This window comes from Sinohyriopsis cumingii, chromosome 10, assembly GCF_028554795.1.
Source record: "Sinohyriopsis cumingii isolate HCF-2022 chromosome 10, ASM2855479v2, whole genome shotgun sequence".
Taxonomy (NCBI): Eukaryota; Metazoa; Mollusca; class Bivalvia; order Unionida; family Unionidae; genus Sinohyriopsis; species Sinohyriopsis cumingii.
In genome coordinates, this window is record NC_142970.1 from 62,179,116 (window position 1) to 62,457,709 (window position 278,594).

Below are 278,594 nucleotides of genomic sequence, written 5' to 3' on the forward strand. Positions count from 1 at the left end.
CACATTCAATGGCAGAAATATAAACACATTTCCATTTGTCAACACGCTTCTCCCTCGCTTCTTCAATCCCATGTATTTCATGTGGAATTGTCACATATAAATCCAGTCCATAATCACGAAATTTCGTAGAATCGAAAACAATACCAAAATATATTCATTCCAGATCAAATGGAAAAGTTTTTGCAATGTGAATTCATTCACAATATGACTCCAAAATTTAATTTTAATTAGACATGCCATTTTCTTTCGAAAGTTATGTCGAGCGCGCTACTAAGTTCAAATTTATCTCGGCGGAGTTATGTGCGCAGTGATAATGTTGTTGTGCAATGATGAATATGCGCTTGTGTTTGGAATGCGGCATACACTCAGTTAATGTTTTCGTGTAGTGTATTTTGTTAATATAATTAATCATTAGGTAGAATTAATAAAATAATATATAAAAAAATGTTTACTGCATTTGTATGGGAATAAATGACCTCGTTTTGTTGGATGGATATACTGCACTCCCAATGTCGTGCAGTATTCTTATTCGAAAAACTTGTTCATATTATTCCATACAAATGCATTAACCTATAAATATTGCATCACTTAGTTGAGATTGTCAGCAAGCTATACGTTTATTTTAATTTGATTCAAACTTGAAACAGTGGTTGATATTAACGAGTTGATTTGATAAGCTTGTCAATGAGCGAGAAAGCTGCTTGCAAATTAGGTTAAGATCAAATATATATATATATATATATATATATATATATATATATATATATATATATATATATATATATATATATATATATATATATATATATATACTTGCTTTAAGTTGCATGCATGAAAGGATTCTACATGGTCGTTTTTTTATAATCCTGTGAGATTAATATGGTGGGACAAAGATGCATGCACGAATGTGGTTATTATAACAATGGCTTCACAAAGTAGTTCTGATTAAAGAATTTAATGCGTAATTGACGGAGAGACTACTCGTTAGATATGAAGCCTGAAAATCACCAAGTCGCTGTCAGATTCAGAAATTATCTATTTCTATTAACAAGCAACGTATTTCTCTGCACCTTTGAATGTATCATCATTCTGCACATGCAAGGTATTACCCAGTTATAATATAAATCAAAGCGGTATTACCTTTATACTTCAAGAAGCTAGACGATTCCGTCAGGTTAATCTACATACGTAAATTCGATTTACAATTGTTACAGATGTTCTCACTGTATTCGATCGTTCGGCCAGTGTACAATCAAAGTAGAAATGCAAAACATACTATATTCACCCATGAAGATTGAAATTATTACAATTAAGAAAGAGTATCGGCCATCAGTATCAGTACGATATTGAATGCCAAAATGCAATAAATCAGACAGACTTTTGCTTAAGTCATTTTGATCAGCAACACCAACATTAAATTCACACCGTCAGTACGAAACCTATGTGTTACTCTCGAGAGTACACTCATATTGCACGAACATGTCATGAAAATAAGCAAGGCTGCATATCTTGAGCTGAGACGCGTCAGCTCCATTCACACATATATTTCAGTTGATGCCACTAAAACACTTGTGTGTACATTATTGTTTTAAAGACTGGACTATTGCAACTCAATTATGTCTGTTGCGTCTCAATATCTACTCCAGAAACTTCAACAAGTTCAAAACACAGCTTCTCTGATAATTCTTAGAGTACCACGATCAGAACACACCTCCCCTGCTCTGTACCCTACACGTGCTATCCATTCGATCAAGAATCAGACACAAAATTTGTTATTTGTGCGTCATTTCACTGACGAACTCCAGTCCAACATACCTACCCGACTTCACCCATGTGTATACACGGGCAAGATACTTAGGCTCTTCGTCTGACAATCGTATACTCATTACTAACACTATGGAAACAAAGTCATATGGACAAGGTTCTTTTGCATATCAGGGCTGCGCAATGTAGAACGAATTTCCCACTGAACTTGGACAGAAAGACACAGTGATCTCATTCAAGAGTGCTCTTAAAACTCATGTATTTCGACTGCAAGGACCAACTTAAAGACCTAATAATGTTTCCTACCTTGAATAATTTCAACATGGCTTATGTTTGATAATTTCATGCCATTTGTTGCTTGTAATCGTATCATAATATATCTTTTTATGTTTTAGGTGTTGTCTAATATTGTACAGCGGTTAGAGCATCTAAAGATTATGCGCTATACAAAGTACTCATTATTATTATTATTATAATTATTATTATTATATCAGACAAAATAAAAATGTAACAATAACGTCTATGGCTGTAGAACTAAAATGGTGAACGTACACTAATTGACAGATCCAAAAGACCAGTGTCTAAATTAGAGAAGCCAAGTGCCTTAATTCTACAGGAGAATGAGTATTAATAAGGGTAGAATACCCGTGCATACTGTGCTTTTTGTGTCTCTCGCCGCAAGCGATCTACGTGGAGATACATGTTATTTCAGTCGTTTAACCAGAAAAATAAGTATCCACCCATGATAATGTTGTACGCCTGTACGACAAAAATGATCAAATCGTTCTAAGTCGAAACAAATTTATTTTTTGCCTTATTATGTGGCATCCTTGATCGAGATTTACGCATACTAATGAAGTGGTCTGATTAACTGAACTTGATACGATTTTATTGAATTTCATTTGTATCCGCTTTTGATTAAATTATGTATATTTACGTAAATTAGTAAGATTGTAAACTGGCACAATCTTGACCAAGTTAAATGGATACTGATTAGACGAACTTCCATCTGAATGGTTGATTTTACAAACGCTTGAGTGTTTTGTTTCTTGAAATGTTTTATTAAACTTAGAAACGCGATTTTTACTGTCAGTGTATTTAAAATTTTGAATTATAAGCAAGATGTGCATCTAGCATTGAAATACAATGCAAAAGTAAACATTTCTTAATTCATATAATTGTAAACAACTGGTCCTTATTTAACATAATTTGCTTATGCACCTTAAAGGAAGCAGAGATTGTCACCCATTATATTGACTGATGTGAATCACATGGTTGTGTCAAAGATGAAAATTTGCCTAACAAAAAACATATGCAAACCCAAATTCGAAACAAGATAATAAAATATATTTTTAAGTTTAATAGAACTACGTTTAACATACTTTCATGCATATGCCTATACTAATGTTATACACATTACGGATTAAAATAAATACAATATCAAATGTTTCACTTGATTCATGGGCATTCAATATAAATACAACAAGTACACTCGAAGATGAGCAAAGTTGCATTAAGCTTGAACGAATGAAATATTGCAATTCTGTTACACTGTAATACAGGTTTGTTGCATGTGGACGATGAGATATATGAACAACCTGTCACGCTGAGTGGATCATATTTTCCTTACATTACTAATGGCATGTGCTTGAAAGTATATGGGACTTTTCTATTGCTGATTTAGCTTCACTTAGAATATCGTTAGTGCAAATCTTCTATGTAAGATTCCAAGTTTGATTGCACAGAATTATATCAATATGTTTACATATTTACCATGTTTGAAAATATTAAAATATTTATTTGCATGTATGTGTGACGAATGCTTGTCTGACGCTTCAAGTGCTGCAATATTAGAACGCCTAATATATTTTTCGTCTAAATGATCACACAAGAACCGACCATTATCTTATCCTATTTTATATAAATACATGGCGTTATACAATTTTTTTCTTCTAAATGTATATAATTCTATTTTTAACTTATAGTAAGTAAATCAAATTTGGCAAATTGATTTCATTCTGAACTCTTCATAATGTTTAATCAAAAGGGTACAAATATAGCATGCTCTTTGAAGAAAAAAGAAACAAAACAAATATTTAATTATTATTTCAGTCAGTGCCAGAGCATATGAGACCATACATTAGAATTCACTCTTTAAAGTTAACTTTTAAAGACATAGGATGACATCGATAAAAAAAGAAATTATTAGGTATACCTTTATCCTTAGACAGAAATGTCTATCTGAGTATAATAAATTAACTAGAAAATCAACATTATATAACTTTTGTAGATAGTCTACGTAGTTTTTTTCATCATTGCAACGTAATATATTTACATACATTGGTCAAGCTCTACGTTAGGTACGCCAAACGAAAAACAATAGGTCCACCTGGTAATCTTGCTTCACTATTGGTAAGCGTTAATGACAGGTTATTCTTCAAGTTCAGTGGCCCGACCACGAAATTAATATTGCTCAATTAAAAAAGAGAAGGAAAAGCAAAATGAATGAAAATAGTAACATAATATGAAGTCTTTTATTTAGAATAGATACTGTCATTCAAGGACTACAATTGACATAATATCTGCCATATCACATTTGTCCAGCGATAGCCATGTTATCAGTTTCGTCCTTAGACAAATGAAGTATGTCTTTCATTTAGAATTGACATGATGATTCAACGGCTTCAGTTGATATAATTATTGTACTGTAGTATTATTCAACGAAGATTGTTGTACTAAATTCTTCATTAGATGCACGTTTCCGGATATTTCTTGTCCAAGAGGTCACCTGCATTTACCTCTACATCCGCACACAGCCGACCGTCAGTAATTTTCACTTTATCGATCTTCACACAGGCTTGGACTGGTACGAGCAGCGTTTGAATTGTTTCGCAGTCGCTCCATGGCCTTACTGCAAATAAACACAAAACAGTGCAAACAGGAATCGTTGTGCGTAATTTCATTTTCGGATGAATTGGTAATTGAGAAACGCAAACACGATTAGTCTACTGGATTAATGTGGTCCCTGCTTTTTTGGATTATATGTATCTACATTCCAATCTTGCTTTTGAACTGAGACAGGAACATGAATATCTCTAATGAGTATCTCAGTCTGAGTGGTACAGAAGTGCTTGGGGTATTCCACATTTTTGCCATGCATGAGATCTTTTTAATCTTCATGTTAATAAGTGAACCGTATTACCCATCATCATAATAGATTAGTTATTTCTATCATTTAAACACTATCATATAAAACATTGGAAATTCGGGAATCAATGTCATTCTGGCATATTTTTTACAAACTCAGATATGTCTTTTTTAGCCCTGTAAATTTAAATGATCCCGCCTATACACCTATCTGCGTCTCTATCCTGACCTTGACTTCGAAAACCTGTCAGATTTCCAATTTATATTAAAAAGATATGACATTTGATGCCATTTACTAGCTGGAGCGTAGCGCGCACATTATAAATGCTAGATTTATCGGAGTCAATTATGTACAAACATAAAATATTTCCCGTTCGGATATCATGCCTGAAAACTTCAATTTAATTTCAGTTTGTGCAAGTCAGTCTTTTAAACCACCTTTGTTCACAGAATAGAAAGCGACATATGTGCATAGAATGTCTTCCCTGGCAGTGGACACTAGCAGGGTACACATCTCAGCATTAGGTCAGCGTTCAAGAGGTAGTGACGAATCAAGTATGCGTGTCTGATATTCGATCGACAAATGCGATGTAATCCCTCCAATTTGTTCAAATTATCTTAAATTTGTTTGTGGAGATTTGATTTAATATATGTTAGTAAATACAAGGAACATGCTCATTTGTGCAATTGAAGTCGAACCTTGAATTCGGAAACCGGTGACTGCATGGGAGTGTTGGATGCTTTACGTACCCTTTCATTATATTTTTTGAAAATGTCTTGCAACTAATCGGTAGTCATGGTTCGATCTTAAAAATGACCTGCCGATCATCTCATATTATGTGTCTGCCATGCTTCGTATGAAATCAATATATGTTTGTCGTTTGTGTTTAATGTATCAAATATAGGGGAAAACAAATTTGTTTAAGGACAAAATTAAGGACCAAAAAATGTGCCATTGGTACGATATAATAAGAACACCGTCAAGATAAAGTTTTGTGTTGTCATGACTACGACGTTATAGGCATAAATGTATAAAGACGGTTTCATTTCGAAACTTTCAACCCGTACGTTTCTCCAGATTTATACAGTTTGCAGGTGTACATCTGTAGTCGACATTCCACAGTATGCATACGTTTTGACCAATAGCAGATCAAAGCGTCGTCAACATACAACGAACAGTCTATTGTTGGATAATTTAGAAACATGTGCAGCTGACTAGTAGTTAGAAGATGCCACAAAGACGCATCCAGTTTAGCGCTTACTTGAAACACTGATATTAGTTCATATTGTTTTATCAAGAAAATGAAAATAACGCAATTTCTGTCTACTATCATAAACATGGATCATGCTGTCAATTAATAATGCACTATTGTAATTGATATTAACTGACTTAGTGACCTAAGCGTTAGAGCGCCCTCCTCTGACGCGGGAGGTCGCGGATTCGAACTCTGAGCGAGTCATACCTAAGAATTATAAAAATGTTAATAACAGCTGCCTTCCTTAGCGAACAACATTAGGAGGGTGGTCTAGTGTCAGTAAACATGACCTGGTTTGATATGATGATATCTGTAGCGGCATGATGCCCCAGTGCTAGAATCATTATAAACTGCAAGTCAATAGATGGTAATGATATGATTCAGTTAATTATGACTGGGAATAACGATTTTAGAAAATATTGTGTTGATAGTAATACGCCAAGTTTTTCTTTAGTCCAATGATCAAGACAATGACTGTGCTGTACAAGTCCCCTGCTTGCATTGCACACATTATGATGTTTTCATGGTTTTTGCCACCAAATTGGCTTCTATGATAATAAGTCTGTGACATGTCCACCATGAATTTTCCAAAATGCCTCCAAAGAGTTCGTGAATCCAAATTTTTTAACAGGATGGTTATGTTATAGTTAAGTATAAGGCTTCTTCTAATTCTCATTATATTACAGAATGGTAAATTCAAGGCTTGTTTAATTATGGAGAATCAAATATTTTTCTGCTTGCTCTTATATGCATTACTAATTTGGGAAAAATTAAAGCATTGTATGCGTCCGTTTTCACGATCTTTCTTTTATTTACAATAAAACACAAATCAAAACGACAACGCAGACGGATTGGTTATACGTTTAAATCAATGGTTGCCCACGGCTGTTGGTAATGGATATTAGTACAACTGTCATTATTTTGATGTCGCATAACTTTAAACATGATGCCGTTTGTGTGTTTCCAACAAAATCATCATTATATCCATCTACGTAAGTTTACTCACATCTGTAATTGAAATGTCTGATTCGTTGCTAATGAAAGATATATAAATAGCTTAAACACGTCGCGAAATGGAAAACCATAAACTGGACCAATGTGTAGATCATTTGCGTTTCCAAACAAAATTTTCGCATTTGCTTAACGGTTGGATACAACTTCGTATTTGTATTGGTATGTTAGCAAATAAATTCCGTTCCATCTTCCCAGGTTTTGAATCTAAATTGGTATTGGTATATGGTAGCTCTTAATACATTACACATACACCTTTCTGCCTGCTGAGAAAAATCACAGAACATCACACCCTAAAAATTGTAATTTTGGATGGAATACACATCCACACGTTGGTTTTTTATATTTTCACCAGGGTCTTACAAACAAATATCATTTCAAATTCCTCAAGAAGAATCATCACCTATTATTTTAAATTGAATATTTTCTTACCATGAATAATGCTGCTGAACAGATATAATCCAAGATATGTACCTTGAACATCGAACCTATCAGACCTTGGGTCATAGGTCGCCGTGATGCAAACTGCAGAGTGAAAAATACGAAAATAATTTTAACTTAGTATGAGACAGATGTATGACAATATTTCGATCGTATAATCGGCGCCATATTTGTGAGAATTTATGGATGAAACACGCGTTATGGAAGGATCACACATATAGAATTCGAATCCGAATCTTGATGTGTTACCCTATCCATTTAGCAAATATTTTCACACAGCAAACCTTATGCGATCATTATTATTATCTAATATATCGCTATACATAACTAAACTGAAACGCTTCACCAAACGTGCTCATGCGAAACGTCAATTCTCGCAAATCCTATGTTTGATTATGCCTGACGTAACACAAAGTTAAATGTTGTAGTGACACATGTCATGTGGTTTACAAGACAAAACAAATTCAGGAGATTAGCCTCAAAAATAATTGTGATGTCATGGCAAAACCTATGTAATGATATAGTATGAGAGGTATTCAAACATCAGATCTCGGTAAACATATGTTTACTTTGTCTTTGTCAGTAAATGTAATGAATTGTTAGACAGGGGACATTATTCTAATAAATGTATATTATTATCATTTTATTGCGATATCGATTGTCCGGAACATTAGGAAATATAAGGAGTCGGTATGTCCGGATCTGTACGAGAAGTGATGATGTCAATGAGAGAAAATCCAGCAATCAAAATCGAATACTAGAGATACTGATCATTTTGTTATATACCTACCATATTCCAGATAAATGAAAAAATCACATTACACAGCGGATAATCAAAATAAATTATTTATCTTTCAATCACTTTAATACGAATTTCATCTCAATGCATAAACCTTTCAGTTTAAATGTATGACATGCGCCTTTATATTGACTGAATGAATAAAATACCTGAAACAATAATCTCACATGTTCATTACAGTCACAATCAATTACATATTTTTTTTATTTTAGGTGCAGTAGTCCCATAAGTACACGTGCATTTATTGTGTAGTTGTAAAGGTTCGTATCATGAAAGATTTCAATAGCTGAATGACCACAATGTACATCTCTAAGTCATGTCAGATTGAGGTTTAACTTTTTTGGGCGGACTTTTCTGAGAGGGTTCGATTTGGAATGGGAAGAGTTATCTTGCATAATTGTGAGATATTAGTGTTCACCTTGAAGATAACATTTGTACAAATTATCATTCATCTTTTTGGTTGAAATTTATAACCAGATTAAATAATTCTCATGGAGATTCATATTTTCTGGATGGTGGCAATGGAAAAAATGTACGCTGTAATAGTGCAGTTTTTGGTCGTCATGACAAACAAATTGTTATCAACGAAACGTTCTACTGTTAGGTCTCTGCCTTTCACAAATACTGCCTTTGGTTTTCGAACACTATGATCATTTATAGCTACTGACGTCACTTTTTACGTCAATATCTCCCAAATGCAATTGCAAGTGTATTAAGTTCTAAACTATAATTTCACTTTCTTTCTAACTTCCCACATGTGTACATTTTAACCAGTTTCACAACAGCTGCACAATACGTTCGGTTGTTTCGCAGTATTTTTTCTATTTGTCATATTATCAACATTATGGGAACTTTCTTCGTTTGATTCATCAGGCAATGTAGGATCTTGTTTAATTTTAGAGTAGGGTCTGCAGCGGCATTGTCAAGAACGTCATCCAGAATTCATGGTAAATAAGTATACTTATCTATGACTTCATTGCTGAACAAACCAGCAATGAATATAATTTAAAACTTTTCCATTCTAAAGGAAATCCACCGATGTAAGTAATCATGAACTTGTGTATATTTGCTCTACCCTACAGCACTGTCTTGACACGCAATTCAAGACTGTGATCTTGTTCCAGACGAACAATTAAGCTTTAGTAATACTTGAATCATAAGGGATACATCATTTTTTTGTCGTGTCACCAGACATGCTTTTAATATACCTCATACTGGACATATAACTCAGAGATTCTTAAAAAACGACACTACAAGAGTTTGGTAGCTGGTGTTTGTAGAATTACCTCACAAAGGACGCTTCGTTTGAACATCAGGCAGTGTACGATCTTGTTTAATTTTAGAGCGGGTTCTGCATCTAGATTTTCAAGAAAATCACCCACAATTAATGGTAATCACGTGTATTTATATATGACTTCACGGCTGAACAAACCGTCAATACATATAATGTTTGGCGCATATTTGCACTACTCTACAGTACTCCTCTTTACACGCAATTCAGGATTTGGATATTGTTCCAGACGAACTATTACGCTTTAGTAACACTTCCAACATAAAGAATGTTTTTGTTGATTTGCTACCAAACATGCTTATAATATACCTTATACTTGACATATAACTCAGGGATTCTTAAATAATTTGCAAAATTGTTTTTGTCTTTGTAGCAAGTATCTGATAAAAACTTTTACATTGGATTGCTCTAAGAACGTTTTAGTGATAAACCACTACTGGGCACCTTGGACGTATTTCGTCGGAATGTTGTTTAGGAAATTAATCAATTTCTGTTCACACCATACATTTAAGAAACAATGAAGCGAACCTAAGCGCTGTCTTCAAATACACGTTATTGATCGAAACTTTGTCTACCAGCTGAATATTGAATGAGATTGGAGAGTAATTAATACTCAGTCATTCGTAATCCGTTGTAAATTCGAATTGTTTCAAGGTAAATGAATAAAACATTACGAAATGAATTACCGACAGATGTCAATGCACGCTATTTACTCGATAAAAACAAGTAGGATGAAGGGACAATAACAACATAAACATTCACCTGAAAAGGATAAAAACACTTAAACAGCTATGTGAAAAAGTTATTATACTTACAATGGTTTTGGCAGAATAAGCAAGAGGAGTTCGTGCACTTTAACGGCGGTATTCCTTTCTTCTCGAGATAGGCATTCTCTACTGTTCCAATATTACGAAACTTATTTCGGAATAGTCCGGTTAACATTGCGTTTATGCCATCGTTCGGAGTGTGATCGTGATCTTTGTTAAATGAAAAAGTATGCAAGCATTATCAGTGAAAAGTTTGAAAACATATCCAGTTAATATTATTCATTGTTACATTTAATAATATAACAAGGAGATTTGTATTATCTTAAACTTTTACTTCACGGTATATACAGAAATAATCATCCGAATGTTCAGATTGTCTTATTGCCTTCTAGATATGCAGGTTAATCGGTTATACGTCAGAGTAAAACTCTTTCGAGAGGATTAAATCCCACATGCATATGGAGATATGAAATACTTATGTCAGTGATCACTGCTTACTTAAATATAAACAAAACTACGTTCCTAAGGTAAACAAATGGCACATATATGTATACTACCATTCGTACGCCCAAGATCCTTGGACATGACGTGTCGAATTATCGAGGTTCCCTGCACGCTGACCAGGCCTATGGCGACAACAAGAGCAATTAAACTCTTCATCTTAATCACCTGTATAAATAGAATTAGTGGTATTGAAGGCAATTTGCATATAAGTATTTTGAATCATTTGAACAGAATCACTTAAGGCCATATTTTCCCTCAGATATCGTTAAACATCCTCTTCCCGGAGAGACATCAAATTGTTTTAAATCTAAATAAGTTACGCGTCTAATATAATCCTGCTTTAAATGTTCATACAACAGTTTCTTATGAACGAATCGGCAATTAAATTGTGCAAAACGTTTTCATACATCTGACATTGTACAGTTACTAGAAAGCTCACTTAATGGATAAACAATTAACACATTTTGAAACCATTCACACAATAAAGGTTCATTAAGTTTAGTGGTTACATTTTTCAGCGATTGAGACGGAATAGCGTTAACATCTGACGATAGAAAAAATGACAAACCAGGCATACGACAATTCTCTGATCACTATTTATGAAAACGAACTCATGAGAAATCTTCATAATCATTTGCGTAAATATCTAACCCACGAACTCCTGCATCCGAGGCGTACGCTCTAACCACTAGGCCACTGGAACAGGGCCTGTTCATTTTAGTGATAAATGATTACCAGTGTATGCAAAATATACTTCAAAACAAACACTCACAAAATGTATGATGTTCTCGATAGAAAGAAATCTTCCGTATTTGTTATATCTAAATATTTCGACAAAACGTCGACAACTTATTCCAGTAAGTATAAACTTCTAACAAGTAACGTCAAATGCATTATATCTTACTCCAGCAAAAAACAAATTATTTCATTGCATCCAATAATCAAATTAAGACAACGATGGAAAAGAAGAACGACTGATCCTGGCTGACTTCTCTTTATTTAAGGAGCACGATATAAATTAAGGTAAATTTCCCGCAATAGAAACTGTGTCTGTAATAAAACAGCTACATGACTACAACATATATCCTATGAATGTAATTCTTTTTTATCGTCCAATATACGGTAGGAGTCCTTTGCCGCAATGTTATATGACGAACAATGACGATATAGAACATATGTCCAATAATGTTGAAAACATATGACATAAAGTTATAAACGGCCGTGTATTTTTGTCGGCAGAGACTATATTTTATAAACTGGCCATCATGCCAATTACCACTAAGAAAACTGTTTCTCAAAACCTTGCATATCTTTGTGAGATATAAGGAACCAAATCCGAATAGATTTGTCCTCTGCTAGTACAATTTCCTTTTCAAATCTAACAAAGCGGTTTGTGATTTGCTTTACAAATCTCTGATTATTATTACCAATGTGGCACAACTTCAAATTCGGACATCTCAGACGAAAATTGAAACGAATACACCTATACGAGATTCTGACCATCAGCTTAAGAAGCAGTAGTATAATAAATCACTCAAAAGTACCTCAAGCGTTATTCCTTTATGCGTGCAGCTAACACGTTATAAGTCAAACTTGAACCGGCTTAAGAATGAACACTCGTGCTTTGGAATGTTTACGAATCAACGCTTCTTTGTGTGTATTAGATGCAATGGAGTGGGTGCCAAAATATTCGAAGACAACGCAAACAAGCTGTAAGAATAATAACAGGTATGACATGTTCGAGATCAAAGAATATTACTTTGATTCCTGGTATATTATTAGCATCATTTAAAACAAAGGTTCATTTTCAAACATCAGATTTTCATGCCGATGGTTACCACACATTGTTGTTGAAAATTTAGACCGCTAATAAAATACGGTCTGTCATAGAATTGTCCATCTCACATGTTGTATGCATGTGCAATACATCGAACCGAGAAAACAACTACTGTGATAGATGTGAAGACACTTCAGTAAAAGAATGAAGCAGTAGACACGTGTAGCTGAACATAGAATGTTGGTCATATATGATTATATCGATTTGTATTTTGACACATATGCATATCTACTTACATATGCATATCTATACAAATGGATTCATGTAACTTATATGACTATTAAGCATGTTTCATATTGCATGCTTAACCTTTGTCTTTATTTGTACGTTGTAAAGAGAAAGTCTATATTCGATAAACACACAACATTGGAACTATTCTGAACACTTTCAGTGCATTTGCGGTTAGCGTTACATGGTACATCAGGACCTAGTGAAGGTTTAGGATATACATAACAATGATGTGTCCCTTGAATCTTCAATTCGTAACTTAGAGAAACAAATTCATTTCACTCTTACTGAAAATTATTGGTTTCAATTCTTCTGGATACATAATTTAAGACCTAGAGACATATCAATATATATATATATATATATATATATATATATATATATATATATATATATATATATATATATATATATATATATATATATATATATATATATATATATATATATATATTAAAGTAATAAATTTTGAAATGTGGGATGAAACATTTGCCAAGCTGCCTTATCATAATATTTCATTATCGTATTTCTTACAAAAGTATATATGCTGTAGACTAAACATGGATGATGATTTAATATTGCAACGAGTTGAATAATATTCAGCTTTTACGAATTGTACCAACAAAATATGGATATTATTTAACAAGTGTCATGAATGTAACCTTCAATAATATGCCATATCGAGATTCTGTTTACCTCGTAGTTTGCTTTTTTTATTACAGAAACACGCTTAGGGTGAAACAATAAGAAATTTCATTGGTTTTGACTCAGACTATACATATCTGATTCGTTGTGAGTAAATTAATTAATTAACTAAATTAATAACCTGCAGTTATATGGCAAGTTAAAAGAACATTTTGAACAGAAATTTCCATCGGAAATTCGGTTTGATATTGTATATTGTGACTCGGGCTACTTTCGACTAGCCGAATTCGAAGAGAATGTTTACAAACTTTCTACCCAAAATGTGTCAGAATCACTATTAATCGTTACACTTGTTAGAAATGTATGCGACATGATAATTACTGAATGCAGATGTTCCAGTTTTTGGCAACGTATTTGCGACCAGATATGTATAGTATTTGGTTTGGAAAAATAGTGGTCGGACTTTTATCACCTAAATATTAGCCCATTGTTACTATTTAGCCCATTGTAATGATGTGGTGAGAGACATTTCTTTTACATGGGAAACAGACTGATGTGAACATATGCTTGTATGAATGGATTTGAGTTTATTAACTCCTTTAAGCTGACATTTAAACAAAGGTTGTCGTAAGTGGATTGCATGATACGGGTTTCCTCTCCCACTCTATCCAATGACAAATACCCCATATTGTGTATGTAATAAACCTTTGTGAGGTACATTGGCCATGTTCCGGCAAACGTAAACTTTATTCCAATCCCCTTTTGAAAATCGATGCGAACACCTGCCACGAAAATGTTGATTGTGTTAGTAAAGGAAACATCAACATAATGCTGGGTAGAGACGATTCACTCGAACGCGGTCGGTCAGGACATTGAATACTGTGCGAGAACTGTATTGCCTTTTTGGACGAATAAGAGTCACATAGTGTGATAAGCTAACATGTTGTCATGCACAAATATTGCACTACACACAATATATGTAAATTGTACAGACTATGTGACAAAGTATACTAATGAAATAGTGTAGATGCAATAAATCGCGAAGAGGTAGAACACATATTGTCTGTGTTCTAAATGGCCACTGTTTATATGCAATGTATTTTTAATTTCATACAAAAAGACCTCTGGCATGACTCCATAAGGACTTCGCAAATCTATATTCTGCCAAGGGTATTTCCATATAAAGATAATGTTAAATCATCGTACTAATGTATTTAAACATACTGATGTAAAAATTAATTGTACAAGCCACGAATACTTTGTACAAGCCACGAACAATGTGCTCCTCTTGTAATAACTGTGTAAGTACATCACGGGGCAGATTAAAACGATTTGATTCAATACGTAATTCTCGCCTCGCGTGTAACAATCTGCTTTTCACACTTGTTAAAAGTACTGTATATGCACGTGTTCCTTCACTTCACCTGCTTCCTACTATCCATGTTCTTGAATGCATTTGCTTTTATAATACAATCTTGCAAATCATCATATTGCAACACTAACTTGATTAGCATTTAACAAAGGAATTCGCTGGTGGCTTGTCGCCAAAGTATTTTGGCAATTATGCCTTTAAAACGTGTTATAAAGATGTTTGACATAAATGTACTCCTTATGCACGGATGTTGTTTTTGCTTGTAGGTAGGGATGGGAACAATTTTAACATGACGACTTGGACAAGCTAATAACACAGCTATACGAATGAAACACCTAACGGTGATTAACAAATAACTATGACAAGAATAGTACAACACATTTTCACTTAATTGTGCAGAAGTTCGCTAACAGGAATTCGTCTTGGATAATTAGTTCTGGTGTATTATAAATGTATCGATATACAGGTAGAATACCTTCCTTAACCTCTTAGCACTGTTCGTCCCTACCGTACGAAACATTGTATATACTGATTTCTCGTCTATCTAGCCAAAACATGGAGAACACGTTTGCACGTTTCTTTAGATTTTCTAATCGCATTTAGAATAGTATAGATACATTTTTCAATAATATCGCTAGATACCCTAGCTTCTTCCGCGACTTGACAGGAAAAAAGTAATTGTTAATAAAAAGTTAATATTTAATGTGATAAAATGTTGCAAATAAAAAATCCTTTTTGTTTGTATACCTTTCAACACCTTATAAAAACATATCAACATTTTTTAGATTGATTAAATTTATAAAAACTGAAATTGCACTTTTCGGAGGTTGACAAAAATTTTACAGGTACTATATTTGCTTAAAGAGATGCAAATTATATAAATTTATAATTTTAAATAAATAGGTGAGAAAACAAAGTAAAATTGTGTATTGTCATACATTATTATATGCTATTTTTTCCCCCGTTAACTTTACATTGTCAGAATCGTTCAATATTACCTGATACTGAACTCGCGCGACAATACACATATAGCATTCACGTGCATAAAGGAACTACTTTATATTGTAAACAAACAATGGACGCAAACGCCAGCACTTTTGATTTGTACACAAATCATATACACTCGCGTAAGAGGCTCTTTACGTTGTGGTTATTTAAACTTGTTTCTGAATGAACTAAAACAGATGTTTCGTGGACTGCCACATACCAGCTGCTTTGGCACATTCAGCGTTAATACAATGTAACGGATTTAAGCTAGCTACATTATATAACAGACGCAAGATAATGTCCTTACAAATAACATACAAGTGACAAGTCATATGCTCTCTTCTTTAATTGGTGATACGAATGGCAAAATAAAATATACTTAAAGTTTTACATCCTGAATTGCCTTAAAATGTATTTTCTTAATTTTGCAAATCCGAATTACATTAGCCATGTCATAGATTTTCAATCTGGATTACTCACTTCGAAATTGTGCTGTAATTTCGATGATAAGTGCAATTTCATCCTCCATACTGCACTCAAAATGAAATAGCATTAAATTCCATAGCGTCTTTTTGATAATTGCAATTGAAAGACATTCATATTTTTCCACATCGTGATTTCAAACATTCAATGACAGAAACAGAAACACATTTGCAGATGTCAACACGCTTCTCCCTAGCTTATTAAATCTCATGTATTTCATATGGAATCGTCACATACAAATCGAGTCAATAATCACGAACTTTCATAGAATCGAGGAAAATACCAAGATCTATTCATTCCAAATGAAATGGAAAAGTTGTTGCAATGCACATTCATTCACAATATGACTCCAAATTTCAATTTTAACTAGACACGCCATTTTCTTTCGAAAGTTATGTCGAGCGCGCGACTAAGTTCAAATTTATCTGGGCGGAGTTATGTTTGCAGTAATAATGTTGATTTGTGTAATGATGAATATGCGCTTGTGTATATAGTTTGGAATGCGGCATACATCCATTTACTTTGTTTCTTGTAGTGTGTTGTGTTTATATAATTAAACCTTAGGTAGAATTTTAAAAATGAGCATATAATAAAAAGGTTACTCTATTTGTATGGGAAAATATGAACTCGTTTTGTCGTAAGGATATAATGCACGCTGAAGGTCGTGCATAATTACATCCCAAAACTCTTTTTTTTCCCCATACAAATGCAGTAACCTATAAATATTGATAACATTTGTGAAGAAAAGAATCACGATCTGAAAGCAAACCGTATCTCATTGTTGCAGATCCTCGTCGCATCTGAAATGTTTAAATTAAAATTTAAGAAAATACTAGTATTGAAAGACATGATAGAGTGCAAATATGGAATATAATATGAAGGTAATATTACAAAAACGTCAGGAGTCGAGTGAGATTTCAAAATACATAGTTAAAGTGTGTTCACTTACCTGAGAATACAAAGGCTGCTCTAACGATAATGGTTTATGCTCAACTACCAAATATGTTGAACACGAAAAGTGTTTTTTATAGTTCAATCCCTATCGTTTTTCAAATAGATGCTTATTCATACCATTTACCTAAACCTTGCGATTATTCCATTTTTCTTTGTTAGTGTAGTCAATGTCTTTTTAGGTTCCAGCTGAAAATACCATTATGTTAGATATGAAATGAAGTGCGCTAACATTTCTCCATTATCAATATCTAGTATTAAGTCTTTAAGTGCAATTTAGTTTATAGTGTTGACACGTGTTTCAAACGCTGTTGTTGCTTTTAATAATGTGTTTGTTTATCGTTAAATACAATTTGTACCGGTATAAATTATTACATAATTTGACCTAATATGGATTATATTGTTTTCAATCTAAATTGACTGTAAATCCCCATTTGCATTCTCAACCTCCTAAACGAAAGCCTGTTAAGCAGCATTTGTTTACTATTGTCTGGTATTTTAATATCCTTTATAATTATTTCAATATCAATCAGGATTCTTATCAAACATTCTAGTTCAATATACTGAATATAAGATGTGAACTCTTCAGTTCCCTCAACTATATAAAGCATAGCCAAAGTTTTATGCCAACAATATTAATCGATTAGTTGTATCAAGCGTTCATTCCAAAATGTGACGTAATTTGATCTTTAATATATATGTTGTTAGAAACGTATTTTTTAAGTATTGAAATGTTTATTATGACACTACATAGGTCAAACGTTACCTCTTGTTAGAATCATATATCTACAATTGTGCTGACGTTCCGGGAAACGCTCTAGTTACATAACAACCAATTTTTACTTAAGCTTATTTCACAATTATCATACAGGTACCATTGGGTCGTGTCAAGCCATATAATACTTTAAATATATGTGGTATCATTGTCCGATTTCATGAATATTAAGGAGTTTTATGACTCAACGTTAGAAGGTAAATGTTTCGATATGTTTTTGTGCGGATGCTTTGTTTCTTTTTCGGGCTTGGTTTTCTTTAAATATCTTTATGAAATGTTACTTTTTGTTCTAATTTCGTTTACATTTTCACCCATCAAAAGTAGATCGTCATGTATCCAATACTAGCTTCAGCCTGAGAAACATTGCAAGATTATCATGACAGAGATAACAATATTCATTGGTGATAGTTTATTGGTATCCATTTATGCGACAATGAAAAAACTTATGTTGTTCCTTTTCAGCTGATGCATGCGTCGCTTTGTAATCACAACATCAAAAGCTGCAGAAACAATTAAACAAGAAGAAAGATAATTGTTATTGTATTAAAACATTAGAAGCAGACATTAAAGTTGGTACGAACAGGATGAAAGATAGGCTATTGCCTGTGCAAAAAGTCCTTTGTAATTAAAGCGGACGAATAACTCCAAGAAGGCAAAGATAAGTCAGTGAACTTACAATAGCCCATTTCATGCAGACTTCGGTGAACTTCGTAATTTGCTCGGAATTTTGATCACGTGGCGGGTGGTCAGATGACTGTAATAGGCACTCATAGGTGGTGGGCAAAATATGGCGGACGCTTCAGCATCAGCATCAACTTCTATAACTACTACAACATCGTTTATCGAGTTGAAAAATGCAAATTCAACAGCGATGCTGCCGCAGATATTGAAGAAATTTAATATTGGAACCATCCTATCTTATTTTCTGGAAACCAGGGCGGATTTCAAACTCATACGAGATAGTAACTTTGAGCTGTTTACATCTGGACATGTACATGTAAGTAAGGAAACGGTGTGGAAGTAAACAAATGCAATCCTGACAGGCAAAGATCAAGTTGTTCAAACTATTTCTGTGCATCCGAAACGTCACTATAATAAAATGCGTTTCATATGAGTTTATCAGATTTATGTTTGAAAGTCTGTGGATAATTTACATATAAATTTCAATCATTTAAATAATTTTATTTCTGAAATATTTCTAAACAACAATGGACGCCATATTGTTATGTACATATGCCCACCAGCGTTTGATTGGCTGGATTATAAAGTAACTCGGGAGGTTATTCGGATAATTACGGAGCAACTCGGTTAAATTCGGCATGAAATGGGCTATGGCTGTCAGAATAAAAATGGAATTGCTTGCTTGTCCGTTTTATTAGGAATTGTAAACTTTGTACACACAATATCAAGTTTAATAAGAAGAAGCACAAACAACTGTAAAGTGAATCATGTTGTACTAGTAAACATACTAGTAACAATGCTACATGGCTAATTCCCAACATATGTATTAACAATACCCTTTTTCCCACCACTGATTTTGTGATCTGTAAAACCTGATGTAGTAGATATAATACATAGCTCTCCACTAAACCCATATGGTAAAAATAGCCTATTTTGACGCACTGATTTGGTTTCTTCAAATTCTGATGCAGTAACAATACTACATAGCTTTCCACCAAAACCACGTAGTAACAATACCCTATATATAGGCACTGACTTTGTGATCCCCAAAGCCTGATCTAGTAATAATACTACATAGCTCTCCACCAAACCCATCTAATAACATCACCCTATTCCATGTGACATTGTAAAGCCGAGTTTGTGATCTCCAAAATCTGATGTAGTAACAACACTACGTTTTCAGTCGCCAAATTTGTGTAGCAACATTACTTTATTTATAGGTGTCAGTGTAAAACGGATTGTCTTTATCTCCAAAACTTGATGCAGCCACAATACTAAATTGTTCATGTAGTTGTATTACCCTATTTCCATTGAACAGTATAACACTAACTTATGTTATTTGAGAAATCTTGTGTAGTAAGAATATTATATCGTTTATTCCAAAGAAAACGTAGCAACACTACCCTATGCCCATGGTAACAGTGTAACATTCATGTGGTTGTTTAAAATATCTGATGTAAGAGTACTAGAGCAATGCCTCACACTGACTCCAGACAATAGAAAGAAATTGTGTGTTGTTGTTCCTATAGGACTTGAACATTTTGTTTAATATTACATGTAAATGAATTTAATATACTTATATTACTTTCCTGATTATCAACTGTAATACCTTCCCAAGTGGAGACTGTCCATTGTAGTAATAATATAATCCATCATATGCCTCTGTGCAGACAATGAAAAGAATTTAAAGTGGTGCACAAGGCTGTGCTGAGTGATTGATGCCGATTTGCAATCCCAAGGGGGAAATTTCTATCCCAGATCCAAGCACAATGATTGTTTATTTTCTGAAGCATTTTACTGAAAATGGGAGTCAATATCGAAAGGTCATACTGTTAATATTGCAGCAACTTGAATGTTGCAAAAGAGCCATTAAAAAGTTCGTTACGTAATAATAGAGCTTTAAATGTTATATTTACACTGAAACATTCAGTGTAAAGTTTCAGTGATGCTCCTTTTAGCTTTCAAAAAACACAAACACAGTAGTTGAAATGTGTTATATAATGTCAATACACAGTGTTTGAATTGTGTACGACATAGCAATGATATACATATGAAGAGGTCACCAAAACAAGTCCACTTTTATTGATAAGATTAATCAAGATGGACAAAAATAATGACATAGTTCTCACTCAACTTTGAGGTACAATTGATTTACCCTTCAGGAAAGATACAATAAGAATATAAACTGTATAAACAAAACAACAATTACAACAGCAGCTTTTTCAACTTAAAATCGACTATAAAAACTGTTCATTTTGCTAGATCGATCAGCTTGAAACGTGTTTGTGGAACACAACTTAAACCATTGTATGATTAGTATAGTTTACATATATTGCAATTAATACTTGTTTTGATTACTGGAATAATATGTTCAGGTCTTTGATGCAAATCAAGACATATTTTATATTTTGCGTGCTCCCAGTAAATGTGTATATGAATGTGATAATATCACTATATTGCCAAACATATCAAATGCCTAATTAAATTTATGGTGAATCATGAATACATTTACATATCATTTATATCATTGAATATGTGCTTGTACCAAGAGGTGCTAATGTTAAATGAGTCTAGTTATAGATTTTATTTTGAAATAATATCTGGATACAAAGAAAGATGTGATCCCTACATCAACTTTGTCATCCTGAAGAGCATGATAAGATTTCTTTTCATGGTCAATGCACAGATTGCTGCTTAACAAGTGTGTCACTTTAAACTGATTTATGAACATTGTTCTGGATAATAAGGGCTGTTCCATTAAAACATATATGGGACCCACGGAAGGCACTTATAAAATAAGGCACTCACCCATAGATGCAATTAAGAATTTTCTTTTCATTTAATATGAAATTGTTAACATCAAAGTACCCTGGCATATATTTCTTTAATAATTTGCCTTCCCTGGGTACCATGTATGTTTAAATGGAACAGCCCTAATGGTTATAACAGCACCATCATATCTTTGTAACGAAGAAAACAATAACAAGTGTGCAAATACTGTCCTCACAAACTAATACAAAATACTTCATATAGAGATTATGTCATAATTTTCATATATTAGCATTAAAGATTGAAAACGTTTCTGAATGTTGCTCAAAACAGTGATGTCTCTAAAGAACCAAACCAGTCTCAAAATGAAAACAACTTACACAGATCGTACATAAATTTACTTTTATTATAAGATTAATATAAAGATTGCAGTTTTGTGCCACAGTGCCAAGATTGTTCTCTTCTTTTAAACAACTTCTTATTTTAGTTTCCAGTCTATTCTTGGTAATACTTTTCATTGAAATTATATCTTCGGTTACATGTACAATCACTTTACACACTGTATAAGCTGTATATATTATATGTTTGTCTCTTCTATCAAACTTCATTGACATTTTGCTGTTGTTGTGTGTCAGTTTCTCTTTTTGCACTTTTGTTATTGGTTCTGTACAAAATATAAAAGTGCTTTCGTCTGAAAATATGCCCAGATAAAACGTTTTGTGGTTGTATTCGACAAGAGCTAACTCTTGGTATGTGCCTTTTCATCGTTTTCCTTCCGCAATCAAAGGTAGAAAAAAATTAATTTGTTACAACTAATCTGAAACCAAATGCATAAAATATGTGATGATAAAAATATTAAGGATATAATCTTGAGAAACATGCACTTTAAAGCATATGTTTAATTTTCTGTCATAAATGTACTAAAGACAAAAGGCTCATAGACCCGCTACATGAATGAGGAAACCTCTGTAAAGTTTATATCAGCATAAAGTAATATATCATAGGGCTAAATGTGACACATTTTGGATTTGCATTGAATTGTACAATGGAATTTAATGTAGTTAGAATCATGCTGAATAACCACTAACATTTATTTGCATAAATATAAGATTAATAATACGTGTACATTTGGAATCAAGCTAACAAAGTTGACGCTGACAGTGATCCTTCATACAAGAGTAAGGATTTTCATAATGATTTATCCGATATATATATTCAAGTAGTGTCCTGCATACAACGAATTGAGAAATTTAACTGATCAGTAAGACATATGGATAGTATGATGGCATATCAGTAACTATCACGCAGAAACACACCATGAAAAAAGACAGAGTGATACAGTATTCTATTTTTTTTATAATAACTTCACATATTTTGCATCTTCAAGTGTTCATCATTTTTGTTTTAAATTTACCTTTCTGATATGAACTTTATTGTTACCTTGAAGGTCCTGAAATGAAGTAACTTTTATGTAGCTACTTCGGTGTGGTGCATTACGGAACATTGCATGATGTTTTTCATGGTTACTGTTCAACGCATCTTAGGTTAGCAGAAAGGCACTCTTCGGTAGGGCTGCTGCATCATTAGTGTATTATGGTTTTGCTTAAGGTTTATTTCATCTCCTTAATTTCCTTTACATTTGTTATAAATTATTATGAAGTTAAGATAACTCATTCTCAAGATTGTCTTTTGATCCTGGAGACAAAGTGATACATTTTACAGCGATACCTAGTTCAGGGAAAAAGATTTGTACATACTATTCTGAAGCTAAAGAAACAAGATGTAACTTTACAAAAGATCTAGATAACTGAACATGCATATTGTTCCAAGGGCATCAATATACGTACTGGAACGTTTCAGAAACAATATTAAGACATCCAGTAAAAATTTGTGGAATTGACTAGATTGGTTATAAGACTATAACAGTGTAGCACTAACACTGGGGTGGACACAGTCTTTTAAAAGTCCATATGTATGTATTTCAAAAGTGAAAATGGCTTTATACCCATGCTAAGATTCACGAAGAACACACTGGCAGATAATTCAATTGAAATTGATTAACATCCGCCTGAGATGCGGGAGGTCGCGGGTTCGAACCCCGGCCGAGTCATACCACAGACGTATAAAAGTGATGCTAACAGCTGCCTCGCTTGGCATTCAGCATTAAGAGTTTAGCATTAGGATTGGTCAGCCTGGTGTCAGGATAATGTGACCGGGTGGGACATCATGCTGCATGACTGCAGCATGATGCCCCAGTGCTAGACATCGCTATAAACTGCCACACTGCAGATATTGTAGCGATAACAATGAACAATTGTTACGGCTACGTTAAAATTCCAAATCACACACACACACACACACACACACACACACACACACACATTACCATGCAAGTTGATTCCATTTTCTTTTGTTTCTGATTTTTTGTTTCATCTCCATCTCTCATTCCATTGTCCTTAGTATGATGTTTGCTAACAAAAAGAAAGATAAAATTGTAATGAAATATGATTTTAATCGACCAATCCAAAATGAATTTTCAGCATTAGCAAAAATAAAATCAATCGTGTGACTTTCAAATACATTTGAGTGACTTATACATTTTATTGAACACATGGTAGATATATTGAAGTTTGCTACAAACTGTATGTTTTATTTGTTTTAATCTTGACGATGTTGAAAAAGTCTTATGGAACTTGTATCAGATCTTCATTTGTCTCCAAGTTTATATATAATGCGTTTTAATAGTACATTAGCACAATACTGGTTATATGTTGTCGATTAAATATAAAGCGTTACAACAATATATGTATCCATGTGGTACCATTTCTCACACGTCTTGCCTGAAACTTTATAAGTCAGTGGTTTTATAGGCCACACTTTTACATTCTGGATTTGTACTGAAAAATCAAAATAAAGTCTGATTTTGCCCTTTTTCTATAAGGTCAAATGTTTTTTTAATAAATTTTCTTAGGTTGTACATCCTCGTAAAGTTCTTTCTTTTGATTCATACTATGAAACAGTTATCACAAAGAGTGGAAGTTGACAAATTCAATAAAAAATATGATTCACTGTCAGTGAAATCTCGCAGGGTATGCACTGTAGTCAAGGTTCATCATTCATGGGATAAGCATAAAATCATTCCACTCAATAGCTCTTGTCATTGCAATTTGTTCTATATGAGGGATGCTGCTCTCTAATGATGTGTTTAATGTTTAGAGACTTGATGTTGCGTTTCAGTGGGAGTGTTCCACTGGTCAACCAACCCAGTTTAAAATGGTTCTGTTAGAGTTGGGTTTCAATGTACAGTATTTTGAAGATTTAAGAAGGACTGTAATATCTGCTGCAACAATAGAGGCTTTATCTAGTAAATTGCTTGAGATGCTGTGATTGACGGATATTGTATATGCTTACCTTTACGAAAGACTCTCCTTTCTGAATTCTTCTAAAGACATCTCTCCAGAAGCCAAATTTAGCAGGAAATTAATTTTATCCATGAATTTGCATACTGTGTCAACTCTTGATCTGTTTTCTGTCCATTGATGTTTTTGTCATAAGCAACAAAGACAATTCTATGGATTCTCAGGTTCTCCCAGAACATGAAACCAGGTAGAGGTATACCTAATAGCTGTTCTTCACCGCATCCCTCTAACATTTCAGATTATGAGACACTTTAAATGATGCAACTTTTTGAATGGCTAATGAACGGTAGTGACCATTTTCTCTGTTTCCCTTTTCAGTCCTTTTTGCATGTTCATAATATATGAGTTTTAAAAAAATGAACTTGCCTTAAAGTAAGCGGAAAGTAAAATTTTTGTACTGCGTGCTTACATTTTTAGTGAAACAATAATTAGCTTCATTCCATATTTTCATTCCATCTGTTTACAGTTATGATATCGTTCTCTTGGTCTGAGCAAAACTGAAGTACCATCTGCTCGTATAATGATTGCAAGAGTAAGCCCTATTCCACCACGCAGATAATGTTTTTTATATATTTTGTTTTTATGTGTCAAAACACATTGTAAGATATTTGCATGTGCAGTCAACATCGAGTCAAATTACATAACTTCCTGAAAGTCAGACAAGGGGATAATTAAGCTGTATGCATATAGCATACACCAAAATTAACTTTTTAACATTGAAAACAAAATAATATGTTGCAATGATGGCAATTTAATCCAAATTGTTTGCTTTGGACTTTAAATTTGCATGAAGTTTGCTACCAAATTAGTTAAAAAAAGTTCCCCTAAAGTGAAACTCACTGAATGTGATATAAATTTGAAGATAACATATGAGGATCAATCAGTTTGCACATTTGTGCAATCCCCCTCCCAATTATATCACCAATCTTGAGCAAACAAATAAAACAGAATCTGTATTGTTTTTAACATTTAGCAAGAAATACACTTGAAATTGGTAATATAATTTGAGACAACAATATATATCTGCAAATATCTGTACTTAATTTTGACTTAGAAAATCATGTTCATGTCGGGTCACTTTTTTAAACTGGTGAGGAATTTACGTCCGCTAGGGTCAGTCACATTGGTTAGTGCACGAGGATATACAAGTTAGCAGCACACCAACTTTAATGTAGTAATTTTTTACAACATTTGAATGTAATTTACTAGATAGAATTAGTATTGTTATTCCCATAAAATTATACTTTCATGTGGACTGACAAAACTACAAGTTCTTTGGTAAGTTACAGCTAATGTTATTTGTTTCAGTCTTAATACACCGTACTCACTGTTTTCCTTGTGAAGGTGGAAACGTCTACTCTCCATGATTCTGCAATGATCTTTGGTGGTTTGTCGTGCATTGACCTTTTTTCTTTTCTAACAGTCGATGGTAGAAAGCCACTATCTCTTGAAAATGTATCTTTCTCGACTTTTTATGACTGTCATTGCGACTATGCTACATATAAGCACTGTTCCTCTGACAATCCCTCATTAACATTCATTATGACATGCACATAACCCTTGTCTTTTCTATATTCAGTTTTGCCTTCCTTGATTTCCCCCTAATACTTGTACCTTTACAGCTCCAGGTTCAACTAGTTTGTGAATACTGCACACTGGGTCTACTAATCCAAAGAGAGTTGTAAAATGGTAAAAAGAACCCTGAAAAGAATCAGATATTGCTGATACATGCTCCTGATTTATGGGCCTCACACGTAGATTTTCTAGTTTCTCAATCAAATTGTCGATGTGCACTTTGAGATGTGATCCTGAAAAAGGTATATTATTGCATTAACATGTATTCATGATCATCATTTAATCTTCGTGAAGCGAATTTAAGTGCATACCATTGTTATTAATTATTCTATAAGACCAAACGATTTATGATTTTACCTGCTAGTACGACTAATTGAATTATCTATACAGTCTTGAAAATTCATTATCTTGGAAATATACTTTTATTACATTTATGACCTATTTTCCATCGAGATGTCTCATTTTGTGCAATGTTTTATGTCCGATCTTTTGTGTTTTCTTTAACTACACTTCATTGCTTTATATTTGTACGAAATTGATAAAGTTATTGGAGCTTACTAGGCTGCCACAACGTTAGGTATTTGTTATATTCATAACTAATAAGTGAGTCTTTATCACTGTCCTATCTAGATTTGTGTTGTCATGACTTTCTTATCTCTAGACCTGAACCTCAGCTTCACCATCAGTCAAATGTATACACAGTCAAAGCATTCTGCTCTTTACCAGCTACAGACTCTTTCATGTATTCAGTTTCTTTGTCTGGTGTTTTACATTCTCCTAATTTATTTATGTCACTATCAACATTTGCCTCTTCAAATCCAAGCCATTGCAAACATTGTCCTTAATCATATGTATTGCACAATAAAGGCACTTTTCTCTCTGGGACAAAAGTCATTCAGGTTAAATCAAAGAATAACACCATCTTTACGTACAAACTATATATGAAATATGTTACTTTCTGAGTATAGTAAGTGGGATTATAAGAAAGTGTTTGAAACATGGGTTTCTGCAAAGCAGATGGAAAACGTATTTGTGACATTTCTAACACTAATTCACCAGGTTTTCCAGGAATTTACTTGAAAACAATTTCTGCCAGTTATGTGCCTTTTGTATTCTTCCTACCAGATTCCAATGTTTATAGCTTATATTGTGGAGGTTCTTTTTGATTAACTTAATTCTCCCCAAATGCTTCCAATATGAAAACATATGTTGTCGAAGTATTTAACATTACATGTCCAATGAATAGCTTACAAAAGATTAAACTTATGAAGACCGGACATGCAATGTGTATCTTTCATAATGACCAAATGGAACATATCTTTCAACTCTTATTACCCAGCCTAATGCTGTTATTGACTTTTAGACTAAAAGTATGATTTGGGTTCATCTTGTGGTACTAGTCTCAAAACCCCAAATTCATACATAAAATGCCTTGAAAGAACATTTACTGCTATCTATAAGGTCATTCTTAAGCTTCAGCACAATCTGTAGCTCAGGGAAAGCCAATACATTTTAAATACATTAACTGATATAGCTAATCACATTTACTGTATAAATTTATTTTGAAAATGAAAAATAAATACGACTTGTAAAATCTAATATAAAATATTCATCCATCTTTAAAAGAAAGTAATTTATCATTAACCAGTTTGATGTCAATTTTGTTTATGGAAATTACATTATATAAAATTAAAAAAGTCAACTCAAAATATAACTATCAAATTAAAAGAAAATAGAAAATCAATTCTGTCAAATATCATGACATTGATAACATACCTTTGCATGTTGTCTGACTGCTGCTGCTGCTTCAGATATGTGAAGTATCTTCTTTTTTGTCATCAAAACATCTTTCGAAACAAAAAGATTGTCTTTTATCCCCCACTTATCTTTCTGTGCCATTTGGCTCTGCTGTGTTACTTTACTAAGGATGGAGTTTCAGAAATAACCAGGCGAAATGATATCATTATGCCTTTTATGAGAAACCCAATTCTTGGACTGGGGGACATGAAGGCTATCATATTTCAGATTATCAGTGTCAGTTTGTTGGAATCCAATTGATTATCATTGCTACAAAGAGAAACCTGTTAATGTGTGATTCTGCTGTGGATCACCTTTAGATATATGTGGCTTATTTGATAGGGAATCAGACTCGTAATCCTAACATTCAAGCTTTGACAGGCTGGCTCAAGCCAGCATTGGGCTAACTGCTTTGGCGTGTCCTTGGGAATAGTATTTCGTCATAATGGTTCTGACAAAACCAACAAAAGCAAAACACAAATAGCATCTAGTAAAAGCGACCAACAATATCATAGCTAACGAAGCAGACTCTAAGAACAATTACTTACAATAGCATTTAAAACAAAATTAACTTCTGGGTTTTTCTCAACTCATTATAGTGCCTACCTTGATATCACAAAAAAGTCATTTCATGCCATACCCTGTCTTATCACTGTGAACACTATTTCATTGTCAAGATAACCTGTATATGAATTTGTTTTCTACTTCATAAATCTTAGACACAATTGCAACTAGAGACTACTTTCCGAAAAGATTTGCAATGGTAGTTATATTGGCTATTATCTGGCTCTTGTAAAGTTACAAATGGTTAAATATTTTGAGACCGCTCCGGTGGAATAGTGTTTAGAGCGTCTGCCTCAGATGCCGAGTCATACCAAAACATTACAAAAATGGTAATAACAGCTGGTTCGCGTTTCGCTCAGCATTAAAATGTTAGTGATAGGACTGGTCGGCCTGGTGTCAGAAAATTGTGACTGGGTGAGACATCATGGTTCATATCTGCGGCATGATGACCCATTGCTAGAAATCACTATAAACTGCCACACTGCAGACATCGTAGTGATATGACTGAACAATTGTTAAGGGTACGTTAAAAATCCAAATCACACACACACACATTCATTGTTTTATTAATTTGTCTCACCAGCATAGGTTGTCAGCTGAGTGATATACCATACCTTTGTAAGCAATAAACTGTACAGAAAACGGACCATCTTCATTCTACATTCAGATTGATGTTCTTTTCAAAAGGAGATGGTTAACATTATAGGTAGCAAGGTTCAAACACTGCTAGCTTTCTTTCTTTTTTACTTGAGTGCATTTACTATGCATCAGGTTCCAATCTGTTATTTATTGTACACTTTTATGCAGGTGTAGGGGAGTTATGCACATGAAATTGTTGATTATGTTTAGATCTTTATTGTCATCTTCTCTAAACAAAGGCTGACTCTGAAATACAAGCTCTGATACTTTGAAGACCATGCAACAAAGGCAGGTGCTCTGATAGCTAACATAGATTGGTGTATTATTGGACAACCAGGACCAGCAAATCTGTTTAGTAACACAGATAAGAGATAATTGTGGTTGATACTTGTCCTAACAGCTGAGATAATTTTCAGCCTAACACCCGTGAGTCAAGGACATCTTCATTAACTAATTGCCATGGGTCAGTGTTAAACAGAGTCAGAACCAGATTACTTCAATTGTTTTCAAGCAAGTAAATCAGGCATAACCACTTACATACTGAAGCATGTCTAGTCTAATATGGTTATCACACCAAAATGAATTTTAAGCCAAAAACATTCAGCCCTCACGAGTTTTGTGTACCCAATCCTCTCTCTCTCTCTCTCTCTCTCTCTCTCTCTCTCTCTCCCGTTGATATATACCCAGTTCATAAAATAATTGTATTACTCAAAGCTATGATGCTATAGCTAATAATTTTCAAACTGACATTTTCTGCATCAGTGTGCTTCCAGCAAACATGCTTGCAGACATAACTACATCTTACTACAATAAAAGATTATGTATAGTAACAACATAGTTATTTTGATGGCTTCTCTATCCAAATGTAAAAATTATATGAAAATATAAACAAAGAAGGTCAGTCTCATGATAGTTTATAACTATGTTTAAAAATTGTTTTTTCTGATGCATATAAAGGTGTGAACCAAAATCTAATCTCAACTTCCTCTAATCTCTCCATCTTTAACCTAAATAAAATTCAGTTCAAAATGTTTTCGATGTTGTGATGGCTATTTTATGTCATATTTATTAGTACTGTATTGATTACCTGGAATGACTGCTAATCATTCAGATATTATTGCTAACCATTTACAAAACAACCTTACTTCATAACACTAAGCATATTTAGCTAGCTGTACAACATTTACATACAACGTCTCACTCACAGTCTGGATTTCTTCAAAAGCAAGCATTAAACATGAACTAAAGCAATCTAACTAACATATCTGCCATGGGTACAGCGAAATGCTATACATGTTCCATTGTCTACTATTCTTAGGTATGATACAGAGTAATATTAATACTATCTTTGCTCATACTGTATGCAGTAGTATGTAGTAACATGATATCTTAAATAATTTTAAAACTAGACATGCTCAAGTTTTATAACTTTGCAGTGATTCTCAAAATCGCGGTGTCATTGTTACTGATTATTGCATGCAATGGTGGATAATATGGCAAACTAATTGAAGGTATTATGCACGCCTGAAGTTCATTCAAACACAAGAGGAAACTAAATTTGTGTCAACAGGAGTAACACATAAGTTTCACTTGATTTTAGTAATTGATTATGCTGTTATTCTCACCATTTCACAGTCTGTAAATGTTTTGTAGATTGCAGTTAACCATTTAATGTTTTTTGATGAATTATAAGCAACCATTTAAGGAATTTATTGCAATGTGACTGTTACTCTTAGTGCAACGTGACTCGCTCTTTACTGCACACCGCTCTGATGGCATAGTGGTAAGAGCATTCCGCCTTGGATGCGATAGGTCGTGGGTTCAATCCCTAGCCGAGTCATACCAAAAGCTTAAGAAAATGGTTCTAACTGCTGCCTCACTTGGCTCTCAGCATTAAGAGGTTAGTGTTATGACTGGTCGGACTGGTGTCAGGATAATGTGACTGGATGGGACATCATGCTACATGTCTGCGGCATGATGCCCCAGTGCTTGACATCACTATAAACTGCCACACTACAGTCATCATAGCGGTATGACTGGAAAATTGTTAAAGCTACATTAAAAATCCAAAACACACACACACACACACTTTAGTGCAATGTAGCTTTCTCTCTTTACTGCAATGTGACTGTCACTCTTTCCTGCAGTTTGACTATCACTTATTAATAAGTGTGACTGTCACTTCTGGTGCAATGTGACTGTCACTTTTTACTGCAGTGTGACTCACTCTTGGTGCAGTTTGACTGTCACTCTTTACTGCAATGTGACTGTCACATTTGGTACAATGTAACTGTCACTCCTTGCTGTAATGTGACTGTCACTCTTTACTGCAGTGTGAATGTCAGTCTTTAATGCAATGTGACTGTCACTCTTGGTGAAATGTGAGTGTCACTCTTTACTGCAATGTAGCTCACTCTTGGTGCAATGTGACTGTCACTCTTTACTGCAATGTGAAAGTCACTCTTGGTGCAATGAGACTGTTTCTTTTGGTAGATAAACATACCCGGTCATAAATTTACTTAAAGTAGCTATCATTTATTTATGAAAATTACAGATTTCGTAGTATGTATGATCTGTGTAGCATTCTTTATGTTGAATATAAACAAAAAGTAAACCTAAAACAAGTGGCACTATTACATTCACATCTCCATATCTTCTAAGGAAGACCATCTTTATTATTCTTTAAATAGATATGTATATATGTATGTTAATATAGAAATCATTGTGTCCATTAAGCCATTATTAGTCCTAAGTTCAACAAACTGAGACTGCAGTTCAGCCAAAACTTGATCAAATATAACCATTGTGTACATTTTTCCAAGGAGAATCAATCTGGTTTGTATTTGAAACTTTCTCAAGTTTTAAACTTCCTTGCAGGTTTTATCAGGAATATATTGAGTATGTGTGTACAATGAGGAATCACTAACAAAGATAACATCCATATGTTTGCATTAAGTAATTTCTTGCATGTTTGTTTCAGCCATGTATAAATATTTGGGTAGTATGAGTACGTTTTTGTGATACTGTATGTGAAGTTCTATGTGACCCACTGTGATGCGTGACAATTAAATTATTAAGAACACAAAGGTGAAATTTAAAAGAATAACACTTTAATACAAATTAAGCGATATTAATTTCTCAACCAATCTTCTTCCTCTCGACCATGTAACAACCTATTTCATCACGTGATTATAGTGTGAGATGGCTTTCCCGTATACTTTGTTTCTACTCATCTGTGTTACTCCGTCAATTCCTTTCCTCCTTCTGATGTTTTCCGTACTCCGATTCTTCCTATCCTCTTCCCCTTTTGTCTCCTTTTCTCCTCCTCCTTCTCTCTCTCTCTCTTTCTCCAGCAACTAGGCTTGTTCTCGGCCTACTGCCTTGTTCTATCTTGTCTCTCTGAGACTCGGGACTTGACTACTCGGTAGTTCTGTCCCCAGAAGCTTCCTTTATGAAGCTTTCTGTCCTTGAATGTACCAAGGTTTTTCCTGCCAAATCACGAGTGGCTCCCGGAGTTATTGCTACAACTTGTCAGCACGATGCTTCACAATGACTAATTCGTTCCCAGCCCAAATGACTGTTAAATTCTGGTTCGAATTGATGGCCCAACCCTTTCTCAGTTCTGATAGGATATCAATTCTACCACAGTCGGTCCACTTAACAGACAAGCCTCACGCCATCTGTCAAAGCGGGGAGATTTACAACTGCATCGAGGGTCCTTTGTTCAAAGCTTTCAACGTCTACATGTGAGTTTTAACATCTAACGGAGCGGGTCTTGTACAAACACGAATCGCCACAACAGTGCAGGGTCGACATACTCATTGCGCTAACCCATTCCTTTGTTCCTGACTTACGTAATCGCGGGCAGGCAAACGTGCCACTGTATTAGATTTGATTCAGTCTTTTTTTAATTCAATGTAGTCAACCAAATCTGGGACCATTCCTATATCCTTACACAATAACTGAGTTTAAGTTTCAAAACAGTGATATTCTTTTATTCAGGAAGGAGAAAACGTTTCCGTTAAAATCTACTGAAATGAAATGTTTAAGTTTAGTGGATTGGGCTAGCTCTATATTAAACTCAAGTTGCTCCCAAGCAGCTATGTGATAATTGGGTTATCTTTACATTCCTGCAGCTACTACCCTCTTCCCTGTATTGTTTAGTTCTATCCATGTACATTGAAGGTCAGAAATATCCAAGTCACACTGTATAACAGTCTTAATGGTTTTTTTAAAATTCTTGTATGACATCTAAGTGTAACCTTTGCTTCCTGTATTTCATCATTTGGAATACTATGCTAAAGCCACATCTCACCAAACTCACTACATTAGGCAAGAAAAAAAAGATATGTGTTTCTGGTAGGCTGACCATCTCTGTTTTTTGTTGCTGACCCATATCACTGTTTCCCCCATGGAGTAATTTCTTTTAATATCCCAAATTTGATTTGTGCATCTAACTGAGCAAAGTATTTGAAGTGCTTAGTAGATTATATATGCTAGTCATTTCAATATATATAAATATATAAAAACAAAAACAGTGCAATATTAAATATTGGGGGGGGGGGGCCTCAGGCATTTACCAGTATCAATTTTCTTGTGCTTTTTATGGCACTTTAAACACATTGTTGGCTATATCATGCTAACCCAGGGTAGCATAGGCCGGTATCCAACCTGCAAATCTTGGATTATAGTCCTACACTCTGCAACTAAGCTCTCTCTCTGTATAAAATCAATGTCACATCATATAAGGTGTACATTAAAGTACATAATATTACAATAAGTTCAACATGTTTGCGAATTGGGCTTCGGTTATATCCATGTCAACAAAAGTATGATCCTAATAAAAATACATAAATATGACAACAAAAAGAAACATTACTGGTAAAGAATGACCTATGTTAAGAATAAGTTTATGTGCATCAGATCAAATAACCAAATAAATAGGAGGTAACATTTGGCATTACAATGTACTGATCACATGATATAATTTTAAATTATATCAAATAATCAATATAAAAAATAATAACAGGATTGTAAATATTGTCATAAGATAGGGATCCGAATGCATGTTGTATCCAAGCTAAAATCTTGCAATACGAAATTTAAAAAATGTTGTATGCATCAGTAAAAGTTGATCAGCACATATGTGATACAACCTTATGCCACAATCTCTAACACAACCATTTGGGAAAACACCACTGCCATAAAAGAAAGGGTCATTTTTAGATTATTCCCCAAACATAGGCATCAGTTGTTCAGGGAACCATCTGACTGACTGCCTCATAATTCATTGTAAGCAGGTTACTTTACAGGGAATATATTGGTCAACACTACTATATAGCATTATATTCTAAGCCCAATACAGAACTTTATATTGGCTATTGTACAGAGAGAAAAAGAAAGAGGGAGAAAAATATGTCAGTCTCTTACGGAAAGAGAGTGCAAAACAAATAATAGAGTGAGAGTGACAAAAAGAACATATATTTATTGTAAGCATTTTCTACATGTACACATATTTAGCATACAAACATATATCAAGACAAACACTTAGACGTTATACACACATATACATATATGCCCATGAACATATGCATGTTATCACTAGATTCAGCATTTGCTTATTATTACAAGCTTTATAAACTTGACAATATTTGCATCATGTTACTATTTTAAATAAGTATTTCTCTTAATATCAATATTTTTTGAGACAAAGAGCACTTTAACAATTTACTGCATTATTGCCTTTGAAATTACTCTACTTTACTGATGTGATATACAAATGCTACACATGTTTCTTTTCCTTTCAACAAAAGCATTAGGGGCCCCGAGTGGCCGAGTGGTTATATGAGAAAGCTTGCAAGTAGCTTCTCGTGAGTAGGTGGTTCTTTCTGGGCTTTTTCCGGGTTGATCCTCCGCCATTAATACTGGCCGCCATGTAAAACCTATCATGTGCTGAAAAATGGCGTTAAACCCTACAACAACAACAAAAGAATTAAATAAACAAGCCTTACCGACAACTGTAAAAGTAAATATTTAACTTCTCTGAATGTATGGTCATAATTAAGGTTGACCATATCATCTAATTATATAGAGAATGTAATACATGTACCTACATACCTAAATTAAGATGTATTCCAATCTAAATGATATTCTTCACAATACCTTATTGTACTTCCAGCTATATTTTATATAAACACACATTTAATTTTGCTCTCACTATTTAGAAAATTGACAATATTAGTAGATAACATATAGAGTTGACTTAAGGGGCTTCTTAAAGTCATCCAGGGTCAGAGTGGTGTCATCTGCATACTGTGAAACTATATACTCTTTGTTTATAAGTGAATACCTGTGATTCTGAGCTGAAATATCTAAAACTATCTTGTTGCCATTTACATATGCTTTTACTCTGTGTATGGAAAGCTGAAAGTTATTGTTCAATAAAAAAAAGTATTCCCCTTGAATTGGATGCAAAGAAATTGAAGATACATTCATAACCCCAACATGACCTAATATGTCTCACATTGTTTTATCATAAACAAATCTTGCAATAGATATCGTAAGTATTTCATTCTTTTTCAGGCTTTTAAAACATCCCTTTTTTCGACTGGGTCCCACAAACCAATGGAGGCAATTCTCAATAACTCACCCATTGTCCCTATCTTAAAATTAACGAATTTTGACATTGCTGAGTACTTTATTTCTGTATTGGCAGAGACATTCTTCTCCAAAACTGCAATAGCGAACATTTGATTTGCTATTCTTTGGTTACATAAAAAACAAAGTTTCATACTATCAATAAGATACTGAGAAAAGAGGAAAGAGAAGAAGTAAACAAAGTGACAGGTGATATCTAAAACACAAATTGTCCATGTGACCTTAAATGTTGCAGAAATGTTTTTAAAATGATAACACCAATGCCCATAAATTCAATAAGAGTAGTGTTGTGACTTGTTTGTCACTTATTTTGTAACTTTGCGTTTTATAATTTCTTTTCATCTAAAACATCTACAGCAATCCAAATGATGCAGCCTGTGTAGTCTGCTTCATTGCTGTTAATTTGGTATTAGTTAAAAATCTTTTGCTTTTGGCTTACCAATGGATATCTTTCACCAACCCCCAATTCCACCCTCAAGGTATTAAAGATGCAGTGGACATGGCAAATTTGTTAACTTAAGGCTATGGTGTGACTTTAAAAAAAATCTTATTGTCTAATAATTAAAGATATGGATATAATTGTTAATTAGTTCTTTTAGATTTGTATTATTCTTGACATAGATGTGAGGCATGTACACATATAATCACTGCACAGTAAGTATCCAATGAAACACCAATAGTCAGCTAGGAAGCAGAGCTAGTCAGTTATAGCAGTAGACATGTTGGTTTAAGGCAAGTAGAATATCTCATAAAATGCATGCATGACAAATATTTTGACTTGCTATTAAGTAGGCAAATTTTCAGAAGTATTACCCAGGGAAATGGCTGGTGATTGCACCGTGAGCATCACGTGCTCTCAAAAATGGCCGCCATTCAGACATGAAAAATGCATGTACAAATTTGGGGATGGGTTGTAACAACGTTTTATTCTGTGAATTTCCATTGACTTATTAGGCCAAGTGAGTGATATTCTTTTTTTTTTCTCTTTATTATGCCTATCCAAAATTATGGACCTCTTTGACTAAACTCATGTTTTGTTTATTGTTTAAAAAAAGTATTTGGCACGTGTATGCAACACTAAATTTGATCATAAAAACTGTCCCTTGCACCATAAGACCAGTTTTCATACTACATGATCAGCATCAAAGAAGTGGATGTTAGGTGCTCTCCAGCCTGACAGTAAGCCTTTAGATGATTTGTAGAAACAAATGCAGACTGGTTTTCTAACTATGCTTGTAAGTACAAAAGCTAGAACTCCAGTTATACTAAATAATGATTGCTAAAATTAGGTAATTTGCTGACATCCTTTACAGTTGCGCATGGTTAACAATAGGTATGTTCCGTGTCAAGATAGAAAGAAAGGTAAATGTGTGAGTGTGTGTGATTTGGATTTTTAACGTAGCTTTTAAAAAAAATCAGTAATATCCCTATGATGTCTTTAGCGTGGCAGTTAATAGTGATGTATATCACTGGGGCATCATACAGTAGACATGAAGCATGATGTCCCACCCAGTCAGATTATCCGGACACTAGACCAACCAGTCCTAACACTAACCTGTTAATGCTGAGTGCCTAGCGATGCAGCTGTCAGTACCATGTTTATAAGTGTTTGATATGACTTGGCCAGGGTTCAAACCTGCGACCTTCCTCATTCGAGGTAGAAGCTAGAGAAAACTAGCATTTAAATAGGCAAAAAGGCTATTATACAAACAATTTAATTAAGTTAAATATCAAACACAAGACAAATATTGTAGGAAAGGAACACTTCCTTATATTAAACTTTATACATTTATATCATACTAATTTATAAATTTTACTTTCATACTTGGTCAGATTGAACTATGCTGTTAGATTTTACTTGGGAATGTGGTCTTTTAGTTTTGAAAGGTTTTCTCTCATCTAGAATCTGAGTTTTATTTTATTATTCATTTTCCCATTATTCTTCCATTACAAAAATGACAGTTTCCAAAGATTGATGTTTTCCTTTTACCATGAAGTCATATGTTGCCTTCATTACATCTTCCATGTGCCTTTTTTATTTTGATTGTATCTTTCAGGAATTTCTATGTCCTTATATCCGTATATCAGTATGCCCATTCCAAACCCACTTTAGTGTGATGGCAAAAAATTGTTCTACTAAGAATGATTAAAATTATAAACATTTTAAATTTTCCAAAACGCGGACGTGATGGAAAATATGCTAATCAGAATAGTTTCTGGTGTAATTTTACTAGCCACTTTGGATGGCTTTCCAGAGACAAGATGATTTTTCTAATGCAATTTTTTGCTTGAAGGTGGTCTTATCTCCTCTCAGCCAGCAGATCCTGAGATGGCTTTTCCAGGGAGATATACTATGTTGTTTTTGTTGTCATCGGTAATAATTTATTTTTTTAGGCAAGGTAAAGAAAATCTTGGCTAAGTTTCATTTGTTCTTATTTCGCCCTGTGTTTAAGAATTAGTTGTAATTAGTGCTTTATTTTCTTGGTTATTTACTGCTAATTCTCCCCTGTGTTATTTCGCATGAATCCCTCGTATATGTCCTAATGTTAGTCCCTTCTGTGTTTATCATTCCTCATTAGGTTGTGTGTTTATGTGGGCACACTTATCAGTCTTGTTTGGTAATATGATCTCGGCTTCACCGCCTGCTGTATTCCATCTGTCATCAGCTGGCGGGATTTCGGCCCACTTTCTCCAGCACATTTTTTTAGAGGCACTTTGTGTCTGAAATTATTTTCTAATGATCTGTTTTAAAACATACAGTTACAACACAACACATACAAACAGCATCACACCGGAATTGAATGACTATGGCAAGTCACTTCAAAGTAATAATGATAACAAAATGGGTATGGAAGTGGAAACTTTCACCCTGGACTTTTGCAAAGGAAAAAGGAGGAGTATGATGGTAAGTTTCATACATCTAAGGTTCAAGGCAAGAAAACACTCATAAGCACTAGTGTTTACAAGTATTGACCTGATAATAGAAACTGACATAAGTAACGGGTGGGAACGGAGTACATATCAGAACCATCATGCAGGGACAACTCGAAAAATATGACAAAACGAAACAAAGAACAACCTGACGTGGAAACAAAAATTCACACATGAAATCCAAAACTGGGCGAACGGGGGATACATAAATCACAAACCATGACCTTAAGGACAAATAAACAATATTATTAGATAACATACAGAGTTGACATAAGGGACTTTTAAAAGTTATCCATAATGAGAGTGGTGTCATCTGCTTACTGTGAAACTATATAATCTTAGTTTATAAGTGTATATCTGTGATTCTTAGCTGAAATATCTATAACCATGTTGTTGCCATTTACGTCTGCTTTTACTCTGTGTATGGAAGACTGAAAGATATTGTTCAGTACAAAAAGAAATATTCCCCTTGAATTGGATGCAAAGGAATTGAAAATATATTCATAACTCCAACATGATCTAATATGTCTCCCATTGTTTTATTATAAGCAAATCTTGCAAAAGATATATTAAGTGTTGCGTTTCAGGTTTTTAAAACATTCCTTTTTTTGACTGGGTTCCACAAACCAATGGAGGCAATTCTCAATAACTCATCCAATGCCCCATCTTAAAATTAACGATATTTGACATTGCTGAGTACTTTATTTTTGTATTTGCAGAGGCATTCGTCTCCCAAACTGCAATAGTGAACATTTTATTTGTTATTCTTTGGTTACATATAAAACAAAGTTTCATACTGTCAATAAGATACTGAGGAAAGAGGAAAGAGAAGAAGTAAACAAAGCGACAGGTGATATGTAAAACACAAATCGTCCATGTTGTTAAGAGAGCTATCTTAAATGTTGCAGAAATGTTTTTAAAATGGTAAAACCAATGCCCAGTAATTCAATAAGAGTATTGTTGTGACTTGTTTGTCACGCAAAATTAAATTTTCTTATTATAATTTCTTTTTATCTAAAATACCTACAGCAATCCAAAGTATGCAGCCTGTGTAGTCTGCTTCATTGTTGTTCATTTGGTATTAGTGAAAAATCGTTTGTTTTTGGGTTACCAATGGATACCCTTCACCAACGCCCAGTTCCACTCTCAAGGTATTAAAGGCTATGGTGTGACTTTCTTAGATAGTATTGTTTGATAATTAGTGATATGGATATATTCGTTCATTAGCTCTTTTATATTTGTTTTATTCTTGACATTGGTGTGAGACATGTACACCTCATATAATCCCAGCACAGTAAGTAGCCAATGAAATACCAATAGTCAGCTAGGAAGCAGAGATAGCCGGTTATATCAGTAGACATGTTGGTTCAAGGCAAATAGAATATCTCAAAAACTGCATGGTTGAGAAATATTTTGATTTGTATCTTGCTATGAAGTAGGCAATGTTTTTCAGAATTATTAACGAGGGAAAGGGCTCGTGATTGCACTGTGAGCATCACATGCTCTCACAAGTGACAGGCCTTCGAACATGAAACATGCATGTAAACATTTGTTGATGGGGTGCAACAACCTTTTATTCTGTGAATTTCCATTGATTTATCAGGCCAATTGAGTGATATTCTTATGTTTTGCTTTATCATGCCTATTCAAAATTATGGAAATTATTGACCTGACTCAAGTAATTTTTATTGTTTTTTTTTTTTTTTTTTTAAATGGCAGATGTATGCAACATTAAATTTGATCATAAAACTGTCCCTTGCACCCTAAGACCAGTTTTTGTAATGTATGACCCGCAGTGGATTTTAGGTGCTCTCAAGCCTGGCAGTAATCCTTTAGATGATTTGTAGAAACAAAAGCAGACCGGTTTCCTAACTTTCCTTGTAAGTACACAAGCTAGATCTCCAGCTATGCTAAATAATGATTGCTAAATAAAAGGTAATTTGGGGACATCCTTTACAATTTTGCATGGTTAACAATACTTATCTTCCTTGTCAGGATAGAAAGAAGGCCAAATGTGTGAGTGTGTTTGAATTCGATTTTTAACATAGCTTTAAAACATTTTAGTAATATCGCTATGATGTATACAGTGTGGCAGTGATGTATTTCACTGGGGCATCATACACCAGACAATTGAAGCATGATGTTCCACCCAGTCAGATTATCCGGACACTAGACCAACCAGTCCTAACACTAACATCTTAATGCTGAGGGGCTAGTGAAGCAGCTGTTAGTACCATTGTTAGAAGTGTTTGGTATGTCTCGGCCATGATTCAAACCCGTGACCTCCCTCATTCGAGGCAGATGTTCTAACCACTAGCATTTAAAGGCATACAACCTAAGATTTTGACTTTTTCTGTTCTTGCAAATGAATGATATTATGAAAAGTATAGTACAAATAATGAGGAATTACACGTCATTCCGCTTCATAAAGTGCACAACTGTCAGTTTAATCAATGAAAATGTAATGATTTTCTAGTCACGTATTATAGGGATTGCTAATTAATTATGCAGAAACGGAATTTACCGATATTACCAGATCTCGCAAGTGTCACGTGACGCGTGTCAAGCAATATGGAAGTCGAGGTATACATGTTTTTCTTTTGATGTAATTATTGCTTTATTCTTCATATTTCTTCGTATTATATGTATTGATTATAGATTTCTCATTGTATATAATAAATTACAAGAAGTAGGCAAAAAAGGCAATATGATGGAGTATCATGACAATAAGGGGTTCCTTTAAGGGGCAATTCTTAAAATTCCCATTCCGCATTACTTGTCGTGTTTGTGAGATTATGTGTTACGTTGCAAGATAAACTAAATAAAAAATATGATAATTTGTATCATTGCAGTCAGAACCGCTATTAAAAGATCTCGCTAAAGTCGCCTCTTTGGCTCAGAATGAATTTGATTATCTTGTAAATTTGCATCACCACCTCAGGCTCACGTATCCGATACTCGATGTGATTTGCGTATGTTTTTATGCTTCAGTAATAGCAATAATAATAATAATAATAATAATAGTGTTGTGGGCAAGCTCCATTCTAAATAAATATCCATTCCATGGCTTTGTCAGTTAGAAACATGTGGTTCATTGTTATGTAATAGAAGTATTAGCTTCGACAAAAGTGCAATTAAAAATAAAAATATTAGCTTCGACAAGAGTGCGGTTAAAAATAAATATAATAACCTATCCCCCCATATTACATATGAAAAACTTGTAATTTTTCTGCCTTTTATCACATATGATTTAATTATAGGTTTCTGATAACACTGAGTGAATCAGTATCTCAGACATCATCACTTCATAACAGTACTGACAGCCCAGACCAACATCAAGTAAGAGATGTTTGAAGAAGAGGTATTAGAGGAAGGTAGTCTAGAAGGGGTACAGGAAGTGAGTTTAGTAGAAGAGGTACAGGAAGAGAGTCAAGTAGAAGAAGTACAGAAAGGAGTCAAGTAGGGGTAGCAGAAGAGTTACAAGGCAAAGGAGAGGAAGAGGAAATCAAGGACCATCAATTAGCAGGACAAAAGTGGCTACTACAGCTGAAGCCAGGGATCATCTGTTGAAGGTAAACATGTTTTTGTTACCCATTACAGTTAGCTTTTGTATTAAGACTTGTAAATTTATGATTTTTTTGTGGGTCATTTTTTTAAATTGTTGAATTCATTTCTTGTAAGAACACAGCCAAAATGACAAAGGAAGGAAAAGATAACATTTAGGCTCGAATATGCCAAAAACACCCCAATATAGTCTTTGAAGTGATAAATGGCTCATCAATGGAGCAACAATGATACATCCAAGACTAAGAGGTGAATCACCAGGTTGGTGCATACGTGGTAACTGCTGTGAAATGCCAACTGATGATGAAAAGCAGTGCTGCAAACAAATAATGCCAAACTGCTATTCAAGGCTTCCTGTAAGTAGTTTTTTGGCAAATTGTCATTGTAGTTCTACTTTCCATAAGTCTCGTGACTGTAATCTGATTTGATTGCCCATCCAGAGTTAATATTTTTGTTATTTATAATTTACTATTAGTGAATTAAGCAGCTGATTGAAACACTTGTTTATCATTATATGTTTGCTTCATTACATAACAGAAAAATCATTATTTTCCCACAGAACATTTAATGCTTTTATTTTTTGGAATATTTTATACTGACAATTTTTTATAATTTCTGCAGGAATTCGACCTGGTTCTTTTAGACGATGTCGTGCTCCTTGTTGCACAGAAGTATAGGCAATTTCGTTCTGGCAGCAGAAGAAGATAACGATTACAACTGGGGGTAAAAGGCATGCTGCGTATAGGCAGTTTATTTTATGGACTTATGGATACCTTGGTGCTGGCAACAGACATGTCATTCCAAGCTGCTGTGTATGGCGTATAAGGGATAAATACCCAGATTGTTTTGGCCAGTACTGTGGCTTTACTCAAGGAAGACTTGGATGATCTTTCCAGTGATATGATGTGTGAATAATAGAATCTAAATTGGGGTTTGCACAAAGACAAGAAAATCCCAATCAAAGATTGGGATTTCATTGTCTTGGTACAAACACTGACTTAGATTATTTTTCTCGCCCAATTTTTCCAATTTAAAGAACCCTGCAAGTTTGTAATACATGTATAGTTAGCAGATTCAACACATATTAGGCAAGTACTATTATTGCCTCTCACTTTATAAAATAACAATAATTACCTAAATATAATATAGCTTTATATGCTGCTCTTAGAAAAAGGAAATAAAGAAAAGAGTTATAACTGTTACATGTTGGAAGTACTGCACAATAAGCATTGGGAACAATGTGCTATTGTGTATAAATACAGCACATTGATACAAATATATGAATGAGGGCAATTGGGTGACCTGTCAACACTAATTACTCAAGTTCATGCATTAGAAAATAGAAAAATAAAAACATTTGATATTATTGCTGTATTAGGTCTCACTAGATAGTTTCGTATTTTGACACCTTCCTAATTTTTAAGGTAGAAGGCTTGAACCTAATCATCACATGCATATCATTTATAAATTCACACAGAAGCTAAATCTGTAAACAGGTTGAGATTTACTTTCAGTTAGGCTTGAAAATGGGTTGGCTTGTTCTTGACTGCCTGTCACAGTTAGACGAGCATTGGAGATAAAATGCGTAACTTGGGCTGCAAATGAGCAGCTGATTTGGCGTACGTATTTACATGTGTCTGCTACAGAGGTAAATATCTAAAAATCTAGATGGCTGAGGGGTGATAAAAAGTATGCTAATTTGTTATAGTACTATTGAACTTGATTCATGCATAAAGCCTCATACTGATTCTTTAGCTGCCTTGTCACAGGAAAAATTCAAAATAGGGGTTGGTGGCAGTATTGGTTCAGTATAAAAGCCACCAGTTGCAATAGGAATTAACCTGATTGCCTCAGTCAAAATCTCACATGTATGCTTTCTACAAAAATCATTAGTTTGTTTTTATTTGTATCTTCAGTGTAACATTATTCTCATTTTTCTGCAATATGTCCTTGTCGGATGAAAATTCACCAGATAAACTGTCCAGTGAGACCTTATGACATTTAATTGAAGGATGTCCTTTAAAAGTAATAAGTAATTAATTAATAGCTTATATACTCCTAACTTTTAACTTTCATCAATTTGGAAAACATTCTATGGTATGCAGCAGCATGATACCGTGCAGTACAATGCTTGGTGCACAGTTCTAAATAGGTATGTAATGACTTCGAGGAGATTTTGAATTGATGACTTACTTAGAAATTTATATTTTCTGTCCTGGAAAAGTGGCAAGTATAGCTATTACTAATGTAGTGGTATGCTACATAGAAATCTTGTGAAATAGCGAGTGCACAAGTTTTCATTTGCAATCTCAGATGGGGCAGATACAGATGTTTGAAAAGTTTTGAAAGAAACAAAAACAAGTTTGGCATAATACATTTCTGGTTGTTGCTGGCTTTGCAGTAGTACTTGAGAGAATTTGGTTTGTTTTAACCAGTGATGTGTATTGCCTGTGGGTCTGCAGTTCTGCCAAATAGATCAACCTCTTGTATGTGTATCTGTCTCAAAATATTTCGTATGGTGTGTTAACAAAGTTGGAGAAACTAAGTTGATTTATGAGCAAAGTTCTTGGAGTATGTATGTATGTATATATATGTATATATATATTAATATATATATATATATATATATATATATATATATATATATATATATATATACACACTCCATCTGGCAAAGCGGAAGACAACAAGAGATTTTCTTTTTAAAAGTAGACAGCCAGGCTGAGATAAGAAAAGCAACATTAGCAAAACTCCTAGATTTCTTGGTCACATGGGTGCGAAATTCTATTATTAGGCATATATCTTAATTTGTACTTGAATACTTGTCCTTAAATATATTAGATATTTAGTACCTGATTTTAGATACTAATTTCTTGGTAGGATTCTCTTTCTTAGGAACTCGTGATTTTATTTTAAGTTGTATAAAGCATTTCTTTTGTATTATGCAATTTTTATTTTGCATCAACAAGTTTTGTTAACTTTTTATTAGCTACCTATCTACCAAAGAATGATTATATGTATGGCTCTGTTTTAAAAGCAATGTGAGGAGACCATTTACTGGCATTATACAGAAAATTTATTTAAAAACTAGGAAGAATTAAAGTTGACTAGCGTTGTCTTGGGATGTAAAAGATGTAAGGCACAACAGTAGAGGGTGAACATGATTGTATTCTTGCATATACACATCAAGTCAAATGATAAATAATGCATATTCATGCTGAGTTGAGAAAGAAAAACTTATTGTAGTGTTTCATGAATGCAGATCGGTTTGTAAATATCAACAGAACTACAAACACTATGATACTATTCTATCAAGCATAATACTGCTCGTTAACTATGGCAGTTCAATACAAACAAAATGGCTCTGGAAACTTCCAATAAATTTTTAAGACTAAAATACTAGTTCATCAAAAGCGACCTTGAATGCTATATCACATATATGCATCAAATGTCATCTGATTACAACTAAAACAAACATACTTGACACCAATTAAAGCATCAAATTTTCATTTCTTTCAAATGTGTTCATTCACCACAGAAATAATAATACCATTTATATGAAAACACTAATGAATGTATACAACTTCATACGCTGTAAAACTAACTGTTATATATTTTGAAATTTACTAAACTTATATAATTACAAATGTGCATGTACAGACATAACTTTAATTCAAGAGTATAGTCAGGTATCAAGAACTGATACATATCATCTAAGAAAACTCTTTCTCTCTCCACATTATAACTATTCCTACTGTATTATATAATTCTCAGAAGTTTGTTTCAAATTTATAGCTGGACTTATCTGCTGAAGTCACTGTCATTGCATCCAGAAGTGACTTGTCCATCAATCTCCATCTTGCCATTAATGGAGAGTTATTTTACACAGTTTATGCATTGTTCCAGAAAAGTCATAAAACTGACTTTTATATGAGAAACTAGTCTACCATTACTATAACAGATTGATTACAGACATCCCAGTCCAAAATACTAGCCATTACATTGATGTTTTATTATCCTGTGTTGGTTTATAATGACTGTCAGAATAAAAAAGGAATTGCTTGCTTGTCCTTTTTAAAGGAATTTTAAACCCTGTACACACAATATCAAGTTTAATAAGAAGAAGCACAAGAAGTTGTAAAGTTAATCATGTTGTACAAGTAAATGTACTAGTAGCAATACTACATGGTTAATTCCCAAAGATATGCATCGACAATACCCTATTTCCCACCACTGATTTTGTGATCTCTAAAACCTGATGTAGCAACAATACTACATAGCTCTCCCCCAAACCCATGTAGTAACAATACCCTATTTCTAGGCATTGATTTGTTTTCTTCAAAATCTGATGTAGTAACAATACTACATAGCCTTCCCCCAAACCCATGTAGTAACAATACCCTATTTCTAGGCATTGATTTGTTTTCTTCAAATTCTGATGTAGTGACAATACTACATGGCTCTCCACCAAACCCATGTAGTAACAATACCCTATTTCTAGGGCACTGGTTTTGTGATCTCCAAAGCCTGATGTAGTAACAATACTACATAGCTCTCCACCATACCCATGTAGTAACAATACCCTATTTCTAGGCACTGATTTTGTGATCTCCAAAGCCTGATGTAGGAACAATACTACATAGCTCTCCACCATACCCATGTAGTAACAATACCCTATTTCTAGTGCACTGGTTTTGCAATTTCCAAACCTGATGTAGTAACAATACTACATAGCCTTCCACCAAACCCATGTAGTAACAATACCCTATTTCTAGGGCACTGGCTTTGTGATTTCCAAGCCTGATGCAGTAACAATACTACACAGCCATCCACCAAACCCATGTAGTAATATTACCCTATTTCTAGGCACTGATTTTGTGATCTCTAAAACCTGACGTAGCGACAATACAAGATAGCTCTCCACCAGACCCATGTAGTAACATTACCCTATTTCTAGGCACTGATTTGTTTTCTTCAAAATCTGATGTAGTAACAATACTACATAGCCTTCCACCAAACCCATGTAGTAACAATACCCTATTTCTAGGGCACTGGTTTTGTGATTTCCAAGCCTGATGTAGTAACAATACTACATAGCCTTCCCCCAAACCCATGTAGTAACAGTACCCTATTTCTAGGCACTGATTTTGTGATCCCAAAGCCTGATGTAGTAACAATACTACATAGCTCTCCACCAAGCCCATTTAGTAATATTACCCTATTTACATGTGACATTGTAAAGCAGAGTCTGTGATCTCCAAAATATGATGTAGCAATATGCTACATTGTCAATCACCAAATTTGTGTAGTAAGATTACTTTATTCTAGGTCACATTGTAAAATTGATTGTCTTTATTTCCAAAACTTGATGTAGAGATAATACTACATTGTTCATTTAGTTGTATTACCCTATTTCCATTTAACAGTGTAACAGTAACTTATTTGATTTGCAAAACCTGGTGTAGTAAAAATACTACATCGTTAATTCCAAAGCACAAATAGCAACATTACCTTATTTGCATTGTAACAGTATACCATTCATTTGGTTGTTTAAAATATCTGATGTAAGATTACTAGATCTATGCCTCACACTGCCTCCAGAATATAAAAAAATTATGTGTTGTTATTCCTATATGACTTGAACTTTGTGTTTAATATTAGTTGTAAATGCTTATTATATTATTATATTACTCTACTGATTATCAAATGTACTACCCTCCCAAGTGGAGACTGCCCATGGTAGTAATAATAGAATCCATCATATGCCTATGTGTAAATTATGAAAATTCCATCATTGGCTCAGAATTTAAAGTGGTACACAAGGTTGTTCTCAGTGTTTGATGCAGATCTGTAATCCCAAGGGGAAAATTTCTATCCCAGATCAAAGCACTACGATTATTATTTTCTGACACATTTTAATAAAAATGGGAGTCCGTGTCAAAAAGGCATACTGTTAATATTGCAGCAACTTTGAAACTTTCATTACCTAATGATAGAGCTTAAAAAGTTAGATTTACACTGAACTATTCAGTGGAAACTTTCAGTGATGTTCCTTTTAGCTTTCAAAGAACACAAACACAGTAGTTAAATGATACACATATGAAGAGGTCACAAAAATAAGTCCACTTTTATTGATAAGATTAATCAAGATGGACAAAAATAATGACATAGTTCTCATTCAACTTTGAGATACAATTGATTTACCCTTCAGAAAAGATACAGTAAGAATGTATATTTTATAAACAAAACAACAATTACAACAGCAGCTTTTTCAGCTTAAAATGCTTGTTTTGACTACTGGGAAAATATGTTCAGGTGATGATGCAAATGAAGACATATTTGATATTTTGTGTGCTCCCAGTAAATGTTGTTGTTGTTGTTGTTGTTGTTGTAGGGTTTAACACCATTTTTCAGCACACGATAGGCTATACATGGCGGCCAGTATTAATGATGGAGGAAGAACCCTGGAAATCCCCGGAAAGAACCACCGACCCTCGAGAAGCTACTGGCAAGCTTTCTCACATACCCACATTGGCCGCCCAGTAAATGTGTATATGAATGTGATAATATCACTATATTGCCAAACATACCATATGCCTAATTAAATTTAAGGTGATTCCTGAATACATTTACATATCATTTGATATTTGCTTATACCAAGAAGTGCTAATGTTAAATGTGACTAGTTATAGATTTTATTTTGAAATAATATCTGGATACAAAGAAAGATGTCACCCCTACATCAAGTTTGTCATCCTGAAGATCATGCTAAGCCTTCTTTCCATGATCAATGCATAGATAGATATCTGACAAGTGTGTCACTTTAAACTGAATAATGAACATTTGTTCCAGATAATAAGGGCTGTTCCATTAAAACATATGTGGGACAAAGGGAAGGCACTTTTAAAGTGGGGTACTCACCCATAGAGGCTATTTAGAAATTTCTTATAATTTTAATATGAACTCGTTGAAATCAAAGTACCATGGCATATATTTTTTAAAAACTGCGTTCCCTGGGTTCCATGTATGTTTAAATGGAACAGCCCTAATGGTTATAATAGCGCAATCATATCCTTGTAAAGAGGCAACCAGTAACAAGTGTGCATATACTGTCTTCACAAAATAGTACAAAATACTTCCTATAGAGATTGTCATAAGTTTAATATTTTAGCATTAAAGATTGAAAAAGTTTGTAAGTTTTGCTCAAAACAGTGATGTCTTGAAAGAATCAAATCGGTCTCAAAAGGAAAATAAATCACACAGATCGTACAGCAATTTACTTTTGTCATATGATTAATATCAATTTTGCAGTTTTGTGCCACAGTGACAAGATTGTTAGACTTATTTTAAATAATTTTTTATTCTAGTTTCCAGCCACTTCTTGTTAATATTTTTCATTGAAATTATATCTTTGGTGACATGTCCAAACAATTTACATGCTAGATAAGCTGTATATATAATATGTTTGCCTTTTTTATCTAGCTTCATTGACATTTTGCTGTATGCCAATTTCTCTTTTTGTACTTTTGCTATTGGTTCTTTACAAAATATAAAGTGTTTTCATCTGAAAAAATGGCCAGATACAAAAATTTGTGGGTGTATTCAACAAGAGCTAACTCTTGGTCTCTGCTTTCTGATCCTCCTTCTTCCTGCAATCAAAGATAGAAATAAATTATTTGTTACTTCTAATCTAAAAACCAACTGCATAAAATCTGTGAAGATGAAATAATTAAGGATATAATCTTGAGAAACATACACTTTAAAGCATATAAATGTTGAATTTTCGGTCACAAATGTCCTAAAGACAGAAGGCTCATAGACCCACTACATGAATGAGTAAACCTCTGTAAACTTTACATCGGCATAAAGAAACATATCATGGGGATAAATGTAAGGCCTTACTGATTTGTATTGAATTGTACAATGGAATTTAATAAAGTTAGTCAGAATCATGCCGAAAAATCACTAACATTTATTTGCAAAATTATGAGCAAAATAATGTGTGCATTTGGAATTAAGCTAACAAAGTACACCGCTCCCTCAATAACTCATGCCCTAATAACTTGCAAACCCGCATATTATTAATTCCAATTAATTAATTCGTAACACGTGATAGGTTGTTGAAACCAGTTGGAATGATCTTTCATATGTTGGACATTTTGAAAATAAATGTTATTTAAACAGAATAACAAACAACTTCATTAAAAAAAGCACGTTATTAAAAATTAATATCGACATGATTGTAAAATGAGGAGCTGGTCAATAAACAGCACAGTTCCATAACACTGCTACACCCCCCTCCCCAGTTTTCTTGATATCATATGGATTTTTTTTCTCAATTTTTAGAGTTCCCTTGGTAACTCACATCCTGCTTAAAGTGTGGTCTATGTTTGTGGACCTGGTTATGACGTATTTTTATAATCATTTATCCAATATATATAAAATTATGTCTTTTGTATTCTTCCTACCAGTGTCCAGTATTCATAGCATATATTGAAGAGGTTCTTGTTTACTTAATTCTCCACAGATGTTTCAAATATGAATAAATATATGGTCGAAGTATTTAACATTACCGGACTTGCAACTGTGTATCTTTCATAATGACCAAATGGAGAATATCTTCCAACTTTTATTACCCAGCCTAATGATGTTATTGTCTTTTAGACTAAAGGTCTGTTTGGGTTATTATTGTGGTACTAGTCACAATACATCAAATTCGTATATAAAATACCTTGAAAGAATATTTACTGATATCTATAAGGCCTTTCTTAAGCTTAAACTCAATCTGCAACTCAGTTAAAGCCAAAACATTTTACATACATAACTGATATAGCTAATCACATCTACTGCATAAATTGAAAACAAAAAGTATGACTTGTTAAATCTCATATAAAATATTCATCCATCTTTAAAAGAAAGTAATTTACTAGTTTAGAATTAACCAGTTTGATGTCATTTTCTTTATGGAAATTACATTATATAAGATAAAAAAAGCCAACTGAAAATATAACTATCAAATTAAAAGAAAATATTAAATCAATTGTCAAATATCATGACATTGAAAACATACCTTTGCATGTTGTCTGACTGCTGTTGCATATATTGGAAGTATCTTCTTTTCTGTCATCAATACAGCTTTCAAAACAAAAATGTTGTCTTTTATCCCCCACTTGTCTTTCTGTGCCATTTGGCTCTGCTGTTTATTGGTGTGATCCCTCTCAGACTTGTATCAAAGAAGGGCCCCCTTATGTCACTTCACTAAGGATGGAGTTTCAGAAATGACCAGGCAAAATGATATCAGTTTGCCTTTTATGAGAAACCCAATTACTGGACTGGAGGACATGAAGGCTATCATATTTCAGATTATCAATGTCAGTTTTTTGGAATCCAATTGACTGTAATTGCTACAAAGAGAAACCTGTTGATATGTGATTCTGCAGCTGTTCCCCTGTAGCTGTGCAGGGTCACCTGAATGGGGAGTTTTCAGAATTAGATTTTGAAAATAAAAACATTTTAGCACAATTAAGCAAAAACAATTGGGGAAGACAGATTATATATATATATATATATATATATATATATATATATATATATATATATATATATATATATATATATATATAGATGTTCAGGACATTATAACTTCATTGTATTTTGTACTTTCCACATTTTGTAACACTTTGTACTTGAACATGCTGTCTTACAACAATTCCAAGTACAAGAATTTCACATATTCTATATCATTATTGGCTATATATGTATTTATGTAAATGTGTTGTAACTGTGCATGGGAAAGACTATATGTATGTATGTATGTATGTATGTATGTATGTATGTATGTATGTGTGTGTATGTGTGTGTGTATGTATGGATGGATGGATAGATGAATGGAAGAATAAATGGATGGATGGATGTATGTATTTGTGTATGTATGGATGGATGGATGGACGAATGGATGTATATATGTATGTATTTGTGTGTGTATGTATGTGTGTGTGTGTGTTTGTGTGTAATTTCACCTAGTAAAACAACCTGTGATGGCTCATTTCATAGGGAATCAGACTCATAATCCTAGCATTCAAGCTTTGACAGTCTGCTGAAGCCAGCATTGGGCTAACCGCTTTAGTGTGTCCTGGGAAAGGTATTTGGTTATAATGGTGCTGACAAAACCAACAAAAGCAAAATACAAAAAATCCGGCTCTGTCGGTCAACAATATAATAACTAATGAAGCAGACTCCAAGAACAAATACTTACATTAACAAGGAAAACAAAATTAACCTCTGGGTTTTTATCAACTCATTATAGTACCTGCCTTGATATATGAAATCAAGTTATTGTATGCCATGCCCTGTCTTATCACTGTGAACATCATTTCATTGTCAAGATAACTTGTATATGAATTTTTCTGCTTCATAATTCTTGTTCCCAATTGCATTTAGAGATTACTTTTCTAAACGATTTGCAATGGTAGTTATATTGATTATTCTCTGGCTCATGTAAAGTTACAAATGGTTACATTGTTCAAAACCGCTCTCATGGCCTAGTGGTTAGAGCATATGCCTTGGATGCGGGAGGTCATGGGTTCAATCCCCGGCCAAGTCATGCCAAAGACTTACAAAATTGGTACCAATAGGTGCTTCTCATGGCACTCAGCATTAAGAGGCTAGTGTTAGGACTGGTTCACCTGGTGTCAGGATAACGTGACTGGGTGGAACATCATGCTACATGTCTGCGTCATGGTGCTGCAGTGCTAGACATCACTATAAACTGCCACACTGCAGACATCATACATCATAGCGATATGACTGAAAGATTGTTAAAGCTACATTAAAAATTCAAATCACACACACACATAATTTGTCACACCAGCATAAGTTGTCAGCTGAGTGATATACCATACCTTATCTTCATTCTATATTCAGAGTGATGCTCTTTTCAAATGGAGAGGGTTAACATTAGAGGCAGAATGGTTCAAGCACTGACTCTGTTCAACATTGACCCATGGGAATTAGTTAATGAAGATATCCTTGACAAACAGGGTGTTAGGCTGAAAATTATTTCAGCTGTTAGTACAAGTATCAACCACAGTTATCTCTAATCTGTGTTACTAAATATATTTGCTGGTCCTGATTGTCCAATGATACATCAATCTCTGTTAATTATCAGCACATCAGTGCTTGTAGTTCCCAGTCAGCCTTTGTTTAGAGAAGATGACAATAAAGATCTAAACATAATCAACAATTTCATGTGCATGACTCCCCTACACCTGTATAAAAGTGTACAATAAATAACAGATTGGAACTTGCTGTTTAGTAAAGGCATTCAAGTAAAGCTATCAGAACCATATTGAATTATTTTCAAGCAAGTATGTCAGGCATAACCACTTACATACAGAACCATGTCTAGTCTAATACGATTGTCATACCAAAATGAATTTTAAGCCAAAAAACGCTCAGCCCTCACAAGTTTTGTGTACCCATTCCTCTCTCTCTCTCTCACTGGTTTATGCTCCAGTATAAACAAAATAAGCCTTGTACTCAAATTTATAATGCTGTAGCTATTATTTTTTCAAACTGGATGACATTTTCTGCATCAGTGTGCTTCTAGCAAACACGCTTGCAGACAACAATATCTTGCTACAATAAATGATTATGTATAGTAACAATATAGTAATTTTGATTGGTTCAGTTTATTTAATGCAATTACATGTAGCAAACAGTATCTTTTCCTCTAAACAGTGCTGATGTCATAAACTATCCTAACAAATAGGTTTAAGATTGTGTCTTGTCAGTTTTGCAAACAAATCATAGATCACTTCTCTATCCGAATGTAAAAATTATATGAAAATAAATCCAAGAAGATCAGTCTCATGATAGCTTATAACCATGTTTTAAAAGAGTGTTTTTTTCTGATGCATTTAAAGGTTTGAACTGAAATCTAATCTCAATTTCCTCTAATCTCTCTATCTTGAACCCAAATAACATTCAATTCTAAATGTTTTGGGTTTTGTGATGGCTATTTTATGTCATATGTATTAGTACTGTATTGATTACCTGGAATGACTGTTGATCATTCAGATATTTTTGCTAATCATATAAAAAATTGGTAACAGTGAGTTACCCATCAACCTTACTTCATAACACTAAGCATATTTAGCTAGCTGTACAAATTGTACATACAGATTGAAAATTTGCATAAAATGTCTCACTCACAGTCTGGATTTCTTCAAAAGCCTGTGATGAAATGAAGCAGTCTAATTAATATATCTGCCATGGATAAAGCCAAATGCATTACATGTCCCATTGTCTGCTATTCTTAGATATAATACAGATTAATATTAATACTATCTTTGCTCATACTGTATGCAGTGGTGACATTATATATTATGGTTTGTGTGTCTACTAGTCATTTTAAAACTAGACAGGCGCAAGTTTTAAAACTTTGCAGTGATTCTGAAAATCACGGTATCATTGTTACTTATTATTGCATGCAATGGTGGATAAAACAGCGAACTAATTCTTAGGTATGATACAGAGTAATATTAATAATATTAATAATATATTTGCTCATACTGTATGCAGTAGTATGTAGTAATATGATATCTTAAGGTTTGCGTGTCTACTAGTCATTTTAAAACTAGACATGCACAAGTGTTATAACTTTGCAGTGATTCTGAAAATCATAGTATCATTGTTACTGATTATTGAATGCAATGGTGGATAAAACGGAAAACTAATTAAAGGTATTATACATGCCTGAACTTCATGCAAACACAAGAGTATATTACATTTGTGTCAGCAGGAGTAACATATATGTTTCACTTGATTTTAGAAATTGAATTTTCTGTAATTCTCACCATTTTACAGTCTGTACATGTTTTGTAGATTGCAATTAACCATTTATTATTTTCTAATGAATTATGGACTTCCACTTACGTAATTTACTGCAAGATGACTGTTACTCTTAGTACAGTGTGACTCACTCTTTACTGCACACTGCTCCGATGGCCTAGTGGTAAGATCATTCGTCTTGGATGCGGGAGGTCATGGGTTAAATCCCCAGCCAAGTCAAACCAAAGACTTACAAAAATGGTTCTAACAGCTGCCTCACTTGGCTCTCAGCATTAAGAGGTTAGTGATAGGACTAGTTGGCCTGGTGTCAGGATAATGTGACATGATGCCCCAGTGCTAGACATCACTATAAACTGCTACACTACAGACATCGTAGCGGCATGACTGGAAAATTGTTAAAGCTACATTAAAAATCCAAATGACACACACACACACTTTAGTGCAATGTGACTTTCACTCTTTACTCCAATGTGACTGTCACTCTTTACTTCAAGGAGACTTGCTCTTTACTACAGTTAGACCATCACTTTTTAATAAGTGTGACTGTCACTTCTGGTGCAATGTGACTGTCACTTTTTACTGCAGTGTGACCCACTCTTGGTGCAGTGTGACTGTCACTCTTTACAGCAATGTGACATACACCCTTGGGGCAATGTAACTGTCACTCCCAAGCTGTAATGTGACTGTCACTCTTTACTGTAGTGTGACTGTCAATCTTTACTGCAATGTGACTGTCACTTTTGGTGAAATGTGTCACTCTTTACTGCAGTGTGACTGTCACTCTTGGTGAAATGTGTCACTCTTTATTGCAGTATGACTGTCACTTTTGGTGAAATGTGTCACTCTTTACTGCAGTGTGACTGTCACTCTTGGTGAAATGTGAGTGACACTCTTTACTGTAGTGTGACTGTCAATCTTTACTGCAATGTGACTGTCATTCTTGTTGAAATGTGACTGTCACTCTTTACTGCAATGTGACTGTCACTCTTGGTGCAATGAGACTGTCTCTTTTTGGCAGATACACATACCTGGTCATACATTTACTTAAAATAGCTACCATTTACTTATGAAAATTACAGAATTCATAGAATGAATGCTCTGTGTTGCATTATTTAAGGTCAATAAAAACAAAAACAAAAACTGAAACAAGAATATCAGTGGCACTATTACATTCATATCTACTAAGGAATACCATCTTTATTATGCTTTAACTAGATCTGTATATATGTATGTTAACACAAAAATCATTGTGTGCATTAAGTCATTATTAGCCCTAGGTTCAACAAAATGATTACAGTTCAGCCAAAACTTGATAAAATATAACCATTGTGTACATTTTTCCAAGGAGAATCAATCTGGTTTGTATCTGAAACTTTCTCAAGTTTTAAACTTCCTTGCAGGTTTTATCAGGAATATATTGAGTATGTGTGTACAATGAGGAATCACTAACAAAGATAACACCCATATGTATACATTAAGTAATTTCTTGCATGTTTGTTTCAGCCATGTATACATATTTGGATAGTTTGAGTACCTTTTGTGATACTGTATTAGATTTAATTCAGTCTTCTTTGAATTAAATGTAGCCAACCAAATTTGGGACCAATCCTATATCCTTACACATTAACTAAGTTTAAGTTTCAAAACAGTGATTTCTTTTATTTAGGAAGGAGAGACTTTTTCAGTTAAAATCTACTGAAATGAAATGATTAAGTTTAGTGGATCGGGCTATCTCTATACTAAATTCAAGTTCCTCCCAAGCGGCTATGTTATAATTAGGTGATCATCATATTCATGCAGCTCCTACCTTCTTCCCTGTATTATTTAGTTCTAACCATGTACATTCAAGGTCAGAAATGTCCAAGTCACACTTTAGAACAGTCTGAATGTTGTTTTTTTTAATGCTTGCATCACACTCAAGTGTAACATTTCCTTCCTGTATTTCATCATTTAGAATAATATGCTTAAGCCACATCACAGCAAAAATCACTACATTAGGCAAGAAAAAGTAAATATGTGTGTTTCTGGCTGGCTGACAATTTCTGTTTTTTGTTGCTGACCCCTATCACTTCTTCCTCCTGGAGTATTTTTTTAAAATCCCAAATATATATATATATATATATATATATATATATATATATATATATATATATATATATATATATATATATATATATATATATATATATATATATATATATATATATATATATATATACTATTATTTAAGGTGGGTCGTGGGCAGTTTTGTCGTCCTCAGACGGTTTCGTGGGCAGATAAAAGTTCGTGGGCAGATTTCCATCTGCCCACGAAGCACGTCGTCCTTTTCTGCACTCTTGCCACAAATATCAATAAAATAAATGCATATTTATGCTGCTGAATGTTAAATATTCGATAAATATTCATCTGCAAAATAAATAATTGCCTTTTTACCTATTTATTTCCATTTTTTCATTAATGAATTGAATTGAATAGCACAACTTGAGTTACCTCCCATTATGTACTAGTATATATTGCACCTTAAAAATAGATTGACCCGGAAGTAGTATGTTTCAAATTTACTGCCCATGATGACAGGGGGTCGTTACAAAGAAAATCAAGGGATGGGGTTCTAACCTGTAACAATATAATATGTTAATAGTGTTACAGGTTAGAACCCAAATCTGTTGATTTTCTTTGTAACGAGCCACTATGCCCGTGATTATTATTGTGAGAGATCAAAACTGCCCGGGAACCAGGATGTGGAGTGAATAATCTGCCAATGTCGCCAACAAGCACCATACATATATACTATTTATTTTGATCTCTAAGAAGTTTTCAATAATGCTAATTAGTAACATTATAATGAGTGAGCTGTTATATGTCTTTCGAAATACCTCTATTCACTATTGCTTGTCTTGAGCCCAAACTAAGAGGATTGTGGCTGTCATTAGAAATACAAGTGATACCATTTATTTAAATCCAGGCTTAGTAAGTTCATAACTTCACTTAAGTTCATATTATATGCTGCTGCATTTTCTTCTCTCAGTCTACCATTAACAACGACAACAAAAGAAAAATGGTGTTTACTCAGAATTTGTTCCTATATTTATCAAAACATTTGTTTTGGAACAGATATTTTGTTGGAAAAGCTGAAAGAATAAAATTGGGGGAAAATCATGATGGTATAATAATACAATTGTTTACTTATAATAAAAGAATACTGGATTTAGTGTACAACATCCTTGCAATAATTAAATGGCATTGTGAATATGCAGAACCCCAATTCTTTAATGTACATGTACTGTTTAAGGTACAAAACTGTTTTGCATACTTCATAACTTATTTCTCTAATAGTACAAATAATAGGAGACAGAAGACATTTAGAAAGAATTAATTTGTCAAAATAAGTTAAATATCAAGATTAGTTTAATGGACGTTTGAAAATTTACTATTAAAGTAAAATTGCCTATTTTTGAGAGAAACATCCTAATAGTAATACACGTAATTTTATTTAAATTAGCAGTAATGTAGAGGATGCTGATTTATTTATGAAATATACCATAAACGTGTGTTTCATGTTCATTACTCCAAAGTAAAATACCCAAGAACCACCTCAGAAAATCAGTAATGACATATTCACGTAAAACACAAAACACAATTCTAAAAAGGTGATGGAGATGCAGTTATCAGCTGTGAGTCACATAGCTAACACATGTTGAGTAGCAGACTGGATGATTGGTATGGAACGAATTGTATTTGCCTTGTCAGAATAGTTGGTAAAGATTTTAAGAGGACTTCCTGGTTGGAAAAAAGTGAATTGGAGAAATGTATTATTTTTTTCATCGTATGTGTCCTTGTTTCACTTCATTAATAATAATGATATGACTTTTGACAAATCTTTTTGTCCGAGTGACTCAATGCTGATAAGTGTAAAAAAATGTCGAGGCTGCGACAGATGTGTCCTCTGTAGAAATGGGTGTTTATTAAACTAGGTCAAAATTAGGTAGTGTAAAAATAGGAAGTGGAACAATACACAATATGGAAAACGCTCGCTGTGGAAGACATTGGGCGGACATACAGACACATCAAGATGTATTTAATAAGATTCATACACATATTATATACTGTTGTATAGCTCTCCTTGTATGCTTCAGATTTATACTATAAACATTGAAGTGTGTGATACCGAGACAAACGGCAATGGAAGATGCACGTATCAAGGTTATGAAGATTGTTAAATTCACAAGCGATACAGAGTCAAATATACCAAAACTTTCATATTGCATTTTCTTACATTTCTACTATCACAGATCGATTTAGACTGATGCGAAACCTATCAATTTATATCAAATTTGTCAAAATCGGGGTTTATTTACTATTGTTATGAGTTATTCACCTGTATGGAAAACGATCGTATAGGAAGACATTAGGCGAAATGACAGACAAAGGAAGATATACTTAATAAGATACATACACATACTATTTACAGTTGTACGGCTTTAATTATATGCTTTAGATATATAGCAATAGCATCGAAATATGTAGTACGATCGCAAAACGGCAATGGTAGATTCACGTAGCAAGGATATGCAGATCGGTGAAGTCGCACCCGATATTCAGTAAAAAGAACAAAACCTTCTATTTTGCATTTTCACACATGTCTATTGGCACAGATCGATTTAGTATGATTAGAAACATATCAATTAAAATCAAATTTGTCATCTGATATCAAATGTGTCAAAACCGTTGTTTTTGCGATTGTTATGACTTATTCGCCCATATGAAAAACTTTCGTATAGGTCGGATCTAGGCGCACGGACAGACAAATAAAGACGTGCTTATTAAGATATATACACACATTTTATAATATTGTATAGTTTTAATTCTATACTTCAGATCTCTAATATTAGCATCGAAGTATGTGCTACAATCACAAAACGGGAAGGGTGTATTAAAGTAGCAAGCATATGAAGATCGGTAAAGTCGCACCCGATATTCCGTAAAAAGTGGAACTTTTTTATTTTGTATTTTCACACACGTCTATTGGCACAAATCGATTTAGGCAGATGAGAACCTATATATTAATATGAAATTTGTCAAAAGCTGTGTTTGTTTACTATTGGTATAAATTATTCACCTATATGGAAACCGTTCGGATAGGAAGGCATCGGGTGCACAAACAGACATATGAAACCGTACTTAATAAGATACATACACATATTATTTAATGTTGTACATCTTAAATTATATGCTTCAAATCTATAGTATTAGCATCCAAGTATGTGCTACTATCGCAAAACGGGAAGGGTAGATGCACATATCAAGGATATGAAGATCGGTAAAGTCGCAAGCAATAATGAGTCATAAATACCAACTTTTTTATTATTAATTTTCTCGACTTTTTTTGGCACAGATCGATTTAAACTGATGAGGAACCTATACATTGATATTATATATGTCGAAATATATGGTTGTTTAAGATTGGTACAACTAATTTACCTATATGGAAAATCTTTGTGTTGGAAGGTATTTGGCGCACGGAAAGACAAATGAAGACGTACTTAATAATATATGTAAACATGTTATATGCTGTTGTTTAGCTTTAATTTTATGCTTGAAATCAGTAGTATTAGCATCGAAGTATGTTGTAACCCCCCTCCCCTTAGTACGCTACTGCAAGCAGACTTTGTTAAATGCTAAGAGACACTAATTGCTCGAAAATTATAATTTAAAAATATTTATGTATTTATGGACTCGTATATTATAACCTTATAATGCGCCTTCATTTTCCATCAGGTAGGTCTCCAGGTCGAGTTGTCATGAAAAACAGGAACCAGTATCGTACATTCTTTACTAAGCGACTTCTCCGATGGTGCAATGTGTCTATAGAGCGTCCGCCTCGGATGCGAGGGGTCGCGTATTCAAACCCCGGCCGAATCATACTAAAGACATAAAAATGGTACTAGCAGCTGCCTCTTTTGGTGCCGATCATTAAGAGGTTAGTGTTCGGATTAGTCGGCCTGGTGTCAGGATAGTGTGACTGGGTGGGACAAGTTTGTCTTATGTCCGCTAAAATGCAAAAGCCTACTGAACCAAGTCGAACAGGTTACGTATTATACAACTTATTTTCGAGGTTTCAGCGCCCCCCCCCCCTAAATGCGTACATATATTATCAGTATACCTCCATGCTCAAGCCTATGCATTTGGGTTACCCCCACCCCCACCCCTCTATGCGTACATACTAAATGGACGGCCCCTAACCATTCATGAGATGGTATTGATTCAAATTTACGAGTGCGATTGTGATGTACGCATTTCCCTACACAAACACGGGATGGTATTATTCAACCGTACATGTCCACAAAACTATATATATTTATAGATATATGTATACAACCATGGTACATCAATTAGGTATCTAATTACATAATGACAGTGTAGTGGTTAGCAAATTTGAGAAATATACTTTTTTATTCAGACACCATGCCAAAAGGAAAGAACTAACTTACAGTTTACGCTGAACTAAATTAAATTTACTATTTTTGTTTCCAGCATGGTCGGAATATGTTTACATGTTTCATATTAGGAAACAATTTGCATTATGGCTAAGTATATCTAAGAAGGAAATAAGATGTTCTTACAAACTCTTATTTTGTTGGTGTATTGGTTACCTCTCAACATATGAACCATTCTTTGCCATCTCACGATTATAATCCGTATGTACTTAAGCGTTGTCTCATTTGTAGTGTTAATTTTTAAATGTATACTTTGCTTGTAAAATGATCCCACTTTATATAAATGTACAAACACCGCAATCGTGATGTGCTTACAGGAATACATTCTTCTGAGTTCTACTGAAGTCAGTTATTCAGTATAATTTGTAAAACGATATGGACTGATTGATAAAAGTGACTGTTTTCTTTACTTTGGTTTGTCGCAATATTTTTCTAACAAAGTACTATCATACACTGGTCACACATGACGCCCCAAAGAAGCAGTTGTAGTTAATTCTTTTTTACCTGTAGTAATGGGATTTTTACAATATATGGCTGTGGCAGATGTACGTCGATTATCAGACAATGGTCGGCTTTTGCACTATTCGCTTATTTCCCTACTTCGAGTGCGGACTGATTGACCGTTAAGCAAAATCTCAATTAATCTCTGCGATTTATGTGCAACGTACGATATTGTCCCCAGTGTTTATTTAATTCCATCATCGTTTAACAAAACTTCTTTTCTTATCCTCTCTAAATCAACTTTTGTTGACCAAAGACAATACATTTTATAAGCAAGGCAGAACGCAAAATCACATTACCCATCCACGAGTACAATGAAAATATGTAAACAAAAATAGTTAATAAAATTCCAAGGTATGTATAATATTGTAATATATTTTGGAGTATGCGCATTTGTTTACCGCTCTCCATTTTAAGGATTCCTTATATACTTGCTTGAATATGGGAAGTCGGTGCTGGGATTATAGTCTTTAGACCAAAATAATTAGCCAATTACTAGGGGCAAACGTTACGGAGTGAAGTGTAAGTGAGTTTCAAGATGACATGGTTTACTTTTGGTGAATTCAGGTAAGAGCCGCATGAGTATCCCTGTCACTCAGTAGTCCCTATTCAAATCTAATTGCGTGAATTGATCGTGTGACTCCAGGTGCAGTATTTATGACTGGAGATTGGTAAATTATACAATGGAATCAACAGAAAAGGACTGTTCCGCCGTCGGCGGGCGCCATTTATTGTTGCTGTGGTGGTAAATATGTTACAAAGTTACAGGCGAAATGAAGCTAAAAATCATGATTTAAAAGGCCTAAGGTGGCGTAGTAAAAACGGTTCCCTGTATTAGGTTGTTGAGTTGTATAGTTTCACGGCGTGAAATACTGGCGGTAAGTTACGGAAAGTTAACGAAGAGAAGCTTTGCAGTTGTGACATTGACATACAATTGGGAAGTTGGGATTTGTGGTCATGTATTAATTAGAGTAACATTACTGATAGATTGGACGCGTTGGACTTTCCAGTTTGCAGAAGTAGTTGTACAGGATTCCTTTGAATCGGGGAAACCTATGACTCGTAGCGGGATTCGCGCAAGGGCTTGACATCGCTCGGTCAAGAAACCCATTTGGTTGATACAATATTTCTTGCGTGAGCATAATGCAAATGTGTATATTGGCTTGCACTGTTTGCAGCTATGATGTACGATGTTAAGATCTCAGGCGGTCAGGATATTCTTTAACAACGGTATCTTTTATCCTAACACGTCTTTCAATACGGTACCATTTACCCCTTGCAATAAAGTATATCAGTTGGAGGTTGAGGATGAACTAATCGATATTGAATTTCTCTAAGTACTGTTTGGTCAATGTTCGGATCTCATTATCTTGTTATTGCAAAAAATATATATTGGTTATAATCAATTACACCTTTAGTTTTATGATTATTTAGACATTCTATATAAATCCAGCATGGTATCAGTTAATATTTCGACGATATTGTTATATGTGACCAGTACATTTGAACATGTATGATTATAAACAGTAAAATTAGGCATTTAAACTGTAGGAAAAAAAATTCTACTGAAAAATGTTTCATCAGCATAAAAATCTAAGGCTTGTCAAATCCGAGACTAGCAATATTTTATAGTACCTATATTTGCTCTTTTCAGGCCAAGTTCTCACGTAATGGCTTGTTTTAGTAAATTGCTTGTTTTTGTGTGGGTTTTTTTTTGGTGCTCCCACACAAAATGCGCATGCGCGGAATTTATTTTCCGTTGCCATGACGTATAAAAGTTACCGGCCATGCACCAACATTTTTCTTTATACATCAGATTTGCATAACATGATTAAAAGTAGTTATACTTGAACAAAAAGAACCAAAAAAAAACCTATAAAGTGTACAGAAAAAATAATTTAATTTCTCGAAATAAAAGTATACATCACTGTTACTTAGATACGATTTTCCACCTATAGAGGACGCCAGCAGGAAATGACGTACATTTATCCCCACAAGACGAAGTACTGGGGGGGGGGGGCCGGCACCAGACAGACCCCCCACCCCACTTTTCCAAAAAATTATAGTGTTTTATGTGTATTTATCCCCCCCCCCCATGTGTTGTATGTTTTATATTATGCAAAAGAATTTAGGTCAAAAAAATTTAATTCTCCTTTTTAACGGGGTATTTCTTTTAAAACCTAGTTTTATCTATAGGGTTGTTTTTCCGAATAGGTTTCCATCTTTCCATCACCTGACTTGAAATCCCTTCCCTATACTCTTGGTTGACCTTGGCTAGAGGTCGCCTATATCCCGTGTGTGCTATATATATATATGCTATAGTTTGTGTATGCTATATTTTGCTTCCATGTTGGGATAGCCTTTATTTTTTCCCAAATCTCCCCAGTAATCTTAGGACCTTATAATCGGATCAAGAAAAGGTTTATTTTTATTTATTTAATATATTTTTGAATTTTGGCTAAGTAACGGTGTATTATAATTTAATTAAGAAAAAAAAAACTTAATGTGTTCTGTGTGCAAATATATTGTGTCATTATTCACATATTGGATTTGTAAATTGAAATCCGCTGTACTCGAGTTGGAGTCCATACACTTTTTTATTTGCTTGTATTTCTCCCACCTAGAGTTAGGCCGTCTCAAATTATTTATTGGATTTCTGCCAAAATCTCTAAAAATGGTTGTTCTTCCCACACACACACACACACACACACACATACACACACACAGTGGGGATTTACCGTGCAGTGCGAGAGCTGCACATTTTGAGCAAATAGAATTAGAAGAGAGACTTATTAGATCCTTTGTTTTCGTGTATGTATGTAAAGTTTCCTATATGAGGTGTTTTTCCCGACTCTTTCATAGCCCCATGACGTCATTATCTCGTTCTTTTCCCATATAGTTTCTCTGTCCCGATAATTAGGATTTGTGATAGTTTACGTAATATAATTAAAGTCTATTTAATTATTTAATTTTAATTGTAATGGATAATAAAAAGAAACTGAAGCTGTTTAGGAAAATTTATAAGAATCTAAAAGGGTGGCGGCTACAGCAGATTCCAATCCGGGGTGGGGGTATGAGGGCAAGGGTTCACTTTGTGATGGTCCCCTTTAAGGGGAGATTATCCATTGCCCCATCTCCCTCCCCTTCTTTTCACCCTTTGCAGCCCCGTCCCTCCCATTCACAAATCTTCCTAGAAGTTCTTTTTTCTAATTAATTTGAAAGGATTACAAAAAAATTTGCCTATTCATTTTTTTTTATGTTTATGACTTGGTCACACGCCATCATGGTTTTAGTTATGTTATCTGTTATTTTTCCTATTAAAGTTTTGTTAAAGTTGCCGTCTTGATATAAAACTTGGTTTCTTCTGTATTTTTATTTCTTGGATATCTCCATAATTAATTGTATCCTGTCTTGTTTCCTAAACTCGCACTGTGCCATCGCATGATATTTTGTGAAGTTCGCACATTTGCACATGAGATAATTTACATGTATGCATATGTCGTGTAGATATTTGAATATCAAGCTTTGTATTTTTGGAGAGCCGATGTTGGTCCAGTACCTCTAAGGTCTGTCCCAATTAACCGAGATATTTCCTCCTCTACTTTATTTTTAATTTTAGAGGTTAAATTTTCCCTTATCCAATTATATGTTTCCTTAGTTTCAATTCCCCAAAGTTCCTCATTTTCCCTATATTTACATAAAAGTTCCTTTATACTTCTAAAGGTCCTTGTTGTTTCTAGTCTTTTTACCAGTTTATTATTTTTGTAGATGTCACTTATGTTTTTCATGCTAAAACCAAACCAGTAAATGTATAAAGCTTCCTAAGGGGTTTTGGGTTGGATATTTACTTCTTTTACATTATAAATTAAATACTAGAGAGGAGGCCTAACTCGAATCGGGAGAAACACAAATAAATAAAGAAAGAAAGTGCGGACCCTGACTCGAATACAGCCTACCTCATTTTGAAAATAGACTTTAATGTGAGAAACACCACACCATAGTCAATCACATAAAACAAAAGGTTTTATTTTAATTTCAAATGGTAGTATACCGTTCATCTCGCCGGAATTCTAAATTGCAAATTAATTCAAAAGCAACTAAATTTATACCAGGACAAACAAATAAATTTGAAAAGTCCATAGAAAAATATATATTAAGACAACAGAGACAAATTTGACATAGTATTGCTGTCCCTACACACAGACTATATAGCATACACACACCATAGCATTGATACACATAGCATACACGGAACATAGAAAATTCTTGACAAAGATCACTAAAAATCAAGGATATGAAATCTGAAAATGGGAATAAGACCCATGTTTCAGACTACTACCCTTTAGAAAACACTAGGACTAATTATAAACTAAAAGTTTGATCAAAATTCCTTTTTTAAACTTTAAACAAGCACACACATCTTGGGGTATACAAGAGTACATGAAAACACTTTATTTTTTATGTGGTGGGGGTCATCTGTCTGGTGCCCCCCCCCCCCCCATGATACTTTCGTAACTCATACCTGCGAAAGATTATCATTTGCACTCACATTGTATGTTCTTTAAAATAATGATTTTTTTTTTTATTTGCGAGATATCGTCGTATAGTTAACCTGGATACAATATAATCTTGGTCCGTTTGCACCTTGAAACTTATCATGCGTGAATGGCAGGCGCCTTCAAGCAATCTGGTGATATTTTCGTCTCTTTTGCGATATTTTTTTTATCTGACATTAGCGATACACACACAGTAAGGATGCATACGCATGCCGGCATCCGCTACATTTACGGAGTTCGTTGATATATTTTGTTCTGTAAATTTCGCATGATGAAAAAAGAAGGAATACATTATAACAATGCAAGGTTAGTTTCTTTTATTTTATTTTCAATCAAGTGTTTGTTTATTGTACCGTGCCGGGGCGGGGTGGGATGGGGGGGGGGGGCACAAATTCAACACAAAATTAGTTCCTTTATTATCTGCATGGAATAATGGAGCAAATATGATTGACGATATTGACTGGTAATAACAAGCTTTCAATTTACGCGCGCACACACGAAGACAACTTGAAAAATAGAAACAAACAATAAAATTAACTGGTAACTTCGCACTTGCTCAAGGCTTTGTAGTTACAATGGGGGGGGGTCTGTGCTATTATCTGGTTAGGCATGACTATTTCGCAGAAATACAAACAAATCTTTTGAGATGAGCATAAAATACAATTATTTCTTTTCCTCCATACATTTACGATGCTCTCAAAGGACCCACATATTTAGGTAAAAGTATGACCGTTACCAGGCGTTACCGAGTTGAAAATATGCCGAGTAAACTTACGAATTACGCCACGTACAATGTATAAACAACACTTGGCAACTTTTAATGATAAAAGATGGTGTTTTTATTTATTTACTTATTTATTTAGTTATCAGAACTCTTTCAGAATAACAATGTAACTGCCGATTATACAGCTCGCCTCTAAGAAGATTTTCGTAGTTTCCAACTGCCATGCATAAAATAAGTTTATGCCAAAGTGATCGTGACCTACAAAATGTTGGCCATTGTCACAGGGCATAAAATTCATAAAACAATAAAGAACATTCCTTTTTGTTCTACCAAAGCAGTGGAACCATAATGAGTTGATAAAACACAAGGATATTTGTTGTTATTTTGCAAACCATTGCTAATAAAATCAGCTTCAGAAACTATTATTATTGTCCGCCCTAGAGGAAAGATTTTACAAGGTGGAAATCACTGACTGTCAGTATCCCTGGAATGACAACCAGTATGACAACTATAACTAGTTTGTGCATCAGTAAATAATCTTGAGTAGCCACTGCACCTGAAATGCGTGCAGTCCATTCATCGAATACCTCCTATTCATTCATTGTATAATACACATTTTACTTACTAAGAATACCCTATCACAGTATAAATGTTTAGTCATAAATCGGGAAAGTTTACAACTGTATATGCATATTTATTTCTATTTTAACCGTACTGTCATAAAGGTACTTCTGTGGAGGCTAGTGTGTATATGTCATGATGAAAGCTTATGTCATTAATAGTTTTCTTTCTTTGCTCTTTACAAAAAATCAAAATAATAAGACTTTCGTTATCTTTTGTCAGATTTCATATTTTCTTGAGAATTTTTTTAAAAATGTATCTGGAAAGTAAACATAAAAAATACGATAATTTAAAAAATGAAATTTGGGTCTCCATCTAAAGAATTTATATATTCTTAGTTACTACTCAGTAATTTTTAATTATTCATAAATGATTGTAAGATAAATTAGTTTTACAGTGTAAAAGTGCGAGTTTGCTCCATTTACAGAAGGGTTTACTTGCTATTCTCTTTGTATAATTCTCCCAGCTTTAAACTACAGATACAGAACATTACATAAGACAGCGAATTTCAGTCTTAACCTAAAGCTCGAGGCTGGAGAAGAGGTCACTAAATTACCGTTTCCATAGTTACACACTGGTCAGATAGAGCAGTCTCCCGCAGGTATCATTCCCTATAGATGAATTAGAGGCCAAGTAAACTGCCTTCATTTCATGAGCTATACTAGTGTAGTATAGATGAAATAAGTTTTAAATTGCAAAAGTTGTCTCTTTTGTAACCAAAGTGCAAATCAATAAAGAAATATAATGACATGTAAAATTACATGAACAGCAATGAAGGATCTTTTCACGAGAGTCGCAAAAGATTGAAACTATTTAACGAATTTCATAAATTTCATTTTAAATAAACTTAAATGTAAGATTATGTTATGTGTATCACATGACAGAAATGATATTCAATAAAAAGCATAAAAATAGGTTACATAATTGACTTTAAATTGCATTCGTCATTACACCTTCAATTCATATGTCGTCATGCCGGCATTTGCTGAGTTACTGGGTGTTATTAAACGTATCATATAGTTACGTATGATACTGGAAAATATCATATGGGTATATTAATCTTAAGAGGAGCAACATTGGCTCAGTGGTTAGCGTCTCAGACCTGCGACCGAAAGGATGCAGGTTCAACCCCTGCCATCGGATCAAATCCTCGACCTTATTGGAAAATAATGAGATAACAAGTACATTCTACAAAGACATGGAACCTATTACCTCCACTGAAACGTACGAAATGATCATCTAAATTTGCAACAAGTGATCAGGAGAAGTGCGACCTGTTGAACTCGGAAGTTTGATATGTTACACGTTTAAAAAATTATGATAAACAGTTACCGCATTTTGAAGTTAGAAATGAAACTTTTATTTCTGCCATCATTATATATAAACAAGAAATTATAGATGTAGTAACTAGTCTTGACCTAAACAAAACCGCTGGAACCAATCCAATAAGTAATAAACTTGTACAAGTATAGTTGAAGAAATGTATCTTCCATTGCAAATACATTTAAATAAATCACTCCCAGCCAGCGTGTTCCTAACACAGTGCAAGCTAGCGTATGACATACCGATGTATAAGAAAGGAGATAAAACACTACCGTCTAAATGCAGACTAATTGTTGACTTCAGCTAAATTATATACACTATTCATAAGTCCAACCTTAGAATATACTTCTGGAGTCTGGGATAATTGTTCTATTGAAGATTCGGAAAGATCAGAATAAAGGGGGGAAAATCAGATGGAAGATGCACGGATCGTTCCAGATCTATACCCATTAATTCTTCTAGATAGTCTCTTTATGCGGAAACTGCTTGGTTTGCACAACGAAGGAAAAGGAAGAGATTATTCATTATGTATTCGATTATAAATACTCAAGTACCTAACTATTTAAACGAACTTCTTCCACAAAGGAGATATGAGGCATCTAATTATCGTCTACGTTACTCTCAAAGTATCACACCAATCTCAACCAAACTTTATATTTTCACACGACCTTTTACCATATACGATTCGTCTTTAGAACTCTCTGCCTGATGATATCCGAAATCCTCCAAATCTTTCTATTTTTAAGAAACGTTTCTCTAATTTAACTAACGGGTCATCACACAAGCAGAAAGACATCTTATTGTAGGTGAGTAGTCACGTCACTTTTCAATGATAAATCTAGACTTAACCAAGAAGTGTATTGAAAGGTAGACCGAAAGAGCTGGGATCTTTGGCATTAGGTAAGGGGCAATAGACAAAGCGTTCAACTTCTTCATTATCATAAGCACATGCACACGTGAAAGAGTTAACTAAATTCACCATGTAAAGGTCGGATTTCAGGAGACTACCTGCTTGTGTAAGTTTAGTATGTAGGATATTAAGGTGACATTTGTCAGTAGCGTAATTTTAGCGTGATGACCCGTTAGTTGAATTAGAAAAACGTTTCTTAAAAACAGAAAGATTTGGAGGATGAGAAACCTATAAACTAATATCAAATGTGTTAACATCGGTGGTTCTTTACAATTGGCATGACTTATTTGGTTATATACAAACCATCAAAAAACGGCAAGGGTAGAAGCGGGTAGCAAAGATATGAAGATCGGTAAGTCGCAAGCAATACCGAGACAAAAAAGGCAACTTTCAAGGTAGCATTTTCACACATTTATATTGACACGGGTCGTTTTAGACTAATGAGAAACCAATGACTGGATATCAAATAGGTCCAAATCTTTGTAGCTTTTTTTACGATTAACATGACATATTTAGCCTTATAGAAAACGATCATGTTGCAAGGATATAGGCGCACGGACAGAGAAATGAAGATGTACTTAATAAGATACATACACATAATTTTTACTGTTTTATTGCTTAAGTATATGCTTCATATCACTAGTATCAGCATCGAGGTATGTGATACCATCGCAAAACAGCAATACTAGAGGCACGTAACAAGGATATGAAGATTGGTAATGGTAAAGTCGCAAAGGATACTGGGTAAAATATATAAACTTTTCTAGGTTGCATTTTCACACATTTCTGTAGGCATAGATCAATTTAGACTGATGAGAAACCTACCAAATAATACCAGATTTGTCAAAATCTGTGTGTGCTTACGATTGGTATGACTTATTCGACTCTAAGATAAACGTTCGTGTTGTAAAGATCTAGGAGCACTAACATTCAAATGATTATCATCGAATTATATGGTACCATCTCAAAGCGGCAAGGGTAGAGGCACGTAGGTAGAATATAGAATATGATGATCCGTTGATGATCCGTAATATCGCAAGCGACACCAAGTAAAAAATATCAACTTTTTTACTTGCATTTTCACACATTTATATATTTCACAGATCAATTTAGACTGATGAGAAACCTATCAATTGATATCAAATTCGTCTAAATCGCGTTTTTAAAAAATTACTAATGTTATAACTTATTTGCCTATATGGAAAACGCTCATTGAGGAAGACATTGAGCGGACATACAGACACACAAAGATGTACTTTATAAGATGCATACACATATTATATATTGTTGTATAGCTTTCCTTATATGTTTGAGATCTATAATATTAAAATTGAAATATGTGGTACCGTGGCAAACTGCAATGGTAGAGGCACGTATAAGTCGCAACCGATATCGAGTCAAAAATACAAACTATTTTATTTTCATTTTCACACATTTCTGTTGGCACATATCGATTTAGACTGACGAGAAACCTAACAATTGATATCAAATTTTGCTAAATCGGTGTTTATTACTATTGTAATGACTTATTCACCTGTTTGTTAAACGATCGTATAGAAGACATTAGGAGAAAAGACAGACAAATGAAGACGTACTTAATAAGATACACACACATATTATTTACTGTTGTACAGCTTTAATTATATTCTTCAAATTTGTAGTATTAGGATCGAAATATGTGGTACAATCGCAAAACGGCAATGGTAGTTTCACGTACCAAGGATATGAAGATCGGTAATGTCGCACCCGATATTCAGTAAAAAGAACAATCTTTTTTATTTTGCATTTTCACACATGTCTATTGGCAGAGATCGACTTAGAATCATGAGAAACGTATCAATTGATATCAAACTTGTCAACATCGTTGGTTGTTTGCGATTGGTATGACTTATTCGCCTATATGGAAAATATTCGGTTAGGAAGGCACTAAACGCAAGGACGTACAAATGAAGACGTACTTCATAAGACGCATACACATTATTTACCGTTGAACAGCTTTTATTATATGTGTCAGGTTTATAGAATTAGCATCGAAAAAATGTGATACGATCGCAAAACGGGAATGGCAGATGGACGTAGCAAGGATACGATGATCGGTAACGTTGCAAGCGATACTGAGTGAAAAATACCAACTTTTCTATTTTGCATTTTCACCCATTTATATTGGCACAGATCTATTTAGACTGATAAAAATTTATCAACTGATATCAAACGTGTCAAAATCGTTCTTTGCGATTGGTATGACTTATTCGCCCATATGGAAAACTTTCGTATAGGTCAGATGTAGGCACACGGAAAGACAGATAAAGACGTGCTTAATAAGATACATACACATATTTTATAATTATGTACAGCTTTAATTCTATGCTTCAGATCTATAGTATTAGCATGGACGTATGTGCTACCATCGCAGAACGGGAACGGTATATGAACGTAGCAAGGATATGAAGATCAGTAAAGTCGAACCCAATATTCAGTAAAAAGTACACTTTTTTGTATTCTGCATGTTCACACATGTCTGTTGGCACAGATCGAGTTAGACAGATGAGAAACCTATATATTAATATGAAATTTGTCAAAATCGGTGTTTATTTACTATTGGTATGACTTATTCGTGTATATCGAAACCGTTCGTAGAGGAAGGCATTGGGCGCACGAACATACATTATGAAGACGTACTTAATAAGAAGATACATAAACATATTATTTACTGTTGTACAGCTTTAATTATATGCTTCAAATCTATAGTATTAGCATCCAAGTAGATGCTACCATCCCTAAACGGGAAGGATGGAAGCATCAAGGATACGAAGATCGGTAAAGTCGCAAGCGACAATGAGTCGCAAATAGCAACTTTTTTATTATTCATTTTCACACATTTTTTTTAATTATTTTTTTTTTTTTTTTTTTTTTTTTGCACAGATCGATTTAAACTGATGAGAAACCTATAAATTGATATCATATATGTCGAAATCGGTGGTTGTTTACGATTGGTACAACTTATTTACCTATATGGAACATGTTCGTGTAGGAAGGCATTTTGGCGCACGGAAAGACAAATGAAGACGTATTTAATAAGATATATAAACATGTTATGCTGTTGTTTAGTTTTAATTTTATGCTTCAAATCAGTAGTCAGCATCGAAGTATGTTGTAAACTCCCCCTCCCCTTAGTATGCAACTGCAAGCACACTTTGTCAAATGCTAAAAGGCACTAACTTTCTTGAAAATTATAATAATCAAAAAAAATTCCGGATTCGTATATTATAACGTTATAATGCGCTTTCATTTTCCGTCAGGTGGGTCTCCAGGTCGAGTTGTTATGAACAACAGGAAACAGTATCGTACATTCTTTGCTAAGCGATCGCTCAGGTGGTGCAGTGTCTGTACAGAGCGTCCGCCTTGGATGCGAGAGGTCGCGGATTCAAACCCCTGCCGAATCACACTAAAGACATAAAAATGGTACTAGCAGCTGCCTCTTTTGGCGCCCATCATTAAGATATTGGTGTGAGGATAATGTGACTGGGTGGGACAAAATGCTGTATGTTTGTGGCATGATGCCACATTGCTAGACATCATTATAAACTGTCACAATGAAGACATGGTAGCGATATGATTGCATTTTTTTTAAAGCTACGTTAAAAATTACACACACACACACACACACACACACACACACTTTGCTTAGTTATTTGCTATTTGAAGAGATGGAATATTGTTCATATTTCAACCGCTTTTTATTAATGATCATCGATGTGACCAACATATACGATAATAATACTCCCGATGATGATGATGATGGTTGTTGTTCTGATTTCTGTATTACTACTGCTCCATGGGTATATTATATATCGAACTTGAAAACAGAAGCACTACCAGCAATAAAGCAGCTTTGAAAACAAATCGCACTTAATCGATATCAATATATATTGACATCAAAATGAACGTCAAATGCTCTGTGCAACTGTATCGAAATGAACTATTACATGCTGGGGTTTTTTTTCTTTTTTTTTTGGGACAGTTTTAGACCGAAAAAAGTAGTACTTCAAGGCTCTGTCTATGGTATAAATATGTTCATGTACACTTTTCCATTGTAACTTTAAGTGTATAGACTGCAAATACGATGAAGCACAAATCGAGGACGTCGAGTGTTAGCATTGGAACAATGTTACTACTTCGGTCGAGAAGGATAACGACCTATATATGTATTCCTGCCCACTACCATGTAGGATGTATCAAACTGTATATTACTCAAGCGCTCTTTGTCGAGCGTGCTGGTGTGTGTGTACAAAAACAAATGGAATATAATAACTTTAACTGAAATATATACAATTAAATTCTATATAAAAGTGATGCGGCACCTGGGAGTAAAGCAAAAATGGAAGAAACAAATTTCCGGATCGCTACTATCAACAGCAATGGGATAGACAAAGCGAAAGCAGACAAAGTAGCCAAAGAAACAAACTTTGGTGTAATAATGATACAAGAAACACACTATAGAATTAAGCCAGAGTTCGAAATTTTAGTAGAAGACAAACTTAACGCAATAAAGATATGCAACAATTTTGCAAATAATGATATTAGAGTTGGTTGCAACAATAATATTTTTAAAAAGCTGGGAAAGGTTTGAGGAGGGGGGAATTTTTTAAGGGACGGTTGCTACGTGTTAAAATGTTTAATTGGCATATTATAAATGTGTACATGCCAGCTAATAGAAATAAGAAACTAATTTTAAAGAAAACTTATACACCTACCTACAACAATATTCGATGGAAAATCTAATCATAGGGGGAGATTTCAACTGGGTAACTATAAATTAAACCAGTCTAGCAGGATTGATAAATTTTACGGAAATTTTTATGATCCATTAATATATATTAATACTGCAATAACCAACCAAAAGCTATCAGACCATTTCATGCTTACTATTGACCTAAAAATGAAAAAAATAGAAAAATGTGGGTCAGGACTATGGAAACTAAATAATAAGATTTTAAATGACAAAGAATATGTCGAAATAATAATTAAAAAAAGAAATTTAAACCGTCAAAAATGAAGAAAATATTAATATAATAATTGATTGGGATGTTTTAAAAAACAAAATAAAAGGTATAAATATTCAGTACTCAAATAGAGGGCGGAAAAACCCCAGAAAAAAAAGACAAACACGAACTCAAATTAGAACTAAGCAAAACAACAAACGACGATGGAGAAAGAAAAAAAAAAACGATTGACAGACAAAATTAAAATCGTTGAAGAAGACGAAAATCAGGGGAGAATAATAAGGGCGGGAAAATTTACAGAGATCTACAACGAGGCAAAAAACGTATATAAGCGAGAAGAATTTAGAAAAGGGGGTGATACAATTTTAAACAATATCAAAATAAACAATGTAACCCATACTGTAAAAGAAGATATCCTAAATAATATTTCCAAATATTATAAAGAACTATACACCACACACCACACAGAACATATACTTCAGCACAATCGACAGCTACTTAAAAAATGTCGACTGTGAGATGACATCAGCAGTACATAGAGACCAATGTGATGATGTCATCTCAGATGAAGAAATCACAAAAAGTATATCAACACTCACAAAAGTCACCAGGGAAAGATGGACTCATCGTGGAATTCTACCAAAAGTTCCACGGTGAACTGACGCCGATCTTAAACGCTTTGTATAATAATATAGTTTTAAGTAAAAATAAAATGACTAAATCTATGAGGGAGGGAGTTATCACAATTATATACAAAGGGAAAGGGAATAGAGACGAGATTAAAAACTGGAGGCCTATATCACTTTTAAACACGGACTATAAGATTTTAAGTAGGATTTTAACAAATACAGTAAAGGGTAGGATAAACAAGATAATTAATGTAAATCAAACTTGTGGGGGAGGGATATACAAAACAATATTTTAAACATTAAAACTATAATTAACTACATAAATGAAACTGGTATGATGAGTGCTATGGTACTCTTCGACCAGGAGAAAGCTTTCGACTGATTTGAACAAAACTGTATAAAGAATGTTTTTAAAAAATTTGGTTTCGGACCCAATTTCCAAAATGGACCAAAATCCTACACACTGGGATAATTAAACGGGAAATGCACGAAAGAATTTGAAATACAACGATCAGTGATACAAGGATGTCCACTATCAATGCTAGAATACGTAATGGCAATATAAATCCTACGTCACACGATAAGAAACAACCCAGATGTGCAAGCAGGGGCGTATTAACCATTAAGCAGACTAAGCACGTGCATAGGACACCAGGGCCAAAGGGGGCACCACAAAGTTGAGAAAAGGGTGAAAAGAAAGAAAGAAAAAAGAATGAAGATTTGTAAAAAAAACTGATACAACTAGTGCAAATTGATCATGATGTTCTGTTTCTTGATCATGGTACACCCTAGGGTTATCTTCTCAGGTGTACGTGGAAAAGAGGGGCGCGCCAAGATTTGTCAGTGCTTAGGGCACCAGTGAGCCTTAATCCGCCCCTGATTATACAAGGCATACAAATACCAAACCTAAAAAAGAATTAAAAAATGCTCTAACATGCATATGATTGCAACATCTTTATAAGAGAGGGGAAATGCTATAAGCGTCGGGTTCCAAAATAAACCACAACAAGCACGAAATCTTAAAAATAGTTAACTGGAGGGGCAACCACCCTGGATTATCGCCCCCCCCCCCCACACACACACTTACTGAGAGACACTGTAAAGGCTCTAGGGGTTTACTTTGGCAATAAAAAAAAGAAGCTGTAGAAAATTATGAACATATTATCAATAAAATAAGAGAAAATGTGAAAATCTGGCCATGGCGCCATTACCTATCATGGAGCGGGCCCAAGTGGCCAAGACTTATTTATACTCAAATATTAACTACATAATTAAATCCATAGATATGGATAATACAATTTTAAACAAAACAGACAACGAAATAATAGATTATATATGGAATCATAAAATGCATCATGTAAAAAAAGAGACATTATATAGGGCCAAAAGTAGAGGGGGCTTGGGGTTGCCGAGTCCTCTACTACTATAATTAACTAACATAATCAATAGATTAAAAAAAAAATGCACTCAGACCCGGCTACAGCGTGAGAAGCACCGTACATCTACTGGTTCGGCTTCACCTTGAGAAACCGACCAGAGATATACAAAAATAACAAATTAATATAAAAAAATCGAAGTGCCACGCAAACATATGAGAACTAATTTTAAAATATAGAGACAAAACAGATTTATGCAAAATTTAATAAGTAAAAGTCACGCTTGGATTAGGGAGGAGGTAACCAAAAATATAAAATGTAGAGTAGAGCAGGACAACTGAGGGGGTAAATTGGACAAAAAATTGGAAAAATTGGGGAAAATAAGATCTGTCAAAACACAAAGTATAATTTTTAAATACCTGCACAACACCTGGCTAACAGGCGAAGAAACAATCAAACATCGTATGCTGAGGATAATGCCGAAATGCCCTTTATGTAAAACAGCGAACTTCACCAAACTACATACGATTGTCCAATGTGATAAATCTAAACATAATAGGATAAAGTTAATAATGAAAATTTGCAAAAAATATAAGTATAACAAAAATAACATTTTATTCATAGATTTAGACTACGAAAACAAAATCGTTCTAAAATGTATAGACTATATAGTAACTACGATGATATCCTGTGGACAGGTGATAAAGATTTTTAAATAAGATACGTGGTAAAAATAAGAATATTAACCACAACAAGAACTCAGTACGTCTTACGACGAATAGATACTTACCGTCAGGTTGATATAACGCAATTGATGTTGGAATTGGGGGAGAGAGGGGGAGGGAGGAATAGGTATTACAGACCGAAGGGTCGCGTAGCGCAATTGCGAGCTGATGCCATACCCATACCCCCTCCTCGCACCCCACAACAGCCATATTTCAAAGAAAATTTCAAATTCTATTTCAAATATTTCAAAGAAACCCATATAACTTTTTTTTTTAAAAGAGAAAAGGGAAGAAAGGAAGAAAGAAAAAAATAAAAGAATTTTGTAATTTAATTTTTTTTCTTCTTTCTCTGAAAGAAAATTCTAAAGACATATATAGGAAGGGATACAGGGAAAATATAAGGGGGAAGTAAATGGCGATGACATCATGGGGCTAAGTCACAGGGCTCAGTGAAGTGCATAGGCCCATCATGAGTCTTTGAAAACACCCAATGTAGAACATAAACAGACAAAATAAAGACACAAATACATACTGTATAACACTTAGTTTAAAACCCTACTAACTTCTCCCGCACTGCATGGTTGACCACTATAGAATAATGTGGTCTCATAAATACGTTTGGATCTTTCAATAAAGCATAATCAGATAAACTAAATAAAGGAGGCCTAACGCGACCCAGGAAAAACACATAGAGAATAAAGAAGCGTGAACCTTGGATCGAGCGTAACCTACCTATCAACATCTTTAAAGACTATTATGAGGAACGACACATATTATCACTCGAATAATAAAATAGGAAATTATTTTTTTTAAACAAAGTCTAAATAGTACACCATTCCATCGTCAAAATTAGAAAACCATAAAACAAATTAAAAGATACAATATAACATCATAAAGGAAGAAATACAACTGGGAAAGATATTTGATCTATACTTGCTGTCTCAAACATAAAGAAAATATAGCATACACACAATATAACACCATTACATATAGCAAACACTGAGACCTAGGCGACATATAGCAAAGGTTACAAAACATTTCAAGGGAATGAACTTCGAGCAAGGTGAGGGAAACCAGACTCGGACGAACAACCCTTTAGATAACACTATGGAAACATAAATACCCCATCAAAAATTCTAAAAACTAAATTTTTTATATAAAATTTTGTTTTAATAAAACGTAGAACACATCTGAGGGGGAAATACACAAATATAAAATACTTTTTATTTTTTTGGGGAAATGGGGGCATCTGTCCGTTGCCCCCCCCCCCCACTCCCAAAAAAGTGTGTGTGTGTGTGTGTGTGTGTGTGTGTGTGTGTTATTATACCCATTACATTACTTGCAAAATATATATGGTGCTGACATTTTCGGCAAGAGGGAGACCTACCGATATTCTGCATATAATTATTTTAATGTTTTTCAGAGCGAGAGTATTGGGGCCTGATCTGTTCAATATATTTCTCAACTGATACAGCAGGTATAATCAGAGGCGTAGCGGGGGGGGGGGGGGGGGGGGGAAGGGGAGTACATATGTCCCCGGGCGCCAAGGTACAGGGGCGCCAAAATGAGGCTTACAACGTTACATTATAATAAGTAAACAAGGGTAATATTCAAAAATGTGATTAAACGGGGAGGGGGCTGGGGCGCCAATTTTATAGTTCGTCCCCGGGCGCAAAATATCATAGCTACGCCTCTGGGTATAATAGAGACCCCCCCCCCCCCCGAGTTTGCCACAGAACGCTCGTGTAATATACGGTTTAATACAAAATACATGATTGTGGGCAGGAATATACAAAATTTGGTCGATATACATGATCGTTGGTATCTATTCAAACGAGGGCCATGAAATACATTAGCAAATTCCTACAGTATTTTAAGGCAGGCGATTACGAATTATTTAAACCACGTTTTTCATCTGTCACAGATTTTATAATCATTTTGAAGTGGCTGCTTTATCTCGAGGAAAACGAGCGGTAAGTGTTATACAAAACAAAATCTTAATAGCAATTTGATCACTTTCGCGTCATTTGACAGTAAGAATAGTAATAAATAGAGGATAATTTCTTTTCCTACGTTAGGCCTAATACCTGGTATGTTTTTTAGTGTGGTACACACACAAAAAACAACCCCAAAACAACACTAACAACATTTTAAAAAACCCACAAAAACGAGTGCCGTGCCGAATCCACGGGCTAAAATGCTTTATTATCATTTTTTTTATTTATAGCATCAATCACAAATTGAAATATATACAGTATTAGCGTTGGAAAAGAAAGTTTTCTTTTTGTTATATTTTTTTTTCTCACCCTAGCGAAACACTTTCTGCAAATGACCTTAATAAAGAAAAATAATAAATTAACCTAAACCACTTTGAATGTCGACCGTATCTTTTATTTACACGGCATCATGCGCGGAAGAAAATACCAACTGAACCGGGATTTCAGACAGCAGATGAATTGAAGTTGATTCATTGAACATCATTAGCAATTGTACAATCAAACAGATGCAACAATGAAAAGTGGAACTATGAAAAATCGAGAATGTTAGATTTGCGAAGGATTTATTCCGAATCATTGTCTGCTAATAGAGAATTCATGTCAGTTGCTGTGTCGGCGATGCCCACACAGCGCGCCGTCCAAATGTGAAGTTGCGTTTTGCTGACAGACATAACACTGTGCCATAATTTATCTGATGGCATGTAAAGAAGCTGCTTAAATTATAGTATTTAAAAGTTTCTTCATTTTGTAAGAGCTCAAGAAATTAATTCTGGTTTGAAAGACAAGATGACGGTAAAACTCAGAAGACGTAGCTGTACAGTACCGTTGGTGTTGGAGACGTCATAATAAAGGTAACTGCGTTAACTTCGCTTTTTGTTTGGTAATTTGTTGGATATTATCTTTTGCTGATCTTCTTTGAGCTTGGAGTAAATTTTACATTCTGAACATTTTTATTTGCACTTATCTGCTTAATATGTATTGCTGGGATATCATATAGAATATGAAGTCAGTATAATGGTACTATATTACATATTTGAATGATAAAAGACTGGTAAATGATATAATGATAAACTACAAAATAAATAATTTGCCCAATATCCCAAATATGTTAATTAAAACAAACATTGAATGTAAATTCAGATATAATGAGCAGTTGTAAGAAGTAAGAAATAACATTTTATCCATTGAACCTGTTATGTGTTATCATCATCAGTTTTAAAATAAACACATGGAGACAAGTTTGCTTAAATTCTAAAATTAACACACACACACACACACACACACACACACACACACATATGGTATTTTAATCTAATACAGAAATGGTGACATTGATATATGCAGACCAATAGTTTTTTTCTTCTACAGATATAAATTAAAAAGCCTAATTCTGAGAGTTTCTACAACATTCATGATGGGAAAGGGCCACTAATTAAGAGCTGACATATGTGGAAGAAAAATACCATCCATGTTGAAAAGGGCTAGAGGTAATGTGAGAAAACATAATTTATCAATCTTATTTAACATTATTGTTGATATTTTATCTCAACTGGTCAAAAGGCTAAGTGGGTTTATGTAATGGTCCAGAGTGTGTTATTTATTTCACATCCCCTTCTGTCTTTCAACAGTAAGAAATTAGCTACTTTGGAGTCCATAGTTCTGATCAATTTGTTTATATAAAACTTGGTTTTGGGCTTAAATCAACATCTTGGATAAATCTAATAATGAGCAAAATCCAAGTATATACATGTGATCATGTATAAGATTAGTTGAGTTTTTTAACCAGCCTAAAAGCCATACTTCCACAATATAGGCTAAAATCATTAAGTTGTCCTTGAAGTTTGATGAGTGTTAACCATTAATAATAATAAGGTGATCTTTCATCTGAGTATGTTACCACTGCATGCAATATTTATACATGTAGTGCAGTTTTTACTAAACGTAGAATACATGCTTATATAAATGAGATCTAGATTGAAGAAGTGAAGATGCATACAAATACATGAGGTTATAACCACTACTGCTGATTCAAGTTTGATCATGCTTGGCCATTGGGCTTATAGAGTCAAGTTTCACAATGATGCTTATTATGAGTGTGATAAAGGTATGGTAGTGAAGTGACCTTGCATCTGATTGGCAGAGTTTCTTATGATTTGCACAACAGTGTTTATGATCCAATTTAGATCTGACTTGTTTAATTATTTGCTTGTATGTCTGAGGCTATAAGCAAAATCTATGCATATAATGTGGTGGTTCTACATCTCACTAGCCATTCTTGCTACTGCTCTTAAAACTATTTCTCATTAATTTCATCAGACTTGGTGAATAGATTTATCTCATCAAGATATAGCAAAAGAGCAATTTTGTAAAAAAAATATTCATTCATATTAAACTCAAATTCTGCATCTGATTGGTTGACCTTGCAAATACTATAAGGGCTCTATTTCTGACAAAAAGATTATTTTGATCTAATGTAGCAGAAATGCTTATATGATCAAAACATTGAACATATTTGATGACAAATAAGAAATAGTTTTTCATGCAAATTTGATAAACATTGATAAATCGGTTCATATCATTAAAAGCTTGGAAGAGTTTGATTACATGTGAGACCATCACATATTAATCATTCTTTATTTAGAGAATTATTTTTGTCAGGATTTAGTAAAATATGTAAAATCAATATGGACTGGTTTTGTTATGTACAGCAACACTAGTTGTTTACTGAGTACTGAGGGAATTGGAGTAAGGCAAGGGTACATTGCAGTAGGTAACCTGGTTGACTTGATAACAGGATTTTAACACAAACATTTTTATCAGGAGTCTAGCATACTAACCATTGATTCACTGCAGATCCTGCCCCCATTAGTTACCTTTTAATACATAAAGCATTTGGGTTTTTTATGTCACAAATCCCATAGGGATTAAAATTAACATCATAGGTCTCACTGGATAGTTTCGTATTTTGACATCCCTCTAATTTTTAAGGTAGAAGGCATGAACCTAATTATCACAAGCCTAGCATTTGTAAATTTACACATAAGCTAAATCTATAATGTGGTTCAGATTTACTTTGAGTTAGGCATGGAAATAGGTTGGCTTGTTGGTGACTGCCTGTCACAGTTAGATGAGCATTGGAGATCATATGCGTAACTTAGTCTGCAAATGAGCTGCCGACTTTTATTTGTGTCTGCTACAGAGGTAAATATAATAAAATCTTGATGGTAGAGGGGTGATGAAAAGTATGCTAATTTGTTATAGTACTAGTGAACTTTATTCATGCATAAGGCACATACTGATTCTTTTAGTTGCCTTGTCACAGAAAAATATTGAAAATAGCTATTTCTAGTAAAAAATGAATGTAAAATGTACCTGCATCCTTTGACCCTACCAGAACCAAACTAAAAGCTCAAATTTGTGCAGCTGCTTTTGCTCATCACAAACATAATTGGGAGTATAACTGCTAACCCTACCCTCTAGCACACATTTCATTCATTCATTGGATTAAAGTCACGTGCACCTTTCGGTATGTGCGACTGTTTAGTTTGTACACGTTTGTGTACTTTTTGAATTTAGCGATTAACTTATACAATGCCCCCAAGCAAGCAAGCCGAAGCCCAGGTGCCCCAAAAGGTCCCGCCCAGGCTCTCATCGCTGCAACCTTCTCCATCGTTGTACTCCGTTGGTGGTCTGTTTCTGCATCCTGCATCTCCTTCCTCTCTCATTTCAGGCAGTAACCGAAGCACACCAGCAGCAGTATTATGAAATTTTCGTTGCAATCAATGCCCAGTTCCCTATATTTATTGGGCTATTCCTGTACTATCTTGCCAAACATGTGATTGTCACATACGCTTCAGATATTCCTGAGTTGTGAATTTTCCTATCTTTTGTAAGGTCTATTAAATTTTGTGTACTTTGCGTACTTGAATTTTCCGAAAATTTTTTCACATCTAGTAGGCTTTTAGTAGCCCTTTATTTTGTTTTGGAGATCTCAGTTTGGTTAAGTATTTCGTACGTGTGGCTTTAAACCAATCAGTGTGTTTCAGGGCCAGTAAGTTGTTGGTCAAAAGAGGGCTTTCGTGGGTCAGAATGAAAGCCCTATGTGGTAAAATTTGTTTGTAAAAAAGAAAAAAAAAAAGAAAAGAAAAGAAAAAAAAGGTGGGTAGGGAGTGTGTATGCTATATTTGTGTGATGGCTATAGACATTTTTGTTCGTTTTTCTGCTTTTCCCACATATCCCGACAACACACATTCACGCTCACTTTCTCATTCACACTTATAAGTAGATGTGGGGGGGGGGGTGGCCTTATTTCTTTTGTTTGATTTCGGGAAGGCAATTCTTTTCATACTGGGGGGTGGGGGTGGTTTGATTATTTGAGGCATACTCTTTTCATTGTTTCTGCCTTCATTCCCCAAGGTCTGCAAGTGTCCTGTTCTTTCTTCTTTTACTGCCTTAGGACGTTTAACTTCATCCTGTGCCTTTTCCTGCTCTTTATTTCAGCTCTTTCTGCCTTATCCCGTGTCCGTTTCTATTTTGGTCTTCTCGTCCTTTTGATACTGCCATGTTCGCCGTGAGATGTTTTCTTCGAGGGAGGTGGTTTGATTGCCTTTGTTTCCCTTCGCTTTGACCACTTGGCTATTTACCTGTTATTTTTGTTTAGCTTAGCTATTTGTGATTTATTTTAATGTATATTTTTTTTTTTTTTTTTTTTTTTTATTTTTTTTTATTTTTTTTGATCCTACGGGACCTAGCATGCCGTTATAATTCCGAAACAGTGATTTTGTAATATTTTGTCCTTATCTGGTTTTTATTGTTCGGGTTATGATCGGCTGTGCCAGCCTGTGAACCCACGATACCGAGCCGGCCGTCACAATTCCCAAACAGTGATTTGTAATATTTTGACTGGTCTTTGATTTACTTTTTAATATTTTTTTTTTTGTTTTTTGTTTTTTTTTTTTTTTTTCCTTTTTTTTCTTTTTTTTTTTTTTTTTTTTTTTGAACCTACGGGGCCTAGCATGCCATTATAATTCCAAAACAGTGATTTTGTAATATTCGTCCTTATCTGGTTTTTATTGTTCGGGTTATGAGCGGCGGTGTCAGTCTGTGAACCCACTAGCCCGAGCCGGCCGTCACAATTCCCAAACAGTGATTTGTAATATTTTGATTGGTTTTTTTCTTTTTTGGTTCGATCTTTTAGGTTTATTGGTTTTAATTTCTTTACATGGTCTCTCTTTATACCCAACCCTTCATTCGGTTTAGATTTGTCCCCTTTTGCCTATTTTGTTAATGAATGTCATGATGTTATTATAGGTCATTCCTATGTTATTGTTTTTTGCCACAAGTAACTCCGGGTATGTCCACCGTTCTCCTATTTGTTCCTGTTGAGATTTTAGTTCGGCCCTTTCCTGGTTGTATTTGGGGCATATATTTATTAAGTGTGCGATTGTTTCTGGAGTTGGGCAGTAGGGGCAGTTTTCGGTTGGTCCCCTTTTTATGTGTTTCCCTGCGCATCCTGCCAATAGTGTTTTACCTGTTCTTATTCTATTTATTATTGTTATATCGTATGGATTTTTGAAGGTCGGACTTTCGACTTTTCTACTTACTTTTTTCATCATCGTGTGTATTAGACTGTTTGCATCCGATTTTTCCCATAGCTCTTGCCACATGTCATTGATCTTGTCCCATGTTATTGATTTCAGTGACGCTGTATGCTATATTTTGGGCTTTTGGTTCGTTTGTGGCGTTTTTTGCTTCTGCATCTGCTTTGTCATTGCCTGGGATTATGGATGTGAGAGGGTATCCATACGAATTCAACGTGTTTGTTGTTTTTTTCAATCTCTTTAAGTAGCGATCTTGCATGATTAATCATATTAGGTCTGCTCTTGGATTGGTCTGTTGCTAACGATTGTAGTACACTGTAAGAGTCGCTTAGAATGACTGCCTTAGTTGTGGGGTATGTTTTGACGTATGTTAATGCCATTAGTATTGCCATGAATTCTACCGTGTATATAGCGCATTGGTCTGGGAGTCTTTTTCCAACGGCGACATCTAATTTTGGGATCACTATCCCTGCTGCAGTTTTATTTGGATTTTTGGTTTTTGATCCATCTGCGAAGATTTGCGTGTATGTCTCGTATTTGTTGTCAATGTACGTTAGTATTGATGCTCTTAGTCCTATCGGGTCATTTTGTTTTTGTCCTAGTTTACGTAAGCTAAGATCTATTTGTGGTGTGGGACAGGTCCACGGGGGGTCTGGGTAGTACCTTATTTTTTCTGGGTTGATATTTGCGATTTGAAATTTCCTTTTTAATTCTATAATTATTTTCCCACTAGGTATTTTTTTATTTTTTCCTTTTGTATCGAATGGTTTGTCGCATGCTAAGAGGGCTTGTAGCGTGAGGTGGTTGGGTTGGTGTATTGATATTCGAGTCGAGTATCGCAGCATCAATTCCTTCCGCCTTAGGTCTAGCGGGGGTTCTCCTACTATTATTAAGATATCTTGTGTGGGGGTACCATTTAGGACGCCGGTGCATACCCTTAGCGCTTTGGACTGTGTCTAGTTTCTTTAGTAACGTGGCGTTCGCCGCTCCATATACCTGGCAACCGTAGTCCAATTTTGCTCTTATAAGTGCTCTATATAGGGTAACGAGTGTTTTTTTGATCAACCCCCCAATTCACCCCTCTGAGGTTTCTGTGGAGGTTGATGTCTCGTTTGCACTTCGTTACGAGTTCTTGGATATGAGCTGCCCACGTGAGTTCGTGGTCGAATACCATACCTAGGAGTGTCGCTTGTTTTTCGAATTTGATGGGTACCCCCTTTAGGGTTAAGTTTGGAGTGGGTGGGGGGTGGCCACCTCCCGGATTGAAAACTATGCCTACTGTTTTTAGAGGTGACAATTTAAATCCCCATTTATCTGTCCAATTTCCTATATCGTTTAGTCCTTTTTGTAAGTGCTTGGTCGTTTCTCTGCTGGCTGGGTTGCCAGTTTTCCATACGGCGCTGTCATCGGCGAATTGGGATAAGTCAAGGTGGTTGGGTTTTACCGCTGTTTCCAGGTCGTTTATCATTATATTAAATAAAGTTGGGCTGATTACGCTTCATTGTGGCGTGCCATTTTCCAGTTTGTATCGTTCGGAGTAGTCTTGTCCTAGTCTGACTTGTATCTTTCTATCGGTTAGGAAGTTAGCAATAAATTTGTATATATTGCCAGTTATTCCGTATGGTTTAAGTTTACTTATCAGTCCCTTAGTCCACATTAGATCATATGCTTTTTCCATGTCTAAGAAGATGGCTGTAACATATCTGGATTTTTAAAATTTTTCTCTAGATGCTAATTTGACAGCGGTTTCTAGTCTCATGAGTTGGTCTATTGTGCTTCGGTAGTTGCGAAACCCGCTCTGTGTATTAGCTAGTAGTCCTTTGCTTTCTAAATGGTATTTCAGCCTGTTGTTTACCATAGTTTCCATTATTTTACATATATTGTCTGTTAGTGATATGGGCCTGTATGATTTTATATCGCTTGAGGGTTTTCCAGGCTTAAGAATCGGGACCACTACTGCCTTTTTCCATCTTATAGGTATGGTACCGGTTTCCCATATTTTATTAATGAGGTTAAGTGCAATTGTGACAAGTTTTTTGGGTAGGTTCTTGTACATTTCATACCCCAAAGTATCCTCCCCGGGGGATGTGGTCTTTTTGCCGGCGAGGGCCTTTCTCCATTCGGCTTCTGTAAACGGAAGGTTTAGTGGGCCGTCATTATTTCCTGCTTCCTTTATGTTGTCAGAGTTGCTTTCCTCAAATTGCCTTTTATGATTTTTAAACTTATCCTCTAAGTTGGTATTGCTACACATGTTGGCGAAATAGTTTGCGAATAATTCTGCCTTATGTTTGTTGTTTTGTCCAGGTATGTTGGGGGTTATTGATTTAGTTTTGCCTCTCATTTTTTTAATTCTTTACCACACCTCCTTCGATTTTGTGTTAATATCTAGTTTTGAGCAGAATTCTCTCCATGAGTTTTGTTTAGCTATCATAATAGTTTGTTTGGCAGTTTTTTCCTTTTCCTTGTAGTAGTTAAAGTCCCTATTATTTTTAGTTCTTTTGAATTTGTTTAGAGCTCTTTTTTTCTCTTTAATTGCTATTTTACATTCATTATTCCACCAGGGCACCGTGGGTTTGGGTGCTACTCCTTTAGTTTTAGGAATTGTTTCTTGGGCCATTGTGTTAATGGTTTCTATTAATTTGTCATTAAAGGTGTCAATGTCCCGGTGATATATGGTTTCTGGGTCGATTGAGTCACCTATCTGTTTGAACCTAATCCAGTTGGCCTGTTCGTATTTCCATCTTGGTGTGAAGGACGCTTTATTTTGAGGTATTCTAATTTGTATTTCTATATTTATAAGGTAATGGTCACTTCCCATAGGGTCGCTTTCATCAACTTGCCAATCAGAAATGCCTGTTAATCTTGGTGTGCATAGAGATAGGTCTATTGCTGATGTGTGGCCTGTTCTGTCATCTATCCGGGTGTGCATTCCGTTGTTTAGAAAAACTAAGTTGCATTTTTGTGCCCATTTTTCTACAATTTTTCCTTTAATGTCCGTCTTTTGACTCCCCCATAGTTCATTGTGCGCATTGAAGTCCCCGCATATTACCACCCATTCTCCACAGTCTTTAATCATTTTGATTGTTTCGTCTGCACTTAAATTGCGCTGCTCATTTGTTTCATAGAGGTTAACGATTAGTACCTGCTTAGTTTGAGCGGTTATTTTGACTATCTGTATTTCGAAGTCATTGGGCGGTCTACTATCTGTTAATTTATGCATTTCTGATGTAATTCCATCTCTAACAAAGGTTGCTAACCCCCCTCCTCTTGCTGTGGGGGATCGATGCTTTAGGTATTTGGTGTTGTAGCCTATGATGTTTGGGATACGTGAGGTATAATTTAGGTGGGTTTCCTGTATGCATATAACATCTGGTTTTCTTTCCTGTTCAAGTATTTTGTTATTTAGTTGGTCAGCGTGGGCCCTAAGGCCGCGTGCATTCCATTGCCATATTTTGATTTCTGCTCTGGAATCCATCTCTAGTGCAAAAAAGTCTTAATAGTTTGTTTAATTTACTGTTGTTTTCGTTTTATGCGTGTTTCCTACCAGTGAGGGTGCTACCTATTTATTTTGTTTTTGGTATCCTGATTTTTGTTTTGGCCTGCTTATAGTTTACCCCATGGGAGATCATATATTCGACTATTAGGGCTTCTCTAAGAGCCCTGGTGCATTCTGCGTGGTTTGGTTTGTGGTTATCACTACAGTTAGCGCAGTGCTGATTGGTGGCGCTACATGTTTTCCGGTCTGGGTGGTGAAGACCACATTGATTGCACCGGAATAGGTTTCCGCAACTCTTAGAGTAATGCCCCCAATTTTTGCAGTTGCCACAGAACCGTGGTTTGTTTTTGAAAGCAAAAATTTTTTTAGCCTTGAGTTTTTCAGCTATTTTGATAGTTTCTGGGGTGGCGCCCTTAAAAAAGAGTACCACTGCAGTGCTATCCTTTCCCCTTCTTGTTTTTAGGCGGATTGCTTTCTCTACTTCCTGTCCTTTACTCCTTATGTAGTCTACTATTTCATTGGTTTTATTTTGAGTTGATACGTATATGACTCCTTTGTTGTGTGTTTTTGGGGGGTTTGGGTCTATGTGTTGTTTTGTTCTGTTGTGTCTAGTGACCTGAACATTTATTTGGTCTATTCTTTCAATTTCCATATATTTGGCAATCTGTTGTTCAGTGGTGCATTTGATTATCAGCAAGTCGTCTCTAGTGCTTTTAAGCGTGAATTCTCCTTGGTGATGTTTGTTCAGTTGCCATGCTATGGTTTTAAAGGCTAACTTCGTTATTTTGGAATTTACTCCCTTGACGAAGAGAGTCAGTTCAGCGGGGTGTTTCTTGTTTTGGATATTTTGCAGACTGGTCTTTTTTCCCCTGGTGTTTGTCTCTTTAGCTGACTTTGTTTCGTTGTCCATAACCGGCTTGCTGGGTCTTGTATTCTGACAGTTAGTGTGTTCCTTATTCTTTCTAACTGGTATTTGGGATTTGGTTTTCCTATTATTCTTACCTTTTGTTGAGTCGTGTGTGACTGCTTTATTTGTGGTAGGGTGAGGGCGTTCTGTTTCATCTAGTAGGTTCTCAGTTTGAGTCCCCTGGCTGCTAGTGTTTTTAACCAGCGTGGTCTGGGTTGTTTTTGTGCTTGTTGAGTATTGTTCCTCAGTTTGGGTACTCATGTCGGATGTAGTTTTGCGGTTACTCGGTAGATTGTCCACATTCTCGTTTACGCTTGGTGACAGGTAGAGTCTACTCATCGAGTCAGTTGGGGTCGAGTTGAAAATTGGCGTTAAGAACTGTATCTGTCGTTTTTCTCTTAGGGGGGATGAGACTGCTTCGGAGTAAGTTTGCCTTAGTTTATCTGCCTTTAGGTTGACCAGGCAGCTGAGATAACTATTTGATGATGTGACATTAATTTTGTTGTTATCCATCTTGAGTTTCTTTATTTGATGTAAGGTATATATGACGGGATATTTCTTTAGTTTTAATCCTGGGTTTGTTTTGATTTCTTGCAATTTATTTGAGTTTAATTCTAGCTTAAAGCTATCTGTCTTAACTATACTTTATTCTACTTAGTACTATGAAAAAGCAACAGCTGTAAGGGGGTATGCAAATAGCTTTTATTCTGATTTGTGTAATTAATTATTATATTACTATTATCCAATTTAAACTTATTGAAAATTATTTTCTAGCCAAATGGTCAAAGTAAAAGGTTTTACTTACCCCGATCCAATTTTCTTTTTAAGATCTTTAGAGTTTTTAAATACAGCCTTCTAATTATACAAGTTTCATTACATTGGTCGATAATTAGTCACATGTGATGACACTTGTAACTAATCAAACCACAGCAACTGAGAGCAGACTAAGCACTGATATTTATATGGTACAGTGGCAATATACAGTCTGTCTGCCGCAACACATGAAACAAACTGGACAAATCTGAAAGCCTTGAATTTGACTTTATTTATCTGTATGGTAGAACAGAACCTGAGTTGAAAAGCTTTTAAAGAAAGACCTTGATATCAAACCTAATAATAACTGCAGGAGTTATATTATGGATAATTAACCATTCTCTCAGTTTCAAACTGGGCATTCCATCCCATGGGGTTCTAAATGTAAACCAAGTGTAACTGATATCCTAATGAACTGTAAAGACCATAGCAGCACAACAGCAGGGGACCAGGTATGTCCAGATCCAGAAATCACAGACCAGTTTCAAACTGATGATGAACCACATAAAAATTACACATCTGCTAGAACTTATGTTATGAAGATAACTTAAATTGCATTATTATTAATCCTCCTCCTCACATTCATCATAATTGAGATGCATCATATATGTTTTATTGTAAAATAGTTTATGCAACATAATTCAGTGAAGACCTTTGCTGCCAATTTACCAGTGAACCATTTGTTTCAATGAACATATTTTATGTTGTAACAAGGAGCATCATTTAAACATTATGATACACTTATCATACCTGTATATGAAATCTTAATACTAACACTTATACTTGCAATACTGCTACTAATAAAAACACCTGCATTGATAATTTGATTATGTTCAATTGGACTTGTATCTAAATGATCACCAGCTGTATGAAAAGACATATTTTAATATATAGATATTGGATGAAATACTAGTTACCACAATTGAATAGTCATATGATAAATGATATATTATTTTAAACAATTTATATTTGCAGTGAAACATACTTTTACATTATTTTCACTTAAATTTCATTTATAGAGCAGTATACTCTGCATTCATTAAATTACTGAAATGGTTATAATACAACAACAAATACTGCAACTTCCAGAATCACAAAAATCAAAAGATATAAACAAAAACTTCCCTACATGTATCAACAGTTGTCACTTAATAGACAGAACTCTGAAGATTTAGAATAGGATGTTAACAAATTAGGTATTCAAGTTAAAAAGAAAAAAATACCAAGTAAGCTTACTACCAAAAAATCAAACAATAACAGTGAATTTTAGTACATTCCCAGGAAACAGAATATATGATTTTTCTTAACTTGATCTGATACATCTTAAATCTATAGAAAATGATTCATATTGTATGACTAAAATATTATGTAAACAAAAATTCCATCACTTTTTTCAGATGCAACATGCATACCCCAACCCATCCTTCTTGATCATAAAGTATACCAGCATTCCACTATAAGATGGGGAGCTGTAGTGGCTCAGTGGTTAGCTTTCTGGACCTGTGAAATAAGGTAGGTTCAAATTCTACCATCAGACCAACCTGGGTTAGCTACCATGGTGTGTCCTTGGGCAAGGCACTATACTTAAAGTGCCTTGGCACTAAATAACTTACTTGTGTTGGTTTACCATAAAAGGCCAAACCAAACACAAAAAAACAACAACTTTAAAATATGAGTTTTGTCAATACTAAGTAATTGAAAATCATACTGAAGAAATGTTTTTGTTAATACAGATTAATGGATCTAAAAAATCTCTTTCTTCTGCAGGAGTTTAAAATGTTAAATTAAAAAGGTCATGGTACACATTGCTTTGTTCGTACACATCAGGCTCCGTAACCCATATCCAACTAAAAATTTTAGTAGAGTCTGAATAAAACATATTTTAATCTGGATGATAATATTCTTTCTCCATTCATATATTACACCACCAAGATTGATCCAAATAAGATTACATTTTACTATAACACTGAGGATGAGTATGCCTCTTAACAACTTACAAATGTGGAGAGAATGGAGTTAAACTGAACTTTGATTTCTTTTCAACCATAGCACAAGATGATCATTTATTATGAAAAAACCTGAATAAAGTTGGAGTTCATGACCATGACAGTCTTGATACAATATAAATTCAATATATTATTGTTGTCTTGAGGTATAGTTCTGTATATTACAATCTCACACAAGATCAGGGTATATTTTAGTACTATACAGTTAATTCGGGATTGTATTAATACCTATTCTGGTGAATGAACATTAAATAAGATTTACTATTTTGGAACCAGTTGCAATAAAGTTTATTAAACAAGAGAAAATATGACTTTACTATAATATCTAAAATGTAAAATCTGCAAACAGAATACTTGCTTGACTTTACACTTCAACTATATCATAATATTTATTTGAAATGAATTTATACAAATGGCATTAAATTGGGTTTCAGGCTGGTAATGACAATGGTAGTAGTGAATAGGGACGGTCTAGGGACTAGGGAACTTCCATGTTAAAAAGGGTATATCCACTCTGGGGACTATGTAATTTAACATGGGAGAAAAAAAAAAAATATCCATTCTAGGGACAAGGGGAATTTAACATGGGAGAAAGAAAAAAAACTATTCACTCTAGGGACAAGGGAAATTGAACATGGGGAATAAATCGTGGGACTGTCTTGGGACTAGGGGAAATGGAACAGGGTCGGGACCCTATTTTAATAAGGTCCCGACCTGATGGGTCTATGAAAATGGAACAGGCGAAAATTGAAACAGGGAGGGGTCTCTATTTTTTTATTATTTTTTTAAACAAAAAAATAAAAAAAGGGGTAGGCAATTGAAAGTCAAGATCTTTTCGAGAGATAGGAATGGCCCTGAAAAGGGCCTTTGGTTTTATGTTAATATACCCTTAACATAAAGGGCATCTGTGACATCTTCTTCTTGACCTTAGGCTGTGCCTGACTGCAGGACCATAGATTAAGACTCTTTTGAGGCATCCTTGATGCTCCACATAAGATTCTTCGCATCCACAGGCTGGTGTCTGTCCTGTGGATAACTGTCCAGTTGGATCGGACATACATTGATATGTCCGTCCGGAACATCATCGAAGACACAAGCGTTGAAGATTGTACATCGGTCCACATGTTGGGGTGCTGAGTAACAGGTGAAGAAATGCAGTGAACTGTACTTATTTATAGGGGGAGGAAGGATTGAAACGGATTGAGTTTGTTGACCAATCCAAACACGCGTTACAAAATTCAGTCAGCCCACGTCCAATCCGAAGAGAGCAGTCTGTGACGTCACATAGTCTATATAGATTCGCTAGCGCCTGTGCGTAGTCAATCTAAGCGACAGTTTTTCAACATGACGGAAACTCAGAAAACGATTAGTTTGGGTGCACTGATGGTGGAGACTACCCAAGGGAACCCAGACTTACTTTCAGAAGAGGTGAATTGGGATTTTGTGGATTTTTTTACCTTGCAAGAATTTGTTCCTGAACCTTCGTCACCTTCTCCTTCATTACCGCACATGGAAAATTTTAGACAGAGACAGAAAGAAGAATTGGAGAAATTTATACAACAGCAAAAGGAAGCGGAACAAGCTTTTCTCCTACAGCAACAGCAGCAAGAAGAAGAGGTAAGAAAAAAACAAGAAGAAGAAGACGCAGCAGCAAAGAAACAAGGGTGTCAAAATCAAACGGTCACGGTACTGTTAGACATTTTAGTTAAGAAGTCTGAAACAGATGTATCAGACTTCTTTATTACGGCCGAAGAGAATACGACCTTCCCAAGCTAAACACTCCAACCCTGTGACTACGCCTACTGCACCATCCTTAGTGATTTCAACGAAATCATCATCAACAGTACGCAGTCCAGAAGTAGGCCTTGGCCATGGCAAAGGCTTAAGACAGTTAAAGTTGATTGTTTAAACTCACCCCTTACACCAAAAAAGGCCCTTTTCAGGGCCATCCACGTCTCTCGAAAAGAGATAGGCTTTCAATTGCCAATAACTAAAAAAAAACATTTTACCCAATAGTACCTGTCTGTGTATGAGTGTGCGTGAGTGTAGGTTCTTATTTTAAAATCAAAACCCAAAGACACTTACCTTTTATAATTAATTTATTCTTTTATAAATATTTACAATTCACAATTCACAACAGAGCACTTTAAAAAATTCATAGACTTATTCTGTCTCATTGTTCACTCTCTGTTTTTTTAATTTCTTCACCGTCATAGTCTTTTCCTCCTCTTCCTCCTCACTTTCTTCCCTTCTTTTCTTCTCCTGTTTCTTTTTCTTCACCTGTCTGTTTTCTTCCTCTTCCTCTTCCTCTGAAGAATCCCTCTCTTCTTCTGACTCCTCTTGTTTCTTTTTTGGGCAGTCTGATGACCAATGTCCTTTTTCTTGACAATAATAACAGGTATCTTGACTTTTGTCTCTTCTAACCCCTTTTTTTTCTTTTTTGACGGTCTGGACACTCTGAAGACCAATGCCCTTTCTTCTGACAGATATAGCAAGTATCTTGACTTTTATCTTGAAAGGAAGGAGAGTAGTCCCTCGGCTGGTCTGAAGAGAATTTTCTAATGACCCCTCGCAAAGCTCTGATGAAACGTTCAATCTTGGTAGTCTCTTCCATTGTTGTGCTCAGTTTGAGAGTGAAATGAATAGTGAAAGGACAAGACACATACCCTTTATATACGCTGGTCTGCTATGACTATAAATTAATCCATGGTGTTTAAACTTTAGTCATTTGACTTTTTGCTATCGAGATGAAATGATCCAATTCATTTGAGAAGAAAGAAGAAGAAAGTAAGAGGCAGAAACGTGATCTATCGCCTCGTACTAGGGCTGAAGTCTTGGCACAAATTCATGCCAGTGATTTTGAAGAGGACATGAGTGAACCAGAATCCAAACCCTCTAAACAAAGTTTACCACCCTTAGTCAACCCTGAAAAGTACTATGACATTCGAGAGACGGAAAAGCGTCCCTCTAGAAAATTTAGAACTACGGCTTACAAATACACAGTGAAGTTTAAAGATTTCAAGTCTGAAGTACTGTTAGAGAAAGCAAAAGGGTTCATCACCGACATGTGGGATTCTTTGCTCACCACACTCAAGCGACAATGTCAACCCAAAGAAGATGATCGCTTGAGACTTTCCATACAACATGACGGCTTGAAATCCCCTGTTTGGATCGAGTTTAGCAGCCCTGCAGAATTGACCACTTCTAAAGTCATGGACAAGATTCAACACGTGCAACAATCTAATGACCAGTTTGACATCACCGATGGAAAAGCCACACTGGACATGACCCACGTCTCTCCTCCTCAAGGGACCGGACAATGCAGAAAGACCTTATTGGTCAACAACCTTCGCATTACCAAAACAAGTCTTGTCCAAATTAACAATTTTCAAGACCACATGTGTTTAGCCCGAGCCATCGTGGTGGGATGAACCTATGCCGACAAGAACGACACGGTAGAATGGAAAAGAGCCTGGGAGAACATTCGAAAATCGAACCGAGCCAAACAACGAAATGAAGCAGAACTTCTGTTACAACAAGCATGCCTGTCCAAAGACACATCCTGTGGCATTCCTGAGATGCAAAAATTGCAAGATGCCCTAGCTCCACGATACACCTTGAAAGTGCACCCTCAAGAAGTGCGCGGGTCTCTGTTGTTTCGAGGGAAAGACTTTAAGGATGGAAAATACATTCACCTCTATCATCACGATGACCATTTCGATACCATTACCACTATCACTGGATTCCTGGGATACAAATATTACTGTGAGAAATGTGACTTATGATGGTTATAATAATCGAGAGCAACACAAACATTGTGGATCGAAATGCTCAGGATGTTTGGCCTCTCAACCCTGTCTGAGCGAAGGGCAAGAACCAGTGCATTGTCCTGCTTGTCTGCGCACGTTTGTCAGCCCTGCCTGTTACCAACAACATCTGAAGATGCAAGGTTCACAGAAGAAATGTGCTTGTCAACTCCTGAGATTGTGCCCAATGTGTGGACAAGGTCTATGTATCAACAGTACCAAGGCACACGTATGTTCAGGAAAGAAAAAATGTCACATGTGTCACTGCATTGTGGACTTGGAACACCAATGCTACATACAAAAATACCAATCCCAACCAGAGAAAGAGGATGGTCACAAGAAGAAGAAAGGCAATTTCATCTTTTTCGATTTCGAATGCATGCAAGAGATCAGTATTCACATTCCTAATTTCTGCGTGGCTCATCGAGCGTGCGAGAAGTGATTCAAGAACCTATCTTGAGTTATTGCCCTCACTGCAGTAAGATTCCTGGAGGGCGTGAAAAAATCTTTCAAGGACCGAACACACTAGCCGATTTCACACAATGGGTCTTAGACCCCATCGACAAGACGTGGAGCCAAGAGGACATCGAACATTATTATGGAGATTGTCATTGTCATGCCACGGTGATGGCTCACAATTTCTCCGGATATGATGGACAGTTTCTTTTGAGATGTTATACGGAACGTGGCATCGAGCATCCTAAAATCACTTTGAACGGAGCCAAAATCATTTTCTTGCAAGTGGGACAAGTGCAGTTTAAAGATTCGATGAGCTACTTAGCCATGCCTTTGAGTCGAATGCCTAAAATGTTTGGAATGACAGAAATGGCTAAAGGATACTTTCCACACTTTTTCAATACAGAAGCCAATCAACACGCCGTTCTACCCCATTTGCCTCAGGCTCACTATTACGACCCTGACAACATGCGTACCGAACGAGAAACTTTCTACGCTTGGTACCAGGCTCACGCCTCCGACCCTTTCGACTTTCAGGAAGAAATGCTAAAGTATCGTCGTTCCGACATGGACATTTTACGGCGATGCTGTGGAAAATTTCGAGAACTGTTCATGGAACATGGAGGGGTTGATCATTTAAAAGAGGCTTGCACCATTGCCAAAGCGTGTTCCTTAGTCTACCGACAACGATTCATGCTTGAAAACACTGTGGCTGTCATCAGTCCTCAAACGACCAACTATGTCAAACGTCAATACTCGGTCAAAGCCCCATGCTGGTTGCATTACTTGTGCGACAAGGAAGACAAATGGATTCAGCATGCCCGCAACGGACAGGGCGAAAGATCATCGGAATGCATTCGGTCAATGGCTGGGACTTAGAAAACCCCAAGATCATGTACGAGTTTAACGGTTGCTTATTTCACGGATGTCCCGTCTGTTACCCTGACCGCGGCACTAAAAATCAGTTCTTACAACGAACCATGGAAGACTTGTACCAGGCCATTTGTCAGCCACGCCTAAAGTTAGAACAGGAAGGATACCAAGTGGTGGAAATGTGGGAACACAAATACAATCACCGTTTGAACACCGATCCCGAGTTTAAACGCCTCATGGAAAGTTACCAGTTCATGGACCCCCTGAACCCAAGTAATAGTTTGTACGGAGGAAGGACCAATGCCACCTGTTTGCTGTACCAAGCTGACGAAGAGAAAGGAGAAGAAATCATATACTTGGACGTGTGTTCACTGTATCCCTACGTGTGCAAATATTGTTGCTTTCCTGCAGGGCACCCACAATTGTTCACCGAACACATCGACCTAAAAAACATTCGACAATACGAAGGCTTGATCAAGTGCAAAGTTTTGCCTCCCACGAACCTATACCATCCCATCTTACCTCGCCATTGCCAAGGCAAACTTATGTTTCCTTTGTGCCGTACTTGTGCTGAAACGTGCAACCAAGATCAACCTTGTCATCACACCCAGGAAGAACGGGCCTTGACGGGGACATGGGTCAGCGTAGAATTGTTCAAAGCTCTGAACATGGGATACCAACTGTTAGAAGTGTACGAAATTTGCCACTTTCCCAAGACACAATAATTCCACAAGGGTGACCCCACGCAGAAAGGCATTTTCGCAGACTACGTGGATGCCTTTTTGAAACTGAGCAAGAAGCCAGTGGCTATCTGTCCTGGTGTCACACTCCCGAAGACCAAAAGACATTCAGAGAGAAATTCTGGGCACAAGAAGGCATTACTTCAGATCACATTGAGAAAAACGAAGGCAGGTGATCGTTTGCCAAAGTGATGTTAAATTGCTTGTGGGGTAAAATGGCACAATGACCGTGTTTACCCAAGACGGAGTATTTCACCGAACCTTCCCGCTACTTTCAGATGATTCACGACAAAGCCAAATTCATGAAACACGTGGACGTCGTTCGTGAGGATTTGATCTTGGTGAATTACGAAGAAGATCTGAACTTTGTAGAAGATGACCCCTTTGGAAATGTCATCATTGCAGCTTACATGACAGCTCATGCTCGCTTAAAATTGTACGAAGCTTTAGAACTGTTAGGGGAACGTGTCTTGTACTTTGACATGGACAGTTGCATTTATATCGATCACCCGAGTCAACAGCACCCTGACATCGAAGGAGACCGTTTAGGAGCCTGGACAGACAAGCACCCCGATGACAAGATTCTAAGTTTCGTTAGTGGTGGTCCCAAAAATTACGGCTACGAATACTGGGCCAAACAAGGAGAAGTGCACACGAAGTGTAAAGTGAAAGGACTTACTCTGAATTATCGTACCAGTCGAGTGGTCAACTTTGGCATATTGAAAGAAGCCTTGCAGTCTAGAGATAGTGACCACCTATCAACCCAACAAGATTGTACGTTTACCCACACACCACATCGTCAGTCGACCCTTGGAAAAAGTCTATCAAATCGTGTAGCAGAAGCGAGTGCGGCTTCCCACCCACTTTACTTTGCCGTATGGACATGTCGGTATAAAACATTGGTTGTAAGAGGATAGCCACCCACCAGAAGGATGACTTCGCCGCAGCAAGAATCGAGTGAGAAATCCAGTGAGAACTCCAAGTTCAAACCCTACCATTTTCCAGTCTTCTTACCTGACTATTGTGATTGTGCCCGTCGATTGGACATGTTTCAAAAATGGCCTACGGATAGGGAAGGATTACCTTCTTCGTATGTTTTAGCTAGAACAGGATTTGTCTACTTCGGACCCGAGTCAGGATTGGGATACGAAGTACAGTGTTTCGCTTGCGGACTTAAGTTACGAATGGATCTATGTATCTACAAAGATTCAGCTATTCTGGAACATACTCGATGGTCTCCGCACTGCCCTTACCTTTCAATGGCCTTTCCACCCATTAAACTACGGTACAATTATGATGGTACCTTAGAGACGGTACCTTCCAAAACTAGACGTAAACACATTGCATCCTATTTCATTGTTGTTTCTTTTCCACATAATAGCTTATTTTTTATAAAATGTTAAACTTTACTAATCTTTTTTCAAGATCACTTTAGTTTGCAAAAATACATCTTGTCATTTATTGGCATTCTACATTGAATTTTGTAAACTAGCTATAAACCTGACCTAATTACTCAACTTAACTGCTGACAGAAACAGTCTACAGTAAATGTATTTCATTTCTGTAGCTCGATGGATAAACATTACATCTTTTAAAGCTGTGCACAGAATAGGCCGACATATCACGAGTCAGGAAAACATGGGGGTGGTATCCCCTGTGTCCAAAATTAATATCATTTTGAATAGAATATTCTAGTGACAATTGCCTCTTTTCAAATGGTAAGCATTGCTTTTTTTTATTTTCATCAATCTGTCAAATTCGGTATGCATTTTGCTTTAATATTTGAGATGGAAACCTTAGGTGCATAGAAATGTCAGACAGCATTGTACATCATGGATGGTGTCCAACATACTTTTATGATCATAAAACAAAATCCCATTTTTTAGTTATGGCCACTGATTTAAAAAATATTCACCCAAGCTAAATATAATAATAATAATAATGAGGACTTTGTATAGCGCCTAATCTTTAGAAGCTCTAAGCGCTTTGCAACATTAGACAACATAAAAACATACACAATGATATGATTACAAAAACAAACACCATGAAATTAGAAAACATAAAAAACATGCTGAGAATATTTAAGGTAGTTAACATTATTAAGTCATTAAGTTTGTTTTTGTAGTCAAAATAAGTAGTTTTGAGAGCACTCTTGAATGGGATCACTGCGTCTTTGTGACTAAGTTCAGTGGGCAATTCATTCCATGTTGCTGGGCCCTGGTATGCAAAAGAATGCTGTCCATGTGACTTTGTTTTCATAGTGAGAATAATGAGTATATGATTGTCGGAAGAGGAGTGTAAGTATCTTGCTTGTGTGTACACATAGGTGAGGTCGGATAGGTATGTTGGACTAGAGTCTGTCAGTGAAATGTAGCACAGAGAACTAATGTTGTGTTTGATTCTGGATCGAATGGATAGCCAGTGTTGGGTACAGAGCAGCGGGGAGGTGTGCTCTGATTGTGGTACTCTAAGTATGATCCAAGCAGCTATGTTTTGAACTTTTTGAAGTCTCTGCAGTAGATATTAAGATGAACCAGACAGAACTGAGTTACCATAGTCCAGTCTTGAAAGCAGTAATGAACACACAAGTGTTTTAGTGGCATCAACTGAAAGATATCTGAGAATGGAGCTGATGCGTCTCAGCTCAAGATACGCAGCCTTGCATATGTTCATGACATGTTGGTGCAATGTGAGAGTACTGTCCAGAGTAACACCTAGGTTTTGTACTGATTGTGTGAATTTAATGTTGGTGTTGCTGATATTTATTGTGTGAGGTAAAGGATGTGAATGAGAAAGTCTTTGATAAGTAAGTATGGCTTGATTTAAATTGTGTTTTTCATGTGACTTGCCAGAGATTTTTAAATGAATTGATAAAGTAACTTGAGACACATTTCAAAGTACATGTTTTAAAAATATTCCATTGATTATTGCTGGCATTTAGAAAAATGCAATGCATCCTTTGTTGTGAAACTTATTTTAAAACATTGTATTACTCATGCAGAAGCCTGCTTGAAAACTAATGGCAAAGCAAAGGCAAATGGAATGGAAGAGACCATATCAGAGACCCTCAAATATGCACCCAACCAACGCAGAATGATAAAAAACAAGGTAATCCAAATGACTCTTATTTCATCAATTTTGGATTCAGTTTCGTCTTTTAAAGCATAGTATTTGCAAAGCGGATGCATTTCTAAACTGATAACAAAATCAGCTTATCTTATTGCCCAGGACTATCAGAGCTAGAGTCCAGCTAACTACAATATGCATATATCTTGTCTGATCGGACAAGTGCCTCCATTTGGAATTTTTATTCATATGAAATATTTGGATGAAATAAATTCATCTTTGTGCAAATTGATTGCACCATCCACTTGCCAGAAATGACAAGTAAGTGCAAAGTTATCTTGTATCATGGCTTAACGATAGTAAGGGAAGCACAAGTGCAGTGAAGAAAATTTCATACATTTTTATAATGCTGATTAACATGACTTCTGCATATGTAACTAGTGCTGAGATGATATGACTTTATTTAAGCATTACAATTTTGTTTTAATTTGCAGGTGCCTGAGCAGAAGAAGTAATAGATAAACTTTACAGTGGAGTTGGAGACTGATTCTGATTCATAATCTTAATTAAATCTAGAAAATAAACATTAAAGTCATATTAAAATATCTGTTGTATTGTTTCCTTCTTTCATTTTTCTCTTAAAAACAAATGTCTGAACCTTTAGTCTGTAAATTCAGTGGATTCCTTATCAGCCCATCTACTTTTACTTTACACCATGCTACTTTAAAAAAAAAATGAATTATCCCCATTGGGGTAGGTCCCCCCAACCCCCCACCCTACTTTGTCAACTTACCTGCCACATTTAAATCTAATGGAAGGCCCTGCTGTAAAGCCTGTTAGTAAAACTACCCAACAAGAGGATTTCATACATTTGCAACTCCTAGATGGATGGTAATGTTTTCATTTTTGTAATGTAGATTTGGACATTCTTGCCACCAGTATGGAATATGTGTTTCAGAAACACAAGCAGCTTTCATCAGATTTGCATATAGGTTTTATATGTTGTGAGTATGTTGAAGGAAGTTTTTTTAAATAACATCATATGAGATGATGCCAGTGGAAATGGCAGAAAAGTGTCTGTATTGTTCACCAACTACACCTTGTTCTTACAAAATGTGGCTGTTACACATTCCCATGATGATGTCACTGACAGCCATCAGTGAGGAATGCCCCAACAAGCATAATACAAATTGCTTCCATTGTAATTGTTACAATTCCATTCTGACCACTCCGGTGTCCTAGTGGTTAGAGCGTCCGCCTCAGAAGCGGGAGGTCATGGGTTCAAACCCCAGCCAAGTCATACCAAAGACTTACAAAAATGGTATTAACAGCTACCTCGCTAGACGCTCAGCATTAAGAGGTTAGTGTTAGGACTGATCGGCCTGGTGTCAGGATAATGTGACTGGGTGCAACATCATACTACATGTTTGCAGCATGATGCCCCAGTGCTATACATCACTATAAACTGCCACACTGCAGACATCGTAGCAATATGACTGAAAAATTATTCAAGCTACGTTAAAAATCCAATCACACACACACAATTCCATTCTACGATCCAGAACCAACACTAATTCCGTACTACAGTTCTTGCATTTCAATCCAATTTTGCTTTTGAAATGTAGTGCCACTCAATTCATAATGAACCCATTCATTTCAAACACTCGCAAATACTTATTATTCCTGTCTACAACTGAAAAATATCTATATAAAAAAACGTGTAACTGTGTTTTATGCAAGGGCATGGAGATGCACAAAAACTTGCACCTGAAGCTTGAATAAAACCCCGACTGTGGATAAGACTTTACCCATCGATTACCCCAGCTTGGGGATAAATTCCGACCGTGGCGATTTATTATATATCCTATGACTGCTCCAGCTTGAGGGCAAAATCCAAGCACATCCCTAAAAAGATAACAAGTATAGCGGCTCTTTACCTTCTGTAAATGCCACTTGAGCTTCCTGATGCTGTTGTATCTGCCATTTGACAGAATCATGAATGTGGATATATTTCTTAATTGCCTCTAGTTGTTGAGCTAGTTTAGCTGTATGAAATTCCTTTGTGCAGACTCACTCATTATTAATATTACAACAGTGATTTAATTACACATCACCTGTCAGCACACCGATGATAAGTCAGTTATTTTATAACACACCAACAAGCTTGCCCCTTGCACCCCCCCCACCTTTTTTTTTTATTTGGGCACCTGTGGACATGAATCTGCAAGGCTCAAATTGTCATTTTTAATATAAGATCTCAACATTTTTAAGGCCTTAATTTTAAAGACATCCTTAAAACCCCCAAAAGGTTATTAACTGGATCACCAGCCTTCGTTTAGAGTAACAGCAAGTATATATATATATATTTAGGTCTAAGGAAACACAATAAAAATGTTTGATTTAACAATGACATATTTGCCTCAGGTCTGTGATCCTGAAGTGAATATTAACTGTCCATTTATTTTCTTGGCTTTTCTTTACTAGGAAATTGATTATAGAGATTTCTGCAATGGTGAAGGCAATGTAAAAATTGGTTACTATAACATACTTTTTACGCCATGTTTGAAAAAATAAATCCAATGGAAAGGTTATAGTCTGAAAATCTTCATTAAATTAAGTTAATATAGGGGAAAAAACTTTAAGAGTTCATAAATATTTTTCAGTGCTGAATAAAGATATAACATAACACTTTCTGCTGTGATTTTAATAGTTTCTGAGAGCATGAAAAATTTCTAGAACTATAATGTATAAATGTTTTCAAAAGATTATATTAATATGAGGGAAAAATCTGTTATGAAATAAACTGACAAGATCTTGTATGAATTCATGTTATCTTTAAATATGATATTTGTGTGAAAATATCTGGAAGAAAAAACAAGATGGTGCCACTCACACATACAATGTGGTTGCCACAGTAGCCATATTAAGAAACTTTTTATCGCTACTTCTGAATGGATAATTGTGTCAGCGTGTCAACATGTGTACAAAATACTTATGTTGATGTCTAGCAGGTCCTGAATGAGAATTATGGTGCTGTACAGACATCCTATAAGGCCACCAATGTGGCCATCCTGAAAATCTTGGTATAACTACTTCTCCTGAATGAATCGTCATATCAGTGAAAGACTTCTTATGTCTAGTTGGACGTAAATGAAAATAGTACCAATCTAACCTCCAATATGGCTGTTTGAATGGGCATCTGGAAAACCCCTTCCTTGCTACTTCTCCTAGATGGCTGGTCATTTTGACATTGTGCTTTCACTAGATGACCTATTTGATGTCTGGTTGGCCGTAAATGGAACTATGCATATGGTTTTGATGTCTAGTTGGTCCTAAATGTGGTTTTTGCTGCTCATAAACTTCTAATGGTATTATAGTTGGTTCCTTAATGAAACTGCTGTACAAAATTAAAAGGCCTTCTCACTTTCTGTCAAGTTGGATACAATTATCTTTACCAGCTAGGATTTCTTGATCCTCTTTTTTATACATCAACCCTTCGCATATGTAGTTAGCTAAAACAGTATTTTGAACAATTAATTGCCCTCATGCAAATACAATCCCAATTGCATGCTTTTACCAGTGTGAGAGCTCCTTATATAAGTAGCTAAGTATTCAGTAACTGAATTTCCACATCCACATGCATCAACTCAGAATTAAAAGTTGCAAAACATATACAAATTTGAAAATCTTGAGACATGTGTCACTTTGCATGGTGGGTGTTATGATTTAAATGCAACAAGGAAATTGAATTAGGGTTAATTTCTTTAAGCTGTATTCAATCATGGGGCCCTGGATTATAGAATGGTCTAGGCATACACATCACTAATCAACTCTCTCTAGTCCAACCAATGTGTGTATATGAGAAAGCTTGCCAGTAGCGTTATGTGTGTTGATTTCTTCCAATAAATATGTTGGCTGCCATGTAAAGTCTATGATGTCCTGAAAAATGGTGTTAAGCTCCATACAAGCAAGCTAAACAATCAATGATATAATGGAACAGTAGACACCATTTTAGCTAAATATGCCAAGAATTGATTTAGAGACTTGGTTAGTGATGATGACTTAAAATTGGCAAGGGATTAAAAAGATAAAAGAAATGACCTTTCATGGCACTGTAATATAACAAATGAGAAAAAACAAAAGTTTATTGCATTTGAACCTTTTGTTTTTTCACAGTTTCAATTTAAGTCATAAGGCCCCTTATTTTGCCTTACCAAACATATAGCAAGTTATTACCTCAAGCCCTAGCACTAATAATGCCTCACAAGTAAGCAGTCTTTTATGAAGTCTCAGGTCTGAGTATATGTCTAGCAATACTTATGTCCAGTTTGTTTATAAAATTCTTTCTCACATGGTACAGTTTTCAGAGAGACACGATAAATTCAACAAGTGTGGTAATGAAGGGACAGGCATTCTTTATTTATGCACACATCCCAAAGGGACATTGCTATGTTTGAATCAACACTGAACTGAAGAATGGAGCATCAGCTGCATCAATTAAAATATTGTGGCCCACACAAAATACTGCAAGGACTATAATCAATTTATGAGTGCAATGGGCATGAATTACTGTAGCAGACTGGAGGAAGTAATCCGAATTTATTAATATCTTGAAGCTAAATATAGTAAAGTTTTCATCTATAATCTGTGGAATCATTTTTGCACACAGTTTGCAGGATTTGTCTTTGGGTCATCGTTTTTCTTTTTCTTCATCTTTCTAGCTTATGGTATCTTGATAAGTCTTATGGTGCCGTGCAACTGCACTTGATGATTACCACAGCCAGTGACATTGTATCAAATCTTCTGGGATCAGATGATTCAATGCAAATTCCACATAACCTATCACCATCCTCATGTTTGCCATCTGACTTACTAAGTTATTTTGCCTAAATAATAATAAAAACAATCTGGTCTGATGTATTGATAGCGTTCTGAATGACCATAATATATTCTCTGTATCTATCCTAGAAAATCCTGAGTGGATTGCTGTTTGGTTTTAATAAACCAAAGTAATCCAATGAAAGGCATTTTACAGACACAAGTGTCTGTTTCCTGTATGCAGTGATTAAATGATAGTATTATGTCTTTATTTTTTTAAAACTGATGATACATATGATCACCTTCAATGTGCAATATTAGTTATGTTAATTAACGAGTGGGCAATATTTGAATTTCAAAGATAAAAGTGTATGCCATGATCACTTTAGTAGGATGATTTGTCAAGTGAGGTTATCTTTTCTGTTTGAATAAATATTGTTAACTAAACTATTTTCGCAAGTTATGACATAAGAATGATTCAAAGAAAGAAAATTCATTAAATTGAACATATAAAATGTAATACTGCAACAGAGTCTAGATGAACTATTTCTTCAGAGACACAATCCAGACTCTGTGGCAGCAAAATTATCAAATAGGACACAACTAAGAGACAATCACATTTTCAGTCACAATGGTTTGACAATTATCAATGGCTTGAATTCATTGACTGTGAAGGCAAAGTGATTTGCAGTTACTGCAAAAAAAGTTCCCAAACTGTCACAGATTTTAAATTCTACCAGTGGACTTGTAAGTGTAACTGACAAATTCAGGATTTAATCAAGCAAGTCTCATGATAGTATTATACCTAATAAAGCAAAATGTAGCACAGTATATTCATGACACTTAGGCCAGCATGTACAAAATATTCCTCAAGTTACAGTTGCTAGCACTCCACTAAGAAATGTCATTTTATAATAAATAAAAATGTAATGGAAAAAAAAATCGATAAAGTGATTGCACTCTTTAACATAGCCTACTACCTAACTCAATAATGAAAATGATTTGGTTCACTATATCTTTGTGTTTTATGGAATAAATGCATACATCTGATTGAATTTTAGGCAAGAGACTGAACTTTTGGGTTAAGTTAAAATGTATGTGGAACAAATGCATTTTCTAAAACTACTTGTATCAGTGTGCATTGTGACTTTTCTTTAAGATAACTCTAAATGGTACTGGGTATATATCATTTTCTTCAACTGCACACTGTTGTCTTCCATTTGATTTGATGACTTACAGCTATACTGTCTACACAGTAGGCCTCAACGTCAGGAAAAATTCTGTATACTTCAGTTACAGCTGAAATAAGTTTTGCATTAGTACCTGAATCAGACAAAAAAGGTTGTGTTCTGGTGTGTGAATAGAAATGGCTAAAAGTAATATAGACAAAAGCCATTAGAGTACACAAGTTACATATGAAAACCACCAATTCACTTGCATGTGTGGCATACAAGTTCAAAGATTTGCTTCATGTTTATTTCTGTACACACATTGTTCAACTCATAAGATATTTTAAGAGCTATTTCTCTATTGTATGCATAATTCATTTACAAATGTGATTAGTGGGCCACACCGAAGGCCATACTATTAGTTCACTTGGCAATATGGTAACGTCAGCTGAAAAGCATAATCATCCATTAAAAGAGCATTATGATATGAACATTAGGTATTTAGGACATATAGATTTTTCTTTTCCAAATGGAGTCCAAGTAATTATTGCCCAATCCAGGTATAATTTTGTACACAAGTAAAGAACAAAATAAGATAAATCTTCATTTATTTGCAATTGACAATACACTTCTTAATGAATATACACTTTTGCATTTATTTTGTATCACTTGAATAAACAATATTTCTTTCAGTTCATTTTAAACTTTTATTTTATATCACTTGAGTAAACAATATCTCTTTCGTTTCATTTAACACTTAGAAACAGGTTCTTCCAGTTACAATAATCAACTCTGGAAACAATAAACAAACTGGAACTTTTGACCTAATTATATTACATTTACTAGGGTTAAAACAATAAATTCCTTAACATAATAAATTAACAGTTCCAGTTAATCAAACACAAAATCACCTTTTATACAGGGTGTGAACTGTTAATATTTACAGGATAAAGCTTATAGTTTCCAAATTGATTGAAGCTTACATGTTGCAGTTGCTGGCACATATCTATTTCCAGCATGGTTTGCATACATTCCACCTTTAATAATTTTGTTACTTCCCAACCCCAGCCCATTCAGTAACAAGTATCAAAAATCAGGCTCATTCTAAGGCAAAGTCTGTAACTTGTGTACCACAGTCATCAGAGAGACAAAGATGCAAAACTTTATGATGCCTGTCAAAGGAAGAAAACAGTTTGTTGTTTACCCAAGTTTTGAACCAGTTAACTTGAATTCTCAGACCATCAATTGCTACAGCCCCACTAATTACAATTGTTAGGGAATAATGAGAACTCACCTTCAGTTATCTGTGTATATATATAATTTTAATAACCAAGAATACCGGATGTCTGGGAACATTATAGCATTCAATGGTAACGTCAGAACTGAGATGAGAGAATTAAACAAGCATAGTACATGACATAATATATCCATAAACTATTGACTGGGAAAAATACTACAGAACACCATTTCTGCTGGCAGTAAGATGTTGAACCTATATATCATAAATATCAGGTTGGACATCTAGGACCAGTAATATTCATAATGGGCAGTACCCACCCCCCACCCCCACCCCCAAGTGAGAAGGGCCTGATTTGTAATCTAAGCCACCCAACCTATCACAGCCTTTATAGTACTTGAAACAAATATTGAGTAATAGTAAAACAAACTCTGAAAGTTATTAAAACCAATTTGTTATATTTCCATAACTCTGCATAGTTAACTGTGCAAGCAGACTTAAACATATCAGTGTATGACAGTTAAATTGAGCTATAGCATCGATTAACAGAAGCTACGAATTCATCAACAAGCAGTGAACAATCATCTTCACAATAAATGTCAAACATTAGCATCCATAAGCTGTCAAGACAAGTTGTTACACTGGATATATAATCATCCATTTATTTCAAACAAGCTGTGAAAAACGAACCTCACGTCCGCTATATGTACGCTGGCCATTGCAAAGGATGCTTTAATAGATTAATGTTTATCGTCGTGTCTTGACAACCATTTTGCGCGCGCACACCGGAAAGTCATGCTATATATTTGTTACTTGTGAACGTATTCGTGGGCAGTACGCTAAATATTGTTCCCGTGACCGTATTCACGGGCAGAATGCTATATGTTTGTTCTTCGTGAACGTATTTTTGGGCAGTTACTTTGTCATCTTCAACCTAAAGGTCAAAACTGCCCATGAAATATATATATCTGCCCACGAACCGAAAACATGAATAGGACTATAACATAAGTGTATATACTTATTTTCAACATATACATAATTACTATGTAAGAAATACAACCTATGTATATGTATTTTGATTTGAAATGTAAACTATATCATGTCCTTCCCGTAAACCCACTTTCGGGATGACTGCCCACAACGCACCTAAAACGTGTATATATATGTATATATATATATATATATATATATATATATATATATATATATATATATATATATATATATATATATATATATATATATATATATATATATATATATATATATATATATATAATAGTGCAATATTAAATATACTTTTTGGGCCTCAGACATTATTGTCTATATCATGCTAACCCAGGGAGGCATAGGCCGGTATCCAACCTGCAAACTAAGCTCTCTCTCTGTATCAAATCTATGTTACATCATAGATGGTGTACATTAAAGTACATAATATTACAATAATTTCAATATGTTCGCGAACTGGGCTTAGGTTATATCAATGTCAACAAAAGTAAGATCCTAATAAAAAAATACATTACTATGACAATAAAAAGAAACATTACTGGTAAAGAATGACCTATGTAAAAATAAGTTTATGTGCATCAGATCAAATAACCAAACACATGGTAGGTAACATTTGGCATTACAATGTGCTGATCACATTATATAATTTTAAAATATATTAAATAATTAATATGAATAATAATAACAGGATTGTAAATATTGTCCTAAGATAGGGATCCGAATACATGTAGTATCCAAGCTCAAATCTTGCATTACAAAATTTCAAAACTGTTGTATGCATCTGTGAAAGTTGATTTGCACAATGTCATACAACCTTTTGCGAACAATTCTAACAGAACAATTTGGGAAAACACCACTGCCATAAAAGAAAGGGTCATTTGTTTTTATATTTCCCTGAACATAGACTACAGTTGTTCAGGGAACCATCTGATGGACTACATCATAATTCATTGTGGCACATTACTTTACAGGGAGTATTGGTTAACACTATAGCGTTATATTCTAAGCCCAATACAGAACTTAATATTGGCTACTGTACAGAAGGAAAAAGAAAGAGGGAGACAAATATGTCAGTCTCTAAAGGAAAGAGAGTGCAAAACAAAAAGAATAGAGTGAGAGTAACAAAAAGAGCATATGTTTATTATAAGCATTTTCTACATGTACACATATTTAGCATACAAACATATATCAACACAAACACTTAGACAATATACACACATATACTTATATGGTCATGCACATTTGCATGTTATCACAAGACTAAACATTTGCTTGTTATTACAAGCTTTATAAAGTTGACAATATTTGCATTCTGTTACTATTTTAAATAATTATTTTCCCTTATTACTAATCTCATATGAGACAAAGAGCACTTTAACAATTTACTGCATTATTACCTTTGAAATTACTCTACTTTACTGATGTGTATATACAACTGCTAAATGTTTTTTTTTTCCTTTCAACAAAAGCATTAGGGGCCCCGAGTGGCTGAATGTTCTAAAGTGCTCTCCCTTATGGATCACTGCCATCTCACCTCTGTTTGCATGGGTTGAAGTCTCGGATTCAGCTAATGTGGGTATGTGAGAAAGCTTGCCAATAGCTTCTTGTGGGTCGATGGTTCTTTCCAGGGTTTTTCCCGGTTCTTCCTCCACCATTAATCCTGGCCACCATCTATAGCCTACCATGTGTTGAAAAATTTCTTTACACCCTACAAAAACAACAACAACAACAACAACAACAACAACAAAAGCATCAAATAAACAATTCCATACCAACAACTGTAAAAGTAAATATTTAACTTCTCTGAATTTGCTTTCATAATTAAGCTTGACCATATTGTTTAACTCTATAGAGAATGTAACACATGTACCTACGTACCTAAAATAAGATGTATTCCAATCTAAATGATATTCTTCACAGTACCTTATTGTACTTTATATATATACACATTTAATTTTTTTCCACTATTTATACAGAGTCCAGAAAATTTACAATATTAGTAGATAACATACCGAGTTGACTTAAGGGACTTTGAAAAGTCATTCAGGGTGAGAGTGGTGTCATCTGCATACTGTGAAACTATATATTCTTTGTTTATAAGTGTATACCTGTGATTGTTAGCTGAAATATCTAAAACTATCTTGTTGCCATTTACATCTGCTTTTACTCTGTGTATGGAAAACTGAAAGTTATTGTTTAGTAAAAAAAAATGTATTCCCCTTGAGTTGGATGCAAAGGAATTGAAGATACATTCGTAAACCAAACATGATCTAATATGTCTCCCATCGTTTTATAATATGCAAATCTTGCAATAGATATATTAAGTGTTGCATTCTTTTTCAGGTTTTTAAAACATCCTTTTTTGACTGGGCTTCCCAAAGCCATGGAGGCAATTCTCAATAACTCATCCATCGTCCCTCTCTTAAAATTAATGATATTTGACATTGCTGAGTACTTTATTTCTGTAGCTGCATAGACAGTCTTCTCCAAAACTGCAATAGTGAACATTTTATTTGTTATTCTTTGGTTACATATAAAACAAAGTTTCATACTGTCAATAAGATACTGAGAAAAGAGGAAAGACAAGAAGTAAACAAAGTCACAGGTGATACCTAAAACACAAATTGTCCATGTTGTTAAGTGAACTATCTAAATGTTTTTAAAATGGTAAAACCAATGCCCAGTAATTTAATAAGAGTATTTATGACTTGTTTGTCACTTATTTTTTAACTTTGCTTTTTTTAATTTTTTTTTTATCTAAAATATCTCAGCAATCCAACTGATGCAACCTGTGTAGTCTGCTTTGTTGCTGTTCATTTAGTATTAGTGAAAAATCTTGCTTTTGGCTTACCAATGGTTACCCTTCACCGACCCCCCCCCCCCATCCCACCCTCAAGGTATTAAAGATGCAGTGGACATGGCAAATTTCGTAACTTAAGGCTGTGGTGTGACTTTTAAAAAAAAATATTATTGTTTAATAATTAAAGATATGGATATATTTGTTAATTAGGTCTTTTAGATTTGTGAGTTTTTTTTTAAAACTGATGTGAGGCATGTACACCTCATATAATCACTGCACAGTAAGTAGCCAATGAAACACCCATAGTCATCTAGGAAGCAGAGTTAGCCAGTTATAGCAGTAGACATGTTGGTTCAAGGCAAGTAGAATATCTCAAAAACTGCTTGGATGACAAAATATTTTGACTTGCACCAAGCTATTAAGTAGGCAATGTTCTTCAGAATTATTAACCAGGGAAAGGGCTGGTGTTTGCACTGTGAGCATCACAAAACATTGCTCTCAAAAATGGCAGGCCTTCGAACATGAAAAATGCATGTAAAAATTTGGGGATAAGGTGCAAAAACATTTTATTCTGTGAATTTCCATTGACTTATCAGGCCAAGTGAGTGATATTCTTATGTTTCGCTTTATTATGCCTATCCAAAATTATGGCCCTCTTTGACCTCACTGATGTATTTTTTAATTTAAAAAATTTATTTGACAGGTTTATGCAACATTAAATTTTATCATAAAAACTGTCCCTTGCAGCCATGACCAGTTTTCGTAATATATGATCAGCATCAAAGAAGTGGATTTTAACTGCTCTCCAGTCTGACAGTAAGCCTTTAGACGATTTGTAGAAACAAAAGCAGACTGGTTTTCTAACTCTGCTTGTAAGTACACAAGCTAGAACTCCAATTATACTAAATAATGATTGCAAAAAATAAGCAATTTGGGGACATCCATTACAGTTTTGCATGGTTAACAATAGGCATCTTCCTTGTCAAGATAGAAGAAGGCTAAATGTGTGAGTGTGTGTGATTTGGATTTTTAACATAGCTTTTTAAAAAAAGTCAGTAATATCACTATGATGTCTGCAGTATGGCATTTAATAGGGATGTATATCACTAGGGCATCATACAGTAGACAGGAAGCATGATGTCTCACCCAGTCACATTATCCGGACACTTAAGGCCAACCAGTCCTAACACTAACCTGTTAATGCTGAGTGTCTAGCAAGGCAGCTGTCAGTACCATTTTTAGAAGTGTTTGGTATGACTTGTCCAGGGTTCAAACCTGCGACCTCCCTCATTCGAGGCAGATGCTCTAACAACTAGTGGTTAAATAGGTAAAAATGCTATTTTACAAACAATTTAATTTAGTATCAAACGTAAGACAAATATTGTAGGAAAGGAACACTTCCATATATTAAATTTTAAAAAGTTATATGATACTAATTTATAAGTTTATTTACATACTTGGTCAGATTGCACTATGCTGTAAGATTTTACTTGGGAATGTGGTCCTTTAGTTTTGACAGGTTTTCTCTCATCTAGAATCTGAGTTTTTATCATTATTCATGTTCCCATTATTCTTCCATTACAAAAATGACAGTTTACAAAGATTCATGTTTTACTTTTACCGTGAAGTCATATGTTGCCTTCATTATATCTTCCTTAATCACATAGTTCGAGCCCTTAAAAGTCTTCCTTGTGCCTTTTTATTTTGCTTGTGTCCTTCAGGAAATTTCTGTCCTTATATCCATATATCAGTATGCCCATTCCAAATCCACTTTAGTGTGATGGCAAAAAATTGTTCGACTAAGAATGATTAAAATTATATACATTTGAAATTTTCCAACACGCTGACGTGATGGAAAATATGCTAATCAGAAGAGTTTCTGGTGTAATTTTACTAGCCACCTTAGAAGGTTTTCCATAGACAAGATGATTTTTCTTATGCAATTTTTTGCTTGAAGGTGGTCTGATGTCCTCTCAGCCAGCACATCCTGAGATGGCTTTTCCATGGAGATATACTATGTTGTTTTTGTTGTCGTGGGTATCAATGATTTTATTGTAGGCAAGGTAAAGAAAATTCTGGTGTCAAAAGTTTCATTTGTTCTTATTTCGCCCTATGTTTAAGAATTAGTTTGTAATTAGTGCTCTATTTCTTGGTTATTTTCTGTTAATTCTCCCCTGTGGTATTTTGCATGACTCACTCGTATATGTCCTAATGTTAGATCCTTCTGTGTTTATCATTCATCATTAGGTTGCGTGTTTATGTGGGCGGACTTATCAGTCTTGTTTGGTAATTTGATTTTGGCTTCACTGCCTGAAGTCTTCCATCTGTCATCAGCTGGCGGGATTTCGGCCCACTTTCTCCTGCACATTGTGTTAGAGGCACTATGTGTCTAAATTAGTTTCTAATGATCTTTCTTTAAGCATACAGTTACATCACAACACACCGCTCCGGTGGCCTAGTGGTTAGAGCGTCCGCTACGGATGCGGGAGGTCTTGGGTTCGATCCCCAGCCGAGTCATACCAAAGACTTACAAAAATGGTACCAACAGCTGCCTCGCTTGGCGCTCAGCATTAAGAGGTTAGTGTTAGGACTGGTCGGCCAGGTGTCAGGATAATGTGACTGGGTGAGACATCATGCTATATGTCTGCGGCATGATGCCCCAGTATTAGACATCACTATAAACTGCCACATTGCAGACATCGTAGCGATATGACTGAAAAATTGTTAAAGCTACGTTAAAAATCCAAATCACATAACACATAACATAACATCACAACACACACAAACAGCACCACACCGGACTTTAATGACTATGGCAGTTCACTTCAAAATAATAATGATAACAAAATGGGGATGGGAGCGGAAACTTTAACCCTGGACTTCTACAAAGGAAAAAGGAGTTCAATCCTAAGTTTCATGCATGTTGTTGTTGTTGTTGTTGTAGTGTTTTATGTCATTTTTCAGCACACGATAGGCTTTACATGGCGGCCAGTATTAATGGTGGAGGAAGAACCCGAGACAAAACCACCAGCCCACAAGAAGCTACTGGCAAGCTTTCTCACATACCCACATTGGTAGAATCTGAGACTTGAACCCATACTAACAGAGGTGAGATGGCAGTGATATGTAACAGAGAGCGCTTTAGACCACTCGGCCACTCTGGGCCCCTTCATGCATGTAAGGTTCAAGGCAAGAAAACGCTCACAAGCACTAGTGTTTGCAAGTATTAACCTGATAATGGAAACTGACCTATGTACCGGTTGGTAATGGAGTAGATCTTACAACCAGCATGCAGGGACAACTCAAAAAATGTGACAAAATGAAACAAAGAACAACCTGACATGAAGGAAAAAAATGCATACATGAAATTCAAAATTGGGAGAACGGAGAATACATAAATTACAAACCATGACCTTTAGAAACGAACAACAGTGTGACACCTCCAACTCTTTACCAGCAAATGCTGGAACGGAGTCATGGGGTGCTAATATAACTTTAGTACATGTGTTTGGGTTTGTTGGGTTTTAAATAGCGAATTTGGGCCACTGCATGGGGGGGGGTAGGTGCTTGTGTCCTTATTACTAACTCATTGTAAATGGCTTTTCACAGGTGGGGGAGGGGTAGTTTCGTAGAGTTATTTGGTTTCTTTTTCTGTTGCAGTTTTGCTAGCTGCATATTGGCTTTCCAGAGTATAAATTATAGTTCAGTAATCCAAACCTGCTTTCTTCTACTTTCCATAGCATTATAAATGAAGTCTCCATACAAAACTTTGTTTTTTTTTTATGGGTATAAAGAAGATTTTTGGGCTCAAACACGCTATCACTGTAAACATCTGATCCATGCACTCTCCTTACTGAGGAATTTGCTAACTGTGAGCTCATAATTGTTTAGCACGCTGATGATGTGAGCAAAACACAGTTGGATGCACAGTAGGTGTTAACAACCAATGAGGCCTTTATATTAAATATCTGGCCAATCAAATAATGTAGAGAGAGAGAGAGAGAGAGAGAGAGCGAGTTGTAAATATTTTTAGTATGATGAGAATAAACTATTTTCTGATTTAACGAAAGAAAAGGTAGACATTAATATGATAATGCTTTCCACAAATTCATATAGTGAACCAACTTGTTATCCATATGTTTAGAAAAAAGGGCTGGGATTATTTAAAGATTAACATGAAGAGCATACACCAGTTTGTTCTCCTCCAAAACAGAAAGTAATATCATCATGGGATTTCCACCAAAAGACTTCTTATGATGTCTTGTTGGTCCTAAATAATAATGATGCCAATATGGATTCCAATATGTCCACCATAGTTAAATTGAAGATGGTGATATTGTTGAAGAATATCAGAGATAGTTAACACATTCAGCAGTTAAAAAGAAGTAATGAAATTGATTTCAAAACAAAATTTCAGCCTTGAGACTGTGACTGCCTTCATGAGAATATTTGTTCGATGTTTTATTTTTACACATTTACCTTTTCAACATATATTTTATAAGAAAAATATTTTAGCAAGATTATTTGAAAAAGATTAAAATTTATTTTAAAATCATATATTGTTTAATAAATTTGTTGCTTTGCTGGCCTTAGTTCCAGCAGAAGTGTGTGAAAAACAACTAGAGTTGAAATATATTCTTAATGACAGAGAGAGAGAGATTCATTAAGATGTAAGAACAAGAGCACTTTCTGAATGAACAAATATATGTCCCAACTTGGAAAAGTTACTGTTTTCCAAAACAAAAACACAAAGTAAATCTACTAGCTATCTTGAGTATTTTGATGAAAGTTCAGGGATTATGCAATCCTGGATATATGGATGAGTTGATTTATTAATAATATTGCACATGTCCTCCAAACGTTTCTTGTCTCTAGGCTTTGAAGTTTAGGATATGAATGGAGATGGTCTACCTATGTGTATAATAGTTTTAGCATGATGAACCAACCCTGACTATTAGGGCTTGATATTGAGTTTGGAAGTTGTTTCAAATACAATTTAAATATATATTCATTCAGTCCTAAGAGCACCCACATGAATTTGCTCAAATCTGAGAGTGGATTATCTCATCAGTTACAATTATCAGCAAATTAAACTTAACAAATATTACTACCTAATTAACCTGGCTCTGTGTGGTGGCTGTGATAGTGCAGATGTGCCATTGTTGCTGTTTTTGTTGTTGTAGGGTTTAACGCCATTTTTCAGCACATGATAGGCTATACATGGTGGCCAGTATTAATTATTTAATTAATTAATTAATCGACCCACGAGAAGCTACTGGCAGATGTGCCATGCATACACACATACATACATACATACATACATACATACATACATACATACATACATATATACTCAAAGTTCTTGTCCATATGATGTAATCATTATTCTGTAGGACAGAAATGCAACCCCATTTCTGTCTACATCTGTTGTAAAAATTATTCCATCTTAAATATACTTCTAATCAGTGTGCATTCAAGGAAATTGAGTGTTTCAAGAATAAAGGAAAGCCCCTCCCACTTGTATTATGGAGAAAACTCAGGTTTGGGAAAGTTATTCTATAATTACTTCAAATGGAGAGACAAATCCCTTGTGTGAAAACATCAAAGTTTACAGCTGTTGAGATAGCAGTTACAGAGAATGGCAGAGCAGTTCTTTTGCCTGACATAGCAAGACATATGTGGGTTATGTTGGACTACATTTGTACAATTAACTAATGTCTGAGAACTGATGATGGGAGTATCAAACTAAATGTCAGCACCTGTTGGGTAATGAATGGGATCCCAATTGGCTCTCTAGTTGTAAAACAATTCAGAAGGGTAAGAACTGGATAAAATCCAATTACTCACATTAGCTATGCTATATGTGATTCATGCAATGCCCAATGCTTTGCATTTTAACTGCTAATATCTAGCGGTAAATGTAAACATATGGCTTATTAAATGGGTTAGTATTATAAGCTGCCTGAAGTAAATCCTTGAATGTATTGCCATATAACACTGCAATGGTCAGTGAAACAGACTTGGACTTCGATGAAGTAGGCAATTCCATGGTAAACAATTATGAAACTGAAAGTAATAATGCCTTAGGAACCTCATTAATGGAACATTATGTGTGGCAGGATAATGCTATATCCAAAAGTATTGAAGTTCTGGGTACAGCACTTATTGACAAATTGGGAAGTTCTTTGCAAGAAGATCTGTCAAAAAGTCATGATGCTTCAGATACATCAGTTGCAGAGGAACACAACACTTTTCAAGATGACAACATGACCAAGATGATGTTGATGGATTTGGATCATCAATAACTTCTACAAAACCAGCATATTCAAGAAGTTGCTTCATGGATATCCAGATGGAAAACCCATAATTTACTGAAGGTATCAAGGTATGTAGCATCTTAAATGTTATACCACAAAATATTTATAAACCTTAAAATAAATGCAATGTATTTGAGGATTTCATCTATTCTACTTGTAATTAATGGTAATATCTACTATTTTTTTTCTTCAGATGTAGCAGTTAGCAGTTACATTATTTTATATGATTCTTCAATATCCTACTTCTGATTAAAATTTAGTATAATTTATTGTTTAACCAGGTGGTGTGGAACAATACGTTTTGTAGATGTAGGTATGTGTAGAATTTGTACAGTTCTTATTGTGCCATTAATATAAGCACATCACAGCAATACAGTTTGTTGATGTAGCTTCCAATTCTAGCATGCAATTTAAACCTCAAAATGGGGAGAGTGACACAAATGAATGCACTTATCCACTTAAATGTTCACTTCATCATATAAAGATGTTCATGATCTTAGTTATCCTTAGTTTTCATGTGACATCAAATGTACGCAAGTTGCCGAGTGGTCGTAAGCGCTCTCCGTTACGGATCACTGCCATCTCACCCCTGTCTGTGTGTGTTCAAGTCTTGGATTCGGCTAATGTGGGTATGTGTGAAAGCTTGCCAGTAGCTTCTTGTGGGTCGGTGGTTCTTACCGGGGATTTTCCGGGTTCTTCCTCCACCATTAATACTGGCCACCATGTATAACCTTTCATGTGCTGAAAAATGGCGTTAAACCCTACAACAACAAAAACAGCAATAATGGCACATCTGCACTATCACAGCCACCACACAGAGCCAGGTTAATTAGGTAGTAATATGTTTGTTGATTAGTTATGACATTATTTGCAGCTGGAAACAATTCTAATTTTCTTGCATTTTGAAGATAAATAGTTCATTGTTGAATCATTATAGCTATAAAGTGTATTTTACTGATGTTTATGTTCTTGTACCAAAACATGAAGTAAAATCAAAGAACAAAAAACAAATTTAAACTTATACATTTTATAACACAATTTAAATCTAAAGCCTACGATTTAAGCATATAAATCTATGATTTAAGCATATATAATTACACCTTTGATGATACATGCAAATCGAATAAGAGCAAACAATTAAGAACTTACAGTAACTCCAAGCTGCTGGGAAAAGCTATGCAAAATGTAAAAACATGCTTACAGAAGGCAAAACAACGTGTGAATTACTGTCTAAAAATGGTAACAGAAACTGATATCAAACAAGCAAGATATTGATACAGAACAATTGTTTTGAAAGCAGAGTTGAGTGCTTTCTTTTACAAAATAGCTGATGGGAAGGACAAAAAAGGAATGTTTCTTATTTTACTGATGGTGGAAAACGTGTGTGCATGTATGTGTGATTTGGATTTTTAACATAGCTTTAACACTTTTTCAGTCATATCGCTACGATGTCTGGAGAGTGACAGTTTATAGTGATGTTTAGCACTGGGGCATCAGGCCGCAGACATGTTGCATGATGTCCCCACCCAGTCACAGTAACCTGGCATGCAGGCCGACCAGTCGCAACACTAACATCTTTATGCTGATCGCCAAGCAAGGCAGATGTTATTACTGTACCATATTTGTAAGTCTTTGGTATGACTCGACCGGGGATCGAACCAACGACCTCTCGTATACGAGGCAGATGCTCTAACCACTAGACCACCAGAGCGGTTGATGGAAAGCGAGTTTGTAGATTTGCTTCAGATGTTTGTATAGGATTGACAAACATTTCTATTACAAATACATAAGGAAATCTAAGGGTGGCACAATTTCAGCTGGATACAGAAAAGAGAGTGGTAAAGGACAAGGAAGAGAACATGCAATATCTTGGCTTCAGGATTATGCATACCACCATGCTGACAGAATGACAGTTAATGGTGATATGATGCTGCCTTAGAAATCTAAAAAATTAACAATATACGACCGGAATCTGCATGAAAAAACAAATGATCCATGCAGTTAGTCGGTCAACATTTTTGGACATGTGGAATCAAAGTTTTCATCACCTGAAGTTAAAACAGGTTAGGAAATTTTCTTAGACCATGATTTAATTAACTTGACTTGTTGTATAATTGCCATAGTTCATATGCAGATTATGTGATAAATCATCACTGCAGTGACTCTAACTCTCACATGTAATGTTCATCATGAGAGTATGGACATTACTGTCCATGTGAAATCTGAAGTCTATTGGCCTTAATATCAAGTGTTGTTTTGCAATTGCATGCAGTTTAATGTTTATCATTACTACAAAGGAGTCAGGAAATTGACACAGTCTTTCAACTTCTGGTCTAACATATACTGAATGTAAACTGGGTAAATCAAATAATTTAATATTAAATCGATCAAGGCCATCTTGAAAATATTCTCACTACTAAATATTACAAAATATTTTAGAAGTTTATATTCAGTTTTCATAATAAATGTATTATTCTGCTTTTTGTTAAAGCAGATATTATATGATCCTGCCAAGACATTAAGAGGTTAGTGTTAAGATTGCTTGATCTGGTGTCAGGATAATGTGACTGGGTGGGACATCATGCCCCAACATCTATATAAACTGCCACACTGTGGGCATTGTAGCGATATGACTGAAAAATGGTTAAAGCTACTTTAAAAATCCAAATCACACACAGACATTTACGATCCAGCCTGTCCATCCATCTATATGTATGCTGATACATACATACTTAATGTAGGTTCTTAAGAAATGCAGGTGGAGATCTGAAAGATGGCATACGTAATAGGCTTCATAACTACACACTTGGGTCTTCCCATTCTCCAGTGATGCCCTTGGGTAAGCTCCTGGAAGCTGTTGAGAGCACCCTATAACCATATATTGTTTTAAAGGTCATATTGTATGCTATGTGCATGGTGGTTCAAAATAGCATTAACAAAATTTCCACCCTAGTGTCTGCAATGTTCTCAAATAAACTATTTTATCTTTTCAGAAAACTGATAAGGACAAAATTCTGTATTAGTGGAGACAATGATTCTATGCGTGGCTATATGTTTAAAAGAGATCGATGGAAGAGCAGAACAGAATTTATATGAAACTAACAGCCTCCTAAAGAAAGAATTACCCAAATATCTGCCTTATATGGAAGAACTACTAGAAATAACAGCATGAGATGCTAGTGACATTTTAATTATATTACATGAGAAAGAAATTGTGCATTACATTACTGTTGAAAATATCTATATTTCATGATGATTAAAATGTTGTGTACAAGTACTTCAATATACTGAATATCTTCTAAGTTCTATAAATAGCACCTTCAACAATCTAAACTAGACTGTATTATTACTGGCCATACTATTAAACCAGGCTTGTTGATGACAGCTTCAGAACAATGCAGTCTCCTAGGAACAACATTTTTACAAAAGGATTTCAAGTATAACAATGTAGGAATGCTACATTTGCAAGTAATATTATGTCATCAGAGAGCAATGTAGTATTGTTACAACATCAGGTTTGGAAATCACAAAACCAGTGCCTTAGAAATAGGGTATTGTTACTACATGGGTTTGCTGAAGAGCTATGTAGTATTGTTACTACATCAGGTTTGGAAATCACAAAACCAGTGCCTTAGAAATAGGGTATTGTTACTACATGGGTTTGCTGAAGAGCTATGTATTATTGTTACTACATCAGGTTTGGAAATCACAAAATCAGTGCCTAGAAATAGAGCATTGTTAATACATGTGTTTGGGGGGGGGGGGTAGCTATGTTGTATTGTTACTACATCTGGCTTGGAAATCACAAAACCAGTGCCCTAGAAATAGGGTATTGTTACTAAATGGGTTTGAGGGAGAGTTATGTAGTATTGTTACTACATCTGGCTTGGAAATCACAAAACCAGTGCCCTAGAAATAGGGTATTGTTACTACATGGGTTTGGGGGAAGGCTATGTAGTATTGTTACTACATCCGATTATGATGAAAACAAATCAGTGCCTAGAGATAGGGTATTCTTACTACATGTGTTTGGGGGAAAGGCTATGTAGTATTGTTACTACATCAGATTTTGAAGAAAACAAATCAGTGCCTAGAAATAGGGTATTGTTACTACATGGGTTTGGTGGAGAGCTATGTAGCATTGTTACTACATCTGGCTTGGAAATCACAAAACCAGTGCCCTAGAAATAGGGTATTGTTACTACATGGGTTTGGGGGAAGGCTATGTAGTATTGTTACTACATCAGATTTTGAAGAAAACAAATCAGTGCCTAGAAATAGGGTATTGTTACTACATGGGTTTGGGGGAAGGCTATGTAGTATTGTTACTACATCAGATTTTGAAGAAAAATCAATGCCTAGACATAGGGTATTGTTACTACATGGGTTTGGCGGAGAGCTATGTAGTATTGTTGCTACATCAGGTTTTAAAGATCACAAAATCAGTGGTGGGAAATAGGATATTGTTACTGCATATGTTTGGGAATTAACCATGTAGTATTGTTACTAGTACGTTTACTAGTACAACATGATTCACTTAACAACTTCTTGTGCTTCTTCTTATCAAACTTGATATTGTGTGTACAGGGTTTAAAATTCCTTTAAAAAGGACAAGCAAGCAATTCCTTTTTTATTCTGACAGCCATTTTATGTGCTTTTGACTGAAGTGATTACCATTTGCTCAATGACAAACTTTAGTACATCACCTAAACAAACTACTACACAGAAACAGATATTGTACTTAAGCCCACCCCCATGTGTGTTTCAGATTGCTTTAATATTAGGGTAACTAGGTACTTTATATATATAAAATGTATAAAATGTATATGTAATTATGCACAACAAATTTACTTGAAGGAGTCGATGGTCACAAAATTGTTTGGCAGTATACCATATTTACCAAATATATAACCTGTTATGAGTAATGTGGATTTTATATATATATATATATATATATATATATATATATATATATATATATATATATATATATATATATATATATATATATATATATATATATATACACATAACTTATTGTGATTGAATATAACTTATTGTGATTGTTTGAATATAACTTATTGTGATTGTTTGAATCTGGTTATCTTTCTAATGTAAACCTAATACTATTGATCACTGTTAGTGCACGCATGCAGCACAAGCCAACATTGATGTGATAGGCAAAGGACATTAGAGTTTCAGTTCATTATCAGTCAAATGTCATGTACATAAAGAAAGAGGGATACACGTTATTTTCCTGAAGTGGCATTAGATTGAATTTCGATATTAGGTATTACTCAGGATGATGTATATTTTTGGCCAACATTCAGTACATGTTGAAACGTCACATTTTGTATATTAAATTTTTTCATCATAATTTATATTTGTTGTTTATCAAGAAAATAAACATGCACATACATTTGGGTCATTTCATTATATCTGAGTAATTAAGCAAAAGCCAACGTATTCATCAGCGCAGTAATCTGTAAATGTGAATATGTGACGACTTCTAAAATTTTTATTTTATTTTCTTTAAGAAATTCAACCCTTTTACAAAGCATGCCTTTTCTTAGTTTGTGCTTTTCCTGTCTGTCATTCTTTTGTCCATTGTTATGATGCACAAAATGTTCTTACTGGAATTTTCCATGAATATGTATGTGCAATACTGGGCTGAATGTCCAAGGCTGTCCATTCTACCATCCCCATAATACCAGGATGCAGTTCGAATTGGCCCGAAGTTTCATATAAGCATTTGTAATAAATAATAATAATAGCTATCTTATAATAACAACTGCCATGTTGTTTTTGAGTAACCAATCATCAGAGTTGGGATTTAGCCTGAAATTAATGACCAAATGCTGAAATCCAGCAATCCCCACCTAAATTTCATTTTCCCACCTAAATTTCAAAATACGCTTACAAGACGAATGATCAAATTTCAAATCAAAGTGTAAAGATGAGATAAGATACAAACTATTTTATATAATATTAAGAGATCCTGAGTAGCAAGGTAAGCACATTGAACACCTTGATTTGTCTTCGTTCATCTTTGAGCAATAATACTGATTACAATTGATATCAAAACCAAGTGCTGAACATGACGATAAAACAACACCAATCACTATGTTTCTTTACTTGGGTTAAAGGTGTTTTCATGATATTTGGAATTTTAAAGGACATGTATATCTTGGATACAGCTATAGGTTTCAGATAACTTTGAGGTTTAGCTATATTAACTGAAATTTGGCTTACCAAGAATTACAACTTCCTTTCCAGGTAATGATTTTAATTTGTGTTCCTGATGGTCAATCCAATATTGGTCAATGGATGGAATTAAATATGTCCTTTGAATTTTATGAAATGTCAAAACTTAAAATAGGTAGCTTCAGAAATTTTAAAAACATGACAATATTCTGAAAGGTACTGCCAGACATTAATTAGTATGGCAGATGCCAAAAGTAAATCACCACCATGTAGTTGCCTATTCAGCAGAGGTTGTGAACACCATTTCTTAACACAATGGCCATAGATACATATAACACCTGATTTATTTTACATACCATAAAGAGTTTTTTTTTTATATTTAGTGTGACAGTTTTGTGTAATAAATATGGACTTCTACCTATATGTTTATTTTTATTCTGCCATTTACTAAATGTGAACCCACTGACATTAACAGCTAACATATATGTATGACCACCAGTAGTCTGCATAAACAAGTCTAACAATTCAGGAACATTAGTTTATACCTTAACTGATATGATGACAAAATGTATAGTAATATAATGTGAGTAACATCCTCCAGTTTGCAACCTCTGATACATTTCAGAGCACATCTAACAGTTTTGCTGGTAATGGAGTAAATGTATCTTTGTAAAAGTAAAAGAAATATTGATAAATCTGATGAATCTTAGAAGATTTAGAAGTGCACTGTAATAAACTATAAAAGTACTGTCACCAACAAAGTTAAAGGTATTTTCACAGTATGACTACGCCAAATATCAGGTCCTTCTATTACTGGTTGATCACTACCATCATCCTCATTTGTGTCATTTTCTTCTTTAGCATCTTCCAAACAAATGCTACTGTCTGGTCTTGAAGAAAAAATGAAATATTTATGACATTTCATAAAATGCTGTAAGAAGAGAAGGTTATATCTTATGAAGTTTTAGTATACAAATCTAATATTTGTTGGATTTCATATGAATATTCAGAGATTCCGATGAAAAACATTTCCAATGATATTATCTGGCAGTATGATAGTAGCTTCATTATCTTTTCACTATCTGTTACACAGTTACATACATGATAACATTTTAATCACATACAAATTCTTTATTGAAAAGATACTAAAATTTTCATTACCTGAATGAAAGATTTAAACTTGGCTTATAATCTTCATCTGACATATGGTCATCTGCTTCAAAGTTACTCTCAGAAACTTTCATTGTAAGACCAGAAAAAAACATAATAATATTCATTCCCCTCTCTCATACCAAGCTTTCAAATTTTGGAAGGTTGGTAGGAAATTTTTAGAAACTTTTTTGTGTGTGGGAAAGCGCATCAGGTATGGGAAAGTTGTTCCTTTCAAAAGAAAAAGTATGATTAAAAAAAATAAGAAAAATATAATTTTGAGTCAGCGGCTGTTTAGATCAGTTGGACAGGTAAGTGAGAAAAAAAATTCTTCAGAGGCCATCTATTTAGTATGTATGCAAAAATCTGGTAAAGCTTGGCCCCTTCCCCCCATCCCTGTACACATGCATACCTTTTTACACACACCCCACCTGCGTATGTACGCTTGCCGCACTACCACCACCCAAATTCTATAGAACGGCCTATATTTAATCCATGCAGAAGTGATGAAGGATTAATAATTTTAATGTGTTTAATAAAACAGATAGTCCACTAACATTGAATGTCTGGCTGCATGGAAGAAATAAGCTGCGTAACTTTAACAAGTTTGTCTAGTGTCCGCTATAATTAAAAACACTGAGTGAACCCTGTCAAACAGGTTCTATATTAGACAAATTGTTATCGAGGTCCCCCCCCCCGTTTCCTATGCATATGTACATATCAGCAGACACCCCCCCCCATGTGTATGTACTAAATGGATGGCCCCTATCTATGGCCTTAGTGTGGTTTGTGTTTATAATACAATGTATTCATTTCCTTCCTATGACAGTCATCTTCGTGATTTCAATTATGCATCTATAATAATACTATATTTAAGATATATTTTAATTACACATTCGTAACTTGTAGAAAAAAAGAAAGCTTTTGTAGGAGCAACTTTCTCATTCATACACAAATACCATCCACTTATAAATATATATATATATATATATATATATATATATATATATATATATATATATATATATATATATATATATATATATATATATATATATATATATATATATATATATATATATATATATATATATATATACCATTGTTTTTAGTTAGGTTACATATATCATGCATGTATCACAATTGTTGTTTTTTTAGTTTACTACACAAATACTCTCCTTTTATGTATGTATCACAATTATTGTTGTTAGTATACTTACTTAAATGGGTTGATACAACTTGTAGACTTTCCCATCATAACACTTTCCTTCTCCTGAAATTCTTCAACTCCAGACAAGCCTGTCAGCTTTACGGTGGTCTCTTTTAGCAGTGCGAAGCTGGTCCCTAACACTGCTATACCATGGAGAACACTTTTGAATTGATACTCTGCACTTGGTAGCTGGGGCATGTTTGTCGAGCAATGAACGCAGGCAGTTATCAAGTTGTTCTGCTGTAGGAGGTAAGCAAGTTGTTAGGTTTGCTTGGATGTCGTGCATTAGTTTGGTTCTATTTATCATACAGAGGTTTTTCTTAGTAGCAGTTCATTCGACATGAACAAAGCATCATCATTTATCATGGTTATTATATTGGGAATGAATGAGATATAATGCTTCAACAAATAATAACAATAATCATATTGGATTTACAGATTGTAACTCATTTAGTTAAGGACTATTCTCCCATGAGGCCATATAACTAAAATACCCACTGCATGATGATGAGCATTTGATTATAAAGCAAATATCATTTGCAAAAAATGACACAAGGAACTTTTCTATCTTCTGTTTTAGTTACTTATGCACTCTCTTTTCCACAAATGATTCATGTTCTTTGTTATTTATGTTTACAAATGCCAGCAAATAATTTACAACAAAAATATTATTCTAAATCATAGTCTAAATATAAAATAATGTACCATATTTTTTTAATGTATAATCTGTACCAACTGCAAACTATTTCACAAATATAGAATGATAAATTTCCATGCAGTAAATAAATTACTTAGATATGCATTTTCCAAAACATTTTAAACAAGTAAATATACATAAAACTTAAATAAAATGTAGTAATGCTTACACAGGTGCCATATCTAATTTTGATGTGGTTATATCAGACACAGCTGGAATCGGTATCCGATGAACTATTTGCCCAGGTGTATAAATTGTGACCATGTCTTCTGTGACATTCCTCTGTTTCTGATGAATCTTACCGTTTTCCTTGCACTGCCATTCAATTCATAACTAATGTACCCAGGAAAAATAAATGTTTCATTAGACACAATAATGCTTTATACTTTACACAAATGTGCATGCATAAAATGTCCTCAACTGTATTGCATTACTTTCCTTTACAATCATTACCATTTGCATTGTATATTTAAAAAAATAAAAATAAAACTAGTGATTGCTTCCCTCTAAATAACGTTTTATGGTTGCTGCGAAAATGAAGATGATCCTTAATTCCACTTTGGTAGCCTCAAAAACAGCAGCAGTACATGTTATGGTTTACACGTGTGTCAAGCGATATGCTCTGTACAGGCTATATTGATGCAGGGATGAAACATTTTATTGCAAGATAAATAGAATAATGTCAGTTTATATAAAACATGTTAATTTAAAAGCTATGATAAAGAATTAACTATAAGAAATAAATGGCGGTATTACAAATTGGCTGTTCATTGCAAAATTGTCACTCACCTATTCAGCAAGAATTTGGCGACCTCTCGATTATTTTTCAGGCTTAAAGTGGACTTCATTTCATTCCATCGTTCATGCTGGTCACCAATACATATGCGCGTGTTGCCATTATTTTCCCAGCGAGCTTTTTACTATTCTTTTCCCTTTCAGAATCCGTAAGATTTCGCTTTCTACCGACTTTCGATCTAGTTGCTTCCTCCATTATTTTTGTAAACACGCGTTTGCGCATGGCTGCAATTTTTTATCTTCGGGAGAGGTCAACTAAGAGGTTACATGAATATGGCGTGGCAAACAGCGAGTTTTTGTCTGCCAGACAATAATGAAGAATCGCGTTTTTTATCACAAAATTTCCGATACTAGCCTGATTTCGGCCTCGGTAAGAACACGAATCATAATTATTAATCTAAATAAGTAATTATGAACTGAAAACGAACTATATAATTTTTTTCGTTTTTACTTAGGTTGTATGCCTTTAAAAGATAAAAATGTTAATTTACAAACAATTTAATTAAGTTAAATATCAAACTTAATACAAAAATTGAAAGAACGGAACACTTCCATATATTAAATTTTATAAAGTTATATGATAATAATTTCCAAGTTTGGCTTAGATACATTGGTCCAATCGCACTATGCTGTAAGATTTTACTTGGTAATGTGGTCTTTTAGTTTTGTGAGGTTTTCTCTCATCCAGAATCTGAGTTTGTTTCATTATTCATTTTCCCAATATTCTTCTATTACAAAAACGATAGTTTCCAAATATTCATGTTTTACTTTTACCATGAAGTCATATGTTGCTTTCATAATATCTTCCTTTATCACATAGTTTGAGCCATTTAATGTATTCCTTGTGCCTTTTTATTTTGCCCATGTCCTTCAGGACATTACTATGTCCTTATATCCGTATATCAGTATGCCCATTCCAAATCCACTTTAGTGTGATGGAAAAAATATTTTAACTAAGAATGATTTAAACTGTATGCATTTGAAATTTTTCCAACACTCGGACGTCGTGGAAAATATGCTAATCAGAAGAGTTTCTGGTGTAATTTTACTAGCCACTTTGGATGGCTTGCCTGCACATCCTGATATGGCTTTTCCAGGGAGATTTACTATGTATTATTGTTGTTGTGGGCATTATTTTTTAGGCAAGGTACAGAAAAGTTTGGCTAAGTTTCATTTGTTCTTATTACGCCCTTTGTTTAAGAATTAGTTTGTAATTAGTGCTCTATTTCTTTGCTATTTTTTGCTATGTATGTATGTATGTATGTATGTATGCATGTATGTATGTATGTATGGAGTGATTTCTCTTTGTTTATTGCGCAAAATCTAAATAAAGGTATATTTACCACAAGAGTAATTGCATCTGTGGTAAAACAATTATGTGAAAACAACATACATGCTATGAATATAATTATGTTTTATCGTCCAAAAAGTCATGTGCGGCAATTATATGTGAGGAATAATGACGATATAGGATATATGTCCAATAATGATGAAAACACAGGAAATAAAGTTATAAATGGCCATGTAATTTTATATTCAGAGACTATGTTTAAGTGCCGCTTTGACAATTACCAGCTTGAAAACCGTTTCTCAAAAACTTGCATATCTTTGCGAGCTATAAGGAAGCAAATCCCAATAGATTTGTCCTTTACTTGTATAATTTCTTGTTCAAATCTAACAGAGCGATTTGAGATGTACTTTTATAATCTCTGACTATTACTCACAATGTGTTATTACTCCGAATTTGGATATCAAAGACGAAAACTGAATTGAATACACCTATACGAGATGCTGAACACCAGCTTAAGAAGTGGTAGTTTAGTCCATCACTCATAAGAACTTAACACATTATTCGGTCATACGTGTAGCTAATACGTAATAAGTCAAACTGAAAAAATCTTAAGAGTGAACAATCCTGCATTGTAATGTTTAAGAATCAACGCTTGTTTGCGTGTAATATATGTAATTTAGTGGATTGTAAAAGTGTCGACGACAACGCAAACAAACTGTAATAATATTAGAAGGACTGAGATGTTCGAAATCAAAGAATATTACTTGGATCCCTCGCATATTAATAACATTATTAATCACAACGTTTCATCTTCAAACATCAGATTTTCATGATATTTTCTTAACACTCATTGTTGTTGAAAATTCAGACCGCTAGTAAAATACGACCTGCCATTGTACAATTGCCAGTCTCAGATGTCTTATGAATTTGCAATACAGCGAACTGAGAAAGCAACTAATGTGATAGATGCAAAGCTCGTCCGTTCAGTTAATGAATGAAGCAGTAGACACGTGTATGTAAAAATAGAGTGATGGTAATATCTGATTATAACGATTGGTATTTGGACACATATGCATATCCAGTTACAGATTCGTATGTATTCAAACGCACTCGTGTAACTTCTACATACTATTAAGCAAATCTCATATTGCGTGCTTAACATTTGTCTTTCCTTTTAAGTTGTAAAGAGAAAGACTACATTGCTAGCTTTTTACCATGGTTGTACATTGTAAACGTCTTGCTGACGTAAGAAGAGTTAAAGGTAAGTATTCTTTACAGTTAGATTGTGTTTTGTTTTGTTGGAAATTTGCACATTGTCTTACTGAAAATATGCATAAATGCGGATTTTACAAAAGTATAATCCAATCATGTTTTGGGTTAGCCTGTGAAAAGACTTTCCTGATCAAAACGTACAGCTGTGTTCGGACTTAACTCGAAAGTAATTATGTATTTAAAATATTCATTAGAATTTCTAAGCGCTCACTGACATTCGACTAATACACCTTTTTGGAACGATTGTGAACACTTTCAAAAAACTGTGAGGATTGCATTATACGGTAAATCAGGACCGTAGTTTTAGACCTTTTGAAGGTTTAGAATATAATTGCAATGCTGTGTCCCTTCAATCTTCAATATTGGTTTCACTTCTTTCGGATACATAATTTAGAACTTTGAGATATAGCATATATATATTCATTTATTTATACTTAAAATTCCTGAACTGTGGGATGAAATAAATGCCAAGCAGTATTTTTATTATAATATTTCTTCACAAACAGTATTGTGCTCTGGATATTAAGTAGATAATGATTTAATATTGCAACGAGTTGAATAATATTCAGCTTTTACGAGCTGTAGCAAATAAAGCTGGATATTATTCAACGAGTGTTATTAATTTAATCTTAAATAATATGCCATTTTGAGATTATGTTTACCTCGTAGTTTTTATATTACAGGAACAAGCTTAGAGTAATGCATCTTTTTGTCTCACACTTAATTTGTTGGGAGGAAAAGAAATCTCAGACGCTAACGAAATGCATAATCTGCAATTATATGGCTAGTAATTATTAAAATGAAGTTATCTTTTGGAAATCACAATTCAATGATCAACTGTCCTACCAAATATCAAGAACATTGTAAACAGAAATGTCAAATGGAAATTCGGTTTGAAATCATATAATGTGACTCGGTCTACGTTAGACAAGCTGAATTTAAAGAGAATGTTTGCAAAAGTTTCTATCAAAGTATGTCAGCATCACCACTAATCATTACAGTTGTTAGAAAAGCATGCGACATGATAATTAATGTATGTTCCAGTTTTATTAGTGAACAGATAAGTATATTACTTGGTCTGGACACGTAGCTATCGGAATTACATCACCTAAGAAGAAATATTTTCGCATTGTTACTAGTCACCAATTGAAAATAGTGTGGATAGATAACTTTCTTTTAAATGGGAGACTGGTTTTTGTGAATATATGCTTGTGTGAACAGAGGTGAGTTTATTAACTCCTTTAAGTTCACATCGAAACGACGTTTGAAATAGGTGGATTGCATGTTACGTACATCCCCCCCTCACTCTACTCACTGACCAATACCCTAAGTTGTGTATGTAACAAACTTTCGTGGGGTACATGGCCACATTCCGACATATATGAACTTTATTCCCATTCCCTTATGGGAATCGAAATGAACAATGGCAGACAACATGTTTATTGTGTTAATAAAGCAAAAAGCAACAGAAAGGCCGAGCAGAGACAATTCACGCGATGGCGGCCGATCAGAAAATTGAATACTGCGCGAGAACTGTATTGGCTTTTTTGGACGAATCACAGCCACATAGTGTGATATGTTAACATGTTCTCATATAAAAATATTACACTGCACACAATCTATGTAAAATGCACAGACTATGTGACAAAGTCTAATAATTAAATAGTGTAGATGCAATAAATCCTTGAAAGGCACAACACATGTTGGGTGTGTTCTAAATGGCCACTATTTATATCCGGTACATTTTTTATTTCTCCCAAAAAGACCTCTAGCGTGACTCTGTGAGTACGTCGCAACACTATATTCTGGCAAGGGTTAATTGATCTACAGATAATAGTTAACAATCGTATGGATTTATTCAGACATACTTATGTAAAATTAATTGTACAAGCCACGAACACTTTGCGCCTCTCGTAATGAATATATGAATGCATTTTAGGGCAGATTAAAACGATTTGATTCATTACGTAGTCTTGTGTGTAATAATATGCTTCTCACACTCTATATTTGTTACATGAACTGAGAATGAATCTTTCACGTCACTGCACCACCTTCCTGCTATTCATTCTACAATTCATGTTCAGAAAAGCATTTATTTTTATAATAAAATCTTGCAAATCTAGCAATCATCCGACTACAACACTACCTCGATTAGCATTACTCACTGATGGCTTGACGCCAAAGTATTCTAGCACGTACAAGCTACTTGACACTGTTCGTTCCTACCGTAAGAAGAATTGTATTGACATATTTCTCGCTCATCTAGCAATATACCACTAATTCCCGTTTGTGATTTAGTGGATAGATGATGTAAGAGTGAACGAATATAAAGCAAAATTAACCCATGCATATCGATATCAATCATATGTGTAAAAATGAGAAAATATATTGTTTGCAAGTTTCTTGATATTTGTTGATTAATATTATAAAATTGTTTTGTTTCCTTCTCAGTAATATCGCTTCCTAGTCTAGCTACTTCCGCAACTTGACATGAACATAGATGTTAGCAACAGATTATAAAAAGTAAATATTTAATGTGACAAAATGATGCATATAAAAAAATTCCTTTTTGCTTTCATACCTTTTAAGGCCTTATGAAAGCATATTGATTAAATTTGTGCCAACAGAAATAGCATTTTTTGGAGGTTGACAAAAATGATGCCGGTACAATATTTGCCTAAAAGATGCAAATGCTATAAATTTAACAATTCAAATAAATAGGTGAGAAAACATGAAGATCGCGTGTTATCTTACAACATTTGATACTGTTTGTCAAGAAAAGAATCAGGATCGGATGGGTGCATATGTGTGTATGGGCGATAGACATGTTAAGCTAAAGGTTTATGCTCAACTACCACTGTCTACAATAATCAGGTAATGATTATATTGGACGAAGGATGATCCGTAAAAAGGATGAGATGTACAGAATAAACCAATCAAATTCTAAAACTATAACACATGTTGAAAACGAAAAGTATTGTTTACAGATACAGCCCTAAGCGTTCTTCAAATAGATGTATAATCCTACCATTTACCTATACCATGCAATTATGCAATTATTCTTTGTTAGTGTAATCCATGTGTTTTCAGGTTCCACCTGAAAGTACCGTTATGTAAGAAATGAAAGGAGGTATGGTAAAATTACTCAAATTACAAATATCTAGTATTAAGACGTTAAGTACAATTTAGATTGAAGTGTTGACAGGTGATCGAACACTTATTTGAATTCAATAATTTGTGTGTTTATTGTTGAATACGATCTAGATATCTAGAAATTATTACATAATTTGACCTAATATGGATCATTTTGTTTTCAATCTAAATTGACTGCAAATCCCCATTTGCATCCTGACTCTCCTAAACAAAAACGTATAAAGCTATATTTGTTTACTATTGTCTGTTATTTTATTATCCTTTGTAAGTATTTCAATATCAATCGGGATTCTTTATCAAACATTCTAATATAATATGCTGCATATAGTATGTGAAATCTTCAGTACCCTCCGCCATATAAAGCATAGCCGACCTAACATCGCAACAATTAACAGCTGAGCTATAACAAGTATTTTCAAGCAATGTTAGATGCCAACAATAGTATTCTATTAGGTGTATTAAGCGTTCTTTCCAAAATGTGGCGTAATTTGAAATTTAATATATGTTTTATTAGAAACGTAGTTCTCAAATCTTGAAACATGCATTATGGCACTACATAGATCAAATTTTACCTCTTGTACTTGCATAAGAAACACTTTGCACTTAAACTTAGTTCAAAGTTATTAGAAAATGTACCATTTGGCCGTGTCAAAATAATTTAGAAGTCGTATAATAACTTACAAGTTTTTTTAATCTCCACGCCACAAGGTAAATATTTCAAAATGTTTTTCGCGGATGCTTTGTTTCTTTTATCTGGCATGTTTTAGTAAAAAATTATATTCATGGAATTTTTCTTAAATAACTTTTGTTTACATTTTCACCTCACTAATGTAGATCATCATCCAATACGAACTGCAGCCTGAGAAACATCACAAGTTGATTCTGACAGAGATGAAAAATATTCATCGGCGATAGTTTATTGAAGTCTCCATTTCTACGACATTAAATCAGCTGATGATGTTCCCATTTAGCCGATTCTTTCGTCGCTATTACTTCAACCGTGCCCGTGGTGCCATATTGGTATGCTTTTCTATGAAACGATAGTATGAATGATGTCAGAACATCTTAACAACGTAATCAATGACCATTCGGGAAACAAATTAACAATCCAAACATTATAAAATGTGAAGTAGACTCGGTCCATATATTGATCAGGAATTGCATGATATGGGAAAGTTACAATTTAAAAGTAAAATGAAATTGCAGTTATGAGTAAGGGATTATTTCAACACATATATGTCCTTTGAATTAATTGAATCCTCCTGGGTAATAGACAACGACAAATTTAAAGATGCATCTTAGGAATTCTTATTACTAATGATTACCCGAAAATAATCTAATATTTATTGCCTTTAGAATAAGACAGTCTTACACTTTGACGCGATATTGTGATATATTAAGCTACAGATAGAGCACGTTTACCTGTACAACTTGTGTCCAATTAAATCAGACGCCATTTAAGTCTACAAGTCACCACTATCTCATTCAACAATAGCAAATAATACTTAATTCGGTGGATGTTTGCTTTTATTTTCAAACACAAGCAGGACTTTTAAACAGACCAGTATATAATTTAAATTAGGGAATATAGTACAGAAGAACTCAAAATGACGTAATTATGTATATATATATATATATATATATATATATATATATATATATATATATATATATATATATATATATATATATATATATATTTATCAATCCTCTCTGCGCCGTCCGGTGCTTGAGGCGACAGCAAAGGAGCACCATTCTGGTCTGTCGGCTGCTGTTATGTGGGCGCTCTGCAGGGTGAGGTCTCTGGTCTTGAGTTCTCGCTCCACGGTTCGGCGCCAGGTCTCTTTGGGTTTACCACGGTTCCTTTTCCCCTGTGGAGTCCATCTCAGGGCCACCCTTGGTAGTGAGTCAGGGGGCATTCGGCAGACGTGGCCGAGCCATCTCCATCGACGAGCTGCAATTGTCTCAGCGATGGTGCTTGCGCCCGCTCTGTGTCGGAGTTCCTCGTTCGACATCATGTTTGGCCAGAAGATCCTCATGATCCGTCGCAGGCACTTGGTCTGGAAGACTTCAAGATTGCGTTCTATGTTAGCAGTAGTCTTCCAACACTCTGACCCGTAGAAAAGGACGCTCAGCACGTTGCTCTTGAAGATACGGATCTTCGTGTGGGCGGTGACGTTTGTTGTCCTCCAGATGGGCTTCAGCATTGCGAAGGCCTGGTTGGCCTTGTTGATTTTTGTGTTGACTTCCCTTGTGCAATCTCCATCCGTGGCGACCTTGCTGCCCAGGTACGTGAATTTGTCTACTTCTTGTAGAGGCTGGCCCTAAGGAATAGGTTTAGTGTTCTAGAAGATGAGACAGCGCTGACCATAGACAATTTCAACAGAATAATGAAGGGAGCAGGAGAAGTAGTGTTAGGTTATAGGAATAGTAAGAAGACAGATTGCATATGAATAGAGACGTGGACTCGCACAGACGAGAGAAGATAGATTAAGAAGAGACTTTTGGACTCCAAGACTGAATACACAGAGACAGAGGATATATATATATATATATATATATATATATATATATATATATATATATATATATATATATATATATGCAAAATAATATGTCAAACAGGTCCCAAGTCATTGGGTAAACGACACGCATCGCCTTGTCTGCACACACTAGTCCATATTCCATCACGATTAAGCACACGTAGCGAAAACACGATGCAGCTGAGTCAGTGTTATATGCACTCGTGCGTAGCAGTCACTCGCATGACGACCTAGTAATTAATTCATCTATATGCACAGTTATTCCGGATTGCTATGAAAAAATCAAGATAAATATACTTAATTACATAGAATTATACATATATACCAGACAGAACTGAAAGTGCTATGTCTGGATTATATAAGACACACATTGATACTAGTAGACATAATTAATATCTAAATGCAAATAATACTATCATACAGAAATAAAGACTTTGTAATTCGTACTCTGCGCAGATTTGAACCAGGTCCGCACCCATTGCCCTGCCTGCACACACCAGCCCATATTCCATCATGACCAAGGACACATCACCGAAAATTGCATCGGAAACGGTGGTATATGGCATTCATAGGTAGCGGACACACTCACATGAATACCTAGTAGTTCATTCTCATCTATCTACAGTGTCCTTCCGTATTCGTATGAATAAAATCAAGGCATTATAACTATTATCAAGCATTGTCCTACATAATCCAGGGATAGCACTTTTCGTTCTGTCTGGTGTAACTTTATAATTCTCTCTCTCTCTCTCTCTCTCTCTCTCTCTATATATATATATATATATATATATATATATATATATATATATATATATATATATATATATATATATATATATATATATATATATATATATATTCAAGTTTGGAAAACTGAGAGTCCAGCACCATATTCTTAATATCCTGCAAGCATAGGCCCTCATTACGGACATTTTGCTTCCATAATAACAACAATGTTTACAAAACAATTATAGAAGCCAACATAATGTGCATGACAAAACTTAAATGAAATTTTAATTATTCTCCTGTAACTCTCTCTTTATGGCGTTTCTTGTGGGATTTCCGATGTGAGCTTAATAAGCCCATTCTCTTCCATGTCAAAAATAGTGCTAAACCTGGCACCCTAGCCTTCGGCAATAATGGCAAGGATTGCGAACTTGTTTTCAGAATATTATTAATGAACCAAACAAAGAAACCTCACAACTTGCTCAAAAAAACATTTCGCCAGTAGCGATAGAAATGTTATGGCAAAAAGGGCCACTGCGTATCAAAAGTGATTGAAGAAAAACTTTATTGCTACGGCACGTAATTCTTTAATGGCTATATAGGTTGTATCTGCACTTGAATGGGTCGAGACTAATGAGTTTAGAATGATATGTGAATCTCTCCGAATAAGTGTTTTTATTTGTGTGTATTTTTTTATATGATTTAGTGTGCAGGTATGCGCATATGTATATGGTTTAGATTTTTAACGTAGCTATAGCAATTTTCAGTCAGTTGCTCGCTTTTTATAATGTCATCAACGGTTTTCCAAATATAAAATTTAAGTATAACCTGTTATTTTATAAAACGAGCCTTGAGATACTTATTGGAGAGTTTCCACATTCATACGTAGTATTTGCAAAGTCTAATTCAATGGTGTATGTCATCTGCTACGCTATAGAACTATTCCAATTGAGTTATGTTTCCATACTGTGTAATATCATATTTTCATATCCTTGTATACAATTGTTCTACCTTTGCAAATAACAATTAGTTATTTTAATGAATGCTATTAATGATTGACTAACAGAGTGGTGCCATGTGATGGGAAATTGTATTTCCAATTAGATATTTAAACAAATCACGATATGGTTTCCTTTTTATGAGAGCGTTGTTTTCATACATCTTTTTTTTTTCTCGCTCGTTACATTGTCCAACATGAATGTCTTTTATACAAAATACAAACCCGCTTTCCGCTTTCATATTTAGTAAACTACACGTACACTTTTATTGGTTTTCTTAAGTCATTCCATTACATACGCATTTTGGGGGTGAGTAGGTGCAAAATATGTACAATATTTTCTTGGTGACTTCTCATTATTTTCATTATATGATTCCTTACCTTCATCGAATAACATGTCTTCTTGCTTTTCATTCTTAGAATAATTCCCCAACTGCTTCATGTTTGTTATCTCATGTTCTTAGTTGTACCCTTTCAGTAAAGAACTACTTTCCAAAAACATCCACTATTGAGCAAATGTACCTGTAATCATTATAAAACCTTTGATACACTTTTAATTTAAATGCGTGATAACTATAGTATATACCTTATTGCATTGTAATTTAATTGTGTCGTACACGTATATTTTGTGAGGTGTATCGTTTTATAGGCCAATATTTAATGTCAGACTACTATATGGAACAAGAATAGTATGTACTGCAATTCGCTCGGCAATAGTATGCATTTCAATTCGTTCAACAACTGATTAATATTTATTACCTTATTCACTTAAATCACGGTAGTACTTAGGCATTAAGTGCGCGGCTCATCGATACGTGTCTGATTATAAAGATTTACACCTGTCACACTGCACTGATGGACGCGTTCGTGAGATGATAATGGTACAATTATGTGATCTTAATGTTCATATTTTTCTAAGTACACCTATAGAGTATGGAAGGAAATATTATATAATCCTATCTTGTCTTATCACAAGATATATATATATATATATATATATATATATATATATATATATATATATATATATATATATATATATATATATATATATATATATATATATATATATATTACCGTTGCATTAATACTAGTCATTTCAAAAGACAATACTTACAGATGCCGTTGACGTCCTTGACCTTGGCTTTCTTTATTTAATGAGTGGCATGTATATGAATCTTAACTGATTTTAACTGGGAATAGTTATGCTTATTTGGGAAACTTCATTTACAAAAATCAAATTGCATATAGGAATGCAAACACCTGAGATAAAAATGTCACGGAACGTTGTACCTAATGTCAATGCATTATATATGACCGAGAATATAATATGGTTTAAATGCCGAGTACAGTTTTCTGATTTTGCCTTTAAGTACCGATCTCCAAATTTTGAAATAGCAATATACCTTCGTTGAAAAACCACTTTGTCTCCAACTGGCCGTTTCGGACTAATTTGAGATCAGCAAACGGCTTGTAAGGCAAGCTACCATTCAGGAGTATTAACTGTATGTTAAATAAGATATACACCAAAAACCGTTACGGAAGAAATTTTGCCTTATAGATGCATGTCAAGATATAAGCCGTATTATTTATTATTATCCTTTCTGTGCAATATATGTGTTTTATCTCTTGGATGTTTTAAATGCTTTCAAAATTATTCAGTGGGTATTGTCCGTATCACGTGGAATATTGTCGGTTTCAAGTTAACCATCTATGTAAATGGACAGTTTAATTGAAATCGTCTATACATTAGACTTGCCTGATAAGGTTTTCTCGTGGTGATAATAATGTCGTTAATGAGTTCTGATGAAATCGTTATAATCGTAGCGAAGCTAATTAATGTATCTTAAGTTTTGTATTCGTCTTTTGTCCAGTTTCAGGTACTAAAAGGCCTAGTCTTGTATTTTTAACTTTTTCACGAAGAGTAGCAGAACTGTGTGGAGTTTCTTGTAAAGCGGATGTTACTACTGGTGGTGATGATGGCTTGGAAGACACTACTGGCAAAGTCGCAGTTAGGGAGAAAAGCAGAGGTACTAACGTGTTTATATAAATTCGGGAGACTCTCGAGAAATCGTTCGGCAGACTGTTAGTGGCCGACAATAAAGGATTTTCCAAGAATTTTCGACCATTGCTCTGTTACTGGATACAAATCGTGCTCGCAGAGTAGACGTCACGAGATAATACATGTTCACTTTTGAAATCAAAATTATTCGATACCAATACACTGGTGAGAATATTCAACCAGCAATGAGTGAAAATCAATCATGCATGCATCCCGCTTGTTGATGAAATCATACGCTATTCACATCTGTGTATACATTTGTAGATCGATTGTTGTTGATGACAGATACATACGCTGTTCATGTGATCATATATGGTGACGTATAGCAATTAAATTAGTTTCGCTCATACTTTGACTCTCGTTCAATTGTCGTTTAAGTTACATAATCAGACTTGTTCCATTTAGGAACGTTACCAATTTATTATATCCGTTGTTGAACCCTGTGTTCATTATGCAGTCAAATATCATGATGTACTTTGTATGGTATCAGATAATTCATCATCCGATTGCAATATAAGTAAACATCCCAATCACGAATGTGCGTTCATGTTCTCACTATATCCAATACGCTCCCCTCCTCCTCCTATTACAGTATAAGACTATTTTGTAATGTTTTATTTTTATATTTAGACCAGAATATTGAGTACATTTCATCGATCGTATGATTAACAAAACAGATTAAGGTAAAATTATCGCAGGAAAAATATATTATCCTAATTGCTGTGCTCTTTCTCAATGTAGTACACGCTTTTATTACGTTATCAATTGGAAACTACTTACTAAAATAGGTCAATTTTATGATTTTGATAATGTGTGACGTGTATATTATATGAATGAGGAACTTTTCATATTAGCCTTAAACATAATTGTTCACATCCAGCTTATAATAAAACAGTTTGATGATAACATGTATGTAAGTACATGTTACGTGCCATCGATGCAATGTGGTTCATTTCTGCCATCTTTTATTTTCCTTTATAAAAAATCCCTAGATCGCTGAGTCTTGTATACAGTATGGTCTAGATCTATGATTCCTCTGGCCTTTAATCTTTGCGAAAACCTTCTGAGTCACTATTCCACTGGTCTTCAGACATTTGCTGCACATTTTGGGCCACGTGTTTTCGACAGATTCTGAAACAAACGTTGCCAGTGATATTCAACTTTGTATAGCAAAATAAACAATGGGCAATTGGTCTACAAAAATTACAAATTAAACACATGTGGTATCTAATCGTACAATTTAAATGAAATATCCGATTCAATAGCCTTCAAAATGTAACGAGGCTCGCGTCGACCAATAGTCGTGAAAACCTTTATGAAACAACATTTTGACAACTGTTCGTCAAAACGGTATAAAAGAACTGGGTAACTGACCTAGATATTGCATGAAAATTCCCCAGATGAGAGAATACAAACCATTACGTACGCAACCATAGTAATGAGTGTTATCTCATATGGATCTAGTATTAATGTATTAAGAATAGCTTACACTAAAAGGTTTTGAAAAAGCCCACAAAAACCTAACGATTTTCCATGTTGACAGTACAATATATGTAAAGCAACAAATATCTAGAATGTAGTGTTTTGTACTATCGCTTGTCGCCATGCTTTATAATACCCGAGCCGTATTATTTGCTTGTTTTTCTTTTACATCCAATAAATATTAATATTGCAGGTTACAATCACTACAGCGATTGATTACACATCAAGGCCTATAAAACTATTATTTAGTAACATTCATGCCTACATATGGAACGTCATAAAATACCCCAATCTAAAATAACAATCTACAAAAATATAACCCAATCATGTTTTGGGTTAGCCTGTGAAAAGACTTTTCTGATCAAAACGTACAGCTGTGTTTGGACTTAACTCGAAAGTAATTATGTATTTAAAATATTCATTGGAATTTCTAAGCGCTCACTGACATTCGACTAATACACTTCCTTGAAACTATTGTGAACACTTTCAAAAAACTGTGAGGATTGCATTATATGATAAATCAGGACCGTAGTTTTAGACTTTTGAAGGTTTAGAATATAATTGCAATGCTGTGTCTCTTCAATCTTCAATATTATTTTCACTTCTTTCGGATACATAATTTAGGACTTTGAGATATATGATGTTTTAGTAAATTTAGAGTATATGCACTTGGTTAGAGCGCCCCATTTTAAGCAATTCTTAGATTTGTGTGATTACTTGTGTGATTATTGGAATTCGGCGCCATGGAAATATTCCTAGCCCTAAATAATGAGCTAATTATTAGGAGCAAACGTCACAGAGTGAAGTGTTAGTGTGTTTCCATGATGTCCTGGTTCACTAGTAGTGAATTCCGACCAAAACCGAATGAATGTCCCTGTCGTAAAATAGTCCATATTAAAATCTAGTGGTATACATTGGTAGCGTGACTGCAAGGACAGTACTTACGGTATTAAATCGGTAAATTACACAACGGAATACATAAAAAGGGACTTGGCAGACACCGTTTATGTCGCCATGTGGGCGAATATGGTGCAGTTATATTGGCGAAATGTGCCTGGAAAGCATACATTGACTGGCCTAAGGTGGCGGAGTTAAAATAGTTCCCATCGTTAGGGAGTACTCATATATGTCCTAAGACGTCAACGGTTGGTGGTACGGAAACATAATGAAGCCAAAACACGCAGAGGTGCGGTTGATAGATAACTGACAGTTTGATTTATCTGTGGTCTTGCATTAATTAGAGGAAAATTTAGGTATAGAATGGACACGTCGGGCTTTCTAATTTACAAGTGAGGTTGTATGGAAGTCTTTGGAAAGTCGGGGTAAACTTATGACTTCTAGCGAGAATCGCGCCAGGGTTTGACAACCGCTTGGTCAAGTAAATACCCGTGTGCGTGTAACAATATATATATTTATTTATTTATAATTAAAATTCCTGAACTGTGAGATGAAAAAGTTGCCAAGCAGCATTTTTATTATCATATTTCTTCACAAACAGTATTGTGCTCGGGATATTAAGTAGATAATGATTTAATATTGCAACGAGTTGAATAATATTCAGCTTTTACGAGCTGTAGCAAATAAAGCTGGATATTATTCAACGAGTGTTATTAATGTAATCTTAAATAATATGCCATTTTGAGATTATGTTTACCTCGTAGTTTTTACATTACAGGAACAAGCTTAGAGTAATACAATAAGTTCTTTTTGACTCAGATGATACACATTTAATTTGTTGAGAGTAAACGAAATATCAGACGCTAACGAAATGTATAATCTGCAGTTATATGGCAAGTAATTATTAAAATGAAGTTATCTTTTGGAAATCACAATTCAATGACCAACTGTCCTACCAAATATCAAGAACATTGTAAACAGAAATGTCAAATGGAAATTCGGTTTGAAATCATATAATGTGACTCGGTCTACGTTAGACAAGCTGAATTTAAAGAGAATGTTTGCAAAAGTTCTATCAAAGTATGTCAGCTTCACCACTAATTATTACAGTTGTTAGAAAAGCGTGCGACATGATAATTACTGTATGTTCCAGTTTTATTAGTGAATAGATAAGTATATTACTTGGTCTGGACACGTAGCTATCGGAATTACATGACCTAAGAAGAAATATTTTCGTATTGTTACTAGTCACCAGTTAAAAATAGTGTGGATAGATAACTTTCTTTTAAATGGGAGACTGGTTTTTGTGAACATATGCTTGTGTGAACAGAGGTGAGTTTATTAACTCCTTTAAGTTCATATCGAAACGACGTTTGAAATAGGTGGATTGCATGTTACGGGCATCCCCCCTCACTCTACTCACTGACCAATACCCTAAGTTATGTATGTAACAAACTTTCGTGGGGTACATGGCCACATTCCGACATGTGTGAAATTTATTCCCATTCCCTTATGGGAATCAAACTGAACAATGGCAGACAACATGTTTATTGTGTTAGTGAAGCAAAAAGCAACAGAAAGGCCGGGCAGAGACAATTCACGCGATGGCGGCCGATCAGAAAATTGAATACTGCGCGAGAACTGAATGGGCTTTTTTGGACGAATCACAGTCACATAGTGTGATATGTTAACATGTTCTCATATAAAAATATTACACTGCACACACTATATGTAAAATGAACAGAATATGTGACACAGTAGAATAATTAAATAGTGTAGATGCAATAAATCCTTGAAAGGCACAACACATGTTGGTGTGTTCTAAATGGCCACTATTTATATCCGGTACATTTTTCATTTCTCCCAAAAAGACATCTAGCGTGACTCCGTGAGGACGTCGCAATATTATATTCCGGCAAGGGTTAATTGATCTACAGATAATGGTTAATAATTGTATGGATTTATTCAGACATACTTATGTAAAATTAATTGTACAAGCCACGAACACTTTGCGCCTCTCGTAATAAATATATGAATGCATTTTGGGGCAGATTAAAACGATTTGAATTGTTACGTAGTCTTGTGTGTAATACTATGCTTCTCACACTCGATATTTGTTACATGAACTGTGAATGAACCTTTCATGTAGCTGCACCGCCTTCCTGTTATTCATTCTACTATTCATGTTCATAAAATCATTTATTTTTATAATAAAATCTTGCAAATCTAGCAAATCATCCGACTGCAACACTACCTCGATTAGCATCTGACGCCAAAGTATTCTAGCACGTACAAGCTACTTGACACTGTTCGTTCCTACCGTAGGAAGAATTGTATTTACATATTTCTCGCTCATCTAGCAATATACCACTAATTCCCGTTTGTGATTTAGTGGATAGATGATGTAAGAGTGAACGAATATAAGGCAAAATTAACCCATGCATATCGATATCAATCATATGTGTAAAAATGGGAAAATATATTTTTTGCAAGTTTCTTGAGATTTGGTGAATCGCATATTGATTAATATTATAAAATTGTTTTGTTTCCTTCTCAGTAATATCGCTGCCTAGTCTAGCTACTTCCGCAACTTGACATGAACATAGATGTTAGCAACAGTTTATAAAAAGTAAATATTTAATGTGACAAAATGATGCATATAAAACATTCCTTTTTGCTTTCATACCTTTTAAGGCCTTATGAAAACATATTGATTAAATTTGTGTCAACAGAAATAGAAGTTTTCGGAGGTTGACAAAAATGATGCCGGTACAATATTTGCCTAAAAGATGCAAATGCTATAAATTTAACAATTCAAATAAATGGGTGAGAAAACAAATGAAAATCGTATGTTATCTTACAACATTTGCTGATATTTGTCAAGAAAAGAATCAGGATCGGATGAGTGCATATGTGTGTATGGGCGATAGACATGTTAAGCTAAAGGTTTATGCTCAACTTCCACTGTCTACAATAGTCAGGTAATGATTATATTGGACGAAGGATGATCCTTAAAAAGGATGAGATGTACAGAATAAACCAATCAGATTCTAAAACTATAACACATGTTGAAAACGAAAAGTATTGTTTATAGATACAGCCCTAAGCGTTCTTCAAATAGATGTATAATCCTACCATTTACCTATATCATGCAATTATGCAATTATTCTTTGTTAGTGAAATCCATGTGTTTTCAGGTTCCACCTGAAAGTACCGTTATGAAAGAAATGAAAGGAGGTATGGTAAAATTTCTCCAATTACAAATATCTAGTATTAAGACGTTAAGTACAATTTAGATTGAAGTGTTGACAGGTGATTCAAACACTATTTTTGAATTCAATACCTTCTGTGTTTATTGTTGAATACGATCTATATATCTAGAAATTATTACATAATTTGACCTAATATGGATCATTTTGTTTTCAATCTAAATTGCAAATCCCCAATAGTATCCTGACTCTCCTAAACAAAAACGTATAAAGCTATATTTGTTTACTATTGTCTGCTATTTTATTATCCTTTGCAATCATTTCAATATTAATCAGGGTTCTTTATCAAACACATAAGATGTGAAATCTTCAGTACCCTCCGCCATATAAAGCATAGCCGACCTAACATCGCAACAATTAACAGTTGAGCTATAACAAGAATTTTCAAGCAATGTTCGATGCCAACAATAGTATTCTATTAGGTTATTGAGCGTTCTTTCCAAAATGTGACGTAATTTGAACTTTAATATATGTTTTATTAGAAACGTAGTTCTCAAATCTTGAAACATGCATTATGGCACTACATAGATCAAATTTTACCTCTTGTACTTGCATAAGAAACAATTTGCACTTAAGCTAAGTTCAAAGTTATTAGAAAATGTACCATTTGGCCGTGTCAAAATAATTTAGAAGTCGTATAATACCTTACAAGTTCTTTTTATCTCCACGCCACAAGGTAAATATTTCAAAACGTTTTTCGCGGATGCTTTGTTTCATTTATCTGGCATGTTTTAGTAAAAAAATATATTTATGGAATTTTTCTTAAATAACTTTTGTTTACATTTTCACCCCACTAATGTAGATCATCATCCAATACGAACTGCAGCCTGAGAAACATCACAAGTTGATTCTGACAGAGATGAAAAATATTCATCGGCGATAGTTTATTGAAGTCTCCATTTCTACGACATTAAATCAGCTGATGATGTTCCCATTTAGCCGATTCTTTCGTCGCTATTACTTCAACCGTGCCCGTGGTGCCATATTGGTATGCTTTTCTATGCAACGATAGTTTGAATGATGTTAGAACATCTTAATAACGTAATCAATGACCATTCGGGAACCAAAATAACAATCCAAGCATTTTAAAATGTGAAGTAGACTCGGTCCATATATTGACCAGAAAATGCATGATATAGGAAAGTTGCAATTTAAAAGTAAAATGAAATTGCCATTATGCGTAAAGGATTATTTGAACACATATATGTCCATTTAATTAATTGAATCTTCTTGGGTAATAGACGAAGACAAATTTAAAGATGCATCTTAGAAATTCTTATTACTAACGATTACCCGAAAATAATCTAATATTTATTGCCTTTAGGATAAGACAGTCTTACACTTTGACGCGATATTGTGATATATTAAGCTACAGATGGAGCACGTTTAATTGTACAACTCGTGTCCAATTAAATCAGACGCCATTCAAGTCTACAAGTCACCACTATCTCATTCAACAATAGCAAATAATACTTAATTCGGTGGATGTTTGCTTTTATTTTCAAACACAAGCAGGACTTTTAAACAGACCAGTATATAATTTAAATTAGGGAATATAGTACAGAAGAACTCAAAATGACGTAATTATGTATATATATATATATATATATATATATATATATATATATATATATATATATATATATATATATATATCAATCCACTCTGTGCCGTCTGGTGCTTGAGGCGACAGCAAGGGAGCACCATTTTGGTCTGTCGGCTGCTTTTATGGGGGCGGTCTGCAGGGTGAGGCCTCTGGTCTTGAGTTCTCGCTCCACGGTTTGGTGCCAGGTCTCTTTGGATCTGCCACGGTTCCTTTTCCCCTGTGGAGTCCATCTCAGGGCCACCCTTGGTAGTGAGTCAGGGGGCATTCGGCAGACGTGGCCGAGCCATCTCCATCGACGAGCTGCAATGGTCTCAGCGATGGTGCTTGCGCCCGCTCTGTGCCGGAGTTCCTCGTTCGAGATCATATTTGGACAGAAGTTCCTCATTATCCGTCGCAGGCACTTGGTCTGGAAGACTTCGAGATTGCGTTCTATGTTAGCAGTAGTCTTCCAACACTCTGACCCGTACAAAAGGAAGCTCAGCACGTTGCTCTTGAAGATACGGATCTTCGTGTGGGCGGTGAGGTTTGTTGTCCTCCAGATGGGCTTCAGCATTGCGAAGGCCTGGTTGGCATTGCTGATTCTTGTTGTGACTTCCCTTGTGCAATCTCCATCCGTGGCGACCTTGCTGCCCAGGTACGTGAATTTGTCTACTTCTTGCAGAGGCTGGCCCTAAGGAATAGGTTTAGTGTTCTAGAAGATGAGACAGCGCTGACCATAGACAATTTCAACAGAGTAGTGAAGGAAGCAGGAGAAGTAGTGTTAGGTTATAGGAATAGTAAGAAGACAGATTGGATATGAATAGAGACGTGGACTCGCACAGACGAGAGAAGACAGATTAAGAAGAGACTTTTGGACTCCAAGACTGAATACACAGAGACAGAGGATATATATATATATATATATATATATATATATATATATATATATATATATAGTTTGGAAAACTGAGAGTCCAGGACCATATTCTGAATATCCTGGAAGCATAGGCCCTTATTAATTACGGACATTTTGCTTCCATAATAACAACAACGTTTGCAAAACAATTATAGAAGCCAACATAATGTGCATGACAAAGCTTAAATGAAATTTATTCTCCTGTAACTCTCTCTTTAAGGCGTTTCTTGTGGGATTTCCGATGTGAGCTTAATAAGCTCATTCTCTCCCATGTCACAAATAATGTTAAACCTGGCACCCTAGCCTTCTGCAATAATGGCAAGGATTGCCAACTTGTTTTTAGAATATTATTAATGAACCAAAAAAGGAAACCTCACAACTTGCTAAAAAAACATTTCGCCAGTAGCGATAGAAATCTTATGGCAAAAAGGGCCACTGCGTATCAAAAGTGATTGAAGAAAAACTGGATTGCTACGGCACGTAATTCTTTAATGGCTATATAGGTCGTATCTGCACTTGAATGGGTCGAGACTAATGAGTTTAGAATGGTGTGTGAATCTCTCAGAATAAGTGTTTTGTTTTGTGTGTATTTCTGATATGGTTTAGTGTGCGGGTATGCGCGTATGTATATGGTTTAGTTTTTTAACGTAGCTATAACAATTTTCAGTCAGTTGCTCGCTTTTTATAATGTCATCAACGGTTTTTCAAATATAAAATTTAAGTATAACCTGTTATGTTATGAAACGAACCTTGAGATACTTATTGGAGAGTTTCCACATTCATAAGTAGTATTTGCGAAGTCTGATGCAACGGTGTATGTCATCTACTAGGCTGTAGAACTATTCCAATTGAGTTATGTTTCCATACTGTGTAATATCATATTTTCATATCCTTGTATACAATTGGTCTACCTTTGCAAATAACAATTAGTTATTTTAATGAATACTATTAAAGATTTACTAACGGAGTGGTGCAATGTGATGAGAAGTTGTATTTCCAATTAGATCTTTAAACAAATCACGATATGGTTTCCTTTTTATGAGAGCGTTGTTTCCATATATCTTTATTTTCTCACTCGTTACACTTTCCATTATGAATGTATTTTATACGAACTACAAACCCGCTTTCCGATTTCATATTTAGTAAACTACACATACACTTTTATTGGTTTTCTTAAGTCATTGCATTACATATGCATTTTGGGGTGAGTAGGTGCAAAATATGTACAATATTTTCTTGGTAACTTCTCATCATTTTCATTATATGATTCCTTACCTTCATGGGACAACATGTCTTCCTGCTTTTCATTCTTAGAATAATTCCCCAAGTGCTTCATGTTTGTTATCTCATTTTCTTAGTTGTGCGTGTGTGTGTGTGTGTGTGTGTGTGTATATATATATTTGTATCTTAACTGATTTTAACTGGGAATAGTTATGCTTATTTGGGAAATATCGTTTACAAAAATCAAATTACATATAGGAATGCAACAAAACTGAGGTAAAAATGTCACGGAACGTTGTACCTAATGTCAATGCATTATATATGACCGAGAATGTAATATGGTTTACATGCCGCGTACAGTTTTCTGTTTTGCCTTTTAGTACAGATCTCCAAATTTTGAAACGGCAACATACCCTCGTTGAAAAACCAGTTTGTCTCCAACTGCCCGTTTCGGACTCCTTTGCGATCAGCAAACGGCTTGTAAGGCAAGCTGCCATTCAGGAGTATTAACTGTATGTTAAGAAAAAACCCTTACGGAAGAAATTTTGCCTTACAGAGGCATGTCAAGATATAAGCCATATTTTTTATTCGTATCGTTTCTGTGCAATATGTTTGTTTTTTCTCTTGGATGTTTTAAAAGCTTTCAAAATTATTCAGAGGGTATTGTCCGTATCACGTGGAATATTGTCGGTTTCAAGTTAACCATCTATGTAACTGGACAGTTTAATTGAAATTGTCTTATACTCAACATGCATTAACGGTAAATAAATGGTTTTAATAATCCAGTGATATTATACTTGCCTGATAAGGTTTTCTTCTGGTGATAATAATGTTGTTAATGAGTTCTGATGAAATCGTTATAAGCGTAGCGAAGCTAATTAATGTATCTGAAGTTTTGTATTCGTCTTTTGTCCAGTCTCAGGTACTAAAAGGCCTAGTCTTGTATTTTAAAGTTTTCTACGAAAAGTAGCAGAACTGTGTGGAGTTTCTTGTAAACCGGATGTTACTACTGGTGATGAGGGCTTGTAAGACACTACTGGCAAAGTCGCAGTTAGGGAGAAAAGCAGAGGTACTAACGTGTTTATATGAATTCGGGAGACTCTCGAGAAATCGTTCGGCAGACTGTTAGTGGCCGGCAATAAAGGATTTTCCAAGAATATTCGACCAGTGCTCTGTTACTGGATACAAATCGTGCTCGCACAGACGACACGAGATAATACATGTTCACTTTTGAAACTAATGTTATTCAATACCAATACACTGGTGAAAATATTCAACCAGTAATGAGTGAAAATCAATCATGCATACATCCCGCTTGTTGATGAATCATACGCTATTCACATTTGTGTATATATTTGTAGATCGATTGTTCTTGATGACAGATTCAAACGCTGTTCATGTGATCATATATGGTGACGTATAGTAATTAAATTAGTTTCGCTCATACTTTGACTCTCGTTCAATTGTCGTTTAAGTTACATAATCAGACTTGTTCCATTTAGGTACGTTACCAATTTCGTATATCCGTTGTTGAACCCTGTGTTCATTATGCAGTCAAATATCATGATGTACTTTGTATGGTATCAGATAATTCATCATCCGACTGCAATATAAATAAACATCGCAATCACGAATGTGCGTTCATGTTCTCACTACATCCAATACGCTCCCCTCTTCCTCCTATTACAGTATAAAACTATTTTGTAATGTTTTATTTGTATATTTAGACCAGAATATTGAGTACATTTCATCGATCGTATGATTAACAAAATAAATTAAGGTAACAATTATCGCAGGAACAATATATTATCCTAATTGCTTTGCTCTTTCTGAATGTAGTACACGCTTTTATCACGTTATCAATAGGAAACTACTTACTAAAATCGATCAATTTTATGATTTTGATATGTAGATAAGTGTTTCTATCAAAATTTAAATATCTTGCATTATTATTCTTTCAAACTCGAGTTTGCATTTATTTTTTAACGTAAACATTGCTTTAACTGAACCATAATATTCTCAACAAGCAATATAATGTGTGACGTGCATATTATATGAATAAGGAACTGTTCATATTTGCCTCACGTCCAGCTTATAAAAAAACAGTTTGATGATAACATGTATGTAAGTACAGGTTACGTGTTATCGATGCAATGAGGTACATTTCCGCCATCTTTTATTTTCCTTTATAAAAAATCCCTAAATCGCTGAGTCTTGTATACAGTATGGTCTAGATCTATGATTCCTCTGGCCTTTAATCTTTGCGAAAACCTTCTGAGTCACTATTCCACTGGTCTTCAGACATTTGCTGCACATTTTGGGCCACATGTTTTCAACAGTTTCTGAAACAAACGTTGCCAGTGGTATTCAACTTTGCATAGCAAAATAAACAATGGGCAATTGGTCCACAAAAATTACAAATTAAACACATGTGGTATCTAATCGTACAATTTAAATGAAATATCCGATTCAATAGCCTTCAAAATGTAACGAGGCTCGCGTCGACCAATAGTCGTGAAAACCTTTATGAAACAACATTTTGACAACTGTTCGTCAAAACTGTATAACAGAACTGGGTAACTGACCTAGAAATTGCATGAAAATTCCCCAGATGAGAGAATACAAACCATTACGTACGCAACCATAGTATTGAGTGTTATCTCATATGGATATAGTATTACTGTATTAAGAATAGCTTACACTAAAAGGTTTTGAAAAAGCCCACAAAAACCTAACTATTCTCCATGTTGACATTACAATATATGTAAAGCAACAAATATCTAGAATATAGTGTTTTGTACTATCGCTTGTCGCCATGCTTTATAATACCCGAGCCGTATTATTTGCTTGTTTTTCTTTTACATCCACTAAATATTAGTATTGCAGGTTACAATCACTACAGCGATTGATTACACATCACGGCCTAGAAAACTATTATTTAATAACATTCATGCCTACATATGGAACGTCATAACATACCCCAATCTAAAATAACATTATAACAACCATTACCAAATACTTCAGATACACATACACAGTGGTTAACATCTATAGCCCATTAGAATAATGTTTGTGCACGGGAGATATATAATTAGTGTGACCACCCACATACATATACTTGTATATGTATTTTAGTTATATCTCTGTAACTTTTGGGTAATAATTGTCAAGCAGCCATTTTCAAATCATCGGAGGAACAGTATTTGCGTACTGTCAAATGCTTAGGTTTATAAATTTCCCTATCTGATACATCTGTTAAGATTATCCATATTTTCTGCGTATTAATTGTCATTTAAACTAAATTTTCTGAGAAAGATATAGCTCTTCTTTCAAACACGACTCGGAAGAGGGCAGCATTTACGTAATATAAAAAGTTTAGGATCGTTAGTTTTTTACCATCACTAATAAACTTCTCAAAATTTTCTGCTGTAGTCGTTGCCATTTAATTTATCGTTTCGTTCAAAAAGTATACAAATCACGACATAATACTATTGATTAAAGTATCAGCGACGATGAGTCGAATCCACCTGCTGCACATGAACATCATCAGGTTTATTAAATTAGTAAAATGTGAGAGTTCATTGAACTAGCGCAAAGAATATATTTGGTCCTTCTTTCAAGATCCGCTAGAGAGAATTCTCGAACTGTAGTATTTCTAGTAAGGTTAAGTAAACATTGACGTGTACATATGAAGTAGCGTTTTACGTCACTTCAGCACCTTATTTTGTGTGTGGGTAAAACAACAGCTGAAGCTGTAGAAAAGTAACGATATGCTCTACATTTCAAGAGTAAAAGAATACATTCTAATCAAACAAACGAAGTCTATCTGTTTGTTTTACAGAACGTTTCAATGTATCACATTTTTGAAATAACGTTTAATAAGTATGTTAAAATTGTTTTGGGATAATAACTTACAAACATTGTGCAAACGTATGTAATGTTCTGACGAATAACGTGAACTGAATGGAGCTATTAAAGAGTTTACACTTTATATTCAGTTTGTTCGCGTCGAATGTTTGATAATCATCCGAATATACATTGAAAAGGAATTCAAATAATCACAAAGAAATACCGAATAGTTAACAATAGTAGGAAAAATATCTGAAATATCTTTAGCTTTAAATACACAAATGCGGATTTATCTTCAATTTAGATCGAAAAACAAACGAATCTGTAATACTTCAAATTTGGTAACACCTTGTTGAGAGACATATAGTAAACAACAACAATTACAGAAAGTATTATAAAGGAGAAGGATACTGGAGCACCTGTCAAAACAACTTACTAAATTACTCTTGAACGTTTAAAATTGGGTCAGATCCAAAGGCGCTAAACCTTAACTTGATTTCATTTCGTTTCTGTCGTCGTGGTGTTTACACAAGGAAAGAAAGTTGCATAATTCCAAGGTTTAGGTACATAGTAGCATTATGCATCTGTTTGAATTAAATATGGACTGGATATATAAACAATAGTTTTCATTGGAATGCTGAATTACAGTGACATAACTGACATTTTTGATATATGTTTTTCAGATTTTATATCAATAAGAAAACTGTATCATTTAGATTGTTAACATGAAACCGACACTATTCCATGTGATGCGGACATGACCCTCTGAACAATTTTGAAAGCTCTTGAAACATTAGAGAGATAAAACAAACATATTACACAGAAAGGATAAAATATAAATAATACGGCTTATATCTTGACATGCCTCCGTAAAGTGAAATTTCATCTTTAAAGGTTTATGGTGTATATCATTCTTAACACGCTTAGATTACAATTTAGCTATAGCTACCACGCATGTAAGTTAAAAGAATATATATATATATATATATATATATATATATATATATATATATATATATATATATATATATATATATATATATATATATATATATATATATATATATATATATATATAAAGAGAAAGAGAGAGAATTATAAATATACACCGGACAGAAGAGTGAGTGCTATCCCTGGATTATATAGGACAATGGTTGATAATAGTTGCCATAATTAATATATAATGCAAATAATAGTATCATATAGCATGAGAGTATTATTTGTATTCAATATTAATGACGCCTGCTATTATCAATACTTTTCCGATTGAATCCAGGGATAACATTTTCCGTTCTGTCTGATGTATATTTCTTATTCTCTATAATTAATCCTTCATGCCTAGATTTATTTCATAGGAATCGAGAATAATTCTATAGATAGATGAGAATGAATTACTCGGTCGTCATGCAGTGTGTCTGCACCGCACGAGTGCACATAACACCGACTCAGCTAGATCATTCTTTTTTTTATGATGTGTGCTTGGTCGTGATGGAATATGGACTGTTGTGTACAGGCAATGCGTTGTGTGCCGTTAACCCGCGGACCTGGATTCGAATCTCCATAGAATACGAATTAAAACGTCTCTAACCTGTATGACTATATATATATATATATATATATATATATATATATATATATATATATATATATATATATATATATATATATTTTAGAGTTATATACTCAAGGAAGCTGCTGTCTTGCTCATATAATACGATATATCCTACATGTGTTGCACAATGTAAATATTACGTCATTATGAGGTGTTCTATTGCTTGAACAGCCCTAGATTCCTTACTATAACTTATATACTAAACAGTTTAAATGTCATGCTTGTGGTTAAAAATAAAAACAAACAAACAACAAATTAAGTATTATTTGCTATTTTTTGAATGATTTAGTGGTGACTTGTAGACTTAAATGGCGTCTGATTTAATTGGACACGAGTTATACAAGTAAACGTGCTCAACCTGTAGCATAATATATCACAATATCGCGACTAAATGTAAGACTGTTTTATTATAAAGGCACTAATCTTAGATTATATTCGGGTAATCATTAGTAATATGTACACGTTTTCTAATATGCATCTTTAAATTTGTCCACGTCTATAACCCAAGACTATACAATTAATGGAAGGGAGACATATGTGTGCATACAATCCCCCACACATAATTAATATTTCATTTTAGTTTTAAATTTTAACTTTCCTATCTCATGCATTTCCTGATCATTAAAGGGACCGATTCCACTTCACATTGTGAAATGTTTGGATTGTTATTTTGGATAGCGAGTGGTCATTGATTACGTTATAAAATGTTCTGACGACTTTGTCATTCAAACTGTTTGTTTCATAGAGAAGCATACAAATGTGACACCATGGGCATGGTTGAAGTAATAGCGATGAAAAAATCAGCTAAATGGGAACATCATCAGTTGCTTCAGTGTCGCAGAAATCGAGACCAATAAACTATCGCCGATGAATATTTTTATCTCTGTCAGGATCCACTTGCGATGTTTCTCAGGCTGAAGCTTGTATTGGATAAATGACGATCTATAAAAGAAAGAAAATATCCGCGAGAAACGTTTTGAAATATTTCCCTTGTGACGTGGAGATATAAAACTTCGTCACCTTCTTAACATTTATGAAATCGGACAATGATATCAGATGTTTTTAAGTTTGTATATGACTTCTAAATTATTTTTGACCCGACCCAATGGTACATTTTATAATAACTTTGAAATAAGCTTAAGTGCAAATTGGTTCGTATGTAAGTAGTAGCGTTTTCTGGAACGTCAGCACAATTGTAGCTATGTAGTGCCATAAGTAACGTTTCAAAACTACGTTCCTAATAAAACTTATATTAAAGATCAAATTACGTCATACGTTGGAAAGAACGATCGATACACCTAATAGATTAATATTGGTGGCATATAACATTGGCTGAAAATATTTAGTATAACTCAACTATTAGTTGTTATGATGTCAGAGCGCCTATGGTTTATATGGTGGAGGGTACTGAAGATTTCACATCTTATACTCAGTGTATTAAACTAGAATGTTTGATAAGCATCCTGATTGATATTGAAATATTTACTAAGGATAATAATATAGCAGACAATAGTAAACAAATATAGCTTAACACGTTTTTGTTTAGGAGCGTTAGAACACAAATGGGGATTTGCAGTTAATTTAGATTGAAAACAAAATGATCCATATTAGGTCAAATTATGTAATCATTTCTAGGTGTAGAAATTGTATTCAACAATAAACACACAATGAATTAAAAGGAACGATATTGTTTGAAACACCTGTCAATACTTTAAACTAAATTGCACTTAACGACTTAACACTATATATTTGTTATTGAGGAAATTTTACCATACCTCCTTTCATTTCTTACATAACGGTACTTTCAGGTGGAACCTGAAAACACATGGATAACACTAACAAAGAATAATTGCATAATTGCAAGGTTAGGTAAATGGTAGGAATATGCATCTATTTGAAGAACGCTAAGGCTGGATTAATAAACAATACTTTTCGTTTTCATGAAGTAATATATTTTTACAATCTGATTGGTTTATTCTGTACATCGTATCCTATTTAAGGACCATCCTTCGTCCAGGATAATCATTAGCTGACTTATTGTAGACAGTGGTAGTTGAACATAAACCTCTAGCTTTATAGCAGCCTTTGTATTCTCAGGTAAGTGAACACACTTTAAATATGCCATTGTGTTCTCAGGTAAGTGAACAGTCTTTTACGTTGGATTTTGAAATCACAACTTCTTAAATTTAATGTTGTTGTTGTTGTTGTGGGTTTTAACGCCATTTCTCAGCACAAGATAGGCCCTACATAGCGGCCAGTATTAATGGTGGAAGAAGAACCCGGGAAAACCCCGGAAAGAACTACCGACAGACGAGAAGCTACTGGCAAGCTTTCTCGCACACCAACATAGGCCAAACCCGAGACCCGAACCCACGCAAACAGAGGTGAGATGGCAGTGATCGGTAACGGTGAGCGCTTTAGAACACTCGATTTCCAACAATGCGATACGGTTTGTTTTCTTGACAAATATTATCATTTGTTGTAAGAAAACACACGATTGCCATTTGTTTTCTCACCTATTTATTTGAATTGTTAAATGTATATCATTTGCATCTCTTTAAGCAAATACAGTATCGCCACAATTTTTGTTCAACCTGCGAAAACTGCTATTTCTGTAAACATAAATTTAATCAATATAAACAAATGATCATGTTTGTATAAGGTCTTGAAAGGTATGAAGAAAACAAGGAATTTTTATTTGCATGATTTTATCACATTAAATATTGATTTTTCATAACCTGTTACTTAACTTTATGTTCCTATCAAATGGCGGAAGAAAACAAATATCTATAATATTCCTCTAAATTCGATTCACCAAATTTCAAGAAACTTGCAAGATAACATTTTCTCATTTTTACACATATAATTGATATCGATATGCAATGGTTAGTTTCTTCTTATTTTCGTTCTTTCTTACATCATCTATCCACTAAATCACAAACGGGAATTATGGGTAGATTGCTAGATGAGCGAGACATGTGTCAATACAATTCTTCTTACCGTAGGAACGAACAGTGCTAAGCAGCATGTACGTGCTAGAATACTTTGGCGTCAAGCCATCAGTGAGTAATCTTGTTAAATGCTAATCGAGGTAGTGTTGCAGTCGGATGATTTGCTAGATTTGCAAGATTTTATTATAAAAATAAATGCTTTTATGAACATGAATAGTAGAATGAATAACAGGAAGGCGGTGCAGCGACGTGAAAGGTTCATTCACAGTTCATGTAACAAATATCGAGTGTGAGAAGCATAGTATTACACACAAGACTACGTAACAATTCAAATCGTTTTAATCTGCCCCAGAATGCATTCATATATTTATTACGAGAGGCGCAAAGTGTTCGTGGCTTGTACAATTAATTTTACATACGTATGTCTGAATGCATCCATGCGATTATTAACCATTATCTGTAGATCAATTAACTCTTGCCAGAATAGAGTTTTCTGACGTCCTCACGGAGTCACGCGGGAGGTCTTTTTGGGCGAAATGACAAATGTACCGGATATAAATAGTGGTCATTTAGAACACACCGAACTTGTGTTGTGCCTTTTCAGGATTTATTGCATCTATACTATTTAATTATTATACTTTGTCACATAGTGTGTACAATTTGCATATATTGTGTGCAGTGTAATATTGTTATATGAGAACATGTTAACATATCACACCATGTGACTCTGATTCGTCCAAAAAAGCCGATACAGTTATCTCGCAGTATTCAAAGTCCTGGTCGGCCGCGATCGTGTGAATTGTCTCTATCCAGCCTGTATGTTGGTCTTTGGGTTACTAACACAATCAACATTTTTGTGGCAATATGGCCAATGTGCAGGACGAAGGTTTGTTACATACATACTTTTGGGGTATCGGTTAGTGGATAGAGTGACGAGTGGTTTGCCCGTAACATGCAATCCACATATAACAAACGTTGTTTCAATGTCAGCTGAAAGAAGTTAATCAACTCACCTATGTTCACAAAGCTTAAGTTCACATTAATCAGTCTCCAATGTTAAAGAAAGTTATCAATTCACATTATTTTCAATCGGGTAAATAGTAACAATGGGAAAATATTTCTTTTTAGATGATGCAATTCCAACAGCTACTTGTCCAAACCAACTACTATACATATCTGTTCACAAATATGTTACAGTAAAACTGGAACATCCAGTAATTATCATGTCGCATACATTTCTAACAACTGTAATGTTTAGTACTGAAGCTGTCACACTTTTGGTAGCAATATTGCAAACATTCTCTTCAAATTCGGCTAGTCAAACGTAGCCCGAGTCCCAATATATGACATCAAACCGAATTTAAATTGGACATTTCTGATTCAAATCTTATTTTTATTTGGAAGGGATGTTGGTCATTGAATTATGATTTCCAAAGATATCTTCATTTTAATAATCACTTGCCATTTAAATGCAGATTATAAACTTTGTGTATCGTCTGACTCAAAACGAATAAAATTTCTTATTCTTTCCCTCTAAGCGGGTTCCAATAATATAAAAACTACGAGGTAAACTCAATCAAAACATGGCGTATTATTTAAGATTAAATTAATGTCACTCGTTAAATAATATCCATATTTTGTTGCTACAGGTCGTAAAAGCTGAATATTTTTAAGAATTATTCAAGAATATTAATATATATATATATATATATATATATATATATATATATATATATATATATATATATATATATATATATATATATATATATATATATATATATATACATATTAATCTGTAACTGGATATGCATATGTGTCCAAATAAAAATCGATATGATCAAATATTACCATCAGTATATTTTTAGCTACACGTGTCTACTGCTTCATTTCTTTACTGAACTAACGGTCTTTGCATCTGTCACATTAGTTGTTTTCTCTTTTCGTTGTATACCACATTCATAAATCATCTAAGACGGGCAAAATATAAAATGGCAGATCGTGTTTTATTAGCAGTCCAAATTTTCAGCAACAATGAATTGTAAGAAACGTCATGAAAATCTGATGTTTGAAGATGAAACTTTGTGATAAATGATGTTATTAATATGTGAGGAATCCAAGTAATATTCTTTGATCTCAAACATATCAGTCCTGATATTATTCTTACAGCTTGTTTGCGTTGTCGTCGACTCTTTTGGCACCCACTAAATTAAATATATTACACACAAACAAACGTTGATTCCTGAACATTACAACGCACGATTGTTCACTCTTAAGCCGGTTTTAGATTGACTTATTACGATGTCGGTACACGCATGACCGAATAATGCTTGAAGTACTTATGAATGATGAACTACACTACTGCTTCTCAAGCTGATGTTCAGCATCTCGTATAGGTGTATTCGGTTCCGTTTTTGTCTTTGATATCCGATTTCGGAGTAGTACCACATTATGAATAATGATCAGAGATTTGAAAAGCAAATCTCAAATCGCTCTGTTAGATTTGAACAGGAAATTGTACTAATTAAGGACAAATCTATTGGGATTTGTTTCCTTATAACTCGCAAAGATATGCAATTCTCTGAGAAACAGTTTTCAAGCTGGTAATAGTCAAAATGGCATTACAATATAGTCTCTGCATACAAAATTACATGGCCATTTACAACATTGTTTCTTGTGTTTTCTTCATTATTGGACATTTATGCTATATCGTCATTGTTCTTCATATAGACCTGCCGCGCACGACTCATACGGTATATTGGGCGATACAATATAATTATATTCATAGCATGTGTACTGTTTCCACATGGTTGTTTTACCACAGATGCAATTTATCTTGTGTTCAATTTACCTTCAATTATTTCTTGCGCCTTGAATAAAGAGAAATCAGTCAGGTTCAGTCATTCTTCTTTTCCTTCATCTGATCTTAGTTTTTGGTCATTCACGTTTTGTCGAAATATTTATATATTCCAAATATTGAAGATTTTTTTTCAAACGAGACATTGTATGCTTAGTGAATGTTTGTTTTGAAGCATATTTTGCATACACCGATAATCATTTTTATCACTAAAATAAACAGGCCCCATATCTATGCAAATGATTATGGAGATACCTATTAGTTCGTTTTAATAAATAGTGATCGGAGTATTGTCGTATGCCTCGCTTCTCGGTCATTTCCATCGCAAGATGTTCACGCTATTCCGTCTCTAAAGCTGAATTGGGCATTACTTAACCACTAAACGTACTGTACCTTTTCTGTGTGAATGCAATCAAAAGATGTTTATTGGTTTAGCAATTAATTGAGCTTTCTAGTATGTGTACAATATAAGATGTATGATTAGCACACTACATTGCCGATTCTTTCATAACAACATTTTGTATTAACATTTAAAGCGGGATTATATTGGATGCGTAATAGATCTGAGGTTAAACCATTTGGATGTCTGAATGGGAAGGGGATGTTTAACGATATCTGAGTGAAAATATGGGCGTAAGCGATTCTGTTCAAAGTTGTCGAAATTCTTATTTTGCAACTTTCCCTCAATACTGCTACTTCTATTTCTACAGGTGATTAAGATGAACAGTTTAATCGCTCTTGTAGTCGCTATAGGCCTGGTCAGCGGGCAGGGAACCTCGATAATTCGACAAGACATGTCAAGTGATCTTGGGCGAACCGAAGGTAATATCCATACATGTGCCACTTGTTTACCTTAGGAACGGACTTTTGTTTGTACATAAGTATGCTTTGTTCACTGACTTAAGTTGCTCATATCGCCATATGCATATGTGATTTAATCCTCTCGAAAGAGTTTTACTCTGACGAATCACCGATTAACCTGAATCTCTAGAACATAATACGAACAATCCGAACATTCCTATCATTATCTCTTTATATAGTAATATAGTGAAGTAAAAGCTTAATATAATAAAAATGTCCTTGTAATATTATTAAATGTAACAATGAATGAACTTAACTAGATGTGTTTTCAGAATTTTCACTGCTAATGCTTGTATACGTTTTTATTTAACAAAGATCACGATCACATGACCAGAAACAAAATGCTAACCGGACTAATCCGAAATAATGTTCCTAATATTGGAACATTAGAGAATTTCTTTCTTGAGAAGAAGGAAGAATCGGCTCTCCAGTGCATGAACTCCACTTGCAAATACTGCGAAGGCGGTTGTAAGTATAATAAGTCCTTACATAGCGGTGTAAGTGTTTTTATCCCGTGTTGTATTCATTTTTCTTGGACAAATTAGAATTTACAAGGGATTATGTATATAATTAGTATTTAGGAGTCTCTAATCTCATACAGTAGACAGCTGGTAGGCAAAGTCTCCATCGATAAAATGTATTTGAAACTAGTGCCTTTGATTCAATTCATTGTTTCCAAAATGTATGGTGTGAACGATTTCAGAGAGAAACTGATTAGCTTCATAAACAAATTCCTGAAAAAGTACGCCCACAGCTGCCCTGAAGTAATTTATCAAGCACACGTTCTTAGAGCAATTCAATGGAAAAGTTTTCATTATATACTTGAAACAAAGAGATACGCAATTTTATAAGTATGGTACACGTTTGGTACCTCCGAAACAGCTTGTTAGTTTCAACATATTCTCAAACATGGTTTCGACGAGTTTTTTTAGAGTTTTCCTGGTACAGTAGTAGCGTTCTTTGAGAGGCAATTCTAGCAATACCAGCTACCAAACTCTTGCAGTGTCCTTATTTAAGAACCCCTGAGTTATATGTCCAGTATGAGGTATCTTAAAAGCATGTTTGGTGACACGTCAACAAAACAAATGATGTATTCCTTATGATTCAAGTATTACTAAAGCTTAATTGTTCGTCTGGAACAAGATCACAATCTTGAATTGCGTATCAAGACAGTACTCTAGGGTAGAGCAAATATATACAAGTTCATTATTAGTAACATCAGTGGATTTCCTTTAGAATGGAAAGTTTTAAATTATATTCATTGATGGTTTGTTCAACAATGAAGTCATAGATAAGTATGCGTATTTACCATGAATTCTGGATGACGTTCTTGACAATGCCGCTGAAGAGCCCGCTCTAAAATTAAACAAGTTCCTACATTGGCTGATTTATCAAATGAAGAAATTCCACATCATGTTGATAGTATGAGAAAAAGAAAAAAAACACTGCGAAACAACTGAACGTATTGTGCATCTGTTGTGAAACAGGTTAAAATGTAACCTAAGTGCGAAGTTAGAAAAGAACGTTGAAATCAGATTTCAGAACATGGCAAATTTGCAACTGTATTTGGGAGACATTTCCGTTACAACTGACGTCTGTAGCTATAAATGGTCATACTGTTCGAAAACTAAAAGACAGTACATGTGAAAGGCAATTATATAACGTTTCGTCAATAACAATTTGCTTGTCATGACGATCCACAAATCTGCCCTGTTGCAGATTATATTATTTTCCTTTGCCACGATCCAGAAAATATGAATCTCCATGACAAATATTTAATCTGGCTATAAATATTGACCGAAAAGATGAATGATAATTTGTAATAATGTTTTCCTCAAGATGAACACTCACCGCTCACAATTATGCAAGATAAGTCATGCAATGGCAATTTGCCTCAATGGAACACTTACATCGGTAGGCATAAGTCCACTTGCAAAAACGTTTTCGATGTTAGAATAGCCCCAACAACAATTCAACAACCTACATGCTGAATAAATGTGCCGATTGTGATTAAATATGTCGAAGTCTCGCTTCACATGCAACTAGAAATGAGTATCACTCTGTGACAGGTAGTATATCATCCGGTTGAATCATGCTGTCATTCCCGTGACAATTGACTGTTATGATTATGATGTTCTTCCCATTCCAAATCGAGACTCCCCGAAAATTCCGCCCAAAACAGTTAAGCCGCTACCAGACGCGAATCAGAGATTTACATTTGTGGTCATTCAGCACGAGAAATCTTCGATGATACAAACCTTTACATCTACACAATAAATGCACGTGCATTGATGGGAATACTGCCCCAAACTCAAATAATGTGTTCTTGGCTGTGACTGTAATGAACATGTGAGATTATTGTTTGAGATATTTTATTCGCTAAATCTATATCCATGAGCATGTTTCAACTTAAACTGAAACGTTTATGAATACAGCTGAAATTTGTATTAAAAGGTTTGAAAGATAAATTAATTTATTTTGATTATCAGCTGTGTTATATGATTTTTTTCATTTATCTGGAAATTGGTACGTATATAACAAAATTAGCTGTATCACTAGTATTCAATATTGATTGCTCAATTATGTCTCATTGAGAGCATCTGAAGATTCGGATCATGTCCCGAGGCTTCACTTTTCGTAATGATCCTTATATTTCTGACTCATTATTTTTCTAAATGTTGCAGACAATCGTTATCGCAATAACATGATAATAACATACATTTATTATAAGAATGTCCACTGTTTTGCAATTCATTACACTTACTGACAAAGACAAGGTAAATGTATGTTTACCGAGAAATGATGCTTGAATACATCTTATAATATATAATTGCATACGTTTCATGTGAGCACGTTTGGTGAAGGGTTTCGGTTTAGTTATGTTTAGCGATATATTAGATAATAATAATGATGGAATAATGTTTTCTGTGTGTAAATATTTGCCACATGGATAGGGAAACACATCAAGATTCGGATTCGAACTCTATATGTGTGATCAAGGAAACATTATCCTACAATAAACCATGTGTGATCCATAATCCACCATCCACGTGCCGCTTATATAATTGAAATATAGTCATACATCCGTCTCATGCTAAGTTAAAATTATGTTCGTATTTTTCTCTCTGCAGTTTGCATCATATTGACGTATGACTCAAAGGCTGAAAACCTCGTTGGTTCAATTACCGCTTTTCACCAAAATGTTTTCAGCAAGGAATTTAATGGTAAGAAAATATTTTCTTAAAATAATCGGATAAAAGGATATGTTTTAGTAGGGCTTTGGCGAAAATATCAAAACAACGTGTGGATATGGATTCCATCCAAAATTACAATTTTTAGGACATGATGCCCCGTGATTTTTCACAGCAGGCAAGAAGGGGCATGGGTAATGTATTATGAGCTACTTATGCCATTACCAATATAGAATCAAAACCTGGGAAGATGAAATGAAATGATATGCTAACATACCAACAGAGATACGAAGTTGTATCCATCCCATTGGCAAATAAACTTACGTAGATGGATGTAATGATGATTTTTGTTGGAAACACACAAAAATACCTATGTTTAAGGTTACATGACATAATAATGACAGTTGTACTAATATACGATACTAATGGCCGTGAGCAACCATTTATTTAAACGTACAGCCAATCAGTCTGTATTATTGTTTTATTTTTTATTGTGAATAAAGAAAAATCGTTAAAAAACATGCATACAATCCTTTATAATTATTTTCCCAAATTAGTAATGCATATAAAAGCAAGCAGAAAAACATTTGATTCTCCATAATTATACAAGCCTTACGTTTTAGCATAATGTAATGTAATGAGAATTAGAATTATACTTAACTATAATATGCCCATCCTGTTAAATGGTGGAATATTCACGTCGTACAGATCACAGACTCATTATCATAGAAGCCAATTTTGGGGCCAAACCATGAACACGTCTTGATGTATGCGGTGCAAACAGGGTACATGTGCAGTACAAACCTTGTCTGGATCATTGGACTATACAAAAAACGTGACGAATTACTATCAATCCGATGTTTTCTAAAATCGTTATTCGTAGTCATAATTAAATGAGTCAGTTTATAGTGATATATTAGCACTGGGGCATCATGCCGCATACATATAGCATCATATCCCACCCAGTTATGTTATCCTGACACCAGGCATAACAGTCCTGACACTACCCTCTTAATGTTGAACTCCAAGGAAAGCAGCTTCCATTAAAATTTTTATATGATTCTTAGGTATGAACCGCTCGGAGTTCGATTCCTCGACCTCCCGCGTCAGCGATGGGCGCTCTAACCACTTAGGACACCAGGGCAGTCAATATCAATTTCAATAGTGCTTTGTGAATTGGCAGCATAATATGTGTTTATGATAATTAACAGAAACTGCATCATTTTCGTTTTCTTTTACACATGCTGCTTTGCGAGTTCTTGATAAAATCATTATAAATAATATCAGTAGTTCAAATAAGCGCTAAATTGGATGAGTGGTTGTGTAACCTTCTGACTACAAGTCAGCTGTACATATTTCTAAATTATCCCACAATAGACTGTTAGTTATCTTTTGACGGCGATTTGATCTAATATAGGTAAAAAATAATGCATACTGTAGAATGCCGACTACAGCTGCACATCTGCACAATTCAAAAATATAGAGAACTAGACGGGTTAAAATTTTAGAAATAAAGCAGTCTTTGGACATTTCTGCTTATTATATCGTAGTCATAACAACACAAAGCTTTATCTTGAAGGTTTTCTGATTGTATTGTACCGATTGCATATGTTTTGGTCCTTAATTTCGACATTCAACGAACTTCTTTTGTCCTATATTTAATACCTTAAAGACAAAGGACAAAAATATACTGATTTAATACGAAGCCTGGCAAGTACAGAGTATGAGTTGATCGGCAGGTCATTTTGCAAGATGGAAACTTGACTGTGACTCGAATACGTACCAAACAGTCGCAACCAAACATTTTACAGAAACGGTACGTAAAGAATCCAATAGCTGTCAAGCATCCAATAGCTGTCATGCAGTCACCTGTTTCCGAATGCAAGATTCAATATACTGACTGCACGTATTGCACACATTAGCATGGTCCTCATATTTAAGAACAAATATTAAATCAAATCGCAACAAACAAACTTAAGATGTATAGAACAAATCGGAGGAATTTAATGGCATTTGTCAATCGAGTATGCTTGATTCATCACTACCTCCTGAACAGCAACCTTATCCTGATATGTGTACCCTGCTAGTGTCCAGCGCCAGTAGAGCATATTCTATGCACATATGGCTCTTTCTAGTCTGTGAGACAAAGGTAGTTTAAAAGACTGACTCGCAGAAACCGAAATTCAATGGAAGTTTTCAGGCATGAGATCTGGACAGGAAGCATTTCTTTTTGTACATGATTGCCGACGATAATTCTAGCATTTGTAGTTTGCGCGCTACGCTCCAGTTAATAAATCGCATCAAAGGTTATATATTGTTTAATATAATTTGGAAGACTGACAGTTTTGCGAAGTCACGGTTAAGAAAGAGACGCAGAAATGTGTATAGGAGGGAGCATTTAAATTTACCGGGATAACAAAACATATTTGAGTTTGTAAATAATATGAAAGCGTGATATTGATTCCCGAATTTCCAATGTTTTACGAGACTGTTAAAATCATAGAAAGAGCAAATCCATTATGATAAATGGTCTCACTGTTCACTTTGTAACATGAAAATTAAAAATATCTAATACATGGCACAAATGTGGAAAACAAGCAACATGTCTTTTTTCCAATAAGAATCATTCTTTATAACGAAAACACCCCAAGTACTTCTGTACCAACCAGACTGAAATACTGATTAGAGCTTGTTTGTGTTCCTAGTTCAGTTCGATAACAAAATTGGAATGTAGATGCACTTAATCCAAAAAACCAGGGACCCATGTTTGCTGTAGACTAATCATTTTATATTTTGTAAATCACTAATGCATCCAAAAATTAAATTATGCAGCAAAGTTTCCTATTTGCACTGTTTGGTTTTTGTTTGCAGTACCGCCACATCAGTACTGCGACACAGTTGACTTTAGGTTCATAAAACATGATGTCTGTTTGAAGTTCAAGAAACTGAAAATTATGAACGGTCGGCTGTGTGCGGAACTAGAGGTAAATGCAGGTTTCTTCTTTACCAAGAGTCTGCCGGATACGTGCCTCTAAGGAAGAGGTTAATACCATTTTCGCTGAATAACAGTACAGATCAACTGAAGCCGTTGAATTATCGTGTCAATTTTAAAAGAAAATCATACTATATGTGTCTATGGACGAAGTTGATAACATGACTATCGCTGTACAAATGTTCTGTGGAAGATATTATGTCAATCATAACTGTTGAATGAAAGTATCTATTATAAATAAAAGACTTCATAATTTAATACTATTTTAGTTCATTTTTGCTTTTTCTTCTCTTTTTCAATTAAGCAATATTAATTTCGTGTACCGGCCATCGCACTTGAAGAATAACTTGTCATTAACGCTTACCAATATTTCAGGAAGATGACCAAGTGGACCTGTTATTTTTCATATAGCTAACTTAATGTAGCACTTGACACTGCATGTGAATGAATTCCTTAGTAATGATGGGAACAAAACTACGTAGACTATCTACCAAAGTTATATAATGTTGATTCTAGTTATTATAATTTAATCAGACAGACAGTTATTTCCAAAGATAAAGTTAATACTAATATGTGTATTATCGTCTTCTTTATCGAAGTCATCCAATATCTTTAAACGACCTAGCTTTAATTTATGGCCTCAGAGGATTTCGCATGGACTGAAATAATAATTAAATATTTGTTTTGTTTCTTTTTCTTCTAAGACCATGCTGTCTGTTTTACTCTTTGGTTTCAAATTTGTGAAAAGTGAAGGATAAAAGCAATTTGCCAAATTTGTTTTACTTTCTATAAGCTAAGAATACAATCATATACTTTTGGAAAAACATTTGTGTAACGCTATGTATTTATATAAAATATGATAAGATTAATGTCGGTACTTATGTGACCATGTAGACGATAAATATTTTAAGCAATTTAAAATGGCAATACTTGAAACCGCAACCAAGGATTCGCCACACATGCACAAAAATATATATTTTAATAATTTCAAATATGGTAAACATAATAATATAATTCTGTGCAAGCAAACATGAAATCTTACATAAAAGATTTGCACTGATGATATTCTAACTGAAGCTAACTCAGCATTAGAAAAGTCACACATACTTTCATGCACATGCCTACACAAAGGTAAGGAAAATATGATCTTCTCTACGTTCAGGTTGTACATATCTTTCGTCGTCCACGTGCAACACACAAGTATTACAGTGTTACAGAATTGTATTACTTCATTCTCTCAATCTTAATGCAACTTTGTTCATCATCGAGTGTAATCGTTATAGTTACATTCGATCCCTATTTATCCAGCGATAAATTTGACAATGTATCTATTTTAATCCGTAATGTGCATTATCTATTAAACGTGGTTCTATTCAAATTAAAAATAGCGTTTATTATCTTCTTTCGAATTTGGGTTTGCATTTATTTTGTTAGGCAAATATTCTCATTTGACACAAACATATGATTCACACCAGTGAATATTATGGCTGACTATCTCTACTTTCTTTAAGGTAAATTATGTTAAAATAAAGACCAGTTATTTACAATTAGATGATAAAGAAATGTTTACTTTTGCGTTGAATTGCACTATTTGGTGTAGATCCTGCTAAGAAGTCAAAATTCTGATCATACTGATAATATAAACCGCGTTTGTAAGTTTAATAAAACATTTCAAGAAAAAACAACACTCAGGTGTTAGTAAAATCAGCCATTCAGATGTAAAATCCTCTAATCAGTGTCCATTGACCTTGGTCAATATTGTGGCAGTTTACGATCTTTCTAAGTTACATAAATTTACATAATTTAATCAAAACCGGATATATATGAAATTCTCTAAAATTTTATTAAGTTCTTAATCAGATCTCTTCATTAGTATGCATGAATCTCGATCAAGGAGATAACTCATTTGAGTTCTGAACAATGCGTTCCTTTTAAGACAGATAAAAACTTTATTTACCTCGTCGGGGCCTTCGTAGAGCTAACTAATACAAGAGTGATTAACTGATCAAATAAAATGTCAATCGCATTAGTTTTCTACTTTATTTGGCAGTATTGCTACTGACATCAGTCCCCTGATAAAATACCCATCAAATTCTGCATAAAGCTAAATACACAACGCCCTGAATTTTAAATATTTGTCCAAACCATGCAAGTACTATGCTTTTGAAATACACAAAATAATTTATGGATACTGAATGATTGGCACTATGTTAAAAATAATAGACAAAATGCGCAATTCTAATACTTTAAATCAACCAAACCGATAGAGAACATACTCCATAAAAAGTATAGAGTATATTCCGTTAGTAAGCAGCTTGGTTCAGCCTATTCTTATTCTTATATCCTTCAAACAAAAATGCTGGTGTGCATGTAGTGCGACCATCAAATACAGAGAGCAAAGGTTCATAGTATGTGATCAAAATAACTTAAGCCAAGGTCTGTCTGATTAGTTAAAATAACTATATGTCACCAGTTACTTGTTAATATTTCACTCTTTCCTGGGTGCATTCGTGAACATTGTCACATTATTTATGAACATCGTAGAGCCACCATACTTGAGTAATAAGAGAACCGGACCGGTGGCGCTTTGGCTTTACAGGCACTGATGGCTTATGTTCGTGTTCAATTATAATAGTTTTAATCTTCATGTGTGAATATAGTTTGTTGTATTTTTCTATTGGTTGTAGACTGGTCTGGCTAAACAATTGAATTCAGTGAGAACAACTATACATTGTTGGCCTATAACAATTGTAAATCGAATTGGCGTGAGTACAGTAACCTGACGGGATTTGCTTAGCTGTTTGCAGTACAAAGGGATTCACGGTTAGTATCTCCCCTTGAAAACACCAGAGGGCATATCGGTGCAACTCACTTCCGGATAGTTCAATCGATTAAGATGGCAGATGTAGATCAAGAAAATGTGACAGACCGCACACATTATGCAAGCAGGATCGATATCTCACTATCTTAAAAAGAAATTTTTTCAATAAATAATATCAGTCAGAATCAAAAAGGATTTGATTGCTTGTCTTTTTAAACGAATTTTAAATTTTGTACACACAATATCAAGTTTAATAAGAAGTACAAGAAGTTGTAAAGTGAATCATGTTGTACTAGTAAACGTATTAGTAACAATACTACATGGTTAATTCCTAAACTTATGTATTTATAATACCCTATTTCCCACCACTGATTTTGTGTTCCCTAAAATCTGATGGAGTAACAAGACTACATAGATCTCCATTAAACCCTCATAGTAAGAATACCCTATTTATAGGGCACTGGTTTTATGGTTTCCAAAGCCTATATTATAGATTACTGCATTTGTATGGGAAAATATGAACGAGATTTGGGATGGAATGCTGCACGAACTTGTGCGTGCAGTATATCCTTCCGACAAAACGAGTTCATATTTTCACATACAAATGCAGTAACCTTTTTATTATATGCTCATTTTTTATTCTACCTAAGGTTTAGTTATATAAACAAAATACACTACAAGAAACAACGTAAATGAATGAATGCCGTATTCCAAACTAAATACACAGGCGCAGATTTGTCATTACACAATGACATCATTATTAATGCGCACATAACTCTGCCCAGATAAATTTGAACTTGGTCGCGCGCTCGACATAACTTTCGAAAGTAAATTGCGTGTCTAGTTAAAATTGAAATTTGCAGTCATATTGTGAATGAATGCGCATTGCAACAACTTTTCCATTTGATCTGGAATGAATATATTTTGGTATTTTATTTCGATTCGACGAAAGTTTGTGATTTTGAACTGGATTCATCTGTGCAAATTAAACATGAAATACATCGGATTGAAATGGCGCGGGAGAAGCGTGTTTATGTCTGCAAATGTGTTTCTGTTTCTGTCACTGAATGTTTGAAATCATAACATGGGGAAAATATGAAGTCTTTCAATTGCAATTATCAAAATGTCGCTATGGAATTTAATGCTTATTTCATTTTGAGTGCAGTAAGGAGGATGCAATTGCACTTCTCATCGAAATTACAGCACAATTTCGAAATGTGTAATCCAGATTGAAAACCTATGACATGGCTCATGTAATTAGGATTTGCAGAATTAAGAAAAAACATTTTGAGGAAATTCAGGATGTAAAACTGTAAGTATATTTTATTTTGCCATTCTTATCACCAGCTAAAGAAGACAGTATATGCCTTGTCACTTGTATGTTATTTGTAAGGACCTAATCTTCCGTCTTTAATATAATGTAGCTAGCCTAAATCCGTAACATTGTATCAACGCGGAATGTGCCAAAACAGCTGGGTGTTTTTTGCAGTCCACTAAACATGTTTTAGTTCATTCAGAAACAAATTTAAACAACCACAACGTAAAGAGCCTCTTACGCGAGTGTATATGATTTGTTTACAAATCAAAACTGCTGTCGTCTGCGTCCATTGTTTGTTTACAATATAAAGTAGTTCCTTTATTCACGTGAATGCTATATGTGTATTGTCGCGCGCGTCCAGTATCGGGGAATACTGAACGATTCTGACAATATAAAGTTAACGGGGAAACAAATGAGCATATAATAAAGTAACAATACTACATAGCTATCGCCTAAACCCATGTAGTAATAATACCCTATTTCTCGGGCACTGGGTTTGTGGTTTCCAAACCTGATGTAGTAAGAATACTACATAGCTATCCCCCAAACACATGTAATAACAATACCCTATTTCTAGGGCACTGGTTTTGTGATTTCCAAACCTGATGTAGTAACAATACTACATTGCTCTCCGATGACATAATATTACTTGCTAATGTAGCATTTCTACATTGTTAAACTTGAAATCATTTTTTATTAATGTTGTTCCTAGGAGACAACATTGTTCTGAAGCTGTCATCACCAAGCCTGGCTTAATAGTATGGCAAGTAATAATACAGTCTAGTTGAAATTGTTGAAGGTGCCATGTATAGAAGGTATTCAGTATGTTGAAGTACTTGTACACAACATTTTAATCAACATAACATAGATATTTTCAATAGCAATGTAAGGCACAATTTCTGTCTCATGTAATAGAATTAAAATGTCAGTAGCATCTCATGTTGTTATTTCTTGTAGTTCTTCCATATAATGCAGATATTTGGGTACTTCTTTCCTTAGGAGGCTGTTAGAGTTTCATATAAATTCTGTTCTGCTCTTCCATCAATCTCTTCTCAACATATAGCCTACACATAGAGTCATTGTCTCCACTAATACAGAGTTTTGCTCTCATCAAGTTTCAGAAAAGATAAAATAGTTTATTTGAAAACATTGCAGACACTAGCATGGAAATTGTGTTAAGACGATATTGATCCACCATACACATCGCATACAATATGACCTTTAAAACTATATATGGTTACAGAGTGTTATCAACAGCTTCAAGGAGCTTACCCAAAGGCATAACTGGAGAATGGGAAGACCCAAGAGCGTAGTTCTGAAACTTTATTACATATGCCATCTTTCAGATCTCCACCTGCATTTCTTAAGAACCTACAGTATGTATGTATGTATGTTTCAGCATACATAAAGATGGATCGACAGACTGGATCGTATTTATGTGTGTGTGATTTGGATTTTTAACGTAGCTTTAAACATTTTTCAGTCATATCGTTACAATATCCGCAGTGTGGCAGTTTATAGAGATATCTAGCACTGGGGCATGATTTCCCACCTAGTCACATTTTCCTGACACCAGGTCAAACATTTGGCCACCGGAGCGCTCTTGGCAGGATCATATAATATCTGCCTTTGACAAAAAGCAGAAGAATACATTTATAATGAAAAATGAATATAAACTTTTAAAATGTTTTGTAATATTTAGTAGTAAGAATATTTTCAGGATGGCATTGATCGATTTCATATTAAATTATTTGATTTACCCTATTTACATTCAGTATAAGTTAGACCAGAAGTTGAAAGATTGTTTCAACTTTCTGACTACGCTGTATTAATGATAAACATTAAACTGCATACAATTGCAAAACAACGACTTGCTATTAAGACCAATAGACTTCAGATTTCAAATGGACAATAATGTCCATACTCGTATTATGAACATTATATGCGAGAGTTAGAGTCATTGAGTGATGATTTATCACATAATCTGCATATGAACAATTATACAATGAGTCAAGTTACTTAAATCAATGTCTAAGAAAATTTCCAAACCTGTTTTATCTTCAGGCGATGGAAACTTTTATTCCATATGTCCAAAAATGTTGACCGACTGACTGCATGGATCATTTGTTTTTCATGCAGATACTGCTCGTAGATTGTTAATTTTCTAGATTTGTAAGGCAGCATCATATCACCATTATCTGTCATTCAGTCTGTATGGTGGTATGCATAATCCTGAAGCCAAGATATTGCATGTCCCTTGTCCTTGACCACTCCCTTTTCTGTATCCAGATGAAATTGTGCCACCCTTAGATTTCTTTATTTATTGTTAATATAAATTTTTGTCAATCCTATACAAACATCTGAAGCAAAATCCACAAGCACGCTTTCCACCTACCGCTCCGGTAGCTTAGGGGTTACAGCATCCGCCTCGGATATGGGAGGTCATGGGTTCGATCCCCGGCCGAGTCATACCAAAGACTTACAAAAAAATGGTACTAACAGCTGCCTTGCTTGGCGCTCAGCATTAAGAGGTTAGTGTTAGCACTGGTCGGCCTGGTGTCAGGATAATGTGACTAGGTGGGACATCATGTTACATGTCTGTGGCATTATTCCCCCGTGCTAGACATCACTATAAACTGTCACACTGCAGACATCGTAGCGATATGACTGATTTTTTTTAAAGCTACGTTAAAAATCCAAATCACACACACACACACACAGACACACACGATTTCCAACATCAATAAAATAAGAAACATTCTTTTTTTTGTCCTTCTCTTCAGCAATTTTGTTAAAAAAGCACTCAGCTCTGCTTTCAAAACAATTGTTCAGTATCAGTATCTTGCTTCTTTGATATCAGCTTCTGTTATCATCTTTCGACAGTAATTCACATATTGTTTTGCTTTCTGTTGTTATATCTTGCATAGCTTTTCACAGCAGCCTATAGTTACTGTAAGTACTTAATTGGTTGCTCTTATTCGATTTGCATGTTTCATCAAAGATATAATTGTATATGCTTAAATCATAAATGCATATACTTAAATCGTAGGTTTTAGAGTTAAAGTGTGTTACAAAATGTATGATTCAATTTGTTTTTTGTTCTTTTATTTTACTTCATATTTTCGTACAAGAATATAAACATCAGTAAAGCACACTTTATAACTATAATGATTCAATAATGAACATTTTATCTTCAAAATACAAGAAAATTATAATTTTTTCGGCTTTCTTAAATTACACTAAGATCGTGATCATCACCACATCCCCTATCTTCCAGCAGCAAATAATGTCATAACTAATTAACAAACCTATTTCTTGCTAAAATGCAATTCTGGATAAAGTGCATACATTTGTTGTTGGGTTTAACGCCATTGTTGAGCACACGATTGGCTATACTTCGCGGCTAGTATTAATGGTGGAGGAAGAACCCAGAAGAAACCCGGAAAGAACCACTGACCCACCAGAAGCTACTGGCAAGATTTCTCAAATACCCTCATTAGCTGAATCCAAGACTCGAACCCACGCAGACAGAAGTGAGATGGCAGTGATCCGTAACGGAGAGCGCTTTAGACCACTCGGCCACTTGCATACATTTGATGTCACATTATTACCAAGGATAACTAAGATCATGAATATCTTTATATGCTAAAGTGAACATTTAAGTGGATAAGTCCATTCAGTTGTGTCCCTCGCAGTTTTGAGGCTTAAATTGCATGCTAGAACTGGAAACTACATCAACAAATTAACAGTTATTTCTGTATTGCTGTGATGTGCTTATGTTGGCACAATAAGAACTGTAAAATTTCTACTCATAGCTATATCTACAAAGCTTATTGTTCCACATCACCTGGTTAAGTAATAAATGAAAATGACATTTTAATCAGAAATAGGATATTGAAGAATCATATAAAATAATGTAATTGCTATCTGCTACATCTGAAATAAAAAAATGGTAGATATTACAATTGATTACAGGCAGAAAAGATAGAATCCTCAAATACATTGCATTTATTTTAAGGTTTATAAATATTTGTGGTATAATATCTAAGATGCTACATACCTTGATCCCTTCAGTAAATGATGGGTTTTCCATCTGGATATCCATGAAGCAACTGCTTGAATCTGCTGGTTTTGTAGAAGATCCAAATCCATCAACATCATCTTTCTTAGTCATGTTGTCATCTTGAAAAGTGTTGTGTTCCTCTGCAACTGGTGTATCTGAAGCATCATGACTTTTTGACACATCTTCTTGCAAAGAACTTCCCAATTTGTCGATAAGTGATGTACCCAGAACTTCAATAATTTTCTTCTAAAAATATGTTGATAAGGTAATCGTGTAAAAAATGTCGAACAAATATTTTCATGAAGGCAATAACAGTCTCTAGGTTGAAATTTTGTGTTGAAATCAATTTTATTACTTCTTTTAAACTGCTGAATGTGGAAACCATCTCTGATATTCTTCAACAATAACACCATTTGCAATTTAACTGCTATGGTGGACATATTGGAATCTAGACTAGCGTCATTATTAATTAGGACCAAAAAGACATCATAAGAAGTCTTCTGGTGGGAATACCATGTTGATATTAATTTCTATTTTGGAGGAGAACAATCTGGTGTATGATCTTTATATTAATCTTTAAATAATCCCAGCTCTTTTGTCTAAACATATGGATAACGAGTTGGTTCACTATATGAATTTGTGGAAAGCATTATCATATTAATGTCTACTATTTTTTCGTTAGATCAGAAAATATTTTATTCTCATCATACTAAAAATATTTTAAACCCTTCTCTCTCTCTCTCTCTCTCTCTCTCTCTCTCTCTCTCTCTCTCTACATTATTTGATTGACCAGGTATTTGAGAATGTATAAAGGCCTCATTGGTTAATAACACCTGCTGTACATCCAATTGTGTTTTACTAACATCATCAACTTGCTAAACAATTATGAGCTCACAATTAGCAAACTCTTCAGTTAGACAAGTGCATGGATCGGATGTTTACAGTGATAGCGTGTTTGAGCCCTATAATATTCTTTATTCCCATAAAATAACAAAGCTTTGTATAGAGACTTCATTTGTAATACTATGAAAAATAGAAGAAAGCAGGCTTGGATTACTGAACTATAATTAATACTCTGGAAAGCCAATATGCGGCTAGCAAAACTGCACAAGAAAAACAAACCAAATAACTTTAAGACACTACCTCCCTTCCCCTCCCCGGAAAAACCATTTACAATGAGCTAGCAATAAGGACGCCAGCACTACCACGACCACCACCCTCAATATGCAGTGGCCCAAATTCGCTATTTAAATCCCAACAAACCGTAACACATGTACTAAAGTTATGTTAGCGCCCAATGACGCCGTTCCAGCATATGCTGGTAAAGAGTTGGAGGTGTCACCCTGTTTTTCGTTTCTAAAGTTCGTTTTTTGTGATTTACGTATCCCCCGTTCTCCCAATTTTTGATTTCATGTGTGAATTTTGTTTCCACGTCAGGTTGTTCTGTGTTTCCTTTTGTCACATTTTTCGAGTTGTCCCTGCATGCTGGTTCTGAAATGTATTCCGTTCCCACACGGTACTTAGGTCAGTTTCCATTCTCAGGGCAATACTTGCAAACACTAGTGCTTTTGATTGTTTTCTTGCCTTGAAACTTACAAGCATGAAATTTAGAATCGTACTACTTTTCCCTTTGCAAAAGTCCTGGCTGAATGCTTCCGCTCCCATCCCATTTTGTTACCATTATTATTTTGAAGTGACTTGAGAGGACATCAGACCACCTCCAATCTACATGCATGAAACTTGCAATCATAGTCCAGGGTGAAAGTTTTCGCTCCCATACCCATTTTGTGGTTTTCCCGGGTTCTTCCTCCACCATTAATACTGGCCACCATGTCTAGCCTATCATGTGCTGAAAAATTGCGTTAAACCCTACAACAAAAACAACAACAACAACAATTCTGTTATTATTATTTATATTAATTATTTGATATAATTTAAAATTTAATCACGTGATCAGTACATTGTAATGCCAAATGTTAACTACTATTTATTTGCTTATTTGATATGATGCACATAAACCTATTTTACATAGATCATTCTTTACCAGTAATGTTTCATTTTATTGTCATATTAATGCATTTTTATTCAGATCCTACTTTGGCTGACATGGATATAACCTAAGCCCAATTCGCAAACATGTTGAAATTATTGTAATATTATGTCCTTTAATGTACACCATCTATGATGTGACATTGATTTGATACACAGAGAGAGCTTAGCTGGCAGAGTGACAGTCACATTGCACCAAGACAGAGTTACATTGTAGTGAAGGGTGACATTCACATTGCAATAAAGTGTGACAGTCACATTGCAGTAGAGTGACACTCACATTTCACCAAGACTGACAGTCACACTGTAGTAAAGAGTGACAGTCACATTACAGAAAGGAGCGACAGTTACATTGCACCAAGGGTGACAGTCAAATTGCAGTAAAGACTGACAGTCACACTGCACCAAGAGTGAGCCACCCTGCAGTAACAAGAGACAGTCACATTGCACCAGAAGTGACAGTCACACTTATTAAAAAGTGACGGTCAAACTGCAGTAAAGAGTGGCAGTCACACTCCAGTAAAGTTTGACAGTTTCCTTGCGGTAAAGAGTGAAAGTCACATTGCACTAAAGTGTGTGTGTGTGTGTGTGTGTGTGTGTGTGTGTGTGTGTGTGTGTGATTTGGATTCTTAATGTAGCTTTAACAATTTCCCAGTCACACCGCTACGATGTCTGTAGTGTGGCAGTTTATAGTGATGTCTCTCACTGGGGCATCATGCCGCAGACATGTAGCATGATGTCCCATTCAGTCACGTTATCCTGACACCAGGCCCACCAGTCATAACGCTAACATCTTAATGCTGAGAGCCAAGTGAGGCAGATGCTAGAACCATTTTTGTAAGTCTTTGGTATGAGTCGGCATGGGATTGAACCTATGACCCACCGCATCCAAGGCGGATGCTGTTACCACTAGGCCATCGGAGCGGTGTGCAGTAAAGAGTGAGACACATTGCATTAAGAGTAACAGTCACATTGCAGTAAATTCCTTAACTGGTTGCCCATAATTCATGAGAAAACAATAAATGGTTAATTGCAATCTACAAAACATGTACAGACTGTGAAATGGTGAGATTTACAGCATATTCAATTTCTAAAATCAAATGAAACATATATGTTACTCCTGCCGACACAAATGTAGTTCCTCTTGTGTTTGCATGAAGTTTAGGCATGCACAATAACCTTAATTAGTTTGCCATATTATACACCATTGCATGCAATAATCAGTAACAATGATACCATGACTTTCAGAATCACTGCAAAGTTATAAAACCTGTGCGTGTCTAGTTTTAAAATGACATAGACACACACACCTTAAGATATCATGTTACTAAATACTACTGCATACAGTATGAGCATTGATGGTATTAATATTACTCGGTATCATATCTAAGAATAGCAGACAATAGGACATGTATAGCATTTGACTATATCCATGGCAGATATATTAGTTAGATTGCTTCAGTTCATGTTTAAGGCTTGCTTTTGAAGAAATCCAGACTGTGAGTGAGAAATTTTATGCAAATGTTCAATTTGTATGTAACATTTGTACAGCTCGCTAAATATACTTATTGTTATGAAGTAAGGATGGGGCTAACTAACTGTAACCATTTTTTGTAAATGGTTTGCGATAATATCTGAATGATCAGCAGTCATTCCAGATGATCAATACAGTACTAATAAATATGACATAAAGTAGCCATTACAAAATTTAAAACATTATGAATTGAATTTTATTTGGGTTCAAGATGGAGAGATTAGAGGTAGTTGAGATTAGATTTTGGTTCACACCTTTATATGTATCAGAAAAAACACATTTTTTAAACATAGTTATAAGCTATCATGAGACTGACCTTCTTGGTATATATTTTCATATACTTTGTAAATTTGGATAGAGAAGTGGTCCATGATTTTGTGCAAAACTAACAAGACACAATCTTAAACCTATTTGTTAGGATAGTTGATGACATCAGCAATATTTAGAGGAAAATATACTGTTTGCTACATGTAATTGCTTAAATAAACTGAACCAATCAAAATTGATATATTGTTATTCTACACAATCGTTTATTGCTGGAAGCATACTGATGCAGAAAATGTCATACAGTTTGAAAAAGTAATAGCTACAGCATCATAGCTTTGAGTACTACGATTATGTTTATACTGGAGCATAAATCAATGAGAGAGAGACAGAGACGTAGACAGAGAGGAATAGGTACACAAAAATTGTGAGAGCAGAATGTTTTTATGGCCTAAAATTCATTTTCGTATGATAATCATATTAGACTAGACATGGTTCTGTATATACGTGGTTATGCCTGACATACTTGCTTGAAAACAATTCAAGTAATATAGCTTTTTTAACTTTTTTACTTGAGTTCCTTTACTAAACAGCAAGTTTCAATATGTTATTTATTGTTAACGTTTACACAGGTGATGGGGAGTTATGCGCATGAAATTGTTGATTATGTCTAGATCTTTATTGCCATCTTCTCTAAACAAAGGCTGACTTGGAACTACAAGCACTGATACTTTGAAGACCATGCAACTAAGGTAGGTGCTCCGATAATTAACAGAGATTGATGTATCATTGGACAACCAGGACCAGCAAATCTGTTTAGTGACACGGATTAGAGATATTTGTGGCTGACACTTGTACTAACAGCTAAAATAATTGTCAGCCTAACACCTGTGTATCAATGCTATCTTCATTAACTAATTCCCATGGGTGAGTGTTGAACAGTCAGTGTTTGAACCATGTTGCCTTTAATGTTAACCCTCTCCTTTTCAGAAGAGCATCACTCTGAATATAGAATGAAGATGATTAGTTTTCTATGTAGTTTATTAATAACAACGAATTAAATAAAGGTATGGTATATCACTCAGCTGACAGCTTATGCTGGTTTGACAAATTATGTGTGTGTGTGTGATTTTCATTTTTAACATAGCTTTAACAATTTTTCAGTCATACCGCTATGATGTCTGCAGTGTGGCAGTTTATAGTGATATCTATATTAAACACTGGGGCATCATGACACAGACATGTATCATGGTGTCCCACCCAGTCACATTATCCTGACACCAGGTCAGCCAGTCCGAAAACTAGCCTCTTAATGCTGAGTGCCAAGCGAGGCAGCTGTTACTACCATTTTTGTATGTCTTTGGTATGACTTGGCCAGGGAATCGAACCCATGACCTCTCGCATCCAAGGCGGATGCTCTAACCACTAGGCCAAGGGAGCGGTCTCAAACATTGTAACCATTTGTAACTTTACATGAGCCAGAGAATAATCAATGTAACTACCATTGCAAATCTTTTAGAAAAGGAATCTCTAGATGTAATTGTGAACAAGAATTTGTAAGTAGAAAAATTTATATAAAGTTATCTTAAAAATAAAATGATGTTCACAGTGATAACACAGGGCATGGCTTAAAATAACTTTCTTTTATGATATCAAGGTAGGTACTATATTGAGTTGATAAAAACCCAAACGTTAATTTTGTTTTCCTTGTTATTGTAAGTATTTGTTCTTAGAGTTTGCTTCATTAGTTATTATATTGTTGACCCACAGAGCCGGATTTTACTAGATGTTTTATGTGTTTTGATTTTGTTGGTTTTGTCAGCACCATTATGACCAAACACTTTTCCCAGGGACACACCAAAGCAGTTAAGCCCAATGCTGGCTTGAGCCAGCCTATCAAAGCTTGAATGTTAGGATTATGAGTCTGATTCCCTATGAAATGAGCCATCACAGCTTGCTTTACTAGGTGAAATTACATGCATACATACATACATACATACATACATACATACATACATACGCACACACAAATCCATCCATCCATCCATCCATCCATCCATACATACATACATACATACATACATACATACATACATTACACACACACGCACACACACAAATACATCCATCCATCCATACATCCATACATTCTTTCCTATAGACAGTTACAACACACTTACATAAATACATACATAGCCAATAATGATATAGATAGAATTAGGTGAATTGTTTGCACTTGGAATTGTTGTAAGATAGCATGTTCAAGTACAAAGTGTTACAAAGTGTGGAAAGTAAAAAATACAATGAAGTTATAATGTCCTGAACATCAAATTGGATCTATATATATATATATATATATATATATATATATATATATATATATATATATATATATATATATATATATATTGTTTTTGAATAATTGTGCTAAAATGTTTTTATTTTCAAATTCTAATTCTAAGAAGTCCACATCCAGGTGACCCTGCACAGCTACAGGGGAACAGCTACAGAATTACATATCAACAGGTTTCTCTTTGTAGCAATTATAGTCAACTGGATTCCAACAAACTGACATTGATAATCAGAAACATGATAGCCTTCATGCCCTTCAGTGCAGTAATTGGGTTTCTCATAAAAGGCATACTGATATAATTTTGCCTGGTCATTTCTGAAACTCCATCCTTTGTGAAGTGACATAGGTGGTCCCTCCAATGATGCAAGTCTGAGAGGGATCACACCAATAAACAGCAGAGCCAAATGGCACAGAATGATAAGTGGGGGATAAAAGACAATCTTTTTGTTTCGAAAGATGTTTTGATGCAGACAACATGCAACAGTTTGTTTTCAATGTCATGATATTTGACAGAATTTTTTAATATATTCTTTAATTTGATACATGTACTTCAATATTTAGTTGACTTTTTTAATTTTATATTATGTAATTTCCATAAACAAATATTACATCAAACTGGTTAATTCTAAACTAGTAAATTACTTTCTTTTAAAGATGGATGAATATTTTATATTAGATTTTCCAAGTCGTATTTATTTTTTGTTTTCAATTTATATAGTAGATGTGATTAGCTATATCAGTTATGTGTGTAAAATATATTGGCTTTAACTGAGCTGCAGATTGTGCTTAAGCTTAAGAATAGCCTTATAGATATCAGTAAATATTCTTTCAAGGAATATTATATATGAATTTGTTGTATTGTGACTAGTGCCACAATAAGTACCCAAACAGGCCTTTAGTCTAAAAGACAATAACATCATTAGGCTGGGTAATAAGAGTCGGAAGATATTCTCGATTTGGTCATTATGAAAGATACACAATTGCAAGTCCGGTCTTCAGAAGTCAAATCTTGAACATTGAACTATTCTTTGAACATATAATGTTAAATACTTCGACCATATATTTATTCATATTGGAATCATTTGAGGAGAATTAAGTAACAAAGAACCTCTATAATATATGCTATGAATATTGGACACTGGTAGGAAGAATAGAAAAGGCACAATTTTATTTATATTGGAAAACTGATTATAAAAATCCTTACTTAAGTATAAAGGATCAGCGTCAGTGTCAACTTACACCTCTTCCTCGATAACTCGCGCATAACAAGGTCCACAAACATAGCCCACACTATATGCGAGATGCGAGTTACCAAGGGACCTCCAAACATGAAACAAAAAAACCTCTTTGATATCAAGAAAACTGTGGGGGAGAGCGGCGTTAGGGAACTGTGCTGTCTATTGACTGAACCCTCATTTTAAAACCATGTCGATACAATATTTTTAATAACGTGCTTTTTCTAATAAAGTTGTTCATTATTCTGTTTAAATAACAGTTATTTTCAAAATGTCCAACATATCAATGATCATTCCAACTGGTTTCAACAACCTATCACGTGTACGTATAACAAATCTATGCATTACGTCACTGCCTTTTGTTTTCTTGATGAGTCTCAGTCTCATGGTGGTGTTTAATATTATCCTTCCAAATTATGAGTCCACAGAGCAGCGAACTAAACTAACTGATGATACCACCAAACAAGATTCTTTTTTTCAAAAACTCACGACATTCATCATGAGACAATCATCTACGTTGCAACTCAGTTTTTGTATTGCCCATTTAGTACAGTATTGATATCATGAATTAATTAATTGGCATTAATAATGAACTTCTTATCATCCTTGAGCACATCTCTAAGTGTCAGTTCAAAAATTCTGAGACTCACTTGCCTACAATGGTCCGTATCTGTGAAATCCAACTCTTTATTTTATGAACTATTCATTTCGCTTGGCTGCCTTGTCATCTTTGATCACAGTTATAAAAGAGTCGGTTAATTTAAGGTAGTTTATGTTACATACACAATAACATTTATAGGTATTCGATTGACGAAATGAAGTGAGTTCACCCGACATATGACCGGTGCTGCTAGATTTTAAGTTTGTAGAGTTTTCGTGCCTTTTATCTTTTCTTTTATTCCACCTCATTTATTTGATTCAAAATTCATAATTAACATGGTAATACAAAGGAGACCAGTTTTAAATTCAGTGCATCAATACAACAAATATTTCCAGAAGTCAGTTATCAAAACACGGTCAGCACTTAATTAGGTTTCAGAGAAATGCTCACGGACATAACTGTAGATTGACGCATTTTACGTTTAATTACAAGAGGACACGTTGCATTTATGACGATTACACTAAAAAGACCTAAAAGACAGAACGAGAACACAAATTTCAATTGATAAAACAATTATTTAATTTGTATTTATTTATTAAAGTACTGTTTCCACTCAGTGTGAGTGACATTTTCATTGATCAAAATTTCCTTACATATCGTTAATTGCGGTGTGTTAGGAATGTCGTTGGAAAGAAAATTTAAAATATTGTATGACCTATTTTTAAACTTGATAATTCATAGTGTTGATAAAAAATTTCTAGGTCATTTCTACGAATTTCATCGATAAAATGAGCAATACATCAAAGTTTCCGTTACCAATTTTGATCCCGATTTGCTTCAAGTTCAACAAAGGAATCAGTTTTGGGGGTATTTTCTGGTTAAAAAATGGGATCCATGCCTGACGTCGCGTTATAACGGGTCTACGAGTTATCAAGACGCGAATTATCGAGGGAGCGGTGTACTTTGGTAGCTTAATTCCAAATGTACACTTATTTTTTAAGCTTATATTTATGCAAATATTAGTGATTATTTGACACGATTCTGACTAACTTCATTAAATTCCGTTGTACAATTCAATGCAAATCAATAATGCATAACATGTATCCCCATGATATGTTTCTTTCCTTACTCTTGTATAAAGGATCAGTGTCACCGTCAACTTTGTTAGCTTGATTCCAAATGTACACGTATTATTAATCTTATATTTATGCAAATAAATGTTAGTGGTTATTCAGCATGATTCTAACTTCATTAAATATCATTGTACAATCCAATACAAATCCAAAATGCGTCACATTTAGCCCTATGATATATTACTTTATGCTGATGTAAAGTTTACAGAGGTTTACTCATTCATGTAGTGGGTCTATGAGCCTTTGTACATTTGTTACCGAAAATTCAACATTTATATGCTTTAAAGTGTATGTTTCTCAAGACTATATCCTTAATTATATCATCTTCACAGTTTTTATGCAGTTGGTATTTAGATTAGTAGTAACAATTTTTTTTCTATCTTTGATTGCAGGAAGTAAAAGGATCAGAAGGCATAGACACAAATTTGTTTTATCTGGACATTTTTTCAGATGAAAACACTTTATATTTTGTGAAGAACCATTCGCAAAAGTGCAAAAGGAGAAATTGGCATACAGCACCAGCAAAATGTCAATGAGGCTTGATAGAAAAGACAAACAGATTATAGATACAGCTTATCTAGTGTGTATATTGGTTGGACATGTCACCAAAGATATAATTTCAATGAAAAATATTAAGAAGAAGTGGCTGGAAACTAGAATAAGAAATTATTTAAAATAAGTCAAACAATCTTGGCACTGTGGCACAAAACTGCAAACCGGTATTAATCATATGGCAAAAGTAAATTGCTGCATGGTCTGTGTGATTTATTTTCCTTTTGAGACCGGTTTTATTCTTTTAAGACATCACAGCTTAGAGCAACATTTACAAACCTTTTCAATCTTTACTGCCAAAATATGAAAATTTTGACATAATCTCTATAGGAAGTATTTTGTACTATTTTGTGAAGACAGTATATACACACTTATAATTGTTTGCTTCTTTACAAAGATATTATTGTGCTATTATAACCATTAGGGCTGTTCCTTTTTAAACATACATGGTACCCAGGGAAGGCATTTATTAAAAAATATATGCCAGTGTACTTTGATTTCCACGAGTTCATATTAAAATGGTAAGAAAATGCTAAAATGGATCTATTGGTGAATACACCACTTTAAAAGTGCCTTCCCTTTGTCCAATGTTCATTATTCAGTTTAAAGTGACACGCTTGTTGGATGTCTATTTGTGCACTGATCATGGAAAGAAGGCTTATCGTGGTATTCAGTATGACAAAAACTTGATGTAGGGATGACATATTTCTTTGTATCCAGATTCTATTTCAAAATAAAATCTATAACTAGTCACATTTAACATTAGCACCTCTTCGTATAAGCAAATATCAAATGATATGTAAATGTATTCAGGAATCATCTTAAAGTTAATTAGGTATTTGATATATTTGGCAATATAGTGACATTATGACATTCATATGCACATTTACTGGGAGCACACAAAATATCAAATATGTCTTGATTTGCATCATCACCTGAACATATTTTTCCAGTAGTCAAAACAAGCATTTTAAGCTGAAAAAGCTGCTCTTGTAAGTGATGTTTTGTTTATAAAATATACATTCTTATTGTATCTTTTCTGAAGGGTAAATCAGTTGTACCTCACGGTTGAATGAGAACTACGTCATTATTTTTGTCCATCTTGATTAATCTTATCAAAATATGTGGACTCATTTTTGTGACTTATTCATATGTGTATAATTGATATGTCATACACAATTCAGACACTGTGTATTGACATTACTATAACAAATTTTAAATACTGTTTTTGTGTTCTTTGAAAGCCAAAATAAACATCACTGAAAGTTTCCACTGAATATTTCAGTGTAAATCTTACATTTTAAGCTCTATCATTAGGTTAGGAAATTTTCAATGGTTCTTTTGCAACATTAAGGTTGCCGCAATATTAACATCATGCCTTTTTGACCTGGACTCCCGTTTTCATTAAAATGTGTCAGAAAATAATAATCATTGTGCTTTGATCTGGGATAGAAATGTTCCCCTAGGGATTACAAATCTGCATCAAACACTCAGCACAGCTTTGTGTACACTTTACATTCTGAGCCAAGGATGGAATTTTCATAGTCTACACAGAGACATATGATGGATTCTATTATTACTACCATGGGCAGTCTCCACTTGGGAAGGTAGTACAGTTCATAATCAGTAGAGTAATATAAGTATATAAAAAGCATTTGCAAGTAATATTAAACACAAAGGTCAAGTCCTACATGAATAACAACACAGAAATGTATTTTATATTCTGGAGGCAGTGTGAGACATAACTAGTAATCATACATCGGATATTTTAAACAGCCAAATGAGCGTTACACTGTCACCATGTAAATAGGGTAATGTTGCTACTTGTGCTTTGGAATTAACGATGTACTATTTTTACTACGCCAGGTTTTGCAATTCACGTAAGTTAGTATAACACTGTTAAATGGAAATAGGGTAATACAACTACATGAACAATGTAGTATTGGTTCTACATCAAGTTGTGGAGATAAAGACAATCACTTTTCCACTGTCACCTAGAAATAAAATAATCTTACTAGACAAATTTGGCGATTGACAATGTCGTATGTTACTACATCAGATTATGGAGATCACAAACTCTGCTTTACAATGTCACATGGAAATAGGGTAATATTACTACATGGGTTTGGTTGAGAGCTATGTAGTATTGTTACTACCTCAGGCTTTGGGATCACAAAATCAGTGCCTAGAAATAGGGTATTATTACTACATGGGTTTCCTGGAAGGCTATGCAGTATTGTTACTACATCAGTTTTTGAAGAAAACAAATCAGTGCCTATAAATAGGATATAGTTACTACATGGGTTTGGTGGAGAGCTATGTAGCATTGTTACTACATCAGGTTTTAGAGATCACAAAATCAGTGGTGGGAAATAGGGTATTGTTAATACATATGTTTGGGAATTAACCATGTAGTATTGTTACTAGTATGTTTACTAGTACAACAAGATTCACTTTACAACTTCTTGTGCTTCTTCTTATTAAACTTGATATTGTGTGTACAAAATTTAAAATTCCTTTAAAAAGGACAAGCAAGCAATTCCTTTTTTATTCTGACAGCCACATTTTGATCAATTATTTTTACATCTTTTATTTGTATTCACTAACTTCCGCCACTCCCAGCTTTCAAATAAATATTCTCTGCCCATTTCAGAACTTCATTATCTTTCCACTACTACCTTTTGCTCTAGTTTGTATTATTTGATTTGCGAGAGTGTATCGCTGCGTAAAAGTTCTTGCAATTTATCTCGCTTGAAGGAAAATGAAAATATTTTTTTTTGTACTGCTTCAATCATATCAGTTAATGGAGGTTGAACGACAACGATAAAAAAAAATCTAACTTTTAAGGTTCTTTAATTATTGATTTAGGCTGTTGCTTTTATATTAATGTTCATTATAATTTTCATGAAATAACTTGATTTTTTTTTCAAAATGCACAAATGTCAACCACGCTTGAACAGATAGGCGCAGGTACGAGTCTCCGTGAAGATTATTTTAATTTTATTTCCTTGAACGGTTGGAAATTTTAGAGAAATTTTAGAGTATACAATTTGGAGAAATATCGATGTTAGACACACTATGCATGTATATGACATTTGTGGCTCTCACCTATCTGCCTGTCTGTCTGTATGTATGTCTGTCACCTATCATGTGGTGCATGGATATGTATATCCTCGAATGAATGTGTGTTCGCATACGTGTATTACATAAACATACTTCTGGTTAAACACAAGTATAAAATGATGCTAAGTTAGAAAGAGTGACTGATAGATAAATATGAATATTTGTGAGTATCCATTTATTATTGGCTGGTGGAGTAGGTTCTTACAAGCAGTCTCTTTTTTAAATCATACTGTTTGCAATTTTACATCCGGTCACGTGGATCAATATTTATTTAAAAGGCGAACCAAAGTAATATGACGGAATCTGTGAAATAATTGGATTTTTTAAGTTAAATATTTGATGCAAGGAAAGTTAAACAGAATTAAACTAATTTTAAGAAGGCTGTTCTAGATGAATTTGCTGGTGGCAATTAGAAATGTTGTCTAAAGACTCGAGCAAATTTGAGAGTTAGTACGTGTCAGCATAAGCAAAGAAAATCCATGCTGAAAGTAATTGCCTGTACCGTCGATATTTGATGTTTCAAAAGTCAAAAAGAAAATTTAAAAAAAAACGTCATTGGGCATGTTATTTAATCTTAATATTGTACGATATTTACACCCAAATATGAATAAATATTTCGTCTGTATTAATTACACTCCTTTTCGTTATGATAGCTAATGTAATTATTGTTTATTTAAGCTCCTCTGAATACATGAAAAAAACTATGTTCCATTTATAAAAATAAAATTCTGGTTTAAATTATTCAGCATTACAAATCAGCTGACGTATCGAGTTCGTGTTATAATTTTCTTATCGAACTTGTGTCATGACTTTCTTAACTCGTGTTATAAACGAATTATTAGCCTTGCGAAAGTAACTGATTAAGAAGGATATATCAACATAAGAAAATGGCTATTTTTTAGATTATTTTCATAAACGTTACATAACCAAAAATGTGCAATAAATGTTTAAAATCGGAGAGCAGGGTGAAATGTTTTTACAAATGCATCTGAAATTATGGATAATGAATCTGTATTATCAGGTATGGACAGTGTATTTAATTAAATTAATTGATATCATTTAAGTATTGAAAGTAAATATTATTTCATTATCTGATATAATGTAAATAAGGGCACCGAATCTAATTATTTGACTTAATGTCTATAATTATTCTCCTAGTATGAACAACAGATGTTTGACACATATAATTGATTAATTGCTTTAACCATACTGATCTAGAGCTAAGGTACCTTCCTTTGTTGACTTTATGTTTGGCTAACCACGTGTAGAACGGTGAACTATCCGGAACTGGAATTGTTATGAGGGCATGCGCATTGGAGCTAAGGGAGATAATTTTAGGCGCTACGATCAGTAACTCCGTTGCAACTGTGAAACCCACTATAGAGGCCGTACAGATTTGATTTATAATATAACTTCTTAATAGTTTTCATCTGAAAAAGTTAAATGTCAATCGAAATTGATAATTTCTGAGTCTGAATGCGACTTGGTCATTTCAAGGCTCCTTAGCTAACGAGTAGTCTCTCCCGCAACTAGCCTTTTGTGGTTTTGCATATACATAGATGCATATGAGATTAGCTAACTCGTGTTGAAACCAGTCAGAAAATAAGATCATAATGTTATAAGTTTATTACTTTAAATATAAATATTATATCAACATGCCTATAGCTTTCATCTACAGTAGTCAACCTAAGTTGCCTAAGATTTATCTCTTCGGCTATTACATTCACTTTATACATAATCTATCTGAACATTACTTGTGTGGCCTCGACGGATTCCTTGACCAAATAAATGTTTTAGAAAAGACGAAAAACGAAACATATATCGTCGACATGCTTTATATTTATGCAACTAATTTCATTTTTGATTGTTTTCTGGCAAAACTATGTCAGTTTCTTCTAAACGTTTGAAACAAATCTACATGCAGCCTTTTAAGTCAGATGATGTTAATAATAGACCTGTTGCTTTCACTTATTTCTTGTCCGGTGTTAGAATGTAATTTATCTCGCAAACGCTTAATTACAAAATTGATTTTAACTTTGTTTCATTACGGTTATAATTATTGTCATGTTCTACAAGTATATGTAAGTATTTGGGTAAATACGGTTCATGCGTCATATAGTCTATATGTGACCTATCTGCTATTATTAGATGTTTTTAAACAAACCATAGACTACTACTTATTATGTTTCAATAATGTGTTTCAAAATAATTAGGCCACTGTCCATCAATTTCTATGAATGATCGCGGAGCCATCTAGTACACTGGTCTTTAGGAGCTTGCTGCAAGAACGTGGAGTAATGGTAGTCAAACGGTTGCGAGAAAAACCGAGTATGGTAGTTCAATTTATGCACACAAAAATACTCTGGCCAACTGTTCTACAAAATTTTAATGATCAAACACATTTAGACACTAACCGTACAATGTAATGAAAATTTCTGATCCACTGGCTTTCAATGGTTTATGAGAAATGACTTGAAAAATTGTCGTGAAAATCATAAGCAAACAGACGTTGGTCACTGGTGTTCAATTTATATAGAATTCAGTGGACCACAAGCCATGAAAATTGCAAAGAAACTTCCCGAAAGCATTGGTTAAAACGCCATCACATATGCCAACTTTTCAAGTTCCATTTCGCTATGAATTTGGTTTTGTTAAAATAAGCTAAGAATTTAGCATATTTTATTTATACAACACGTTTTAGAAAAGACCGGCCTAACACTGAACGTTTCTCATCGTGGATAGTACATTGTATATAAATCAGACAGTACCAACAGAGAATAGCTGCCTCTGTGTTGTTGTTCATTGATTTCAGTTTCGCCTACTAAAATTTCTCGTCCTGCTTTATGATGCATTAACAGATGTTTTATGTCATATTTTAATGCGCACATTATTAATAATATACTCTATAGTCATTATAGCTAATTTTAACGCTTCTCGACTGAGCCAAAACCATATCTTATCAATCATATATACCGATATACTATCAGAAAATATCTCGCTCTCGGAAAACATATCAAAATATTAATGTACTATAAAAGGATGAAGCCGAGTTGAGATTGGATCTATCGATGAGACGAAACACAATTTCGTGAATGCGCTTTGTTTCAGTGTAAATGTACTATGCATCTGATGTAATTCGCCTATATGGTGGCATTGAATAATATTGATTACAAAATGGAACAAGTATTATCTTAATGCGTCTAGTCGGCGATCACGATGTACTTCTCACACTACTGCTCACGTCGATTATGCATGGACCTCTCCTCTGAATGTGGATTCTTCGAAGTCCTCCTGATTCCATACATACACGTTGATCCCCAAAGCTGTAGGGTTTCACTTTGAGTAAACCAGTACTTTCCTTCGATCCAGCGTCTCCAGCCGTCGTAGCATTAATGACACATGAAATGCAACATAATGTTTGTGTCACCCTTGAAACAAGTGAACTACACCGACTGAGACGTGGATTACACACGACAGGACAAAATAACAATATAAGGATAAACTTTGCGCATGCGTGTAAATGAACTGGCTATTTTGCACATTAAATTCTTTCATCAGAACTACTTTACGAGCCTATTATTATAAAAACCACATTCGTTCATGAATCTTTGTCCCGCCAGATTTATCTCACTGGATTATAAAAAGATGTCTTCTGCATATTGGACAGCTTCCTCACAAAACACTTCTGTATATAATAATGCAGTGAGACTGTACTCCATATGTTGTTTGCTTTTATTTTACGTTTGTATAAGGTCTTCATCTTTGTCTATTCTAGTCTGTAATTAGTTCATGTAAGTTAGATACATTATCTGCCATTTAAAGGTATTAATTTACGTTAGTACCAATCTGTTTAATATTTTAACACTGCAGTCCTTTTCCGTCACTTACAAGCACTTTGTAGAATTATTGTGCCCTTAGATAGTCAATCATAAACTGTTACGACGGCATTTGGATAACAACTTGTAGTCCTTCATTTCTAACCATGATGAGTGGAGGAATTATTTGGCGTTAGATATTCATTTCAGGATCAGTCTGTAACATACTGTAAGAGCTCAGTCAAATGCTGGAGGGTAAACAGTGTTAATAATACGATAAATGATGGCATGTACAATTCACCTATACGTATTATAACTACCAAACACTACATTATAACTACCAAACACTACATTATAACTACCAAACACTACATTATAACTACCAAACACTACATTATAACTACCAAACACTACATTATAACTACCAAACACTACACATACAACTTAGGTTTGGACTTACAATAGCAATAGCAAAGGAATAACAGAGGAAGGACTAGCGCTGCTAAGTCAAAGTATTAGCCATATATAATATCTGTTTTAGCTGGTTAAGTAGAAATGAAACAGATTGTTTACAGCACAGTTTGTCTGGTTAACACAGATATGCATATATGACTACATAAAACACGATTTCAAAAAGACATGTTAGATTCAAACGTTAACTATCTAGTTTGTGACAATAGCGGTTTGTGGTACCAATCAGTGATATGAATGTGAGAATAGGTAAGTAATGACAAAAGTGATGTAAAATGATGAGAATGGATACTTTGTGACAAAATGAAAAAAGTGATATAAAAATAAGAATGGGTGAGTTATGACAACAGGGATATAAATATAACAATGGGTACATTATGACAGCAGTGACAAAAGATGTGAATGGGTAGGTTCTGACAACAGTTATATAAAGATGAGAATGGGTACGTTCTAACAAAATAAAGATGATAATGGGTACGTTACGACAACAGTGATATAAAGATAAGAATGGTCCGTTATCAGAACAGTTTAAGAGCGTCATTAAATTTATTAAATTTAAGATTAAGTATTTAAAACCCTTTTCACTTAAAAGTCAATTGAAGAAACTCCATTTCCATATATGATTGAATAGTGTTATCCATGCATGATTAACGTTGGCGTGATATTAATCGAAAACAAAACCAAGCGAAAACAAAGTGTAGTTTCATATGTCTCATTTATTTTCATATCAGCAGCAGTCATTTGAGTCTTTTTTATGGTACTTGAGTTTACCATTTATAACTGTTAAATACTTCCCTAACTATCAACAATCATGCTGCTTGGGGATATTCAAAATATTTTATTTCTTTTACATTTTCAATATCTAGTATGTTGTTGCCCTAATGTACACCAGTCATTTTTACTTTCCAGAGATAAATGCGACGCACGTGTAACATTATATTATTTGTCTTTAGCGGCGTTTGTGTGATATGAATGTTAAACTTTATTCTGCTAACGCACAATAACAAATCAACGTGTACAACTTTCAAGAATATTTCAGAACCTAATCCTAAAGGTTGTGAATTCCCTTTTTTATCAAAGTAAACCGACTAATTTTTATATATTTTACACGTATTTACGGAGTATTTTATATGACTCATTGATCTATTTTTTAGTTTATGTCAAGAATATCGCATAAACAACCAATTAACTTTAGCTTCAAACCACCATTACCCTTGCTTTAAACGTCTATTTTCTTATCTTATTGATAGTGGGGTATAACTTTGAAACTATTAGTATCACTGCCTCTTAACCATATATAAACATGGCATTAAAAAGACACGTCAAGTATGAAACCCGTATTATCAACTGGATTGTTCACAAACACCAGGGAACTTGCCTCGCTATCATAACTCAGAACTGTTCACCTCCCTCACCGTAACGAAAAAGACTATATACACTAACATTGTATAAAAGTTGGAATCCATATGTAATAATTAAAGGTCTGGCCTTAGACTAAGCCGAAAATAACCAGATGTAGTTTGCTGTATTAGTATATATTTTCATTTTACTTACAGATAATAAAGAGCAAAACCAAATATGTTGAACGTAGAGACGCCCTCTCGACAATATTGTTTTGTATTATCTTAGTTGTTAGAGCCTTTGATGACCATATATGAATTTGTGTCCCACTCTTTGCAAACTGCGAAAACCAATCCATAAAACGTAATATAGCTTTAAACACAAATCAGGAAACGTGTTTTCTGAGATAAACGGAACCCAAATGAAAATCAGGTGTTGGAAAAGTACAACGTACATTACATCAGCGCGTGCTAAAATATAATGTACGTTCGTGTACAGCAGCATAGATAACAGAATCTCTGAGTTGTTTGTCGTTAAGTATAGTAAAAGATTCTTTGTGCCTGTATAATAAAACTGTTGCACCTCCATGCTGTTAAACGCTGTGAATGCCAATGGAGTTTCCTTGTCAAGCAACAAACATTCATATATATCCATACTTCATCACCTTTCTTCACAGTTCCACATACACTCATATAATACGATATATCGTACACATGATACAAAATGTGAAACTTACGTCATTTTGAGGTGTTGTGTTGATTGAACAGCCATAAATTCCTTTATATAAATTATATACTAGACAGTTTCAATGTCATGCTTGTGTTTAAAACAAAACAAAAACAAACAAGGAATTAAGTGTTATTTACTATTTCTTGAATGATTTAGTGGTGACTTTTAGACTCAAATGGCGTCTGATTTAATTGGACAAGAGTTATACAAGTAAACGTGCTCAACCTGTAGCATAATATATCACAATATCGCGACTAAATGTAAGACTGTTTTATTATAAAGGCACTAATCTTAGATTATATTCGGGTAATCATTAGTAATATGTGCACATTTGCTAAGATGCATCTTTAAATTTGCCAGCGCCTATAACCCAAGAAGATACAATTAATGCAAGGGAGATATATGTGTGCATACAATCCCTTACAAAAAATTGCAATTTCATTTTATTTTTAAATTTTAACTTTCCTATATCATGAATTTCCTGATCATTAAATGGACCGTGTCTACTTCACATTTTCAAATGTTTGGATTGTTATTTTGGTTCCCGACTGGTTATTGATTACGTTATCAAAATGTTATGACGTCTTTGTCATTCAAACTGTAGTTTCATAGAAAAACATGCAAATGTGACACCACGGGCATGGTTGAAGTAATAGCGACGAAAGAACCAGCTAAATGGGAACATCATCAATTGTTACAGTGTAACAGAAATGAAGACCAATAAACAATCGCTAATGAATATTTTATCTCTGGTAGGATCCGCTTGCGATGTTTCTCAGGATGAAGCTCGTATTGTATAAATGACGATCGAAATGGGTGGGGTGAAAATGTAAACGAAATTCAAAACAAAAACAATAAATATAATTTAACAAAAAAAAAACATAAAAGAAAGAAAATATCCGCTATAAACGTTTCGAAATATTTACCTAGTGATGTGGAGATATACAACTTCGTGACCTTCTTAATATTCGGACAATGATATCAAATATTTTTTGTCCCACTTTGGAAAAGTACGATCGATACACCTAATAGATTAATATTGGTGGCATATAACTTTGGCTGAAAATATTTAGAATAACTCAACCATTAATTGTTGTGATGTAAGTTCGCCTATGCTTTATATGGTGGAGGGTACTGAAGATTTCACATCTTATACTCAGTGTATTAAACTAAAATGTTTGATAAGCATCCTGATTGATATTGAAATATTTACTAAGGATAATAATATAGTAGACAATAGTAAACAAATATAGCTTGACACGTTTTTGTTTAGGAGCATCAGAATACAAATGGGGATTTGCAGCCAATTTAGATTGAAAACAAAATGATCCATATTAGGTCAAATTATGTAATCATTTCTAGATGTATAGATCGTATTCAACAATAAACACAAAATGTATTAAAAGGAACGATATTGTTTGAAACACCTGTCAATACTTTAAACTAAATTGCACTTAACGACTTAATACTAGATATTTCTTATTGGGGAAATTTTACCATACCTCCTTTCATTTCTTACATAACGGTACTTTCACTTGAAACCTGAAAACACATGGATTACACTAACAAAGAAGAATTGCATAATTGCAAGGTTTAGGTAAATGGTAGGATTATGCAACTATTTGAAGAACGCTAGGACTGGATCTATAAACAATACTCTTAGTTTTCATGATGTATTATCGTTTTAGAATCTGATTGGTTTATTCTGTACATAGTATCCTATTTAAGGACCATCCTTCGTCCAGGATAATCATTACCTGACTTATTGTAGACAGTGGTAGTTGAACATATACCTTTAGCTTTATAGCAGCCTTTGTATTCGCAGGTAAGTGAACACACTTTAAATATGGCCTTTGTTTTCTCAGGTAAGTGAACACTCTTTTACTTTGCATTTTGAAATCACAACTCCGGGTATATTTGTAACATTGCTTTCATGTTATATTTCCGTATTTGCACTTTATTGTTTCTTATAATACTATTATTTTCTTAAATGTAATTTTGTTGTTGTTGTTGTGAGTTTTAACGCCATTTCTCAGCACAAGATAGGCTATACATAGCAGCCAGTATTAAAGGTGGAAGAAGAACCCGGGAAAACCCCAGAAAGAACCACCGACCCACGAGAACCTACTGGCAAGCTTTCTCACACACCCACATAGGCCAAACCCGAGACTCGAAACCAAGCAGACAGAGGTGAGATGGCAGTGATCAGTAACGGTGAGCGCTTAAGAACACTTGGCCATTCGGGGCCCCTAAATGTAATGTTAAACATTTTAGATGCGACAGGGATCTGCAACAATGCGATACAGTTTGTTCTCAGATCGTAATTATTTTCTTGACAAATGTTATCATTTGTTGCACGAAAACACACGATTTTCATTTGTTTTCTCACCTATTTTTTTGAATTGTTAAATTTATGTCATTTGCATCTCTCTAGGCAAATATAGTACCGGCACCACTTTGTTCAACCTCCAAAAACTGCTATTTCTGTTGACATAAATTTAATCAATACAAACAAATGATCATGCTTGTATAAGGTCTTGGAAGGTATGAAAGCAAAAAAGGAATTTTTATTTGCATGATTTTATCATATTAAATATTGATTTTTCATAACCTGTTACTTAACTTTATGTTCCTATCAAATCGCGGAAGCAGCTAGAGTATGAAACCACATTATTGAGCAAAAAAATATATTTATAATATTCATCTTTATGCAATTCACCAAATCTCAAGAAACTTGAAAAATACAATTGTATCATTTTTATACATATGATTGATATCGATATGCATGGGTTAGTTTTGCCTTATATTTGTTCACTCTTACGTCATCTATCCACTAAACCACAAAAGGGAATTAGTGGTAGATTGCTAGATGAGCGAGACATATGTATATACAATTCTTCTTACGGTAGGAACGAACAGTGCTAAGTAGCTTGTACTTGCTAGAATAATTTGGCGTCAGGCCATCAGTGAGTACTCTTGTTAAATGCTAATCGAGGTAGTGTTGCAGTCTGATGATTTGCTAGATTTGCAAGATTTTATTATAAAAACAAATGCCTTTATGAACATGAATAGCAGAATGAATAGCAGGAAGTCGGTGCAGTGACGTGAAATGTTCATGCACAGTTCTTGTAACAAGTAACATGTGTGAGAAGCAGATTATTACACGCAAGAATTACGTATTGAATCAAATCGTTTCAATCTGCCACAGAATGCACTCATAGAGTTATTACAAGAGTCTCAACGTGTTCTTGGCTTGTACAGTTAATTTCACATACGTATGTCTGAATGCATCCATACGATTATTAACCATTATCTGTATATGAATTAAAACTTGCCAGAATAGAGTTTTCTGAAGTCCTCACGGAATCACGCGGGAGGTCTTTTTGGGCGAAATGACAAATGTACCGGATATAAATAGTTGCCATTTAGAACACATCCAACATATGCTGTGCCTTTTCAGGATTTATTGCATCTACACTATTTCATTAGTATACTTTGTCACATAGTGTGTACAATTTGCATATATTGTGTGCAGTGTAATATTGTTATATGAGAACATGTTAACATATCACACCATGTGACTCTGATTCGTCCAAAAAAGCCGATACAGTTATCTCGCAGTATTCAATGTCCTGATCGGCCGCGATCGTGTGAATTGTCTCTATCCAGCCTGTATGTTGGTCTTTGGCTTACTAACACAATCAACATTTTTGTGGCAATATGGCCAATGTGCAGGACGAAGGTTTGTTACATACATAATTTAGGGTATCGTTTAGTGGATAGAGAGACGAGTGGTTTGCCCGTAACATGCAATCCACATATAACAAACGTTGTTTCAATGTCAGCTGAAAGAAGTTAATAAACTCACCTATGTTCACAAAGCTTAAGTTCACATTAATCAGTCTCCAATGTTAAAGAAAGTTATCAATTCACATTATTTTCAATCGGGTAAATAGTAACAATGGGAAAATATTTCTTTTTAGATGATGCAATTCCAACAGCTACTTGTCCAAACCAACTACTATACATATCTGTTCACAAATATGTTACAGTAAAACTGGAACATCCAGTAATTATCATGTCGCATACATTTCTAACAACTGTAATGTTTAGTACTGAAGCTGTCACACTTTTGGTAGCAATATTGCAAACATTCTCTTCAAATTCGGCTAGTCAAACGTAGCCCGAGTCCCAATATATGACATCAAACCGAATTTAAATTGGACATTTCTGATTCAAATCTTATTTTTATTTGGAAGGGATGTTGGTCATTGAATTATGATTTCCAAAGATATCTTCATTTTAATAATCACTTGCCATTTAAATGCAGATTATAAACTTTGTGTATCGTCTGACTCAAAACGAATAAAATTTCTTATTCTTTCCCTCTAAGCGGGTTCCAATAATATAAAAACTACGAGGTAAACTCAATCAAAACATGGCGTATTATTTAAGATTAAATTAATGTCACTCGTTAAATAATATCCATATTTTGTTGCTACAGGTCGTAAAAGCTGAATATTTTTAAGAATTATTCAAGAATATTAATATATATATATATATATATATATATATATATATATATATATATATATATATATATATATATATATATATATATATATATATATATATACACATACATACATATTAATCTGTAACTGGATATGCATATGTGTCCAAATAAAAATCGATATGATCAAATATTACCATCAGTATATTTTTAGCTACACGTTCTACTGCTTCATTTCTTTACTGAACTAACGGTCTTTGCATCTGTCACATTAGTTGTTTTCTCTTTTCGTTGTATACCACATTCATAAATCATCTAAGACGGGCAAAATGTAAAATGGCAGATCGTGTTTTATTAGCAGTCCAAATTTTCAGCAACAATGAATTGTAAGAAACGTCATGAAAATCTGATGTTTGAAGATGAAACTTTGTGATAAATGATGTTATTAATATGTGAGGAATCCAAGTAATATTCTTTGATCTCAAACATATCAGTCCTGATATTATCCTTACAGCTTGTTTGCGTTGTCGTCGACTCTTTTGGCACCCACTAAATTAAATATATTACACACAAACAAACGTTGATTCCTGAACATTACAACGCACGATTGTTCACTCTTAAGCCGGTTTTAGATTGACTTATTACGATGTCGGTACACGCATGACCGAATAATGCTTGAAGTACTTATGAATGATGAACTACACTACTGCTTCTCAAGCTGATGTTCAGCATCTCGTATAGGTGTATTCGGTTCCGTTTTTGTCTTTGATATCCGATTTCGGAGTAGTACCACATTATGAATAATGATCAGAGATTTGAAAAGCAAATCTCAAATCGCTCTGTTAGATTTGAACAGGAAATTGTACTAATTAAGGACAAATCTATTGGGATTTGTTTCCTTATAACTCGCAAAGATATGCAATTCTCTGAGAAACAGTTTTCAAGCTGGTAATAGTCAAAATGGCATTACAATATAGTCTCTGCATACAAAATTACATGGCCATGTACAACATTGTTTCCTGTGTTTTCTTCATTATTGGACATTTATGCTATATCGTCATTGTTCTTCATATAGACCTGCCGCGCACGACTCATACGGTATATTGGGCGATACAATATAATTATATTCATAGCATGTGTACTGTTTCCACATGGTTGTTTTACCACAGATGCAATTTATCTTGTGTTCAATTTACCTTCAATTATTTCTTGCGCCTTGAATAAAGAGAAATCAGTCAGGTTCAGTCATTCTCCTTTTCCTTCATCTGATCTTAGTTTTTGGTCATTCACGTTTTGTCGAAATATTTATATATTCCAAATATTGAAGAATTTTTTTCAAACGAGACATTGTATGCTTAGTGAATGTTTGTTTTGAAGCATATTTTGCATACACCGATAATCATTTTTATCACTAAAATAAACAGGCCCCATATGTATGCAAATGATTATGGAGATACCTATTAGTTCGTTTTAATAAATAGTGATCGGAGTATTGTCGTATGCCTCGCTTCTCGGTCATTTCCATCGCAAGATGTTCACGCTATTCCGTCTCTAAAGCTGAATTGGGCATTACTTAACCACTAAACGTACTGTACCTTTTCTGTGTGAATGCAATCAAAAGATGTTTATTGGTTTAGCAATTAATTGAGCTTTCTAGTATGTGTACAATATAAGATGTATGATTAGCACACTACAATTGCCGATTCTTTCATAACAACATTTTGTATTAACATTTAAAGCGGGATTATATTGGATGCGTAATAGATCTGAGGTTAAACCATTTGGATGTCTGAATGGGAAGGGGATGTTTAACGATATCTGAGTGAAAATATGGGCGTAAGCGATTCTGTTCAAAGTTGTCGAAATTCTTATTTTGCAACTTTCCCTCAATACTGCTACTTCTATTTCTACAGGTGATTAAGATGAACAGTTTAATCGCTCTTGTAGTCGCTATAGGCCTGGTCAGCGGGCAGGGAACCTCGATAATTCGACAAGACATGTCAAGTGATCTTGGGCGAACCGAAGGTAATATCCATACATGTGCCACTTGTTTACCTTAGGAACGGACTTTTGTTTGTACATAAGTATGCTTTGTTCACTGACTTAAGTTGCTCATATCGCCATATGCATATGTGATTTAATCCTCTCGAAAGAGTTTTACTCTGACGAATCACCGATTAACCTGAATCTCTAGAACATAATACGAACAATCCGAACATTCCTATCATTATCTCTTTATATAGTAATATAGTGAAGTAAAAGCTTAATATAATAAAAATGTCCTTGTAATATTATTAAATGTAACAATGAATGAACTTAACTAGATGTGTTTACAGAATTTTCACTGCTAATGCTTGTATACGTTTTTATTTAACAAAGATCACGATCACATGACCAGAAACAAAATGCTAACCGGACTAATCCGAAATAATGTTCCTAATATTGGAACATTAGAGAATTTCTTTCTTGAGAAGAAGGAAGAATCGGCTCTCCAGTGCATGAACTCCACTTGCAAATACTGCGAAGGCGGTTGTAAGTATAATAAGTCCTTACATAGCGGTGTAAGTGTTTTTATCCCGTGTTGTATTCATTTTCCTTGGACAAATTAGAATTTACAAGGGATTATGTATATAATTAGTATTTAGGAGTCTCTAATCTCATACAGTAGACAGCTGGTAGGCAAAGTCTCCATCGATAAAATGTATTTGAAACTAGTGCCTTTGATTCGATTCATTGTTTCCAAAATGTATGGTGTGAACGATTTCAGAGAGAAACTGATTAGCTTCATAAACAAATTCCTGAAAAAGTACGCCCACAGCTGCCCTGAAGTAATTTATCAAGCACACGTTCTTAGAGCAATTCAATGGAAAAGTTTTCATTATATACTTGAAACAAAGAGATACGCAATTTTATAAGTATGGTACACGTTTGGTACCTCCGAAACAGCTTGTTAGTTTCAACATATTCTCAAACATGGTTTCGACGAGTTTTTTAGAGTTTTCCTGGTACAGTAGTAGCGTTCTTTGAGAGGCAATTCTAGCAATACCAGCTACCAAACTCTTGCAGTGTCCTTATTTAAGAACCCCTGAGTTATATGTCCAGTATGAGGTATCTTAAAAGCATGTTTGGTGACACGTCAACAAAACAAATGATGTATTCCTTATGATTCAAGTATTACTAAAGCTTAATTGTTCGTCTGGAACAAGATCACAATCTTGAATTGCGTGTCAAGACAGTACTGTAGGGTAGAGCAAATATATACAAGTTCATTATTAGTAACATCAGTGGATTTCCTTTAGAATGGAAAGTTTTAAATTATATTCATTGATGGTTTGTTCAACAATGAAGTCATAGATAAGTATGCGTATTTACCATGAATTCTGGATGACGTTCTTGACAATGCCGCTGAAGAGCCCGCTCTAAAATTAAACAAGTTCCTACATTGGCTGATTTATCAAATGAAGAAATTCCACATCATGTTGATAGTATGAGAAAAAGAAAAAAAACACTGCGAAACAACTGAACGTATTGTGCATCTGTTGTGAAACAGGTTAAAATGTAACCTAAGTGCGAAGTTAGAAAAGAACGTTGAAATCAGATTTCAGAACATGGCAAATTTGCAACTGTATTTGGGAGACATTTCCGTTACAACTGACGTCTGTAGCTATAAATGGTCATACTGTTCGAAAACTAAAAGACAGTACATGTGAAAGGCAATTATATAACGTTTCGTCAATAACAATTTGCTTGTCATGACGATCCACAAATCTGCCCTGTTGCAGATTATATTATTTTCCTTTGCCACGATCCAGAAAATATGAATCTCCATGACAAATATTTAATCTGGCTATAAATATTGACCGAAAAGATGAATGATAATTTGTAATAATGTTTTCCTCAAGATGAACACTCACCGCTCACAATTATGCAAGATAAGTCATGCAATGGCAATTTGCCTCAATGGAACACTTACATCGGTAGGCATAAATCCACTTGCAAAAACGTTTTCGATGTTAGAATAGCCCCAACAACAATTCAACAACCTACATGCTGAATAAATGTGCCGATTGTGATTAAATATGTCGAAGTCTCGCTTCACATGCAACTAGAAATGAGTATCACTCTGTGACAGGTAGTATATCATCCGGTTGAATCATGCTGTCATTCCCGTGACAATTGACTGTTATGATTATGATGTTCTTCCCATTCCAAATCGAGACTCCCCGAAAATTCCGCCCAAAACAGTTAAGCCGCTACCAGACGCGAATCAGAGATTTACATTTGTGGTCATTCAGCACGAGAAATCTTCGATGATACAAACCTTTACATCTACACAATAAATGCACGTGCATTTATGGGAATACTGCCCCAAACTCAAATAATGTGTTCTTGGCTGTGACTGTAATGAACATGTGAGATTATTGTTTGAGATATTTTATTCGCTAAATCTATATCCATGAGCATGTTTTAACTTAAACTGAAACGTTTATGAATACAGCTGAAATTTGTATTAAAAGGTTTGAAAGATAAATTAATTTATTTTGATTATCAGCTGTGTTATATGATTTTTTTCATTTATCTGGAAATTGGTACGTATATAACAAAATTAGCTGTATCACTAGTATTCAATATTGATTGCTCAATTATGTCTCATTGAGAGCATCTGAAGATTCGGATCATGTCCCGAGGCTTCACTTTTCGTAATGATCCTTATATTTCTGACTCATTATTTTTCTAAATGTTGCAGACAATCGTTATCGCAATAACATGATAATAACATACATTTATTATAAGAATGTCCACTGTTTTGCAATTCATTACACTTACTGACAAAGACAAGGTAAATGTATGTTTACCGAGAAATGATGCTTGAATACATCTTATAATATATAATTGCATACGTTTCATGTGAGCACGTTTGGTGAAGGGTTTCGGTTTAGTTATGTTTAGCGATATATTAGATAATAATGATGGAATAATGTTTTCTGTGTGTAAATATTTGCCACATGGATAGGGAACACATCAAGATTCGGATTCGAACTCTATATGTGTGATCAAGGAAACATTATCCTACAATAAACCATGTGTGATCCATAATCCACCATCTACGTGCCGCTTATATAATTGAAATATAGTCATACATCCGTCTCATGCTAAGTTAAAATTATGTTCGTATTTTTCTCTCTGCAGTTTGCATCATATTGACGTATGACTCAAAGGCTGAAAACCTCGTTGGTTCAATTACCGCTTTTCACCAAAATGTTTTCAGCAAGGAATTTAATGGTAAGAAAATATTTTCTTAAAATAATCGGATAAAAGGATGTGTTTTAGTAGGGCTTTGGCGAAAATATCAAAACAACGTGTGGATATGGATTCCATCCAAAATTACAATTTTTAGGACATGATGCCCCGTGATTTTTCACAGCAGGCAAGAAGGGGCATGGGTAATGTATTATGAGCTACTTATGCCATTACCAATATAGAATCAAAACCTGGGAAGATGTAATGAAATGATATGCTAACATACCAACAGAGATACGAAGTTGTATCCATCCCATTGGCAAATAAATTTACGTAGATGGATGTAATGATGATTTTTGTTGGAAACACACAAAAATACCTATGTTTAAGGTTACATGACATAATAATGACAGTTGTACTAATATACGATACTAATGGCCGTGAGCAACCATTTATTTAAACGTACAGCCAATCAGTCTGTATTATTGTTTTATTTTTTATTGTGAATAAAGAAAAATCGTTAAAAAACATGCATACAATCCTTTATAATTATTTTCCCAAATTAGTAATGCATATAAAAGCAAGCAGAAAAACATTTGATTCTCCATAATTATACAAGCCTTACGTTTTAGCATAATGTAATGTAATGAGAATTAGAATTATACTTAACTATAATATGCCCATCCTGTTAAATGGTGGAATATTCACGTCGTACAGATCACAGACTCATTATCATAGAAGCCAATTTTGGGGCCAAACCATGAACACGTCTTGATGTATGCGGTGCAAACAGGGTACATGTGCAGTACAAACCTTGTCTGGATCATTGGACTATACAAAAAACGTGACGAATTACTATCAATCCGATGTTTTCTAAAATCGTTATTCGTAGTCATAATTAAATGAGTCAGTTTATAGTGATATATTAGCACTGGGGCATCATGCCGCATACATATAGCATCATATCCCACCCAGTTATGTTATCCTGACACCAGGCATAACAGTCCTGACACTACCCTCTTAATGTTGAACTCCAAGGAAAGCAGCTTCCATTAAAAATTTTATATGATTCTTAGGTATGAACCGCTCGGAGTTCGATTCCTCGACCTCCCGCGTCAGCGATGGGCGCTCTAACCACTTAGGACACCAGGGCAGTCAATATCAATTTCAATAGTGCTTTGTGAATTGGCAGCATAATATGTGTTTATGATAATTAACAGAAACTGCATCATTTTCGTTTTCTTTTACACATGCTGCTTTGCGAGTTCTTGATAAAATCATTATAAATAATATCAGTAGTTCAAATAAGCGCTAAATTGGATGAGTGGTTGTGTAACCTTCTGACTACAAGTCAGCTGTACATATTTCTAAATTATCCCACAATAGACTGTTAGTTATCTTTTGACGGCGATTTGATCTACTATAGGTAAAAAATAATGCATACTGTAGAATGCCGACTACAGCTGCACATCTGCACAATTCAAAAATATAGAGAAATAGACGGGTTCAAATTTTAGAAATAAAGCAGTCTTTGGACATTTCTGCTTATTATATCGTAGTCATAACAACACAAAGCTTTATCTTGAAGGTTTTCTGATTGTATTGTACCGATTGCATATGTTTTGGTCCTTAATTTCGACATTCAACGAACTTCTTTTGTCCTATATTTAATACCTTAAAGACAAAGGACAAAAATATACTGATTTAATACGAAGCCTGGCAAGTACAGAGTATGAGTTGATCGGCAGGTCATTTTGCAAGATGGAAACTTGACTGTGACTCGAATACGTACCAAACAGTCGCAACCAAACATTTTACAGAAACGGTACGTAAAGAATCCAATAGCTGTCAAGCATCCAATAGCTGTCATGCAGTCACCTGTTTCCGAATGCAAGATTCAATATACTGACTGCACGTATTGCACACATTAGCATGGTCCTCATATTTAAGAACAAATATTAAATCAAATCGCAACAAACAAACTTAAGATGTATAGAACAAATCGGAGGAATTTAATGGCATTTGTCAATCGAGTATGCTTGATTCATCACTACCTCCTGAACAGCAACCTTATCCTGATATGTGTACCCTGCTAGTGTCCAGCGCCAGTAGAGCATATTCTATGCACATATGGCTCTTTCTAGTCTGTGAGACAAAGGTAGTTTGAAAGACTGACTCGCAGAAACCGAAATTCAATGGAAGTTTTCAGGCATGAGATCTGGACAGGAAGCATTTCTTTTTGTACATGATTGCCGACGATAATTCTAGCATTTGTAGTTTGCGCGCTACGCTCCAGTTAATAAATCGCATCAAAGGTTATATATTGTTTAATATAATTTGGAAGACTGACAGTTTTGCGAAGTCACGGTTAAGATAGAGACGCAGAAATGTGTATAGGAGGGAGCATTTAAATTTACCGGGATAACAAAACATATTTGAGTTTGTAAATAATATGAAAGCGTGATATTGATTCCCGAATTTCCAATGTTTTACGAGACTGTTAAAATCATAGAAAGAGCAAATCCATTATGATAAATTGTCTCACTGTTCACTTTGTAACATGAAAATTAAAAATATCTAATACATGGCACAAATGTGGAAAACAAGCAACATGTCTTTTTTCCAATAAGAATCATTCTTTATAACGAAAACACCCCAAGTACTTCTGTACCAACCAGACTGAAATACTGATTAGAGCTTGTTTGTGTTCCTAGTTCAGTTCGATAACAAAATTGGAATGTAGATGCACTTAATCCAAAAAACCAGGGACCCATGTTTGCTGTAGACTAATCATTTTATATTTTGTAAATCACTAATGCATCCAAAAATTAAATTATGCAGCAAAGTTTCCTATTTGCACTGTTTGGTTTTTGTTTGCAGTACCGCCACATCAGTACTGCGACACAGTTGACTTTAGGTTCATAAAACATGATGTCTGTTTGAAGTTCAAGAAACTGAAAATTATGAACGGTCGGCTGTGTGCGGATCTAGAGGTAAATGCAGGTTTCTTCTTTACCAAGAGTCTGCCGGATACGTGCCTCTAAGGAAGAGGTTAATACCATTTTCGCTGAATAACAGTACAGATCAACTGAAGCCGTTGAATTATCGTGTCAATTTTAAAAGAAAATCATACTATATGTGTCTATGGACGAAGTTGATAACATGACTATCGCTGTACAAATGTTCTGTGGAAGATATTATGTCAATCATAACTGTTGAATGAAAGTATCTATTATAAATAAAAGACTTCATAATTTAATACTATTTTAGTTCATTTTTGCTTTTTCTTCTCTTTTTCAATTAAGCAATATTAATTTCGTGTACCGGCCATCGCACTTGAAGAATAATTTGTCATTAACGCTTACCAATATTTCAGGAAGATGACCAAGTGGACCTGTTATTTTTCATATAGCTAACTTAATGTAGCACTTGACACTGCATGTGAATGAATTCCTTAGTAATGATGGGAACAAAACTACGTAGACTATCTACCAAAGTTATATAATGTTGATTCTAGTTATTATAATTTAATCAGACAGACAGTTATTTCCAAAGATAAAGTTAATACTAATATGTGTATTATCGTCTTCTTTATCGAAGTCATCCAATATCTTTAAACGACCTAGCTTTAATTTATGACCTCAGAGGATTTCGCATGGACTGAAATAATAATTAAATATTTGTTTTGTTTCTTTTTCTTCTAAGACCATGCTGTCTGTTTTACTCTTTGGTTTCAAATTTGTGAAAAGTGAAGGATAAAAGCAATTTGCCAAATTTGTTTTACTTTCTATAAGCTAAGAATACAATCATATACTTTTGGAAAAACATTTGTGTAACGCTATGTATTTATATAAAATATGATAAGATTAATGTCGGTACTTATGTGACCATGTAGACGATAAATATTTTAAGCAATTTAAAATGGCAATACTTGAAACCGCAACCAAGGATTCGCCACACATGCACAAAAATATATATTTTAATAATTTCAAATATGGTAAACATAATAATATAATTCTGTGCAAGCAAACATGAAATCTTACATAAAAGATTTGCACTGATGATATTCTAACTGAAGCTAACTCAGCATTAGAAAAGTCACACATACTTTCATGCACATGCCTACACAAAGGTAAGGAAAATATGATCTTCTCTACGTTCAGGTTGTACATATCTTTCGTCGTCCACGTGCAACACACAAGTATTACAGTGTTACAGAATTGTATTACTTCATTCTCTCAATCTTAATGCAACTTTGTTCATCATCGAGTGTAATCGTTATACTTATATTGGATCTCTATTTATCCAGCGATACATTTGACAATGTATTTATTTCAATCCGTAATGGTAGTATTATCAATCAAACGTGGTTCTATTCAAATTAAAAATAGCGTTTATTATCTTGTTTCGAATTTGGGTTTGCATTTATTTTGTTAGGCAAGTATTCTCCTTCGACACAAACATATGATTCACACCAGTGAATATTATGGCTGACTATCTCTGCTTCCTTTAAGGTAAATTATGTTAAAATAAAGACCGGTTATTTACAATTATATGATAAAGAAATGTTTACTTTTGCGTTAAATTGCACTATTTGGTGTAGATCCTGCTAAGAAGTCAAAATTCTGATCATACTGATAATATAAACCGCGTTTATAAGTTTAATAAAATATTTCAAGAAAAAACAACACTCAGGCGTTTGTAAAATCAGCCATTCAGATGTAAAATCATCTAATCAGTGTCCATTGACCTTGGTCAATATTGTTGCAGTTTACGATCTTGCTAAATTACATAAATGTACATAATTTAATCAGAACCGGATATAAATGAAATTCTATAAAATTATATCAAGTTCTTAATCTGTTCATTAGTATGCATGAATCTCGATCAAGGAGACAACTAATGTGAGTTCTGAACAATGCGTTCCGTTTAAGACAGATAAGAACTTTATTTACCTCGTCAGTGCCTTCGTAGAGCTAAATAATGCAAGAGTGATTAACTGATCAAATAAAATGTCAGTCGCATTAGTTTTCTACTCTGTTTGACAGTATTGCTACTGTCTTCAGTCCCCTGATAAAATACACAGCAAATTCTGCATAAAGCTAAATACACAACGCCCTGAATTTTAGATATTTGTCCAAACCATGCAAGTACTACGCTTTTGAAATACACAAAATAATGTAGGGATAATGAATGATTTTCACTATGTTAAAAATAATAGATAAAATACGCAATTCTAATACTTTAAATCAATCAAACCGATAGAGAACATACTCCATAAAAAGTATAGAGTATATTCCGTTAGTAAGCAGCTTGATTCAGCCTATTCTTATTCTTATATCCTTCAAACAAAAATGCTGGTGTGCATGTAGTGCGACCATCAAATACAGAGAGCAAAGGTTCATAGTATGTAATCAAAATAACTTAAGCCAAGGTCTGTCTGATTAGTTAAAATAACTATATGTCACCAGTTACTTGCTTTCTGTTAATATTTCACTCTGTCCTGTGTGTATTCGGGAACATGGCCACATTATTTATGAACATCGTAGAGCCACCATACTTGAGTAATAAGAGAACCGGACCGGTGGCGTTTTGGCTTTACAGGCACTGATGGCTTATGTTCGTGTTCAATTATAATACTTTTCATCTTCATATGTGAATATAGTATGTTTTCTATTTTTCCATTGGTTGTAGACTGGTTTGGCTAAACAATTGAATTCAGTGAGAACAACTGTACATTGTTGGCCTATAACAATTGTAAATCGAATTGACCTGTGTACAGTAACCTGACGCGATTTGCGTATCTGTTTGCAGTATAGAGGTTGTACCGATTTGATTTATAATATAACTTCGTGATAGATTTCATGTGCAAAATTTACTTGTCAATTGAAATTGACAATTTCTGAATCTGACTGCGACTTGGTTATTTCAAGGCTCTTTAGCTAACGAGTAGTCTCTCCCGCAACTAGCCTTTTGTGGTTTTGCATATACATAGATGTACATGAGATTAGCTAACTCGTGTTGAAACCAGTCTGAAAGAAAGATCATAATGTTATAAGTTTATTCCTTTAAATATAAATATTATGTCAACATGCCTATCATTTTCATCTTCAGTAGTCAACCTAACTTGCCTAAGATTGATCTGTTCGGCTATTACATTCACTTCATACATAATCTATCTGAACATTTCTTTTGTGGCCTCGACGGATTCCGTAACCAAATAAATGTTTTGGAAGAGACGAGAAACGAAACATATATCGTCGACGTGCTTTATATTTATGCAACTAATTTCATTTTTAAGTGTTTTCTGGCAAAACTATATGTCAATTTATTCTAAACGTTTGAAACAGATCTACATGCAGCCTTTTAAGTCAAATGATGTTAATAATAGACCTGTTGCTTTCACTTATTTCTTGTCCAGTGTTGGAACGTAACCTCTCTAGCAAACGCTTAATTACAACATCAGTTTTACCTTTTTTCACTACGTATATAATTATTGTCATGGTCTACAAGTATATGTAAGTATTTCGGTAAATAGGTTACTGCGTAGTATAGGCTATATGTGACATATCTGCTATTCTTTGTTGTTTTTAACGAAACTATAGATTACTACTTATTATGTTTCAATAATGTGTTTCAAAATAATTAGGCCACTCTCCATCAACTTCTATGAATAATCACGGAGCCATCTAGAACACTGGTCTTCAGTAGCTTGCTGCAAGAACGTGGAGTTATGGTCTTCAAAAGGTTGCGTGAAAAACCTAGAATTGTCGTTAAATGTATACAGAAACAAACACTCTGGCCAACTGTTCTACAAAATTTTAATAATCAAACACATTTAGACACTAACGTACAATGTAATCAAAAATTCTGGGCCACTGGCTTTCAAAGGTTTATGAGAAATGACTTGATAAATTGGCGTGAAAATCTTATACAAACAGACGTTGGTCAATGGTATTCAATTTGTATAGAAAGCAGTGGACCACAAGCCATGCAAATTGCAAGAAACGTTCCGAGAGCATTAGTTAAAAAGCCATCACATACGTCCAACTTTATCAAGTTCCATTTGGCTTATGAATTTGATTTTGTTCCAATAAGCTAAGGAGTTAACATATTTAATTTATACAACACGTTTTGGAAAAGACCGGCCTAACACTGAACGTTTATCATTGTGGATTGTACATTGTATATAAATCAGCCGGTACCAACAGAGAATAGGTGCCTCTGTATTGTGTGTTCACTGATTCCAGTTTCACCTACTAAGATTTCTCGTCCCATTTTATGATGTATTAACAGTAGTTTTATGTCACATTTTAATGCGCACATTATTAATAATATACTCTATAGTCATTAGAGCTAATTGTATCGCTTCTCGGCTGAGTTAAAGTCGTATCTTATCAATCATATATACCGATATACTATCAGAAAATATTTCGCTCTCAGAAAACATGTCAAAATACTCATGTCTTATAGCAGATGAGGCCAGATTGTGATTGGATATATCGATGAGACGGAACACATTTTCGTGAATGCGCTTTGTTTCAATGTAATTGTACGATGCATCTGACGTAATTCACCTATATGTTGGTGTTGAATAATATTGATTAAAAAATGGAACAATTATTATCTCAATACGTCTAGTCGGCGATCACGATGTACTTCTAACACTTATAGCTGTCAGTGTTGTAACGTAATCTGTCTAGCTAACGCTTAATTACATCATCGATTTTACCTTTCTTAATACTTATATAATTTTTAAGTATTTGGGTAAATACGGTTCATGCGTCATATAGTCTATATGTGACCTATCTGCTATTCTTAGATGTTCTTAAACAAACCATAGACTACTACTTATTATGTTTCAATAATGTGTTTCAAAATAATTAGAACACTGTCCATCAATTTCTATGAATGATCGCGGAGTCATCTAGTACACTGGTCTTCAGTAGCTTGCTGCAAGAACGTGGAGTAATGGTCTTCAAAAGATTGCGAGAAAAGCCTAGAATGGTCGTTAAATTTATACAGAATAAAATACACTCTAGCCAACTGTTCTACAAAATTGTAATGATCACACACATTTAGATACTAACTGTACAATGTCATGAAAAATTCTGATCCAATGGCTTTCAGAGGTTTATGAGAAATGACTTAGAAAAAAACTTATTTAAAAATATTTAAACTAATTACAGAAGTTACTGAACGAGTTGCACGAGCAACTGAAAAAGCAATAGCTATTTTGGAAACTATTCCAGCTAATATAGTTGCTGCTAATGTATGTAATGCTGAAGGTGGACAAGAAAAGTTGTAGAAAAAAAAAAACAAGCTGAATTAATTGACAACTTTAACGATATTAGTTTGAAATGCATAGAAAGATCATCGAATTTAAGTGAACTAGCTTCATTTGCAATCGTAGGTTTTGATACAAAAACAATGTTTTTAAAGCCTGAATATCTGTAAGTCGATAGTAAAACTGGATATTTCGTATCAAATTTAATAAATCAAGAGCCTCCTATAATGATGTGACTTTTGTGAAGTTTAAAAATGAAATAGAAAGGCAGCGAGAAAATATTTATATGACAATGACTCGGACACGAAGACAACCATCAAAACTTTCCCCATTAAAACCTCTGCCTTTAATTCTTTCATCAGAACCAAAAGTTTCTCAACAAAAGAAACCAATAACATTTCAACAGGAAGAAGAGGAGGAGGAGGAAGAAGACGATTCAGAACTAATTAATATCAAGAATAAATTTATTCCGGAAGGTATTTAAAAAAAATATAAATTTAGTAGGGGTAGATTAGAAAATATTGCTACTACATCAGATAAAATGGAAGAATTTATGAAACCAGAATATATTGATGATTACAGAGCAAACCAAGACAAATGGGCTAAAGATTTATATTCAATATCTTCTAATATCATTCCAAGTGATAATGACATGAGTTTTGAGCATTTTAAACAATATATAAAAAGAAACATATAATTTTGGCATCAGAAGAGAGATTGAAAACTAAACAAGAAAAATCAGCAAAACAAGCAAGTCTTTATCTTCCTCCAGAAAAATGGAGAAAAAAATTATGGCGATGACACGCCTCCCGGTGCCACAGGAAGTGGTTTTTCTACTCAAGGCAGCGGTCTTTTTACTTGTCTTGACAGTGTTCGTTCCGACGTAGATAGATTAGAAGTTCTGATTGGAGGAAAACGTGCTGGAAATAATTCGCCGGAAATTATTAATGAAATATCTAATATTTGTCGAAGGTTATTTACTGGCGGTATTATGGATCGCAACATCTATCGTTCTCTCATCGATGAAATGGCTGATGGTTATCACAGCGATTAAACAATTAATTAATCAGTATGTAATTCAAAAAATGATTGTACACAATGCACAACGTAGACCTGTAATAGTCAGGGTTGTAAACTCACGATTACCAACTTACAAAGCGATTTACGGAGATGGACTTATTAATACTGTTATGGTTTTTTTCAAAAGAATGGCCCCAAACGCAATAACGATTGCAAAACAATTAGGGATGAAGGCTATTGAGGTTATTCGTGATGAAGGTATTAATCATATTGGTAATCTTGCCGGTAAAGCATTCTCGACAGTCAATGATAGACTAACTAGATTAGTACGAAGAAAACCACAACCACCAGTGAAACTGGCCAGCACTGAACGTATGCCTGCAAATGTCAGTAAAATAATAAATCAAGCCGCAAATCAAAAACTATCAGAAATGGCTGGTGAAGTAGAAAAAATATTACAGCAAGTTGATAGCAGGAAGTGGTCTTAGTTTTAGACGATAACAATTATAATAAAATGTTCAAACGTGTATCCGATCCAGCGTTCGATGTAGACGCACCAGTTCTTAAAGATGAATCTATAGGGAATTATCAATTTATTCTTACGACGCACGACAACCAAATCAGCGTAGTCGAATTGAATTACAAGTTCAAGATACAAGCAGATATTTCTTACCTGCTGAAGCATTTATTGAGGTACAAGGTGAAATTATAAAAGCAGATGATACTGAATACGCAGCTGATGTCAGAGTTGGTTTAGTCAACAACGGCATCATGTCGTTATTTGACAGTGCCACGTATATCATCGACGGAAGCAAATTGAATCAATTCAGAATGATGTTGACGTTGCCACGTCAATAATGGGTCCAGCAAGATATTCAGATGATTATGCAAGATCAGCCGGCCCGACAATGATGCTCGCCAAAGGCGGTACTGTCAGCCCTGACCACAGACCGCATAATATAAGACGACCATGAAACGATGCCGACACTGCTGCTGCTGCGGTGTGGCCGGTGTCTCATGGTGCTAATCAAGATTACAACTTATGATTTTTATCACGACGATCAATGCTGAAAGATGTGCGTAGAAGATTTCCATGCGCATTTCCACTGTCACATATTTTTGGATTTTGCAGAAAAGTTAGAAGAGTTATCTTTGGAGATAGACAAAGTTGCATTTGTAAGAAAAGCTACTGATGATGATGCAATTTAGCGACCTGCTGGTGAAGCTGATAAAGTAATACTGACAAAACGTTCGTTGTGGATGCCGGTAATGTCTCCAACGATTGCCGAAGAACAAAAACTACTTTCTTTTATGGATTCAGTTGGTAAATCATTAATATCATGGTTGACAGTGACCACAGACAGTGTTCAAACTAGTGTTAATCGTTTATTTACATGGCACATAGCATCATAGCAGGGTGTTTCCGCACCACGACATATATTTGTTGCTTTTTAAAATTTTGCCAGAATAAATTCACAAACACGTAGCCTTTTGATATTTGACAAACTTGGAGTTAATGAAGTTTATTTACTAATAAACGGACACCAAGAACCAGCTGAGGATATATTGTTAAAGTTTTATCAAACTCATGTAGCTCCTGCATATCATCGTTTGATGACATTTACGGGACGTGATCAAAATATAGACACAGGGTTGCAAATATCACAATTCGATTTTACGACACAGTATCCTATTTATTACTTTTTCTGGAGCATCTTGATTTATCTAAACAATATGTCGTTGATATTCACTTTCGAGCTCAAGTAACACAACCTCCTGTTGCTGTAGTTGGTCCACCAGTTATTCATGGTAATGACAGAGCAATTGCAGTTATTCTTTCAGACAAAGCAAAGTTACTAGAAAGTGCTGGTGGAAGAATGCGAGTTATTGACGCTCCAGTAGAAAACATGTAATTAAATCACTTATCATATTATAAAAATGTCGTATAGTCACGTCAGAGTCACTCTGACTTCCGGTCAGGTGAAAATATTACAATCAAAACTCGCGAGTAAATGCGAAACAAAAATATCACTAAAAAAAAGATCAAATTTCTAATGGTGGGCCAAACAAATTATCATTAACTAAGACTCAACTTAAACATTTTAATAAGGCTTTAGACTCAAAAACGGGAGATCAACTTCATCTTTCTCCGAGCGCTATTACACATACATGGTTAAAGTTGGTGGTATATTTCCACTTCTTGCAGCTATACCAGCAAATAGCCGCTAAAGCCCTAGCTGTAGCGAAAGCAGCCGCGTTAGGTACTGTTGGAAAAGCCGCTGGAATGGCATTAAAGAAAGCAACAGGACAAGGATATAAAAAAGGGAAGGGGTCTAATATTACCGGGAACCCTTTATCGATACGGGAAAGGTCTGAGACTTCCAGAAACTCTTCGTTAATCCGTCCAATGTCAAATTTTGATTTACTTGATGCTGATAAAAAAATTAAATATAAAATGTTTTAGAGGTGTTTTTATGTGTGACCAATTGCCAAAACAACCAAACGATTTTGAAACAGGCATTATTAATCTTCATGATAATTCAGGGCCTGGTACCCATTGGGTGGCATACGCAATTAATCCACCTGGAATCGTTTATTTCGATTCGTATGGGCTTCCTCCAACATTTGATTTTTTAAAATATACAACACAATAAAAACTCCAGTCTGGTATTCAACATTACCATCACATACAATGACAGATCATCCAATATATGGTCTTGAAGTAATTAATGTACTTGAACGCTATATGAAAATCAACATTGCCACCTCATAAAGTCTTGCATGATTATACAAGTAATCGCATCGTTTTAAACAGATCTTAAAGTATAATCGTTCATATTTACGGAAGATCTTCTATCAAAGGCAAGAAATAAAAGATATTGATTTGTCAAGTTACGTGACTAAAGATGAACTCGCTGATATTATGAAGCTCTATGTAGTTGACAGAGATGAAGCTGCTATTTTTCAGGATAAATACGGTGTTTTAAAGACGAACGACATCGAATGGAAAGATATAGTTCGTAGAGTTCTCGGTGCTACTACGGATAACATTCCAGTATTTACTGATGGCGGAAAAATCAGAGACTCAGATATATCATTCGCATCAATTAGAAATGAAATTGCAAGGAGCATCGCTAATCGTTTGCGGAACACAGGTGATACAATGATGGGCGAACTCAGTATGAACGGGAACAAAATAGTTGTTATAAGAGATCCAACACCAGATGAAGATGCCTCGACAAAAAACTATGTAGACACAGCATATACTAAATTATCCACGCTACAAGCTGAGTATGACATTCACGTAAATATGTTTTCAAATACTCGTAGAAATTTTCAAAAACTCAATAAAATCGCAGATGATTTCTTTGGCAAGCCGTTTACTGTTGACGTGAAACTCGTTGATATTAAAACAGCTATATCAGAAATTGAAACGATTAGAAAAATAAAACTAGAAGATGTCATAAGTCAAATTCCTGATCTCTTTATAAAAATTAATCTAATTAAAATCCCCCACGGGCAGATTACCAACACAGTATACACAGTATCATTAGGATTCTCAACATGGTCACAGCAAAATAAAACTCTCAAACATACTGCAGAAGTCATTGGTTTGTACAGGCTGTCCGTGTTCAGCGCTGCAAAATTTGAGATGTTTACTACGTATTCCTGGCGGCATTCAACCGATAAGTTTTCTGGAGTTGTGTCTATCATATTAAATAAAGAAAACGAAGAAATATTTATTCTGGAAGCAACTGATAAGAAATTATCTGCAAAGTTTTACTGGTGGTGTCTGGAATTTGTGGCTGAAACACTTCAATTGGTTACTAAGTAAAATATAATGAGCAATTCAATCGACGTTCAAAAATTTAGGTACAATCAAGCACGTGAATGGCAAACAAAATTAAAAGATACCGTCGAACAGTATGCAGTAAAAATAAAGAAATATCGCAGACGTGTAGTTATTGTTGATGTAATTGTTTATTCAGCATCTCCTGTTATTTCTGGAACCGGCGTGTTATTATCAACAATAACTTTGATAGTACCAGTAGTTGTAAGTATTTGTGTTTTAACTACAACAAAGATTGCCGGTGTTCTCAATATCATTGAGAAAAAGCAATATACACCTGCACAAATGCAAAATTGCATGATTATATAATACAATTACATACAGCAACTCTAGCATACTCGAAATCATCCTTATTATTATCAACAAGCCTTACTGATGGAAAAATATCAGATTTTGAGTTCACGGAGATGATTCAAATTTACAATGAAGCAATGACAGTGATTGGTTTAGAAAATCAGAATTTAAATAACAATGACATCGCCAAGGGATCTACTACAAAAAATCTTAACGAATACGAATCCAGCAAGAACAGCGATGATATCAGTAAATTCAATTAATCCAGAATTTAGTGTTAACTTTCCAACTGCGATTCCAGTGAAAGAACTCGCACTAGCACAATTACGATTATATTATAGTTAGCCAAATATCATATCAAAACCATTTGATGAATTACAGACGAATAATTCACTTGTATTTGCAAATTAAAATAAAGATGATGGAACCCTCGACTGGTTAGTTGTTTCTATTCCTAAAGGGAATTATCAAATCGAACAAAGCAATGATGAATTTCAGCGCAGAATCAAATCAGTAACTGGAAGAGAAGCGAAAATAGCCATAAGAGTGAATCAACCAATATTATCATTCGCGATAGAGATAAATTATCCAGATTACGTTGTAGATCTTTATCAATCGTCAATCAGATCTGTTTTAGGTTGGCCTGAAATCGTACCAGAATATCAAGCAATACCGGAACCAAAAATTTCTGATTTTAATACAAACAAGAAAGTATTTGTTAAATATCCAGAATATCAAAGAAGATATCCGTGGGGTTCTGAACTTCTCTCTGATTCTGACAATATATTTCATAATTTAGTGTTTAAAGTCTATGTACAAGCTGATGGAAGGATAAAACCAAGATTGTGCTGATACCCATTTGTTTGAAAATATTACGTCTGAACACTCTAAATCACTTACGAAAAAAATTCCAGTATCACACAATATTATAATATCGACATAAAACAAGAGATCATTGAAACCTTACAACTCTAAACCAGGTTATATCAGATCTCCAGTACATCAACCTGGTTGTAATTGAAACAAATGTTAGTACGCGATTTCGCAGTAACAAGAAAAGAAGGAAATGTTGAAAAAGAATATGAGTAAAACAATTATTTATTGATTATTACAAAATAAGTGACGCTGAATTACCAACGATCGTAATACCAGGATATGAAATTGATGAACTAAAATAATCACTCACAATCTTATCAACGTAAACTTTCCTAAAACACTCGAGTCATGAAAACAAATAGCTCCTCCTCCAGCTGTTCTAAGACACAATAATAATCCGTACAATCAAGGTCGTCATATTTCACCAGGAATCGTTAATATAACATCAAAGATTTCAGTCAGTCTTGTATACGACGTAATTGATGACAGATTTCAAATAGATCTTAAAAAGTCAAATAAGGCTCAACAATGATATATTTTATATACATTCACTCCGCAAGTACCTCCTGGATATTTGATTGTACAAGAACCTATTAATCCTGTTTATCAACGTTGTCATAATCCGTTATTATCAAGATATATTTCAAACTTACTGACCAGAGCGGACACTTAATTGGCCTACGTGGAGAATGTCTGAATTTTAAATCTGTACGTGAAATCTTAACGATTTTTACAACTAATCAAATAATATATATAATGTACCAACATGAGAGAAATCAGATTCTAAATTATGCACACTCCTGCATCAAACTCGATCAACTTACAAAATTATTGTCTATATTTTGTACTGATTTTTGCCAATCATTCTAACTAGTGACGTTGTTATTACAATCACTGTCATTTTCACAAGCGAGAGTGTTTTCGCTTTCAATATCACCATTTCGTCAAAAACGAATTGCTATCTACGCAGAAATATCAGGTCGCTCACCTTAAGAAAGAGAGGTAACCGCTAAATTACTGTCAAGAATCTTCATGTCAGTGACATGAAGAAAGGGAGCTAACCGCTAAATTACTGTCAAGGAGAGGGGAGTGATCTCCCTTCAATTATACTGATTAATGTATCAGAAAAAGATAATTATTCTATGTTACATATTTTGTGAGTGGGGAAAGTTCCATTTCTTTATATATATATATATATATATATATATATATATATATATATATATATATATATATATATATATATATATATATATATATATATATATAATAATAATAATAATAATAATAATAATAATAATAATAATAATTTTAAAAGTTTCCTCAGCAACAATGGAAGTCTTGAAATGGTAAAATAATCGTTGTAACATAATTATTTTAACAATCATTATGATGATACAAAAGAAAGACATTAGATAAATAGTTTAGTAAATATAAGAGGCATAACTTCTTAATACCCCTACCGGAGATAGCTGAGCTTGACTGTTATCTCTAACAATAAAGGAAAGTGATTTTTTTTTATATATTTCTTAGAGAGAGAAGATTTGGTTATATTTTCTGTGACAAAATTGTACGAAGCCCATCTCTGTATTTGTAGATTTAACCGCCCTCTTTCCAATTGTTTTACATCTACCAGTATTTCCAAATTGACAATTTTGGCTTTGCGTGACAACTCGTAAATAATCCAAGGAATTATTTTTCTTGTCTGAGTCAATATCATCGATCACAAGACCATCTTTGATTAATCCATTGAAACATTGGTAAATAAATTTATGGCAGAAATATGTTTTCTTCCTAACAGTAAATCTTAGATAACCGTGATTATTAGCAGAACCGACTGGAATTTTTCGTTGACAGTGTCTGATTACATGATCACGATTTCCTTCGTAATCATTGATTATTGGATGTCTTACAAAGTCTTGACTTCGGTGGTTAGCAATATTTTGCTTCATATATATAATATTATTTATTAAATAATTGTCTCAATCATTACATTGAGAATCTTATTAGATAATCTTCTACGCTATTTATAACCCTGTTACTATCATAGTGTCTTTTGAAATCTCTGTATTTTTTACCACCACATTGCATACATAACCGCGTTTTTCTTCTAACTCCAACACCGAATTTCAAACACGGTTTTGGTCTTAAACTTCTGAAACGAACACTTTCCAAATGATGTCCGCAGAATTCGTTTACGCAAGCTTTGTTACAAGGTGTCAAGAAACCTATCATTAGTCATCTGCATTTATCCTTTTGTTTAAATCATTATATATAATATTTCAATTTGAATGTTTGTCTTAATTATAATATGAGCGAATTCGAGAGATTATCAAATGTCAAGCCTCCTAAACATAAATTTAACATTGACAGAATATCCCCTGACTTGCCGATAAAAGCTCTCGTTGATCCGAAGAAAAAAAAACCCTGATTAATAAAATTCACGACGCCAAGAAGGAATTTAGTTAAGATGTCGCTTCTCATGTATGGTCAACATTCAAATTCACCGATGGTGTCGATGCTACGATGAACGACAAACGAGCAGCAGCTGTCATTAATTATCTCGACAATCGAAAATATCTTTTTAATGTAAAATTTATTGTACTAACAAAAACAGACAATTGGATCATCCGTGATAAATATGATCCTGATCTTCATAACGAAAAAATTGCCATGCTGAGTAAAAATTCCAAACCAGGAATGTTGTCTGGTATTGACAAACCGTGTTATGAAAGAGCGTATCCTGTAACCGCGGTTATTTATGGAATTTATCCGTTTAATGAAAAATTCATGCGTTGATAATCTAAAACCGATGAAATTTTCAAGACTGAATTGTGTAGCCGAACGAGTAACGGAACATTTTACCGTTTCGACCCGTGGAAACGGCCTAACAGATAAAAACGTAAAATAATAAACGAGTGGGGATAAATAAAGACACCGGAGCGTCTATCAAAGAGGTCGCTGAGCTAGAAGAAAAAAAAACTAAAATTTCCAATAATAGTAAAAATGATAACCGGGGAGATTTTGTACGAATCAAAATATAAATCGAAAGGAGCTTCGATCGAAATTATTGATCATAATGCGCATGCATGGACTAATACGGCAACAATATTCCCACAAAATCGAACCGTTTAATTTTCCCAAGGAGATATATTTGATTTTATTAACAAAATAGTAAAAAAGATCCTGTAGCAGTATGGTTATTTCAGAGTTTTGAAAATGACGATGAAGTGATTAGACCAGATGGAAACATCTGTGTCGAAGAAAATAGAAAAATTGATCAATTTGTACGACATAATGGCATTATTTAGCGAACAGATTTTCTTCATACAAAAATGAAAAATCTTGCATTAAAATATACTGATGATGATGAAAATTACTCAGCAAGTGTTTTACTGTTCCGTCAGTTGCAGCTCATTCTGCTAGAGAGAAAAATTCGTGGAAACCAACTCGGTTTGATTTTATTAATGACATAATATCGAGTTGTCTCGAATACGGACACGGTGGATTTTGGACTAGTAAATACGATCAAAGAGATGTTATCTCAGTTGATATGGTTGCATGTTTTCCGGGAAGTTTTCTTGGAATGGGAGAGTGTTCTGTATATTTTAAAAGATTCGGTCATCCGACACACGAAATGACCAGAGTATCGATAAACTGAATATTGCCAGATTTTGACCTGACTGGATTCGCTTGTGTTGAATCATTCGAGTTTGCTAAAGGTCTACATCCTATTTGTTATGCTTGGTTTGGCAAACATTTTTCAGATATAATGTGGGCACCAACAGCATTATTACGACATATGCTCGAGGTAAAAATACTGATATTTTTGACGGTAAGTGAAGCAATTATATCATATCGACCGCAGAAAGAAGTTTGGTTACCACAACAAAAGAAATATTCTGATGATGAAAATCCTGATACAACCGATTACAAAAATAAAATCGCAAAAGATCTCAGCAGAAAAATAATCGGTAAATTCACACAAGGAGGGGCATACGATCATAAACGACATTGTACAAGATTGATTATGGACGACGCTGAGTTAGATTTTATAAACGCTGATACAACGAAGAACAATACGTTTATAAGTCGAGAAATAGCTTTTTGCCAAATGGAACTAAATTAGGCACAATTGTGAGTTATATGGACGGTGAGTCACCACAATTTACTCATTTAAGATTCTCAATGCTCGCATACGTTTCGATAAATTTATTATCGATGATAAACGGAGTTTCTCAGTTTGCTGTCAGAGTCGCTACAGATTCGTTTTAAATCAATACAAATATTCAGGATTACTGGAAAAATTGAATATCAGCACTTGTGTATCATGGGGCGAATGGATAATAAAACTAGAAAATATACTCAATTATTCTCAATCAGCCAATGTTGCAGAAAACATCAGACATTAAAGCTATCATCTGCACCGTCAGTGTATGATCCCGTAACTAGACATAAAACAATGCATCTTAATGGATCATGTAGTTCTGGTAAAACAACTCGAGTGATTTAACTATTTGGGAATTTTGATATGATCCCCTACACACAGACTCGCAAGAGAAATGAGAGAAAGAAATATTAGATCATGTACCTATCACGGTGTTTATCGATGGAAAGGAGAAGCATGGACTCCTGATCGAATGGGAGAGAAATACATTCCAACGATTATCGTTTGGGATGAAATATGTATAGTATCTAAAGATACATTAAAAACATTTCTTGATTGGTTATTAACAAAAAAATACTGCTGTAATAATGTGTGTGGAAATCCACCACCTTTTGTTGGACTGTCTCCACATAAATAGCTGAGGAATTTGGTAGACTATTATGAAGAAATAACCAATGATCATAGAGCACTTTATCCAGAATTAAGAGAGTTTTACAAATTAATCAGACTACAAACGAATAAAATTCAGTGTGAAATAATGCGTGATATAATTTCAGAAACTCCTATGAGCAAATATTGGAATTTATGAAGACCAGATGATTTGATAGTTGTAGTTAGAAAGATAGTTCGTGATACACTTAAACAACAATCATTTATGTTACATAAAGAAAAAATTTCAAATCTACCCGTACCATTGTGTTATTGACCGGTTGATACGCGACAGCAGAATATCGACGTTGAATTACCAGGATCATCAGAGAAACAAAATCTTGTGTTAAATGATATTGTTTTAGTTGATGTCAATGTTGTTCAGAGCGCATTATCTAATGACAAATCTCCGTGGACGCTAGGATACGCAATGACGATTCCTTCATCTCAGGGGTTAACTATTTCTGATACGTGAGTTTGGATCGTCGATGATCATATCGAATGGTCAAATTTAGTTTATCTCGCAGTGTCTAGAGTTAGAAAAATATCTCAATTGCGGAGGGCTATTATAGACGTTACAAAATCCACTAGCGATGTTATTTACAATGACAAAATAAGAATAAAATTAGCTATAAACAGTGTGACAAAAAATAAATAAACGCAACTTTGATCTTGACGCTGAATTTATAATGCCGCTGAAACAATAGCATAATAATCATTGTGCGAGCTGTAATACAATAATGTTGTGGCGATACTCGAGTCATAATCCAAGACAATTGACCGTAAACAGAATTAATAGTAAGTTTAGTCATACACGCGAAAATGTAATGCGGACCTGTCTTGAATGTAATCGACGTCGATGTGCTAGTTTACAAAAGTGAATGCGGTGGTAATTGTGTTTCTTCAGGAATTACTTGTAATTGCTCGCGTACAAATCTACGTTGAGGAGCAGTTGAATCTAGTCTGTAGATTACAGGTCTAACGGTAGATCTTACCACGCTAGCTATTTTATGTTTAGTTACACTCAAAATATGACCAGTCTCTTTTTTTACCGCCTTCAAATTTACCAGGTTTATATAAATATCTGACAGTAACATTACCTAATACTGGTTGCTTTGAGAAATCATTTCGTTTTTTTTTTTTGGTATGTGCTTTTTTGTAAATTGCATTAATAGGTTTCAGGGCAGTTGTTCGAGTAACTTCATTATTTAATGCAGCTATCACACTTGGTAATCTTGTAACCCATTCTCGAGATCTCGTATCTTGAATTATTTCCTTGGCATACTGATATCCAAATAACCGTTCAACAAATGTTCGATTAAATCGTTCAACAACTGCCTGATCACGATGATTTGCAGTATGTCCTCGTCTAAGTTCGTCTAATTTCGAAACTATGTTTTTTCATCAGAGATGATACTGCACCATGAAATTCTTTGCCCGGATCAACTTGTAATAGTTGTGGCCATCGTTGATAAATTCGCTCAAAAGCAAATGTAACTTCAGCAGCTGATTTAGTTGATAGCGGCTCTGTTTCTTTATATCTACTTGCAACATCAACGACAGTTAACGCGTATTTATATGTTATTTGAAGTCTACCAGTGTTAATACTATCATGTGGGAAAAACAAAATATCTCCTTGATGAGCTTCATTAGGAATGCCGACATCAAAACGTGCATGCTGAATTCGTTTAGGAGATGGTAGTTAATTTTGCTATATTGCCTGTCATGCTAACCAATATGCGGCGGCGGAACGTTCGACACCTGCTGCATCAGCAAGTTTACTAATTGCTGCTCTACCTCCCCAATATCCTCTTAGACTATAATAAATTGATTCCGTTATTTTAACAATTGGATGATTAATTACCGACTCCTAATGCTAGTTTACATTTATCGCAGATCTTACCAACCAATTAGTTAATGATTCTCTGATATTTTTATTTTTTATGGAATTTAACGAATGAATCAACTTCACATCTGCAATTTGTCTATCTTGTAGGTTTTTACTTTTATACGCTACATCATGAGCGTGACATGCTTTATCAATAACATTTATAGGATATTCACCAGGTCTTGGTTGATCTTGGTCAATATGAAGTCGGGTACTAGGACCACAATAATTATATCCTGGTAGATGTTTTTCTCCTGGTTATTTAGCCCATGGAGTCCCTGGAAATTTTGACATCAATATAGCAATATCACCACCGTCTTTATGTTGAATAAAGACGAAACAAATTTTATGTTACATATTGCACATCTTCCGCCATATGCTTTTGTTAATTATTTTTTTTTTTTGTTATTTTTTTTTTTTTACGCGTGACTAAATCACTGGTTGGAGTTTTAACTCTACAACGTAAACAATATAGATTCATGTATATTTATAATATGGATGTAATTGATTTTTCAGCGACACGAAAGCAAGAGCCAGTAAAACATCTCAGCATTACCGAATTCCATCAGAACGATTATAATAGGTCCATCTGGGTCTAGTAAAACGCAATTACTGCTTAATTTGATAATGAGATGGTTAAAATGGGACAAGTTGCATTTAGTTGCACCATCAGTGGAAGATCAGAGATGTTATCATGTACCTAAAGATTTTAATGAAAATGCAAAATTGTTAAATGAAGATGGTGACGACATTATTCATTTTATAACCGATATTGATGAAGCGCCGAGTGTTGATGAACTAGATGGATTTATTAATAATTTAGTTGTATACGATGATTCTATGCTTGACGATCAATCAAATCCAGCTAGAATATGTTCTCAAGGTAGGCATAAAATACGTATATAATTTATGTCACTCAACGATATGCACAAATACAAAACGTGATCAGAGATAACAATAATATTTTAGTTGTATTTAACGGAGCTGATACATATACCTTAAGAAATATTCATCAAGCTTGGTGCAGCGGAAAGATGGACATGATTAAGTTCAAAACTTCTTTTCAAAAGCACAATCTGCTCCACATGGATTTATAACAATAAATTTACACGATCCCAGGACAAGATATTGTGTAGGTCTTGATAAAATATTTGGTTGATAATTATAGCAGCAGAGGAGGCTCGACCGCAAATAAATGTCTCTACAGGTAAACAAACGACAGTTTGACGTTATTGATTTTCGTTTTCGTAAGAAGCCTTAGTTTTCAAAAATAGAACTTCCAGCAGTGATATCTTCACCACCACCACCACCACGTTTTTTTCGGAGGAAGCCTTAGTTTTCATACATGGACCTTCCAGCAAGTGGTCTGCTCGTCTCCTCTGCTACTACTTTGGTTCTGGCTTCGAAGTCGTTTTGAAATTCATCGATGGGTATCTCCCTCGGGAAGTGGGAGATGTAAATATCCGTGTATTTACTTTCTACTGTCACAACGACTAACCTCGGAAAAAGCTTATATAAGCCAGTTAAAAAGAACACCAGAGATTAATGACCTATTTGGTAAAGCCCTTTTCAAAGCGGATGGATAATAAATCACCAGATAGATTAACTATACTAATAAAGCAATATTACACAAACGACAATAAATCAATTGTCAGACTATAGTTTATATAATATGCACATCACATACTCCTTCTCCTGTCTTTTACGTCACGATCTCCACCCGAGCACTACGTTGAACAGAGGAGAAAATCCGAGTCAACAACCGGCGACTACCCTGATGATTCAAATGAAGACCATCGTCATCAAGGTACACCCTTCTAAATCAACGCAGATTGCAGAGCTGAGCATAGGTAGTATTGCTGAATACTCTGGCCAATTCTTGATTCACACGCCGAGCCAAACGAGCATACCGACACCGACAAAGCCCCCGGGTACGGAATCTAGGCAACATAGATCTAATACATATGAAAGAAATTCCGGTCTGCAACAATTCATCACATAAATGAATTAAACGGTTCACTATCTCATACCATTCAACAAGTCCAATTTCGTTTTCATCCAACACTGTAAACACGACATCTGGGAGTGGACTCAGATCAGGCAAATTATATAAAAAGGAAATAACAAGAGCTCCAGGTCGAAACTCAAAAGAAAGGACCATCTCAGGAGGTGTATGACATAACGGTGGTAACCCTGGGATCCGTTGCAGCCGAGACACAACACTACGACGACAGTATAGTAGACGCATCCATGACTACACTCAAAACAAGATAACGAGACAATGACGAAGAGATAAAAATAACTCACCCTAATGAACCAAGCCCCCACGCGCGTGTCGAAGGGGAAATATGGGTTATTACCTCAAATCCTCATAGCGACTACAATTGAAACCATAATGACCCAATACCTCCAGTGACCTGAATACCCCTGCCTCTGCACTCATACACGCAAAACCAAACAAAAACGCAACATTTTAGATTACTTACAAATACACTTCTTTGGCAACAAAAAACAATATTAAACAATAGGCTGCTTACGTGAGACAAACGAACTCCATGAATGTGACATACGTAGAGTTGTCCAACAAAAAATGGGGAACAACAACAAACAACACTCATAAATATACACAACTAAATTGTCGTAGCTGTGATTCCATTTTTCAGCATATGACAAGTCTTCACTGGAGGCAAGTGTAATTTGTGGTGAAGGAACCCCAGTAAAAACCACTAGAAGCTACTGGTAAGCTCTTGCATGCCACATTCGCAGAGCACGAGACTCCAACCATAGGAAAGAGGTGAGATGGCAGTGATCCAAAAGCGAGCGCATTAGGCCATCAGGCCCTCTGTTTCTTAAAGTTGAGAATTATTTACATTCTAGCTTAGTTTGGTCCGTTAGCAATCGTACCCCCCTCCCCCCTTCCTGTCATCGAAGGCTTTACCAACGACAGTTGTTTCCTAGGTGTGGATTATGTCACCTTAAACTTTCTCAATTTCAAACCAAATCTTGTTGCGTCCGCGCAAACTCTTTTTAAATAATTTTTTCATTTGGGAAAATAAAGTCGTTAATGTGGAGTACATGCTTAACACAATGCGGTTTTTAAACAGACATCGAAATATAAGTCGTCAGGTGCATGTTTATGACTCGAATAATGGTGCGGGTTTAAAAAATTATTCATACCGTATACAACATGCAAAATACCAATCGCTATAGCCAGTAAAATTAAGGGATACCAACGCTCAAATTTAACACAAATTTCTTTGTAGCCAGAAGGACTAGTTTACTGAGAAATTTACTAGTCCTGCCAAATCTTTACTAGTCATGTCCACAAAACTATGTCGCACTTGTAATTAGATAAACAAAAAATAATTATTTCATACATAGCATTATCACATGCAATGCAGACGTACAGAAGTATCAATCCTGCTTCAAATCATCATTCAGTCAATTCACATTTCTTGTTTCTCGCCACACACACACATAGTATACACACTACCTACCAGCTATAGACCAATTGCACTGACATGATGTCTGTGCAAAACAATGGAACGAATGATCAATTCACAGCTTGTATGATACTTGGAAACTAACAATTTAATATCTCCTTTCCAAAGTGGCTTTATTTATGGCCTTAGCACCAATAACCATCTGGTTAGACTTGAAACATTTATTCGCCACGCATTTATCAAGAAGAAACATTTACTAGTGGGTTTTTTATTTAGAAAAGGCCTATGACACGACATGGAAGTACGGGATACTAAAATGACCTGTACGAGTCTAAAAGGCCATCTGCTCTCTTTCATATCAGATTTTCTCCCAGATAGAGAATTCAACGTACGAGTAGGCTCTACCCTCTCCGATTTGCACGAGCAAGAGTTTGGTGTGCCCAAGAGCAGTATTCTATCTGAGGCGCTTTTCAACATCAAAATCTATAGCATCACCAAGTGTTTGGATCCTGGTGTGGATTGTTCGCTATACGGTGATGATTTTCTAATATGCTATCGATTAAAGAACATGCATACAATTGAAAGACAACTACAGCAAAATATCAACAAGATTCAAAATTGGCCAGTAATAACGGTTTCAATTGTATTCAAAGTGGCAACGCACACTGACTGGGGTGCTGAGAGAAAAGTCATCATCAATTTATAGAGAACGTTCATCCGCTCCAAACTGGATAATGGCTGCGTTATTTATGGTTCAGCTAGGAAGTCATATATGAAGATGTTTGACCCAATTCATCATGAAGAAATAATGCCCATTCTGGGATAATTTAAGACATCCCCATGTGAAAGTCTTCTCGCTGAAGCGAACGAACCACCTTTATCACATCTTAGAGACATGCTTTTCGCACAGTGTACTCTCACATTAAGATCAAACATTTTGAACCCTGCTTTTTCGGCTGTTTTTTAATCCAAATGCTAAACCTTATACGTAAATAAACCAAACGCACTACCTTCCTTTGGCATTAGAATATCATCCAGCCTTGACAGTACAAAAATTGATCGTTCTAAAATTCAGAAAACGCCTCTGAAACACTTCCCTGGATACTTAAACAACCAAAAGTACCTTTTACCCTTCACGATGGAAACAAATCAGAGACAAACCCTTCCGCTTCCACAACGCTTATCATGAGCTCCTCGCCGAATTTAAAAACTACAAAAGAATTTAAACTGACGGATCAAAGAATGAGGAAAAGGCTGGCACAGCAATTTATTTCAGCCGAAATCAGAGCAATAGATCTTGCTCTGCAATATATCGAAATAAACGTATTTTAAACAGCATCATCTTATCCGACTCCATATCAGTACTTCAGTCACTACACAATAGAAAAGTGAAGAACCCATTGTTGTTCAATGTTCTTGTCAACAATACTTAGCTGAGTACCTCCCGCAATATCGTATACTGCTGGTTACCTACCCATGATGGTATTAACGGTAATGAAAAAGCAAATCGCGCTGCTAAATTTGCCCTAACTGATTTTAAATTACCGTATACTGATTTTAAACCTAGTATCAAAGAGACTTTGCATCAGATGCGGCAGTCATTATGGAATGATGCGGTGAAGAATAAACGTAACGCCATCAAGCGAACCATAGGAGAATGGACTCCTTCCTACGGAACTATCCGTAGGGAGGAGGTAGTCATTGCAAGAATTCAAATTGATCATACGTACATAACCCGCTGCCACATACTAAAAGGCAAAGACCCACCAGAGTGTGTTTTTTGCAATGAACCTTTCACTGTTAAGCACTTTATGATAGAGTGTTTCGACCTCCAACCTAGGCGTGTTCAGTATTACAACGTGCATGACATGAAAGAACAGTTTGATACAATAAGCATCACTTATATTATATAATTCCTGAAAGCAGTGAACATTTACTCTAAGCTCTAACTTTTACGCCATCACCTTTAGCATTTCTATGCAATGTTTTTACCGTCTATAATTTTCAACAACTTCTGATTTGTCTTTATTAACGTATACCATTTACATTCCCCGTTGATCGGGAAGCTTTATTTATTGCCCTTAACCATCTGATCGTTCTGCTTTTAACTATTTGGTTTTAATATCGCTGGTCGGTATACAACCTTTTATCATTTTTAAATAATTATACATATAACCTTTTGTATGGCGCTAAATAGACTACATGTGCTGGTGCGCCGTACAGATAACAATCAATCAATCAATCAATTGATAAATCAATCTACAGAGCAACATGTGTGGAAGTTTCAATACCTTTTCTAGTAGTATTATGTAATTAAAACTTGTGGAGTATCTTCTTTCAGACAGAACATACACTCAAAGCTATTTGCAGAATTTTGATTTTCACATCAGTGGCTTATCCTTGGGTAAGGGACACTACTCCAATTACCTCAGTACTAAATACCTAATTGTGTTGCCGTGGCGAAAGTACGTTTTAATTTGAATATTACAAGTACAATTCCTGTATATCCTACATATTCAAAGATTCCATATTTCTCGATTGAAGCGTTGCTCAGAAATGTTGGTAAATTTATTTCAACCTATATTACTGTCCCATCCGGTTTTATTTATACTGATATAAAACATCCACTTCCACTCGTGCATGACAATATTCATCATTCTAACTTCATACAATTAGTAATCAAATCAGCAGACATCACCTAAACTCATCACTCCGAACGAAAGCTACAATTTAAATAAGACCGTTGGTGTTGTCTCCCTTAGACTATATTGTGATTTACCGAGTATTACAATATTTAACAACATACTAAATATTCTCTTAATACCTGGTGCACTTGTATTAAATTGAATTGTCAATGTAACTGATAACTCATATTTAACAAAAGTGTACAGTATTTTTTCAGCTCAAATTGACAAAATATTGTCAAGTTTCCACTGTCCTCTCCCTCATTGTGGTGGTTTATGATTTTAAGTTTATAAGATTTATTGCTTTATTGTCTGCTACTGATATTTCTAAAATTCTAGACTCTATAATATTTCTTTACACTTGTACTTATGTAAAACTTATCTACCCTAGATGTTCCATTATTTGCATGGACATATGGGTATCCACTCTCTGTAGGTTTCTTAAATCTATAATCCTCAGTATTTTTCAGCTGCCAGGCACCATTTAAAAAACATGGCCGAAATCAATAAATGTGAAGGAATTGCTTTATGGTCTGCTTTATGCTTTATGGCACGTCAGTGTGATATGTGCTTGCTGTGACACAACGTACACTCTGGCATGTCGACTGCTTTAATCAAAGACTACGTTGACAATGCTAAAGCTACTAGAAAACGATCGCAGAGAAGCCTTCGCCACCGCTAGTAGTAAGTTTATGAAGCATAATTGGGAGAATATGGCCAGTGAATGAGAGGAAATAGATGTGCATAGTACATGGCAGACTTGTTTTCACTGCCGTTGGGATGGCATTAATACATCTTATCCTCACATCTTAAAGTGATGCTAGACTGGCTTATATTTGCTTATCACAAGCCGATCTAGACGTGACAGGGATGGAATGACGTTATTGTTAAATAAATAACATTATTTGTGGGAAAACGAGTATAATCTTTGCGGACACAAACTGAGTCGCAGTTATTGTGATTCTGAGTGTACGTTGTGTCACAGCGAGCACACTTGGCGAAGATATCAATATTCTTAAAGTACATAGCTTCTATAATTTCAAGGCAGTTGTACAAGTGAAAATAGGTATTTGGTTAGAAATGCATGGGTATATTGCACTGATCAAAGCCAACTATCGAATACCTGTATTTAATGATCACATTATTAATATAAGAACTATGAAAGATTCGCAATGTTACAGACAAGAGAAACTAATCAAAACGAAAAACCAGCTGCGATATAAATTAACAAGTGAATCTCGCTACAAGTGTAATACAAACCGATATGTGAGGTTGTTGTGGGTGTGGCGGGCATCACTATTACATTATTTATTATAGCACACCAATCGGGATTGTTATTTGACCCATATCATTAGTTACCGGTGTGGATGTCGACGTGGTAAAATAATCTCTTCGCTGATGCATACGTGTCTATTCAGAAATTGTTTTGCATAAGCAGTCTCAATACTGTTACTGAGGATAAAACTAAGAATTGCCGAGTTCGAAACTCATGTTAGCGAAAATTGAAGACCACCATTTTGCAATCGAGGGTTGACAAAAGAAGCATGATAATAGCGGTTTTCTTGGTTACTGATCTAGGTTGAGGACTCCTAACCCATATGGCTATTTTCTTGCATTGGCACCCGTTCGCAAATTCCACGCGTGGTCATTTTAGTATAATGTGAGGAAAACACCAAGCAGGCGGCAAAGCTTCGACCTAGATCAGTACAAAAGATTCAAAACCTCTATTATCATACTACCATAGGTTATCTACTCATCCAATCACATTCAGTCACAACACGCCTGCTATATATGATAGTATTCCCTGCGCTGACTGAACACAACAATCAGAAAGAGTTCACTGTTAGAATTCATATGTGCACGATAGTGACTGGATATATCATGGAAAACAAGAACTATTATATTTCCCCAGTGCCAGTCCCATTTAAGAATTTGACTTCTAGAACAGAAATACAATTACAGCCATTTCAACAGTAAACATTCGTGATACTTTGTGTATATCCAGATAGAATAATAACAGGTGTTTGAGCTGTGGAAATATTTAATTGAAAATCGACCTTGCAGATTCCACTCATGGGATTTGATTTGCACGTGAGACAGTTAATAATTGTTTAAGCTGTCAGACTATGCATGTCATGATGAGAAACAAAGCGCATAGTTCCTGCACTGATCAATACAAAACCAGAGCTGATTAGAGACAATATAATGTGCTAGAATGTGGGAAGATTCTCAGAGAATTCGGGATATGATTGAATGTCCTATTTGTTTGTCATCGTTCAACTGTCCAAGGCTTTTGCCGTGTGGACATTCCTATTGCACGGGGTGTCTTCAGTCCTACATAGATGGTAAACGGGATGAAAATCATTGCATGACATTCGTGCCTTGTCCAACTTGTAGACATTCGATACGTATTCCAGAGCTGGCGAATGGATCAAACAATGTAGCCGTAACATTTCCTGTAAGTCATGTTATCGTGAAGCTGATGGACATGCACAGACAATCGATGCTTGCAAGAAATGATAAAATAGTGACGGATACTAAAACACCAGTAAACCATCCGATTGACATATCATCCAGTTCTCAATCTAACCTAACAACGCTGTCTGACATGAAGACACCATCAATGCATCTGAGCGATCCTTCTCCTAGTTCTCAGTCAATTTCAACATCGCCTTCCACCAGAAAAGTTACAAAGGTGGCCGATTTCATTGTGCGGATATATAAGGATAATTCAGAGTGTTTTATAACTTGCATTTTAGACATTCCAGATTCGCGATATTTATTTATTGATTGTAATAATAGGGCAGCGAAAATATTTGGGGAAGATTACATGTTCCACCAAAGCTTTGGTCTGAGCGTTGGCCCTTATTGTGCCACTATGGTGTCTAACACAGAGGTTGCAGTGACACTTCCTGACAAGAAAAGGATCCAGTTCCTGGGAATACAAGGGCAGATGAGAAAGACTCGAAAGATAAGGACAAGACTAAAGTGCTGGGCAATTACGGCACTAGGGGATCAGCTTGCCATCACCACGGGTGTCGATGAACACTCCGTTTTAATTTTGGATAGGAAAGGAAGGGAAATTCGGACAATCAGACCGAACAATTATCATGACCTGGAACTGTTGGATCCTCATATGATCTCCACTAACAGAGATAAGACAATTTTCCATGTTTCATACTGGAAGGGGAATGCTCTAGTCTCATATTACACTTCGGACAACAGTGCACTTAGTTACACTGGCCAAATTCTCCGAGGACCATCTGGAACTGACACAGACAGAGAAGGTAATATATACATATGCATCTTTGGTTCACAGTGCGTACAACAAATATCGCAAAATGGTACATTCATACAGAAGCTCATATGTACACCTAACAGGAAACCGGTTGCAGTTAGATTTATCAGAGGCACAGACAAATTCCTGGTCAGTTTCTCGCGATGTAACCAAATTGATGTGTACGAATTATCATAATTGTTGTGCCAATTTACTTTATTTATCACATGCCTCAGCATAAAATACCAGCCTCTTTCTTGTGTATGTCAATTGAAATATGTTTCTATTACTGCTGCTACTTAAAACATTATTAATAATACTATTGTTTCTATTACCACTTCTGCTTATCTTAGTCGTCGTTGTTATGATCATTATCATTACTGTATCTGGTGATTATTGGATACATGTGGCCTGACTTCAGAAACGATAAATGATAAAAGAAACGCGTAAAAATGCATAAAACATGTTTCTAATTCATTATATAGTATATATTATAGTCTTGATTGACCTCAGTCTGTGATTCTCTTCATTGGTTACAACCTTTTTTAAAGACGGATCTTAATAATTTAGCTCATAAGAAGCTGCTGCAACTTTACAGCGATTAAAAAAACAAAAACTTTATTCATATATTGCAAGTCTTTAGGCACCTTCAGTCACAACGGTTTCTTACATGAACTCCGTTTTAACTGTGATATGTATATAAATTTTTGTTTATGAGGGGAATTGTTAAGCATATTTAATTTAATTGTTTGTCTTATAGATTATTTTTTTTATTTCATTACATGCTATTGTAATGAAACATTGTTTACTGGACTTGACCTTGTCCAAAACTGAGTTTATTTCTGCTCCACCTGATTGACTTTATTTTACATTTATTTCATATATATATATATATATATATATATATATATATATATATATATATATATATATATATATATATATATAGACAACTAATAATAGCTATATTATGCTCTGTTTGTATGAGCTTATTAGCCGAATTATTATTCAGAATTATTATACCACAAGAAGTGGTATATACGTTGATTAGCATCAGGTGTTTTGGAGATTCCAATGTGAATTTTTGTGGCAGGATAGGTCTGAATGGATGCTTGGACCGAATGAGGTACCCGCACACACATACGCACCGACAGTACACAGTTCTCCTAAATTGGGTTGGCACACTTCTATTGGCCACGCCCACCCTTCATGGATCCGACATGCGCACAGACATACGTATATACATACGCACATACAGCTCTAGACAGCTACAGACAGCCCTAAACAGCTTCAGACATCCCTAAATAGCTACAGTAAAACCAAACTGGTCACAATAGGTTCGAATTTGATATATATGGATACATGCTACTAAATTAAACTCTAATAGCAACTTGTAATTCAAACGTTCACAACTTTTAAAATCTGCCTAGTAGTAAATGCATCATTTCACGATACGCCGTTTAAAAACTGAATACGCTTCAGATATCAAATAAAATAAAAATGTAACACTTACCCCTATGGCCGGAAAACATAAATGGAGAACGTTCACTCCTTGACAAGATCCATAAATGAGTGTGTCAGTTAAAAACGGAACTTGCCTTAAATCCACAGAAGAGTGAGTATTAGGGTAAAATACACTTGCATACTGTAATTTTAGTAAATCTCGCCACAAGCGATCTATGACGAGGTACATGCTAGTTCAATTGCTTACCTAGAAAAACAATTATTCACCCTGGGTAACGTTGTACGCATGTAAGACAAAAATGATCAAATCGTTCAAAGGCGAAACCAAGTTATTTCTTGCCTTATTTGTGATACTTTGATATGCTATTATGTTGTAAATAAACAAGACTCATTAGATCATCATAGAAGGTTATTTTCCATTAGGTAATGTTTGTTTGTAGCAAATGCTAATGTGGCCTGAAGTCAACCAGAGAACAATATTATATTGTGACTGTGAGGATTTTACCAGTTGTGCTTTAACATCTTGCACTTTAAGTTGCATTATGTTGTGAGCAGTTTGGGCTGAATTTTATATTATTCCTAATTATTGAATTCAAGTGATTATTTTCACTGGGAATAAACAAGTGACAAAATTCTTGGACAAAGACATTCATTGCAATTTACACTGAATTCAGACCTGGAATATTTATGTGATTCAACGAGACTGTTTACACATCAGCACTTCGTAGACCATAACAGACATGTCGTCGCCTTTAATTATTACTAGGACGTGCGTCTTTAATTCTTGGAATATTTTGGGATATAATTCACAATACTGTAAGTTCTATTTTTCTCCTTATTCTTGGGAAATAAATTATTTGTTAAATTTTACAAAGCTTGTTGATTTCACTCTTTTTCTATTACTTATTTTAAGAGCATATACTCGTTTTAATTGATAAGGAAGAATTCAGACACCCATAATGTAAAAACAAAAAAAAAAAAAAAAAAAAAAATACTACTGCACCGCACGTGGTGGTTAATGTCTATTGAATGATAAAGCTACGTAACAAGCAGTGAAACTTTAATGAGGTAACTTCATAATACCTAACTTTAAATTCATGTAGTACAACTACACGTTATGTTGCACACGTGATGTTATTTGTCCAAATACTTTCCATCAGTTGTAGTGTTACTGGGGTAACGTATGAAACGTTTTGTTATTATTGTCGTCTCATGCCATTCGATGCCTTCTGTGGTGGCAATGCTATTCTCGTCGTTTATATTTTTACATTAATATAAGAAATCTTAATGTTTCAGGCACATTGTTACAAACCACACGTATATTGTACAGAATTTTGTTTCTCGTGGTTATATCGAAGGAAACGGACACTTATCTAAACCTAGGGTCCAGTTAAAATAATTTTGCCAGAGGTTATGTACACTATATCAGATGAAACAAAGGAATGTGTGTTAAGTCATGTAAGACCACGTACAGACGATGGCTGTGACGGCATCAGCCATGTTTTTAAAGCTGTTAGGTATCACATAAATCTTTGCAAGAGCTTATATAACTCACAAACTCTTTAATTATCTGGATTGCAATGTATGACTTTAAGAAGACAATTTATGGTTGTTGTTGTCGTAGGTATAGCGCCGTTTTTCAGCACATGATAGGCTCCATATGGCCGCAATTATATTTGATTGAGGATGAACCCGGAAATCACAGATTCACGAGTATCAACTGGCAAGTTTTATCGCATATCCATGTTTGCAGAGAATAGGTTCGAACCCACGTGGACTGAGTTGAGATGTGCGGGAAATCTGTAACGTCGAGCGCATTAGACTACTTGGCAAACCTGGGCCCCAAATATTTATGAAACTCCATCCTATTTTCTTTAATTTCTAACGACAATTAAGATGCCAAAAGTTTTACAGTAACACGAGGAAAACGTTATGCACTTTAATATTAGTTGGTCTATGCTACAGCACTTAGTTGAAGAAGCATATATTATGAATAATCTTAAAAAGCAAATGCATTTTAGTATTACTGCTTTCAGATGTCATATTCCAAGATTGGTAATATTTGCCATGATGAAAATGTATACAGACTTGTTTCTTTGGCTCTTTCATGCCATTATATCTTATACTGGAAGAAATTCAGATGTCTGACTCACAAACTGATATCTTAAAGCAGACTGAACTTAAAGGTGCGGTAGCATTGTGTAGCATTGAGAATACATCACCGCTTTAACTTACAAAAATGGTACTAACAGCTGCCTCGCTTGGCGCTCAGCATTAAGAGGTTAGCGTTAGGACTGGTTGGCCCGGTGTCAGGATAATGTGACTGGGTGGGACATCATGATACATGTCTGTGGAATGATGCCCCAATGCTAAGACATCACTATAAACTGCCACATTGCAGACATCGAAGCGATATGACTGAAATCTTTTTAAAGTTACGTTAAAAATCCAAATCACATCACATCACATCACATCGGACACTACTACTTTATTCGTGCAGCCGTTCCTCTTGTGTTGTGTATAAACCGTGATCTTTTCAAACCCGATGGAAAATGCATACAAACACGTGTGCACCAGTCCAAATATTTGTTGTATCAACTATGGGACTTGAAATGGTTAGAATTAAAGCCACAAAAGCAAAGCGTTGTTCTAGGTTATGTACTAAATTCTACCCTGTAGACTGGTTGCCCATTTTGTTTCATAAAAAGCGGTCCTGGAGTATTACCCATCAGGGTTAGGTATGCTTGTAAATGAAGTGTCGACAAGTGATTGTAAGACGCTTGTGGGAAAAAGTGACTTGAGATAATTGTATCAAATTATCATTCTGATGTGCAGTTGTTTGCACTGCAATCTCTCCTATTCTGAGAAAGGCATGGAAATCTAATGTAAACATGGCCGAATACATAGTACGTCTGAAAAGGTCTGATATGGTATGCATCATATAAACTGTAAGCTTCTCCATCGCAATTCTGTCAATTGGCAAACGAACATCGTGAGCTTTACTTTTGAGAATGGTTTGAATGAGTTTATGAATAAGGAAACATGAAGAAGGGTCTGGGAAGCCGTTAAGTTTGTGCACATATCCCACTGCAGAAACAAAAGTGGATATTAAAGATGCTGCATATTTCTTGTTGATTATGAAAAGGGCCAAATTGGTTATTGAAACTGGGAGAGAGAACTCGGTCAAAGTGTCTGATGTAAACTCTTTATATAGCGTCCAAGCCCGCTTATATTTTGTTTGTTTAGCTGGGTATATGATGTTTTTAAGCAATAGGTCAAGAGTGCTCTCTAACCGAGTAAGGATGGAAGAAGCGGAATGTGATGAGGGTGTGAGTCCGCATAGGGAGCCATGGCGTGGAAGCTCGAAACCTGTTGGCGAGAAAGAGCATCGGCGATTTTGCTAAGTATGTTTTTTTGCCCTGAACAAGATATTTAATTTAAGGCAAGATAGTAAAAATGTACGAATGAAATGCATGATTTTTGTGTCCTTAGAGGATTGATTGTTTATGATTTCAACTAAGGCTTGATTGTCAGTGTGAAAATACACATATTTTAAAAGTGTTCTCCCCAGACCTCAACTGCCAGAATGATGGGCAGAATTCTATAAGCGCTATATTTTGATATGACCAAGTTTTATCGCAAATGCCACATAAATAGTGTGTGCCTAGGATCGCGCCGTATCCGACTGAGGCAGAAGCATCTGTGTACAAGTCCAACGTGACGGAAGTCAGCCAAATGTCAGGTGAGAATAAAGATCTACCGTTAAAACCGGTTAAACGGTTTTACCAGGGCCGTAAATCTTCTTTTGTTAGTCTAATGTGGCGATGCGATTTTGAGATGCCAATTGTTAAGTTGATTAGTAGCCTAAGAAAAGCTCGTCCCGGCAAAACTACTAGCAAAGTTAAGAGTACCTATGATGGATTGCAACTCTATGAGAGTAATTTTATTTCGAGCCAGATATAAAGGTATGAGCTCATTACATTTTTCTAGTTTGTCAGTGGGATTGCGAATCTTCATTTTCACGGAATCCAATTCGTATCCGCGGCGCGTCATGGTTGTTGACGGTGCAAATGTTTTATCCGCAGCCATAGGAACGCCAATGTCGGCACATACAGTCAGGAATCGATCGAGCGTATGCTGGCATTGGACACGAGTTGCATCTAGTATCAAAAGATCGTTGCAAATATGTATCATATGTGTTATAGATAGCTTTTTGTTCGCTATCAATAGAAGAGAATTTCTAAAGGTCTCAAATATCTGGCAACTGGAACTACAACCCATTTGTAAGCATTTGTCAAAATAGTACATATTCCGTCACAAAAAGTCAAAACAATGATATTGCATGGGACAAATAGGAAGAATGCGGAAAGCATCTGATATGCCTGTCTTTGCCATAAAAGACCCGCTTCCCAGCTGTTATATACATGTGTTGGCATTATCAATGCCTTCGTAATGTACTGTTGATTGTTAAGTTGGAATTCCATGGTTAACCGAATCGCCCGGTGGGAAGGTAAGGTGATGAATTAATCTGAAAGACCCAGTAATTTTCTCTTCGACTAGACCCAGGGGCGAAATGTGTAAATTGGGAAATGGTTTTGTATGAAAAGACCCTGCAAAGCGACCCGCTGACAATTATTTCTGTATCGTTTGAGCTGATTTGAGATTATTACATACGTGTGTTTGCAATGTCCCCTTAAAACCCACATCAAAACCCAATCGTGGAGCCAATATTGCAAGCAGTCAATTCTGACCGGGGTAGGCAAAAGATCAGCACTATTTGCAGACAGGTTTCATGTTGTTCGGGTTAGTGGTTCGAGGCTGTTCAGATCGGTGGAAACTAAATAGCTGGTTGTTAGGTCTCTGCGGTTGCTGGCTGTATTGTGGAAGTACCTTAAAGGGCTGAGAAATTGGTTTCGGATAGCGAATAAATGAGTGTCCCCCTAAACAATTGAAGTATTTGTCCTGGAAATTGCATGACAATCCAGATGAACGGCGGCCGCTTTTATGGTAACTAAAACAAACTCCCTTCGGATACTTTATGTTTGTAATATGTGAGGGATTGTTTTTTGCGTAGTTATTATGACCCGACTCTAGAACAGCCTTCATGTAGAGTTCTAGATGCGTGGTACCCCATTTAGCCTCCCCCTTTGCAACCAATTTTCTAAAGTTTTCATCATAGTACCTCCAATCAGCGCGTCTCTCCTCAAGTTTAAGGACAGTTTGTATGTGGTGGGGAAGAGAGGTACTCATTAGAGGATGTTGTTTGCATAGGACGCTCGTGAACCTGCTCCAAGCAAGAATCCACTGTCCTATTGTGAGTTGGACGTTCCTAATTTTTGGGACAATGCTATGTTCAGGACCAATACTGTGCGTATCTAACTGCAATATGAAACCCGCATCTTGCGAGTTACTCAGGAGGGTAAGAAAATCAATTGATGAGCCTGCCCATATGATTGCCTTAACTTTATCAGGGATTAAAGTGGATGGTGTAATCGACGAGCTTGCAAAATGTGATTGTGAAAGCCCACCGGAGGCAGAAACGATTTGGACAACGTTACCTGTATCCACAGCTGTACATGTAAATGAAGCCGTGGTTTCCACAATTGCGCGGGAGACCATGAATGCTGCTGAAGTGTTGTCTGTTGCTACGGAGGGTTGAAGTTGAAACCCAGTTTGTGGACCATTTTCCGTGGACGGCCTGAGCATAGCAACCATCCGATCAAATTTGTTATGTCTCCTGTGTCACTTTTGTAGGGGGAATTCTGTAAGGAATGCTACAAAAAGTTAACAATTACGTATATTTCAGTGGTATTACTACGTAGCAATCGTTGCAAATGAATAACTCTTATTGTAATATTATGAAAATCACTGTTCACTGTAGTGAGATGAGGTACGAACTTGGTAGTAGTAAGAGAGAAAATTAAAAACCGAAAAAGAAATTGAAAATATGAAACTTATGGGTCATTGTTTTGAGGTGCGGAATGCAACATAAAACCAATAGCAACAGAACAATTACAGGTCAGTGGGCCTAAACGAACTGGGCAACACATAGCCCATTAACCTGGAGCGAAATGGTGGAAGCAGAAAGCATAAATGACTAATCAAGTGTCAAGTAGTGAGATGTGGGACCAAAGTACGTCAAGCATGAAAATCGTAGCAAACGTAAAACGTAAGGAACCAGCAAACACATATGTCAGTGATACGGAATCAATTGGTAATAATAAAATCCAGTGGTGCGGAACCAACTGGCAATAATAAAATCCAGTGATACGGAACCAACTGGTAAACACATATGCCAGTGATTCGGAATCAACTGGTAATGATAAAATCCAGTGGTGCGGAACCAGCTGGTATAACATACAAGCCAGTGATACGGAATCAACTGGTAATCATAAAATCAATTGGTACGGAACCAACTGGTAAACATACATGCCAGTGATACGGAATCAACTGGTAATCATAAAATCCATTGGTACGGAACCAACTGGTAAACACACATGCTAGTGATTCGGAATCAACTGGTAATAACAAAATCCAGTGGTGCGGAACCAACTGGTAAACACACGCCAGTGATTCGGAATCAACTGGTAATCATAACATCCAGTGATGCGGAACCAACTGGTAAACACATATACCAGTGATACGGAATCAACTGGTAGTAATAAAATCCAGTGGTACAGAACCAACTGTTAAATAAACAGGCCAGTGATACGGAATCAACTGGTAATCATAAAATCCAGTGGTACAGAACCAACTGTTAAATAAACAGGCCAGTGATACGGAATCAACTGGTAATCATAAAATCCAGTGGTGCGGAGCCAACTGGTAAACGCACAGGCCAGTGATTCGGAATCAACTGGTAATCATAAAATCTAGTGATACGGAACAAACTGGTAAACACACAGGCCAGTGATACGGAATCAACTGGTAATCATAAAATCCAGTGGTGCGGAACCAACTGGTAAACACACAGGCCAGTGATTCGGAATCAACTGGTAATCATAAAATCCAGTGGTGCGGAACCAACTGGTAAACACACAGGCCAGTGATTCGGAATCAACTGGTAATCATAAAATCTAGTGATACGGAACCAGCTGGTAAACAAACAGGCGAGTGATACGGAATCATCTGGTAATCATACATTCCAGTGGGGTGGAACTAAATGGGAAACAGAGGGCTAACATAAAATCTAGTGGTACTGAACGAGCTGGCTAAAAACACAATCCAGTGGTACGGAACCAGCTGGAGAGCACAAGCTAGTGGTACGGGACCAATTAAAAGAAAAGAAACACGAATCGTTTTCAAATCCTGCCCGAACATATTTTAACAGTGAACCAAGGACAATAGACTGATAAAGCACTCTTAGGCACATATGTTGATGAAATAAATGTATGCAAGAGACAATGGAAAGTATATCTACATATAACGTTATTATTCTCTGGTTTAATTTTGCGTACGACAGAGAGATCGAGCCTGATAATGGTGTCGAAAATTCTCCCCCAACCCCACGCATATAAATTCTAGAATTGCGTCGAATATTAAAATCGGGACGTAATTGTTCGTCTATTTCTGATTTCAAATGACGCTGCAATCTTTTACAGATGGAACGACCCAGTATGAGATTGACGTAATCATATCAACTGCTGCTGTCAGTGATATGTCTACTTGTATGTTGCAAATGTTTGTTAGTTTTATCCTCAGATTTACGAAACAAATTCGATTCCTCAGTAACATTAATAGACAGATTGAAAATTGGTCCACTTAAACTTCCTCATTTTTTAGACAGCCAGCAGACCACATGTTTGAGACCTTAAAGCTGATACGGATTGTTGTAAAGTTTGGAATTTAACATGTTTTACACCCTGGAATAACTCTCTCACCAGTGAGAGAGCTGTAAACGAGTTCAAACAAGATTTAGTTGATCGGTTTCTTGTACCTTTTGTTTAAGGTAGTTTTGCCTGCAATTCAACACTTTGTGGAAATTAGCAAACGCATTTGAAATTCAAAATTCTGCAGCCGTAATTAATGTCTCTTAATTACCTGCTTATATTGACATGGCTCCCAGCCTTTATCACTTTGTCCGGATTATTTGTACTTGCAGATACAGCAGCAAAATTCTCTCTCTCTCTCTCTCTCTCTCTCTTTTTGTCTCTCTCTCTCTCTCTCTCTCTCTCTCTCTCTCGTTCTCTCTCTCTCTCTCTCTCTCTCTCTCTCTCTCTTGTGTTTGATGTCACTTTGCACGTCACCTTCATCGGAGAACTTATTATCAAAAAGTATGTTCAAATTAGTGTGGTCAATCTCAATTAACACAAATTTCTCGGTTGTAGATATCGTGATATCCCTATAAACTCCTTGTTGGTATTTACGGTACTTCTCCATTACCCATACCGGCAAAAGCGGCCATGTTAACCCAATATGGCTGCAGGTCTTAAAATCACAAAAGTATGTTGACATTTTTTGAATAATTTAAAACTATTAGACAATAAATCATTCCGGATGATTCATAAGTGGACTATCATTGAATATTTCAAGTTGTAAACGTAGTTCCAGGCTGGGTCGGCGAGCGGGAAATTTTCGGTGTGCAATATGAAATCATAGACTGAACACCTACATCGAACGACAGATTAAGCATGTAAGATTAAATGGTATGTAATAAATTGCAGATCTTTAGGATAACGCAGTACATTTGCCACAGGTAAGATAATCACATCACCTCCAATGCAGATACTCCAATTATGTTGTCCTACTTAGTGCTGGTTACTAGGGTACATTAAAGATAAGCTACCTAACCTATGCCTAAAGCATCACGTAGCATTTACAGCTTTTAAATAAGATTGTCAGTGAATTAGATGAATATATTGGGATTATAAAATATGTTGTTGTTGTTGTTGTTGTTGTTACATGGCGGCCAGTATTAATGGTGGAGGAAGAACCCGGGTATAAAATATGTACAATATTGCAATCTATTCCATACTAGAAAGATCTTGTATAACAATCTCATGCTTCCGAATAACAATTATTGTTCGAACGTTTGGTGTTGTCTGCTGTGGACTGATAGTAATAGAATTTAGAAAATATTGTGATTTAGTCCTAAGGTCAATGAGCACTTGTTAATTTTAATGAATAATTCAAATAAATAAATATATCCTCTCAAGTTATAACTGAGCACAGTGAAAAGACTGATTCCACTAGACAGATCTTAAAGTCTGAATGAATAATTCTGAAGTAACAGCCTTAATATAAGAACCTAAAACATCATAAGAGGACCAGGATGAGGGTCAAAAATTCCTTTCCAGAACATTTTAGGTTGTAAAACAAGGTCAGATCTTATTCTTATAGTGTAGTACAGAGCATAACAAATATCAGGTACAGCAGTCATTTCATTGGGAAAACCATACTCAGACCAATCTAAATATGTTTACAAATATTATCTCTAAAGTTTAGCCTAACCGTAGAAACAAATGTTAGTTATGTAACTTGTTGTTTACGAACAACCTTTGCAATCGACAATCATGGACAAATAGTACGCACAATAATAATATACATCACACTAAAAATTGATCAGAAATTTGTCTGAAACTTTGTGATTGAGCCACGATACGTGTCTCTAAAAGAAACCTTACAATCATGGGAAAATGCCAATAAAATTGAAGAAATACAGAGCATCTTGTACTGTTAGACGAGATTTGGAACATATACACGATGATTTCACGTTCTTGTCTGTGTCATGTCACAATGACGTCACCGGCTGGTCTGTTAGAAATTATTCTGAGCTACAGACTACACTTATACTCTCGTAATTAAAGTAACTACATGGTTGACCAATGACAGAGGCCCTGAAGAGTCTCATATTTAGCGACGCCATGCTGGTATCGGTATATGGACTTAGCTAACTTTTGGATAGGGTATCGATCTACGCAAGCGGTCACGAAGAGTATCGTGGATACAGACTGCCATTGTTACAAATCAGTGAGAGTACCTAGTCGATATAGCAGATACCAATTGTTATAAATCACTAAGACTACCAAGTTTGAACAGCGGACACACATTGTAATAAATCAGTGAGACTATCTATTCTGAATAGTAGATAACAAGTGTTATAATTAGTTAGACTACTTAGTCTGAATAGCGGATGCCAACTGTTATAATTAGTGAGACTACCTTGTATGAATAGAGGATGTCAATTGTTATAAATCAGTAAGTCTGCCAAGTCTGAACAGCGGACACCAATGGTCATGAATTACAGAAACTATCTATTCTAAATAGTGGATGCCAGTTGTTATAATTAGAGAGACAACATGTCTGAAAAGCAGATGCCAAATGTTAGAATTAGTGAAACTGCCTAGTCTGAATAGAAGATGGCAATTGTTATAAGTCTGTAAGACTACCAAGTCTGAACAGCAGACACCCATTGTTATGAATGAAACTACCTAGTCTGAATAGCGGATGCCAGTTGTTAAAATTAGTGAGACTACCTTGTCTGAATAGAGTATGCCAATTGTTATAATAACTGAGTCTACCTAGTCTGAATCGAGAATGCCAATGGCTATACATCAGTAAGACTACCTAGTCTGAATATCGCAAGCGCAGAGTTCTAAATAAGTGAGACTATCAAGTCTGAATAGCGGACGCACATTGTTATGAAGCTTAACACTTTTTTAAGGTTGAGCTCTGATACAAAGCCTAATTAGTAAGAATATTTGGTTCAACAATTCTCCTAAAACAAATTTAAAACGCTTAGTAATGATTTACTGTGATAACACTATCATCAAGACTGAGTTATTTGTGCTATTTAAAGTACTTTTTCGTGCATAAAGCTCCAGACATTTTCATCAGCTTCAGATGGTACAGGGTTTAAACAAAAAATAACTTTAAAATATCCGAAGCCAACCAGTTGAAAAACAAACCGAATAAGCTACAGTTTAATCACGATTTATGTGCTCTCGTTAATCTGTGTGTGTATGTGTGTGTGTATGCATTTCGTCAGCCCATAAGAACTTTCTCTGTTTAAATTAAAAATTACTTTAAAATATGTCAAGATAAATAGGTCACAAACAACAGGAATAAACTACAAATTTAATGTGTGAGTATGTGTGTGTGATTGTGTGTGTGTGTGTGGGGGGGGGGGGTGTTTGTGTAGTCAGCCCATAAGAACTTTCGCTGTTTAAACAAATTACTTTAAAAGATGTCAAGCCAGCTAGATAAAAACAAAAGGAATAAGGTACTATTTAATCTAAATGTGTGCGGTCTCTTGATTCTGTGTGTGTTTGTATTTAGTCAGCCCATAAGAACTTTCACTGATTCTATGTGTTTAGTTAGTCAGCCCATAAAAAAACTTTCGCTGATTCTATGTGTGTGTATTTAGTCAGCCCCTAAGACCTTTCACTGATTATATGTGTGTGTATTTAGTCAGCCCATAAGACCTTTCACTGATTATATGTGTGTGTATTTAATCAGCCCATAAGACCTTTCACTGATTATATGTGTGTGTATTTAGTCAGCCCATAAGACCTTTCACTGATTTTATGTGTGTGTATTTAGTCAGCCCCTAAGACCTTTCACTGATTATATGTGTGTGTATTTAGTCAGCCCCTAAGATCTTTCACTGATTATATGTGTGTGTATTTAGTCAGCCCCTAAGATCTTTCACTGATTATATGTGTGTGTATTTAGTCAGCCCCTAAGACCTTTCACTGGTTATGTGTGTGTGCATTTAGTCAGCCCCTAAGACCTTTCACTGATTATGTGTGGGTGTATTTAGTCAGGCCATAAGACCTTTCACTGATTATGTGTGTGTGTATTTAGTCAGCCCATAAGACCTTTCACTGATTATATGTGTGTGCATTTAGTCAGCCCATAAGACCTTTCACTGATTATATGTGTGTGTATTTAGTCAGCCCCTAAGACCTTTCACTGATTATATGTGGGTGTATTTAGTCAGCCCCTAAGACCTTTCACTGATTATATGTGGGTGTATTTAGTCAGCCCATAAGACCTTTCACTGATTATATGTGTGTGGATTTAGTCAGCCCATAAGACCTTTCACTGATTATATGTGTGTGGATTTAGTCAGCCCATAAGACCTTTCACTGATTTTATGTGTGTGTATTTAGTCAGCCCATAAGCCCTTTCACTGATTTTATGTGTGTGTATTTAGTCAGCCCATAAGACCTTTCACTGATTATATGTGTGTGTATTTAGTCAGCCCCTAAGACCTTTCACTGATTATATGTGTGTGGATTTAGTCAGCCCATAAGACCTTTCACTGATTTTATGTGTGTGTGTACTTAGTCAGCCCATAAGAACGTTCACTGATTTAATTGTGCAACACCGCTGTGTTTGTTTTGGTTACCATGCATTGGTAGTCGTGGTGGTGTTAGTAGTAGTAATATATGTAACTTGCTATTGATGGTGCTGTCGTTCGTATTCCTGTATTTCGTTGAATAACGAAGGAAGTAAAATAGTATAATTGTATCTACATGTTTTTGTACTCGAGTTTTTTATCTTTCATTTTCCTGGTGGATTTCGCCTGTCCATCATTGCTTTCATTAAGTGAGTTTCAAAATATGTGGCCGTGATTGTCGTCGTGATGGTGGTGGTGTTAGTTGTTGTCTTTAAGGGGGACAGAAGAGAAAACGGGATGGTGTACGTAAGTGATGGCATAACCTGTTATATTTAACAATGTTTACATAAGGTAGCAAACATAAAATTAAAAGAAAGCACTAGACAGTAAAGCAGCAGGAAGCTGGAAGACAAGAAACAAGAAACATGCTGTTTGGATTTTCAATATTCCTTTGGGGCCCCGAGTGGCCGAGTGGTCTAAAGCGCTCACCGTTACGGATCACTGCCATCTCACCTGTCTGCGCGAGTTCGAGTCTCAGCCTCGGCTAACGTTGGTACGTGAGAAAGCCTGCCAGTAGCTTCTCGTGGGTCGGTGGTTCTTCCCGGGGTTTTCTAGGGTTCTTCCCCCACCAATTATACTGGCCGCCATGTATAGCCTATCTTGTACTGAAAAATGGCGTTAAACCGTACAATAACAACAACAATATTCCATTAGGATATATCTATCGACCTGTTTTATCTATTTATCCCAGTTAACAGTTTTCTGTGTTTATTTTTATGCCTATTGACAATCGGAACAAAGCAGTAGTAAACAACGGGATTAAATTACAGATCACCCTCCAAGCGAGTGAATTTTTTATGTACCGAGATACTACCAATGGTATTTTACCTGCACTTTCTACATGTACTTCCTGCACGACCCGATCGAATAACACGTTTTTTGGAGCTCTTAAGATTTATAATGAATCAAAGTACTGAGACTACTGAATGATATTGGCCTGTAGTTTTGTGCATTTATCGCCATTTTTGAGCACATGACGAATATACTGGTTGCCAGTATATATGGTGGAGAAAGAACAGAAGAAAACCACACAGAAGAAGCATGGACCTACGGGAAGCTACTGGCAAGCCTTCTCATGTACCCGCATTGGCCCAGCTGAGATTCGAACCTACGTGGGCGGAAGTGAGAAGTCAATGATCTGTAAAGGCAACTGCCATAGAACACTCGGCCTTCCGCATCCCTAGCACAATGGGATTGTTTTGTCATAAATCGATGGAATCTACCATCAGTCCATTTGCATTGATTATTTTAGCAGATACTAAAATTCTACTTTATTTGTTGTTGACAAAATATTATTGCAATTGAGTCACATTCTAACTCAAGAACTCAAAGAGTCTTTAGAACACATGCACTATGTAAAGAATTTTTTTATATAAATAAAAAGCTGTTTCTGTCGTTTTTTCGCAAAATGTGTTTACACCATTCATACCAAAAGTAATTTTGGCTTACAAAATACATACAATTATTAAACTTAGAAAAGAGTCTGGTTTCACCAAACTTCGCAAATACATTGTTAGACACACACACACACACACACACACACACACACATGATCACATTAAATCTACCAAGCATGCATAAATATGTACGGAAGTAAAATCATTTAATTTTTAAATATTTCCGGTTTATGAAGGAAGTCAAGTGAGTGTTCTTAAATCGTGAATATTTTCAGATATGCTGTTTTCAGATGTGTGTCGGTTTCCTATTCTAAAATTGATGATGTATGCCATATTACAAATTCATAAATTCTTTGTTTCTTTGGTGCTTGTACGCCATTATATCTAATATTAAATCACAAAATAGTGACGGATACTCAAATGAAAGATGGCATCTGGACCAGTATCTGACCCTTTCTTCTTACAGCCTACTTAGTGCTTACACACGTCCTACTTCCAAGCAAATTTCAGGGCAAATTTCATAGACTAACAGTAAGTAAATAAATACTTTCAAACTCTCTCTCTCTCTTTTCTCATTGAATACAAGACATTACTGATGCACTGAAGTTTCGGGTGATAAGTATGCATACATTTTGAAAGAAAATGAAGTTTTGGCTCTTTCTAACATGCGGACTAGATGTTTAATATTATTTCTATATTTTAACCAGAAATTCTAAACAATATTGTCATGTTTCCTTCACTTTATTTTCTATTTGAACAGTCGCAAGAATTTAAACTGTAACAAATAGACCTCCATGCATCTGCCCAAGTGATGAAAAAGACTCGTCATTGTAATAGCATGCAGTTCTTCAACCCTTTCATCACAGTCACATCAGCTGCTCGTGTCTGTGATATGTCTAACTTGATGTTCAACTATTTGTCAGTAGTATCCTCATATTTACTAAACAATTCGATTCCCCAGTAACATTAATAGACAAATTAAGCTCCTTGAAAATATTTTTAAAACAATTCCGTCGACCATACGTTTGAGACTCTGAAGCTAAAATGGACTTTGAGTTAGTTTTGAATTTGTTATGATTTACACCGTGCAATGACTGTCATCCGCGATGCAGCTTGGAACGAGATCATCGGGTGCACCGTTCACAAGGTTTGTTCTTCGGTTTCTGATACCTTTTGTTTAAGTTCATTACGCCCGCAATTCAATCCTTTGTGGGAATTAGCAAACGAAGTTGAAATTCAATTTATGCAGCAGTCATTACTGTCTCTTAATGATCTATTTTTACTGACATGGCTCCTCGAGTCTTTATTACTTTGTCTGGATTACGGAAACTTGCGGATACGGCAACAACGTATTATCTCTCACTCCCCCCTCCCTCTCTCTCTCTCTCTCTCTCTCTCTCTCTCTCTCTCTCTCTCTCTCTCTCTCTCTCTCGTATGCGTATGTTTCTGATATCACTTTCCACGTTACCTTCATCTGAGAACTTGTTATCAAACAGTATGTTCAAATTAATGTGGTCAATCTCAATTAACACGAATTTCTTGGCATTAGATATCGTCATATCCCCATAAACTCCTCGTTGGTACTTAAGTTACTTTGGGCCCCGAGTGGCCGAGTGGTCTAAAGTGCTCTCCGTTGCGAATCACTGTCATCTCACCTGTCTGTCTGAGTGGGTTCGAGTCTCGGATTCGGTCAATGTGGGTATGTGAGAAAGCTTGCCAGTAGCTTCTCGTGGGTTGGTGGTTCTTTCTGGGGTTTTCCCGGGTTCTTTCTCCACCATTAATACTGGCCGCCATGTATAGCCTATCTTGTGCTGAAAAATGGCGTTAAACCCCACTACAACAACAACTTAAGTTACTTTCCCATTATCCTCCGCAAAAGCGGCCATTTTCACCCAATATGGCTGCAGCTCTTAAAATAACAACGTATATTGACATTTTGAATAATTTAAAACTATTAGACAATAAATCATTCATGATGATTCATATGTGGACTATCATTGAATATTTCAAGTTGTAAACGTAGTTCCAGGCTGGGTGGGCAGTGGGGAAATTTTTGGTGTGCGATATGAAATCATCGACTGAACACCTATGTCGAACGACAGATCAAACATGTAAGATTAAATGGGTAAGTTAGTTCAAACAAAAAAAAAAATAACTTAAAAATATCCGAAGCTAACCAGTCCAAAAACAAAAGGAATAAGCTACAATTTAATCACGATGTATGTGCTCTCGTGAATCTGTGTGTGTGTGTGTGTGTGTGTGTGTGTGTGTATTTCTTCAGCCCATTTGAACGTTCTATGTTTTAATAAAAAAAATATTTTAAAACATGTCAAGCCAACTATGTAAAAAACGAAAGGAATAAGCAACAATTTAATCTAGATTCGTGCGGTCTCACGACTCTGTATCTGTGTGGGGTTTTCTTGTCAGCCGAGAAGAACTTTCACTGAATGTGTGTGTGTGTGTGTGTGTGTGTGTGTGTGTGTGTGTGTGTGCTATTGTTGGTGCTGTCGTTGTTTTCCTGTATTTATTTTGTTGACCAACGAAGGAAGTAAAATAGCATAATTGTATCTACATGTTTTTGGACTCGACTTTTTATCTTTCATTTTCCTGGTGGATTTCGTCTGTCCATCATTGTTTTCATTAAGCGAGTTTCAAAATTTGTGGCCGTGATTGTCGTCCTGATGGTGGTGGTGATGGTAGTTGTTGTTTTCAAAGGGGATAGGAAAAAACCGGATAGAGTACGTAAGTGAGGGCATAACCTTTTATATTTAGCGATGTTTACCATAAAGTAACAAACATAAAATTACAAGAAAGTACGAGACAATAAAGCAGCAGGAAGCAGAAAGACAAGAAACAACAAACGTGCTCTTTCGGTTTTAGTATATATCTATCGACCTGCTTTATTTATTTATCCCAACATAAAACCCGCTAATGTTCACAGTTAGTTTTCTGTGGCGTTTTTTTCTGCCTACTGACAATCTGAACAAGGCAGTAGTAACACGGGAATTCAATTACACATGACACTTCAAGCGAGTGAATTCTATTTCGAGCACAATACTACCAATGGGATTTTACCTGCAGTTTCTACATGTACTTCCTGCACGATCCGATCAAATAACACGTGTTTTGGAAATGTAAATGTGAGATGTAAATGATCTGTAATACGACCGCCTTAGACCACTCGGCAACCCGCGTCTACAGCACAATGAGATTGTTTTGTCACAAATCGCTGGAATCTACCATCAATCCATTTACATTGCTTATTTCAGCAGATATTGAAATTATACTGTATTTATTTGTTGTTGCAATTATATTATTGCAATTCGGTCACATCCTAACTCGTGAGCTCAAAGAGTTTAGAAGAATTGCACTATGTAATGATTTTGTGAGAGAGAAAAACCCAACTGTTTCTGTCGTTTTTTGTGTGCTAAATTTGTTTACATCATTCACAGCAAAAGTAATTTGGGGTTAGAAAATACAAATATCTATTAAATTTAGAAAAAAGGTCTGGTTTTACCGAACTTCACTAATACATTGTCACACACACACACACGAGTATACTAAGTCTATCAAACTAACATAAACGTGTATTGAACTAAAATAATGTAATTTTTAAATATTTCCGGTATATGAAGGAAGTCAAGCGATTGTTCTTAAAATTTTCCAAATAGAAACATATGAGAGACAAAACGCCGATTTCAATGCTGCCTTAAAGTTGACTTTATAATAACAACAATACACGCCATCTCGTAAAAACCACCCCTTTTGACAAAGGGCCGCTCTGACCATTGCTATATCTCTTCCAAATAGCATCTGACTTCTTTTACCTTATCCAGAGACTCTTTTATTGTCCTCACTCTGACATAGGGGGATTAATTAATCCTCTCAGCCTCTTCACTTCTTCCTCTATTATCCCCTCTATCATCTCCCTGGCTAATTTTAGTTGGTTGACATAGGCAAGACTGTTTGTTAACCTCGATTCTCTTTCAATTCTTTCAACAGCATATTCCCCATCCACCATCCAAAAGTAAGTATTTCTTAAATCATTGAACAAAGCTGACACTGCCATCTTCTCTGCTTATTCCGTAGAATGGCGCGAACGATTTGTTTTGCTTGTTTAATTGAATTATAGAGGTGTTCGTCTGCAATAGACATGTACCTCTGGTTTATTTGCATACGGTGCAATTTTTGATTACTCCTGAGGGGAGGAATGGTGTCACACCCCTCAGGCATTTATGTACTCATAGAGTACTATTTGATTGGGCCGTTAGTTCGTAGACAGTAGTGGCGTGCCCAAACGATACTAAATGTAAGGCCTAAGTCATGAGTAGGAATAGTACAAACCCACACTCATGTATTCAGTTTGCTTTTAGCTGCCCCAGGTGTCAACCCAAGCAGTATGTAACGTCAGCAGCCATTGGCCAGCTATTACGTCACATTAGGACACCTGGGCTTGTGGCAAGTGGAAATCGTTCCACATCTTGCCACTTTTGTACGAAATCCGAGCGTGGTAAAGGAGGACGAGGTGCTCAGCAAGCCAACCATGGATGTTGTGTACTTCCCGAAACGCCAGCCCGTACGTACTTCAAATTAAGTCCAGTTTTTCTAATGGATATACTTAATACCAATAATGTGTAAGCCACCTGTGCAATTGAGTCAAATTCATTTGAGTTGTAGAATTTAGAATAAATATGATCGAACAAGTTGGAATTTCGTGTACAGAGTGTACATAAGAAATAAAAATTAATACCAATCGGTAAAGTCTGTGCGACTTATATCAGTTTGATTCACATTAGGTTTAAAAGTAGTAGGTGAATTTGACGGTGGTACCAATTCAGATCATATTAGGTTACGAGAAAAGTTAGCCAAAGAGGGAACCAAGCCAATCTGGTTCCCTATTACATTTAAAGGCAATTTTGTAGCCCTAAGAAGGGCTTTTGTTTATGCAAAAGTCCCCCTCTGGTCCTCATATTTTCTGGATACTTCCGCTGTTCTCTGCTCCTGTTTGGTTGTCTCGGGGAAGTAGAAGCCGTGTATGGTTGCGATGTGACGAGCAGCTTTCGTTACGAGATCGAGATTGTAGTAGTCGTATGCATCTTGGTAGTACTGACTCAGAATACGTACGCCGTAGTGCCATTGGATCGGTCGTGGTCTCTGGATTGCTAGGGAGCGCCAATTTAGATATTGAACAGCATTGATGAGATGGCCGGCTTTCTTTATGTCTGTTACTGCTGCGCTAAACCCCAATTCCTTGATTAAATTTTCGTACTAATTGGTAGATCTTCTTGTTCGCTTTCATCGCTACTTGTTGACAGCTCCAGATCCTCTTCCAGTGTAGACTTTTTAGCAGGTAGAGGCTTCGCTTGTGGAGTTTTTACTGGTGTTGCCTGTTTTTTGCTGGGTATTGCCTTTTCCGCAGCTGGTTTTTGTTGTTGTTGTTGTGGTTGTTTTTTTTTTGACTGCACAGGTGTAGTCAATAAAGCAGATTTTCCCTCTATCTTGGCCTCTGGAATGGTTGTAGTAGTTGTAGTGGTAGAGGGTGTAGACTGCTGTTGAGTGTTGAGCTGTGTAGCCGCTGGGCAGGGATCACGTGGTTGCGAGGGCAACTCTCGCTCCACGTTTTTACTCTGTCTCCAGTTTCGACTTGAGGCCGTCTTGTAAATTTCTTTTTCTCTGTCGTTTTCCCAGATTAGGAGTAGAGTTGTTCGCTTAGACTGCGCTCTTATGCTCCATCCTGTGGAAACTTTAAGCCCTAACCCTTGAAGTGCACTCAGGACTTGTGATGGGATTACATCCGTCGCTAGCTCCATTGTTCTTGATACGTGTTGCTGCCTCTGCGTTCGCTGCAGACTGACGCGAACGAGGAACGCTTTGAGATTTATATCTAAAGCACGGACTTGAAGGAAAACATCCCCATTTTTTCTCTTCTCGTATTATTTAATATCCACACAAAGGTGAAGAGACAAAAAAAACATAACCAAATTATACTATCCACACACGCGAAGAAGCCAAATCAAACCCGAAATATACCATCCACACACGGGAAAAGCTAAACACATAACCATAATTTACCATCCACACACGCGAAGAAGCAAAATCAAACCCAAATGTACTATCCACACACGGTAAGCAGCAAAAACATAACCATAATGTACTATCCACACACGCGAAGCAGCAAAAAACAAAACCATAATATACTATCCACACACGGGAAGCAGCAAAAACATAACCATAATATACTATCCACACACGCGAAGGAGCAAAATCAGACCCACATATACTATCCACACTCGGGAAACAGCAAAAACATAACCATAATATACTATCCACACACGCGAAGCAGCAAAAAAATTACATAATCTACTATCCATACACGCGAAGCAGCAAAAAACTCAAACATACCATCCACACAGAAGGGAATGTTTAATAACTACACACTCTACTATTCGCACATACGTACTTGAGAGCTTACAAACCCCAATAATCTACTATCCACACAAACGTACGTGAGCGCTTACAAACACACACATAAACACACACATACAATCACACCAGGAAAGGAGTGAGTGTTTATATTCACACTACTCCACATTCACAGATTGGCAAATTGAATAGTGTTTCTTTTCTAGAGTTTTGGTTAGCCCTGAAAAGGGCTGGATTTTTTTAACTCCAGAGGCACCTGACTAATGGTTGCACCTTCTGGGTCTGGCACCGCAGACACATCTCCTGCTCCAGTCAATGTCCCAGTTGACTGATGCAGATGGGAGTGCAGAGGTATGATGATTAACCTCAGCACCCCAATCTTCAGTTTGTGGGATTCTGAACACTTGTTGTTCCCTCTCTCTTCTTTGCCTTCTGTGCCACACCCGTGGATGGTGAATTTCTGTAACTGCTACAAGCTGTGGTACTGCTGCTTTTGCTTGTTGTTGTTGTTGTTGACGTTGTGGTACTGGTAGTACTGGGTCTGGAGGTGGCAATGGCTTCACCTCACACATTGGTCTCATTATTGCATGAGGCAAAATAGTTCTCTTCTTTTCCTCCTCTTCTTTCTTTTTCCGCTTCTCCTCTTCTTCCTCTATCCTTGCTTCCTCTGCTATGGCCTGCATGGCCAGCTCATCCAACAGGCGACGGGCGTACAACAGGTGCATCTGAAGTTCCAAGAGTTTGGCTATTCTGGTGCTCATTCTTCACTGTTGACAGGTCAACGATAGGTAGCCAGACTGCAGAGTATTTCCGTATATATAATTGAAGCACGGACGTGAAGGAAAACATCCCCTAACACTTAGATCTTATTTGTTGTTGTTGTTGTGTTGAATTATAGTGGTGTGCGCTCGCATTGAGCATGTGCCACTGGTTTATGGTGCCACAGGCACCTTTTTGATTACTCCTGGGGGAAGGAATGGTGCCACTTCCTCCAGGCTTTTATGTGTTCACAGAACACTTATTGATTGGGCCGTCAGGTCGAGGTACTTTTGTGTACATATCGATCTGATTGTAAGGCCTATGTTTTTGTTTGAGTGGGATTGGACCCAGCACGCACTCAGTCATTCATTTGCATTGATTAGCGACTAGTGGGATTGGACCCGATCTAGTTCGTTTTTTAATTTATGATTCGTGCACTGCACGTATGGGTTTTGGTGTCTGTCCGTGGTAAAGGGTGAAAGTGGTCAGGCTCGGGCGGAGTTGTCTTGCCACACGTCAGTAGGGTTTTTCCGATCCAGGATATTTTGTTCTAAATTCCGTCTTTGAAATTTGTATAATAAAACTCTGTGCTGTTTTTAAGAGAGAGATAGAGCCTATTGAGGTTGATGTTAGTTTCTAGGTGACAGCAGTTTAATCAATTGGTTTTGCAGCCTTGTGCTGCTGGCCATGGATTTAGTTGGTGTTTTTTTTTCCATCTTATTGAGTAATTTTTAGGGTCCTATTTTTCTAGTTGTAATTTTTGGTTGCAGCCTTGTGCTGCTGACCCTGATAGTCATTGGGTTTTTTGACTACCTCATACGAGTGATTTTTGGGGTATTATTCTATGTAGTTGTTATATTTGCAGCATTGTGCCGCCGGGCCTGATAGTCGTTGGGTTTTTCGACTACCTTATATGTGTACGTTTGGGGTCTTAATGCGGGGGTCCCTGATGGTCTATTCTTGCGACCACCTTATACGTTCTATTTTGGGATTATATGGTTATATCTAGGTTTGTCTTTGCTGTCACCTATGTATAGAAGATAGAGTTTGTATAGCTGTTAGTTAGGGTATTAGGAGACTGGTATGTTATGAGAAGTGGAGAAAGGACTTTTTTATTTTCACCACCTACCCCCTCTGTATATTCCTTCCTGGTTTTTGGACTAGTTGTCTATTTATAGTTGGTGTTATTTAATTTATGCTTATTATTTGGATAGTTTTATCAGTCAGTGGGCTTATTTTGATTATAATTGGTTGGATCCTAGTTCCTAATTAACTGGTCTATAATTATGCGAATAAAGGTAAACTGAGTTTTTGCTACTGGTCTAAATTTGGCATATGTTTCATGAGTGTATTTATTCTTGTAATAATTTTGGCTAGATTCAGATTAGATTTCCTCGTCGATCACGCTCGCCTCTCATAAATGGAGAGATCAGGAAAACCGAATCCTTGTCTTCGCTATTGGTCTAAATTTGGTATATATTTTATGAATGTATTTATTATTGTAATCTAATTAATTTTTGTTTTTTAGCTAGTTTCAGATTAGATTCTCTCGTCGATCACGCTCGCCTCTCATAAATGGAGAGTTCGGGAGAACCGAATCCTAGTCATTGCTATTGGTCTAAAATTGGTATATTGTTTAATTATATATTTATGGTTTATATTTAAATTTTTGTATATATTTCAGTTTTTTTAAGGAAAGTTATGATGTTGTATGTGATATTTAAATTGGGGTTTGTGCTATTTAGGAATTCTGGGTATGTATTCGGCGATCCTATTTTGTTTTGTTCGGTTTTGAAAATTTCCCTTTCTTTCTTTAATCTGTTGCATATGTTGAATATGTGGTGCAGATCTTCTGGCACCCGACAGTAGAAACAATTTGGGTTATGAGGTTTTGGTCCTATGTGTTTTCCGTAGCTGTTGGCCAACTTGGTTTTTCCTGTGTAAATTCTATTTATTACTTTTTGATCTTTTCCTTTAAGTAAAGGTGGTTTTCTATTTCTAGTGGTTTCTTTGAGTGTGTTGTGTAGTTTTCTACCTTTCTTGCTATTGTTCCAATATTCCTGCCATTTTTGGTTAATCATGATTGTTGTTAGACTGTATATTTCACTAACACTGTATGCCAGTGGTACGTGGTTTAGCTCGCTTAGCTTTTGTTTAGCTAATTCGTCTGCTAGATTGTTTCCTAGTATGTTTATGTGGGATGGGACCCATAGGAAATCTATTTGTTGTTTGTTGCTTTTCAGTTTTTTTAGTATTAAGTTAGTTTGATTTAGGAAATTTTCTCTACATTTGGTATTGTTATTTACGATGGTTGTAAGGACGCTTAGCGAGTCGCTTATTATTACTGTTAGGGGTGGGTTGTTTATTTCCACCCATTCTAGTGCTTGTAGTATTGCCCAGAATTCTGCTGTGTAGATCGAACAGTGGTCTGGTAGTCGGTGACCAACTTGTATGTTTAGTTTAGGTATTACGTAAGCAGCTGCTGTTTTTGCGGGTTCTGTGGTTTTTGATCCATCTGTGTATATTTGTAGATGGTTTGAATACTTAGTTGTTAATATTTTTGATGTTATAGTGTGCAGCTGCAGTTCTTGATTTGATTTATTGCCATGTTTGGTGATGGTAGTATTGATGTTTGGGTCTTCGTTATACCAAGGTTCAGAATCGAAGATATTATTATTTTCTATTTGTTTTATTTCTGTGGGGAGTAGTTTGGTTAATTCGTGCACTTGTTTTCCTGTTGGTACGTGATGCTTTTGAGTGTTACTAAAGGATATATTGCATTTCTCAGTTCTTAGTAATGTGGGATGAGTATTGGATTGGGTTTGTAATCGGGCTGCATATCTCAGTATTAGTTCCTGTCTTCTGAGATAGAGCGGAAGTTCACCTGTTAGTACTTGGAGCTCTACTAACGATGTTGATGGTAGTGCCCCAGCGATTGTAATTAGGGCTTTTCGTTGTACTTGCTCTAATTTTTTTAGTTGTTTTGCTGGTGCTAGGTTGTATACTTGGTACCCATAATCAAGTTTAGATCTTATCAGTGCCCGATATATTGCTAACAGTGTTTCCTGGTTGGACCCCCAGTTCGATCCTTTAAGGCTTTGTATGAGATTGATGTCCTTATTGCATCTTTTAACTAGTTCCTGTATATGTTGTCCCCAATTTAGATGTTCGTCGAAATACATACCCAAAAATTTCTTGAATTTGACATATTTTATTATTTGGTTATTTATAATAAATGTTAGTTGTGGTTTGTTTCTTTTGTATGTGGGTGAAAAAATGATAACTTCAGTTTTGTCCTGTGATAGTTTGAACCCCCATTTGTCAGCCCATTTTCCTATGTAGTTTAGACTGTCTTGTATATTTTGTATGGTTTTTTTGACTGTTAGGGTTGCCAGCTTTCCATATTCCGCTGTCATCCGCGAATTGCGAAATTTCAATTTGTGTGGTTGCCAGATTTTTATCTAGATCGTTGATCATTAGGTTGAATAGAGTGGGACTGAGTACACTGCCCTGTGGAGTTCCATTTTCTAGGGACTGTATTTCAGAGTGTGTGTCTCCAACTCTAGTTATTATTTTGCGGTCCGTTAGGAAGTTTTCGATGAAGTTGAACATTCGACCTGTAATTCCATAGTGATTTAATTTGGCTAGTAAGCCTTTGGGCCATACTAGGTCAAATGCTTTTTCTAAGTCTAAAAGTACCGCTATTATGTTCCTATCTGCTTTCCTTTTTGAGTTAAAGGCTAGTTTGATCGCTGTTTCTAGTCTTATGAGTTGATCCGTAGTGGATCGTTTGTTTTTAAATCCGCATTGGTTTTCGGATATTAATTTATTTTGCTCTAGGTGGCACTTCAGTCGATTAGTTAGTATGGTTTCCATAATTTTGCATATGTTGTTGGTTAAAGAGATAGGTCTGTATGAGCTGACATGGTGGGGGTCCTTATTTTGTTTCAGGATAGGAATAACTATAGCAGTTTTCCATTTATAGGGTAGGTTTCCAGTTTTCCAGATTTTATTTAAAAATGTTATTATTAATTGTTTGATGTTATTTGGAATATTTTTGTACATAATATATCCTATTTTATTCTCTCCAGGGGAAGTTTCTTTTTTGGTACTTAGTGCTTTGTCCCATTCAGCAGTTGTGATATCTTTATTAAGGTAGGAATTTTTGTTGCCAATGTCAGTAAATAGTTTGCTATGTGTTCTTTCTACCTTATTTCTATGTTGTTGGAATGAGTTGGTGTGGTTTTTATTACTACTCATTTCTGCAAAGTGTTTAGCTAGTGTTTCAGCTTTATCTTTTTGTGTTAGCTCCTGGTATTTTTGGGATGCTATTTGATGTTTTTCCTCTAAATGCTCTGATTTTATTCCAGACCTGTTTGGTGCTGGTTTTGATGTTAATACTTTTGCAGTATTTTTGCCAAGTGGTTTCTTTGGCTTGTTTTATAGTTTTTCTGAGTTCTTGTTCTTTGGTTTTGTAATTGGTGAAATCCAGTGAGTTTCCTGTACGTCTAAATTTATTGAGTGCTTTTTTCTTATCTTTGTGTTTGTTTGCATAGTTCGTTCCACCACGGGACTGGTTGTTTGTTCGGGTGGCCACTAGATTTAGGTATGCTAGTTGTTGCAGCTAGATTGATAGTTTTAATCAAGTTGTCATAGTATATGTTTAAATTCTCATTTTCTATGTCCTTGTGATCTATTGTGCTAAGTAAGGTTTTATACATTTCCCAATCGGCTTTTTCGTATTTCCACTTGGGTTGTGTTTGTTGTGAGTTGTACTGGGTAGTCATTTGCAGGGTGGTTATCAATGGGAAGTGGTCACTGCCTATGGTGTCAGTTTGATCCACTCTCCATTCCGCCACCTGTGCTATTGATGTGGAGCATATGGTTAGATCGATGGCGGTGAGGGTACCATTTTCGGGGTTTAATCGAGTTCTGGTACCGTTGTTTAGTATGGTCAGGTTGGATTCTGCTATCCAAGTTTCAACCAACCTGTCTCTTTTGTCCGTTCGATCACTTCCCCATATCTCGTTATGCGCATTGAAATCTCCGCATATGACTACTCGGTCCACCTGTCTATTGTCATTAATTTGTCGGTATGAGCCTATGTTTGAATTTTTACTACTGCCTCCTGGATCGTATAAATTAAATATTTGGATGTTCTCTATTCCAGTGTTTATTATTAGTGATTGAATTTCCACTGACTGGTTTTCGTCTGCTTTGAGAGGTATGGGCACTGGTGTTACGTTGGGCATGTTATTTATAATGAAGATAGCTAACCCCCCTCCTTGCCCTTTGAGTCTATTTTGAAAGTACCCTGGGGCGTAACCCTGAATTTTTGGTAGGGCCCTTATTTTGTTGGTGATTTTTGTCTCTTGAATGCATATTATGTCAGGTTTTATAGATAAGTTTTGTAGTTTTAGTCTTAGCTCATCTATATTGCCTGACAGTCCCCTCGCATTCCATTGCCATATTGTTAAGTCCCTATTTGTTGTACTATACATGATGGTTATGTTCATTTATTGGTCTATGGTGTTGTGGAGTTTTATATCCTACTTGTTCCAATATGAGTTTTAGTATAGTTTCTAGGTGTTTGATCCTACTTTCTAGTGCGTCTAGTTTGTTATTTGTAATATTTGTTGGATCCTTGATTTGAGTGGTGTTAATGATATATGACCTTTGTGGGGAGGGTGGGTGTGGGATGGTAGGTCTACTAGAAGTTTTTGAGGTTTTTGAAGTGGCAGCTTTCATTTTTGTTGTGCTGTTAGATACAGTTTGCTTCGGCTTGTTTAATAATATTTCCTGTTTAGCTAGATGGTAGCTCATGTTTTTAGAGTTCATTAGTTGTATAATTTGTTCTTCTCTAATAACATGGGGGCAGTTTGGTGTGTCGGGGAGGTGGTTTCCCTTACAGTTTGTACATAGTGGGGCTTCCCTTTTGCATTGCCCTCTGTGGTTACCCCCGCACTGTTTACATGTGTGTTGGTATTTGCATTTAGTGCCATTGTGGCCCCAGCGTTGACAATTGTTACATAGTCTGGGTTTATTGATATATGCTTCAAGTTTATATCTGATTCCTGTGGGGTTTAGTTTAATTATTGTAGATAGGGGTAGGTTAGATTCTATTACTGCTGTGTTAGTTTCGAATCCGTGGTGGTTCCTTAGTTTGAAGGCTCTATTGATTTGGGTTCCACCTTCCTTGATTTGAGCAGTGATTTGTTCATTGTTTAATTTTTGCAGATTTCTGGTTAACTTCAGGATAGATTTGAAAATTGTTTTTGGTGGCTCTGCCTTTTCCTGTGTTGGATGCCTAGGTTTGTTTGGAATTCTGATATTTGAGTTGAGAGTGGCTCCTGTGGTTGTTTGGTGGTGTTTTTCTACTTGGACTGGTATAGTGTTGATGTCCCTTATTTCTAAATATTTGGCCATTTGCCTTTGAGTACCGTAGTGCACTATTATGTATCCTGTGTTAGGTCTAATTATTCTGAGCTGCCCTGAGTGATTTCTTTGTAGGGCTCCTATGATACTGTTTGTAGTCATGTTGGTAAATCTGGGGTTTCTACTTTTGATGTATAGTGTTAGTTCTAAAGGGTGGTACTTAGATTTTGGTTTTTGATTTGCGTGTTTTGTACAGTTTGTTTGGGGGTAGGTGGTTTTCTCTAATTTGGTAATTTCTTCTATTTGTGGTATTTGGTTTGCTGGAGTCCGTTTTGTATTAGTCATGTTAGTTGGTTCCAATTTTTGTTTCAAGGGTCCTTTTCCTTTTCCTAAATATCCGTTTTGTTTGATTGTTGTAAAAACGGGGGTGGGGGTGGATTTTAAATCGGTTGGACTATAGAGTAAGTCTTTTTCCGTTAATGGTTTGGATGGCCCCGGGGTCTGACTATTATGGTATTTAATTGCACAGCTTTTGGTCGGATTTAAGGGTTTTGTTTGGGTTTTGCCCGTAGGCGTTATTGTTGAGTTTCCTTTGTTAGTCTGCCTAATCCCCTGCTGTGCTATCTCGCTATAACTTCCTGCCCCTGCTGTTTTTGTCTCAATTTGTATAGTTATAGGTAGCTTTCTAGGGGATAGTGCCAATGTTTGGAAATTGGGGGTTGGTGTTCTAAAAGAAAGGTCTATCGTGTTGTTTTCCATGGCCAAGGCACTTTCCAAAACCTCCCCCCCCCCCCGGGCAAGGTATCGTAAGTATTGAATATGATGGGAGAACTAGGGCTGAGTTTTACTGCCTGTGCTCTTATCAATTCAAAGTCCGGGGTTGAGGAAGTGAAGGATAACTCCGTGGCTTGTATTTGTTTGGAGTTTGGTGTAGTTTTAAAGGTTCCTATGTGTGTAGGAGTAGAATCTGTAGTGTGTTTTTTAGCATTTATTTCGTCCATTTTCCTTTTTTGCCTAACTTCCCTGTAATTTCTGGTGTTCCTATCGTGGATTGCCTGCTTTGTTAAATTTAGAGATGCCATAGTATTAGTTGGAGGTGAATTAGGTAGTACAGTAAAGAAAAGATGAGAGGACTGTTTTTAATCCTTGTGACAGAAAGTCTCACAATATTACCGGTGCTTGTAGTAATGTAAGGATTCTGTCCAGGCGTATACTAGTATGGTTCCTAGTGCCTGTTTTTGGATTGGTGCTTAACAGCTAGAGGAGATTAGGTTTGTTATATAGAAGGAGAGAGATTAATTTGCCGTTATTATTTTCTTTTGATTGAAAATCGCACTTCGTTATTGGAGCTATATCGTGTGCGGATTCAATCCAGGTATTTCTAGTATGATTCCTAGAACCTGTTTGGGAAAATAGGCGGCAAATTAGATGAAAAAGATTTAGATATAGTAATTAAAGTTTTGAATTTAAAACAGCACAGAGTTTTTGTTGCTCGAAAGCTTAGTAATTTTCCTACCTTGTATTTAACAGTTAAATACTATGAGGAGGTGTTCAAAAGGTAGCTGCTAGGCGGGCTGGTAGGCTGGATTCCTTTGTTCTGTCAGATAAAAATGGCTGCCGTTTTCAGCTAGGCGGGCTGATATCCAAGTTATTGTGGTCGTCCTCCCTCAGGTCCTTGCTGCACCCTGCACGTGTTTGGTGGTCAAAAGATTCCAACAGCTTCAGAAAAAACAAAACCTTCCGTTAAGGCCAGAGCTTGCCGAAACGGGAAACTATCGATTTTGTAGTCTTGAAGTACGTCTTCTCCCCTCAGCGGTTCCATATCATCACCAGAAAAACGCGCGGACCTAAAAGAAACACACACTTATTTTACTAACAATCAATATTTTAAAAAATTTATATACGCACTTCTGTTTTTTTTTCTAACTGACTAACTTATCATAGGCAATAGAATGTGTATTTCTTTTCTAGAGTATGGGGTAGCCCTGAAAAGGGCTGTATTTGTGTGAACGAGGAGCTATGGTATTCTTTTATGGTCTAAGATTGCGACCTCCTCTGTTGGCAGACTTTCTCACAGGATAAGGTTTGCTTCTTCGGAAAGAGAAGGAGAACTATTTGGTGTCGACACAACAGTCGACAAAGCCTCTGTCAGGTTCATGCTGATGCTGCTGTTGCTGTTCTCTCTGCTGTTTCTGAAGTCTGTACTTCTCCGTCCATTCTTCTTTTTCCCTGTTAATTTCTTCTCTGAAGAGATCTTCTATCAGGTCTTCAGTGACTTTTAACATTCTGAAGTTGTTGTTGTTGTTGTGGGGTTTAACGCCATTTTTCAGCACACTATAGGCTATACATGGCGGCCAGTATTAATGGTGAAGGAAGATCTCGGGAAATCTCCGGAAAGAACCACCGACCCTCGAGAAGCTACTGGCAAGCTTTCTCACATACCCACATTGGCCCAATCCGAGACTCTAACCTACGCAGACAGAGGTGAGATGGCAATGATCCGTAACGGAGAGCGTTTTAGACCACTCGGCCACTCGGGGCCCCTTTAACATTCTGACATTCTCTATCTCTTCAGGTTTAGGTATCAGGCTTTGCGTGACACGATGCAGATTCACGTAGGCTTCGTTCAGCTTGGCTAATCTTGAGCACATCTTCGTAGGAGGATGAGTCGACAATGGATGACCAGATTTGTTGTTGTTGTTGAGTTGAATTAAAGTGGTGTGCGCTCGCATTGAGCATGTACCACTGGTTTATGATGCCACAGGCACCTTTTTGATTACTCCTGGGGGAAGGAATGGTGCCACTTCCTCCAGGCTTTAATGTGTTCACAGAACACTTATTGATTGGGCCGTTAGGTCGAGGTACTATTTGTGTAGATATCGATCTGATTGTAAGGCCTAAGTTGAGTGGGATTGGACCCAGCACACACTCAGTTTTCAGTTGCATTTTGCTGCGACTAGTGGGATTGGACCCGATCTAAGTTCGCTTTTTTCTGCTAAATTATGATTCGTGCACTGCACGTATGGGTTTTGGTGTCTGTCCGTGGAAAAGGGTGAAAGTGGTTAGGCTCGGGTGGGGGTGTCTTGTCACAGGCCAGTAGTGCTCTTCCAATCCAGGATATTTTTGGTCCTAAATTCCGTCATTGAAATTGGTATAATAAACTCTGTGCTGTTTTGTTTTGAGAGAGAGCCCATCGAGGTTATGAGGTCAAGGTTAGTTTTTTTCTTCAAAACACAACATTTTTATTCCAATAACTTACCACTAACAATTAACAATCTTTTTTTACAATTAACCATTCAATTTAACAATAAACATTTTTTCAACTAACTATCTATTTTCGACAAGGTTGAAAACGTTGTGAATGAAATTGAGATTTCCACTGTTGGAAGTCATTGGGCCATTGATGTACACTACGTTTCCTAGTTAAAGACAAAAGATAACCATAATGGTCACAAACCATCGATCTACTTTCTCATCGCTTCTAGAAGAATGACGATCAAAATAAGTCACTAAATGTTCTAAAGAATATCCCAGACTGCGTTGATGGTATCACGGTACCAATTGTTTTTCCATATACCTCAATGCTAATGTTTTGTGAAATAAATATACTTTCTGTCCTACTTGGGCATGCATGTCACACACTGTCATATAGAACAATGCTAGATTGTCAATTTGACAATGACATAACCAGGTACTCCATTGCATTTAAGAGAGATAACTCTACTGGAACTAGACAGGGGTAAGAGTTATCTAGTCACAACAAGCACATTTTCAGCCATGTGTACCATATTTTAAAAAAATCATAAAAAATACAAAATATGATCTACACAGAAATTAACACAAACTCACATGTTGCCAAGAGGCTCAACATTTTTTTAAGCCAAACAGAAAGTACAACTCTTACATAATGCACCAATCACAGCTAGTGTTGTTCTTTAATTCTGAATACAATGTTCCATACACCTTAAGCTCCGCCCACCTGGACTTGCGCAATTGGTACCGTTATACCTGATGCAGAAAATACACACAATATTGTACACACACCAATGAATCTGTGCCTTGTAATTTCACATTATTGAATCGTGTGGTCTGAGCATTTCTTCTCATAAAGTCAATGATACCGTCTTCCAAAGGGGGCAATCCATACGAATCAAAATATTCCACACATCCTTCTTGATGAAAGTAGACGGCTACCCAGTGGGGTCCTGGGAGATGACTTTCGTCCGTGTTGATCACATAAGCTTGATGGTCTTGAGGTTTGCGATGAGGAAGTTCACCTTTTGCACATACGACAGGATTGCAAGAAGCAGTGTACGAACTGTGGTTCAAAAGGTAATAAAGTTCCCAGGTATCCATGTTTGTGTTGTTTTTTCTTCACAGGTGATAATAAGTGATCAATTCGATCCTGACTTTTTGCTTGAAAATGTCTGACAAGTAACCTTTTCTTCGCCTCGTCTCCCAACTCTGATCCAAGCGAGCTTCTATGCTATGGATCTCTTGAGTTGTTAATGGAGGACAAGATTATTTACGCAAGCCTTTATAACACTGTTGCAACACGTCTTCTTCCGAGATGAGACTCCATGATTCGTCCAGATATTCGTCCAATTTTTCTTCTTGACTCAACATCAGACATTTATCGTGTTGAATTTGACTGGGATGATCGTTGTGACATCCATATCAATCTTCCTTGATCAATTCCTTAATTTTATCTCCCAGGTATGTAGCAAAACAGGAGACTAAATGTGCTTCTTGTTCCAGCCATCTGGACTTCATCATTATGACTTCTTCGTCTTTGTCTTGGGGTTCTACTTTCATGGTCTCCTCACATTCCATGTGCAAAGTTTCTCCATTAGGTAAAGAGGGATAACGGTCTTCTATAGCTTCTAATAGTCTCGAATGACTTCTCTCGAACTGTTGATTTCTATCGTATTATCAAATTCTGCATACAGGATGACGTTCACTGTGTTATCTAGCGGTAGTCCTCGCGAATCTGGCCGGATTTTATACGGTGAAAATGTCCCTCGTCGCTGCCTTGGTCGGGAGTGAAATCAAAAGCCCACAAAGCATAGCATCCTGCATAATCGTCGTACGAAATACTGTGACTGGTGTTGGTCCCTAACTGTCCGGTGGCTTCGTACAGGGACAAGTACGATATCAAATAATTCCTGTCACCAAACTTAGTTTCAGAGGGCCTGGTACACAGTGTCTTACCATCACAACTGACTTCAGTTTTGGCTACGTTGTAATGTAGAAACTGGAAAAGGTTTTCGTTGTGAAGTCCATTGAAGGCTTAATTCTTAACGATGCCAAGGATCAAACGTTTGGGTAATTGTCCTTGGAATAGATGATCTTCGATCATGGATCGCTGTCCAGCAGGAATAGTGAACGTTTACACTTCCACTCTTCGTATCGGATACTTGGCGGTCGTTCTGCTCAAAGTGTGACTGATGTCATTTCACACTTTAGGTAACATTTCCACAAGACGCACGTAGAGCCTGGTTTCTTGAATGATAGTTTTGTATTCGTTGGCATTGGCCATCAAATGGAAAGTGGCACTGATACGATTCAGTCTCAGGCGGATATCCACTCCGTTCAGCAAATACTTTTCTTGCAACCACATGTTCAAATGCAAACGATCCAACAGTTCTGAACTACGTCCTTGCAGAATTTTCTTACGACGGTCATTAAACCCCACGTTGTGAGGATCGTCATCTGCTGTCAGGACTGTGTCTTTAAACGTGTTCTCACCCGCTGTGTCAGGTTTCCATACCACGCAAGCATCCAGATGAGTATTCTTGGCTTCTTTTCTGTACGTCAAGAGATTTTCCAGGTAGGCACGATAAGGGTAAGTATCCTTGCTGCTGCTGACCAGTTTGTTATTCAAGTACAAGTCCACTTCGTCGAACAAGGAATGCATGAAATTGTTGACAGGAGCTACTCTAGCATCGACTCCTGGATTAGTGATGTCCGTTTTGATCGCTTTGACTTTCAAGTACAGGTAACTGCTCATTGTAATCTTCGGGCTGACCTTTGATATCAAACTCAATGGGAGCTGAATCCGTCAAAGAGGAGACGGGATGAAATTCGACCCACTGGGATTCTTGCATCGTCATCATGGTGGGTGGCATGGCAAACAGATCCAGTTCCGACTTGGAACAGGCGCAATACTCTCGGTGCATCATTTGTTCTGTTTCTCAATAATTTAATAATCGAAAACGTCTAAGTCTCGAGCAGTTCTTCTTTTCTTAGTCTTTCAAGCTTTAGATGTGTGAAGTCTTGTGAAAGTGTGTTTTCTTCGTCGTCTCTTTCTCTCGTGTCCTTGCTGTTTCGTCAGGGAAACGGAAATGCCTGACTCAGTAGCGCTCAGGACATTTATAGGAGTTTCTCGTCGGCCCAAAATGCCAGTTTGCAACAAGATAATGACATTTTGGAGAAATTCTTTGCCTTGCGTCTGTGCGGCATCTTTCAAGGCGTGCAATCCTCGTGTCACCATCGGTTTCAACACGGGAGCCACCGAACGAAAGACAGATTTTAACATATCTCCTAAACCATGTCCTCGCTGTCGAGCAACACCTCGGTACACTGTATACATGACTTACAACTCGTTAGAGAACCGTTTTCGACAATGGAGTTTCACCGTGACTTTTCCTTTGGTGAATAGAATATTTTTATAGAAATGTTGACAGTGTCAAAATGCGACTTACTAACGGGTAAATACTGAGGATGTACAAATTCGCGGTGAACGTGATATGTGTTTCCACCTTCCTCGTCCGTGGCCGTGGCAGAATACACTTTGAAAGGAATGACAAGCAGTAACGGTACAGAGGTGTGTCCCACGACGTTGTACTCTACCACATCGAAATACACAAAGATCAAATTCAGTCCGTGGTTCATTTCTACTGGGAAACGAAATAACTTGGTACAATAATCGTTGTCGGAAACGACTGGTAATTCGTTTATCTTCATCATTGCCATTCTCATCTCCACGTCCCCGCCCAACATGTCAAACAATTCAGGACAAAATAAAATGGACATTATTTTACCCTTCCCCCCCCCCATTTCATCAGGAAGCGTCGAGCTACTTTGTGGTACTCAAGGGTGACACTTTTTCTGACACTCTCCAAAGCTTTAAGAAACACGACATTAAACCTGAATGCAATGGTACTCACTAAATGTTGACCACTAAAATAATAGCCTGGAGGAATGATCATGTAGTAGGTCCACTTTTGAGTTTGTTCATTATATGTTTTATTGTGATATTTTAAATTATTCCAGTACTTTTGCATTTGCTCGTCATGAACTTCGACCGTAAAATAATTTTGATTGGGAAGGGCATAGAGGACTTGGGTCGGGTGAATGATTTCCACTAAAGTCACTTCACAATAGGCTTCGTGATCTAATTGGATGGCCTGAGGTAATTTGACTGTGTAACAGCACAAAGTGTTATTGGGAAACACGTCCATGGAACTGTCGCTGGGTAAGGTTAAGGAAAATTGGTTATGGTGGCTCATAATTCCAGAGTTCTGTGGCTGTCCGAGGGGTTACTGGAAGTCAGAGGAGTGTCTCCGCCCAAAATGGGGTTGATGTTGTTGGAGTGGTGACTGACACTGGACACAAGATTCCCGTTGTTCCCGTTCGAGATGAATTTCAGGGATGGATTGGGAAGAAGGTACCCGATGCAACTGCTCAATAAAATGGTCCACAATTGTTTGTCTCCTTGTTGCAAACTCAAATTGGCGATGGCTGCACCGATGACACAATAGACCACAAAGATTTGGCAGAAAAAGACGATTTGCGTTTTAGGCACACGTTCTCCACACCACACCAACAAGGGTTGTTTCTGTAAATCTTACAGAGAAGAACTGGGTGAAGGAGTGGTCGCTGCAGTGGTAGCAGTAGCTAAAGCTGTGTGAAAGAGCATAATGGTCACCTCTTTTTATAGTCGATGACTTGCGAAGCGTCGATCCAAGAATCAAAACTGGGTGGATATCCTTTCCAACGTACTTTGACTTCTTTGACACGTCGTTTGTGCACTTTACGGGTTCAGCGTTCAAGAATGCTTTCGATGTCGTACACGTCTTCTTTTTTGGTGACACGTTGTAATTCAGGCAAGTAAAACGTTCCTTTCAACTCTTCTCCGTTCATGTCTTCCAATGTATAGACGGCAGGATGACGGCCATGCACTCGTCCAGTGACACGAAAGAATTCGATGGTCCAGTTAGGTAAGTAACCTTTGTCGAAAGTACGTTTGGTTTTGCCATTCCGCACCTAATCTCCTACGGTCAACACTTTACCTTTCTTAGGGACAGCCCCCGTCAGACGATTTCAGTGACATTCTTGGGCGTTACCCTGAATGGCAGTAGCCAGAAATTACTCACTATGTTGATTAATTTCTAGGAGAAGATTGTGAATACAATAATACTGACTGACCTATTCATGGATACTTTACAAGAGAACATTCGTGGCTTGCCTGTGGAATTGAGAGAACGCATTTGCCGAGAACTGGTCAAAATTCAAGTGAAACGTAAAGAACAATTACATCCGTTACGTCACCGGTGTTTGAACCACTGGTACCTCAATGATATAAGAGGACTGATTCATGAGAAAGTGTTCCAGTGGTCAGACCTTGTTAAACACTTCGAGGTCGCGAATGATCAACATGTTCATGATTTTTGTTACTTCGAGATTCACCTACTGCAACGAATTGAGGAAGAAGAGTTGAAGGATTACAAAACTCTTTTATGCAACATCTGCTTAGTGGAAGATGAAACTTCTGAACGAACTCTGAACTGTAGGTTGGTGTTTGGATCATTTAGATTACCAACTGGAGAACGAATGTCTCTGGGTAGAAAGTACATTTATTGCTTCCGAAAAAAGAGGGTATAAAAACAGGCTGCCATGCCAGGGCTTTTTTGGAAGGAACTCAATGACAGTATTCAAACCATGGATGATTACCATCACTTATTACAAGAACTGTTTCCGTTGAATTTTGGTCGACAAGTGGTGTGTATCTTAGTGACTTGTTTTCCGTGATTTCGTTTACCAGCCGATTCCTTGTGGGCTCTTTACGAACGGTACTTACCACCCAAATGGCTTTAAATGGTCACGAGATACTCATTTTGCTTAAAGCCTTGCGTTTTCATCTGGATACTTCTCGACCTTTACAGGAAAAAAAGATTCGTCAACTTTTAGCTACCGAAGACGCGTATGACGATGTGTGCGTAGCTTGTGACTTACACCCATATTGGACAGATGTACGTGACTGGAAAAAATGTGGTTTTGAGGCTTGGACCCAAGAAATGGCCCATTATGCTCGAGAGTTGTAATTCTTTTTTCCAACGTCCAAGGAAAAAAGTCACTTTTCAACCTGTGTTGGTGACAGTACCAGAAGATCCCGTCACCGAGGACAGGACTGTCATGGATATTCCTGAAAGACCCTTTCGGGAGGACACTTGTGTGACATTACCCCCTGTAGAATCTGTCAGAACATTACCCAAAACATGTTGTACAGAGACTTGTTTCTATTCCACTTTGATCGTTTTAATGTGCATTCTATCGTTGTACTGAAGCCTTTGGCTTTTATGTATTTTAGTATTTCGTGTTTATTTTTGCAACATCAATAAACGTGTCCTGAAAAAAACATAAAAACTCTTGTCTTGTCTGTTTTCGTGTCACAAGTGACATTCCTGACACTATGACTACCTCTAGTGTCTCTGCTCCTTCTTCCTCCACTTTCAAAGACATTGACGAACACTAGATCGTGCCAGTTGGGAGGCTTTGTATCTTCGCCATCCCTTTAACATGCTCATTGCTAGACCTACCGGTTCAGGCAAAACCGAATTTGTCAAACGTTTGATCAAACATAAATATCATTTGATCGATCGTCCACCTCAATGAATCGTGTGGTGTTACAAAGTACAGCACAAGGGAAACATCAGTTTGCCTCGGCAATGGTGAGGTAACACGGGATGGTACAAGTCATTGGGAAGCAAAACTTTGCACTTGATCAAGCCTTCGTATTGTCGTATTGTCGAATGTGGTCCAGGTCAGTGTGTTCCGTCAGCAATTGCGGGTGCCCTGCAGGAAAGCAGCAATATTTGCACACGTAGAGATACAGCGAGCACACGTCGAAGTATTTGATTTCTTCTCCTTTCTCTTCGTCGGCTTGGTACAGCAAACAGGTGGCATTTGTCCTTCCTCCGTACAAACTGTCCCTCGGGTTCAGGGAGTCCATCAACTTTCTACGATGCGTTTAAACTCGGGATCGGTTTTCAGACGGTGATCGCACTAGTGTTCCCACATTTCCACCACTTGGTATCCTTGCTGTTCTAACTTTAGGCGTCGCTGACAAGTGGCCTGGTACAAGTCTTCCATGGTTCGTTGTAAAAACTGATTTTTAGTGCCACGTTCAGGGTAACAGATGGGACATCCATGAAATAAGCAACCATTAAACTCGTACACTATCTTGGGGTTTTCTAAGCCCCAGCCATCTACCGAATATGTTCCGATGGCCTTTTCGCCCCCTCCGTTGTGGGCGTGCTGAATACATTTGTCTTCCTTGTCGCACAAGTAATGTAACCAGCGTAGGGCTTTGACCGAGTATTGACTTTGACAAAGTTAGTCGTTTCAGGCATGAATCTTCCTGCGTACAGTATAATTTGATAACGAGAGACAAGATATTTTCTTCTATCATGCATGTCCTGTAACATTGTTTACTCAGTAATTAAAGAAGCAAACCATGCCTCCAAGTTAATTTTTTTTATCAACATCACCCCTTCTTGTAAAATACACATTCTCTAAGAAGCAACCAAAAACTATCGATTGCTAAATTCTTGTCAAACCACCTATATTTTGTAATAATTGATTATTTGCTATTTCAGTGTGTAATATTTGTATCAATTAGAATTCAATCTGTAATATTTGTATCAATTAGAATTCAAGTAACAGTTGTATCAGTTAGAATTCAATGTGTAATATTTGCATCAATTAGAATTCAATGTGTAATATTTGTATGAATCAGAATTCAATGTGTAATATTTGTATCAATTAGAATATTAGAGCTCATACGAGTACGTCTGCGTAATTATGATTCACTGAGGAAAAAGTGAAAAGAATAAATATTAAAGCAGATAAAAGTAAATTTTGTATAGTGCAGATATTACGTGTGGATAAATCCAGTAAACACGTACAATAAAACAATTATGTATTTTATTGATTTATCCATTACAGTTTATGTTATTTGTTTTGAGATATCTGTTAACAGTATCAAAGCATAAATATCTGAATTAATGTATTCCTTTTAGATGCACACATCAATATGTCCAACTCTTTATAGCACTAAGTTAGTACAATTACAGAGTCTCGAGAAAGGTGGTCTCTCAGTAGAGGACAAAGAATAATACACAAAATTTATCAATTTGCGCATTACGAATCTGCTTTTAAATGACACTCGGATCGATTGGTTTAGTTACATAAGATGAATTATTAAATAATTTTGAAATAAGTGCGTAAGGGTAATAGATCTCAAAAAATAAATAGTAAAAGTACAAAGTTTGCATGCTCGGTAACCAGGCTTCATCAACATCTAAATGGCCACGCTATTGCTGACACCTATCGGCTAAGAGGAAATAACTATGTAAGCACTGTCTACAAAAAAGGTCTATAGACCTTTTTCAGGAAGTCGAATCTGGGCTTTTCCACTCCGATATTTAACGCATGCGCATTCAGCGTATGGCAACTTTTAAGCGATTGTCATGAACATAGTGTATCTTCGTGAAGAAAGTTTCAAAGAAATGTTTAAAGGTTTGCATCTGTACACCTTTCACAGAAAGTGTGTTTAAAAATCAATAGTTCAGTAACCTGCCTAAAACAGAAAAGTAGATATGAGCACAAAAAACACCAGAGAAGACCAAGGAAGCGGAAAAGATTTGTGGGAACTAGGAAAAATTATCCAATTGGCTCCAGTGAATCACAAACTGAAACAACGGTGGACCCCCTGGCCGTTGTGGTCCCGAGGAATTTGTCCTACTCTGTCCGCGGTCCTGGATAGGACTTACAAAGTTGTATGATCCATTTCTGAAAGGAAAGGGGTTGGGGGACAATTTTCATATGTGACCAGAATTACAATTTGTACAAATCTACGTGTATTTAGATGACTCTTCAAGACTATATACTCGCGAAAACATGAGGACTTACAAATCTCTTTGTTGCATATAATTAATTTCATAGTGGATGGATATATGCAGGTGAAAACAGCATTATCAATGCCAGCGTAATCAGAACCCAAGCCCAATCCGAGAAGCCATACGAGTTACACATAGCTGATAGTACTGTAGCAACTGGCCTTTGCAAATGTATCGCAGGATGAGTTATGGATTTTTCATGGAGTTAGCAAACTAAGGGGCGGGGGTGAGAGAATAAATTTCTTTGCAGTTTTGGGATTCACATTCATTCCCATTTAATTCATTAACTAAATAGCAAATCTTTGAGGAATCTGCTTACTATGTGATGTGCCGCCTTTGGTGTTCATTGTTTGCTGCTAATTAGACAAGTTAACTTGTTTATTCATTACTATGCAGTCATAAGCGGGGGATGGGGGGGGGGGCGTGCGGAGTTTAGATGAGAATCACGATGCAGTAACATAAAGCAATAGATACTCATTTATTGTTAAAAGTACTTGATGAAAACGTGCAGTTCAACTCTTATACTTGTGTACTGGCA

The 278,594-nt window shown here is 35.2% G+C and overlaps 5 protein-coding genes and 2 long non-coding RNA genes across 7 annotated transcripts; 4 read left to right on the forward strand and 3 right to left on the reverse strand.

Annotated features, from left to right (window-relative positions):
• Positions 1-4,284: 4,284 nt before the first annotated feature.
• LOC149790238 (uncharacterized) lies at positions 4,285-238,837 on the reverse strand. The gene is made up of 6 exons (XM_089972267.1): positions 238,567-238,837; positions 177,662-177,910; positions 11,034-11,145; positions 10,525-10,686; positions 7,611-7,703; positions 4,285-4,675 (listed from the first exon to the last, which is right to left on the reverse strand). Exons 1-6 carry the CDS (start codon positions 238,744-238,746, stop codon positions 4,512-4,514), a joined length of 960 nt encoding a protein of 319 aa, XP_089828393.1. The 5' UTR covers positions 238,747-238,837; the 3' UTR covers positions 4,285-4,511.
• On the forward strand, positions 80,282-103,249 carry LOC149790239 (uncharacterized). The gene is made up of 5 exons (XR_016424040.1): positions 80,282-81,419; positions 81,937-82,055; positions 92,782-92,896; positions 102,267-102,373; positions 102,826-103,249. It is a non-coding gene; the product is annotated as an uncharacterized LOC149790239 (long non-coding RNA).
• On the reverse strand, positions 126,304-128,509 carry LOC149790240 (uncharacterized). Its single transcript, XM_089973427.1, has 2 exons — positions 128,254-128,509; positions 126,304-126,774 (listed from the first exon to the last, which is right to left on the reverse strand). Exons 1-2 carry the CDS (start codon positions 128,439-128,441, stop codon positions 126,621-126,623), a joined length of 342 nt encoding a protein of 113 aa, XP_089829553.1. The 5' UTR covers positions 128,442-128,509; the 3' UTR covers positions 126,304-126,620.
• LOC149790241 (uncharacterized) lies at positions 156,866-158,510 on the reverse strand. The gene is made up of 2 exons (XR_016423820.1): positions 158,386-158,510; positions 156,866-157,552 (listed from the first exon to the last, which is right to left on the reverse strand). It is a non-coding gene; the product is annotated as an uncharacterized LOC149790241 (long non-coding RNA).
• Positions 158,609-169,720, forward strand: LOC149790242 (uncharacterized). Its single transcript, XM_089972268.1, has 5 exons — positions 158,609-158,707; positions 163,129-163,240; positions 163,595-163,747; positions 166,411-166,503; positions 169,342-169,720. Exons 2-5 carry the CDS (start codon positions 163,138-163,140, stop codon positions 169,503-169,505), a joined length of 513 nt encoding a protein of 170 aa, XP_089828394.1. The 5' UTR covers positions 158,609-158,707; positions 163,129-163,137; the 3' UTR covers positions 169,506-169,720.
• On the forward strand, positions 198,616-209,877 carry LOC149790243 (uncharacterized). Its single transcript, XM_089973428.1, has 5 exons — positions 198,616-198,689; positions 203,291-203,402; positions 203,757-203,909; positions 206,568-206,660; positions 209,499-209,877. The coding sequence occupies exons 2-5, from the start codon at positions 203,300-203,302 to the stop codon at positions 209,660-209,662; spliced, it is 513 nt and encodes a 170-aa protein (XP_089829554.1). The 5' UTR covers positions 198,616-198,689; positions 203,291-203,299; the 3' UTR covers positions 209,663-209,877.
• On the forward strand, positions 235,582-239,391 carry LOC149790244 (uncharacterized). The gene has a single exon (XM_089972266.1). The coding sequence runs from the start codon at positions 235,992-235,994 to the stop codon at positions 237,249-237,251; it is 1,260 nt and encodes a 419-aa protein (XP_089828392.1). The 5' UTR covers positions 235,582-235,991; the 3' UTR covers positions 237,252-239,391.
• Positions 239,392-278,594: the final 39,203 nt, after the last annotated feature.

Bases quoted from the DNA above. Each gene is read 5' to 3' on its own strand.
- LOC149790240 (XM_089973427.1), bottom strand. From the start codon at position 128,441: ATGCCCCAGCTACCAAGTGCAGAGTATCAATTCAAAAGTGTTCTCCAT. The intron at 126,775-128,253 runs GTAAGTATACTA...TTTTTCTTCAAG, and splicing joins AGTTGTATCAACCCATTTAA to ACCAGACAGTAGCATTTGTT.
- LOC149790238 (XM_089972267.1), bottom strand. From the start codon at position 238,746: ATGTACCTCGTCATAGATCGCTTGTGGCGAGATTTACTAAAATTACAG. The intron at 11,146-177,661 runs GTATGTAGCATC...CTATTTATACAG, and splicing joins CATTTACTGAAGGGATCAAG to GTGATTAAGATGAAGAGTTT. The intron at 7,704-10,524 runs GTAAGTATAATA...TTCACTCTGCAG, and splicing joins CTTATTCTGCCAAAACCATT to TTTGCATCACGGCGACCTAT.
- LOC149790243 (XM_089973428.1), top strand. From the start codon at position 203,300: ATGAACAGTTTAATCGCTCTTGTAGTCGCTATAGGCCTGGTCAGCGGG. The intron at 203,403-203,756 runs GTAATATCCATA...TATTTAACAAAG, and splicing joins TGATCTTGGGCGAACCGAAG to ATCACGATCACATGACCAGA. The intron at 203,910-206,567 runs GTAAGTATAATA...TTCTCTCTGCAG, and splicing joins CAAATACTGCGAAGGCGGTT to TTTGCATCATATTGACGTAT.
- LOC149790242 (XM_089972268.1), top strand. From the start codon at position 163,138: ATGAACAGTTTAATCGCTCTTGTAGTCGCTATAGGCCTGGTCAGCGGG. The intron at 163,241-163,594 runs GTAATATCCATA...TATTTAACAAAG, and splicing joins TGATCTTGGGCGAACCGAAG to ATCACGATCACATGACCAGA. The intron at 166,504-169,341 runs GTAAGAAAATAT...TTTTGTTTGCAG, and splicing joins TTTCAGCAAGGAATTTAATG to TACCGCCACATCAGTACTGC.
- LOC149790244 (XM_089972266.1), top strand. From the start codon at position 235,992: ATGTGGGAAGATTCTCAGAGAATTCGGGATATGATTGAATGTCCTATT.